Here is a 288,358-nt window from a genome sequence, read left to right on the forward strand (position 1 = left end):
AGAATTTGAGCAATTTTGCAAGGAAGAATGGGCCAATATTCCCCAATCAAGGTGTGCAAAACTAGTACAGACATATCCAAAAAGACTGATGGCTATAATTAAAGCAAAAGCTGGCTCTACGAAGTATTAAATCAAGGGACTGATGACATTTCCAACCCTGTTATTCTAGTTTTTTTTTTTTTTTTTTTTTTTTTTTTTTTTAATTAATTTGCAGAACTGTTGTGTTTTTTTTCCATTGGTTTGATGTTGCAAGACCAAAATTGTAACTAAAGCTGGAAAAGTTATTTGGAATAAGGTTTGATATCAGGCTGTATGACAAATAAAGTAACTATTTCAAAGGGGTATGATGATTTTATATAGGCACTGTGTGTGTATATATATATATATATATATATATATATTCATATATTCATTATGTGTATATATAAATACACACATGCATGTACATATTTAAGAAAACTATGTTTATACATCATACCATAATGCAAAAATATACATAATTCAAAATAATAAATCATATATATATAAAATTGCCAATTTATTATTTGCATATTGATCCCCCTCCCCCATAAAATGTAACATTTCTTACTATGTCCAATAAATGAACATTTATTAATAAGTTGAATAAATGTTAATGAAATAATAATCATTTTTTAAATAGTTTATTAATAAATGTTCACCTTTTGATTATTGTTGATGTCTCTAGTAATTATGTGTCTCATTTTTAATTCACAACCTATTTTGGATTCATTTTAAGCCAGCCATATAGACATTTTTAAACAATGGCTGGTGACCATCTTCGGTCAGAAGAACTGAATTTGGTCTATTCTTGTCTAAATATGTTGAAATAGCACCACCTACCTGATGTCTGTTATAGTTCACTTCACTGAAATATCATTCAGGAGGTTTTAACCAATACACAAACAACACCTAAACAATATATAAATAATGATGTTGTCTGTGGTTGTTAACATATTGTAGTATTAATATATGTTAATGGACTTCTACCATCTTCTGCTTTCATATTTAATTATCAATCTGTAAGATTCATTCATGCTGGTAACAGATGGTGTGGAAACTGGTATTAAATTCAGCAGACATCAGATACAACTTGATTAATATGCCAAATTCACAAATAGGAGACTGTTATGATGAAACATGGAGACTATAACATGCATTTCCAATTTCTGGTCGCTGGGTGGCAGCACGGCATCACCTTTGTCGCTTCTTTTCCCCTCAATGTTTTATAAAAGCACATCTGTAGATGGCGCTCTATATCTCTGGATTACTTTTATGCCAAAATCGTGTTCCAAAGACAAAAGGAAAACAACTACATGAAAACACAAGCCTGTAAAACAGACTCTGGTTTTATGTGAAACATACAGTCTTTACAAAAACAAGTATGCTGGATATTGTCTAGTAAGCTGTATTTTGTTAGAATCACTACTAGTTTTTGACTTAGTGTAACAACAAACATACAATAACAATTCAGTTAAGGGTGGGTAAGAGTTCTGCTGCTGCTAATACTTAAGCACAAAGTCACCACTAACCACCGTGAATCAACATACCCAGTCAAAAACATCATAAACTCCAGTAAGCTTTCAGGCTCTCCCAAAGCTTTCTCTCTTTCAAGCTCCTTTGTTCTAAACTATGAACACAGCGAGACATCCTCAGCAGAAATATTACAGTAATAAAACATTTGACTGATTCATTCCCATTTATACTAATATGAATGCAAATGGCAGAAAAGCGTGGGTAGCTCACAGATATGTGATCATATATTCTAAAGATTAATGATCTTATCGATCGTTATTATTCAGCTGAGAGTGCTGTTAGAATTAATGAGGTGTGAGGCATTCAATGTGGAACGCTAAAATGAAAACAGAAGAAAGGAACATTTAACACCATAATGTGCCACATTCGAAGACCTAAATTTATCTCTTTAGTGCTATAATGCACAGTATTTTTGTGGCTGCCACTTCTTGTTCTCAATATCGCATTGTCTTTTTACCCACAACCAAATTTCCATGTGACACACGTGTCGTGACCTTTGACAGATTTCCTCACAGAAAGCTCAAGAGAATCATGAAAGAAAAAAATAATTGCGTCTTTTCCAAATGTTTCAAGCTCAAACCCCTCTGATGCTTGACACTCGTGTTCATTGCAATCAACTGTCCTAAACACGTCTCCCTCACCATCAAAGCCCTGGATAAATGATGTGTTTATAGAGGAGAACTCAAATGCAGCTCCAGCTGAACAAAAGTCTGGGAGCCACTTTGAAATATTTTAGCTTCATTTCATCAGAGTACAATCTTTTGAAAGAGGAAAGAGAAAGAAAGCAGCAGACGGAGAGACGGGGAAATCATCTCCGCGCTCTCGCGCTGACTGCAATGACCCTCGGGCCATTTTTTCTGTCCTCCGTTTTGAGACAAGTGATTTAATTGAAAAAAAGAGGAAAGAAATGATACTTGTGGAAGATTGTGGTTCCGAGTCGTTAGCTGCGGGGAGGTGCGCTGGTTAAGGGGACTAATTGAATGTCAGCATGAGCCATTGAGAAAGAGCTCAGGTGCAGTGTCAGCAAAACCAGGTGGGCGGGTGAGGGCGAAAAAGTTACGAAAATAAAGGATTTAATCTTATTAAAGAAATAGTTCGCCCAAAAAATCATTTACTCACCCTCGTGGCATTCCAAACCTGTATGACTTTATTTCATCACAACTCTCTGAAGATTTTAGCATGGTAATGAATATGACAATGTTAATGTATTTGGTCTTGGCGGAATAGATCTGCTATGCTGCAGAATAGCTGCTGCTGTTGTTGTAGAAAATAGATTATTTTTGCTTCTGCAAAAATGGCATATATAATGACCTCTAACAGATCTATACAGGTGGAGCTGGGGAGGTGGAAGGTTTCGGAGGAACTAAAGTGCCCCTATTATGCCATTTTTAAGGTTTTTAAGGAGTCTCCTACAATAGGTTTACATGCATGCAAGTTTTAAAACACTTTTGTTTTCTCAAAGTAGGGCTGTCAGTAACGATTATTTTGGTAATCGAATAATCTATTGATTATTCTGATGATTAATCGAGTAATCGGATAATTATTATATATATATATTTTGTAGTAATAAAAATAGACCTAAGTGAATAATAGCCTTTAAAATGACTTAAAATGTATATATAATAGCAATGAGGCAATAATAATTAAAGTTTCAAAAGCAAGTAATCATGGTTTTATTGAACAAAACTGTTAAAATACATAATTTATTATAAATAATAGAGCTAATGTACATTACACATTATAACAAATGCCTGCAGAGGGCACCAATGGCCTGATGATTGTTTTTACACTTTACTGTGTGATCTAATCCATGTTTAACACTGACTCAACAACATTTAATTCAAATGTCCACTTAATCTTTAATATTGGGCCATTTCTTTATGATAGAAATGCTACAGCCACTGTCATTTTTTAAATATGTGGACATCAAAACATGTAATGCTCAGAGTGAGGGTTTGAACTTTTATTTTGAAATCGTAATGAACAGTTAGCATATTGAAAAAGATAATGATGTATTCTCCTGTGTTTGCTTAGGTTTCTAATTGATTTACCTTACAAATCTGATGAAATAGCAGACGTACGTTCCCAGATGAACGTTATAATAAACCCTACCTCACAACAACATGCAGAGATGGAGTTTGAGATGCTCCACACATGTAAATGATAACAGTTTGTGTAGCTGCATTTACTGTGAAAGGAGCTGCACTGAGATGCATCTATGTAACCTATGTAAATATTTAAAGCACATATTTATGTATTTAATTCAATCGTAACATTTGTGAATTCTTTTGATTTTTAAATGGGTTTAATATGTGGAATGCACCACTTTCTGTATTTTGCTGATTACTCGACAGAGGCATAATGCAATTTATAATCAAGGAATCATTGCAGCCCTATCTCAAAATGGTAAATTTAATATCACCTCACTTTCCAGTGATTCTCAAACATTAGTTTGAAGCAGTTTAAAGATTAAGTCTCTCTAAACCCCTCCTTTCCGTAAGCCTGTTCTGCTCTGATTGGTCAGATGGCCCAGTCTGTTGTGGTTGGTCTACCACATACAGCACTATCCATTTGCCATTGTTCCGTATTTTGAATGCTCGATAGAAAATATAAACATCTATTCTTTATCATACTTATAGGTTCTGATTCAGTGGAGCCAGTTGGTCCAAATAAACTGAGTACTGAGCCATCTTTTAAGAGCAAGCGTTTTGTGAATCCAACGTTGAACTCCCCGAGTTTAGAGAAGCAGTCATCAGTAAAATTATGTGTTTGAGGGTGGGTCAAGTTGTTTGCGGCCGGGCAATGTAGAGCATAGACAGGAATTATGCAAATGTAAAACCCCTTGACGCGTAGCCATCATGAAATGGGATTCGAATTACTAACAGGTGTAGGTTACGTATGTGCGTCTCAGAGCGGCTCCGTTCACAGTAAATGCTTCTAAATAAATTGTCATCATTTACACGTGTGGAGCATCTCAAACTTCATCTCTGCATGTTGTTGTGAGTTTGGGTTTATTATATCGTTCATCTGGGAACGCAACATGCGCCATTTTATCAGATTTGTAAGGTAAACCATTTATAAATCTACGCAAACTCTTTCTCAACATGCTAACTGTTCAAAATAAAAATTTAAACCCTCGTTTTGATGTCCACATATTCAAGAAATTACAGTGGCTGTAGCTTTTCTATCATAAAAAATAGAAAACTGTAAAGATCAAGTGGACATTTGAATTAAATGTTGTTGAGTCAATATTAAACATGGATTAGATTACGTAGTAAAGTGTAAAAACAATTGTCAGGCTGTTGGCGCCCTCTGCAGGCAATTGTTATAATACATAATGTACATTAGCTTTGTTGTTTATAACGCATTATGTATTTGAACAGTTTTGTTCAATGAAATCATGATTTCTTGTTTGCTAATTATTATTGCCTCATTGCTATTATGTATTTTAAGTCATTTTAATGACTATTGTTCACTTGGGTTTATTTTTATTACTACAAAAAATCATTATAATTATCCGATTTCTCGATTAATCGCCAGAATAATCGTTAGTGACAGCCCTGGAAGGCAATACTGGAAATTACATAATAGGGGCACTTTAAATGTAAAGCAGCAAGCAGATGCAACATGAACCAATCAGCTTGTGTCAAGTGGTTAACACTGTGAATGTCATTTGCGTTAAGGATCATCAGCTTGCGCCATAAAGAGTTTCATAACAGAACTTGGTATTTATTCTTTGTAACACAAGAATATGCTTTGAAGAATGAACTGTTTTTATGAATAAACTGAAAGTCAAATACAAAAAAAAGAAGTAGGCCTAAATGATGACAGAATGCTCACTTTATGGCTTAACTGTGTATCAGTTCTTCTACATTTGTGTATTTATGTGGTTGTGAGTTCACAGAACTCTCTTTATGTTGGACCAAGTGCAGCTTCAAATACAAGAACAATGTTTACAAGAGGAGGTGTGAACTATTGCTCCCTCACAAACCACATTATCTCATTCTGTCTGGACCTTCTTCCTCATTCACTGGAAATCCAGCCTGCTTTGTCCACAGATACGGAAAGGAAGTCTCAGAGCAGTATCTTCTCTGTTTTATGTCTTCCCTGCGTTATGTTTTTTGGCACTCTTCCACCATTACACACGCACAGCAGGAAGAAAACTCTCCTCCAGATGCTCCCCATCTTTCACTGATAGTCGCAATTCATATTCAAGAATACGCAACCAGATTGTTCCATTTTTAGCCCGTTAGAATTTCAAGCTAATTGGGCGCAAAAGCGAAAGAACCCTAGAAAGTCTCATGCTGCTTATGGATTACCTCAGTGTGTGGAGTCCAGGCACCTGGTTGTTTTTCGAAACCTCCTCAGCAGGGCCCTCCTCAGCAGGGCCCGCCTCAGGGACCACCGCACTGCAGACCGCCTCTAAAAGCCTGTGATAGGAACATTCAATCTGTCTGCTCTCGTTTCATCAGATCACTCTTTTATTTCCATCCCCCTCCTCCAGGCCAAGCTGTAATAGGAACGAGGAGAGAGGCAAACAGTGATTACAGGTATCAGGAGTTAACGCCGGATCTGGGGTATGAGATAGGACCCTGCAAGAACCAACAACAACTTGGCACAGAGGCCATTACTCACTGCTTGTTTGGACTCTGAACTGATACGGTTCTTTTTTTTCCAATTCAATTTGTCTTTCTAAGCACTTATTAAATAAATCTCACCACCGATCAATATAGTTGGGGAGAATGGGGTAAAGATGCGACAGTGGGTAGGTTGTGATAATGCTTTAATTATGACTTCTTCAAATGGCGTGAGATAGTCGGTGGGTAAGTAAATGATGTATTTTAAGTAAAGGCTGTTATTAGCTTAGGTATATTTTTGTTACCTCAAAAAGTTTTGTTATAATTATCCGATTACTCGATTACTCGACAGAATAATCGACTGATTACTCAATTGCCAAACTAATTGTTAGTGACAGCCCTACTTTCTAGTTTCAGGTGATAAACATTCTGAAAGATTATTCAGAATATTAGTGATGCAATTTACCCAAACTCTCCCAAATAACCAAGACTCTATATTGCTTAAATCTAAAAAAATCACTGGCATCAGGTGACAGAACAGATGTCCTGTGACAGCTGCTAATGTACGTGAGTCCTGCAGTTGTTTAGATTGTCTGGTGCTGTGACGGATGCCAGTCTGCGGCAAGCTGTGAGTGTGTGTGTTGGTTGGGATGGGGGTCATGCTTTGTAGGTTAATTAGGAAGTGGGTAGAGAGATGAAGAATGTGTATATATGTGTGTGTGGGCTGAATTTATGTGGCTAATTAGGCTGGGAATCATTCAAGCTTCTGGGGGACAGATGCAGGGTGTACATGGTGAGCAGGTTGGGGCAAGCAGGCAGGGAAAGCTGCCAATTTAGTGTGAGATGGTCAGCGAGAGTATATATGTGTGTGTGAGAGAGTGTGACAGACGGAGGCAGGTGTGTTACGGTGTCTCTGTGTGAAAGTGCTGAGTAAAGGCATCAGGGCACCAGAGAAAACTGGATGAAACCAGTCCTGACTGTAATGGGGGGTGTGCCATGGCTGTCTGGCATACTGGACATGCAAGGCATAGCACATAATTCTCCACTGACCTAACAGTTACTGTACTACTGCCCGGGACTTCCCCCACACAACATACAAACATGCTGGCTTCACTACCTCTGTAAGGACATCTCAAAGACATGATGGTTTATACAGAGGTCATGGTATTTGCCGAACCCTAAACCTAACCTTGACTTGGCAAGTTTCTAAGACTTCAAACAGGGATGTACTGACATTAAAGGAGAAGTCCACTTCCAAAACAAAGATTCACATATAATATACTCACCCCATTGTTATCCAAGATATTCATGTCTTTCTTCAGTCGTAAAGAAATTATGTTTTTTGAGGAAAACATTTCTGCATTTTTCTCCATATAATGGACTGCTATGGTGCCCATTTTTTCCAAAATGCAGTTTAAATTCGGCTTCAAACGATCCCAAATGCAGTTGTAAACTATCCCAGCCGAGGAAGAAGGGTCTTATCTAGCGAAATGATCAGTTATTTTCATAAAAAAAAAATACAATTTAAATACTTGCCTTGCTCTCATTGAACTCTGTGTATTCTAACTCAAGACAGGGTATGTCGAAAAACTCCAATCGTATTTTCTCCCTGAACTTCAAAAATCATTTAAAAATCAACCTACATCGCTGCAGAAGTATCGACCCAGTCTTTGCAAAGTGAACATGCAAAGAAGATCAAACACTCTTAACAAAAAAGGTAAAAGAGCGATATAGGATGATTTTGAAGTTGAGGGAGAACATGAGATGAGAGTTTTTTTCAACATACCCTAACTGTCATGACCTGGAACAAAAACAGTTTAGGCAGAGTTTGACATTAAAAAGTATATAAATTGTATGATTTTTATGAAAATAACCGATCGTTATACTAGATAAGACCCTTCTTTCTCGGTTGGGATCGTTTGCAACCGCATTTGGGATTGTTTGAACCCCCAATTAAACTGCATTTTGAAAGTTCAAAATCGGGGCATCATATCAATCCATTATATGAAGAAAAATGCTGAAATATTTTCCTCAAAAAACAATTTCTTTACGACTGAAGAAAGAAAGACATGAACATCTTGGATGACAAGGGGGTGAGTACATTATATGTGAATCTTTGTTTTGGAAGTGGACTGATAATTTATGTTCACAACTAATAAATTATTTATATTAAAATTGTCTACCTGATGTCATGACGAAAACGTACCAGTGGGAACTTCTTCGCAAAATACGAAATATGTACAAATAAGTACATATCACTGCAGTTTCCAACAGAAATGAACACTAGAGGTGGTAAAACAGCAAGCAATCGTTTGTAATTGTTTTCGTACACAGTTATGATTACAGATTATTACCCCCCTGATATTGGTAGGTTTAGGGTTAGGTGTGGTGGAGGGGTTAGGATTAGAGAATTCTGTAGCGATTTCAATGAGAGGGCAGAGGGGTGAAAATGGGCACAATACCAGGCGTAACAAGCTTGCTCGCAAGCTTAGCCGGAACGGAATTGGACTTAGCATGCAGAATACTTGGGTACGAATCCCATGAAATACTTGACTTATGATGCAAGAGCTGAAAGATGAGAGATCGAAAAACAAGCTAGAATGGCATGCTTCCGATTGAGTTTTTACGCCACATTCGCTTTTGGTCATACTATCCGGTAGGTTTAGGTTTAGTGCAGATGGTATGTTATTTTAAAACATCATGGAGCATTAGAGTGTTAGCACCACTCAATGGACATTTAAAATCAGAACAATGGTGACACGTACAAATTGCCCCACCTGACATCAATAGTAGTGGTGCTGATTACTTCAAAATAAAACGAGCGTTTCTTGAAGATTCCACTGTTAGTAGTGCATAGTACGGCAAAGAATTCACCATGGTCAGGAAAGTGCTTTCAAAAGACCTCTGGGATAACGTTGTAGAAAGACACAAGTTAGGAGAAGGCTACAAAAACATTTCAAAGGCTTTAGCTATCCCTCTGAGTACTATTCAGAGCATCATTAAGCATACGGCACCGCTAGCACATTGCCTAGATCAGGCCGTCCGTCTAAAGTGGATGACAGAGGCAGGAGGACATTGATAAGAGAAGCTACCAGTAGGGCCAAAGGCAACTTTGAAGGACTTACAAGGCTTTATGGCTGGGTCTGGTCAGTCTGTTCATGTGACAATTATCTCCCAAGATGGGAGATCTACAAAGCTGGCCTGTATGGCAGGGTGGCATGAAAAAAGCCTTTCCTAAAAAAGTGTCACACTCAGACATCTAAAAGAATCTGATAGCTTCTGGCTAAAGGTGCTATGGTCTGATGAGACCAAAATTGATCTTTTCAGACAGAACTCCAAGCACTATGTTTGGCAAACAGCAAACACAGCACACCACCCCAAACACACCATACCTACTGAGAAGCATGGTGGTGGCAGCATTATGTTGTGGGGGTGTTTCTCTTCAGCTGGGACTGGGTGATTGTTCAGGATTAAGGGGAAAAGGATGCTGCCAAGTACATCCAAATTCTAGAGGAAAACTTGTATCCCTCTGCTATACAGCTAAAGATGGGCAGGTCATTCACCTTCCAACACAACAATGACCCTAAACATACTGCCAAAACAACTAAATGGCTTAAGGATTAGAAGGTGAATGTTCTTGAGTGGCCAAGTCAGAGCCCTGACTTAAATTCAATTAAAAATCAGTGGATGGATTTGAAGAGAGCAGTCTATTGCCGCTCACCACAGAATTTGACTGAACTTGAGCAATTCTGCAAGAAAAAATGGGCACATATTCTCCAATCTAGGTATGCAAAGCTAGTACAGACATATCCAAAAAGACTGATGGCTATAATTAAAGCAAAAGTTGGATCTAAGAAGTATTAAATCAAGGGTATGATGACATTTCCAACCCTGTTATTCTTTTTTTTTTTTTTTTTTTTTTATTTAATTAATTTGCAGAACTGTTGTGATTTTTCTTCCATTGGTTTGCTATTGTAAGACCAAAATTATAAATAAAGCTGGAAAAGTTATTTGGAATGGGGATTAATTTTAGGCTGTATGACAAATAAAGTAACTATTTCAAAGGAGTATGATGATTTTCTATAGGCACTGTATGTTCATCTGTTCCGGGGACAAAACAAACAAACATTCTTTTACCACCACTCAGTGGACATTTCTGTTGGAAATTGCAGTGATATGTACTTATTGGAATGTATTTCATATTTCACAAAAAATGTCCCACAGGTACGTTTTCATCATGAGATCAGGTTAAAAAAAATTTACATTACACTGAAAACACTGAAAAGTAAATATGACAAGTTGAAGAGTTTGCATCACTGGATATAGCTGTCGATCATTTAAGATTTCTATCATAAAGCAGTTGTAAAAACAGTACTAATATTAAATGATTTGCAATTTTCATCTTACCTCAGCCTCTTTCAACGTTAAACTGTTGCTTCACGCTGGAATTCGTGCACCGCTTCTGTGAACGGTAAACCCCACCTATTTATTTGATTGGCCATTGACGAGCGCTGTAAGACATTCTAACAACATTCTAACAATTTTTTCATTCTAACAACAAGTGCGCTGCATAATGGAGTGCAGCAAATCAGTATAAAAATGTCAAATACTGCCCTCTGCTTTTAGTGGCAGGTTATGGCTAAGGCTTAGCATAAGACTTATGGTTTAATGCTGTTGAAGGACAAGAAAAGAATGTTGATTCAGGAACATGTTCTACTTCTAACTCTTCTAGTCATTCAGTCCTGGAATCCCTTAGTTCTGGTTGATATCCATCTGGCTTTCAAAGAGAAACTGAGAATCCCTGAGCATCACTGCTAAGACGCCAGAGGTGTGTTATAGAGGGCAAAGAAAAGCATTTGTTGATTTTAAGAAGGCTTTCCTCAGCCATGTTTGTCCATATGTCTATGGACAGAGGACATAGTGAGACAAGGTTACCATGACAACAGGAAGAGAATACGCTGTGGTGCTCTATCTTTGGGGACATCCACTCATGAGGTTATTTACTCTGTCACACGCATATGTAATTTATCTTCATTCAGAATGAACCAGAAGCAGCGATGACTCTTTTGACTCGAACTATTAAAATATAAATGAGGCAAACAGCCAGCAGTGAGCATGAAGTCTTAGAACACCATATTGTGCAAATCTGAGGAGCCATTTAAACAGCAAGGACACAGTCCACTGGTTGTCTGTCTCCTAGCACACTTATGGAGCCATGTGGTTCTCTTTAGTTTATGGTTCTTATAAATGTATCCAAATGCTGTTTGGTTTGCGGTGCTGTAGCATGTAAAAAGTCTCTGTGAGAGGAAAGCCAGACAGAGAATCTGCTGAAACATTCAGGAATGATACAGATGCTTACACCGTTACATTAAAGATAAGTTCGAACACAGGCCAGTGCTGTGCATTTTACACTTCTGGAGCAGTGCATTTCAACTGCCAGTGCACTTCAACAAACCATAAGTGTCCATGTAGGACAGCAAACTAAATAGGCTAATCAGCTTTGACTTAGAACAGCAGCACAAACATTAGTGTGGAAATGGTTTTATACAGTTATATCATGACAACTCTTGGAAGATTTTAGCATGGTAATGGGTATGGCAATAAAATAACAGGCAGCAGATCTATACAGGTGGAGCTGAGGAAGGTGGAGGGTTTCAGAGGAACTTTTCAACGTGCTGCAAAATGCATTTAAATGAGTAACCTTATCGGCTGCATATGCAACATGAACCAATCAGCTTGTGCCAAGTCGTTTACCACTGCGAATTTTACATTTTACATTAATGCACCATCTAGAGTTTCATGACAGAACTTGGCATTGGTTAGCAACACATCATTGTCATTACTGAATAAATTGGTTGAGTAAATGACTCAGTGACTCATTCATAAAGTTATTTCCTGCCAGAATGAATCAACCTGTGTTCAAAATGGGATAAATCGGCCACCGAAGGGCACTTCGGAGTGAGAACAATCATGGCTGCCATATTGGAAGGTTCATTTCAAACTGATGTGCTAAAAACTGGCAATTTCAGAATAAAGGATTTTGTATGCAGGTTTATGGGTGCTGTATATAATTTCTTGATTGTACTAAAGTATAAACATACCATTATATGTTTGCAAATTTGTTTCCCTGGAAAACAATAGCCGCTTTTCCACTATCAGGCCGGACCGTTCTCTTTGCCTAACCGTTCCGTGCCGATCCGGGCCAGTCAGCACGGATACGGTTTCATACGGTTAAGCACGGTTGTCTAACCATGCAGAGAATTCCGGGCCGAGAACGGTTTGTAATCATGCCGTGCCGTACCAGGCTCAGGTGGAAACACAACTGGAACTGTACCTGACCATTCGGCCCGACAGTGGAAAAGCGGCTATTGTTACAGCCAGTTACTCTACTTTGAAATGTGAGTTCTGTGTCAGAATTTACCCAATAGTATTTTGAAAGCCTGGGTTGCCAGGTGGCAGAAAACACAGTGTATTGCAGCCATGGAAGCCACCAAATGAACTGGGTCAGAGATTGCAGATTCTACCCAAACTAAAATACCCCGGCGTTCACCTAAAAATCTCTATGAACAGAAAAATTACTTAATCAACTAGGCTTCTATTGTCAATTGCGTTGACTTCTGTTTCTTGTCCTCAATCTGGCAACCCGTGTGAGTGTCACATTTGAGGAGGAGGGGTGCTAGAAATAACTTCTGAATTTTGAATTTGGACTGCAGTACCCATTTTAACCCCCTAGCTGTCAATGTTACGTACTGAACCTTTAAAGGGTTAGTTCACCCAAAAATTTTAATTCTGTCATTAATTACTCACCCTCATGTTGTTCCAAACCCGTAAGACCTTTGTTTGTCTTTGGAACACAACTTAAGATATTCTTGATGAAATCAAAGAGCTGTCTGAGCCTCCACAGACAGGAAGGGTACTACCACATTCAAGGCCCCGAAAGGTACCAAGAACATCGACAAAATAGTCCATATGACATCAATGGTTCAATCAAAATTTTATAAGGCTACAAGAATACTTTTTGTGCACAAAGAAAAAAAAACAACAACTTTATTCAACAGCTGTTCACTAGGCTGACGCAAAGGAGACGAATTGTTGAATAAAGTTGTTTTTGTTTTCTCTGCGTACAAAAAGTACTGGGCCTTGAACGTGGTAGCACCCTTGCTGTCTGTGGAGGGTTAGAGAGCTCTTGGATTTCATTGAAAATATCTTAATTTGTGTTCTGAAGATGAACGAAGGTCTTACAGCTTTGGAACAACATGGAGGTGAGTAATTAATGACAGAATTTTCATTTTCGGGTGAACTAACCCTTTAATTGTGTGACGATGTCACCTTCCTTATTAGCTCAGCAAGATGACACAGTTTTAACATACATCTTCTGATGCAGCTTAGACACACCTTAGGTTCTGTTCCAAGGAACAGTTTTTTTGATACCCTTCACCTTTCATTCCTTTGAAACCCTCGCTCTGGATGTTAAACCCTTCAAAGGGAGTAGGGAATTCGCTCCTGATCTGAATCAGTGTTGTTAAATGAATCAGTTGAATAAACGATTCAGTGACCAATTCATACAGACTGTTACTTGCATTACTTACGTTTCTGAACAAGTTTTGAATGACTCGGTTGAGTGATTTAGTCCTGTAAATTCAAGTTTTTGGATGAAACGGTTCAGTGAGTCAGAACTGTATATTCAATGTTGTACACTGTTGTGGCTAATGTATAAATTTGTAACCACTTATAACTGAAGGCATTATGGTTTCAAATACAGCTCAGTCTGGGGAAACACAAATATCTGACATCAGTCCATGTGGAAGATCTCAGCAATAATATATTGCCTGACTAAAATAGTTCAGTTTCATAAAGCACATGGAGTATTTTTAACATTCTTCGTTTACAGTAAACACCATGTATCAACATGAATGATACAACCCACATTCTCAGTGGAAAACAATAATAACAAACAATAAATGGGAGGCATTTTTAATATCAGAAGCATCCATCTCGTTGTAATAAAAATAATGCAAATGAAGGAGTGCAGTGTCGTATATTATGCCAAACATGGCAGCAATATCATAACCGTGACTATCAGCTAAATCCTTCAAGATGATCTCACAGATACAAGAAAAACACACAACAGCAAATGAGTGCACAGCATGCAGAGAAAGAAACGAGAAAAGAAAACCTCTTCACATAAGAGACATGAAAGCAAAGGAGAATGATCCTGAGCATAGGATTTATTGGTGATGCCTTAAATTAGGATACCAAGGTTAAAAATGAAACAATAATGCCAGAGAAAGGTAACCAAAAAAGCAATGTTTAAAAAGTGTAATGAATTCCAGATTTAATTTTTTATTTAATATTAGTTTTATTATATTCAAGGTCTGTTCTGCACTAGCAATATCACATAAAATATCTGTTGATGTTGAGTTAATTTTATGGGTAAAATGTAATAAATTCTCAATCCTATTATTCAGATTGAGAAATAATGTTAAAGGGATAGTTCACGCAAAAATGAAAATTACCCCATAATTTACTCACCCTCAAGGCATCCTAGGTGTATGACTTTATTCTTTCAGATGAATATAATCAGAGTTATATTAAAAACTGTCCTGGCTCTTCCAGGCATTTTAATGGCAGTGAATGGGGTTTAAGCCCAAAAAACTCTGTCTACACATCATAAAAAAGCAAGAAATTATGGTTTATACATTTTAAAAATGGATGTTTTTCCTACAAAAACACAAAAACACATCGATTTGCTTCAGAAGGCCTTTATTTACCCTCTGGAGCAGTGTGGAGTACTTTTTTATAATGTATGGACAAAGCTTCAAAGCCCATTCACTGCCATTCGAAAACTTGAAAGAGCCAAGACATTTTTTAATATATAACTCTGATTGTATCTGTCTAAAAAAAGAAAGTCATATACACCTTGGATGGCTCGAGGGAGAGTAAATCATGAGGTAATTTTCATTTTTTGGTGAACTATTCCTTTAATTAATTTTACCTGTATTTGACACAAAGCCACAAATAAACAATACATTTGGCACATATTGAAAATTAAAAAAAATAAATAAAAAATTCTGATACTAACATTGATCAAAATAAGAAAAGCCTCAGCACTCCATAAAGGAGCAAAATAATGTTATCCATCAATAGCTAAATAGAGCTCCAAATCATACAATGAGTCTGTGAGCACACACATGCAGACACACACAAACATATGTAGTCAGCAGAGCTGCATGTTGCAATGTCAGCAGTGTCTATTGTGATGCACTGTTCTGTATACATCCTTTTGGTAAAAGAAAAAAAATAACAGACTATACGCTGACAAACAAACTCAAGCAGCCAAATATATCACTACAAACCACCACAGCATTTTCACAAAACCTTTGTGGGTTGAGCGAACAGCAGATGTTGAGCAAGTTCAGGGTCATTGGCTAAAAGCTGACATTTTTGTGCACCCCTTCTTCCTTAGGATCCAATGAGCAGACTATCCCACAGCGGTTCTCCACCAGAGATGATGAAATTTTATATATCGAACAACAAAACGCATGCAGTTTTATCTACAGAAAGGTTGAGCTGCTCCTGACAGTTCTAAGATGAAAAGTGTTCATTCCATCTCCCAGAATACATCTCTCTAATGCCCTCTCGCTCTCAGAGCGCTGACAACCAGCCAGAGAAACACATCCAACTAGTGAAAGCAACAGCGGGCTAAAGAAAATGACGGAGGGAGAACCACATGGAGACGTGAAGGTGTATTCTGGTGTGAATGTGATGATTCTCATGGGGGTGATATCAGGTAGTAGCTCTCTTGATGACACCTGATGAGTACTGAACTAAGATCTCCGGGTAATAACTGAGACTGTTCGCCTCCACCTGTCAGACAACCTGCAGTTAGTGTGTCCGCTGAATCCAGAGCCACTTATCTGCACCAGAGTCTTTATGGGTAGAAAGAGGGAAAGTGAGCACCACATAGAGCAGTAGGATAGAAAATCATAACTTGTTTCAAAATTACCTAATACGAGACAAATCTGTGGATAAATAAAGTCTGGTGTGAGATGTTGAGTGCCCATAAGGGCTGTTTTCCTGGGAAGCTCAATTCTCAAGTAACTGTGGGAAATTGAACAGGTTCCGCTTTGCTTACGTTGGCTGGATGGGTATTAGCAGTTGCTTTTGGACCTAAAGAAGCTCAGTGAAAACAAAGATTCTGGTGAGCTTTCATTAATCTTTTACAGAGTCAGAAATGATTTAAAGCAAAGATAAGCAGTAATGTTACCAGTATGTGGCACTGTGGAGCTGAATCGATGAGAAGACAAAGAAGCCACAACAACAGAGCAAATAGCAACAGAATTACAGTGAAAGCGAGTAAGTTCTGTGCTGTTTATCTTCAGAACGGCCTCAGATCTGCAGCCAGCAAAACCTTTGAAAAGGGAGGGCAGCAGAATGAAATCTTTTGAACAAGAACTGAAAACCATCAGGCACTATTTAAAGGTGAACCATCTCATGGATCAAGATCATGGCTCTTTTTCTTTTTCTCTGTTTCTCTGAGTGGAGCTTGCATGTATTTATGGAAGACAGTACTGAGATAGCAGTAACGAAATGGGGGAAAAAAAAAAACTTGAATTTGAAAGTGAAACACAAGGTGCGTTTACATGGAACATTGTAATCGGTTTAAAAGTCCAGTCCGAATGAAAATGCCCCACATAAACACCTCATACGGTGGGATAAACCTTTCTTTAAACGGAACAAAATTAAAATTCTGCCATGTAAATGAGTTAAACTGCTTACTTTGCGTCTAGGTCAAACAGGACCCGTGTCATGCCAAGGTTTAATTTTGTGTCTGTCCTCTCCTTTCCTTGCTAAATGTGATAGATTTAGAAAGCGAAAGTGAAACCGGTAAAACAGCGCACATATTAAAAAGCGACTGCACGCCTTTCTGATCGTCAACAACTGCAGGCGTACACATACTTAAGTACAGTTAAACTTTTTGTATCACAATGCAATTCATTTCAGAGCTGCGTTACAGAGGTCGTATTGTTATTTTATCCCTTACTGCTTTAACATTAGGAAATGATGATATGTGTTGATCAGCTGGCTGAGATCAAACTATATTGTGTTTACCATTTTATCTGGTATATATATCTGTGCAACTTAGATATTAGAAACTGCACAGGAGAAATCAGTTTGGTTCTGTGTGTGGTAAGATAGAAGACACAACGATTTGTTTAGTATGATGAGTGAGTATCTGTCCTGTTCTGGCCACATGACTGAGAGCTCAAATGAAGGAAAAGGACTCAAATATTAGTCCGTTGGCAAGCGCAAGCAGCTATTAAACAATATTAACGCAGATACTGGCATTTTTTCCTCTTGGTGATTTGTATTTGTTGTCAGAGTACGCTATTAGCGTGTCCCAAAATTGAATGCGCCGGCACATATAAACACCATACTGGATTGTAAACAGTAAACAGTCCACCGAACCTTTCAGTCGGAATGACAAAAAGTGTACATGTAAAGGTGGCTACAGACTAGTGTTTGACAATATGTTTCATATCGCCCTAATTATTTACTCACCTCATAGCCAGATAATGCAATCTGTTAACTAAATATAGAAAATATCTTTAATATGACTGCATTTGTATTTAACATGTTAACAATTTAACAAACATTGTAAGTTACTAATTATAATGCTTATGTTTCCAAGTTACTTAAACAGCGGCTACAGAACATTTACATGATCAAAACAACATCATTACTGCCTTTAGTCTATGCACTTTAAAAAACGGTAAAACTATATACTCTGTAAGATGAATAAATTGCTTGTGCTTACATTGCACGTACATCTGAACTTTGTTGTTTATGATGAGAGAATTCACCAGAGAGCTGAATTCAGTCAGCGTGCTCGCAATGAACAATGAAACTCCGCTGTTTCAGTGATGACTCAGCTGAACGCCTCTGATTGGCCATTGCATTTATAAAGTCTACGGCATCGTGTGTGATTGGTTATAACGCGCAACACTTAAAAATATAATGGAACAAATGCAGTTTAAGTCACTTGAACTTGATTCTTAATACTGTGTTGTTACCTGAATGATCCACAGCTGTTTTTTTCTTTTTGTTTAGTGATAGTTGTTCATGAGTCCCTTGTTTGTCTTGAGCAGTTAAACTGCCCGCTGTTCTTCAGAAAAATCCGCCAGGTCCCACAACCCTGGTGGAAAAAACAGCATATGCTGGTAGGTATGTTTTGATGCTGGGATGCTGGTCCTTTGCTGGTTTATGCTGGTCCTTGACCAGCAACATGACCAGCAAAGGACCAGCATAAACCAGCAAAGGACCAGCTTAAACCAGCTTTAAAACATACCTAACCAGCATCCCAACATTAAAACATACCTACCAGCATATGCTGTTTTTTTCACCAGGGAAATTCTTTTTTTTTTTCCAGCATTTTGTGTATTTGAACTCTTTCCAACATTGACTGTATGATTTTGAGATCCATTTTTTCACACTAAGGACAACTATTACAAAACCATTACAAAAGGTTCAAACACTCACTGAAGCTCCAGAAGGAAAAACAATGCATTAAGAGCCAGGGGTGTAAACTTTTGAACAGAATGAAGATGTGTACATTTTTCTTATTTTGCCTAAATATTATATATTTTTTCATTTAGTACTGCCCTTCAGAAGCTACAGAAGATACTTACATGTTTCCCAGAAGACAAGATAAGTTAAATTTACCCTGATCTTCAAATTCAAAAAGTTTTCACCCCCACCTCGGCTCTCAATGCATTGTGTTTCCTTCTGAAGCATCAGTGAACGTTTGAATGTTCGGTAATAGTTGCATATGAGTCCCTCAGTTGTCCTCAGTGTGAAAAGATGGATCTCAAAAAATCATACAGTCATTATTGGAAAGGGTTCAAATACACAAAAATGCTGAAAAACCAAAGAACAGTTTGTCCTGAACAGTTAAACTGCCTGCTGTTCTTCAGAAAAATCCTTTAGGGCCCACAAATTCTTTGGTTTTTTAGCAATTTTGTGTATTTGAACCCTTTCCAACAGTGACTGTATGATTTTGAGATCCATCTTTTCACACTGAGAACAACTGAGAGAGTCAGTGCAAGTATTACAAAAATGCTAAAAAAACAAAACAAAACAAAGAATCTGTGGGACTGAAGGACTTTTCTGAAAAACAGCGGGCAGTTTTACTGTTCAGGACAAACAAGGAACTCATGAACAATTAACATGAACAAAAAAACAGCTGTGGATAATTCAGGTATTAATTCACAATATTAAAAATTAAGCATATGTAAACTTGAACAGGGTCATTTTTATAAATTCAACTCATTTTCTCTTGTGGACTATATGCAAATCTTTTATGTGAAATATCTTATTCAGGTCAGTACTAAATAAAAAAAAAAAAAACATGCATTTTGTATGAGCCCTCTTATTTTGGTAAAATAATTAACATTTTGCAGATTCTGCAAGGTGTATGTAAACTTTTGACTTCAGCTGTATACCCTTATATTAATTAGATAGCATTACTAGCCTGATCATAATAATAATAATAATAATAATAATAATCATCTTGCTATTGTCAAACAGCATCAGCCACAGGCGACATCTCTGACTGTCATTGATATATGATACTATCGTCTATCAGCAAAACCTTAACAGACTTGAACATACAGTGAAATGTAAAGTTAATCTTGTTTACCATTGTAAGATTTTCATGTGTGAAACATAGGTTTACAAAACCGTACCCTATATTCATGTGGAGAAGAACCACCTGCATCTTTAACTTTTACCACTAATTGTATTATAGATCTATGCTGTAAACTTGTGACCATAGTAAAAGCATAAATTCCACGCACTCCTGATTTGGCTAGAGAGCCATAGACGTCACTTTTAATATATATTCACCTTTAATTCAAGAGCCCAGAGGAACTAATTGGCTATTAAGTCATTTTTGGCCCTTGAGTGGTATGGTAAACATCATCCATTGCATCCTTGTAGTGCAGCTGCGGTTGGCCTGCGACACCAGAATCAGCTGTATTTTTTCATTGTGAGAGCCGGGGGACCTTGACTACAACCAAATGCGTTCTTTTTTTCTTCCTGCAAAACATGCATAACAAACCATGTGAAAACTGTCGGATAAAGATTTGCGAAATGATCAATCTGTAAAACAATATGCATGTTATGATCTCTCATTTATTTCTGTTATAAGGAAAATACAACAGTATTCCATAAAAGCAGAGGTGGAGAATCCATGGGGCTTTGCCCAATAGTAATCATAACAGAGCACTGAATCCTGGGAAACTCCAGGACTGTATTTACACTGTGCAATAACAGAAACCTCAATGGTTAAAGCAGATAAAACAGACACACACAGTTCCCTTTCCATCGTAATATCTATAGAAATTCAAAGAAACTACACCAGTCTCTTGCCACTCAGTCTACTCGCTCCGGATGTCCGTTGAGTTACGGTGCAGGGATTCGACCCTCAGTCCAATTTCCACCTGGGATGCATATGATATGGTAGCCAGCTGTCTATTTAAATGTGACATTGCATTTGGTTTTGTGAGGGGCAACAGAGCACACAGTTACAGGCAGCCAATTTAAAAGGTTCATTCAAGTGTACATGATAAAAACTGTATCTCAGACCAGCACCAAAAATTTATGCAAAAGCCGACACATCATAGAGTCTTAAGACAGACTGAAGAAGAAGATGAAGATGACTTTGAGCAGAGGAACTGTTCTGAGTTACTCTGCCAGACTGAAGTACTGGGAAAAAGCAAAGGGAGGTACGTGTTTGAACTACAGCCAACTGATATGGTCTCCTCGTGAAGCGCACACACACACACACACACACACACACACACACACACACACACAGAAGTCTCTCCTCCAAACAGAGTGCAAAGCCTAAGAAGTCTTGCTCTCGCCATTAAACATAAGATCTGAAGATACGCTGCAGTTTAGAAGTTCACGTATCTTACATCTTACTTCATACATCTCAGAACAAACCTGTCAGTGAAGACACGAGTTTCTTAAACTAATGCTGAGTTCAACGTGAAAGCAAGAAAAAAAGAGAAAGAAAACAAAAGAGAAATACACAGAACAATAGACAGAGCAATAGAAAGAATGAGAGCCAGAATGATTAATCAATCGATAGACAGAAAGAAATACATAGAACAGTAGATAGGATACACAGTGATAGATAGATAGATAGATAGACAGATCGATAGACTCTTTGGAGGGAAAACTATGTAGATGCTCTTCCAAATGCAAAAGCCTCACACAGACTGGGGATATCAAAAGTATCTAGAAATATATATCTACAACAGTTATGACATACAGACAACCAAGCTTTAAAAAAAAATTACAAATATTAAAAATAAAAAGATAAATGACGGCCTCTCTGCCCTTTTCTTATGTCCCCTCTCCCACTCTGCCGCCACCCCCACCACCCCCTTTAACACATCATATTAAATAAGGCACAAATTTACACAAACAATTAAAATTTGGCTAGTTATTGTTCATCTATTTACACAAAACAGTTTTAGTGTTAATATTGATACATTTTAACATAATATAGGAATAACTCAGGACAAAAGTACGTTTTTTTTTCTGTTCTGGGGCCGGTTGCATAAAAGGTTTAGACTAGTCTTAAAAGTTAGCCATCTAATTTTTATCTTGAAGACTGGTCAAATTTTTTAAAATTTGGTTACATAAAAGATAGTCTAAGCTGAATCTGATTACCCCTTAGTTACCTGTTGGTCAGACTAGTTCTTAAAACACTGTCTTAACATAGATGCTAAGGTTATGCAACTAGCCCGTGTCCTATCCAGGTAAGACCAGTTTCAGTGTGTCAGACTGAAACTCTAAGCCAATCAGCAGGTATTTAACGTTTGTTATAGACCAATCAGATTTCATTGTGGGCGGGGCTGTATATAATAGAACACAGATATTGGTCAGGGATGGTTTAAGACAAAAACGTAAGATTTACATAGAAGAGATTTATCGGTTTATCACGCCTAGTTAGGACACAGTGTTCGACGATTCCGCTGTAAGAGATTAAATTTGGATTCACTTTCACCGATTTTAACAGAGGAGACAGAGGGTAAATACTGGAGCACCTCACACTGATTCTGCAGCGTATAGACAAAGAATACATTCCTCTTAGGTATATACATACATCTCCTTCGTAACACTAAGACTGATTCACCTCACTTGGGCCCGAGTGTTTAGATGTAATGCTATATTTAATAATCTGAATTTGAACTTTATTGAGTTTGAGTTGTTGAAACTGCATTACACTAGAGTTGACAGGATGGAGTGGAGATTATTGCTTATGGATTTTACAGAGATCACTTCAGGTTGTGTGGGCACATCTGCTTTCAAAATAAGGCGAAGGAACTTGTTGAGGGGCCTAAACCATTTTAGTAATCTAGATACATACACTGGGTATGTATATGTACACACACATACATATATATTTTTATATATATATATATATACACACACACGCACACACGCATGCATATATACACATTTCTAATTGGGATCAGCACAGTTCATCAACTCTACATCAACAGAATAGTTAAGCCAAAGCAAGAAAGATCAGAATATCAAACAAGGTGTATACACTTGTTCGGATAAAAGTTCAGGTCCAGAGTTTTGGATCAGTGACACCTGTCTGGACAGTCCAAAGAAACACCGTAAAGCCACACACTTATCACTGTGGCAGCCTAAATCTAGGTGGACTCCTGTAACTCCTCCTTTCCTAATGGCCAATAGCTGAGCAATACCAATATGGTACAAATATATTCATGAAACAGAAAAACAAGTCATAGTTCAAATGTAAAGTCAACAACACTGGCAGCCAATCTCCAGAGGATATTTTTCTTTTCCTGTAAAGGCAAGTTTTTCGTCTTTCGTCTTTTAATTGTTCTTGACCGCACTCAGTTCTGAGAGGCTGAGTTGTGTTTTTTTTTCCGAAAAACCACAGGCTTTTCTTCTCCGTTGTTCAGTAGTTGAATTTCCCTGCTTGGTTGACAGGCGAGCTGGCGGGGATGAACAGCGGCTTGGGCGGGACGTCGGGCTTGAGCGAGGCTGTCCGACGGACAATAGCTCCACGGTGGACTTCTGGCTGCTCGCTGTAGCTATGCTGGCGAGTTAGGTATCCGTTAGGGATGAGCGGGTGCCGTACATCGCAACCCGAACTGCTGCCGTTAGAGTTCATTCGGGAAAGCAAGAGGGGCTGATGGGCGCTGCGCTGGTTGAAACTGTGCTGCCGTGGCACCACGCCTCCGCTCGGCATCTTGGGAGTAGTTATCAAAGAGTGGCGTTGAGACGGGTGACGGGACACTCTCTCCAGAGTGGATTGATGATGGGGAGGAATCTCTGGTGGGACGTCCATGCGGCGAGTGAGACTATCCCGAGGAAGTGTGGAGGAGCTGTAGTAGGGCGCAGACTCCGTTTCCGGGATGTGCGGCTGTACGCGGTTCACGAACGCCATCTGACCGGCGTTGGCTGACATGGACGAGGTGAGGACGGTGGGACTCTTGCCCGTAGCCACGTTGATTTCGTGGATGTGTTTGAGAAGCTCATCAAGCGAGGTGACGTCTACAATCTTGTGCGGGTAGCAGTGATACGGCTGGCTTGCCACACGCTCCGCATTGTGGACTTTGCGTTCCTCCATGTGTGCCGAGCTACCGAGGACTTGTCCGTTGGTCAGTCCTTGGGAGAAGGGGAAAATCTGGTGTTGCATCCCAGTGGTTGGCCGAGACGCTCCCATGTTGTGGGACTTGGGTTCTTTAGCGTTATTGCAGTTTTGATTCTTCTCCCATTGGTTCTTGAAGGCTTTCATACTCTTGATCGGTAGCTCTGGAGTCGAATCAGGTGTGGGAAGGCCGGAGAGCTCTGCAGAGTGGTGATGGTGTGGGTGAATGAGTTCTGTCATGGCAGCATGGTGGGCATTCCTGCGATGCGCCTGCTCTTTTCCGTTTGCGAAGAAAGAGTTATAAAGTTTGGGTGAGGATACCTCCAGCTTCTCATCCTTGTTTTGGCTCTCTAGCAAGCCGTTTAGCTTGGCCAGGCTGCGCAGGGATAGAGCATGCGGGATTGGTGCTTCTGGGTCTTTCGACAGCCTTTTGGTCTTGTTCACATTGTGGTTGCAGTAACAGGAAACGAGGAATCCGGAGAGGAAAGCTCCCAGGACAAACGCCACCAGGACACACGCAATGAGCAGAGTGTAGTGAACACTGTGGTTGGACTTATCTACCTCAGGGGGTCGGCGAACTCCTGCGGAGAGGGGAAGAGAGTGAGATGAGTGCACTGTAAAGACACAGCAAGGTGCCAGTTAGGTTAGCTTTTAACAGTGTGAGAGTCTATAGAGTTCTTAGCAGACTTGTATTCACGTTAGAAAGTGCTGACAAACAAAGCAGAGCGCTGGCTGAGCAGGCCGTTCGGAATCAATCTGCAAACACTCATTGGTTCAACATCAAATAATGCTGGAGCCTCAAGAACAATTGCTAATGGTCTTGTAGGGAGCTAAGTGGTTCTCTCATTAGCCACAGTCTCAAGAGCAGCAGTGCTATGTGCTTGACTCACAGCTGATCGTGCTGTTCTACACTGAGCTGCATATGGCGTTAAGGTGGTGCGAAAATGATATGGAGATGTTTTCAGTGACTGCAAATTAAAACGAATGCACAGACCACCTTACGGTCTTAATGAGCTGAGGCTAGAGGTGATTTCGCTAACATGTGCATGCTCAGATAATTAGTAACTCCCACTGCCATCTGCGCAGTCAGCCTTTCCTTGTTTTTCTCATTTTTCTGTTTCTTCTTTATTTATAAGAGAGCCAGTAAATGGAAAATCTGCTGTTAGAGGTATTTTGCACTGAGCTGTAAGTTGCTTTTGTAAAAAAGTATCAGCACAGAACCTAAAATGTTATGTCTTGATTCATTTTAGTACAATATAAAAAAAGCACTTAACGAGCACAGATTCGTTTACAGTGTTAATGTACTGGAACTGGAAATTTGGGCGGGACATTTAAAATGGCTTGTCCTACTTTTGTAAAAGCAGCCAATGTTTTATTCATACACGTCACAGCCATTAAAATGAAGAGAGGTGAAAGAAAGCAAGATAGACAGATGGATACAAAAATGAAAATAATAAATACAAAATAATAAAAGCCAAATAACTAAGAAAGCTAAATACAGTTGAGGTCGAAATTTTACACACACCTTGCAGAATCTGCAAAATGTTACCTATTTTACCAAAATAAGAGAGATCATACAAAATGCATGTTATTTTTTATTTAGTACTGACCTGAGTAAGATATTTCACATAAAATATGTTTACATATAGTCCACAAGAGAAAATAATAGTTACATTTATAAAAATGACCCTGTTCAAAAGTTTACATACACTTGATTCTTAATAGTGTGTTGTTACCTGAATGATCCACAGCTGTTTTTGTTTGTTTGTTTGTTTGTTTAGTGATAGTTCTGAGTCCCTTGTTTGTCCTGAACAGTTAAACTGCCTGCTTTTCTTCAGAAAAATCCTTCAGCTCCCACAAATTCTTTGCTTTTTCAGCATTTTTCTGTAGTTGAATCCTTTCCAACAATGACTGTATGATTTTGAGATCCATCTTTTCACACTGAGGACAACTGAGGGACTCTTATGCAACTTTTACAGAAGGTTCAAACACATACTGATGCTTCAGAAGGAAACACAATGTATTAAGAGTGAGGGTGAAAACTTTTGAACAGAATAAAGACGTGTACATTTTTCTTATTTTGCCTAAATATCACATTTTTTTCATTTAGTACTGCCCTTCAGAGGCTACAGAAGATACTTACATGTTTCCCAGAAGACAAAATAAGTTAAATTTACCCTGATCATCAAATTCCAAAAGTTTTCACACCCTGGCTCTTAATGCATTGTTTTTTCTTCTGGAGCATCAGTGAGCATTTGAACTGTAATAGTTGCATATGAGTCCCTCAGTTGTCCTCAGTGTGAAAAGATAAATCACATCGTCGTCACTTTTGGAAAAGGTTCGAATACACAAAAATGCTGGGAAAAAAACAAAGAATTTGTGGAACCTAAGGGATTTTTCTGAAGAACAGCAGGCAGTTTAACTGTTCAGGACAAACAAGGGACTCATGAACAACCATCACTAAACAAAAAAACACAGCTGTGAATTGTTCAGGTAACAACAAATTATTAAGAATCAAGCGTATGTAAGAATCAAACTTTTTCATAAATTCAACTATTATTTTCTCTTGTGGACTATATGTAAATATATTTTATCTTATCTTATTCAGGTTAGTACTAAACAACATGCATTTTGTATGATCCCTTTTATTTGTAAAAAATAATAAACATTTTGCAGATTCTGCAAGGTGTATGTAAACTTTTGACCTCAACTGTAGCTAAAAGAATAGCTAAATAAATGCTGCTTGCTAAATCAAATAAATTTTGAGTCGTTTGCAACATGTCAAACTAATTTATTACACCTTTATCTTATCAAATGAAAATGTTTTAAAGGGCAACATTTATTGTAGACTGCAGAACGCCAAAAGTAAAGATAGCTTGAAAGATGTTATTAGCTGCTTAAGACATTTGGCAAGGCCAACAAAGTCTCACTGATGCTCACGTCAGCGAACAGCAATGGCAAACACAAGACGGTGTAAAACTGTGGGTGGACCACCGTTAGCGAGTTATCGAGAGAGACGCTATTGTGCTTTTTCTAGCTGCTGCAAGCAAAAATACAACTATGAATGCATAATAACTCTATGTGAGAAAAACAAGGATAATCTTCCTTCAGGCATCAATACAAACACATTAGCAGAGCAGCAACTGTGCTTTGCTAGCTATAGCTTCCCGCCAACTCAATTCTGTCCTGTAAAAATGTTTCTGTCTAAATGTTTATAGATGCAAACCAGTATGAGTTATAGCTAAGTAGACTTCTAAAAGAGTAGCCTAGCGCACGTACATCTCCACATCTCACAGAATAGTTATTGGAAGCACGTAATGCTTTTGCTGTTGTTGTTTTATTAAAATGGAGTTTCTGAGGCATCATAACTGACGCGTTTAATGTTTACATACAGCAGAATAAAACTACTAATAGACCTGCCAGAGTTTGCCTCATTTTCTTGTAAGCTATAACAGACTTACGTGCAAATATACTGAAAGATGTTATGAATAATAGAAGAGACCTTTATCTTGCTCTGACTCATTCGTCTGCTTTCCGCTGGTCTATAAACTGAGCTCTTTGGCCCCTGGGAAGCACTGAGGGCCGGCATATGCTACGTGATGGGTGACTCACAAGCACACACTTTTGGTGTCACAACAGGTTTGGAGGCCTCTTTCATGACTCAATGGCTTTTTGTACAGTACATTAGTACAAACACAATGACAAATTCTTCCAAAGGTAATTTTTTAAAGCACAAATTATATATCAAATCTTAATTTATCAGTATCAAAATAAATTACCAGGCTGAATGCATGCTAGCACTTTAGGGCACTACAGTTTATTCAAGCTAGCAATGGAATAGTAGAGTTTTCACTGACACAAAAACTAAAAAATAAGTTATGAATAGATAGATAAAGTTCTACTTTAAATATACATCAAGTTGACATTGTAATTGGGTCAGTTATTTTCAGGGCCATGCAAACAAGATGATCATCAGTTTTAAAAAAAAAAAAAAAAAAAAAAAAGAGAATTTTTGGCTGCCGGCTTATCTCGCTTTAAAGAAAGTTGGCAGAACAGAGGCTAAATATAGCATAAATATGTGAAAAACAGGGACAGGCATTATGCAGACTTCACTTTGCCAAAAGAAAATCATACAGATATTAAAAAAAAAAGAGAGAGAGAAAGTAGAAGGATAGAGGACATTATTGAGAAAAGTAAAATATACAGTGCCCTCCATTAATATTGGCACACCTATGAAAATAAATGTGCATAGTTTATCTTTTTGATCTTTCATTCAAAAACAAAAATCACTGAATTCTACACTTTCATTGAAGTAAAACAACTGAAAGTGGGGGGGGAAACTCACATTATGAAATGAATGTTTTTCTCAAATGCATGTTGACCACAATTATTGGCACCCCTAGAAATTCTTACGAGTATCCAATATCTCTAAAGTATATTCCCATTCATAATTACATTTTTTAGCTCACCAGAGTGACTAGGAGCATGAAACTATTCATCCATGACTTCCTGTTCCACAGGATTATAAATATGATGAACAAAAAGGCCAACTTCCCTTAATCATCCATCACAAGAAGTAAAGTGAAAAGGTGTCAAACATATTTGACATATTTGAAAAGGTGCCCACATTTCTGGGCAATAATTAAGAAGTTCCAATCAACTAAAGATGTTACAAATCTGCCTGAAAGAGGACATTTGTCTATATCATCCTAATGCACAGTGACGAGGAGAGTTTGAGTGGTCAAAGACTCTCCAGGGATCTCAGCTGGAGAATGGCAAAGATTAGTTGAATCTTGGGGTCAGAAAGCCTAAAAAAAAAAAAAAAAAAAAAAAAAAAATATCAAACAGCCCCTACATCACCAAAAGTTGGTCAGGAGGGTTTCAAGAAAAATCCTCCTTGTTCAACCAAAAACAAACTCCAGCATATTCAGTTGTCAGATACAACTGGAACATCAAACGGGACTGGCTTCTATGGTCAGATGAAACCAAAAGAAGAGCTTTTTGACAGCAAACCCACCAGAGGGGTTTGGTGCAAAGTTAACTATATTGCTGGATCTTTAAACGTTGTGGGCCTATTTTTCTACTGGAGGTCCTGGATATCTTGCTCAGATAAATGCCATCATGGATTCTATCAAATACTAACAGATAAAAAATCGTAGCAATCTTATAATGGGCTGTGGTTGGATCTTTCATCAGGACAATGATCCAAAACAAACATCAAAATCAACACAAAAATGTGTCACTGAGCACAAAATGAAGCTTTTGCCATGGCCGTCCCAATTCCCTGACCTGGTCCCTATAAAAAATGAGTGGGGCGAACACATGAAGCTGGGAATCTGGAGAGATTCTGTATGAAGGAAAAGTCTTTGATCTCTTGTCAGGTTTTCTCTAAACTCATCAGGCATTATGGGAGAAAACTCAGAGCTGTTATCTTGGGAAAAGGACGTTGCAATAATGAGTCACAATAAATGTGCCCAATGTGAACTAGAGAAAAGAACATTTATTTCATAATGAGATTTTCCACCCACGTTCCATTGTTTTCATTTCAATGATAGGCTAGAATTTTGTGAATTTTTTGAATGAAAGATCAGAAGGATAAATGATACAGATTTATTTTCACAGCCATCTTTTTCAGCTCATATTTACCAAGAGTGCCAACATTAGTGGAGGGTACTGCATCTGAAAACAAACAAACAAAACAAAAACAAAACAAAACAAAACAAAACAAAAACTAAAAATTTAAATATAATTGAAAATACTTAATAATATAAATAAATGAATGGGTGAGGAAAAAAAACAACAACTAGGAACAAATAAAAGAAATGTAAAAAATAAATAGACAAAGTACATAATAATACTAATAACAACAACAACAAAGAAAGAATGAAAATGAACATGGTAGTACTGAAACTAATATGAGAGCGGATGAGAGTGAAAGAGGAAGATGGAGGTACGGAGAAGAGAGGAGAGGGAGGTGCTTTCACTTTTCCTGGCTGTGATTGTTTAGGCCTCTGTCAAAAATCCAATAACTCCTCATTGACTCAAAGAAACAGAGAACAAGCATGAAGAGGCGAGAAAAGGGATAGAGAACTGAGGAAGATGACTACTTTAAAAAAAAAAAAAAAAAGGGAATGACAGATTTATTGAGAAAGGAGAGGAAAGAAAAAAAATGAATGGTACTGAGAGTAAGAGTGGGTGAGAAGAAAAGAGGTTGATAGAGTGAAGTGGTGGGGAGAAATGAGTGACAGATTTTCAGTGGTGAAAACTTTAAGTCTTTCAATCTTCCTTTCGGCTGTGTGAGGGATTGTGTAGGCCTCTGTCAAAACCCTAGTAACTCCTTCTCAAAGAACTGGAGAGTGGGAGAAAGAAGAGCTGGAGACGTTCATAAAAAGCTGGAGGGCAAAAAAAGTGTGTTTAATTGAAAGCAGACTAGTGAGCAATCTCTCAAAGCTCAGCTAAAATATAAGCGTGTATATACTATACGGCTGCCAAAGTTAACGTTCATTTAAGATGAAAGAAATAGTGTAAAATTCGGTTATCACCATTTATATAATAATGACATTAAAACTGCTTCTGTGTTGAACCCTTGCAAGAGCAGCAGCTATAGTAAGTCTCCATTCAGAACACACGGCTTGTTTATCATTAAAATATGGAGAGGATTTCTGGACAAAGGCCTTTTTAATGCCAAATTTATATATAAATTACTTTTAGATGGGACTTTTATCAAAAGTCATTAGGAAGGCAGAATTTTATTATTAGTGAAGCTCAACAAGTATGAAATTTCACCTAGGAGTACAACATCATTAAATGAACTGCTGTGGGCTAGTGGTAAAAACATTATTTGAACATTATAGAAATATTATTTCATTTCCTATTCCATAAAGGGATACTTCGCACAAATATGAGAATTCTGTCAGCATTTACTCACCCTTAAGTTGTTCCAAACCTGTATGACTTGCATTTTTCTGTGGAACATAAAAGATGTTTTTGTCCATACAAATTTATAGAGGTTTGGGGTAAACAATGACAGAAATTTCATTTTTGGTGAACTATCCCTTTAAAGGGGCCTATAATTCTTTTACACACAAACTCTTGTTTCTTTAAACGCTTGTGTCTGTTCGTTTCTCTCGCTCTCTGTGTGTGGCTGATTGCCTATGAAAGGCTCGGGAATGGAACCTTTTATGCACCATAAATTTGATATCACTGAATAGATCAAGCCCATTTGCTGATAGTGGGATGCTAGGAGTCATAGAGCTTCAAGGGCTATTGTTGTTCAGTTTATGCTCTTTATCTCAGAACAAAGGTGAGAAGAAAACAGCCTTTTCCTGGGAGACTATATCTATGTAGGTCTTAAGGTTCTCGGTTTCCTGTTTTGTTTTGGAGGAAGAGGTACGATCTTATCTGTAAGGAGACTATACTGTTAAAACAGTGGTTACTTGAAGAACCTTTAACATCCATAGAACCATCACACATTTAATATGAAAATGGATATTAAACATGAAGAAAAAATGGTTCTTTAAAGAACTTTGGGGAACCCAGAGTGGCATTGCAACCTTTTTGTAGTCTACATATTAAGTATATTGGCCATCACTCACTTGGTGTTTTTTGGTAGACGTTAATAATTAGTTGTGTTAGGCTCATGGTTTTCCAGGGCATTCAGTAGTCTCGCTTCTTGATTACCCAATTACCTCTAGTGTTTTTGCGCTGATGTGAAAGCAGCAGTGCTGTCATAAATAATCTTGTGGAATAAGCAGGACATACTGAGATCCTGAAGCTGGGAAGAGTGCAGTTGTTGTAATCAATGCAGATGGGTTTTCTGCTTTTGCTCAAGCAACTAGATCTTTAGTAGTAGTACTAGTTGTGTAGCTCAGGGGATTAAACGCTTAAAAAGCTTCAAATTGAATTTGTGTACCATCAAGTAGATGGGAAATGATCAGCCTTCAGAACTAGAAATGAATGTCTGTGGGGTCTCAGCTGAGAGGCTTTTACAAAATTACTGCTAAACACTGTTGCATTGTCTTTAGAACTTTCCAGACGGCTTCATAGAGGGCCAAGGGAAGTTGAAATCAAGCCTTTTGTATGTAGTTCAACCCAAGTAAATGGCAAAAATAGGAGCAAATTAATTCAGTCAAAAGGTGACTGACATCATCTGATCTCCACACAGAAGTGCAAAAATCTGCTGGAAAATTAAACATGGATGAGTATTACTTTACCTCATGATGGAATATAATTGACAATACGAGCAGGTACACAGAGAATAGCAAACAAAAGTAAATAATTGAGCGCGTCTGAATCCGTGAGCGCAGGAAATGAGAAAATATTCTATCTGAATGGATTTGCATTTTCAGCTCAGCGCTCTTGTCCCTTAAATGCTTTATTTGATAGATTCTGCAGTAGCTTTTATGAAGTCATTTTTCTGGCAGGTAAATTATTTGACAGGAATTGACATGGAAATAGTATTATTATCACCTTTAGACATTAGCGTTCTTCTTAAAGTATATGAATCATATATATATCAATACAATTGAAAATCAATTAAGGTCTTTACACATAATTCGCATCAAGGTTTGAGCTCAACAGAAGCATATGCGCCAGTTTTTTTAAATCTTCACGTAAAAACGATGTGGATACAGTCATTAAAGACAGACTTTAAGCAGTTGCTAGGTAGCAAGAAAGACATTATTTGGTTATTAAATATGGTATTATGTAAGGTTTATTAAAAAAAGAATATATATATATATATATATATATATATATATACACACACACACACACACACACACACACACACACACTGCCGCTCAAAAGTTTGGGATCAGTAAGACTTGTAATGTTTTTTAAAGAAGTCATCAAGGCTGCATTTAAGGCTGCAATACAGAAAAAACCCAGTAATACTGCAAAATGTTATTACAATATAAAATAATGGTTTTGCAATGCAAAGGTGAATTTTCATAAGCTGTTACTCTAGTCTTAGGTGTCACACGATCCTTCAGAAATCATGTGCTGCTTAAGATTGTTTTTGAAACCTGTGATACTTTTTCAGGATTCTTTGATCAATAAAATGTTAAAAAGAACAGCATTTATTTTAAATAGAAAGGTTTTCTAACAATATACAATACTGTTCAAAAGTTTGGGGTCAGTAAATTTGTATTCTTTCTTTTTTTGAAGGAAATTAATACTTTTCACCAAGGATGTGTTAAATCAATAAAAAAATGATGGCATGGATTTACATGGTTAGAAAAGATTTATATTTTAAATAAATGCTGTTCTTTTTAACTTGTTATTCATCAAATAATCCTGAAAAAAATGAATCACAGGTTCCAAAAAATATTTGGCAGCACAACTGTTTCCAACATAATAAATCAGCATATTAGAATGATTTCTAAAGGATCACATGACACTTAAGACTGGAGTAACAGCTGATAAAAATATAGCTTTGCATCACAGGAAAAAGTTATAATTTAAAGTATATCAAAATAAATAATATATAGTAATTAACAGGTAAAAATGCATTTGCGCTTAGAAAAAAAGTCTGAGCAATTGTTGATTTGCTATTATTATTATTTATACCATTTAAAAAAACAAAAAATTTAAAGGCATTTTATATCATATAAATTTTATATATTTTAACTAAATAAATATATATACACTACCTTTTAAAAGTTATTTAATTAAAAAAACAACAAACAAACAAAAAAGCAAAAACAAAACAAAAACAAAACAAAACAAAAAAACCTCAGTAATACTATGAAATATTATTGCAAAGTTTTCTATTTTAATATACTTTAAAATGTAATTTATTCCTGTGATGCAAAGCTGAATTTTCAGCATCATTACGCCAGTCTTCTGTGTCAAATGAATTCTAATAGGCTGAGTATTATCAATGTTGAAAACAGTTGTGCTGTATTTAATTAAAATTATTATTATTTTCTGGAACCTGTGATACTTTTTTCAGGATTCTTTGATGAATAAAATGTTAAAAAGAAAGTATTTGTTTAAAATAAAATGCAATAATGCAATAATATTTCATAATATTACCTTTCTGTCTGTATTTAAGATCAAATAAATGGAACTTTAATGGGCATAAGAGAATTCTTTAAGAAACATTAAAAATCTTTTAAATAGCTATATATAATTTTAAATAACATAACAAAAATAAATTAAAAATCCCCCCTCCAAATGCCACGTTCTTGACAATTCCATCCATGTAATAACTCATGCAAACTGTCCAGTAATCATTGGCTGTGCTTCGAAAGGTCAGCAGTGAACAAGTTTGAGCAATGCACTGCGAGACAGTATCAAGGCTAACGCTGTAGATTTCAATCCACTGGATAAGGTTGATGCGAACCATGTGAAAGGACCTTTAGAATCCACAAAAGTCAACACATTTTTCAGGATATAACATTTCAAAACACCATGCATAATATGAAGCATCATGCATTCAAAGCCGAATAAAGCAGGTATCTGATAAGAGAGCGACTCTCCTCTTCAGCAAACTGAAGATGCGCTTTCAATCGAAAGATGACGTTAGATTCATGCATACTTTTTGACACACCACACACAAGCAGATAGGGAAACAGATGCGAAAACTCAACGGAAGCCAGCGGCCGGGTCAAGCTGGAGATCTTACGACCCTAGAGAAGCAAACAAGCATGCGGGAAACAATCAAACTCGCTACAGCCTCACTCTGAAGCCTGAGTTGCTCAAGCATCTCTAATCCTTAGAAGAAAATTATAAACTATTTGAGACTAAAAAAAGAGGTGGGAGACAGTTCTAGAAGAACTAAAAAAAACAAAAAAAAACTGAAGGCCGTAATCCTAAAGTCGGACTACAGAGCTCAGGCTTTACGAGACTCTAAACTAAACCCAGAGGGGAAAATAAGAGAGGCTTTAGAACTTAAGAAGGTGAAGCATTAGTCTGAAAAAACAGGCAGGTTAACAGAACACTACATCTCTCCAGTCAGAAGGACTGGAGGAAGAGAGGGAAGGGGCAAGGAAAAGGAGAGGGGGGGCAGAGGGTTTTAGGAAGCGCATTATATGGATCCGAGCACCGTATGAGCCCACAGTTTTTTTTTTTTTTAAGAAAGAACTTGTGTGTGTGCACTATTTAATAGCCTGTGTGTCGAGTCTGCATGTGTCAGGGCATGATATAAAAAGAATTTTTCGGAGGAAAACGGGATCTATTTTTTGTGACCTTTGGTGATGGACATTATTACCTGGCTCTGGCTACACGGGCGGCAGGCTGACTGTGACATTTACAAGTGAAACACTTTAATGAGAAGGACGTCACTTTGCTCTTTTCGGGAGCAGAGCTCCTATAAAGTCGATTAAAGCAGTTACCACACCTGCCTTTGCCGAGTGGATTTCGTTTTTCCTTTTTTCGCTGGAGACTTATTTGGGTGTGTGATTGGAATCAAAATCAGCAGATTTCTCATGTCCTTTTCCATTATCTTTCCACTTCCTCTATGTCTTCCACCCAATTTCAACATGTTTCCATCTCTCGCTGACTCCTTAAACCTCAGGCTCTCTCTTTTGTTTCTCCCCCTGCCGTGGTATTAATAGCCTCTCCGCAGGACCGAATGCATCTTCAGCCCGGAGTTCAGCCGGAGTTCATTGTCAGTTCATCTTCGACTGTGTTTTAATGAGTTTCAGAATCCGCCCACCCCCTCATGGCAGTCCGTCCTCCAACACTCACGCAAATTATCGGGGGGCCAGAGTTCCTGCCATCATAGCACTTATTCGAGTGTGTGAATGACCTGTGAGAAGGTGTGTTTAAAATAACATTAACGAGCCGCATGGACTCAGCAGCCGCCGTCTCAGAACAAATAGAGGTTTAGTTTTGGCAGACATCATTATCGCTTTCCTTTTATATATATATATATATATATATAGAGGGAGAAAGATTCAACCACGCATGCTTAAGTCAACATCACCTAAAGCCATAGGAACGGAAAGGAGCGCTTGACTCTGACCCTGTGTGCTAAAATAAACTGTGATGACGCAGGCTGTGAATAAAGGTAAAGACTGAATCATTAGCAACTGACATTTTAACTAACAGCTCATATAATTGACTTCTAGCTATGAGTTCTAATTTGGACAACAAAATTACTGACAAAAAAAGTGCTAATGAAGGTTTTTTTATTAAGTTTAATTAAGTTAATTAAGACAACATGGAAATATCACAAAGATTATTAATATATAAAGATACGGTTTGTAAAAATGCAATTTGAAGAGGAAAAATCTACATAACTGCTTCGATGCTGAATGAACCGCTTGAGCTGAATGTGAACGATGAATGAACATCGGTAAACTGAAGTGCTCTTCTAACAGGATTAATTAACTCACCCTAACGCATCCTATTAATGAGATTAATCAACACTGATGTAATATTACAGCTTGCATTTGCACAAAATGACAAAAGAGCATGTGACAAATTTGTACTGTAAGTCACACTGTGAATATGCTCTTTGTTACAGCATGCGTGAAAGACAATGAATAAAGCATAAAGCATAAACACTTTACTTGAAAAATACGTTCACTTCCAAAACAAAAATTTACAGATAATTTACTCACCATCTTGTTTTCCATATAGTGGACTTCAACGGCGCCCCCAAGTTTGAACTGTCAAAATGCCGTTTAAACGCAGCTTCAAATGGCTCTAAATGATCCCAGCCAAGGAAGAAGGGTCTTATAGCGAAACGATCGGTCTTTTTAAAAACAAATTGGCAATTTATATACTTTTTAACCTCAAATGCGTAGTCTGTGTAATCCGGGTCAATTCAGTTATGTCGAAGTTATATTCCCGTCTCGTTTTCTTTAGTGTCAAAATCATACTACATCAGTTTTACCTTTTTTTTGTAAAGGGCGTCTGATCTTCTTTGTATGTTCACTTTGTAAACACTTGGTTGGTACTTCTGCAGCAATGCAGGATGTTTTTGAAGTTGGGAAAGAAAACGAGATGGACGTTTTTCAACATACCCTAACTGTATTGACCGTACTGAACCGGAAAAAAAGATTTCACACAGACTTAGACAAGACGAGCGTTTGAGGTTAAGAAATATGTAAATTGTCAATTTGTTTCAAAAATGACTGATCATTTTGTTAGATAAGACCCTTCTTCCTAGGCTGGGATCATTTAGAGCCATTTGAAGCTGCATTTAAACTACATTTTGGAAGTTCAAACTTGGGGGCACCAGTGAAGTCCATTATATGAACTATATCAAGAAACAATTTCTTATCGACTGAAGCAAGAAAGACATGAACATCTTGGATGACAAGGGGTTGAGCAAATTTTCTGTAAATTTATGTTCTGGAAGTGAACTTCTCCTTTAAAGCCTTTACGTATAATGCATTAAGTAGTTTTAATGCATTAATTATGCTTTGTAATGCATCTTATAATGTACTGTATCTTCGTAGCCACACTTAATACATTATAACATCAATTCATTGTTAAACTAGGCATTTTAAATTTGGTTTTAATTATTTAAGATAAGATATAATGTATTCCAATGCACATTATGAATAATTATAATGCATTATACCCTTTATAATGCATACGTCGTGGTACGTTGTGAACGTGCATCGGCTGACACGAAAAGAAGAAATTGTTAAATAAAGTTGTTTGTTTTCTTTGTGCACAAAAAGTATTCTCATAGCTTTAGAAAATTACAGTTGAACCATTGATGTCACACAGATTATTTTAACGATATCCTTTCTACCTTTCTGAACCTTGTCAGTTGTGTTGCTGTTTATGCAGGGTCAGAAAGCTCTCGGATTTCATCAAAAATATCCTAATTTGTGTTTTGAAGATGAACAAAGGTCTTATGGGTTTGTGACGACATGAGGGTGAGTAATTAATGACAGAATTTTCATTTTTGAATGAACTATCGCTTTAATGACTATAACATGACAAAATATTGACTAAATTTAAAGCATATTTTGAAAGGCTTTGAAAGACTGCAATCACCACTTACATACTCTGGTCTGAAATGTCAAAAACAGATAAAATTGCTTTAAACGGAACTGTTGCTTTAAACTGGAAGCAGCTGTTGTACAATTTTAATTAAATCAGCTACACTAAATAATGCTGCATAAAGGCAGGGTGTGAAAAACCATCAGCCCGCTGAAGTTCACAATACTCTGTGTGTATTAACATATTACCGCTCAACAACAGGGATATTGAAATCGAGGGATGAGTTGAGAGGTGAAGAGAGGGAGATATAAGGTACGTTGCGACTAAACCGCTGAAGCTCTCCTGTCTGCGGGTCGTTTGATTGCACGAGCTTGCGACTGCTCTTGACCGAGCGGCTGAATAGATTGCACGCTGGAAATTTCTATCAGGCGTTGTCTGCCCGCGGGCCTGTAGTCGCTGCTTATTTATCGACTGCTGGTGCTTCTCATTATAGGCTGAGTGGATGATCATAGCGGCAGGCACAGGATTTATGATCATTTTTCTGGATTCTAGCGAACTTCAGCCGGGGACACATGAGTGGAAACTAGACAAAGTACCTTTGGAGATGTATGGCATAGTTAAACGTATTAAAACCACAAAGACGGCTGCAGATGATTCGTTCTGTTTGTTTGTGTAGCAAGAACAACAGGGAAGGTCGAATGCGACGAACACAGAACGCAGATTGCCTGACTCAAAGGGGTTTTTTAGGAAAGAGAATTTGTTTGCATCTCCGAGTCAGTGTGTATGAGTGTGCACTTTACTTTGATTCTTTGGGATTCTTTTGTTTCTTTGTGAGTGTATTCTGTGTTGTGTGCAGCTGTGGGGTCATGCAGCGGAATCCAATACAGCGCTGGAAAAGTTTAAACTTGGGAAAAAAGGGAAGCTAGAAGACAGACAATGGGCCAAGGGCCTCTCCCCACCCCCTTACCCTCCATCTCCACACTGCCTGGCTTCAAGTCAGGAGAACCCTGCCCTCCCCGCCTCCCCTCCTCGGGGCGGGTACCTGTCTCAGGGACACCCTTGACTTTAGGCAGAGCTGGCCCCTGATTGGTTGTGCTGGCGCTTGTGGGTGAGGTCTTTCCTGTGGTTATATTGGAAGGGGGCAACAAAGTTACTTTGTTGAGAAATATCCATCAAATGCATTTGAAATCAGTTCAACATATTGCCATTTTATACAATTTTCAGTAAAGGGGTAGTTCACCTAAAAAGGCAAATTCAGTCTTCAATCTAATATCATTAACAACCTTTATGATTTTCTTTCTTCTGTTAAACACAAAATAAGATCTGTGCGGTCTAATTTGGTTGTTTTGGACCTTACTGACTTCCAAAACATTTTTTATTCTTTTATATTCCACAGAAGAAAGAAAGACATACAGGGTTGGAGAAACATGTGAGTAATAACAGAATGAGGACAATTTTCAGTTTAAAGAAGAGATTTTCAAGAGCTGTTGTCCATATAATGACAGTCGATGGGGACCAAAGAAAATGTGGTTATTGTTAAACTGATAGTTCACCCAAAAATAAAAAGTGAAAACCCTAATGTTGTTCCAAACCTGTTGGAGTTTCTTTCTTTTTACCTTGAACACAGAAGATATTTTGAAGAAAGCTAGTAATCAGACAGTTGATGGTAACCACTGACTTCCATAGTATTTCTTAACCTACTACACTGTAAAAAAAAAACAAAACAATTTGTTGAGTCAACTTAAAATAATTTTCTACCCGGCTGTTCAGTCAACTCAAAAAAAGTTTAGTCAACTTGAAATATTAGGTTGTACTAAGTGACAACTTAGATATTTGAGTTGATTCAACTTAAAATGTTAAGGCAGCTGGGTAAAAAGCCCAGCTTTCAAGTTTAACAAACCAAATTTTTTTTAGTTGTCACTTAGTACAACTAACTTATTTGAGTTGAGTGAACTTAATTTTAAAGCAGCAGGGTAACAAATTATTTTATGTTGACCCAACAAATTGTGTTTGTCTGTTTATGAAAGCCAATGGGGACCAACAACTGTTTGGTTCTTCAAAATATCTTCTGTGTTCAACATAAGAAAGAAACCTATACAGGTTTGGAACAATGTGAAGGTGAGTAAATGATGACAAAAAATATATATATATATTTTTGGGTAAACTATTCCTTTAATTCAATTTGTTAATTGTAATTTTATTTTTTGATATTTAATTTTATTTTATAAACTTCAATTTATTCCACTGAAATGATATATAAATATTAGATGAAAAACATAAATGCTAAAAGAACTGAATTAATGCAAGTTTAAATGTACTTTTTAAATGAAAAAAAAATATATATATTACATAAAATTTAATACAAATTACAAAAGCACATGAAATTACTAAAAAAAACTTAAACGAAAATGAAAACTGAAAATGTAAAAGGTAATTCAAAATGTTAATAAATAACAAATTATTAATACAACTTTATAAACACTAAAAACAACATTGGACCCCACTGAATTTCATTGAGTGGATGATGAAAAAAAAAAAAAAACCCTTTTGCATTCCTCTGAAGAAAGAATGTTATACTGCTTTGTAACAACATGATGATTAGTAAATTACTGAATTTAGATTTTTGTGTGAACTATCCCTTTAAAAAGCTTAGTAAAAGACTTCAGAAGTTGTAAAGTTTATGTGAAGGGTGCTATAGAAATCACAGTACAAATCACGTAACATAAAAAAAAAAATCTTGCAGCAAAATCAATAGAACATTTTCTTTGTTTTTGTTGTGCCACCGCATGAATTTCTAGCCCCAGAGTATTGCAGAATCGAAACTTGGTGGCATTTGATCTGAACTGAGCTAATCTCACAGAAGCTTCTTTTTGAACCGTTTCCCCTCCCTTTCTTCTTTTCCATCCATTCCACCACAAAGTGCTGATCCTAAACATACTTGCCGACCACATCCTTTGAGGATATCCTCACAAGTCTGATTCGGAGATTTAGCTCTCCTCATTCCCCGGGCGACTTTAAGTACAAATGACCTTGCGGAGTTGTCTTTCTGAAAGACTCTGTGTCCTCTGGCTCAGGCTGCTGTGAGGAGCTCCATTGCTGGAGTAATGCTTAATGTAGCGGCACACAGCACTCATCAGCAGCAGCCGGTTGTCCGGGGCCAAACGCGGAGCCCATCCTCCGCCTGCCCACCTCTAAATAAAGCCTGTCATCTTGCCATCTGTGCCACACGGTGCCCGATCAACAGGGGAGCTCGGGACTGGCACACGGGACACTTTTATTATCGTTCCGTTTCCATTCTATTTAAAGGGTGCCGGAAGAAAAGAGCTGTCGGAAAACAGTGGTGCATTGTGGGATTTTTCGTCCACCTTTCACAATGGGATGGCTTTATCACGCAGTGGGAAGACGCTGAGAGTTCTGAGGATGTAATAACTTCTCTTGAATGCAGGTAGAGCTCTAATTACCGTGCCAAGGTGCCGTGGGAGGCTTTGTCTCAGCGTGAGGTGAGAAGCTGCACTGCCGTGTCATTTCCAGTGGCTGGAAGAGGAGCTGTGGTGGCTGAATGAAGCGGTGGGGAAGCTCATTGAATGTGCGCACCCACTGTGTGCTCTTTCACAGAGAGGAGCACTGGGACACGCCGTCCAGCATCCCACACATCCATGACACTACAGCCTGATACCATGATCAGGTCTCACATACTCCCGGCCTCTCTCTGCTTCCTGTCTGCCTTCATTCCTCCCTTCTTTAGTCTCCGTCCGTTCTTCTTTCATTTAATCTCTTCTTCATTTCTTAAATATTTCTTTCCATTCTTTTTCTTAGTCTTTAATACTTTCCTTGGGGTTAGGGTTTTTCATTCCTTCCTTAATCTATTCTTTCTTCCTTCATCAATCTATTCTTCTTTATTCTCCCCTCTCTCGTTCTTGAATCTAGTCTTCCTTACTTCCTTTCTACCCTCACCTGTTCTTCCTTCCTTCCTTAATCTACTTTCTACCTCATGAATCTATTCTTTCTTTGTGAATCACTTCTTTCTTCATGAATCTATTCTCTCTTCATGAATCTATTTGTTCTTCGTGAATCTATTCTTCCTTTAAAAATCTGTTCTTCGCGAATCTATTCGTTCTTCATGAATCTATTCTTCCTTCAAAAATCTATTTGTTCTTCATGAATCTATTCTTTCTTCGTGAATTTATTCTTGGTTTGTAAATCCATTCTTTCTTTGTGAATGTATTCTTTATGAATCTATTCGTTCTTTGTGAATCTATTCGTTCTTTGTGAATCTATTCGTTCTTAGTGAATCTGTTCTTTGTGAATCTATTTACTCTTTGTGAATCTATTCTTTCTTCGTGAATGTGTTCTTTCTCTATGAATCTATTCATTCTTTGTGAATCTATTCGTTCTTCTTGAATCTATTCATTCTTTGTGAATCTATTTACTCTTTGTGAATCTATTCTTTCTTCGTGAATGTGTTCTTTCTCTATGAATCTATTCATTCTTTGTGAATCTGTTCTTTGTGAATCTATTCCCTCCTCGTAAATCTATTCTTCCTTTGTGAATCTATTCATTGTTTGTGAATCTATTCTTTCTTCATGAATCTGTTCTTTCTTTGTGAATCCTTTCTTTCTTTGTGAATCCATTCTTTGCAAATCTATTCTTCGTGAATCTACTCTTTCTTTGTGAATCTACTCTTTTTTGTTAATCTATTTTTCTTCATTAATCCATTTTTACTTCATTATTCTTTCTTCCTTCATGAATCTACTCTTTCTTCATAAATCTGTTCTTTCTTTGTGAATCTATTCTCTCTTCATGAATCTATTTCTTCATTATTCTTTCTTCCTTCATGAATCTATTCTTTCTTTGTGAATCTTTTTTTCTTTCTATTCTTTCTTCCATCATGAATCTATTCTTACTGTATCAGTTTGTTCTTTCTTTTTTCTTTCCTCTATTTCTTCCATCATGAATCTAGTATTTCTTAGTCAGTCCTCACTTTCTTTCTCACTTCATCTATTCTTCCTTCCTTCTTACATCCTTCCTCCCATTCTTCCTTACTATATCCTTCTATCCTTCCTTCCATCTATCATCTATCTGTCGTTTCCTTCCCTCTAATATTCTGATAACAAACAGAAGGAAAATGTATTGGGTCACCAGGGAGTTCTTCACTTCCTCTAACTGGCTGATGGACAGATTGGAAGCCGTCTTAGAAATATTTTCGTACTATAATCAGCTCAAAAAACAGTGGCACTGATTCATTAGCTGAAGATTAGAACAGAACAAAGCAGGTGACTGGGAAATTATTATTTACTAAAACTCATCTGTGCTAATACCCTCATGTGACTAATCCAGATGGCAATACAAGGATGTTGTGAAATATAGTGGATATTTCATATCATACACAGAGGATGGGGATCACTGATTTCTCTGTGTGTGTGTGAGAGAAAGAGAGAGAGTCAGAGAGCACTGTGTGTGGTACAATAGCTGTACACTCTGACCCGGATCACACTGCATCCACTGGCACGCTTTAGAAGCAAAACCAGACAACACCACCCAGGGATGTTAACACACACTTTCACACACACAGGCCAGCTGTCAGCCAGTATTAGCTCATGACTGTCTGAAATATAATACAGTTTGCAAAAAAAGAAAAACAGACCCTGCACATTTCTGTTTCTCTCTTCAACGCACACACACTTTCCCTCCCTCTTTCACACGCTTCCTCTCTCCTTCCAAAACACACACATATGTTCTTTCATGCACACGCATCGTCTATCACAACATACACACCCTCTGTTTCTCTCTCTCACACGCGCACACACACACACACATACCGTCACACATCCACTCAGTGAGAAAATTAATTTGTCAGATTGTGATTTTCAGTTGTTCCTCCAAAGCTCTTGCTCAGAGCTCTGTGATACGGCCCACAGCCCTGCAGGACATTTCTGTCTGCCGTCCAGATCTGCAGCCTGCAGACTCACTGCGGGTCATTTGTATAACGGACTCTATTGATCTGGGAAACTATCGCCTCTCTGTGAGCTGTTGTAAGAGCTGCTCAGAGGTCAGAACGGGACAGACTGAAGATTTATGCATGTGTGCGTGAAAGGCAAACTGTCGGACATAAAAGAGAGACATGATGTAATATTCACACCATGAGATCAGTGACACAATGTGAAAAAAGTAATAGCAATCTGGGCCTATTGTTGAATACAAGACCCAACTTTACGGAATATAATGGCTGGTCATAAAATTTCTGCTTTAAAATGGTCAATGGACATGAACATGACTGTGATTATGGCTGGACAAAATGTAACCATTTACTAAAGCAATCTGAATGACTGAATTTAAAGCTTATGAGATTGAATTAGTGCACTGACCGTACGCAGAGTCCACCGCAGGGTTCTGCTTGCGAGTTGTGGCCAAGACATCTACAGAAACAATGAGAAGAATAATGAACTTATAAGAAGGCTAATGAACTTTATTAGTTGGTGGAAGAAGTTTTTTTTACTATAATTAAATCAAATTATTTATTTAACATTGTTTTATAGAAACATACTGCATCTGCCTTGATGCATAAAAGCAGTAAGCCATTCAAGGTCATGCATTAAGGCAATTTTACTATGGTTAAGCAATTTTATACCATGATGATCACTGTAATTTCTTCCCTTTTTGCAATTACAGTGCAAGAATATACACAACACATGAATTGATTATATACAGGACTGCAAAGAGGCTTGTTCAAAGAAATTTAATTTTTTTTGTGTCTGTTTCCTTGTTTGAGAGAAACATGACCCGGACATGTTCTTGACATGTTCCATGAGATTCCCTCGGAAAGCTTCTAGAGTTCTGGAAGTCTTCAGAACAGAAGTGGAGCTGTAGCAGCAATGTGTAGGGATGTAATAATGGTGTGAATGAGTTATGATCTCTGGGAGCAGGTCTGCTCGGACTGTCTGGAACTCACCATGACAGCTGTCTGGGTACTGAGGATATCCACTCTCCACATACTGCTCAAATCCAGACCTGTGACAGAGACAGAGAGGGAGAATGACACAACAGAGAGAAGAAGAAGAAGAAGAAGAGTGTGAGCAGGAGAAGGAGTGAGAAAGAGGACAAGGGAGTGACAATCATTCTTTTGTAAGCCTCTCCCTGAATGATCCCTCTAATTAGTTGTGCTGTCAGCAGGCTGTTGTTGCCTCTCCAAGCAACTGTAAAGGGAAATAACACGTTACAATTTGATTGAGGCTTGAGTGTCTGACATACAAGGACACTTCCTCTATACTGTGACTGACAGCCGTGATTTAGCAGCCATAAGATACAAATTACAGAAACAAATACAAATGTTTTGGTACATTATATATACATATGCACGCATTCAAAATTAATTAGGTGCCAAATGAGAGTAAATTTGGCAACATATTACAGTTTACGGATAGTCTGAAACTATGCAACTACTTGTAACAACTTTTTTCCCCTCAGTGGAAGATTTATCATCATTAGTTGCTTTTACCCCACAGTTTATCTATGTTTTGTTTTTTTTTACCCTATCAGAACTGCATTTGGTGAGTCATGAGGAACATTTTTCACATAAGCCATAAAAATGAAAATAGTCACTCTGTGTCTATGTTTTTGTGACAAACTCAGTTTCATGGAGAGATGGAGACTGACTCATCCTGTACATGACGCTGTGGGTGTTACAATGACGTGGGCTGTTTGCCTCAAATATGTATTGGAAAATAGTGCAATAATAAATATAATAAATATATATTGTAATATAAAATAAGGTTATATATGTACATAAAATATACACGTAATATAATATAATATAATATATTAAATATTAATAAATAGATTTATATTTATACAGAATTTAATAAAAATTATTACTTTTTATAATAAAGATATATATATATACACATTTATATAAAGATATATATTTATTAACAAATGTACTAACAAATATAAAAAATACTAAATACATTCATATTCAAAATCTTTCCCTCTTTTTAAGGTTAGATATATATATATATATATATATATATATATATATAGATATATATAGATATAGATATAATTGAAAAATATTAAATACATTGTAAACACTATTTATATATATATATATATATATATATATATAAAAATAATAGATTCATATTTCTAATCTCTCTCTTTGACAGATTTTAAATCTAAATCTATTTTTATTATTTATTTTTTTTAAATGCTGTGTGTGTAATATATATATATATATATATATATATATATATATATCACACACACACACATATACATACATACATACACACACACACACACACACACAATGGAATACATTAAAATACATTTCAGAATAGATTTCTATTTAAAATCTTTCATAGAGAGAGATTGTAAATTATGAAAAAAATATTTATTATTTATTAAATACATTAAAGAAAAAAAAACAGCCATTAAACATGATGCCATTTCACACATCATTTAAAATCATCACACAAATGTCAAGCACCAAATGTTAAACGCTGAATGAATTTAACGTGCACGTATGTAATTAATGCATTCACATGTCAAATTAGCAGAACTAGCTACAGGGTTTTTGTAATTCATTCAAGCGCACAAGTGTCAATAAATAGAAGCGCCTTCAGTTTTGACTATTTCAGATGTAAGAACCTTTGTGTGAAGAAAATGAGTGTTTGGGTAAAACAGCATATTAAGTCCAATTTTAAGAGAATATGTTTACTGAGACGGATGTTGCTGACTCATGCAGCCTCACAGCGTAACCAGGGTGACACGTTGCTCAGAGCGACTGCAATGTTCCGCCGCTCCTGGCATCAGAGGAGCGAGCGTGTCATTGCCGCTCATTGCCGAGCACCTGAGTGACATCTCGCACATAGACGCATAACGCGTTCTGGCGGCTTTTCCTTCCTCTCTGTGTTACCATGGAGACGTGATTAGATCAGAGGGCTGTGGTCTAATAGAGCACACTATTCTGCGCCCGAGTCCAAAATCAGGATCCGCAAAAATCACTACATGTCACTTTCTTGCAAATACACTTTGTGTGTGGTATTTCAGCGCAAAAACATACATCTTATCCATGTCACATCTTGCAATTCAGTTCAGGTTCTAAGTGCGCTGACCTAATTAGCAGTGCATAATTATGGTTAATAATTGCAGGGCAAAGGCACCTTAGTTTACTATGAACTGCACCTTATTCACAAAATTGGTTCACAAAAAGAGCTATTTTCCTGGTGCAGTTCATTTGGTGAAACTAGATGAGCCCACAAGAGCAACAAAAAAAAAAAAAAAAAACACAAAACATAATTTTGGCCTATGTTTTAAAGAAAAATACTATTTAAGTCATGCCATTTAATTCAATGTGTCACTTGCTGTTTATTTATAATTGTTGTGTTATTTACTAGTAATTTCTGAATAAAAATGGTTTCTACACTTTTTGTTTCAGCAGGGCTTGGCAGAAAAATTCTGAAGAAAAAGCTGCTTTCAGATACTTAATGCAAAAAAATTAAATACATTTGAATTATTAATAATTATTTAATATTTAATTATTATTTAATTATTTAAAGTTGTTCAAAAGTTTGGGATCAGTATGATTTTTTAATAAATTTCTTATGCTCAAAGTTCCATTTATTTGATCAAAACAGTAATATGAAATATTATTGCAATTTAAAATAATGGTTTTCCGTTTTAACATACTATAAAATATAATTTATTTCTGATGCAAAGCTAAATTTTCAGCAGTCATTACTCCAGTCTTCAGTGTCAAACCATCCTTCAGAAATTCATTTTAACATGCTAATTTATTATCAATGATTAATATATATTTTTTTGGAACCTGTTACTTTTTTCAGGATTCTTTGATGAATAAAACGTTGTTCTTTAACATTTTTTATTAAGCAGCACAAATGTTTCCAATGTTGCTAATAAATCAGCATATTAGAATGATTTCTGAAGGATCATTTGACACTGAATACTGGAGTAATGGTGTTAAAATTCAGCTTTGCATCTCAGGAATAAATTCTGTTTTAAAAGTGTATTAAAATAGAAAACCACTATTTTAAATTGCAATTATATTCCACAATATTACTGTTTTTTTCTGTATTTTTATTCAAATAAACACAGCCTTGATGAGCAGAAAAGACTTCTTTAAAAAACATTTTAAAAAAATCATTAAAAAGTATTTTCTAACTTTAATTTGAGTATATTTGATCTGAGTAGAAACAATATTTTTTGAGAAGCACAACATACAATGACTTCTAAAAAAAGATTCAGAGAAAAAACAAGCTTGCTTACAAACTCATAACTTATCATCTGACGCTGGCACCCCATTTCAGCCCTGTCGAGGCACCTGCCGTTCTCCTGCCTCACCCTGCCCTGCATATTCAATCTATCTGAGAATCAGCCCTCTCTACCTGACATGATTTAAAGTCCTTATTTCCATTAACCTGAGAGGGGAGAGAGTGACAGAACGAGAGGGAAAGAGAGAGCGGGGATGACTTCATCTCATATTGAAGGATAAATGGAAGGACAAGATAAAAAAAAAAATCTCCAGCATAAAGTGGTAAATTGGGATCTTGCAGGTGCATAATATCCGAACATCAATATGCCTCAGAGATGCATGCTTTTCATTATACCTGAATTGGCCGACACACTCGCGCACACACACACACACACACACACACACATTAGCACAAACACTCTCTCTCATCATATGGAGATTAAATTGCCCCTGGGAGAGAGCGAATAGGGAAAAGGAGAACACAAAGAGAAAATATCCCACAAGATAATAAAGTCATATTTTTCTTCATATTCTCCCATCCGCAGTAATGCTGCAAAAAAACAAGCCGCAGAGCTGTTCTAAAAATGAGAAAGTCAAAGTATTACCATCGTACATCTATTGCCCTCTTTTCTTACATTTCACCCTCTCAGTCTTGCAGAATTTCATTAGACGCTGATTAGCATTTAAACACACAGTTCGCTCTGGAACTAAAGTTTCTCTTGTCTTATTTCTTGCTCTGCCTCTATCCACTTTCACACTGCCAGACTTTGTGTCAGCATAAAGTTTTTGCAGCTTATTCAGGCCAAAAGTCTGCCAGAAGGGTAAACTAACATGCAAAGTGACCAATCACAGTTAGTTTTAATGTGACTCCTGAAAATGACCCCAACCAATTAGTCTGGACAATGTTTTCAGCCACATATGTGACCCTGGACCACAAAACCAGTCTCAAGTCGCTGGGGTATATTTGTAGCAATAGCCAAAAATACATTGTATGGGTCAAAATTTTTCTTTTATGGCAAAAATCATTAGGAAATTAAGTAAAGATCATGTTCCATGAAGATATTTTGTAAAATTCCTACTGTAAATATATGAAAACTTAATTTTTGATTGGTAATATACATTGTTAAGTTATTTGGACAACTTTAAAGGTAATTTTCTCAATATTTTTTTTTTTTTTTTTTTTTTTTTTGAATCCAGGTTTTCAAATAGTTGTATCTCTACCAAATATTGTCCTATCCTAACAAACCATACATCAGTGGAAAGCTTATTTATTCAGCCAGATGATGTATAAATCTCTTTGACCCTTGAAAAATTGACCCTTATGACTGGTTTTGTGATCCAGGGTCACATATATTGTATTTTTGGTCTGCAATAAGCATCTGATGGTCTAACTGACAAAAGTGTAGAATTTATGGAATTTAAAGGGATAGTTCACCCTAAAATGAAAATTACTCACCCTCCAGCCATCATAAATGTATATGACTTTCTTCTATCAGGCGAGTTATTTTAAAAAATATCCTGGCTCTTCTAAGCTTTATAATGGCAGTGAATGGGTGTTGATTTTTTGAAGTCCAATAAAGTTCATCCATCCATCATAAAAAGTACCCCACACGGCTCTGAGGGTTTAACAAAGGCCTTATGAAGTGAATCGATGCGTTTGTGTAAGAAAAATATTCATATTTAAAACTATAAATCATAATCTCTAGCTTCCGTTAACTGTTGTACATACATTGATGAGAGAGTGGCGTTCCAGCAGATGACGTAGGACGTAAGGCGTAGTGTACGCTCCGGTGAGCATATGCTAGTCTCGCGAGAATCAAGTTTTATTTAAAGCAAAGGAAAACCAGTCTCCTTATAGCTTATACTGAAATTGGTGGTCAACCGATATATTGCCAAGGCAGATTTTTCAAATATCGGCATTGGCCGATCAGTTTTTAGGGGGTGATGTTTTCAAGGTGACTTTTATTTTAACAGCGCTGAGAAAGTCAGCGCCTGAGCACACAGTGCTCAAATTCTCTCTCTTGTACGCTGACGTCATTTAACAATTTTGTCTAATACGGATGGAAGTCTGTCTAATAATCAGATAGAACTGTTAAACAAAAAAATTAAAATGTATAGAAAAACATTTGCTTTTATATTATTGGTAATAGAAAGGCAAAATTTATAACACTTTCTCATTTGCTTGTCATCTAAAGTGTAAGTATGTTTATTTTACACATTTATTGTTTTAATCCATTTTCGAATTATTTCAAAGTTTTAAAATATTAATTCAAATAAATAAAATTATATCAGCTTTATATCAGTCATTGACCACCCTGCTTTCCGAGATATCGGCATCGGCTGTCAAAAAAAAACAAAAACAATATTGGTCGACCACTAATCGAAATCCTTCAACATTTTTCTTTGCAAATCCTTATTTTGTACTTCAAATTCATGACCGGTGTTTTGTTTTGCTCTCTTCTCTGCGCGTCCACATTAGTCACCATGTTCCCCTACGTCCTATGTCGTTCGCTGGAACGGCACTCTCTTGTGAATGCGTGTATGACAGTTAGCGAAAGCTAGAGATGACTGTTTATAAAGATTTAAATATGGATATTTTTCTTACACAATTGCACCAATTCACTTTAGAAGGCCTTTATTAAACCCCCTGAGCTGTGTGGAGTAAATTTTATGATGGATGGATGCACTTTATTGGACTTAAAAATCTCAAAACCCATTCACTGCCATTATAAAGCTTGGAAGAGCCAGGACATTATTAAATATAACTCTGATTGTATTCATCTGCAAAAAGAAAGTCATATACACCTGAACAACAGCCTATTTACACTACTGTGGGTCAGTAAGTGATATATATGTAAATATAATAACCATTATGCTGATTTGGCGTTCAAGAAACATTTTTATATGTTAAAAATGGTTATTTTTGTTGAAACAGTAATATTTTTTTCCAGTTCAAAAGAAAATCCTTTTATTTAGAAATCTTTTGTACTTGTTGTTTTCACTGTAACATCTGATCAATTTAATGTATTGATGCTGAAAAGCACTCATTTCTTTAAAACAAATAAAATAAACACAATGACAAACTAACATCTGAATACAATTTAAATCTGCTAATCATCTTCGGTTTGTAAATGATGTTTTATTCTATTTTTAAGGTATTACTGACAAACTTCAAAACACTCTATCATTCTCTCTATATCAGTTTTACTTTTTCAGTGCTGTTGCATCTGGTTTCTATGACAGAAACCAGAATTCTAGATTTTTGCCAAGATTCTAGACCTCTTTATAATTCTAATGCGCTGTATGATTACAGAAGACTTTATGGCATCTGACAGCACAAGATGTATGTCTCTGACATAAGTTTGGCTATGGAAGCATATAATTGAATGCTGGAGTAAACCAAAACTCTTCTGGGACATTGATAAGTACTCTCCACAAGTTCCGTCCATTTTGCTGGCAGCGGTCTGGAAATCTGCTGTGTACGTAATAATTTTCATGAGTTCAAGATGAAATGATTCCCCATGTCTGTTTATAGAGATCAATACTCACATTAGGACACATTAAGGCACATTAAGAGCCAATAATCAAGTTTATGGCCAGAAAACATCATTAAAGACTGTGACCAGGTTAGTGAGAAAGTGTATAAAAAAACGTTTTTAAATGAAACGCATTCAGCTGAATAAAATAACTCGATTCCGACATCTGTCGCAGGATTTGTTTGGTGTGCACAATGATCAGCAATAGCATGTTAGGAAGAAGTTACTGATCTCGCAGTAAAATTTTCACGTTGAGTACAAGGGGTTTATGGTTTTAACTTTTTTAATAAACCAAAATTGCAGCTGTACGTCAGCGAATGAGTCTCATGAGCGGGGAAACATCAGAGCGTGCTGGGGAGAATATTGCCGCTGTTGCTTTCCACAACTGATGACAACCACAGCGACCACTCAGCAAAACATTAATAACAACAAATTCAAGCACTGGATCTGCACTCATCATAACACACACAAATGAAATGCACTTCTTCCTGACAAATCGCAGAGGCAGTATTCGATACATCCCTGATACAAGCTGATACTGTATAAAATTGTGGGGCTGTCAATATGCCCTTTCAGCCAGAGATCTATATGCAGCTGTTAAGTAAAATACTTAAATAAGTATTTCTGTAGCTCAAATGGTAGAGCATGGCGCTAGCAACGTTGATTCTTCTAAAAAATTATACCTTGAATGCAATGCAAGCCACTTTTGATAAAAGCATCTGCCTAATGCATAAACATGTAAAACGTTAACACACACTGTGATATATTCATAGAGTCGTCAGAGATGAATTCGTCAGAGCACAGTAGTAAGTAAAAATGCTCATGACATTAAAGAGCAGTAAAATCAAGGTAAAAAAAAAAACTGTCCTACACTATGAAAAGCAAAATGCTCATCAATAAAACAGCACAAGTTGCTTGTCAGATATCATACAAAGCAATGATACCACACTTCTTTTACAAATATTTGTAAATGTTAATGTGCCATTATAACCGTTTTTAAGTCTTGTAAACAATTGAATTTGTCTCTTACATAAAGTTTACCAGAGACAAATATATCTGGTTTGAAGCATCCGATTAAATTAACAACAGACCGGGTGAACGAGTGTAACAGTGATGTCATCGCAAACAAAGATAATGCACTTTTTACAAGCATTTACTCTAAATGCTTTTTTTAAGATTTATTTTTCGCTTTTTTGTCTCTTATGGGACAGGAGACTATAAAGTATTGACTCAAAGCAAAGTGGGAGAGAAAGCATAAAAGAATCGCAAGGACGCAAACTCAGGTCACCCGAAGTGTAACTGTGCTACATCAAGCGCTGCCCACAAGGCTATTGGCTCCAACTTAAACTACCAATTTACTATAATTTTAACCAGGCGGTAAAATTAATTCACTCAAGAAACACCTCTATAGTAATGGAGTAATACACTACAATAAGGTTCATTTAGTAAACAGCAGTTAAATGCATTAGGAATCATAATAACACTCTCACAAACTGGATAAATTACAAATTTGAGTTAAATTACACAAAACTTTGAGGTCAATTGAAATTTTTTAAAAATAAATTAATGCTTTAAATCAGCAAGGATGCATTAAAGTGACAATAAAGACATGTACACTACCAGTCAAAAGTTTTTGAACAGGAAGATTTAATGTTTTTAAGTCACCAAGCCTGCATTTATTTGATCTAAAGTACAGCACAAACAGTTACATTTTAAAATATTTTTAATTTTTATATTAAACAATTCTATTTGAATATATTTTAAAATGTAATTCATTCCTGTGATTTCAAAGCTGAATTTTTAGGATCATTACTATGATTATGATCCTTCAAAAATCTAATATTCTGATTTTCTGCAAAAATAAAAAATAAAAATAAATAAATAGAAATCTGAAATAAAAATCTTTTGTTACATTACAAATGCCAATTTAAAGCATTCTTGCTAAATAAATGTATTAATTTCTATAATTTCCATTCTATTCTTTTTATTCATCAAAGAATCCTGAAAAAACTTTAAATATTTATACACATCAGCAAATCAGCATATCAGAATGATTTCTGAAGGATCATGTGACACTGAAGACTGGAGTAGTGATGCTGAAAATGTAGCTTTGATCACAGGAATAAATTACATTTTAAAACATATTCAAATAGAAAACAGTTATTTTAAATAGCAAAAATATTTCAAAATTTTGTACTTCATGAGCAGAACAGACCTCTTAAAAAACATCCAAAAACTTTTGATTGGTAGTGTAAAATGTTACAAAATAATTATATTTCAAATAAATGCAGTGATTTGCTATTCATTAAAGAATCCTAAAATAGTATCACTGTTTCCACAAAAATGTAAGCAGCACAACTATTCTGAAAATTGATAAATGTTACTTGAGCACCAAATCAGCATGTTAGAATGATTTCTGAAAGATCATGTGACAGAAAACAGTCATTTTAAATAACAATAATAATATTTCACAATATTACTAGTCTTAATGTTTTTTTTTTCTTAAATTTTCTTTTTTTCTTAAATTACATTTTTTTTAGAATTGTACTGTTTACTGACAGATGGTAATTTATAGAGCCTGAAATGTTTAAAAGGGTATCAACTTACTCAAATTAACAATTGCTGTAAAAGCATTGTTTACTGTCAGTGTTTATGGTACATAATGCATTACTGTAAAGTGTTATTCAGGATGCTATATTAAATTTACTGCACATTTATATCCATGAAGTCATGCTGGTCATTGTATAGACTGGTAAAGTTTTGTAAGTGCACTTGGTTATAAATTTTGAAGACATTTTACAACCATCTGATTTTTACCAGATGTTTTAAGGATGTTTATGGTAACATAACCTCTAAGAGATCTTTAACAATAAAACATGCTATAGGAACACACAGTACAGAAAACTTGCGTACAGAATTCAGTAGCTGTGTAGGCTCTTTTATTCTAACGAAGCGTAGAAGCGTTTACTGTGGGAGGACTAATAGAAGGGTCGTGTGATGTAGATTTAACTCACTTGAATCCCGGCGCCACTGTGGCACAGTTCCCCGCACTCAGCCAGATGCAGTAAGGGTCTCGCGAGGACAGACAGCTCCTAAAACGCACACACACACATACACAGAGTTAACTCATACCACATGTGCTGGAAAGGTTGTGTGTGTTTTCCTCTCTCACTGTCTCCATACTCCCCCCACCACCAATTTCCCTTTCCCCTCTCTCTCTTTCTCTCCAAGTGTATGTGACAAGCTTGAAGGGACAGCCAGACACAGCATCTCCATAACAAAGCATTAATGCCTCTCGCTGGTCAGACACTCAGTCAGACTGAGAGGGGGAAAAAAAAATAGAGAAAGAGTGTGACTGACTGCTGTAGAGTCAGGTGTGTGTGTTTGTGTGTGTATTTGTGTTGCATGATTGACAGGTGTGTTGTGTTCGCCAGAGGCCAACTGAGATTTAGATACATGGTAGAGCTGGCGAGTCGCTTCGAGAAACAGAGGGAGAGAGAGACAGATGGAAAGAGAGACAGAAAGAGAGCGAAAGACAGAAAAGAAAGGACAAAAAAACATGACTAGATGCGAGTCAGAGTGAAAGAGAGGTCACTTCTATTTTTCTGCTATTTTTTCCTCTTCACAGGTTGTTAATTTCCCCATGCTATGCCTGTTGGTCACCATGCTTTAGCACTTTATCTATTGTTAAAGGTTAGATGTGTTAAAATGATGAAATACTCTCTCTTATCCCAGTTTAAATGAAAAAATGAAAGCAAAAATATAGTTGGGTGGCTTTTAGTCTGTCTAGTAGGTTTAAAGTCATCTATATGCCAATAACCCACAAAAAAAAAAAAAACTGGACAAAATTACTACTTGAACTATAATTTTACCACACTATCCACCTTATTTTTTAAAGCAACAGTGGATGCAGCCAATCTGTAACAATTTTTCAATGTCAGCTGATGGCAGTTATTTTAGTTTACAGTCTGTTATGCTGTTTGATGTTGCAAACACCCATTTTTCATAATATTTTACTTATTAGCTTAATCATTGACACACTGCTTTGTGGCGCAAATAGTTTTATCGTTCACTGTACTTTGTTATTCTACAAATGATTTATCTGAACTATAGTGACTAATAAAGTCTCGCACATTCACAAAAAAAGGTGTAAAATAAACAATTTATCAGATAAACATGTTTAAAATTCAATCTTTCTTCTCCGGGAGATGCGAGAAAGAAATGCATTGTGAGTTTTTTGTCCAATCAAATGTTCTTTAGAATGAGAATGTCCCACCCACTAATATCACCTGCAGCCAATTAGCGAGAAGCATTAGTTAGCCAACAACTGGGTTTAAAATAAACTCACAAACTCTTTGATATTTCCCACACAAACAGGAAAAACGTAAATATAGGGATACATAAACAACTCTAAGTATCTTGTTTGTAGCTTGATTTCCTTGAAAAAGTGTACATGTATCAGTGTCGCACTGCGACAGTGGCTCAACCAGTAGTGTGAGTTAGGGGCGGGGCTATCTGTCTAACCGACCAATTGCAGATAGTTTGAGGAAACCGGTTTCAAAACCATTCTTTTTTGCAAATAATGTTTGATGATGCACAGAAATTACACAAAACTTTGAATACAGGACGGCTCAAAGAACTAAGCTCTTTGACCACAACAAACTTCTTTTGTTCTTTTAGATTAAAAAAAACTCTCTTAATTTAAACAAACACAGCTGTTTTTGCATCCAGCTCTCAGGGTGCGTGAAAACAATTTAGTGAGAGAAAAAACACAGAGGGGAAAAAAAAAAGATGTTTTTCACAAGTCCACAGAGAATCCCGTGTGAGTGTTTCCCTTGAGGCTGAGCAGGCATGAGCTAACAGATTGGTAAAAAGTTAAGACACGGCTGGATCAGACATCAGGATTGTTTTTGGAAAGAAACTGGGACTGAAATTCCCTGACAGGATTTGGAGATCTTTTATAAGGAAACACAGTCTATCAGTTTGCTCAAACTACAGCTGTGTGGAAAAAAAAAGGAATTGTTTGCTGTATCTTGGCCTGTGGCCAATCAGATGGCTCTAATTTGCGTGCGAGTAGTTGAAGCATGTGGTGATGCTGGCTGGAGGACTGCAGCATGTGATGGAGGAAACACGTCTACATCAATGACGACCTGTTTCTGTGGCTACAAGCTAAAACCTTTTGCCCTCTAAAATCCATCTGTGTTTAAATTTGAATGCATTTAAGAATGCATGTCTTTGGGAAACACACACCGCTTTCAGCGCACTTATGGAGAACGTTATCCATAATAGATCAAAAGCGAACCAGCGCATAGTACTTTTTAGAAGATTCTTGCACGACTGTCATAAATTTTTCTCTGAGGACTGAGCTGCTGCACTGCATCGTCAATAGAGTTTGCAATGCTGGTTCCATCTTCCATAAATGTTTTAAACTACTTTACAAAAGTAAAACTTATACGTTTCTTTGATTAAAACAATACAAGATACTTAGAGGTGTAGTACAGCATTGTATATATTAAGTGCTCTCACATGTAATACATATTTAATAGGAATGATAGTAGGTCTGGGTTTCATGTCACTCACTTTTTGCAGGCGCCATAGTCAGAACAGCGACTGAGCGGAACACGGATCACGCAACTTGAGAACGCCACAAACAGGGCATGATGGTCCTTGTCCAACTCCAATCCCAGAATCCTTCGGTCCTCACCACGCACATTACACCTGAGGAGAAAAAAAAGTGGCTTGTGTTAGAATGCCATTTTAGTTATTAAAAAGGGTCCAAAAGGAAAATATAAAAGGAAGAGAAGAAATTGTCGGTATTTTTGTTTTCACTGTGCATAAGAAGTATTCTCGTAGCTTCGTAAAATTACAGTCGAACCACTGATGTCACGGCCTTGAATGTGGTAGTTGCGTTACTGTCTACGAAGGGTCAAAAAGCTCTCAGATTTCATCAAAAATATCTTAATTTGCGCTCTGAAGATGAATGAAGGTCTTACAGGTTTGGAACGACATGAGGGTGAGTAATTAATAACATAATTTTCTTTTTGTGGGCGATCTATCCCTTTAAACTAATAAAGACTATGTTATGAATTGCACGCTATCATTTTCTGAATGCATGGAATAAGTGGAAAATCTAGTATATTTCACAAAATACTGGACATAAAAGCTATATTATGGAAGCCCGTTTCCGCCACTGAATAAAAAATTTAAAAAAGGTTATTGCGACTTATCTCACAATTCTGACTTTTTTAGAATTGCGTGACACAAACTCACAATTATGAGAAATAAAGGCGTAATTTCATGATATAAACTCGCAATTCTGAGAAATAAAGTCTCAATTGCATGACACAAACTCGCAATTGCGAGTTAGAAAGTCAGAATTATGAGATATAAACTCGCAATTCTGTGAACATATCAGTCTTTTTTCTTTTCTCCTCAGAACTGGACTTTATAACTCGCAACTGTGAGAGAAAAAGTCAGAATTGCAAGTTTATATCTCGCAATTCTGACTTTATTTCCCGCAATTCAGCGCTTATATGACACAATTCTGAGAAACAACATGCGAGATGTAAACTCGAAATTGCTAGAAAAAAAGTCAGAATTGTGAGATAAAATTTTGCAATTACTTTTTTTATATTTTATTTAGTGGTGAAAACAGACTTCCATACTATATAAACATGAAAGAATAAAAATAAAAATGACAAAACAACAAAATTACTAAAACTAAAAAATATTTAGTAGTCATTTTATGAAAAAGAGCAGCTCTGGATTCTTCTCTTATTTTGTGTTCAAAAGAATATTGAAAGTGGTTTTAAAGGAGGTCGGGGTAAACCTTTCTCTCTAATGGAAGGAGAAAGCAATCCCCAATAAAAGAAAGGAAACGAACAACCCAATACAGAAAGAAATCCAATATATTTGTCACACAGATGAGTCACCCCCATTGAGTTGATTGAAGAAGGTCATGCTGTAAAGGTTGACTGTAATTCATCTTCCTCAATATCTGTAATAATCAAAAAAAGCCTTTGCATCATGTAAAGTGTTGTTTCCCAAAGGCTTATTTTTTACGTGAGGTGGGGTTTTCAGGGGAAAAACTGAGCAACGCTGCCTGAAGATGTGGTCACATTTTGTTGTGGAACTTGTGAGTCTCAGCTGGAGTTGAGGCTGGTTGTCAGATACACAAGAGGAGCACAAACATGGGCGAGATCCCAAGAGTACAATTACAGCTCCACACGTTGCATCCGTCCCATTTACTGCAGGAGAGATTCTGTCTTAATCAAACGCCTCGGTTGACATTGAGTTTGGGGTTATGTGTGTGCATGTTTATATTTGCCTGAGACTTGTCAATGAGTGTGAAGTGCTTGAAAAAGAGCTGCACAGTGAAGACGTGTTTGCTCAGACAAGTGACATTTTATCTGTTGCTTGGTTTCCTGCTCTGAGTAGACCTAAAGTCCCTTTACGGCAAGTCAGTCCACTCAGCGGCCATCTTAGTACAGCTCTTATCTACTTGGATAAAAACCAAAATATCTGAAACGGTTTCAATAACATATTTCAATAAAAACTGACAAGAGCATCAACAATTTTGTTTTTTTCAGCTCAACTCATGCTAAAAACTCTTACTCAGTAAACTCAAACTATTTCTCAGGCTTGTCCGGTTCATGTGTATTCTAGAATAAACAATCAAAATGCAGATCAGCATCAGAGCCTCATGGGCAGTGCTCTGACATATGGTTTAGAAGTGCCTCGGGCAACTCGAGTTTGAATCCTCGAGATTTTTTCCCAGTCCTGTTCCCCTCTCTCCTCTCCCTTTGTTTCCTATTTGTCTCATACCATCCCATCATACTACCTCACTCTTTCAGCATTTTGGAAGTATTTCTCCCATAGCGATTAAAAAAAGTATCCGTTAAAGAGTTATGAACTAAACTGGCCAGCTACGAGGTGACTACATTACAAACTTTTATTTGAAGCAAAAAGGTATTGGAGAATCCGGCAAAAAGTCACAACAAAAGGTACAACACTGTGTACTACAGTCTCAAGAAGCATTGTGAATTAAAAAACAACAAGAAACAAACTTAAAAGGGGCCATCGGATGCAAAATTGACTTTTACGTGTTACAAATCCACCCAGAGGTTTTTATTTAATTTCCCCTTTCTCAGATTAGGCCATTCTCAGCTTTTTGGCTGTGTGACCAGACCAAGGCTGCTCCCATGATAGTTGATTGACATGGACATTTTACCTTAGACCTGCCCTGAGGAGCTGTAAACGACTCCAGTGAAGGGAAAGACAAGAATGTCTCCTAAGCGATTGTGGTGTTGTATTGTTGGATGCAATAATGAACATAGCAGTTGTCATTTACTCCCGACATCTGAGGCACTGAAGATGCAGAGGATTACTTTTGTTATTTTTGCACTCCTGATCTACCTAAATGTGTCTATGAATTTTTGCAAATCACCTTTGCTAAGAATGTGCTAGTTAGCAAGTTCCACAGTTAATTTCGGCTAAAGTAAACAGTACTGCTGTAAACAGTACTACCTCACAGAAGCGAGGGGCGGGGTGAGCAGAGCTCACTAGCATTTAAAGAGACATGCAACAAAACGGGTTGCTGTGAACAGAGCTAATTTTGACAAGGTAAAAGGGCATTTTTACACTACCTGTGAAATTTTAACCAAAGTATGTTTCTTTTCATTAAGACCCTAAAGAATCATCAACCTGTGAAAAATGGGCATACAATGATCCCTTTAATTAAAAAATAACAGAAATATTTATATAGATTTTATATTTATTTAAAAATATGCATTTATATGAGTGGGCACTAAAGAATTCTGATTTTCCTGTCATTATTCTCTGATTGGTGGAGATTTATTTGCAAATCATGGGTAATATAGATTTTTACCAGGAATTCCATTGTTGAGCATAATTACTTAAAAATAAGTATAAATTAAAATGACAATATTATAAATTAAAATAATGCAATTTAGTAATAATGTCTTTAATGGTTGGTAAATTATCACAAAAAAAAAAAATCTATTTCTCTAGGGGTGGGCGACATAATCAAAATCTTCACGATATTAGAAATTTTATTTTACAGTAACAGTATATATATCATGATATAGTTATTTTTGCTTTATATACAACTTCATGATATAAAAAATTTTGATACCATAGAAATAATTCATCACCGCTGTCAATATCACAAAAACTAATTAGCCTAAATAAAAAATAAATAAAATTCAAGCAAACAGTCAGCAATTAAAAAAAATAAGAAACTAATTACAAGCAATAAGACAAAAAAACTAAATTAGAACAAATAAATAAAAAAATGCTACATACACTGTATAATGTATACAAACACTGCACATTCTCCACCATGTAAATTAAATACATATTTCTTAAATACATAGCGGTGAGAGATTTTCTCTTTTTTTGTTGTTTGATTACCATGAATGACAGACAGCTGGAATATTAGACTGCTGTCACTTTAAGAGCTGCCCAGATCCAATTTACTGTTACACATGTGTTTTCTTTCTCAGCTGTTTGCTTTCTTTTAAGATCTAAATTACTGTGTTTACGAGAATACTTGCAAAGACAGGCTTTTTGACACATACAAATGAGTGTATTTAACCATTCAAGGCCTATAAAGCCAACTCAGTTCAATACACAAGTGCCCTACGAGCAATGTTTTGTTTTTAAAAATGCATGCAAACGATAAGTTTTTGTGACCACGTAGCACAGCAACATCACTTGAGCCTGTAATTGTGATAGAGACGTTAGTCCAAAATCTCTACCAGTTAATTGTGTCTACTGGTATATTGCACACCCTTAAATTTTTTTATGGAGATTTTGCATTCTGTTGTAGCCCCTGCCACAGTGAAAACTGACTGGTCCAAAATGCTACATAGATGCATGTTAAAAAACTAAAAATTGCGGGCAGACAAAATAACACATCACATCGCAACAAAGGAGTGTGTTTGTGTGCAATATAACTCACTTGTTGGGGTTGTAAACATCGATGTCCTCCAAAACCTGCGTACTATAAGTGGAGTTTGGGTGCATGCTGGCGAGAATCTTCAGGACTCGTCCATTTTCTGAACCCAGAAACAGAACCGTGTAGTTCTTATATGGGCCAGCTGCTGTGTCCACAGCAATCTGGGTCAGCTTGAACCTACATCAGGAACATAAGCTGATTAGTCAACAAAACAAATCACAAACATGTCTTTCCATCACAACACTAAATGCTTATTTATTCTCCAGCACTAACAACAGTTGCCTTCTCTCTGAAGAAAGACATGCAGATGTTAAGAAAACAACTGGGGAAATAAAGGGAAAAGCAGAGTACTGAGTGGTCGAGTGTATATTTGTGTTTGTGTGTGTACCTGCTGGTGGTTCGTGTGAAGCAGGGTCGGTTGTTGACAGACGGTACGGCCTCATCCATTAGTGGATAAGACTTAATGAAGGTAAGAGTTTCATCAGGGAAATCCGTGGAGGACTTATAACCAGCAGCAGGGCCGTCACCAGCACAGGACCCCGGCCTAGAGAGAGAGAGAGAGAGAGAGAGAGAGAGAGAGCGACAGAGAGAGACAGAGAGACAGAGAGAGGGAGAGAGAGAGAGAGAGAGAGAGAGAGAGAGAGAGAAAACGATGGTCTTTTACCTGGACAGAGTTTTCCCATGATGGCTCATAGAAATGTTCTACAAAAACAGCTCACACACAATTAACAAGAACCATTTCGACCATCTGCCACTGTTAAATAAAAGCTGTTTTAGGAGTCCATCGGGTTGAACAAGCTGCTGTCACAGCTTCAGAGAATAGGTCCAGGCATATCATGCAGAGCAAGATGACGAGGAAGTCTATTTTTTGTCACTTGTGTGAATGTGGTGTGTTATATTTAATTTGTAAATTAATACACGCTTGTGTAATGTTTTCCATGTTAAAACCAAAATAGCATGGGTATATTTGTAGCAATAGCCAACAATACATTGTATGGGTCAAAATGATCAATTTTTCTTTTTTTGCCAAAAATTATTAGGATATTAAGTAAAGATCATGTCCCATGAATACATTTTGTGAATTTCTTACCGTAAATATATCAAAACTTAATTTTTGATTACTTGTATGCATGGCTAAGAACTTCATTTGGACAACTTTCTCAATATTATGATGTTTTTGAACCCTCAGATTCCAGATTTTTAAATAGTTGTATCTTGGCCAAATATTGTTCTATCCTAACAAACCATACATAAATGGGAAGCTTATTTATTCATGATGTATAAATCTCAATTTCAAAAAAATGGACCCTTATGACTGGTTTTGTGGTCCAAGGTCACATATTAGTATCAACTGGACTGTTCGTATTGCGATAACCTTTCAAAACTCACCGTGGTTTGGGCACCATTTCATCAGGAACTGGTGTCCAGGCCGACTCGCTGTTTCGCTGCTCCTTAAACTTCCCGTTGAACACTTTCTCTATGTCATCCATGTAGAATGCACATACGGCAGAACCAGTGATGCTGAGGAGATAAAAGCTCTGTTGGATGCCTTTTTTTCCTAAACAAACTCTTATTCAATCAAACAAACACTTGATAAACAAACCAAATAGACTGGATTTCAATAAACTAAGGTTGTCACTGAAGTGTGTATGGAAATACAAATTGTATTATGCTGGGACTCGACACCTGTTGGCTTGAGTGGTAAAGACGCCTAACACCGCAGGCCGGTGGTTGATCTGCATGACATTGGTTAGTGACTGAAGAACATCAAAGTAGAAAAATGAATCGCCCGGAACCGAACAGTTCAACCGGGCTTTCAGGAAAGATGTCCAATAGCGCTCTAGAACCCTCGGAGAGCCTCCGTTATCATTCTTACACACGCGAGCGACCCGAGAGAACACCACCTGGTGTAAATAAATGAGACATAAGAAAAGTAAGGAAGTGTGAGACATTTTTTACACCTACATTGGCAACTAGTTTGTTCTTGTTTTAAGCATAAGCAAAGTTAAATTGTGTTAGGCTTTTGCTTTTCAACAAACTTAAAGGGGTCATGAACTGTGAAACCAAAATCAACGCCGCCTTCTACATCACTGCCTGTTTAGCCCGCACCCATCTATTTTACATCGCTGTCTGTTTAGCCCCGCCCACAGATTATACATCACTGCCTGTTCAGCTCCGCTCTCAGACTCAACATAACTGCCTGTTTAGCCCTGTCCACCAATTTGTGCATGTAGGGTAAATAATGACAGGCAAACACAGATCTATGCAAAAACCAAATGATAAAAATGTCTCTGAAGACAACAAGACGGTGTGCACTGCCAAGTTGCATTGCCTTCCTTCTGATCCCAACATTAGGAAAGAGTGGATAAACAATATTTTCAATGAAGATCCAGACTGCGTCAGTAAAGAACTTGGTGCTTCATTCACTTCATACTGTGGATTCGTTTACAAAGCACAATTCGACAAGATTTTCAGAAAGATTGAAACTGAAAGACGATGCCGTGCTGTCTATATTGGATCTGACAAGTTGCATCACACAAGTGTGAGTAACTGTTTTATAATGTGGTCACAGCAGCTTCCATCTATGAAGAATGTAGGCTGTCAAACATACACCACTGTTAGCCAATCATAGCAGTGGGAGCTTACTTCCGACTCTACAATCCACCACGCCTATTCAAACAGAGCGTTTTGATGAGGGGGGGTCAAAACAGGACAGAAAATAGCCTATTACTTTTGAATTATGATGTGTTTTGATGTAAAAATCTTGATAACATTATAAATGGACCTCAGAGAACAGTACAAAATAATAAAAAAGTCAATTCATGACCCCTTTAATAATGACATGTACTCTGAAAACAAAACTTAATAGTTGATGCAATTTTGCCTCAGATAAATTTATCTTGTTTTAAGGATGTTTACAATTTTTTTTTCTGGAAAACAAGACAAATATAATAATTAGGAAAAAGTGTTTTTTTGCAGTACACTGAAGAAATTAACTTAAGTGTCTGACCTTGCCAAGGGTGGTGTACTCTACTGCAATCTCGCTGAGAAAGAAGTAGATGTAGTTCCCGTACTCAATGGCATGAAGAAAATGAGGCTCTGAATAAACAAAGACATGATTAAAAACTTAAAAACTTAACTTGTACAGAAAGGTTTAGGCATTGGACAGATGACCCACCTCGCAGCCATTTTGAGTCGTATTTTACGGTACGCAGGACAGGACTGCTTTCTCCTAAACTTCGGTAAATCACTGCATCACTTGCTAGAAAATCTGTCATTGTGGCTGAATAAAAGTCACCGCCTGGGAAGTGAGGTGAGAAATAAGTATTGATAAATCAAAACAACACAAACTCCGTGAAGCGGAGCTCAGCTCAGTTCAGTTCAGTGTGTATATGGTACAAAAAGAAAAAAAGAGAGACACGTCTCATCTCCCTCATGTCCCTTTTGAATCTCTGTGCTTCTGTGATCACTGCTGTCTCACTGCGACTTCCTGCGCTTTGTAAAATGTCAGTGGAACGCTAGCGAGATTATAGGAGATTTCGTGTCTTCCTCCCCAGACGGCTGGTGCTCTGCCAACTCACCGGCAAACAGGCCAACGTTGGACTGGCGGGATTCGAAAGGGCAACGGGCTTGACCGACCACCTCCTCTCCGTCCTGCTCCAGAGAAGACATCTGACCAGATAGAGGAAAAAAAGAAGCTTTACACACACACACTGAGCCAAGTTTAAAAAAACCCCTAGAAATACAACACGAAGACATTTTGAAAAATGTCTATTTAAATTCCTTGTTGATTTGGACCCCACTGACGTTAATTCCAATAATCTTTATATACAACCCTTTCTTTACAGTGCTGTGATAAATACAATTTAGAGCATGTTTTAAATACTGGTTGGTTGGTGGTTTTTGCACAGACGTTTGGGAGCATGAAATCCAGTGTTGTATAAATGTTTGTGGACCGGTGGGTGGTGTGTGTTGCATGGTTGTTTTGTTTTGTTCCTCTTTGGGAACTGTAGGTGTGAACAGTGTGCCAGTTTCTCTTGTTAGTCAGAGGCAGAGCAGAAGCTCCCGACCTGTGGTGTTCACAGAAAAAAATCAGTGTGCTAACTGCCTGTGCTGGGTGACGCACACATACATATATGTGTACAAATCCACACAGATATTCACCCTGCAGGGCTAGAGACGTCCTCACAAAGATGGCTGGATTACACACACACGCACAAACACATTTAGCAGTGCGGCTGAGAGGGTCCTATGGGCATTCTGGCATTCAGGGTCACATTGTGTGTCATCCCTACCGGATTAACACCTACTGAAGCTCACTGGCTCTTACACTGCCCTGTAACTCACAGGGATAGAGAAGAATGGAAAGGAATTAAAGCAGGAACAGCACTGGATTGGCTCTATGTCAAAGAGTGACCACACATACCGCTTATTGAGGAAAGTGTGCCTGTTTGTTTTGTGTCTGTATATCAATTTAACAGAAATGTGAATAATCTAAACCTTAATCATCCAGGAGAGAATGGTAAAACCCATCAAAAACAGTGCTAGGGATACACAAATTCTGACAGAAATTGATACACTGATAATTAAAATGATATAATATTCTCAGCAAATAAATTAAAAATGAAAAACTAAAAACTAGATATTTACTAGAAAAATCAGAAAATGTTACTAGTGAATTTACGTTATCTAAACTTAAAAATATGGGAAATTAGTTTGTGCAAAACAAACAAACACACAAACAAACAAAAATTAAGAAATATCTCAGAAATCTAAAATATCGATATACAAAACATTGAATACCGATATGTTGTGCCTCTCAAAAGAAAACCAACATTATGAATACTTTTGATGCAAGAATCCGGGACTAACATAAACAGACATTGGGAAATAAGAATGTACAAGTAAATATCCAATACTGACAGATACGGATAAATTCCAAATGATCTCAGCTGATAACCGATATTGCACCGATATATTGTATTATATTTGCTTCTCAAAAGAAAACCTACATTATGGATACTTTTGTTGCAAGAATCCTTGACTAATATAAAGAGATAATGGGAAAAAACACATACAAATAAATATTGAATAATGACTGATACCCATAAATTCTAAAATATCTCTGCCGATAACCAATATGGCACCGATATATTGTGCCTCTCAAAAGAAAAAATACATTATAGATACTTCTGTTGCAAGAATTCTTGACTAACAAACATATTGGAAAAGAAAACCAAACAAATAAAAATCCAATATTGACCGATACCAATAAATTCTAAAATATTTCCGCTGACAACCGATATGGCACCGACATATTGTGCCTCTCAAAAGAAAACCAACATTATGGATACTTTTGTTGCAAGAATCCTTGACTAATATAAAGAGATAATGGGAAAAAACACATACAAATAAATACTGAATAATGACTGATACCGATAAATTCTAAAATATCTCTGCCGATAACCAATATGGCACTGATATATTGTGCCTCTCAAAAGAAAAAAATACATTATGGAAACTTCTGTTGCAAGAATTCTTGACTAACAAACATATTGGGAAAAAAAAGCATATACAAATAAATATCCAATATTGACCGATACCAATAAATTCTAAAATATTTCTGCTGATAACCGTTATGGCACCGACATATTGTGCCTCTCAAAAGAAAACCTACATTATAGATACTTTTGTTGCAAGAATCCTTGACTAACATAAACAGACAATGGAGAAAATGCATGTATAAATAAATATCCAATATAGACTGATACTGATAAATTCTAAAATATCTCAGCTAATAACCAATATGGCAATGATATATTATGCCCCTAAAAAAAACCTACATTATGGATACTTTTGTTACAAGAATCCCTGTCTAACATAAACAGATATTGAGAAAATATACATTACATTAGGATACACTAATGTAAAAATTCTGACAGATACTAATAAACTCACAATTAAAATTACATAATATTCTCAGCAAATAAATAAAAAATGAAACGCTAAAAACTAGAAATTCACTGGAAAATCAGAATGTTACTAGTGAATTTGGGTTATCTAAACTAGGTTATCTAGTTTATACAAAACAAACAAAAACAAAGAAATATTTTAGAAATCTAAAATATCTCAGCTATAACCGATATGGCACCGATATATTGTGCCTCTCAAAAGAAAACCAACATTATGGATACTTTTGTTGCAAGAATTCTTGACTAACATAAACACACATTAGGGTAAACATGTTATAATAGTCTAAAATAGCAAATTTAACTTTCCAGAAGTCTCAAAACTATAATCTCTACTCAACCTCTCCTTGCACAGTTTTCCAGGAAAGATCTCCACAGATAATGTGTAACCTCTCGAGCTGAGAGTTGAGAGTGAAGGAATGCGTGAGGAGACGAGGCAGAGGAACTGAACGACATGATTTGCACGACGTGACATATCGTCCCTCTCCAGGGCTCTAACAAACCGGCCTTCTCCTCTGAGAGATGCAGAAAAACGAGACGGTGAGCGAGGGAAATGGAGACAGACAGAGAGAGAAGCAGAGAGGAGGAGGAAAGAGAGGGATATGGAGGGAAGATGCCTTCAGGGTAAGGTGCATAAATCAGGATCTCCAAAGAGCCTCAAACGGAAAAGTTGAGAGCAGAGCCTCATCCGTGAGTTTAGCTGACTCCCTGCTGGCCTCCTCCGGAGTTTAGTCAGATTTACATGCTCTCTGGCAAACAAACACAAGGGCACACACACACACCGCTCAGGAACTGTTCTGCTAATGCTGATGGAAAACCATCAATCATAGGACAGTCCTGATTCCACATCAAACTAGTGATATGTTGCGCATTTGTGCAGGCACTAAATAAAATCATTTTAAGGAGTAAAAAAATTCTTTAAGATTTCTAAAAATAATACAAAACAAAATATTTTATTTCACATTTTTTTTGAGTGAAACAGAACATTTAGTGGGAGAATATTCACTTCCGTCAAGTGGGATTGACTGGATTGGTTAAAATCTATGAAAACCTGTGATATTATTGGTTAATTTTAATAAAAAAATTCATATCATGGACATTTTTAAAAGAAACTAAAAGGGTAATTTTAATACCTTTTAAGCAGGATCATCATGGAAAAATTAGCGTATTATAATTAATTTAAAAACTATTAGCAAATAAGTAACAATTGATCACTGGCTACTATATAAACCAGAAATTTTATAAATTACTCATGTTCTCACATCAGACAGTTCTGATGGTAGTAGCAGCCAATTATAAAGTCACATAACATTTTTTCCTATGAATCTAAGAATTTATTCAGTAAATGCATCTCTTTCATAGTTAATGCATTCTGAATAAATAGTAGTCAATCAAGTGAAAAAAACAGCCAATCATATGAGCGATTTATTCAGTCACATGACATTTTGGACATGCATCTAGGAATTTATTCAATAAATGCATTTCTATTCTGGTTTATATGCATGTCTTTTCACTGAATAAAACTTTTATCCACCTTAATTTTTAATGTGCATTTTAATAATTGTATTTGCCTCTTGGTGCTTCTATCCAGCATTTTTTAAGCATTATCCCCAAATACACACAAACCCGATTAATGCCTGACTAACATGCGTTAACACTGCTCATTGCTATTACAGAAAAATGCTTAGTTTAGGTGGGAGAACACATAACTCCCTTGCAGCAAATTCAGGTTGTAAACAGGTATGACAGGATATGAATTCATTTTTGAGAAGGAGCAGGGTATATACATTTTTGAACAGGCCTAATATCCAAATTAATTTCGATGCTGACAAATTTAGGTAAACGTGTGCATGTAGACTGTCAGTTTTGATTCTTTAAAGGGAAGCTTCAGAAACCTGCGCATCTGTAGGAGGTATTAACTGTGTGTAAGGGGTGTGTGTGTAAGCGTGTGACAGAAATAGACTCGTCATACCTTGTAGTTGCGACATGTGGGGTTGAACGCATTGGTTCCACACGCAAAAAGAGTTTCATCGTTTCGTGGCACCAGCACTTTGATGTAGTTGTAACACTCATCCTGTGAAAGACAAGACACTGGCTTTTACTCACACTATATATAACTCCTGAATGACACACACACACACACACACACACACACACTGACTCATCTTGAAGCTTACAGCGAGCATCATTACTGACTCCCTTTTTCCTTCACTTCCACACACACAAATTACCATAATCCCTATGCTGAGCTCCAGGATCTGACTCGCTCCCTGCAACTCAGTATTCAACCAACAATGATATTATAAAGCCAGTTTGCATTCTGAAATCTACACGTATATGCAGACACCTGTGGCGAAACAGTCTCAGCCTAGATGTTTACTGACCATCTAATGCATACTGACCACAATACAGGAAAGCGTATTTTTGATCTGGCAAGTTCTAATCTGATTGGCTGCCTTGACACAAGAAATCAGACTGACTAATTATTATTATATAATTATTTTCTTCACATAAACTTGCTTTGAATCTGTACAGAACAACAAAACAAAGGCCGGTCACTTTAAATGTCAGTCATGTGGTCTCCCTCTGTCTACATTGGCTGGCCTTTCCCAGAATAAGCTGCAAACTTGACCAGACGCGCCATTTAGATGAAGGCCTGGCAATGCGAGACTAATAACCACTAAACGCAACAGTTGCTGACTTCTATCAACACAATTACAGGGAGAAAGTGAAATAAAAGGGCTGTGTACTCACGCTGTTTTTCCCCCTGACTGTGCATTTCTCCACATCCTTTGTCTTCCATGTCAGTTTCTGCCACACAAACAAACACACAATCATGGGCGTATCGCTATTCACAACAGCTGCAAAGGGAAAATCTCATTTACTTCAATAAGCATCACACATAATAAACATGAAAAGGAGGAAAGAGGGTTAGACAAGGAGGACTGAGCAACAAGAAGGAAGAGAGAGGTCCCTCAGGTTGTTAACAAGCTGTGTTCATGAGTGTGTGTGTGTGTATCTGGGTGCTTGCTGGTGTCATTAGGTCAGGCTGTATTGCAGAGATTTACTGGGCTGCCCCATGTCAGCCCACCCAACAGGAACAGCAGGCAATCAACACCCACACACACATACCATGACAAGCTAAAAACAACACTCTCACTAGCACAACTATTTGCTGCAGTGACATCTTACTCGCTACAGTTAAGATATTAATGTCAGAGAGACCCAAAAGACGAACAGCAGCAAGACTGAGTGATCTCTCCATAACCAGACTACAATTACATTTGACAAGACTGCTGTCATTAACAACACTGAGGTAGAACATTTCCTTTACAATTTAAAACAAACAAGTATATATACTTCAACAGATCTCAAGTTAACAGCAAAAATTGGTCTCTATATATTTATATATTTAGAATTTTCAGATTTTTGAACACATGTACCTCAAAATGATGAGAGCTATGATGTAGCTATGAGAGAGGGGGACACAGGAATATTCCCTGATCATAAATTTATGGGTTTAGTTAAAATCAGTCTCAGCCAATGGACTAAAACATTGTTTCGGGAGTTACATGAAAACCTTTTTTTAAACATAGTTTTAATATATATATCTATATATCTATATCTATATCTATATCTATATATATCTATATCTATATCTATATCTATCTATCTATCTATCTATGTATCTATATATATATATATATATATATATATATTTTTTTTTAATAATTTACAAAGAAAACATAAAATCACTTTTTAAAAACTTTTTAAAAGAATCAAATAGATACTTTAAAAAACAAAAATGAAAAAAAAACAAACAAACAAACAAACAAATTCTTTATCATATTCATAAGTTAAAATTTAGGGGTTAGGGTTCAGGACAGCCACCTCCCAATTGAAAATAACCAATAAATGATGATTTTATATATTTTTTTTATATATTAAGCTTGCTAATATTATTGTGGGTTTCAATAGATAATAGAAAAATCTTAATAAACCTCTAAGAATTGAACACTTAAATGCTTTTTTGGTTGTAAAACAGTAGTTTGCACCAGTAGTGTAGAATTGCCCATATTCAGCCATATGGCATGGCTACTGTGTGATATTGGTCATATTTTATATACATATATATATATATATATATATATATATGCACATACATACTTCATTTTTATTGTTTTTATTTATAATAATCAGTTTTGCTGTATAACTGTTTTATACAGAAGGTCAAGAGCTCTGAGGCCAAAATATACAAATATTTTACCATATTTTAATGGGATGATAAAGACATTTCATTACATTTCAATCTTGTTAGTTTAAATACCAACTTACATTATGTTAAAACTATATTAATCATTGTTATAATCATTGTATTTAATTTGTTATATGAACTTGCACTGAAAAAATAACAGCACAGCACAGGTTTTTTTTATGAATCACTCATAACTTAGGCTCACATGCATTGAGCTAAGCACAATCAGCCATTAACTTACTGAAATCTTAGTGAATGTACAATAGATAAGCCTATTTCATTCCAAGTGTCAAACTGAGTGGAAAATGATTCTTTAAAACTAAATTATGGCTGTTTTTTTTTTAGAGACCTTGACTAACATTTCAAGTGGACCTCAGGGAAAAATAGACAGTGCTATAAAAGAGTGGAATATGTGTCCTTTAAAGCCACCATAAAGAGAATTGCTCATTTAAAAAATGGGATTTCTGAATGGCCCTTCCCCAAAGACGAATAAAAGTGAATATTCCAGCATCACGCACTCGCGGCACTGATCTGAGAGAAAGAAAAATATTAGAGATGAAGGAAACAGGAAGTTGAGAAAAAGGTGAGCTTACCTGTTGGGGGACGATCCGCTCTGCTGAAGCGCTGAGGTTAATGGCAAAAACGTGATCTCTACAGAGACAAAAAGAGAGAGAGAGAGAGAGAGACAGGAATGCCAATATTCTCATCAAGTATTTGAGCAAGTGAGATTCTTTTTGCCAGTTCTTTCAATAAATAACAATACAGTGCCAATAACACCTTGAGCTGAAATGAAAGGGGCAGAGGACAGCTACAACGAGAGCGAGAGAGCATGAGTGCTCCACAGACAGACAGAAAGGAAATAGAAGGGGTGAGAGAGGTGTCAGAGAGCGAGCCAACATCCATCTGTCTGCAATCCAGCTCTGAATGAGACTGATTGGCCCAATCACACGACCCTTATCATTAGTGTGTGGGTCTTATCGCTGCGGGCGTCTGGAGAAACAGCACTAGCGTGTACCGATCGGGAGGTCTGGAATTCCCAGTCGATGTCGCATCTTGAATCCTTTGAAATGTGTGTGGCTGTGGTGTTGTGTGCAGTGTGAGCGTGAGCGAGTGATTGAACTGACATGACATACCTCGCAGCAATGTAGACCATGTGGTTAATCCGCAGCATCCTCTGAAAATCCAGCCCCAGTCTGGCGGTGTCGTTATCTGACATGTTCCCCTGGAAACTGGGGTACAGGTAGGTGCCTTCATGAAGGAAGAGAGAAAAGACTGGGTTAAAAACAGCTAGAAAATTCTCAGTGGTGTCAGTGATGCACCTGAAGGATTATTCTTATTTTAATATAAACTTTACATATACATATACATATATTTTTTTTCAAATTAATTGTAATTTGTTAACAATATTTGAAATGTCTTATGGAAATTCAGAAGAAACAATTTGTACATAACCTTTCTATATTTTTAATTTTTTGAGAAACAATGAGTGGTCAAAACACAAAAAAAAACCAAAATAATATTTATATATATATATACATAGTAGCACTGGGCAATGATTAACCGCGATTAATCACATCCAAAATAAAAGTTTTTGGTTATATAATATATATATGTGTGTACTGTGTATATTTATTATGTATAAAGACACACACATACAGTATCTATTTCAAAAATGTTTAAATGGATATATTTATATTCATATTATTTATATTATATATAAATATATTTAATATATAAACCTTTTTTTTTTAAATATACACATGCATGTATTTGTGTGTTTGTGTTGTGTGTGTGTGTGTGTATATATATATATATATATATATATATATATATATATATATATATACACACACACACACACACACACACACATATACATATATTTTGTACAAAAAAAAACAACATCTTATTTTTGGATGTGATTAAGCTTGATTAATGATTGCCCAGCACAAAAAAATAAAAATAAAAAATAAAATAAAATGAAATGAAATAAATAAATAAATAAATAAATAAATATACAAATAGTAAAGTTGAATTTTCATCAGCCATCACAAGTGTTGATTTGGTACTCAAGAAACCGCTATATTATTAAAAATATCTGCTGCTTAATTTTTTTTGAAATTTGAAATTTTGAAAATGAAAACTTTTAGATATGCATTTCATTACATAATGTTGTAAGACATTTTCCTTTAAATAATAGTAATATACAAATATACTTTCACTAAAAATTAAGACTAATAATTGAAAAAAAACTTTTTCTATTTTTACATCTTACTCCAAATAGTATCTTAGTAATAGTATCAAAATATTGATTTGAATTGTAAGACATTTTCCTTTAAATCATCACATCTTGTGTGATGATTTTGCTTATTTTAAGTAAATTTAAATATTTTTATTAAAAAACAGAGCAGAAATTCTGATTAACAATATGCAGCGGGGAGGTTTCATCCAATTCCCGTCTCCTGTCTGGGGATCTTGATCAATTAAAAAATGAATAAATAAATAAATAAAAATAAAATCCAGCTTTCACACACCAAAAAACCGTTTCATGTTTATAATGATTCATATTACAGATCTCATTTCGCTGCAAGCAATGTTGATGTTTAAGTGTTTACACTCCCAAACATCATCTGCTAATTAATCTCATTTACACTTTAAAAGATTAATTTCTAGCACAATGTCAAAGATGAGTCACGAGTCACTTTGGTGTGCTCTTCTTTCAGAGGCCGAGTGGGTCACACAACATTTTCAGACCCACAGAGACGTCTACAATGACCTGTGGGGACCTTTAATTTGCAGGTCTGTTTAGAAACTGTGCACTGCTCAAAAGTAGCAGCCACAGGGTGACAAACATGACCTTGGGGTGAGAAGAAAATCTGGATGTTTTAATGATTCCTGTTACTGCAGTTATGCAGCGATTATGAAGCCGTGTATTGTTAGAGTTTTGGGCAGACCACAGGTGGCCGCAGTAGGAGCCGGCGCTTGCTCTGATGTTCAGGAACTACAGTAAACAAACATGTAAGGGTTAAATTGGAGCTGAAACTTCACTCCCTTCTCAAAGACACTGACTGGGTAAACACCATCATCTGATCTCGGCAGGATCATCACTCAATACAGATCACCCAGAGTGTCTGCATCTCAACACAGAGCCAGAGCCAATGAACCAATGATATGAGAAAGAAAATTCAATCCACACGACTCTCACAAGTCTGAAAATCACTGCATGAACTCACTGCATGAGAATGAATATTCTAGAATTCTCAGCTTCTTCAAAATAATTCAAGATTATTCTACCAAACAGCAGTTATACATTTTCAAGGCAGGAATATGCTTTTTAAAATATGTGCTTAGATTTTTAAAACACTAAGAATCATACTCTCGCCGTCTTTTGGTTATAAAAAAAAAAACCCTGAGGATCACACACTACCAAAATTTCAAGTTGTTCTAAACTCATGCACAAACATGCACCTAAGAGAAGCTTGACAAATAAAAATGTGTTCTAAAATCACCTCAAAATATCACATTTGATATATCTTACACAACGTGATTTTCTGTGAAATCTGCCAGTTCCAACTGCCCCAAATCTGCTGACTGGCAACTAGCATCAACTCTGCCAGACTGCAAACTGGGGCAAACATCTGGAAACTGTAGTGTATTCCAGCATTAGTTCTAACTCATATTTTCATTCTGTAAAGTCTCAAATAGTGAACAAATGAATGAACCAAAGTTTCTACTCTTATGACACTAGAAATGCACCTAAAAATTAATAAATTTTTTTTTTTTTCCGTGACATGGCTGAAAACAAATGTATATAAATTATTTTTATTAAGATTCATTTACAATAAATTGTAATATTAAAATGCATATTATACTAATTTTTCCAAATTAATATAAATTAGGGATGCACAATATTGGATATTTTTCAACAGCCGTTGCAGATTCCTTTTGTTTGGAAACAACACCAAGTCTCTCCTATGCAGAAATTACAAGCAAATAATTTTTTAATTTTGGTTAGTTTTTAACAAGAACTTGTATGTTAAAATTAAATAAACAATAATGAAGTGTTTTTATAATGACAGTACATTGAAGCTTTGAAAATAACTATTAATAAAGTATATATCAATTACTGCATTGTTTTTCTCAGAAAAATGCAGTGGTAACACTAACATTTATAACATTTGTAGACGGTCTAAAGCAAAAGGGTTGTAAAAATACTGAAAATCTTTTAGAGCTCATAATTTGTTAAAACAAAATTAAACATTACACATTAATAAAGTGTCATGTTTGAGATTTTTTTTATTCATGAAAGCTATAGCTTCTGACTTTCAAAACATACTCATTATTTTATGATAAATGTTATTTGTTTATTTTACTTTCATTGTATTAGAAGTAGGCCAACAGAACTCCCTACGGAATTAAAACACCGCTAATCGCTAGCAAACCCTAAGCACATGTAAGCTATTCCTATTATCGGCAAGACCTATCGGCATAATTTTTCATATCGGCTAATGCAATAATTACATTTAAAGCCATTATCATCTGATTCCATTATCGGTCTGATAATATTGTGCATCCCTAATTTAATACTGAATACATGAATTTATGTTATTTAAAAAAAAATCCACATTATTTTATATAATAATCTGGACATTTGGGGGGGGGGGGGGGCATTATTTCAGTTATGCACTTGTTGAGCTAATGGCACTACTGTTGCTATTTTACCGCAACACAACAACTTTCAGTCGAAGGGTAACAAGAGAATAGAAGTATTTACTTAGACTCTTTGTAGGGAAAATCAATGGTATGGCATTTGGTTTAAAGGGGTCATCGGATGCCCATTTTCCACAAGTTGATATGATTCTTTAGGGTCTATAATATACATATATCTCAATGGTAGCGTAAAACAACACCCTTTTTACCTTGTCAAACTGAGCTCTGCAAAAATCATCCTATTCTGAGGGATTGTTATTTTAATGCAAATGAGCTCTGCTCGCCCCGTCCCTCTCTACTCTCTGTGGAGTGACGAGCCTGTTTACTTTAGTCGCATTTAGCCGCGTTTAGCAACTAAACTTGCTAACTAGCACGTTATTAGGAAAGGCGATCGCAAAGATTCATAAAAAAACCCTTATACTCACTTCTGCTGTAAGTGAAGCTGGATCACGAATGACTTGCGTGAACATAGATGGATATATGTAGATCGGGAGGCGCATTCCCTTCACAAACAAACGTAATCCACTGCATCTTCAGTGGCTCAGATGGCGGGAGTAAATGACGACCACTATGTTCATTATTACATCCAGCAACACAACACCTTAATCACTCAATCGGAGATAGCTCCGGCATTGAAACAATGGAGGTCGGACTATGACAGCTGATCTGAGGTAAGACGCTCATGTTAATCAACTAAAAGGGGATATTATTTTTACAGATTAATTAAAAACCACTGCATGGATTTTTATCATTATAGGGTCGATTTGTACATACACTGCCAACACACATTAATGTTCAAACATGAAAAAGTGAACTTTGCATCTGATGACCCCTTTAAGGCTACGCTTATATCCATGGCGACTTGTAAGCTCTTTCAGCAGCTGTGGTCATTGTATCACATAGTCAAAAATATGTATAAAAGGATGTGTGTGTTTTTTTTTTAAATAACGTAAATCTTTCATGGATTTTCTACTATATATTTTGTAAAAAAAAATTTGTGTGGTTGCATTCACAGGTTTAACAAACTCAACTAAAGAACATGGAAACTGACAGTGTAAACAACGAAGACACTATGTTAAAGCTTATTAAGATGCTGCTTTTTTTCCCCCGTTTGTAATGTGTGGGCTGCACCAAGACCGCAGGGCTGATGGGACCGTCTCTGGTTGAGAAAGACAACACTTATACCAAAATATGCAAATACTATACACCAACTGCATTAACAACTAGTTTTTCAGCCCACTTCTGTACTTTCAAAATCACATTAAACAATTAAAGGAACTTCTTAAAATTAAAAAAATTGACAGTCATGATCAAATAATACATCAAATGTGTCTCATGTGTACAGAAGCAAACTGAACAACTAGTTGTTAATGCAGTGACGCCACTTGCTGACAGCTCCTCTGGGCTGCTGGGTTAGAAAAATCACTAAAATTGAGGTACCTGTCTTGAGTCATTTGCATATTTTGATATGGTCTCTGTGCACTGTAGCTGCTCCCACCATCCCTGTGCAGCGGAACAAACCCATATATTACAGTCCAGACCGAACAAAGCATAACTTTAACAAGCATAAACAAATCACTGCTTGTTACAGTTAGTTGCAAGTTGCAGTTGTCACTCCCCTAAAAGTATTTTGTGACCAGAACAGGAGTTTTCACTCAGAAGAGGAGTGACAACCGTATTTAGCTACAGTGTGAACGTGTCCAAGGCCATCTAATGGGTTTTAAAGGTTACAGTGTGTAAAAGTTGTAGAACAGAGCAAAGTCTCAGGATGTAAAACCACACATACACATAAAGCAAGCACATAAACACACACACACCGGTGGAAATGGTTGATAAATGGGTCTCATTACTCGTGTGATGTTCTTTTTGGAGAGCTCTATTAGCCCAGCTATCTGTACACCAGTGGCTCTGAGGCTCAGTATCTGTTTTTGAGTCCGGCTCTCTCAAATGCGGTCCACTCGTTTTAGCAGAACAAAGGACGCTGCAGAGCTCTCGTCTCTCCTCAGACATGACCCCCCGAACCACCCCTGTCCATCATGATACATCCATTCTGAATTTTGCTTTTGAAAGTTAAAATGATAGGAAATTAAAGTGAAAATGGGACCACAAGCTAGATTCCAACTTAAAAGAATAGTTCATCCAAAAATGAAAATTCTGTCTCCCTCATATCATTCCAAAGCTGTAAGACCTTCGTTCATCTTCAGAACACAAATTAAGATAATTTTGAGGAAATCCGAGAGCTCTCTGACCCTGCATAGACAGCAATGCCACTGACATGTTCAAGGCACAGAAAAGTAGTAAGGACATCAATAAAATAGTCCATGTGACATCAGCATGTCAACTTTAAAATTATGAAGCTATGAGAATACTTTTTGTTCACAGCAAAAACAAACATAATGACTTTATTCAACTATTTATTCTCTTCCGTGTCAGTCTTCGACATGTTCGCCACGACACGTGTGTGGTGCTGCTTGCACAGCACCACATCTTGTTGCACAAAAAGTATTCTCGTAGCTTCATAACATTACAGTTGAACCACTGATGTCACATGGACCATTTTAACGATGTCCTTACTACCTTTCTCTGTCTTGAATGTGTCAGTTGCACTGCTGTCTATGCAGGGTCAGAAAGCTCCTGGATTCCCTCAAAAATATCTTAATTTACGTTCTGAAGATGAATGAAGGTCTTACAGCTTTGGAACGACATGAGGGTGAGTAATCATTGACAATTTTTTTTTTTTTTTTTTTTTTTTTTTTTTTGAGTAAACTATTCCTTTAAAGCACCCACATGACATAGTTAATTCAATACTGAAACTTGTCATTTCTGGGTGCTGAACGTGTCAGTTGCGTTGCTGTCTATGCAGGGTCAGAAAGATCTCAGATTGCATCAAAAATATCTTAATTTGTGTTCTGAAGATGAACGAAGGTCTTACAGGTTTGGAACGACATGAGGGTGAGTAATTAATGACAGAATTTTCATTTTTGAGTGAACTATACCTTCAAAAGCATAGTTTATCCAAAACTGAAACTTATCAATATTTACTCACTCATGTTCTCCCAAACCTGTACGACTTTCTGTGGAACACAAAAGAAGATATTTTGAAGAATGCTGGTAACCAAACAGTTTCAGCTTCCATTGGTTTCCACTGGATGGTTAAAAACATAAAAAGGGTAGCCGAAATTATTTGGTTACCAAAATTTCTACAAAATATCTTCTTTGTGTTCCACAAAAGAAAACAAAGTCATGCAGGTCTTTATATCCATCTATCTTTCTATCCATCTGTCCATCCATCCATTTTCAAAACTTTCAATCAAGGTTTTTTCAATCCAGCATTCAAAGTTTGTATTGACATTGGTTTTCTAACTAATTTGGTCACACTTTATTTTTGCTATTAATAAACCATTAACTATGACTTAATGAACTCCTAATTAGCTGCTTATGAATAGTTAGTAAGGTAGTTGTTAAGTTTAGGTATTTGGTAGAATTGTAGTGGTGATGCAGAATGTGTGCTTTATAAGTACTAATAACCAGTGAATATGTTAATAGAGGGTATGCATTGATGTCACTTTCCCACTGGAACGCACACCCTCAGCCGGACTGAGTGGCAAAAGAGTCTGCTGGGTGAATGGATTTAATAGGGAAGCTGCAAAAATGCGAGTAGAACAAACGATAATCAGTTTAAACTAAAGGTTGCTGGACTCAATATAATGTTCCTAACAACCTGCCAAATATTCAGTGGTCCATGGATATTGATATGCAGCCAGCAATCGTGTTTTCTAACATTTATGTGTGTCTGATTTTGACGCTGGGGAAATACAAAATAGGCTGGTCTAAATCTGCATGATCACTCATATCAATGTTATTTATATAGTCTATCATTCAGCCCAAACACTTTGTCAGTGTTTATTTAAAACACAAATTTGCCCATTGGCCTCTGAACATCAGTGCCTCCTAAATCATCCCCATATTCTGATTCTGATTGGCTTCATCATCGGTTTTCTCTCCACCAATAAGCTGGTGTGTGGTGGGCGTTCTGGCAATATGGCTGCCTTCGCATCAGCCAAGTGGATGCTGCGCACTGGTGGTGGTTGAGGAGATTCCCCCTTCTATGTAAAGCGCTTTGAGCGCCCAGAAAAGCGCTATATAAATGTAAGGAATTATTATTGTTATTTAAAAACATCCAGTTATGCGGAATTAAAGATGGTAAATATTTAATTTATGAGTTCTTGTTAAATCTCTTTGTACAGTCAAACAAAAAGCTATTTCTCATTTTAGATGTGCATTCTGTCGCAGCATTTACATTAATAAGCAATGCTGCCATTCAGTCTTTCTGCCACTCAGTGGGCGGAGCCGCAGCCACTCCAGCTGACGGTGACATCACGTGCATACCCCCTATAATAGGCATAATAATAAGCAACTAGTTAATAGTGAGAATTGGTCCCTATACTAAAGTGTTACCACTAATTCAATGTGAAATAATGATTTTTGGCTTTTCTAAAAGATTCTGAACAACATAGTGCTGGGTTGTATGGATTGTATAAAAACGAGCTGTCCACAAAATATCAGCATAAAACAGTAAACACTTCCATCACACTTCATTTGTAATTGAGTCGGCCTCTCTACACCATGCTGTTTTCTACACAGCCAAGACTGAGGAGTTTTTATTTGCCAATTAGTAACAACTTCACAGCAGCTCTGAGTGAAGCTGCTCTATCAGACCCTGTGGGTTTGGAAGCTGGGGAGTAGCGTGGGGTGGAAAACTGGGATGGGGTAGATTAGGACTGGGAATGGGAAGGTGGAGTGAGGATGGACTTGGCAGCCATGGCTGCTGATATACGTATTTGGCGTGTGAACCGCTTTACGCCTGCCAAGACCTGATTGCTTGGCAGGCGGTTTACTTTTAAACTCTGGGTACGGTTTAATGCGCCTATTGCAATATATCTTGTGAGATAAAGCATTCATAATTTCAACTGCCATGATTGAATTATAAAGATGTGAAAACAAACTGAGGTTTCCACACTCTTTGTATGCTTGAAGTTAAAAAGAAATTGGTGAAATAGGGTCACTTTCATCCCAGGAGCTGGTGGTGTTTTGTAGTTTTACACTTACGTTCACTACCGACGGTGCTGATAGGTTCCAGGTCCTGAGGAAAGGGCGCCGCACCATGGCACAGGTGTTTTAGGCAGGTGAGGGTGAGCGCGAGGGTCAAGGCCAAGAGGGGCCGCGACCCCAAAATCACCAACCTCATTTCAGCTAGAGCATAGAAGTCAGCCACACAGCATGACCCAGAGTAGACTGAACACCACCTGAAAAGACAAAAGAAAGAGAGATGATGACAATGGGTGTTTTAGAAATGGTCACTGTGAACCTCACCAAAAAGATTTTTGTGCTTCTGCCTGACTCAACAACTTTTACGTGTGACTGAATGATTGTTAAATTCACTGCCATGTTGTTCCAAATCTGTATGACTGTGAAAGGCAAAAGGAGAAATTTTAGAAATTGCGCTAGCCGCTCTTTTACATCCAATTACAGTGACTGGAGCCAAGGCTTTTAAGCTTAAAATGGTTTATAAAACCTCAGAAGACTTGTAATTGCAGCACAAGAGTCATATACTGTACCACTTTTTGGATACTGTTATGGTTATTTTGTGTCATTTTTAAAGCTTGAAAGCAATGTGGACTAACTGCACTGGAAAACAGAAAATAGTGCAATTGTTCTTTCTGGAAGAAAATACATCATATGGGTTGTCAACAAAGTGACCAAATAATAAAAGAATTTTCACTTTTAACTATCCCTTTAATGCAATTTAAAGGGATAGTTCATCCAAAAATGAAAATTCTGTCAGTAATTACTGACAGGCCCCAGTCTGTCAGTAATTACTTATCGTCACATCCTTTCAAACCTGTAAGACATTCGTTCATCCTCGGAACACAAATTAAGATATTTTTGATGAAATCTGATGAGCCTTTTGACCCTGCATAGACAGCAATGGTTGAACCACTGATGTCACACGGAATATTTCATCGACTATTTTACTACCTTTCTAGGCCCTGAATGTGTCAGCTCTCGGATTTCATCAAAAATATCTTAATTTAAGTTCTGAAGATAAGCAAAGGTCTTACGGGTTTGGAACGACATGTGGGTGAGTAACTAATGACAAAATTTTTATTTTTGGATGAACTATCCCTTTATTTTTCAAGCATGTCAGACAGTCAGACAGTGGCGGCGTTGCTCTTATTAACACGCTTAACATAATAATGAAGAAACCAAGATCTGGAAAGAAAAAAAGATGGACTGAGTGAGCGAGAACACAATAGGTTATATTATAAGGGCCCCAGCCTGGGGGACACCTGGCTCATTGACTCAAACTGTACAGTCTTTCACAGGTGACTTAACTCAATTAACCGCAAAGGCTGCTGGGATGCCGTCTCAGTCTGTCAGCTTTTACACGAGGCCAATAGGGATAGATCAAAAACTTATTTTCAGGGCAATGGAAAAAATGAAAGTCTCCTGCCAAAGAGTCCTACTGAAATAGGCTGAATTATTAATGACCGCTTTGAGTGTTTGTATTAGACTCATAATGGACTGAGATACTGATGTTAATGAGTTTGGCATCAGGTTATTCTAGATGACACAATGGCCAAAAAAAGAATGGACTGTCCTCTAGTACAGTGATTCTCAACTAGCTTTGCTTTAGGATGCAGATCTTACATCAGAAATCAAGTGGCGACTCATCAACAATGTAAACAAAAATGTACTTAAAGAGATAGTTCACCCAAAAATGGAATTTCTGTCAATAATTACTCACCCTAATGTCGTTCCAAACCCATAAAATCTTTCTTCATCTTTGGATCACAATTTAAGATATTTTTAGGATATTTTTCTATTTTTCTCTCTATAATCTGAGAGCTTTCTGACCCTGCATAGACAAAAATGAAAATTCTGTCATACTTACCCTCATATTATTCCAAATCCATTTTACATGGACTATTTTAAAGATGTCCTTACTACCTTTCTAGGTCTTGAATGTGTCAGTTACATTGCTGTCAATGGAGTGTCAAAAGGCTCTCAGATTCCATCAAAAATCTTAATTTGTGTTCCAAAGATGAACGAAGGTCTTACAGGTTTGGAAGGACGTGACAGTAAGTAATTACTGACAGAATTTTCATTATAATATAAACTATATTATAATGACCCTGCATAGACAGCAACGCAACTACCATGTTCAAACCTCGGAAAGATAGTTAATGACATTGTTAAAATAGTCCATGTGACATCATTGGTTCAACCTTAATTTCATGAAGATACAAGAATACTTCTTGCGCACAAAGAAAACATAAATAAAAACTTTGTTCAACAATTTCATTTCTTCTGTGTCAGTCTTCGGCATTAGTGTCAGTCTTCTGTGTATTATTTCTGTTTTCTTTGCCCACAAAAAATTATTCTTGTAGCTTCATAAAATTAAGATTGAACCACCAATGTCACATGGACTATTTTAACATGTCCTTACTACTTTTCTGGGTTTTGAATGTGGTAGTTGTGTTGTCGTCTATGCAGGGTCAGAAAGCTCTTGGAATGACATGAGGGTGAGTAATTAATAACAGAACTATCCCTTAAAAAACGAATAACGAAATGCATTATTATAACCACAAACCCCATTTAGTCTAAAAACATGCAAAACTATTAACATCACTGTCTAAAAAAGTAAAATTCACAATATGGATTTCTTTTTTTCCCCCAAAACAGCACAAAAACACATTTATCTTTGCCAAATCAATATTTACATAATCATATTATAACAGTCATAATACATAGTCATAGGTCGTATTTCAGGTTGTGACCCATCAGTTTAAAAACGCTGCTTTAGCAAATATATGAGTTTGTGTATTGCAGTTGACATTGTGTCCTTTAAATTTTAATTTCCAGCCTATATTTTGGATCAGCAACTCAAAAAACAGTGCTTTAGCACTTGAAGCCCGATTAGTATTAATCACCCCAAGTGCCCTCACAAAGATACCTGTGTCAGGGCTATATAATGGGACATTATGTCTGATGGATTAGCTATACTTAGAGAACTGAGTACAGGGACAGGGAGGTGCTCTTCTAATGGAGCATATACACACACACTTAGCAAAACACACGCTCTTCTAGAACTAATACAGCACAAAATGTGCGACATCATCTTCCCAGACTGAAGCTGAAAGGCTCATGAGGTCATTTTTATATGGACACAAACAAACAAGGATCACGACAGATAAGCACAAATTAGACCATCCGGATGTCTTATGACTGCAGAACCAGAACCAAAGCCGTGTGGCTTTTCAAGGAATTGACGGTCATGTGAAAACTGATGAATACAGCGCAGAAAAACAGCCAAGAATAACATTTTCACAATAATTGATTGTAAGAAAAGAGTAGGGTTTAAGAAGACAAATAGATTGGCATACGTCAAGGACTTGACATTTTGATGAAAAAAAAGAAAAAGAAAGAAAAGACGCAATGGATGAATAGTTAATAAGATCAATAACGTGAATTAAGAAAATGGATTTTCATTTCATGCCGACTTTAAGGTTAGAGTTGAGAACAAATGCGAAAAAGAAGAACTTCAAAGATATTTAAAAGCCTCAAAGGAATTAGGTCAAATTAATCCTTAACAAACTCCTGTCCTAATAATTTTCAATATAAAGATGTCCCTTTCGCTCAAGGCGAAGCACTCTTTAGAGACCCAAAAGTTTGAGACCTCAGCGACGTCGCGCAGATAAGACCAGACAGCCCATTCCTCCAAGCTGCTCTCTCTGCTGCCATTAATACATGCTCCAAATGGCATCTCAATCAGCTCTCAAGGCTGATGTGAACAGTGATAGGACTGGGAAACCAGTGAACGTGTCCCTCAATTAATTAAATGACCTAAATGGATTTGGACTTAATTACTTCCCCTCAGCTCACTCTCTCTGTCTCTGTAAAGCTCTGCAAATCACAGCCGGCCTAAAACAAATCCAGGTTCCAACAACGCTTTACAAGACTTGGCACAATGATTCGCAAAGTCGGTTCCGATGTTTTCATCCAAGTTTTAAGGCAGCCTAGCATTTATCGTTCAAAAAGAAAACAATCACCCCCATTATGTAAAACTGCTATTTTGGTTGACCGTATACCAGATGCTAATCAATAACATTGACAAGACATTTACGGCACGCCAATCTGACATTAGCTCAAGAATGAACTTCAACCACAAAAAAGTGGTTGTTGGGTAGATAATCTTTCAAAGCCCTATTGAATGTCTTTGCAAACACATAATGCACAAACAACTGAAGAAACTGCTTTGTAGATTAGTTCAAATCAGAAATGAGTTTGAAGTTTGGAACCAAAAGAAAGGTCAATAATTCAATACCAGAGATTTAATAATAGAACAGATGTCAGCTAGCCAATAATTGTTTCGTTTGCAACACAAAGTAGTCTTCCTCAATGGGGTGCTTGACCACTCACAGAGTTCCTCTTCGAGCTTAATTTAGATCTCAGGATGTTTTAGTACAGTATAATTGCAGAAGTCTATTAATTCCAAGGATTGCCATGTAGCACACCGCTGGGCATGAAGCCAATTCTGTCTAAATCAGACCACATCCATTTATATTAAATAGATTCAACAAAAAAATGAAAATTCACCAACATCAGCGACTCTTGTCCATACAATAAAAATGGATAGGGATCATCTACAAAAGAGGAAAAATAAACAGCAACATCAACTTAGTAAATAGTCATATGATACATTTGCATAAGAAAAAGGCTGAAATAATTCTTCAACTAATTTTACAATGTGATCACCATTCAGTTTTATAGTATAGAAAAGAACAGCTTGGACATTCTGCAGCAGTGCACTACCAGTGAGGTCATTAAGGTTTTTCTTTTTTCTTTTTGAAAACAATTTATAATGTTACAAAAGATTTCTTTTTGAAATCTGTTCTTTTGAACTGTCTAATCAAAGAATCCTGAAAAAAAAAATCCAGTGTTCCAAAATTCAGTCTTACCACCACAGGAATCATTTACATTCTAATATATATATATATATATATATATATATATATATATATATATATATATATATATATATATATATATATATATATATAAAAAACAGTTATTTTAAGATGCAATAATATTCTTCCAATATATACACAACATATAGTTTTGAAGTTTTTGAAATACAGCATATATATTTACTATTTAAAATAATGACTTTCTATTTGAATATATTTTCAAATGTAATTTATTTCTGTGATCAAAGCTAAATTTTCAGCATCATTACTCCAGTCTTCAGTGTCACATGATCCTTCAGAAATCATTCTAATATGCCGATTTGCTGTTCAAGAAACATTTGTATTATTATTATCAATATTTAAAACAGCTGAGTACATTTTTTCAGGATTCTTTAATGAACAGAAAGATCCAAAGAGAGATTTGAAATAAAAAGCTATTTTAACATTATACGCTATACAATTTAAAAGCTTGGAGTGAGTATAATTTTTAAAAATGTATTTTTGTAGAAAAAAAAATTAAATACTTTTATTTAGCAAGGATGCTTTAAATAAAGACATTTATAATGTTACAAAAGATTCCTATTTCAGATAAATACTGTTCTTCTGAACTTTCTATTCATCAAAGAAACCTGTAAAAAATCTGCTCAGCTGTTTTCAACATAATAATAATAACAATAGTAATAATAATAATGATTTCTGAAGGATCATGTGAGTGGAGTAACCATGTTAAAAAAAATCAGCTTTTAAAATATTTTTTTAAAATATATTCAAATAGAAAACAGTTATTTAAAATTGTTAAAATATGTTAGAAATTTACTGTTTTTGCTGTACTTAATAATTTTGATAAAATAATGCAGTCTTGGTGAGCAAAGCAGACTCCTTAAAAAAAAAAAAAAACATGAAAAATCTTACTGTTCAAAAACTTTTGACTGGTAGTGTATTTTTTTATTTTTAAATCCTGCCCTGCCAATAAGACCCTATGAACAAAAGTCAAACAATTGTCAAAAGACAAGAGGGTTCATACATTATGACAGAATTTTCATTTTTTTGGTGAACCATCCTTAAAAAAAAAAAAAAAAAAAAATAAATAAATAAAAAAAAAAATCACAGCTCTCCAAAACAAACCACCCACCAAAAAATAAAAAAATAAAAATTATATATATATATACCCTTACAGAGTATACCAAGTAGTTTACCTCCCTTTTTCGAGGCAGGTGGCCACACACAAAATGTGTGTGTGTGTTTGCAAACTGTTCGCGTCTCTCTCGCTCTTCTAATCAGTGCGCATTCATGTGGCGTTTAAAGAAACGCAAAGCACTGATGAGCAGACAGCTGTCGATATGTGACTAAACCCCTGCTTATCCCTCGCTTCCTCCACGGGGTCAGCGCTGGCTCTCAGTCGGCTCAATGTAGGCAGGGAGCCGGGCCCCTTTGTGGGTCTTCGGAAAATGAGGCAGAGTTGAGGAAAGAGGCCGCGCTGAAGTTTGAGGAGGAGAAATCTCTTGAGCTTGGGATTGATTATCCGACATTCATTTGGATTTACCAACAGCAGCTCCTTGGCTCGCTGTGGGCTCCGCACATCCCTCTCTCTCTTGCAGCACTTAAAAAACACTTGCAGGGGCCAACACAGCAAACCTGATGGGAAGAGAACGGCGGCTTTTTATGGCGCGCGACCTACGCGGTCATATTACTTTTAAAGGATCTATATTCATTTACGGGTTGACTCTGTTTAACAAGCCCAGCTTTTATCACTGCTGGCTCACGATAAAAATTACGATTAAAATCTCACGCGGATGAATTTAAATTCCATCAGCGGTTTAATACCTGCTTAAGGAAACATCACGTCAGCCAAGAAGGGAGCGAGAAACACGATTTTTAATTCAAATACGAGTTAGGTGTTCTTTAATGCGATTCACCCCCTTTTGTCCCAAGCGTCACATGAAAAGGACACACTTCGCTCACTCCCTCTCTCTCTCTTCCACTCTGGGACCCTTTCACACCCTCAGAAGCAGAAATTGAATGAGTCTCCTCTCTGTATACATGGTCCAACATAATAAAGTCTGGTGTCCCTGGGCTCCTCTGTCATTTCAAACACGATTAAGCACATTAGTGCTCTGGCTCTCCACGGCCCATTACCCAGCAACCCCGCTGTCAGGGACCCACAAGTAGCTGTGAACAGGGGCAGAGGCCAGACTCTCCCTCACAATACTTAGAGAGATCCTAGAATCCAACTGAGTTGCAGATTCTACAACTTCATTCTGAGTTGATAAGATTCAAAAACCCTGCGTGAGTTCAATGAGGTGTCTGGAACCCCTCGGAAACCTTTTCTAGCGATAGGCGTCCGATGATGAACCCGTTTAGAACATTTCCCCCCCCCAAAAAAAACATGGACTGGAAAACTGAATTTGAGATTAATTTGGTAAGGATGTATATCCTTAATAGGAATCGTGATATTGCGATAGCAAAACAGTCTCGATATTATCGTGGTCACATGACGATATGAAACGATAGGTCTTTCGGGCAATACATTTAAACTTCTTATTCTAACATAAAATGTCTTTAAACTTGTTTTTTGGGGCATCATGCTTTGACAGCGCAGAGTCAAACTAAAACCAAAAGCGCAATGTGACTTATTCCCTTCATCAAGTCTGTTTTCACTGCGCGTTTCAAAGTGAAGCTCACACTTCGTTCAGGCAATCAGCTCTTGATCCAGTGTTTTTAAGTGCCTCAAAACATCTCAGTTCACAGTGAATGAATGCAGTGAACTCGTTTATTGCATGTGCTGTGAGTTTAGTGCGTTTGGGAACGCAGCAGTAAGTTATGCTCTATTTTCTGGGCAGATGATTACAGCATTTCACTAGATTTGTGAGATGTGTTTTTGTAAGCCTGTTTTCACTGAAGCTGGAGTTTATCATCAAAATAAAAGCTCTACTGCCGTTACCGTCAAAAAAAAAAAAAAAAAGCTTAAAAGTGCAGTATGAATTGCTGACAGCTAGCGGTTTAAATGGGTAACGTTACTGCAGTCCAAAAAAAAAAAAAAAATCTATTTTAAGTGTAGGAATTAGGAAAGTGGTATTGTAATTTCCCTTCTGTAGTCTAAAGCAAAAATGATATACTTATGAAATATTCATTTTTATTTATATATTTATTTATTTTGCATTGTTTTACAATTGTTTTAAAGTTTACGGCTATTACTGTTATTGTTATTATTATTATGTTCTAATTTGCTTGGCTTCCTAAAACACCAGTGTGAATGTAATTTAGACTGAGACATCACAAATAAAAAGAGGGTTGAGTCCCTTTTAAAGTTCAGGTACAAGTCAATTCACTGATGTTTTTTCTGACTTAAGTTTTCTTAGTTAAGAACAAGGGTTGGAGCTCTTATTTTGAACTCTCAAAGTGCATTAGATAGAATAATTTAACTTTAAAATATATATTTTTTTCCCAATTCTTAATTTGTCTTTTTAAAATATCGCAATAAATGTTGTATCGTGGACTTCGTATCGCAATATTATCGTATCGTGAGAGTTTGATATCGGTACATCCCTAATCCTTACTCTATATATGTATCATATTTGTAAATGTCCAATTGTGACTTTTTAAGTTATCGATATTTGCAAAAATTGGATGTTTATTCATACAATTCCTTATTTTTACATTTAGCATAGCTTTACTGTCATGTAACGCTCACTTAAAGGTTATCTTTAAAAACACTATGATATAATAACAGTTAAATATGAAAGCTTTTTTCTGCTACGAAATAAAAAATAAAAAGGTAACTGTGACACTTTATCGTGCATTTCTTGCAATTGTATGACAAACTTGCAATTGCTAGCTTTTTCACATAATTGTGTGATACAATTCTGACTTTTTTTCCTCAGAATTTCGAGCTAAGTCAGAATTGTTAGATATAAATTCACTATTTTTTTATTGGCTTTTTTCCTCTCAGAATTGGACTTCTCCTCGCAATTCTGAGAAAAAAGTCAGAACTGCAAGATACAAAGTTTTTCTCTCACAATTCTGACTTTATAATTCACAATTGCAAGTTTATATCCCGCTATTCTGACTTCATAACTCATAACTGTAAGTTTATATCATGCAATTCTGAGAAAAAAGTCAGAACTACGAGTTTATATCTCACAGTTCTGACTTTATCATGAAATTCTGAGAAAAAAAGTCAAGATTGCGAGATGTAAACTCTCAATTTAAAAAAAAAAAAGGTTAAAAATTAGGTCAAAATTGTGAGATAAAAAGTCACAAACAGTGGAAATGGGCTTCTATAGTTAAATGCAACAGCTTGCAAATCTTAAAATATTTTTTGCATACAGTACATTTTTCTGTTACATTATATCAATTTATGTTGTGCTTCTTAAATTCAGTTTGGCATTTAATTTGATTTATTTTACATTTTAGCATTTTATTTTTTAGACAAAACAGTATAGAATTTTAATATCTGCTACTAATTCCGTATTAACCATTTATTTAATAATGAATATTTACTCTTTACTGTATTTATTTATATTAAATAATATCTATTTTTAACAATTAACAAATATTTAACAAATACTTAAATGCTTAAATGCTAAATTACTTTGCATGTTATAACAGTCTTAAAATAGTCTCAAAATAATGAAAAATAGTACGATAGGCTGTGTTACGTAGTAACAGTCTGTTCTGTCGTTCTTTGGCTCTCAAGTCAACGAAAATGTGGCATTCAGGCACCTGTTACCAGCCCTATTTCAATAGAAAAGGGGTGTGGATTTGCTCTTGAAGGTCCTGCCGGCAGATAAACACAGCTGATTAGTCTACATTATTGCACTAGCACTTTAAATTATACGCTTCAACCCCGCAATGATGAGAAACCTTCAGCGAATGCCTGTTTGTCACACATAGATTGAGGCTAATTGCTGCTGAATCACACATAGAGCATCCAGGCCTCTGGGCCGGAGAACAGGAGCTGACTTTACGGCTGATTGAAATCTGCAAGTCCATCCTAATGTTCCCCACACGAACTAGAACAAAAATACTGGCATTTACATTTAGCTGACACATTTATCCAACTTGCGTAGTACTCTAGGTGTAATCGTCTCACATATTCCTTGAGAAACACACCAGTGACCTTGGCCCTGCGCTACTATCTGAGTTACAAGAATAAAAAGCATTTTTTATGAGCTGGTGAGCTAAAAAAAGGCTGAATCGCATATAAAAAGACAAACCTGTACTCTGGCTCATCTTTAGACTGACAAATAAGCGTGTCAGGAACTGATCAACAGCTCTCGAGAAAAACAAAAACAAATAAATTAACAAAATGGCTTATGGGCTCTCCGAGCAGGGAAAAACAAGCAGAAAACCGTATCACGGCGTGTGTGTGCGTGACTCTCGACCACAAAGACGACATTGTTGGTTTGAGACCGCAGCCGTTGGCCTGTTTATGCCAAAACAACCAATCATTATCACAGACCTGTCCCATGATATCGTCACATGATCCAGGGGTCACCTAGCAGGCAGACGTGCGCATAAACAGATTACAAAGCCCTACCCAGTTTTGTTTTTGAATCGAAATCAATTAGGTCAGTATTCAGGTAGGAATAGCTCAAGCAGGCTTTAAAAAGCCAGATATTCCTGGCACACATTCTGCCTGTGTTTTAAACACTGATCCAAATGGCTTCCTCTGCGCTATCAGTCATTTCACTCACCATCTCACAGGAGACGCACACACATATGCAGACGCACACACAGGAGCCCCTAATTAGATTTCCAGTGAGTGACCACCCTGCTGTTGCTGGGCTAAATTAGAATTGGACTTAAGGAGTGTCGGGCAATTATTGAGGGTCTGCCCCTGCAGAACAGATGACGGAGAGAGAAGGAGAGAAAAAAAGAGAGAGAGGAAAAGCCACATCTGACAGCACAGAGTTAAGGGGTTATTATCACGCCTCATAAAATAGACACACTCGCCCTCATCCCAAGCCACATATTTAAGTTTTAATCTACTCGGAACAATATCAGTGTATGATGGGATAAGAGCGGGAACTTTGGTAACCGCACTAACCCAGAAAGATATTAATATGCAGACAATACCAGCGTGGCAGCCGGCAAAGTCTTCTCAAGAGCACTGAGAGATAGAGAGAATGACAAACAGCTGACAGACAGGAAACACTTTGACCCTCAATTGGGATTAGATGAAAAATGGAATGGAAGTATCCTCAATGGTCGTTTCTCTCTCTCGCTGTGCCTGCCAAGGTTACTGTAGTCAAGTGAAACTACTACAGAGACAAAAGATAAAAAAAAAAAAAAATCAGTTTAAAAAGTTAATAAAAATAATAAAAAAAAGTCTTTGAACGAGAACGCTAATCTGAAAGTTATTTTTGAGATTTTACATTTTGCAACAAAATATAAACATCAAAAATTAATACTTTTGAACATATTTTTTGATCTAATTAATATCCTAAGATTGACGTCTGGCTATCTGCATGTAAAAATAATCAAATCAAATCAAATCAAATCAAATCAAATAAAATCAAATAAAAAGGTGATCAAAATAGTCAATAAAAAAAAAAAAAACAAAAAAACAAAACCTAATACTTTTAAACATATTTTGGATGTCTTTTGCTATGAACTTTAACCTAGTTGTTCTCTGGTTCGGGCCATCTGACAAAGAGAGAAAATTTATTTTGATCTAATTAATATCCTAAGACTGACGTCTGACTATTTGTGTGTAAAAAAAAAAAAAAAAAAAATAAATAAATAAAATTGTCTAGTTACATTTTTTTGAATGTCGTTTGCTATGAAGTCAGTTAAAAAAATTAAAAATGTAAAAATATTTTGCAAACAAGAACGCTAATCTGAAATTGATTTCAGATGTATTCTTTTTTTCCAGATTTTATTACTAAATTTGCAACAAAATATAAACTGAACAAAAATCTGAACAACAATTAAAAAAGGAAGAAAATGAAGACTGATATTTAAATATGTTAAAATGTAAAAATACAAAATAATAATAAAACAAAACTGTGTAGCTCAACAAAATAGAGATCCAAAAAAGAAAAAAGTCTTACTTTTTGAACATATTTTGAAAGTCTTTTGCTATTAAATCAGTTAAAAAAAATGAAATAATTAAAAGAGTTTGCAAACAAGAATGCTAATCTGAAATTTATTTCAGATTTATTATTTATTTACTAAATCTGCAACACAATCAAAACAAAAACTGAACAGCAATAAAAAGAAAGAAAATGACTGTTTTTAAATAAAAAAACAATACAAATAAAAAAAGTTTGCAAACAAGAATGCTAATCTGAAATTCATTGCAGATTTATTTAAAATTTTATTACTAAATCAACAAAATATAAACAAAAACTGAACAGCAATAAAAAATAGAGAAAATGACTGATTTATTTTGACTTTTAAGATTGAGTATTTGCATGTAAAATAAATAAATAAATAAATAAAATAAAATAAAATAAAATAAAATAAAATAAAATAAAATAAAATAAAATAAAAATAATTGATCAAAACGGTGATCAAAAAAAAAAAAAAAAAAAAAAAAAAAAAAAAAAAAACACCAACAACAACAACTAATACTTTTTAACATATTTCGGATGTATTTTGCTATGAAATTTGTACTAGTTGTTCTGTGATTCGGGCCATCTGACACAAGATCTGAGTGAATCTAGTACATACTGCTGATTCATAAATGTCCTAGAGATGCCAGATGCTAGAAGTGGCAGTAATAGCACACTTTATAGCTCATTTCATTGACTGCAAGTACTGCAATATGCTGTGTTGTTGAGAACTTGATATATAATAAAATTTAAATATCAGTTTTATTAAAGTATTTGTGATATGCATATGAGTAAAGTAAAACTATACTAAATAAATAAATAAATAAATAAATAAATAAATAAATAAATAAATAAATGTCTGTATGTTGTATATCTGGGAAAAAAAATGGATGGATAAATAAAGTATAAAAGTCCAAAGAATTTGTATATTAATAATTTCGTGTTAACATACAAAGCCAAAAATCAAAACTAACTAAAACTACACTGAAATGGAACACTAAAAAATAAAACCGTCATCTATTGACCACTGGAACGGTGGCGTAAATAACTGTTAAAAGAATCAGAGGCATCTAGTGTCACGTGGGCGTCTGGTCTGTCAGCAAGAGATCATGACCTTCTCACTATCAACGCCAGTCAGCCAATCCCCAAGGAAGAAAGGAATCCGCTCCGGCCACAAGGGCTCTGCCTTCCTGACAAGGTCAGTTCATGGGAGAAACAACGCTGGCGGGCCGCGGCAGGCTCTGCTGCTGCCTCTGCTGGGAATGGTGAAGAAAAGGAGCACCATCAGTCTTCATTCACGCACCGATGACAATTCCTGCTCATCCCATTCCCCGCTGAAATTCCAAGAGGACTGGCTGTCAGTGAATGTCAATGTGTATCCCGATTAGCATGAAAGTTGGCACGTGACGTGTCACATCTTGCCATGTACCGCTCAGCGATGCATATGACACTCATCGCGCCGATTACTCTCCAACGTACGTGTTGTGGCTACATCCTGATAAGCATCAAACAAACTTGCAGGCGAACTGACGTTTCTCTCGAAAAGATATCCCATGCCAGAAGTCGACCAGACATCAGAGAGGGATCCGTGCCAGCCGGCAGACAGCGGCCAGGCGGATCGATACGAGAACTGCCGAGACTCTCCTTCGCTGTCGCCGAGCCAGGCAGACGGCAGCGGCATCAGCGGAGCGGCACCGATCCGTCCCCCGCTTTCATCAGCCTTTGGACTCGCTGCGGCACACGTTAATTTTGCAAATCAGTCATTTAGACAGAGGAAAATCAATTCGGTGTTTCTTTCCCGAGGATGACCTGACGGCAACCTCTTCAAACAAAAAGCCCGAAATTATGCAGTCGTACCTTCAAATTGTCTCACTTTCTTCTTTGACTTTTAAAGTTATGAATGTAAAATACGCTCTTTTCTTGATCCCTCTCCTCTCCACCCTCTCTCATTAATATTTAAGCTTGTTATTTAGAGGCATTACCTGTCTGTATTGACAGAAATTGGAGCCGCCGTCCCCCGGCGGGTATTATAATTGGAGGGTGAAGTGTATGTGCTGGTGGAGGAGGAGGAGAGAGCAAAACATGTTTTTCCCTCAAACTTTTCTTATGTGCAGGTCTATTTTTATGATCAATTCTGCTTCTTCACCAAAAAAAAAAAAAAAAAAAAAACCCACAGCCCAGGGACCGACTGCTAAAGTCATCACGCACGCACACGCACACTCCCAGGAGCTCTCCCAGAGGAGTGTATGGAGTGGGTGGTAGTGTGCAGGGGTAAGTGAAGATTTTGGGAGGAGGAACTGGAAGAGTCTTTATCAAAGAAATGCAGCGTAGGCTGTCGAAAGCCGCCCGACACTCAGTCTCTTTCTCTCTTTAACCAAGCGCAGCATGAAACCATTCCAATTAGAGCGAGATCCAGAGAGAGAGAACGAGAGATCAGCTCTGATCTCATAAGGAGACATCAGGACACCAACAAGGCTTACATGACAGTTAGGCAACACTCGATTCCAATAAACACAGTAGGATTTGTGATGTTGAACACTTTGCTTTGTTATAATCTTTTAAGTTTAGTATTAAAGGGGTCATCGGAGGCCTATTTTCCACAAGTTGATATGATTCTTTAGGGTCTTAATGAAAAGTCTATAATATACTTTGGTTAAAAATTCTCAATGGTAGTGTCAAACAACACCCTTTTTACCTTGTCAAAATGAGCTCTGCAAAAATTAACCCATTCTGAGGGATTGTTCCTTTAAATGCAAATGAGCTCTGCTTGCCCCGCCCCTTTCTTCTCTCTGTAGAGTGACGAGCCTGTTTACTTTAGCCGCATTTAGCGCATTTAGCCGCGATACTTGCTAACTAGAACGTTATTAGGAAAGGTGATTGCAGAGATACCATAAAAAAAACCCTTATACTCACTTCTGCTGTAGGTAAAGCTATGCTGCGTGAACATAGATGCATTTATGTAGATTGGGAGGTGCATTCCCTTCATAAACAAACGTAATCCACTGCATCTTCAGTGGCTCAGATGTCGGGAGTAAATGACCACCACTATGTTCATTATTACATCCAGCAACACAACACCTTAATCACTCAATTAGAGATATTCTTGTCTAACTTACATCCCTGCTCCAGCATCGAAACAATGGAGGTCTGTTACAGCTGATCTGAGGTAAGACGCTCATGTCAATCAACTATTGTGGGAGCGGCCTCTGTGGGTGTGATTCCACACTGACAGGCATCCGGGAATGGCTTGATTTGAAAAAGGGGATATTATTTTTTCAGATTAATTAAAAACCACTGCATGGATTTTCATCATTATAGAGTAGATCTGTACATACACTGTCAACACACAATGTTCAAACGACATGTAAAAGTGAACTTTGCATCTGATGAATGTAATGATGTAATGAACAGAATGAGATGCATTGATAGACAGTGAGCTCACTCTGTCATTAGTGGTGTCTGGTAAGCGTTTGTGCGACAGACATAATCTATAACTCATGCATCTTGTTGAGGAAAGGTGTGATATTACTTTTCAAAGCAATCTGGAATTAGATTTCTGTAAGGCAAACAATAAAACAGACCAAAAAAATCCCATAGACTATCATTTAAAAAGGCACTTATGTTGTATTTAAAGCCATAGTTCACCTAAAACTGAAAATTACCCCATGATTTACCCTTAAGCAATCCTAGGTGTATATGACTTTCTGCTTTCAGATGAATACATTCGGAGTTATATTAAAAAATGTCCTGGCTCTTCCAAGATTTATAATGGTAGTGAATGGGTGTTGAGATTTTAAAGTCTAATAAAGTGCGATGCGTTTTTGTAAGAAAAGTTTTGCTTACAGCAAAAGGTAAACCAGTCCCCTCTTGTCTTATACTGAAATCCTCCATCATTTTCCTTTACAATTCTCGTTTTGTACTTCTAATCAATGACAAGTGTTTTGTTTTGCTCTCTCCTGTGTGTTTCCGTCACTTCATCACTTCTCATTGGAGCTTACACTTCGCCTACGTCAATCGGTGGAATGCCACTCATGAATGTGCGTATGACACTTAGCAGAAGCTAGAAATTATGTCATATAACATTTTAAATAAGCAAATCAAGGCATTTGTGTACAAAAAAATATTCATAAGGAGGCCTTTATTAAAGAAGCTGTTCACTTCCAGAACAAAAATTTACAGATAATTTACTCACCCTTCTGTCATCTAAAATGTTCATGTCTTTCTTTTTTCAGTCATAAAGAAATAGTTTTTTGAGAAAAACATTTCAGGAATTATCTCTATATAGTGGACTTCTATTGTGCCCGTGAGTTTGAACTTTCAAAATGCAGTTTTAAGTTTTTTTTTTTTTTTTTTTTTTTTATTACAATTTATATATTTTTAAACCTCAAATGCTCGTCTTGTCTAGCTGTGTGTGTGCTCTGTGCATTCCGGTTCAAGACAGTTAGGGTAGGTCGAAAAAGTCCCATCTCATTTTTTTTTTGCCTCCAACTTTAAAATCGTCCTACATCGCTGTTTTACCCTTTTTTTTGTAAAGGCCAACTAATCTTCTTTGCACTTTGACTTTGTAAACACTGGGTCGGTACTTCTACAGTGATGTAGGACGATTTTAAAGACCTATCCCTGGTCCAATGCCTACGGCACACAAAATTGGAAACACTTCAGGAGTTATGTTGTGATGCCAAACTGCTCATGGAAGAAGAAAGCCGTTGTGTTTACAACTGTGATGATGAGTGCTTATAAGGATCAACTAAACTAGATTTTTAAAAGTATGAGAAATATGTAAAGTGTAAAGTGTATAGCATAGCATAGAAAATTAAACACCCATCTGTTATTGTGTGGACATTTCCATGCCCCTAAACATGATGTGGCACAAAATGAAATGTGATTGGTTACTTCACCTGCCAGTCAAATGGTCTCTTGGGTGGTCCTTGGACATTCAAAGCTGCCAAGGTTCCCAGACCTTCTGCTGTCAGCCTGAACGTCTGGCTATGTGAGACTAAAGAGCATAGGAAGTAACGATAAAAGTGTGCAAAAAAAAAAAAAAAAGAACATTCAACGATTGAAAAGTGCATGAAATAAAAAAAAGAGCACTAATGAAATATATTACTATATTTGAAAATACTTTTTTGGCAGAGAAAGAAAAATCAGAAACTTAACTGGCTAATTTTTATATTGTAGTGCTGTATAAAACCAATATTGCACTTGCAATCTTGCTAGTGACCTACGGCTGAATCACAGCCCCATTTTTTCACATTCAGTACAACTGCACTCTTGCTCGTGTGATATTACTTAAGTATATAATATTCCCATGTGTCTCTATATGGATCACAGTCTGCACAAGCAGGATGCACAAAAAGTGTGTGTGTGATACAGAAAAGACCCCCCGGGTGCTCAGCTAAGACATGCCGAGCTCAGCGCCTCTGTGCCTGGTGAAGAGGATTTGGGAGGTTGAGTTTCTTTACAGGGCACTGATGCTCATCCCCCCCCCCCCCACACACACACACACTCATGCAGCTGTGATCAAACACCATGCTGTGCTGGACTGACGTGACACACACACACACACACACACACACACTGCAGAAGACTCGTGTCATTTCAGGATGGTTAGTTTCCTGTGACAGGTCTGTACCCAGTTGCTATGTTTCAGTGCTCAGCAATTCAGCTCACCTGGGCTCCCACACAAATAGCTCTGGGTGTTAGCATCATATTTATTTCATGATTCCATTACGTTATTTACGCATTTCTACAAAAGACATCTTGCCATTTCAGTAAAAGTTAGGGGAATGGAAAAGAGAAGGAGAGAGAGAAACAAAATCAGTGTTCCAGTCTCTTCTTTAGAAGATTAAACTCTTCATCAAACTGTCCTCTGCTCAAGAAACAGACACAACACACACAAAGCCCTTAATTTACGGTCTCTCAGAGAGAGCTGAGTTAAGGATGTTGTGGTTCACTCAGACACTGACACTCTGACACAAAGCGACAGGCGATAAATCACATCTCTTTCAAGTTAATCTGAGATTTATACTAACCAGCCATGACCAGCAAAGTCTGAGAACAGTATGTGTATTTGCTTTAATAAAAACAATCACCCACAGGTTCAAAACCCCCAAATAGAGACATATGTTATTATTTGATCGATCTGTTTATCTATCTACCTACCCATCCATCTTCACATTAAGTAAGTTTAATAACAAATATGTTGAAATGCATAGTCATACATTGAAACATTATTACAATTTAAAATAACTTCAAAAAGAATCTGCAAAATGTTAATTATTTTACCAAAATAAGATGGGTCATACAAAATGCATGTTATTTTTTATTTAGTACTGACCTGAATAAGATATTTCACAAAAAAGACCTTTACATATAGTCTACAAGAGTAAATAATAGCTGAATTTGTAAAAATTACCTCAATCAAAAGTTTACATACGCTTGATTCTTAATACTGTGTTGTTACCTGAATGATCCACAGCTGTGTTTATGTGTTTAGTGATAGTTGTTCATGAGACACTGAACAGTTAAACTGCCTGCTGTTCTTCAGAAAAATCCTTCAGGTCTCACAAATTCTTTGGTTTTCAGCATTTTTTGTATTTGAACCCTTTCCAACAATGACTGTATGATTTTGTGGTCCATCTTTTCACACTGAGGACAACTGAGGGACTCGTATGCAACTATTACAGAAGGTTCAAACACTCACTGATGCTCCAAGAGGAAAAACGATGCACTAAGAGTCAAGGGTGTAAACTTTTGAAAAGAATGGAGATGTGTACATTTTTTCTTATTTTGCCAAAATATTTTTTTTTTTTCATTTAGTACTGCTCTTCAGAAGCTACAGCAGACACTTGCATGTTTCCCAGAAGACAAAATAAGTTAACTTTACCCTGTTGTTCAAATTCAAAAAGTTTTTACCTTGACCCTGACTCTTAATGCATTGCGTTTCCTTCTGGTGCATCAATGAGCATTTGTGTAAATTCAAACTAGTGTAAATGCATCTAATCAAAACCAATATTCCTTGCAAAGCAGCAAAGGTCTCAAACAAATATATATAGAACGAGGAGAAGCTCTGCCTTCGTGTTGATGAGCACTAAGATGCGTTTTAAATGTTTCTAGAGGTATTTTTATAAATAAAACACTGCATTTTAAAATCTACTGTGAACATAAGTAGTATTTGATGCCTGGTTTGGATGCTGTGTTACAAATGTACTGTCGAGAATGGTGCAGTTCATGCTCAAACATGAACTGTTGTGTACGTGTGTGTAGGCGAGTACATCTTCCCTTTGAAGCCACTACCTCATGCTGCGTGCACCAATCCAAGCCTGTGCACTCTGAACTGAGACCAATCTGCCATTTTCCCATCTAGTTCTAGCCCAAAGAGTATATTACCAGTGCAGTATTTACAGAGACCTCTCAAAGGCTCAGACCACACAGCTGTGTAAGGGACCCCTGCAGAATGGGTCATCAGGCCATATGGTCACGAGTTTTTCATGACCTTATAGTTGTTTGTGATTACTGATTTTTATAGAAACCACAAGAGGTTGAACAGTTTATTTTTATTTGAAAGTCAGAAATATTTGATTGAATCTATTAAGTCTACGAAGTAAATTAATAGATTATTCCGATGGATATAAGCATTTGTTTATAATTATATATATAATTGATTTCATAAAAGAGGTCAGTCATTACCATGAATTTTATATATTTATTTTTTTTATACCTAATTTCAACTCAAATCTTAATGGCTTCAGATTGTTTCTGTCTGATCTCTCTCATGACAAGATGCCAGCTGGTGTCCCTTCCTTTAATCTGATTAATTGGAAACTATATGAGCTGGCACCTGGTCAAGAGTGTGTGTGTGTGTGTGTGTGTGTGTGTGCGCGTGCGTGCGTGCGTGGACTATTGATGCGCTAACATGGCATTCCAATCACATGCTGAATGATGACACAGATTCCTCTGGTTTTCCAATGGGATAATCCCACATGTAATCCTAATTTCAATCTCCAACCCTTAATCTCAATCCCAGACCTGATTAAAAGATCAAACATGGCTCAGAAAGCACTCTAATTAAGGCTCCCATCAATTTAATATATATATTAATATTAGGCATCTCTTCTACGATCAGTTAATTATTTAGACTCGTAATATGTTTTAGTACTACTACACTAGCTACAGAGAGAACCTTCAACCATTCATCTTTAGTTCCAAAAAAAAAAATCAAAATCAAAATCAATTAAAATCCATAATTTACGCACCCCCACCATGTTGAAAATGCAAATGAAATTCTACAATCAAGATTTACTGAAAACCAATTTTGGTTTGTTCCTCACCCAAAGCTATTGTAAGGCTTAAAATATGAAGTATGAGTCATATTCACTAGTTTATGGTGCTCTTTTTTCCCTTTTGACAGCTTGACAGGTAAATAAATGATGACAGAATTTTCATTTTTTAGGTGAACTGTCCCTTTAAGCGCTAAGGTTTGATGTTCCACTAAAGTTCCTGAGCTACAAACAGAGGAACAGTGTATGTTAATGTGTTTGTGTGTGTCTGCATAGAATAGACAGAGTGTGTGTGTTTAACACCCTTGCTTTGGTGTCATTAAGCATGTGTGTGTACGTGTGTGATAAATGCACTCCGCTTGTCAGATTTGAGATTCTCATTAGTCTGAGCAAGAGGCAGTGAGAGGCCATTACTCTTCTGCCTCACTGACGCGTGTGTGCGTTTGTTTTCAGCAGCGTATGGTGGTCTTCTTAAACGAGAAGGGGGAAATCTGCTCTGTGCTTTTGTTTTTTAGTCAAACAAATTCATCTGGTAAAACATTAGTTGTCAAGAAGCAACCAATAGCATAATTAGGTTATTTTCATATTTACTTACTGTTTATTAGAACCTAGTCACATAGAAATGTATGCATTTAAATTAAGATAATGCATAATGTATGCATTACAAATTAAGATATTTTTGATGAAATCCGAGAGCTTCGTTCATCTTCGGAAGACAAATTAAAATATTTTTGATGAAATCCAAGAGTTTTCTGACACTGCATAGACAAAACTACAGCCCAGAAAGGTAGTAAAGACATTGTTAAAATCATCTATGTGACATCAGTGGTTAAACTGTACAGAAAACAGAAAATAATGACTTACTCAACCATTTCTCCTGTTCCTTGTCAGTCTTCAACACGCTTTTACTAGAGTAATGTCTTTACTACCTTTCTGGGCCTTGAATCAGTTACACTGCTGTCTATGCAGGGTCAGAAAGTTTTCAGAATTCATCATAAATATCTTAATTTGTGTCCTGAAGATGAACAAAGGTCTTACAGGTCTGGAATGACATGACGGTGAGTAATTAATATTCATTTTTGGGTGACTTATCCCTTTAACCCAATACCTAAACATAACTATTACAACAAATGCCTTACTTACTATCACTAAGCAATACATTATTAAAAATATTACTTAATAAAATAAATTATTTGAGGTAGTATGAGATTTATATATTTATTTGAATAGATGAATTGAGAAGGTTTTTGCAAGTAGAATTAAATTATAGAATTATAGAATTAATAGACAGAATGATTATGTTTGACAACAACAGATAGATGGATAGACAGACAGACAGACAGACAGACAGACAGATAGACAGATAGATAGATAGAGATAGATAGATAGATAGATAGATAGATAAACAGAATGATGGAATGGTAGAACGACAGACAGAATGACAGACAGATAGAATGACAGAATGATACAATGATAGAACGATAGATGATAGATAGCTAGATAAAAAAAAAGAACAATAGAAAAACAGAACAATAGGTAGATAGAACAATAAACAATGACACACAGATAGAATGATACAATGATAGACTGATGCATAGAAAAACAGCAACAGAATGGTAGATAGAGCGATAGATAGAATGACAGACAGACAGACAAACAGAACGATAGAACAATAGATAGACAGACAGAACGATACAATGATAGAATGATAGATAGATAGATATAACAATACAATTATAGAACGACAGAATGATAGAACGATAGATAGATAGATAGATACAACGATAGATGACAGAATGATAGACAAATAGGCATTTAACTTCCTGTAGGGTGTGGGCAATTAAATTCAAATGAACACTAATGCCCAGAAATGGAGCCAATTCTGCAAAACACTGTTGTGTTACACAGGGAAAGAGAGAGAGAGAAAGAGACAGAGTGACAAAGAGAAAAAAAGAAAGAGAAAGCCACAATCTACTAGAGTGCAGAATCTCTCTGAATAGAGTCATCCAAACTGAATCAATACATAAAGGCAGCGAGGCAGCGTCTGGTCACGACTGGGGTTTTAGTAGTGGCACCAGAAGTCATATACACACACACGCACATACAACACACGCTAGCCGTCTAAACACCCACATCTCGATTTATAATGGCTTAGACTGCCACCGTATCACTGTAACACGAAACTTACCGCAGACACACAGAAACTCAGCACGTACATTAGTCTGACACAGATACAAGCCAGTATCCCACAACCACCAACATCATTTACGGCCCTCAGATACGGCTCTCCCCAGAGGGAGCTCGGATCCATCGGCTCTCACGCTACATGCAACAAAGAGCTTATTTCCAATGAGAACAGAGGCCGGAGTATGCTTTGAAATCGCGACGAGTGGCGACACAAGCCTGGAATTGGAATATTATGAAACATGAAGACGAAGAAGGGGGGGCACGGGGATACCGAACAATATGAGCAACGAATCGATGAGAAGGAATAAATAGACAGAATAAGAAACAGAGAATGGTCTAGTGTGCTGCTGTGGTTAGAAATAGAGGCTATTTAAGGACCGGCTGATATTTCTCAATCCTCCGTTGTTGAGTCGAGAGCAGACTGCTATGAGACACCAAGACGTTTCTCCCAGACTCTCAGGTGTGATGGATGGATATTTCAACCAGTAAATATTGTACAGGCTGGAGGTTATATATTTTTCAGTGAGGACAAATCAAGCAGTTCAGATGGGCTCTGCGAGTCCCACGGATGTAGTCCTCGGTGTCCAGAGCTAATTATATAGCAAGGAGGAGGGGATCGGAGCACATTTAGACCTTGAGAAACACTCAGATCTCCAGAGTGCCCATCCTATCAACAGATCAAAGACTCGAGTCTTCCACAACACACCCTTGGGTGACGAGGGACCAGTGGGTGAAGCGAAACGGGCCAGTTGAGAGTGCTATGAGGGCAGTTTATGCTATGTATTCTTCTATGGCACACTGTAAAGCCAATTATATTTTCTCATTAAAATGTCAGATGTGCAACAGTGTTACTTCGGGGTTTTCTCGACACTACTGAGTGAAGTGCAGGGACCGCAAAGTAGTAATATAAAATTCAGGACTTTCAAACTTTCTTTGTTATTGTTCCTTGCGGTTCTCAGTGTTAATTAAGGCCGAAACAAGTAACCGTGATTATCGGCAATGAAAAATAGTTGGCAAATATTTTAACCTTTAAACAGTTGATCTCATCTGACCTAACATTAGATGATTTTAAACCCAAACAATGCATTTTAACAAGAGCCTGATGCAGCCGGATACAGGCCAGACATGCTCCAAAAAAAAACATTACAGCCAAAATGATTTAAATAAAGCAAAGTGTGGGAAAAAAAAATAAAAAATACAGGCTAAAAGTGTTGTCATATGCACTACATGTAATACAGAGCACAAATTGCATGTTAGATTATCTAAAAAGGAAACACCACAAGTGTTTACCCCTTTTATCTATAATGCAGCTGGGTAAATATTTATATTTAGATATTTAATATTTAGTAGATATTTTATATTTTATAAGGAAAGGAAAAATGTCTACATTTTAGACTTTTTTTGGTGAAGTAAATAAGTTATCAAAAATGCAGAATATTTTTATTTTGATATTTTTTATTGACACTGATATATTCATTTTTTAAATGATCCAATTGTGTAAAAAATTCTAATATTTTTACTTGTAACTCTATAACGCAATTGTAGTCACATAAAAACAGATTTGGAAATTACAGTGTTTTGAGAAGAATTTCAGTTCTTTATGAGAATAAAGTCACAACATTATGAGATTACAGTTTGTAAACAGGGTTGCCAGGTCTGTGTAATAAAACAAGCCCAGAGAGTAGATTAACTTTGGTGGACTTAAACTTGAAATATTGTGTGCTGATGTCTTTCCATGGTTGAAATGAAATACGTTCTGATGTTCATTCATGTTTATTTCATGCTTTAAGTAAATAAGAAAAAAACGACCGGTTCATGTGTCGATTGATCTAAGGCAATTCAGTGACACACTGAAGAGCCACAAAACAGTATCTATTGTTTGAATTTCTTAAAAAAAACAAAAAAACAAAACAAAACAACAACAACATTTTAAAGCTGAGACCTTGTTTCATACCAGAAGTAACCTGCCCTGTCTTGTCTGTCAGCGGGTTGTCAGTTTCCTTTTTTTCCCTGCAATGTATTTAATACTATGTGAGAACATGATGTGTAGTGTAAGAGTGGCATTGTTTGTCGGACATAGCAACACTAACTACGGAGGGGAGGTTTTGCAAAGGGTCAACTGGTACTCAAAATTACAGCCAAAACTAGCCCAATTGCGTTCTAGAGAAGAAAATCGGGTTTCGCATCAACACACGGACTGAAAGACCAACCCGTGGCAACAGTATAAAGGTAGCTCAGTTTTGCAGGAAAATTGCAGATTTGGCAACATTGTTACATTGCACAATACATAAACATTCCAACTTTATTTTTGCAATAAATAAATATAAAACATCTAGTGCTGGGCAGCGATTAATCACGATTAATCACATCCAAAATAAAGTTTATATATAGTGTATATATAAATACAAACACATCCATGTATTTATTTAAGAAAAATATAAAATATGCTATGTTTATATATTAAATATCTCTCTCACTCTCTCTCTCTCTATATATATATACAAATAAAAATATTTTGTACATTACATATCTTAAATATATACTATTTATATATACATAATAATTACACACAGTACACACACATATATATAAGGCAAACTTTTATTTTTTAATGCGATTAATCACAATTCATTGTTTGACAGCCCTAATAAATAAATATAAATGTATGTTAATAATGTTAATATTTTCAAAATCTATACTGTGTGTGTGTCTTTATCTATACATAATAAATATACACAGTACACATACATATTTTATAAACAAAAACTTTTATTTTGGATGCGATTAATCGCGATTAATCACTGCCCAGCATTAAAAACAACACAGAATTCAGCTAAATGTTATTTTCAGAAAATGTTTTTTCTTGAGAAGCCTAATAAAACCTCTCCTCTCAAGTCTAAAAACATAAGGCTAAATCTGAAAAGTCAATTATGAAATCAAAATAATCATTAGTCTTATCCCTATGTTGATCAGTATAATCATAGAAGCTTATCTGTATCTCTTCATAGTACACCACCTTCCAAAGTTCAATATGAGGTTGTGCACGAAGCATCCAGAGGTCTAGTTACGCCCTAAATAGAATTAATTCATCTCCTGCCAATTATTTTGGACCCAGGGCCAAGTCTAAAAGTAGAGCGCTATGTTTTATTCTGCTTATCTGTGGAAACAGTTCAGGTCAATCAGATATCCAGCCCACAACAGAGTCCTGATTGACATTCTATAAGAAAAAACTCTTCTTTTTGTGTGAAATGTGAATAATGCAAATGGCCCGGGCCACATTTATCTATGGTCCAGGTCGAGGGAGTCGAACGTTATTAAAGCAGTACTGTGACTGAAGTAGAATGTCAATGGACGCGTCGCACGTTACCTGCTGCAAGATTTAACATCACATTAAACAGTGTGTGTCCACGCTTTGACTCACTCTCACACACGCACACTGGCTCCATGAATATTATAATTTGACCCACGGGGCATAAACGCAGAGTGTCTCAGTGAAGGGCCTGGCTGCCAGCTCGAGACAGCCGCAGAGACACCGTTCGATAGAAGCTTTCATTTGGAGTTCTGAATCGCCCTGACAGGGAAACCACTGGCTAAAGAATGCCAGCGAGGGCCAGATGCCGACAGCGAATGCGCGTCGATGTGTGCGGATGAATGCGATTGCGATTGCTCTCACGTGTTGTGCGATTGAAAAAAGACCGACGGAGAAGAGATAAGGAGGGGGCAAGAGGTAAGAGCGATTCACTGCGTCTCTATCGTACAATTATCAGATGAGAGGGTGTGAATGTCTCACACTCAGGCCAGAACCCTTTGTGAATAAAAAGCACTTCTCCATGTCTAATACGCACATTAATCACAAGCTTCTGTTGCTCTTCTGAGCCTCTTTGTTAACACTTTACACGGTGTTAACAAAGGCCCTGTTTTCGGTGGACATGAAAAACACTATAAAACGATAAATGATTGATTACTTACATGACGGTAAATGAATAATGGATCACTCTGTGGTGGTTCATACACCTTATGTAATATATCTTACTAGCTGAAGCATTCTGGCTTTCTTTTGTGTACTCGCACCCCTCTCGCCACAGCTCAATTTGCAGTATCACGGCTGCCATCTAACCCTCTGCAGGCATCTGAAATGGCATCTCGCTCCGCTTCCACAGCATTCGTTAGAGATCGGGAGGAGTTGAGAATCATCGCATCCATGGGAGGAGAGGAGGAGGGGAGGGACATCCAGCTAAACGCATTTATCTGCCGTTGGCAGCTTTTCAAGCCCACAGCTGAGGCGAGATCAGACAAGAGCGAGTGTTAGCGATCCCTTTGCGGGCCGATACACAGGTCATTCCTGTTACGCAGTACACTGTCATGTTCCCATCAGATACGCCACCATTTAAAAGTTTAAGACGGTAACACTTTCGTATCTTTATTCAAAAATACAGCAAACTAAAATAGTTATCTTAAAATGTATTTAATTCCTGTGATGGCAAATCTACAATTTTAGTCCCTTGTTTGTCCTGAACAGTTAAACTACCCGTTTTTCTTCAGAAAAATTCTTCAGTTCCCACAAATTCTTTGGTTTTTTAGCACTTTTGTGTATTTGAACCCATTCCAACAATGACTGTATGATTTTGAGATCCATCTTTTCACACTGAGGACAAAGTTCAATACACAAAAATCCTGAAAAACCAAAGAACAACAAGACAAACAAGGGACTCATGAACAACTATCATCAAAAAACAAACAAACAACAACAACAAAACAGCTGTGGATCATTCAGGTAACAACATTATTAAGAATCAAGCGTATGTAAAATTTTAAACCGGGTCATTTTTATAAATTCAACTATTATTTTCTCTTGTGAACTATATGTGAACATCTTTTATGTGAAATATCTTATTCTGGTCAGTACTAAATAATAAATAACATGCATTTTGTATGATCCCTCTTATTGTGGTAAAATAATTTACATTTTGCAGATTCTGCAAGATGTATGTAAACTTTTGACCTCAACCTCAACTACCCAAACCCATTTTCTCAATAATTACTCACTCTCATATCATTCCAAACCCATAACATATTTGTTCATCTTTGGAACACAAATTAAGATATTTTTGATGAAATTCGAGAGCTTTCTGACCCTTGCATAGACAGCAACACAACTGACATGTTCAAGGTCCAGAAAGGTAGTAAGGACATTGTTAAAATGGTTCAAGCGTAATTTTATGAATGTACAGGAACAAAGTGTGACACTGAGGACAACTGAGGGACTCATATGCAACTATTATCAGAATGCTCACTGAAGCTCCAGAAGAAGCACCCCTTAAGGGCCAGGGGTGTAAACTTTTGAATAGAATCAAGATGTGTACATTTTTCTTATTTTACATAAATACCATATTTTTTTAGTACTGCCCTTCAGAAGCTGCAGAAGATACTAACATGTTTCCCAGCAGACAAAATAAGTCTGATCTTCAAATTCAAAAAGTATTCACCCCCTGGCTCTTAATGCATTGTGTTTCCTTCCGAGGCATCAGTGAGTGTTTGAACCTTGTCCTCAGTGTGAAAAGATGGATCTCAAAATCATACAGTGTGCAAAGAACACAAAAACAACAACTTCAATATTCAATAATTTCTTTTCTTCCGTGTCAGTCTCTGCCGCGAGTTCATGAGAGTATCCCGAAGCATACCGACTCCAAACTTTTGAACTGTAGTGTGTATGTGAAAACAGAATGTGTGTTAGATAAGCTTTTTTGCCATGGAGGCAAAGCAGAGAAGGAAGCCAGACACAAATCAAGTAGAGAAGCATTCAAAAATAAGAGGGAACTTGACAGATCAAAGAAGAGAGATCAGCCAATCAGAGGAGTTCTCCAGGTCTTCAGACATTCTTCCACCTGAAGAGAGTGAGACGGGTTTTGTCTGTGTTTGAAGAGTGAGACGTCCCATCGGAAGAAGTATAATTCTGAGCGATAGGATGCAGTGCTCTTTTCTCACAGAGAGGAAATTCTGTGTCCTTCATGGTGAGATTTGAAACTAGAGGAGACACTAATGTTTCATTGAGGTTTGTGGACATTTAAAGCAGAAGAGTTAGTGACAGAACCCTGCATTCGGCATCTCTTGGCAAACATCCAAGCAGATTTACCACACATACACGTATATCCAGGCAAGTCTGAAGTTGAAAACTGGTTCAGCGTTTGTTTTTCTGCTGGATTCATGTTGATTTACAGATCGACGCACCACGTGGCTTGTTTCTGTCTCTACGGTGGTTGCGAATGCCCCAAAGGAGAAGTGTGAGAGACATCCAGGACTGACAGACCTGATCCTAGATCAGCAGTGGGTGAATCCCGACGGATGCGTCGCATCAGAAGATCAATACACCACTTAATGCTGTACTGTTGCTGAATAACAATAGGCCGTGAGAAAGCTTTTCACTCACCACCTCCCAGCTGATATCAGCCACAGCCCATAATTACTTTAGCAGGTGGTTATGGGTGCTACATGTCTGGAATGATGTTGCGGAGTGCTTTCGATGATATCTCAGTCTTCGGAAGGTTTTTGCAAGCATGCTGCAAAGTCTGCTGGAAAATAAATTAATCTTATTAAACTGAAACACGCTCAATATTATTTAGCCGGAGAACTACCAAGCTTCTCGCAGGAATGTCTACATTCATCAACAGGAGTCAGGTGGCTGCTCTAGGGGGCATTTAATTGATCCAAAGAAACAGTAAAGACTTTTACACTGTACTTCACATAAATGCTGTTCTATTTCCTCAAAGAAACCTGAAACAAATGTAGTTACACAAAAATATGAAGTAGCACATCTGCTTTTTACATTGATGATAATAAATGTTTCTTCCATAGACAGCAAATGTCACATGGACTGTTTTACAGATGTACTTACTATATTTCTGGGCCTGGGAACATTTCAGTTACATAGCTTTCTGACCATCCATAGACAGCAGTCGGATTTCATCAAAAAAAAAAAAAGAAAAAAAAAAAGAAAAAAATGTGTTTCAAAGATAAACAAAGGTCTTACGGGTTTAAAATGACATGAGGGTGAGTAATTGATGACAGAATTGTTATTTTTGGGTGAACTATCCCTTAAAGTCCTGGAAATACAGTTCTAAAATGTGACCCTGGACCACAAAACCAGTCATAAGGGTCATTTTTATGTTTTATCATCTGAATAAGCTTTCCACTGAGCTATGGTTTGTTAGGATAGGACAATATTTGGCTGGGATACAACTATTTAAAAATCTGGAAACTGAGGGTGCAAAAAAAAAAAAAATCTAAATACTGAGAAAATCACATTTAAAGTTGTCCAAATAAAGTTCTTAGCAATGCATATTACTAATCAGTAATTAAGTTATGATAAATTTACGGTAGGAAATTTACAAAATATCTTCATGGAACATGATCTTTACTTAATATCCTAATGATTTTTAGCATAAAAGAAAAATCTATAATTTTGACCCATACAATGGCTATTGCTACAAATATACCTGTGCTACTTATGACTGCTTTTTGGGCTCCAGGGTCACAAATTTCTTGACATTTCTAGGTTTTACGTCACTTTAGGAACCCTAAATTCTAATTAAACACCTACAAAGCATCTACTAAAGAAAAAAAAAAAGTCACAATACATCAGCTTTAACCAGGAAAATACAGTTTATCTTATACTTCTATACGTTACTAAAACTCCATATGTCAACACATATGTAGATCATTCTTCACTAATCCACCAAAGTGCAAATTAAGAAGATAACTGAATATTCATATGTGATTTATCTAAATGTAACCAATTTGTTAACCTGATATACACTGCAGAATAGATGTCAAATTTCATTTGACGAATGAAAATCAGGTTCTGTTGGGATGCAAGTACACCACGTTCAATACCGTTGTCCTGCTGTGTAATGGATGTTGATCGTTCATCCAATGAGACATCGAAAACACTTCTTGTTCATTCAGCCGAACGATCTACAATACAGCATACTGGACATACTGTACTTCAGTCCCTAGCAGCCTCCGTTTCAATGGCATCATATTAAATATGGCATTTACTTTGACTAAAGTCTATAGTTGGACCAAATCCAATGTCTCTTAAAATCTTTTATAAGCTCAGTTGCTTCATTCTCAGCCAGTGAGGATTTGCACAATACAGTCTATATTATTATATTTTAAGTCTATATTATAAATGCACTGTGTCAGAGTGACTGAGTATAATCCAGTGGTTGCCCATCACTAGCTGTTGTGACAAGACAGGAGGAGGAGCAGCAATGTGGATTACAAAAGTACGGCAAATACGAGTGCGAGCATGCGAGTGTGTGCGTGAGTTGTTTGTGTATCTATTAGGATTACAGAAGCAAGACGTGTGCGACTCTGGAGGATATAATTCTGTCAGAGTCATAGTTTCTGCTACGGGGTCACCCCTCCTTGGAGCCATCTGCTTCCTCCTGCCTGTTAGTCTCAGGGCACTGAAGCTCAGAACTCAAACAGGCCCCAGGGGACCATCGCACATGCATAAATACAGCGAAAATAACTAGACGCTGGTGGTTAGGAACCAGGAAGTGATTCCTGAGTGCCAATCTGCTGGTGAAAATGGGAATTTAACCCCAAGCTTTTCCTGGGCAGCCAAGTGCTTCGCTGTCGGAGTGTACACTCTAAAAAATGCTAGGTTAACTTTTTTTTTTTACCCAAATGCTGGGTTCAGACCGTTGGGTCATTTTATTGGGTTATTTTTAATATTTTTACCCAGGCGCTGGGTTATTTTTTAAACAACTTTGGGTTATTCAGGTGCTGGGTAGTTTTTATGTAACTCAGCTGCTGGGTCATTTAACACTGGGCTATTTTTTTCTACCCAAACATTGGGTTGAGCCTGTCTTTGACGAAAAAACCCAGCTGCTGAGTTACAGTCAGAGCGCGGCTTTTTGAGTCCTCTACAGGAGAGACCGGTTCTCAGTGCTGCCGATTTGGTGCACTTCTTCAGCAAAATAAAGGTTTGAATACATTTTATTTCATTTATAAACTTTTTACTGTGTTGTAAATTCTATTATTTTACGCAACGCAACATAAGGACGACATGTCAGTGGTTGTTTCGCAGGATGGAAACACCTTTTGCCTTGAGTAAAATAAATGGATTTCATTCGTTATTGTACTGAGTTTACTTAGTTTGATATTAAAATATTCTCCAATCTCAGTACTGTTTGTTTACGGGTAGGTTTTGGAGTCAGTCATGGCATTTTTCAGCCAATGTTACGAGTGAAATGCGAGGCAGCGGTCTGAAGTTCACAGTTAACGTTAGCCCTTAACAGTAGCCCTTCACCAGCTCAGATTTCGGCAACGCGACGGCACAAGAATTAGTGCCGTTTCTGTAAAAAGCAATAACAGAGAACGGATGAATACATTAAAATAAAAATGTTACTTTTGAATGTGACATTTTTATGTCTTAAATGCTTGTTAAACGAGTTTAAATGTATGGAATATTGTAAACTATGCTGTATTCACCAAATAAATTCAGTTCCAGTCCATTTTAAGCCACCAATATAATAATTTTTAAACAATAGTTGATTAAATACAATAACCCAGCATATTTGGTAAAAACATTTAACCTAACCAGCTGGGTCAAAATAACCCAGCATGTGTTCTGTCCAATATTTTCCCAGCGCTGGGTTGCCAAATAACCCAAGTTGGGTTGTTTTTAACCCAGCATTTTTTAGAGTGTAGAGGAACCAATCAGACATTTAGGTTTGTGTAGCTAACATTGAGTTTGCTTGAATCCCACTGTACTGTATGTAGGGCATAATATGTAGTGATGGTTTACAAAAAAAAATATTCCTTTTTGGGTGAACTATTCCTAAAAGTACTCAAATCATTATAACAGTGTTTTTCAGTCACAGAAAACAAGAGAGAATGTGGAATATGCTATTGTAGACTTTAAACGCCATACAGACAGTCCAATCATTGTATTCAAGCCTAAAGTGCCGTTCCGGATGACTGCTCTGAAATTTCCTATTCGCTGGGTGAGATTTTGCTATTCATCGTAGCCTCGCTATGGTAGGCAACAATGAGACAGAATGAGTGAGAGTATTAGACGCTCATAGAGTCATGAAGTCAGAAGGCCAAAGAGTTAGAGAATCGGCTCTCTTCTCCTCGCAGCAAAAAAAGACTGAAAAGGCACACTTCTCACATTGCAGAAAGTCACACTTTCTGTATGTTTGAATGTGTGGTGCCAGATATGAAGAGGAGTGAAAGAAAGACATTCATTCATATCTTAGACCCCGCTCACACCTGATTTTAACATCAATCTCTAGAGGAGCCAATGCATCTTGCGCAATCGGTTCACTGGACGCATTTGGAGGAGGTCGCCGACACACGTGGTCAAGTATATATAGTGTAAACGCTAATGCATCCTGTCAGCGAAAGACCGCCTACTCATGTAATCATTGCAAGACATGTTGGAGGCTTTTACATTCTCTGCCAACAAGTTACATAGCTTTAAAGTCAACATGAAAGAAAAAAATTCAACAAATTCACAAACCTATTTGACAGTACTGTAACATATTTACAGGACATTCAAATGTGAAGCATAAGGTAGCATCTGATTTTGCCTATCTGTAATTGACTAGTCATGAAAAGGGGGTTTTCTATACTGGAAATGGAGACAGAGAGCAATTGTGGATGACCACTTTCCTCCTAAAACACTGGTTAGTGGTCTTGATGATGTCAGCAGAAAAGCAAAGTTATTTTAGAGGCAGAGAAAGTCATTATATTTTGATAAAGGACTAAAGTAACAAAGATTTTGGTTTTGAATAACATGCCCAATGAATTATATACAAAATGACTAGGAATTTAAAGTAAACAGGGTTTTGATTTCACGATGACTTCAAAAAACAAAACAAGAAAACAAAAAAGCCATACATTTACATGCACAAGAATTTGCTTCAACGAAACTACGTAAAAAACCTTTTTCGTTCTCATTTCACCATTGGTATTCACCCCATCAGAGGACAAAAAATGTCTACATTTGTAAGCTTTTTTTACCTGACCTTTCACAAAGTTGGTAACGGGTCTTTCCATTGGCACGCTTCCAGACCCGCAGGGCTCAGCTCTATACCAGATCATCCACAACACTCTAAGAAACCTTCGGGATAAACAGTGTGATGCAATTTGACTGAATACCGCTCCGAGCGCTTCTCTGTGGCCATCAATGACCTTTGGATGAAAATGTGGATTCCAGGACAAAAGGGAAGGATAGAGAGAAATCTAGAATGATAGTGCTTACACTGTTGTTTCTGCTCAGAGGTCAGCAGCAGGGAGGTGAAAGAGAGAAAGAGTGAATGAACAATGGTGTGGCTCAAACGATGTGAGAGCATGTCAGTTTTAGTCACAGCCAAAAGTTTGACCAGAAAAACTAAGGTCAATTCAGTGCACGTCAAACACCTAATACACGTTTCTTTAGGAGTAGATGGTATGACCATAATCTAATCTTAATTGAATCAATTTTGAAATAAAGTTTAAAATAAATTAAAGTCAAACTATGAGATATACATTCAAAATTATGTGAAATAAAATCACACTGTCAATTTAAGAGAAATAAAGTCAATATTGCACTACAAAAAGACACATTGAGATATACAGGCACAATTATGAAAGGAACGTTAAATGCATATTGTAAAATAAAAGTTACCACTACAAGAGATAATAAAGTTGCAATTACAAGACATTATTTGCAAGTGACATATTTGTCTGATTATTGTTGGAAATAAGTAAAAGTAAAATAAAAGCAAAAAGTAAAACTAAGATATAAAGTCAAATTTTAAGGTATAGTTGCACTGAAAAATAAAGTAAATTGATAAAAAATTAAGCCAAATTGTGAGATATAAATTCGCAAATATAAGAAATAAGCCATAATTGTAATAACTAAAATCATATTATAGCCAGATACAGTAATAAATGTAGGATTGTGAAGGTCATATTGTGAGATATAGTCAGAATTCTGAGAAATAGTTGAAATTATGATAAATAAAAAGTCAAATTGTGAGACATATAGTCAGAATTCTGAGAAATAAAGTAGAAAATATGATAAATAAAATGTCAACTTCTGAGATATAGTCATATTGTGAGATATACAGTCAGAATTGTGAGAAATAAAGTACAAAATATGAGAAATAAAAAGTCAAATTGTGAGATATAGTCATATTGTGAGATATACAGTCAGAATTCTGAGAAATGAAGTTGCAATTACAAAAATATTTTCCCATTTTTAGATATACAGTATAGTTACAGTAAAGACTTATTTACTCCGAGGTGGAAACAGGCTTCCACATTATACTCTAATGACTATTTGATAATCTGGTGAAAGGGACTTCATTTGCTAATTTTGCAATCCTCACTTTTTTTTTTTTTTTTTTTTTTAAAACAGTATAAGGTGTAAACGGCACAGCAGAATCTCTACCACTGACCTAAGATATACTGACATGCTGTCCAACCTTAATTCCTCTAAAACAATGGGCTAACGTAATAAATCAGAAGAGCTCAGATCTCCATCTCAAGCGCTCTTCAGTCAAGTTTCCTTAACGACGCAATCCGTGAACGCAAACCAGCTATAGTGGGTTGCATCAGATCTGACAGCTCGATCGGCGTTTGTTAGTTCTGCTGATCTCGAACTGATGCTGCGTCTCTGTAAACTGCTGCGTCTACAATTGATTTTGTCTGCCATGACGAAGAGAGGAAATACGAACTGGCGTGTCCATGATGACAGGCAGGAAACCTGAATCACTGTAAATAGAGAGAGACTAATTCAAAACTCACTGTTATGCTTTCAGAAGACGAGCAGCGGTGGACAGGCTTTGGCTCTCACTGGGTGGATGGCAACACGGTGGCAAGACGAAAGAGATTGTCACTCTAGATCCTAGAAAAAAAAAGAAACAGACATAAATATATTTGGATCTGGCTGTGTTGGAGATTTGTAGACTAATAACCGCTGGTTTGTAGGTGACTCATGTTGGCAGAAAATGTGAACCGGCCGGTGACCCGTGACAGAGCAAGATTCAGAACTCACCACCGCTTAGGAAAAAAAAAAAAAAAGAAAAAATTCCCTCTTACGCTCGTGCTTTAAAAACACTCTCTCATAAACACACACGGCATAACTCTAAACAGGACCAGATGTTTCTGCTAGGGAGCTGAACTCCCATCTGTGTGTGGAAAAATGAAAGCAACAGCAACTTTCCATTCATTAACCCGCTTCTGTCAAAAAATGGCAGGAAAATCATACCGGCAATTTGTGTTTAATACACAAGACATACTGCAACTCTATGCATTTCTATATGCATCTATCTATTTATCCATTAACCTCATGCGGTTCCTTCGATAGGGGAACATTAAACTTTAATAGAGGGGTCTTATACACTCGCGCAGCTCTAAAACCGTAAGATTCGTGAGACTGTGAATCACAGATTCAATTAACCGACTGTGGAATTCCATACTCCTGCATCTTTTAAAACCCCTGGTGAGGTTGGGGGGCGACTGGCTGGATTTCCCGGAATACGTTCGTGCAAGGCTATCACATTCTGACCGCAGTTAGCCCCGCGAACCGCTAGTGAGTTATCGCATGTGGCTCAGGCATTTAGCCCTCTCACCCTCCTCTTTCCATCACTCACACCCCCCACATCCTAGCCAGGGGGCTGACGGGTGAGGGAGGGCGAACAGTCATTGCTCACAAGCCTGAAACTGGTGTCTGAACTCAACCATTTATATTACGCTACAGAAGACAGGAGAAACAAAACAAACCATAGTGAAAGACACAGATCTCTTTTACAGAAAATGTCAGCGTCGTCTGTCTAGACGTCTAGCAGTGTTGCCGAGCAGACAACTAGAATTAGTGACGTTGCTAATAATTTCGGTTTTACACATTCGGCAGGATAATTTCATAGCTCGATTTTTCTCATCATAGGCAATTAATATTTCTCTCTTATATTATATATCTTATATTATTTCTCTGTAGCTTATTGGACACACTAATAAACACAAGATAATGTAACAATTTAGGATAAACAAAGTCAGTGTAATCATAAGTCGTAATGTGAAATAAGGTTTTACATAGTCGCAATTATGTGAAATAATAGTCAATAAATTAAAAATAAACTTAATTCAGAGATTACAAGAAATAATTCAAAATTGAGATATAAAGTTGAAATGATCAGATTTAAATTCATAATTATGATAAACAGTCACTACATAACTCACATAGCTAGTGACTCCCATCCTAAATATGAAAGCAATGTCAATAAACCTGTAACGATAATGCACATTTGTGTCAAATCAAGCACTCTGACAATGATTCAATTCAAAATATAGCACCACTTTAAGCACCTTATTGCTTTTATAAGACTTACATACGGCTTTAATGATTATTCGGCTAATCGAGTAATCTGTCGATTATCCTGATGATTAATCGAGTAATCGGATAATTATAATAAATTTTTTTGTAGTAATAAAAATAGACCTAAGAGAACAATAAGTGAAAAATGTACTTAAAATACTTATACTATTATAGCAATGAGGCAATAATAATTAGTTCAAATAAAGTATTAAAAGCAATCATATGGTTTTATTAAACAAAACTTAAAATACATAATGTATTATAAACAATAGTGCTAATGTATATTACGCATTATAACAAATGCCTGCAGGGGGTGCCAACGGCCTGACAATTGTTTTTACACTTTACTAATCATTGTTTAACATTGACTCAACATTTAACTCAGATTAAGATAGTCCACTTAGTCTTTAATATATGTCCATTTCTTTATGATAGAAAAGCTACAGCCACTATAATTTCTTGAATATGTGGACATCAAAACATGTAAACTCAAGAGTGAGGGTTTAAACTTTTATTTTAAAATTGCGATGAACAGTTAGCATATTGATAAAGATAATAATGTATTCTCCTGTGTTTGCGTAAGTTTATAAATGATTTCCCTAACAGCTGAACATTATAATAAAACCAAACTCACAGCAATACGCAGAGAGTTTGAGATGCTCCACACATGTAAATGATAACAGTTTGTGTAGCAGCATTTACTGTGAATGGAGCCGCTCTGAGATTCATGTATGTAACCTACACGTATGTAAATAATTAGAGTGCATATATTAAACCTACACTGCATATATCTATTTAACTGAATCGTAGCATTTGTGAATTCTTAATAGCATTATGCTGTACTATGTTTTTTAAAACGGGCTCAATATGTGAGCTCCCGGTATTTTGTTGATTACTCAACATAGACAAAATGCAATTGAGGATTTTTTTTTTTTTTTTTTTTTTTTTTTTTTTTTAAATCGAGTACTCGAATAGAGTCAAAGAATCATTGCAGCCCTAGAGTTATATAATAAAAACATTTTTTCATTCATAAAATATTTTAAAAGTTAGAACAAATACCCCTGACAAGTAAAAACACTCTGTGCTAAGGTTAAAAGTTAACACCTACACTGTAAAAACTGATTTTTGAAGTTGTAAGTACAACAAAGATTGTTGAAGCAAGTTTCAGAAGAAATTTCATACTTCAAAATTACGTTTAATTGTTACTTGTCATTTCTTATTTAAGGTTAGTAGTAATTTCTGAGTGAAAACTGTTTCTACACCAATATTTGAGTGTATGAGTTCAGTGAACAGGCATTTTGCATATTTTAGCATGGCCGGAATAATATATTGACCGATTTGTGATGTAATTTACCTTTAGTAATTATGAATGACTTGTAACTTCCCCAACACTGATATTTTTCAGCTTCTGTGAAAGCTGAACTGGATTTATACACAACACACACACACACAGTCAATGTATTCTGTGTTTACGCCTCACACTGTGGAGGGTGAAACCGTAGTTCATTCTTGTTTGGCCCGGTGGATGTCATTGGCTCTGTGAATGAGAAAATCCATCAAACACAGTTCATTTGAAATGAAGCTAATGTAACTATCCAAGCATGAAGTTACACTGCAATAAAATCAATATGGACTATGGTTGGAGTGCGTTTCGGTTTGGAAATATGAACTGAAGGATAAAAAAGACAACAATGTAGAAACTCTATGAAGTCGGTACATCCCCGTTTGGCTATATTACACATTTAATCACAGTATCTGTGTGCGCGCTGAGATTTACTGGCAGTCTTTCTGTGGTTCCAGCATTCCCTCTCGCTGACTAACTCGGGGTCAGTGATCTAATGGTCGTGACACTATCTGAGCTGTACTGCATCTTGAAAGAATCCAATTCTAACAGCACCATCCAAATTCTATTATGCATTTCTCAAGTGCTCCCTCTCATTATTGTGACATAGTTGCACCTGTTACACCTGTTACACTGTATCTTACGCAAAGGGTGGTCTTAAAGGGACAGTTCGCTCAAAAATTAAAATTCTCAGCCTTGTTACAAACCTGTATGATTTTTATTCTCTGAAACTCAAACTGAGTAAACCGTCCCTTTAAATCATCTTTGGATCTATACTAACCCAGCTAATTGTTTATTTGCGTGTTTGCAAAAAATAAATCTCAGCTGAGTGTCAGCTGTTTATGTACTACAATGTGATTAGTGTCCAGAAAGTGGGCTGGTCTACACACAAACAGAGCTGCTGTTGTTGTAAATGCACTCAGAAATGCTGCTGACCAGAATTAGGCTTAGAATCAAGATTAACGTAGATTTGTGATCATATTCCATTTAGGAAACATGAGATTTAGAAGCACAGCATTAGGTTGAGATTAGGTTTACGATTATTGCTAGAGATCTGTATAGGTTTATGATTATTGGCTAGATTTAGGGTTGAGGACATTGAGGATTATGGTTTTGTTTGGAGTGAGTCATCTGCTGGCATTACTCAATTCCCACAGAGACATTTAAAAAAAAAAAAAAACAATAAAATAAATAATCTAACTCACTGTGTCGTCACTATAAACTCATTCCTATTTTAGAACATACTGAACATCTGAGATTTGAGATGCGAGTCAAAAGACATGGATTTTAATATTTTAAAGCTGACTAAACAAGGTTATGCAGCCTCTAAATTGTATGACGTTTAGAAATGCTTTATTAATTTATTTATTTTGAAGGAATAGTTTACTCAAAAATTCTACAGTAGTCTAAAAAATGTGGACTACAAAACGCCTTTTGTAAAGGGCGTTCGACCTTTGCATGTACACTTAGTAAACACTGGGTCGGTACTTTTTTAGCGATGTAGGACGATTTTAAAGTTAGAGGAGAAAATGAGATGGGAATTTTTTGACATACCCTAACTGTATTGACCCGGATTACACAGAGTACACATGCACACGGCACAGCTAGACAAGATGAGCATTTGAGGTTAAAAAGTATATACATTTTTATTTTTATTTTTTTAGAATATGACCAATCGTTTCGGTAAATAAGACCCTTATTCCTTGGCTGGGATTGTTTAGAGTCCTTTGAAGCTGCATTTAAACTGCATTTTGGACGTTCAAACTCACAGGCACCATTGAAGTCCACTATATGGAGAGAATTCCTAAAATGTTTTCCTCAAAAAAACAAAAAACAAAAAACAAAAAAAACAATTTCTTTACAACTGAACAAAGAAAGACATGAACATTTTGGATGACAACGGGGTGAGTACATTATTTGTAAATTTTTGTTCTGGAAGTGATTAAATCATGTCAGAATTTTCATCTTTGGGTGAACTATTCCTTAAAATCTAATACACACACATATTCTACTGTACCTGCCTTTTTCTTTACCGCTACACGAAAACCAGTTTTAAGTGTCCTACTTACATCTGTTTTTTTTTTTTTTTTTTTTTTTTTCCCACTAAGTCTTCACTTAGCCCACCCCATCTCTCTCTTTCATTTCGCCTCTCTGTTTGGTGATGAATTGTCCCTGGTCTCCAGGAATGGATCTGTTAATAATTCAGACCAGGCCCTGGCATTGACCATTAGAGCCGGGAGGCAGAACTTTCAGCTGATAGATCACTAATCAGATTAATCGCTGTCTTTCAGTGGGAAATGAAACAGAGTGAGGGACCACGCGGCGCATGGTAATATACTGGACTTTCTAGAACACTTCACCAACAGACGCTTTCAATTACGGCAAAGCAACCACCTACAGCTTGAGAGAACATTGCCCATGATTGAGTATTCAAGCAGCAATCCTAACATTAGCCGAACACAGTGAAAATATTATCCCGATAGATGCGTGTCGCACAAGATGCGCTTGAGTTATTTGTGTACCGGCGGATGAGACTAATGCCTGCTCCAGACAAAAACATATATGTCACTGTAACTCAGCTATACTAGTCTGAACTCTACAACCAGAACAACTTGATCATCAGAACATTCAAATCAAGTTCCCTAGCTGTAATTTGACTCTTATTGAGGCTCAAGTATTTATTTTTTCCATCTGAGCTCAGGAACGCAGGTTGTTTATATTAAGGCCATATATGTAATATCACCGGAACTTAACATTGATTTGCATGAAAAAATGATTTGATGAGTTCCCAAACAGATGTTGCAGTGGTAATGGCTAATGACAAAGTCACGAGTTTGGTGGGGTGCTTAGTTTGTGTCCGACTGAGCTGATGCCAGCTAAATTGCACAAATTAGAGTTCACTATGGTGTGGAAATATTGATTAGCCACAGTCTGCTGTGAGTCCCGTATATACACACACACACACTGATAATAATTAACACAAACATCCAGCATGACTTAGTTCACCCAAGAAGTGCAAATTCTGTCATTATTTACTCATGTCATATATCAAAACCTGACATAGTGCTACAGGGTAATTCAAAAGGTTCAAACGGTAAACTGGTTTGAATTAGAATTTTTAAAAAACGGTATACAAGTGTCTAAACAACATAGACAGCATTGTTAATTGAGAAAGCATCCCTGTTAACTGCATACAATTCTTACTAATCGTTAAAGAACTTTTAGAACTTATAATAACACAACTAATTCTTTAACAGAGCAAATAAACCAACCGTAAACGGCTGTTAACAGAAACCAAAAGATGCTGAAGATGAACGCAAAGTGGAAAAAATACTGTAGCAGGCAGATCTGTTCAGAATGCGCAAAATATAGAGGGTTTGCACTTCCGTCGCGATTTGGTCCGTTACCTGGATGCACGGCCATATCGGTGATACTCAGATGTAAACAACAGCATGGATTGCATGGTAAATGTACTACAGAATACATTGTTCTGCTAATTTATGCTGTCTAAACCACAGAAAAAAATGTGTGGAAGCTGCTAAAACATATAAAAAAGGACTTAGTAAGCAGGAAAGGACGCAATGGTTACACAAACTAAAGTTAATAGGTGGTAAAGATACATATGAGAAGTAATAATTAAGATATCAGCCTAAAATTTCACCTACCAGACCAGAACTGATAAGAACACATGACAACATAAAAAATTGCAACTGTTCCATAAGCGCCACCTGCTGTCTGAGAGTGAATTTGTGTCTCATTCAGTCCTTTTGTTGATTTTGTTTCATGCAGTTGTTTTATGTATTATAATTTCACAAGGCTAAGGTCAGACCATTGTGTTTTGCTTTACATTTTGAAATTATACAATCCAATTTACATCAAAAACTGCTCCAAACCATCAAAAACCAACACTAACCTGACAGACATAAACAACATAAATTGTAGTTTTGTAGGCATAAGAATAGTCTATATTCAGTAATATTTTTATCCATCACATATTTTATTAATGCAAACGCAAAGATTTGATAAAAAAAAAAAAAAAAAACTATTATTATAAAACAAGTATCATATTTTATTAGAACTTTTGTGGTGTTTTTGGTGCTGCATAATGGGGGAAAACAGTAAGGTTTGGAACAATATGACAGTGACTAAATAATGACAAATTTATTTTAAGGAGGTAAACTGCTGCTTTAACAGTTCAAGAGCAAAAAAGTTCATCCAACTCCATAACTCTGCTCCAATTGTGTCCTCTCTTTCTTTTTCTCTCTCTCTCTCGCCTCTTTGTCTATTTCTCTCTCAGAGCATCGTGTTCTCTCTCTCTTGACTTACTGTGATGTGTTTGTTCTTTTTTTTCTACAATGAAAAGTCTGATCTGGTCTGGCTGACGGCAACATTCACTGACAATTCATATATAATTTATCACAGAGAAACAAAAAGAGGGTGAGAGAGTGAGAGTTTGTCCCTACCTCTGAGAGTTTTAAACGCTGTATTCACACACACACACACACACACATACACATACACACGAAAATAAGCTGCATCAGGCCACCGATCCTAAAAGACACTGAACTCAACACCACAAGATTGTGCAAGAACAAAAACAAAATGTACAACACAAATATATCCAGGACCCAATCCAAATATCACAGCAGGGGTAAAAACCTTGTAGTCTCAGCTTAAAAACATATAAACTGTCACAAATCACACAGGACGTCACTTCAGATTGTTTGTTCAGCTAATAAAACCCAACATTTGGAGTTCCGACATCGGCCACATTAGCCCCACTGTACCTGTTGTTTTGTTAACCAAGCGTTAACTGTTACCCCATGCTCTGTCAACCTCAGCGTTATTAAACATGAACTCTTCCCCCAGTCTCATTCAGAGGATTTCTGTCTCTCATTATCCATTCAGTTCTTATCAGAATATAAATAAAGAAACTGAGCAGAGTTTTACAGATACTGAGAAGCCTCTGTTCTTCAAATCAAAGGATAGCTTTCTAACAATTCGTGACTAGAAAACAAATGAAAGCTAAAACAAAGAAAGATCAGAGATGATGGAATGACAGTATCTGACTACCTGTTAGATATCAAATACATTCAAGCAACTAATCAAACACATGATGCTCATTAAGTTTGCATTCATTTAATCAAAATACAGTATAAACAGCAATACTGTGAAATATTATTAAGTTATATTTTATTTAAAAAAAAGGTGAATTTTCAGCAGCCTTTACTCTAGTCTTCAGTGTCACATGATTCATCAGAAATCATTTTAATATGCAGTTCTCATATTCAAGAAACATTTCTTATTACTATCAATGTTGGAAATAGGCATGCTGCTTCATATGTTTGTGGAAACCATGATATTTTTCATACGATAAACAATTTTGGTTCATAGTTCGGTTTTCCACTCGAAGAGTTCAGATGCAAAAGCTAAATCCATCTGACGCATTTCTTTAAAATTCACATTTCTTTCTGGCTACTCTGTATAGGTTTCTATGTAAGTACTGGTACTTCTGATTGGGCTGAGGATGGAATTTTGCGAGTTTGAAGTAAAATGATTTGATGGACGTATACTATGTGTCAGGAGCATTCACTCAGTATCATCATCTAATTTTTGACCGAGATGGCTTTTAGCTGGTTTTGCATCTGAACTCTTCACTTATTGGCTAACATTTGCATCCAGAAGCAAAACCAGTTGAGAACTGCTGATCTAAACAATACAAAGTCAAATAACTGATGTTGTTGATGTGAACAGATCCTTTGTGTATGTGCATGTGTGTGCGAAAGAGAGAGAGAGAGAGGGATGAAGGGGTATAAAGCTCATACAGGATCAGTTCTTCCTCCTCCCGATACCGTGGGAACGGATAGACGGGTCAAAGACACAAACGGACCACTGTATCTCTCTCTTCTCCCATTGCTCTGTTCCAAAACCTGGCTGCCTGAAGAGGGAGCGTTATAAGGCATCATAGACGTGCTCCCGATGCGGCTCCAAAAGCTAGGAATCTTAACTATGCCACCTCAGAGCCTTAAATGAGCTAAATTTTAAGACAGCATCTTCTGTATCAGAGCATGCAATGCACTGACAAGCTCAATATATATATAAAAAAAGATTTTAAAACAGCAATTGAGGTGAGAAAAAGCCTTTAGACAGATAGTTCACCCAAAACTGAAAATTACCCCATTTTTCACTCACCCTCAAGCCATTCTGAGTGTATATGACTTTCTTTTTTCAGACAAATTGGAGTTATATTAAAAAATATCCTGGCTCTTCCAAGCTTTATAATGGCAGTGAATGGCTGTTGAGATTCAACAGTTTAATAAAGTGCATCCATCCATCATAAAACGTACCCCACACATCCACAAATCCTTGTACAAAACGAAGATTTGTAAAGAACAAAGGATTTGTAAAGAACAAAGTCAGAGGATTTCGATGTAAGCCAATAGGAGACTGGTTTTACTTTGTTGTAAACAACCTTGGTTCTCAAGAGACTAGAATATTCTCACCAATGCTTACTCTACGCCTACATCCCATGTCATCCGCTGAAACACCACTGTGTTGGGATTGTGAACATGACACTTAGCAGAAGCGAAGCGATTACGGTTGATTAAATTTTAAATATGGATATTTTTCTTATACAAATAAATTGATTTGCGTCAGAAGGCCTTTATTAACCCCCTACAGCCATGTAGAGTACTTTTTTATGATGGATGGATGCACTTTATTGGACTTTAAAATCTCAACAGCCATTCACTGCCATTATAAGGCTTGGAAGAGCCAGGACATTTTTTAGTATAACTCTAATTGCATTCATCTGAAAGAAGAAAGTCATATGTACTTAGGATGGCTTGAGGGTGCGTATATCATTTGGTAATTTTCATTTTTGGGTGAACCATCACTTTAAAACCTTTAAATTAATGCAAAATTTAAGACATATGAAATTAAGTGTGATTAAAAAAAAAAGGATACATTTACCTAGTATGTGTGTGTGGTGTGTGTGTTTAGGTTTACTAGCATTAGATTTTCAAGATGCTTACTCCACTGGAATAAACTAAGGAAGTATTTCCTTGTTTTTGATATATTTCTCAAGTAAAATTTGTTTAAAGCAACCATCTGTTCGAACTGTAACCTACTCAATTCACTGCAACATGAAAACATCAAATCACTGCCACAAACACAGCTTTGACTTCCAGTATACAACAGAAAACTTCCTTTCACCATTAGAGTCAAGGCTGTCTCAGTTTCCTTTCCTGCTGCACCTGCTGCCCTCTCGCTCTCTCTCCCTCGCCACCTTTCACTTCTTTCTTCTCATCTTTCCATCTTTGTCTTGCCACTCTTGCTCACAGTGACCCTGACATGTCCTTTTCCCAGTGTCCACAGGAGTCCTGCTGTTTCACTCCTGTCAGGTGACAAGTGGCCTTTTAGCTTCGTCTCGGACCACCTATCTCACCCTCTCTCTTGGTTTCCACAGCTGCGGGATGCCTAATAGTGTATATTTACTTCAAAGGGAAAAGCAGCTCTTTTGAAACACAATACAGACATACAACATTCACAACACAACTCAAAACCATAATCCAGATGTCAAAACCATGGGAACATTTACATATGACCACCCATATTGAACTACTAATGATGGCTCAGTATTCAGCAATGTTGATAATTTCTAGGAATGCAAATGAATGCAAATAAAACACTAAAGAAACTATAACAACGTATTTTAAGAAATGCATTTTGAGACTGGCTAAAGATTACAATTAACAGTGCTATTAAATTATTCATATTTTTAAAGATTAATTTTAAGTGAATTTTTAAGTGATTAATTTTAGATGATGGTAATTACAATTAACAGTGCTATTAAATTATTCTTTTTTTTTTTGCATTTATAATCTCATCCAATAACTGCTATGGTAAAGATATTCGCTAAAAAGCCAATCAAAGATAGGGTGAAAAATTATCATCTAAAACTAAATTACGACCTGTTTTGGTGCAAGAAATCTTGAGATATGAATCTGGTGAGTGTTTAAACCTTTTGGAATAGTTGCATATGAGTCCCTCAGTTGTCCTTAGTGTAAAAAGATGGATCTCAAAATCATACAGTCATTGTTGGAAAGGGTTCAAATACGCAAAAATGATGAAACCAAAGAATTTGTGGTACCTAAAGGACTTTTCTGAAAAACAGCTGGTCAGTTTAACTGTTCAGGACAAACAAGGGACTCATGAACAACTATCATTAAACAAAAAACAAAAAGACACAGCTGTGGATCATTCAGGTAACAACACAGTATTAAGAATCAAGTGTATGTAAACATTTGAAAAGGGTAATTTCTATAAATTCAACAATTTTTTTCTCTTGCGGACTATATGTAAACAGTGTTTATGTGAAATATCTTATTCAGATATGTACTAAATAAAATAACATGCATTTTGTACGATCCCTCTAATTTTGCTAAAATAATTAACATTTTCCAGATTCTGCAAGGTGTAGATAAACTTTTGACTTCAACTGTACATCTAAAATTATAATTAGACATCAGGGAACGTAAATAAGTGCCACTATAGTGTTATAGTATAATATACTATAGTTTAAACTCTCATTTCATGTTTTCAAGAAAAAGCAATGAACATTACCATTGACCCAACAAAATCATTGTTCCGTAAGTCCCCCACATTTTTTTTTTTACTAGAAGCTGAGACTGCACTATGTTCAATAAAGCACCAACAAGCATTATAGAGCATTAAGCTAAGAAAAGTAGTTGGTAGTTCAAAGGCAGTGGCCACAAAATGTAACAATTTCAGTCTAATATAAAAGGCACCGTCCGAGCACCCCTGGGCCAGTGGCCAGCGCTACAGCCAGGCTTGAGAGCAATATAATAGCATCTCTGGACATTAATCACCCTGAAAGCCACAAGAGGCATAAAAATTGACAATCTGGCAACCCACTTCATGTCTTTATTAAATAGCACATCACTCAGGGCCAACAAACACCCCTGTCCTGGCATTGAGGGCTGAGGTGAACAGAAGCTGGGAGAAACAGAATAAGAACCAAACAGGAAAAAGACTGAGTGAAAAGGGTGAATGATGGAATAAGAGATGGGGAGATGATGAATGTTTTAACTAGACTATATTTTATGGACAGAGCTGGGGGGGGGGTATGGGGGGTGATTTATGCGTCTGTCAGTGTGACAACTAAATCGAACTATGACATGTCATCATCACTATTCAAGACAGGCTGGGAAAAATGTGCCTATTTAAAGTTTCCCTGACATTTAAAGTAAAAAAAGTGAAAAAAAGTGACGTCAAACAGTCTCTAATGGAAATTCTAGTGATGTCACACACGGTCAGTAAGGAAGCAAATGTTTCTACTGCAAAAAGCAGCAGGGAATGAAAAACAACGACACGCCACAGAGGAAACAGAGGCAGAAGGCTTTTGCTCATTCAGGTGAAGCTTTTCTGTCAGCAAGAAAAACTGCCTCCCCAAGTCATTAATTCAAGCAACCGGTAATTTCCTTCTGGACAACAACACTTCCTCTGCAGGAAAGTACAAAAAGGGGGAAAAACACTTTCATGTAGTTGGATACGACAATGTAAATCTATTACTCAAAACTCTGGAGTGTCCGCATGACCCCAAAATGGTTTGGTGCAGGTTTGAAAGGGGATAAATTACGGAAAACAGTACAGTAGGCATACTCTAATGCTCTTCAATCCACACAGAGCACTTATGGAAACCAGAGCTCTACACTGTGAATAAAATCACAAAAAGTATTCTCGTAGCTTCAAAAAATTACAGTTGAACCACTTCACTATGTCCTTACTACCTTTCTGGGCCTTGAATGTGTCAGTTGCGCTGCTGTCTATGCAGGGTCAGAAAGCTGTTGAATTTCATCCAAAATGTCTTAATTTGTGTTCCAAAGATGAACAAAGGTCTTACAGATGTGACACACACAATTGAAAGAAACACTAACCTCGAACCCTAGCCTTCACCTTAGTTTAGCATTGATAGCATATCCTAATAGACAGCATTACTATTTTTCACAGCTGGATCCATCCATGATATTTGTGAAGTCTGAACGGTATCCATGAAGTGGAAACTTTTTTTGACTGCTGACTAAATGAAATCGCCTGCTGGCCAGGGGTGTGCTTAACTGGTTTGGGGAGATGAAAAAAATAAAATAAAATAAAATAAATCACGCACACAGAACAGCCTGTGAGTTAGCGGTTTGAACCAGATTTACTCTGTCAGTTAATCGTTCAGAGCCGATACGGAGTTCACAATTGACTCCCTCACTGAAATGAGAGCCATTTTTCAGGTGTTCAATCTGAAATGAATCAGGAAACAATATTGTTTCTTTACTTTAGGTTTGTGCGACTTACATCAGATTATTTACTGACTGTTGTTATATGACAATGTGATAAAGACGCATATTAACAAAAAAAAATTTTGTATAAATTAATAAGAGTTTTTTAAAAAAAATTTTTTTTTTTAAATTATTGATTAGGGTTAAAAACATGAGACGAACCAGACTGTAAAACTAAATAATGGCACTTTTAATGCAATTTATATTAATTTATATACGTGACCCTGGACCACAAAACCAGTCATTAAGGGTCAATTTTGTTTAAATTGAGATTTGTACATAACCTGAAATCTGAAGTTGTATCTTGGCAGAGATACAACTATTTGAAAATCTGGAATCTGAGGGTGAACAAAAAAAAAAAAAAATTAAATATTAAGAAAAGTGGTCAAAATTAATTCTTAGCAATGCACATTACTAATCACAAATTAAGTTTTGATATATTTACAGTAGGAAACTTACAAAATATCTTCATGGAACATGAACTTTACTTCATATTCTAATGATTTTTGGCATAAAAAAAAAAAAAAAGGATAATATTGACCCAGGGTCACATATAATTGACTTCAGAGAAATGTATAAAAAGTATATAGTATACTGTGCAGCCTGACTGACAAAAGATAACTAGACAGTACACATCTGGCTTTGATCAGCAAGGAGATGAAATCTAAAAACACACAGCAGTGGCACTCACAGAGGGACGAATGGAGAAACAGTGATATTTAAATTTCGACTCATCTTCAAAATGATGAATTCAATTGTTGTGCTTTGCAGAACAGAAAAGTCCCCAAGCTAAAGCCCAGTGGCAACAAAGAGAAGTGAGATGATGTGAACTGGGATTTGTTGCGAAATCAGACGAATTTCTATGTTTTTGCACGTACTAGCCTCTGAGGAAAAAAAACTGAGGAGTGTTTCTTCTGAGAGAGAATCTAAAATCTTAGACTCTTATCCTGGTGTGCAAGAGAAACATGTTTAAGCCATTACACACAAAGAGCAATGGCTTCTTTCCCATCTTATTTGTGCAGTCTACAACAGCAACACAGGTAATGAGGAACCCATCGTGGGAACCCACAAAGACAGACATGTCAGCATTTCCCGTTCTGCCTCTAGTTTCCATGTCTGTGAATATGGACAAAGACAATGAATTCTGAAACACATCTTTTGAACATCAAGACCTCAGACCATTACATACTGTTGGACAGAGTCTTGCAACATGACATGAAAATGTCTAGTGGTAATATTCTGCGATTTAGCCAACATATGAAAAAAAAGCAGTGGGAGCCCTCTTTATAAGACTGCAGGATGCAGCAGAACACTGCGTGCGACTTGGTTGCAAAATATGAATGATCTGACTGCAGACTTTCCCACTTTAGTGGGAAATCAGGTTAATCTTCAACGGATTTGCAAGAATACAAAAGAACAACCTGCACCACTCTCTTTCACTCTCTAAACAGTTGAACTAAAGGCTTTAGATTCAGAAGCCTCTCCTTTTCTATGCTCAGGGTCTGGAGGCTTTTATACCTTTCTGCTATATACAGTGGCACCAAAACACTTATATCACACCTACAAATGTAGGAATTTCTTTACATTAGATACTGTATGAACTGATCAAATCAAGTTTTTTTGACACTAACGCTGTTTCAGAACAAACTTGTCTTTTCTAACTCATTACTTTCAAACAACTGGCCACAGTGAGTATGCATTTATCAGGGGCGTTTTCTCCGAGGAGGCAAGGGAGGCAGCGTCTCCACAAACTTGATGAGGAAAAAGTCATAGTACAAAAATAAAACAACGCAAATATTACAAAATATGACAAAGCGTATAAATCACTAGTTTTTCCAAGTAAAAATATCCAACAGCGATAGGTAAAGGTAAAGTTACAGCGGGAATCCGTGTCTCTCTCGCCTCCCCCGAGCCCAATGAGATTTAACAGACCCCCTAAAGCATGTGGTTAGTTTGGTGGGGGGTAACTGAGAATGAATGGGGGAAAGTCATGTGAGAGGAGATGATATAATTAGATCTGACTGGTTATGTTTGGTTCATGTGATATATCCCGCCTCTTGAGTTTGTGCGCGTTCCGCGCTCGCAAATCAGTCTGAATGAACAATATAATGCTGTTAATGGGAAAACTAATAAAAAAGTAAGTAAACGACTCACACACTTATATATCACCAATCTGTCAAGTCAAAATCAAACTTCAAATGGCCTGAAAGCATGTTTTGTGGGAGTTTTTGGTGAGCAATCAGCTTGGTAAAAATTATAGGTACATCATGAGACATGAATTTACATTTAATTAAAAAAAAAAAAAAAATGAGAACACCACCACACACCACTGGTATTAATGTTTAATAATTTCATGACTCATTAATTTTATGTATAGGAATTTCATGGCAAAAAAAAATAAAATAAAATAAAAATTATGCTCATTTTGAAAAATATAAAAAGCTAAAAACAATTTTAATTATTTAATAGATATTTACTTTGAGATTAGAACTGTATTACAGTTGGGGCTGAGTCTTACAGATGGGGCTGTGAGGATAAATTAGCCCACAAAAGTTTTGAAAATGCTGAACTAAATACAACGCTGCTCATATTGTACATTAAATGCGATAAAAAGTGTCAATTTTTTGGGGCACTGTTCTAGGACAAAAAGATCCTGCTGTACTGGGTCTATAATAGACGTGGGTTAAATTAGCTGCTTTGCTCTGCAGAATGTGGTGCTTATTGACCAGAGAGCTCTGAGGGATTTCACCGTCCTGCTGCTGGATTTTAGATTAGCTCAGGTATTTTTCACCCTCTTTGACGACAGCTGAGTAGATTTACAACGAAAATCTTTCACTGGAAACAGCTGCTTAAAGAAAAAAAAAATGGTTGTGGTTCATAAAGGATATTCCAGGATTAGCTATCTCTCCATCCGCACACAGACTTCAGCAAAATGACCTTTCACCCAGAAAACAAATAATTCGCACACAAGGAACCAACCGCTTCTCAAATTCTTTTTCTAAATCGAATCAACTTTAAATTGAGCACTTGGCAGCAAAGGAACATTGTTGAAATATGGGTCAGAGAGCTTTAGGAACGTGGATCGTTGAATAGAAAAGCACAGCACGGTCAGCTTCTCACGGCTTTGCTGTTTTCTTCGATTGCAAAACATGCGTGATGGTAGTCATCCAATAAACTCCAAAATGAGAAAGCTATGAGCAAATGCCACCAAAAATCCACTAAAACAGATCAATACAGACAGAACGAGAGAGAGGGAGAGGGAGCGATTCAGCTCTTTTCGTGTAACACTAATGCATTTCAATTTTCCCTCAAAAGAAAAGACCATTTCTGACCGTCTTCTGGGTCTTTACCGGCCGTAATCTCTTCATTAGGTCAGTTATGATTGGCCTCTTCAAACAAACAACTGCTATTCAGAGAAGTAGGAATCTTAAAGAGTCCGATTACATCCAAAGCGTCGCAGCAGGGCTTGTGAGGGGCTCTTTTATGAGGTGGGCTGTGTAAACATGAACTGAATGAATGGAAGCACTCACTGGCTGCTAGGTGTGAGTGAGTGATGCCTGAGATGAGAAGTTTTGCTTCTCTCCATCTGTAGAATTTGAAGAAAAACACATTTTTCATGCCAACAGATTTGTACACACATTGACACGCTTATGAAAGCAGCACGATGGAGCTAAATTAGTTAAGATGTGCTATGCGTACACACAAGACGCCGACAACCTTGCTTAATCTTTTAAATCCAGTCCTGGAACAGAACGTCCTGAAAATTCAGTAAATGGAGAGATTTGATCACATTTGTGAGAAGATTATGTTTTGAGATATATTTCTTTTTAATTATATATAGGAAACATTGGCTGTTTTTAAAACTTTTAAGTTAGCTGGGCTTGATATGGCAGTAGAGCAATGGTGACAGGGCAGGTTGATAATCAGTGACACTTCAAACAACACTTAAACACGCTCCAAACACGCCTCAACTTCCCTTTCGGTTTATATGATAAAATGGTTAGTCTCAAACTAACAAGAACTTTTTCAACCTAAGATGCTCTAACCGGTTTCTTTGCAGTTTGCCAAATGCTTAACTAATTAAAAAATAAACTAAACTGTCGATTAATTAAAATTCAAGTCAAACAATCCAGTCCAGTTTAGCATCCTCAGAACAACTGCATATATTGGCAATATTTATTTTTACACTGCATATGTCCTATATGTCCTAATAGCCTGAAGCTAGAAAAATAAAGATTTAAATTTTGTAAATTTAAATCATTAAATCGTTTTGTTGCATATGTATACATATTATTTATGAACAGCAGATTATTTTCTAAGGTAAAATTAACTGAAATATTCAAATAAAACAATTCCACTTTCAATCTGACAATTAATCTGAAGACTAATTAAAAACAAATTCAGAACTCCAAAATGTACAAAATCTAAAAAAATAGTTTTAAATAATAAATAATAAATAAAAAATAAAAAAAGGTAATTGCGACTTTTCCATCTAACAATTCTGACTTTTGTTCTCAGAATTGTGAACTATAAACTTGTGAACTTAAACTTTGCCTTATTTTTAAATTCAGTGGTGGAAACAGGCTTCCATTCATTTTTAATTTTTTGTTTATCTAGCTGTAGTTATTTTAGTACTTTTTAAACTAAACAAAAATGAGCAACATTGCCTTGTCAACTAGCTGAAATATTTTTTTCAGTTAATGTATATTTTATTTCAGATAATAAACAATTTTTTACAGTTTTAGTTTTAGTTTACAATATTAACCCTGGTTAGCAGAACAATCAAATTATGACTATTCAACCCTTTGAAGTGCTAAACAGTTTAATAGTGAAAATATAATCAAAGTTTGAATTGAAAGCACTTAACAAATGGAATAATGTTTGTTAATGACTCGTTAATAAAAGTGATTATAAAGTGTCATCAAATAGCTCCTCTATTATTAAGCAATCACGCAAACATCTGAATCACCAAGTCTGACAAACAACCGTCTATCCAATTTTCAAATCACCACCATCAACAAGCGAACTTGTTTAGTGACCCACCCACCAACATCTACCTCGCTTTCACCTTCACCAACATCATTTCAACTGCTCAGACGGGTGACCATTTCTTACCATTTCCAAATTTTTCCATCTGCACTCCGAGCATCGATTTAACGGCATCTGCAAGCTGTTTTAAGGGCGCATCGAAAGTGTAATTCACTGGGTCTGAAGGTTTCATAAGCTGGAAGAAGACCAGCCCTGTCCCATCCTCCAGTTCTTCAGTGGACACGCTTGAGCAGCTCTTTTTACCCGAGTTGACAGCGATGCTTGGTCAGTGTTATCTGACAGAAACATTCTCAGCTGATTCAGGCAGTGATTACTGAGTTAAAGGCTGACAGTTGTGGAACGCCCTGACGGACGGACAGGTTGGGAGAGATTTTCACCGTTTGCTAAACATGGCAGTCTGAGTCATCAGACACTGCATCAGGTAGGAAAACAACAGAGAGCGGGAACGCCGGGCTTCATTAATGCAATTATCGTCAAGGCCGCAGGGATATTTGTGTATGTATCATTATTGTTGCAGGATTGCATGTGTGCGTTTCATTACTGTCGAAAAGCTGTAAGCGAGCCTCCGCTGAGCAGTTGTTTACGTTCCGTACAGGCCGGTGTGTCGGGACTGAGAGGTAATTAGGTAACCATGGTAACCGGGGTGTGTGGGGTCGAATCGTGCACGATGTGCTGTGTGGACAGTTTTAGAGCAGGTGGACGGTCTGTCGTGATAGTGTGCGACGGCTCTCTGGAAGTGTGTGTGCGGTGACAGTAGTTGCTCTGTTCCGCTGATGCACGGTGGGAAGCCAGGAGCTCGTCGACAACAGCTTATCTGCCAAAACAGCTGGAGCCTTCGGCACCTCCCACAGAGAGGACACACGCAAATGTACGTGAGCATCGCCCACCTGAAGGACGACAGTCAGTCACTTAAGCTACAGACGGAGAAATAGAAAGACGAACTTGCACGCAAGTAAACACACACACCCATGTCACAAAATCTACCCAAACCAGCTTTTGAAACTATAGTTTGTCCAACCTCACCACACCTACTCTGACACCCATAACGCACTGCAGAATAACAGGACTGTGAGGGTTGGTTTATGTTATTAATGGTTCTTGTAAAAACAGGCTTCTGCATGACTCCTCAAAGTGAAGTGGTTTGTTTGAGGCAAGCTACGCTATCACGTTAAAAGTTTGGATTTAAGATTTTTGCCTGGTAGAAATTTGAAAAATCTGAATAAAGCAGTGTTTACATTCCATCTGTATTCTAGCAATACACATATGATGACAACTATTTTCATGTTACAAAAAAAACCTGACAAATGGGCAATATCAAAATACTATACTATCTAGGGCCCTATGATTTCTACAATGCGGAAAGCACAGACAGAATCCAGTCATAAAATTGGAATTTACGGTATAACAAAACTTCAAAAATTTTGGATGAGTAAGTCAAAAGTAGGTCAGTACACTTAAAACAATACATGATATGGACTAGTGTCTGTGAATATTAAGCTGCAAAAATACTATTTAAATATGAATCCTGCATGTTCTGCGTGTCTCTGAGTGAATAAATTAATGAATGTTTGTTTACTACACATATACTGAAGCGTGTTTTCATCCTCTGCCGCTTCAATATATGAGCACACAAATACATAATCTTCAGAACTGCTCTGAGAGTCATTTCATGAGCATTTTACCATTTCTTTTGAGAAAGAATTATTGTCTTGTATACAAACAGATACTTAAGGGTCTTAACAGCAACTATAAGTTTGGTTCAGCTTGAAGAAACTGTGACAGAAATATATTACTTAATATAATGACAGAACTACTACTACTAATAACAAAAACATTGTTATTAAAACATTATTTTCAAGGAATATTTACCAGAAAAATGTATCAAAATTTATTATTAAAAAAAAGTAAATATACATTAATACAAAAATTAATAATAAATAAATAAATAAAACAATATTTTGTTTAAAAAAAAACAAAAAAAAAAACAAGTAGAGATGTTTTTCATTATAAAACTTTACAATTAACTTGTAACTTAATTACAATTAAGACAATTAGTGTAAAACACAATATGATAAAACTGAATCGGGGGGGGGGCACTTTCATTGGGCCTTAAAATGTAATTTTTGTTTTAATAAATTGCTATTAAATTGTGTACACTTAAAAATAAAGGTGCTTTAAAAGGTTCTTCACAGTGATGCCATAGAAGAACCATTTTTGGTTCTTTAAAGAATAATCTTTTTCTTACCTTTTTATAATCTGAAGAACCTTCTTTTGCCACAAAGAACCTTTTGTGAAACAGAAAGTTCTTCAGATGTTAAAGGTTCTTTATACAACCATATAGACAAAAAGGTTCTTCTATGGCATCGTGAAGCACCATTATTTTTAAGAGTGTAAGTTTCATTATTTCACTTAATTAGACATCATTTTTCATTTAGTATTTAATAGTATTTATTTAATAGTATTTATATCCTTTGCGTCTTCAGCAGCTCAGATACCGGGTCTAAGGTAAGACGGTCATGTCAGTTAACAATCATGGGAGGGGCCTGTGCAGAACTACGCAATTCTGCCAGGAATCTGAGAACAGCCTGATCTGAGTGAGTGATTATTATTATTGGGGATTTAAAAAAAAGCACTGGGTGGATTTTTATCATTATAGGGTGGTTTGCATCCGATGACCCTTTAAAAAAAAGGTGGCAAAGGTCATCTAAAAAAACATCCACCCAGACCACTGTAGTATTGTGGTGGCATGTTTTGTTTGATCAAGCACCTTATATTTTCTTCAAAAGGCTAGCAAAATCTGGTTAAAATTACTGCTTTGCAATCCAAATGACAGAGTTGTACTATGTTTTGCACTTCACACACTCCAGGTGGAAAAGAAGTGTGACAGATGAAGTGCCGCTGTTAAAAGAATATGAAAGAGATAAACAAACCCATCAGGTGAATATTACCGAACCCCCTGTGGCCAAAACACAGACCCCCAGACAGCTTAACCCATATTGAGTGTTAGAGAAAGCGTGTGTTTGTGCGCTTCTCTGTCTGCCATTGTAATGAAATTAGAGAGAGGAGTCCATGTCTGATTTATGGCTGTGTCAGGTCTGAAAGCACCTCTTTTACATAAAGGAGAGGCACTTCCAAAGCACACGATTTATCATTCCCATCTCTCATCTCACCATCCATCCTTATTCACGCCAAGGCTCATCTCCAGCCTTCTTCAGAAAACTACCTCTCTCTCTCTTCGCCCCTCGCAGCATAGAGTTGAGCAAGAAGTGTTTAACCTTGCTGTTATTTACTGGCCCGCATAGACTGGTTTTGGAGGCGGGGAGGGACAGATTGTATCCAGAGGGGCTTAACTGTGGATGCACATCGCGCTGGGGTACACGCATTGTATTATGCAGCTGCAACAAAACAGAGGATTATGGGTTGCATATAAGGTTATAATGAACAGGCTCTGCCCTGGGCGGGCTAGCCTTTGTCGTGTGGATGGAAAGGATCTGTGTGTGCGTCTAACAGCAGGAAGTTGTATAAAAGATGTGTAAAGACTGAAGCTGGGACATTGTGTACAGCTGTGAGGCATCTTTTGTTGCTGAAGAGCTGTGGGGATGTGGGACAGAGAACAGGCTAAAGACGTCAAACACAGACACATCAGATGTGATTTTTGTGCCACAAAGCACTTTGAAACGCTTTCCGAACAGCACGCTTGTAAAACTTTCATTCCCACCCAAACAATGGGTCAATCCAACTGGTCAAAAACGTATGGCACAAGCAATGTAGTCCGATTCCTTGAACGAGTCTTATGAGCAATTCTGTGAATTAAAACATTCAGTGCAACCAGAGTACTCTGATTATTGAAAGACTGATTTATGAGTGGGTTCTTTTTAGTAAATCAAAAGCATAAAGTGCAACCAGCACATCTTTATTTCCCAAAAATGACTCTTATAAAGTGGTTCTTGTTAGCCAATCAACAACAAAGCACAACCAGTGCAGTCCGATTCACAAACAGAAGAATCTTATGAACTAGTTCTTTTTAGTTAGGCAGAATCATTTAGTACGAAAGGTATAGTTTGATTATAAAACAAATGACTCTTATGACTCTTATGTCTTTTTAGTGAATCAAACAGGTACAGTGCAACCAGTGCAGTTAAATTTACTAAGAAATGACTGTTATTAAGTGGTACTTTTTAGTGAATCAAAAAAAAAAAATCAGTATAATTTATGTAGTTTGATTAATGAATGAATGAATCATATGAACCGGTTCTTTTCAGTGAATCAAACTCATACAGCTCAACCTGTGCAGTATGATTCCCTAACAAATGACTCTTATGAAGTGGCTCTTTAGTTTAGCGGGTAAATAAATAAATATATAAATCAGTACAAATCAGGCTTGTTGATAAATAGCATGTCTGTAAAATAAAATTAAAAAAAATAATAAAATAAAATAAAAAATTCAAATATAACATATACAGGCCTCAATTAAACAAGCTCAACAACAGGCCGCAAATTAACACACCCTCAGAATGTACGCAAACACATTTTATGCTGATCTGTGCCATTAACCTTGATGAGTGATTGAATGTGCATCATAAGGCAAGCTAACGTATACAATACCAGATCTGAATATCTCACAAAAGCTTATTATTTTAGACAGTCACATTCTAGAAAACAAACACATACACACACACACTAGCGCCTCAGTGTTAGCATGTGTTATGAGCTTTCTCAAGAAAAACAACAAGCGCATGCAACATGTCAAAGCGTGTTTCTATGGCAGCTTGGAGAAAGTCTCGCAGGGTTCTCAGACAAAACAGCTCACAGGGAGCTTGTTTTACCAGTTATCTTTATTTAAATCACAGTAAACAAATAGCTGCACATGGTCAGGCATGCTAATGGCTTGATGCTTGACTAAATAGCAGCTGCAGGGTTCTTTTCTAGAAGAAGCTCTGCCTTGGATGCCGTCGACCTTATTCAAGGCTCTGTGTAGCGCCATGAGGTTTGGTTTAAGCTATAACTCAGAGATTACCAATGAACCCTTGCCCACCATTTATCAAGAAACATAACTAGTAATGGTCAGGCACTTGTCCTAAACGAAATTAGGACAAGTCCAGGTTTAGGAAACTGGTCCATGCAGCAGGTTTCAAGAGTGTCGGTAGAGGTGAAAGAGTTTAGAGGAGAGAGTGAAGGAGGGAGATGGAAAACGAGGGAAAATGGTGGAGGCGTCTATCTAATCGAATGTGCTAATTAACCTTAGCGCTTCCCAGGGAGAACAGGTGGAGGAAGAGAGGAATGGATGGATGGATGCATCTAATGAATACTTCTACCCGCCCCGTGTTGCTTCCTGTGAGCACCCCCCCCCTGAGGAGATATGTTGGGCTGGGCTGATGAGGACAATCGGTGGGAACACGTCCACGGAGACTGACGTGGAATCGGGACAATCAATGAGTCCGTTCTGAAAGCAGACACTAAGAAAAGCAACTGGTGCAAACGCGCTTGTCTGAGAAGAAGAAGACTTTGTGGCACGGAGAATGAAATTACCGTCTTTTATCTTAGGAACACTGAATACAAGACAGAGGAAAAAAGAAAAGAGAGTGTCTTTGTTCCACCGCCAAACAGGTCACCGTGTAACAGCACCCGCTCAAAGTGAAGGACACTTCAAGGAACGGAGGTCTATTAGTGTGTGTGGGGCTCAAATCAAACTCTGAGGTGAGGGGTCCTCATCATGAGTCCCTGTCCCCGCTGTCATGTCCCCTACTGTCCCTCTGAGAACTGTCCTAGTTTCTGATAGTTATCTGTCACGGTGTCAGAGCTCCACTTTTTCTGGCAGCGAAATTTTCCCCGGCTATTGTTCAGCTGAATTAAAAAACATTCTATACCCACCTGTTTGTAAAGGGGTAGTTCATAAAGAAATGATAATCAAAAACATTACTGTCCCCTCATACGCAAGTGTGGGACAATATTCCCTCCCGTCCAGCAACTAGCCAATGACGTCGATCCAATCTAAAATGATCGCAATTTCCGTTTCATGCTGACTTTAAATAATGAAGCCACTAATGATTCTACTCATTAGTGTCTCGATTAGCATCAGTTGATCATTTTCCTCCATGTCTAGGTCACACAAAGGTCCATTAACCCTGAGCATCTCACAGCACAGAATAGACACCTGCAGATGGAACAACACAGCTGTTCAATGTCCCTGAGTAAATAGCATCGAAAAAGAGAAATACTGCACGCAAAGCTATTTCACACAATCTGGTCTTTTAAATGCTAAATACTCAGCATGACACTAGCAATGGCAAGGTCATGGGCTTGATTCCCAGGGAACACAATGATAAGATGTATACCTTGAAAGCACTTTGAGGCACTTTGGATAAAAGCATCTGGCAATGCATAAATGTAAATGGAATACTGCATTAACTGTATAACTAAAGTGAAATTAAATTCTACTGGCCAACAGTCCAAGCCTGCTTTAGTTTGATCTTAACAAAGCTGCTTGTGTAAACCACAAATAATGCTTAACAGATCAGACCAAGAATATCTAGAATATATTTTTTCCAATTATCTACAGCTTAACTACAAGCAAATAAATACAGTATATGAAGACACATAAAAACACTTTACTGTAACCTTAACTAATATAAACCACTTATTATATGCCCTTATTATATTTTATGTCCATTCTAATTTAACTTTAAGCATTTGGCAGAAGCTTTTAGCGACCAATGGATTTGAGGTATATTGATTTGCCCGACCACTGGCAGACAATAAAGGTGTTGAGGAAACCTGTTAGAAAACAGTAATTAGGGGCCTATTGTATCGGTTTGTTTTCTTATTATTATTCTTTCCGCTCCGGCAGTCAACGGCAGCCCATACAACCATTTGCAGTAAAGTTAAATTTGACACACAGATAGAGGACAGTCTCAATATTAACCATAGCAAATTTGGAGTCTCTCAAACTCTCTAGCGCCACCAATAAGCCACATTTGCACTCACGTTTCTGTTAATAACTTTTGAACCGTAATGTCTACAAGAGAAATGCAAAAATTTAAATTTGTACGGGTCAACATTTTTCGCAATTCTTAATTTTCTTAGGTTTGTCTGATTTTCACCAAAATTTTCTTAGATCATCTTTAGACAATGCTGGCAAAAAGTAATCAAAAACTTTATGATATATCAAACCGTTTTTGTAAAGTGCATTAATGAATTTGATGAAACTTGTACTTGGACCATTTCGAATTTTGTAGTACAATGCTGTATTTTTTAGTAGTGTATTACAAAATCAGAACCACTTGTGGGAAAGTTATGAAATTTGGCACACATATAGAGGACAGTCTCATCATTAACCACAGCGAATTTGGAGTCTCCAATTCAAACTCTCTAGCGCCACCAACAGGCCAGATTTTTAACTTTCTGAAAAATCAACTTTCTTAAACTCGTCCTAGATGGTTTATCAATTTTCACCAAATTTGGCTCAGATCATCTTCAGAGCATTCTTGCAAAAAGTTATCAAACACTTTTTGATACACCAAACAGTTTTCTTAAAGCGTGTTAATGAATTTGATGAAAAAATGGACATGAAGCTGTATCTTAGCAATGCTTTAGCAGATTCGCACCAAACTTGGTACGTGTTATACCAAGCATGACCTGAGGGCACATGAGCAGCTTTGGCGCAGTGCCACCTACTGGTCAAAAGATTTGACGTTTTTGCTTATCATTTCTGAACAGTTTGACCAAAAATCTTAAGAGTGATCTCGTTCAATTCGCAGCGGCATATCAAATCAAACTATACCAAATTATCCTATGTCAGCCACACAAATAGAGGACAGTCTCATCATTAACCACAGCAAATTTGGAGTCTCTAACTCAAACTGTAACTTGTAATTCTGTTAATAACTTTTGAACCGTAAGGTCTAGAAGCAAAATTTCTTGGCTCATGCCAAGTCGAACGCATACCATTTTAAATTTCTATTCGATTTTTCGCAATTTGTAATTTTCTGAAAAATCTACTTTTTTGAACTTGTCCTAGATGGTTTGTCCAATTTCCACCAAATTTCAGATCATCTTCAGAGCATTCTGGCCAAAAGTTATCAAACACTTTTTGATATGCCAAACCGTTTTCGCAAAGTGTGTTAACAAAATTGACAAGGTCTGTGCAATAATGAAAACGAGGCTATACATCCACAACATTTTAGCGGATTCACTCCAAACTTGACCTGAGGGCACATGAGTAGTTTTGGCAAAAGCCAGCTACTGGCCAAAGGATATAAAAACTTGACATTTCTTATGACTTCTGATTAGTTTGGTCAAAAATCATAAATCATCATTCTCGGAACAGCATACTGAATCGACAGATACCTAATTTTTCTATGTTGGCCTTTTTGGGCGTCTACATGCACATGATATAAATGGCTTTACACAAAAGCCATTACACAAGCGTTAACCAAGTTGTTGTTAATGCTTTAGTTTCCTTAAATGGAATAATGCATGCATTTCACAGTAAAATGCAATACTGCTGCAGTACTATTTCCTTCAAAACATTCTTTGTGACGTCATCAACTTGTCTACAGACTGAAAGAAGCTGCTAAGTTCTGCTCTCGTCGCCTCTTTTCCAAACCGGTCGTTCTCAAAGTAGACTGTTACCTCCAGTGAGACCCCCCGCTCTGTCTCTCCTTCTGTTTCTCTCTCGTTTACCTGCAGCCTCTCTCTTGGCCCATCACCACCAGTCTCCATGGCAACGGCTGCCAGGGCTGAACGGGCAGTTTTATGCGAGTCCAAACACAAGCGGGTACATGTGAGGGTATGGCCGGACACATGCAGAGCACAAAGACACTAAAGAGCTCTCCATAACAGAGATAGCCCCGTCTCCTCGCTCCCTTTTTCTCTCAGCTTCCTCTCTGAACACTGCCAAAAGCACAGAGATGGAGAGAGAACGAGAGAGAATGAAAGAGAGAGGGAGTCAAAGACAGAGCTGTCTCTGTGAGACTGAATGGGGTTGTAGGAGAGACTTCGTGCTGCATGTACCGCAGAATCAGAATGTTAATGCGGGCAGACGGTGAGGAGAGAACATCCTCTCTGTCTAAATGTCATCTCCTGTAACAAGGTAACACGGGTAAGCGCTATAGATTCGGCCAGGTGATGGATACAGGCTTTTATTTATTTCCTTCTTCCTCCCTGCTCGCTTTCACGCAATTATTCCTTCTTGCCCTCTTCAATCTCTACATCCACCTTTCCATCTCTGCCAGCTCCTTCCCTCTCTTTCTCTCTCTCACTCGCTCTCTTCCTCTACAAGTCCGCTCCCCTCCGTGTGATCTATGGCTTCATTTTCAGCAGGTCTTTCTGCCAGAATAAGATTACAATCTGTGCAATTGAGCAGAAACTCGATGGATTTGGTCCAAAAAAAAGGGACTAAAAAAAGGAGCGAGAAAATGTCTCTGAGTTGATGTTCAAAATCCGAAATCAACACAAACCGAGAAAATAAAGAGGTTAACGTATATAAGCCCAATTTCACTATGCAAAATGACCTGTATTTTAAAATGTAATTTATTGCTGTGATTGCAAATTTTCAGGTTTGCCACATGATCCTTCAGAAATCATTCTAATATGCAGATTTGCGGAAACATTTCTTATTATTATCAATGTTGAAAACACTTGTCCTTCATGGTATTTTTATTGAAACCATGATGCTCATTTTCTGCAGGATTCAAGTCCAAAAGCATCTTATTTAAGAGTTCAGCAGCATTTATTTGAAATAAAAATCATCTGAAACAATGTAAAAGTCTTTACTGTCACCTTTGATCAATTTATAAATCCTGACCGGATAAAAGTTTTTTTTTTTTTTCAAAAAATAAAGTAAAATAACTTTTGAATAGTGTATATATTTGAACAGAAATTCAAATAAAACTCTTTTACATGCATATGCATATATATTTATAAATATAAAATCTAGAAATTAATAAAGGGTTAATAAATAACAATGTTGCTAAATAACAATGTTGTAATGACTATATATGGGTGATTTTCATCATTTTGACTTGTTTGAGAAACCTGCTCTGTATTTTCACATTACTCCAGGTTTGTAAAATAAAAAATTAAATAAAATAAAATAAATCAAAACTTTTGAACAGTGTACATATTTGAACAGTGTATAATTATCCAAAAATGTATATTATCCATAAATAGGCATTTCCACATTGTTTTTTAATAAATGAACTCTTTTACATGCATATGCATATATATTTATAAATATAAAACACAGAAATTAATAAAGGGTTAATATATTAAATAACAATGTTGTAATGACTATTTATGGGTAATTTTCATCATTTTGACTTGTTTGAGAAACCTGCTCTGTTCACATTCACATTAGTCTAGATTTATAAAATAAAATAAAAAATATATATTTTATATTATATTATATATATATATATGAAGTGTATAATTATCCAGAAATATATAAATCACCCATAAATACACATTTACACCTATTTAATAAATTAACTCTTCCATATGCTTTTACTTTCATATGCATATATATTAATAAATATAAATGTATAGAAATTAATAAAGGGTTAATACATTAAACTACAATATTGTAATGACTATTTATAGGTGATTTTCATCATCTTGACTTTGAGTAACCCGTTCTATTCACATTACTCTGCAAAATAAATAAATAAATAAATAAAATAAAATACCTTTTGAACAGTGTACATATTTGAACCATGTATAATTATCCAGAAAAATAAAAATCACCCATAAATAGGCATTTCCACATTGTTATTTAATAAATTATTTTACTTGCATATACATATATATTATAAATATAAATACACACAAATGAATAAAGGGATAATATATTAAATAATGTTGTAATGACTATTTATGGGTGCTCTGTATTATTATTATTATTCTAGATTTGTACTATGAACAACAGAGCTATCCTGACTTGTTTAGCCATACAAACACATCTAATTATAAAAGTGTCTGCTAAATGTCTAAATGTAAATACAGAAGTTCTGAGGTATAAACCATATAGCAAAATCTTACATATTTCTACCACATTGCATAACGTCACATACCGGCCAGCCCTAGAGACATTCAGACGAGACAGGATGATAACACCGTAACAGAGACAGGTATGCAGACATAAAATGAGCTTTAAAAAAAAGCAACGAATATGCAGACATACAGGCGGAGATATGGAAAGAGGGGACATTGGTATACGGAGCAGGCATACGAGTGGGGGAGTGAGGGGCGTACGAGCACTCTGGCCTTTCAAATGGCTCGTTATCGTTCTTTGCAAAAGGGCAGAGACACAGATAAATGCAATATCATTAACGCAGAACACACACATAACACGCGCTACCTTTAGCAGTTACCACGGATACAGCTGTTCCGTCGGCATCTTGGCCCGATTACAAAAGCTCAAATTCTCACAAACTATTGGATATTTTCTAATCATTCGAAAACAGGCTGTGCTTAAAAGGTTTTAAATTAAAAGGAGACCATGTCAATATGTTCGATTTCGACCGCAAAGCCTTTAAACTACTTAAAGCCCATGAAATTTGCATTCCGTCTGTGTTAAGTCACCCGTCTAAACCGCCACACAGGAGAGAAACAGGTAAAGAGGTCTGCTTGTCCTCTCAGATGTGCCAGGTTACGGCGAGAACCGCAGGGCCTTTAATGTAAGCTAACAGCCAGCGGATAGGTGGAAGTACAGAATGACTGCAGGCCCCTGTCACACCAATTACATCCAGGCAGACATTTCTCACCTCCCTCAAGCAAAGGCCTGCAGCTGTGCACAACACAGCCCTGAGAAAAGACATTCACAGTCCACACAAAAAGCCATAGAGAAGTTCAGAGAAAGAGAAACTTAGAACCAAGTGTGCTGAGAAAGTTACTTTTGAAACTCTGGCTTACCAAACTATGCGACTGTAAAATATTTAAACAATGTTTAAGCTATTAGTAGGCAGGTATGTAAAACAAAAGGTGATATCTTTCAGATTAGAGGAAATCAGATATCTTTCAGTCTTAACTGCGGAAACATGTCAATATCACAGCTTGTAAATGATGTCACGTAACATGACATAACTTGTTAGCTAGAAAAAAAAAAAATAACTCTAGAGAGGAGCATTTTGCTAAATATATCCATCATGTAGGCTAACATATTGATTATAAGTTCAATGTTCAATTTATGTTTGAATAAACTCATCAAGTTTTTACAATAGCCATAATTTAAATATTGGGTGTTATTGGGTGTAATTTAAGCGTTTGTATGCAAATCAGTTAATTTTAACCTTCAATATTACAGTAATGTAGCAGCAACTGACTCAAGTATATTTTACAACATTAGTTGAGAGATTTATTTTTTGTTCTTGATAAATTTGGCATGTACTGTACCTGATATATAAAAAAAAATATTCAATACTGAATTCAATCAAATTGGAAATCTAATAGAATCACAAGCTAGTGAATCAGAATCAGATTGAATCATGATATTTGTGTCAAAACCCAGCCCTCCTTTTTTTCTTTTTAATTAGATTTTAAAATGTAATTTATTCCTGCGATGACAAAGCTGAATTTTCAGCAGCCATTTTCCAGACTTTAGAATCCTTCAAAAATCTTTATAAAATGCTACATTTTCAGGATTCTCTGATAAGTAGGGATCAACTCTGATACTGTTATTCTTTTTGGATCAGGTATAAATAGAGTCATAGAGGGTCGATCCAAATTCTTTGTTACCGTTAAGCCATATAAAAGCATTATAAAAGCACAATAACATTTTTGTGCGCTATATTTCAAGTCTTCTGAAGCCATACGATAGCTTATTGTGAGCTACATATGAATATTTAAGCCCTTATTTTAAAGTTCACACAAACTCTTCTCTCCGCTGTGGCAGTCAGTCATTTATTCAGCCTTCAAACCCTGGTCACGTTCAGTTCCGACAGTCAGCTCGGTAAAGACCATTCTGTGTTCCTATTATTATGCTTGATTTGTGGATAAATGTCTGTGATTTCACATAAAAGGACTTTATCATGCCAGAGTTTAATGATTTTTCTAAATCATGTTACTTGCTACCAGGTGTCTGTGAGAACAAAACACGAGAGTAGAAAAGAATATAGATAGTTTTTAATGCACACAGTAACAGAAATTTAACATTGTTAAAAGAAAGGCTCAATAAACCTTTCAACGAACCTTTTAATGCAAAGCGTTACGTGCTGTGACTCCATGTTGCTTTAAGCGCATCATTCGTCACACCGGATGTGCATATTGTAAGTATGTGTGAATGTTGTTTTATACAAACACTTGATCGTTCATGTTTGTTCATTGTGCGTGAAATAATGTCAACAGATATAACTTTTAATTTAAAATAAATTATTAATACATTTTGAAATTAAAAAGTATAATTGCTATGTAACACTTGTTTATTAAGTCATGTTAAATGGAATCTTTTTGTAAAGTGTTTTTAATACTACAGTTTCCGTCTGTGTAACATTGATATCTTACACTCAATATAAGTAATCTTATCTAACTTTGTTATAAAAAGCTGAGGTTTGTTATTTACTGAAAAGTTATATATAAAGTTCTGTTTAGCTGGTGTCAATCTAATATTGCATTTAGTCAGACTCAGCCCATTGTTTTACTGAAGTATATTATATTTTCCTTTTACAGCTGCAGGCTGAAGAAGACCACGAACCACCAAATCAAACTCCTAAGCAGACAACGGTTCCAGATGCTTTTCAGCAGCAGAAGTACGACAAAAACTCACCTGAGGCAAGAAAACTGGACCGAGCTGTTGCTGAATTCACATGTATGGATTAAGTGCCAGTTTATACAGTGAAAAATGGGGATTCCAGCAAATGCTTCATCACCTCAGCTCAAAATAACAGCTTCCAAGTCAAAACTTTGTTTTATTTTTGTTTGTTATAAATAAAAATAGTGTGTTGTTCAATTCATGTTTTTGTGTTTTGATTTGGTACCGAAACTGGTACCGAGAACCGTGGATTTTCACTGGTATTGGTACTGAATACTGAAATTTTGGTACCGTGACAACACTACTTTTGAAAATCCAAAATATTTTTAAAACAGGCGCTTTTGTATTTCGTATTTCGAAACTAAATCTTTCACCAACGTCTTGCCTTTCTCACCTTACTCAACTCAGTCCCCTCAGCTGATAAATGAAATCGGACTCCTGCCGCGGATCTGTGATGCGACTGTTGTTCGGCACATTGCACTGAGCAGCCGTGTTTAGTTTTTAATTGTACTCTAACTAAACTAATTGGTTTTTATTATTATTATTATTATTATTATTATTATTTAAAAAAAAAAAAAAAAATCTAAAATGACGGTGGGGCCAGTGCCGTGGTGGGCAAGTGACGAAACCGGTGTAGAAAACAGTAAATAAAAATGCGGTCACTGCTTTCAAAGGCCAATGCCTGCTGTTTGGGAACGCAGTTGTGTAAGACAATTATACAGAAATACTTTGATGACAGACTTTGCATTTCAGAATGACCAAAACAACATTTCTGATGCTGTGCAACGAGATGGGTCCACTGGTTAGTCAAGTTATGCCATTCCATCATGCAAAGTCACCATCGTAGTTTATGCACATTTTTTCTTATCGGATAAAAAGTTTATCCTAGTCATGCGCATTTTTAGAATTTATTTCCATTCAGAGTTTTTTTTTGTATGCGATATTCCAAAATGCACATAAAAATAGGTGGATGGAAACACAGCTAATGTAACAGTCTTCCTTGCTGAATAAAATTATTAACTATTTACTTTTTAATGAGAGTGCATATTAAAAACCATCTTATTTTTTTTGTAGATTAATAAGATATTTTCACTTGAAAAAAAGTGCAGTGCTGAAATGCTGACATGACTCATTGAAATAGACTGATTTGCTAAAATGAATCATACTTGGGTGTTTCTTGAGAGACAGGGAACATTGAACAGTGTGTTTACCTCAATGTCTCGAATTCAGTTACACTAAATCGCCACTTGTTAAGGAAAAAATAGCTTGTTTGCGGAACAGCTACACCATTTCGAAATGCCTGACTACTCACGAATGTAGTTAAGTAGTGTCGCTACTTCCAGTTAACCCAGCACTAGTCTCGAGTAGTCCGACTTTTCACCACTGCATAAAATTTGCCCACTTCGCTGCTTATTCTGGACAGAAATCGGCCATTTAGCCAGAAAGAGACTGCCTGAATGACATGTAAAGAGACCATTCACAGTTCATTATGGTTGTGTATGTTGTTAAGGGGCAGGTAAATCTGAAATTCATGACACTAGTGAAATAGACCAGGAAACATACAATGTCAGTCTGTAAACACCAATGCAGTAAACACAGCAAAAAATACGAGATTTTCAGCCCATCCAAAGTAATAAACAAAAATATTTCACAACCACAACAGCAGAATATCCAGTTCTTGCTAGTGGATATCTACTTTACTTTGCAACATGATTTTTAGTTTGCACAATATGCATCAGACAGTCAGTTCTGCATGCATGTTACACTCCAGGGTGCTTGACACCGCAAGCTAATGATCATCTCTAGACATCTCAAAGACACATAGGTATGCACAACAAACAACAATCCGAGGACCCACTGAGATTAAACTTCATCCAAGATCACTGCTACACAGCAACAATTCTCACAATCTATGATCCAGAACTCTGATCATCTGAGATTATGTGGTGAGGAATGAGAACACTAATCTTCAGAGATCAGAGGCTTCTGCCAGCATCTGGGAATGTTTGCTATTTGTTACTGCTTTTGTAAGGAGAAAAATAAAGATTTTCCTCTCTACGATGATGAATTAATGAATTGTCTGATTCACTTGAATCACAAACGACTTTTATCATTCAAAGAAGACAGCAAACCAGCATTGCTGTGCTTACACACTACCAAAAAGTGATTGTTGATCCTGTTTAGGCTGATACATATTTGCAATCACACACAGTTCTGATAAAAAACAAAGCGAAGTGACTCCCTAAGTGAAAGTGCATGAAATAAAATAAAATATATTTTTTGCAAATATTTATGTATTTTATATTTTTGCTAGAAATATTTATTTTACCAAAAATATGCACCACGCTGAAATTTATACAGCAATTATCATTTAAATTCATGTATAGTTTTACTGGAGCATGATAGTATAATTATAAGTAACATTACTCATCCATTTCCATAAGTTGTTTTACAAACAGGACAATTCCAGTCTTACACCTGTTAGTAGATATGGTTGTCGACCTCAAACACTGACTGTGCGAACGAGCCAACGAAATGACAAATTATGATTTCACATCTGCATCTTCTCTGGAGAGCGTACAGATGACTACTTATTCCAAACGGGGCCCAAAAATCTCATTACAGGAGGAGCTACGGTGTACTTCGGAAATCCTTCAGACATCTGTTGAAACATCCAGCAGACCTTTGCGTGTGTGCTTCAGCACATCTTCATCTCATCGGCCTTCTTCAGAGTAAAAGCGCAGTGATGAAAAGGACAAAAATGAAACACCTCCACAAAACATCTTCACAGCTGTTTGAGCGATTCGGTGAAGTGTGCAGTTGATGGGAGATAATTAGTATTTACTGTGAATAAGTGAGGATGCCATTAGCAGGTCTTTGTCTATGAGACCTTGTCAGTGAATGCCGCGAGCTCTGGCGTGTGTGACTCAACTTTGAGCCGTGTGCAAGGGGCTAATCTGCGCTACGGCACACAGACAACACGATGGCGGAGAGAACGGAGAGTGACTTGCTTTTCTCTCAGATGACAAGACTGATTTAAATATCAAAACAGAATGTAAAATGGTAATTAAAACCCAATTACTCTGTACGCGGTTGAAAAGTCAATTAGAGACTTCAGAGGCTTGGAGAAGACAGATGCCAAGGTGAGGAACGAGGGGAGGATGGTGCCCGGGCCCTCCGGCAAACCTGACAAGTAAGAACACACCTGGGAAAGCTACAGAACGACCTAAACATCAGCCGGCAAGAAAAGACTTTGTGCGCCGTCCCGACACTTTCTCTTGCGGCCCGGATCTGGGATGGGAAGAAAAAGAGCCTGTCAACTCCATCATGACCTATCTATAAATGATGAGCAATTTGCATTAAGAGACTTTCAATTAAGACCAAAGAGAGGGAAAAGGAGGTGCGGAGAGACAGAGGGAGTCTGTAACGGAGTGAGAGAGAGAATTACAAAGCTCGGAATTTAAGTGGGCTCCATCCAGCATTCCAGTGATGCCCCTTCTCATTGATCCTTCATTAGTTATTTATGTGGTGGTAATGAGGGCTGAATATGAGGGAAGAGCGTGTGGGTGGTGGTGCCAGACCAGGTTTTTGATCACTTGTATTTAGTTCCACAAGAGACGGCTGGTGTTAAAACAGAGTTAGAACAGCTCTGACAGCCCCTCGCTCGGGTTTGGATTAGTTTAACTAACATAAAGCAAAAATAGGTTTTGCAACACATGCGGGAAAAACCCAGCCTGTTAAACGCACAGGGAGATGTGAGAAAGTTCAAACTTGCTTCCCACTGGACTACCCGAGTGCTCTAAGAGTACTTAACCTTGCATGTTAAATATTCAGCGGCTCATATGAATATTCATCATTTTCAAAAGTGATTTGTGATTCATATTCATCTTAAACATTGTTTATTCTCAACTTTAATCTTATTGTGAGTATGAAGAACAAAAAAAATGCCAATTAACCTTAGGTGTCGACACGTTAGAGAAAATGTTGGCAAAATTTGACAGGTCAAAAAGGTCGATTGGCAAGAGTATAAAGCACAGACTGTGTATTGGTCATGGAAGCGAATTTAAAAGACCAGCTGAACCCCGTTCTGGAATGTGAAAGCATCTTCCACAAAAATTCAACACAAACAGAAAATTTGAGTGATGCGTGTCACTGACAAATCATTTTTTTCACAGACCAAAATGAGATGATAACGAAACAAAAACTCATTTTGAATGACAAAAACTATGACTAAAATCTACTGACATTTTCATCAACAAATAAAAACGAGACGAAAATGTTAGAGAGGGACGATTGTGAAGAGATTCATTCAGAACGAACCTGCTGTGTGATTAGGAGGTTAGATGCGTACACTTGAACTGTATCATAGCCTATTGATCTATCCAGCAGGACATAAGCTGGCATACATTTGTTGCACGTCTCATAAAATGTTCAAAAATGTCAATATTTCGGAGTAAGAGAAGAACAGACATATGGATAAATTTGACGACGCAAAAGAAAACTCAATTTAGTCTGGTTTTCTGAGCAAACACACCAAAGCAGCACCTCTGGCACGAGTACTCTTTCACATCTCATTAACAGCGAAATATAAACAAAATGATGTCGAAATTGTCTGTTTTGACAAGTATTCACGTAAACACACTCGGTTACGTCTTAGGTGAACGTAAACAGTTGAGAGAATATCGGACATGTATCAGTACATTGCGTCCATGCAGTTGATTTTAAAGGGATTGCAGCCTTGTTCTTGTTTCTTTATGAGAAGTGGTTTCACTTAATTTTAATATAAAGGCATGATGCGTGTCACAGCAGTTAAATCTGTGTTATTGACACGTCTGGTTTGACACATCTGGCTTGACACGTCTGGCTGTATCAGAAAATGGTGGCATGTGCGATGTTTTTATTTGCATGAATGACGCAAAAAGCATTTTCCAAGTAATGGTGTGTGCACACCAAAAGCGAATTTAATTATTTGCACAAGTAGATTACATAAAAAAAGTCAATGCAAATGCACGAATAGACGTGAATTTGCACCAGACGGGAAATTCGCACAAGTTATTGTGCAAGCCAATCAGGGAAGAGCAGGGAAGTAAATGGTTTTTATTGTTTTTATGTTTTTATTGGCACAAGTGATGCGGAAAACAACCTCCGAGTAATCTAGAGCTAGTAACATGATGTGAAATTTCGCTTTACTTTTGGTGTGCACACACCATAACCTAGAAGAAGTAACGTGATGCGAATATTCACTTCACTTTTGGTGTGCACACACCATAACCTAGAAGAAGTAACGTGATGCGAATATTCACTTCACTTTTGGTGTGCACACACCATTAGACTTACTTTGCAGGTGACAATGCCAAGTTGAAGTGTCATATTCACGCTAGGCCTTGGTAATATCATTTCCATGTCAGGCCCTGGCCAATAAACATTAATGCCATAAATAGCCCTACTAAGAATATCCCGTCATCACTGTGATTTTTCAGAAAACTCCAGGGACAAAAAGAAAACACAAATCACACGCAAGCTTTTGTTTACCCTCTGCATTTTTCCCAAGATCTAAGGCGCTCTAGGGTTGTGGGAACACAAGCGCTGCTATCTTTAAGTAGCCCAAACAGCTGACAGTTTACTGACGCCTGAAGCACAATGACATTAGCAGCCATTTACACAGCAAGGCGATGAAAGCTGTGAAAGACAGAATCGCAGATTTAGATGTTTACACCTTAATATATCCCTCACCCCTCTGTGAAGGAGCTTCTGATGCTGAAGTTTGGTCCAAACAACCTAACAAGTTCTGACTGTCATATTGCTGAGGGATTTTTTTTAAAAACATCTGGCATTGATCATTGGCTCAAAGTAAGATTGATCCCTATGAATCACTAAAACCACATTCGGAGTTAGTCACAGACAGATTCTGGCCAGAGTCAACAAATACGTAAATGCTAATGTGTTTTTGCTAAGTAGTCAACATGAGTTGACTGCCACTTAGACTGAACAGGTTGTAAGTTTTCAGTTATAGTATATTTTTAACTGTCGTCAGCACGTCGTTTGTGAGTTTTTAGCTTTTTTCCTTTTATTCTGTTCTCGTAATGTGAAAAACAACCACTTGAAATTGGTCATCTGATTTATTGAACAATATCTTATGAATTATTCCACTGGATCACACCAGGAATATTTTTCTCTTTCAAATCCTCAGTCACGTCTGTCTTCTGGTCTATTTTGTACAGAGGCGCTTTAAAACTTTTTTTTTTCCTTCTTTGCTTTACTTCTGATTCCTATTAGCATCCTTTACTGCGGCAATGTTTCTAAAGTAGGAGAACAACAGAAAGACACAAAGCTTTTTGAATTATCTGTCAGTATTTTAAAAATGTTGCTTTCCATTTTCCTCGGGTAAGACTAATTGTATCTTCATCTGAGCACACTGGAGACTCATCGGAATGCAAGCTAAAGAATATTTAGATACCATCCGATACGAAACGCATATCAATGCCAGGTAGAGTGAGGAGTGAGAGCGACGCCGACTTATCGAACCTGCTGATTGGCTTCAATGTCAACAGAAGACACACTTGCACTCTCTTTCTCTGTACACACAGAACAAACGCAACACAACCATGACCTCTTCTGGCATTTCCAGCTCCTCTGAGAGTTTGTGTGTGTGTTTGAGGAGAATAAAAGCCTACAGGTCAAACTGCTGTCTGACAAAATCATAAACTCAGCAGCCAAGCTCCCCTAAAGCACTGCCTTTAAAACACCATAAACTCTGTCATTAAACCGCCATCGAAATAGTGCCAAGCTAAGTTCACTGTATAAAGTCCGGTTTCGTGTAACCAACAAAAACAGTGCTTATTTTGACGCCAATTATTATAGATACAGATATTCCAATTTTGGCCGATAAAGATAAGATACTAATAACTGATAAATGGTTGATTCGAATTCTATACCATTTTTGTTTAAATAAACTAAAAATAAATGATTTTATTACAAATAAAATAATATAAAATAAAATAAACTGTTGACTTATATGGGACCATGACAGTGTGCATCACCACATGGCTGTTATTAAAGGAGAACTCCACTATAATGGACTTCATTGGTGCCCGTATTTTGAACTTCCAAAATCCAGTTTAAATGCAGCTTCAAAGGGCTCTAAACCATCCCAGACAAGGAAGAAGGGTCTTATTTAGCGAAACAATTACTTTTCAGAAAATAAAAATGTGTATACTTTTTTACACACAAAAGCTTGTGTAGCACAGGCTCTGGGAAGCGCGTTCACAACGCTACGTACTATTGAATCATGTCGAAAGGTCACACGGAACATAGGCGGAACTACAGACCCAGTGTTTACAAAACGAACACGCAAAGACTAAGGAAGTGCAAGTAAGTCAAACGCTGTTTACAAGCAAAAAGATACAACAATGTCGGATGATTCTGAAGTTGTAGGAGAAAATAAAATGGAGTTTTTTGCCATACTTTACCTTTTTGAGCCGAAGTACACAGACGATGAACTTAGACGTGATTTGTAGCATCGTGGACGCGCATCCCAGAGCCTGTGCTATGTGAGCTTTTGTGCTTAGAAAGTATACTATTTTTTTTTTTTTCAGAAAAAAATGACAGATCGTTTCGCTAGATAAGACCCTTCTTCCTCGGCTGGGATCATTTAGAGTTCTTTGAAGCTGCATTTAAACTACATTTTGGAAGTTTTAAATCAGGGCACCAATGAAGTCCATTATATGGAGAAAAATCCTGAAATGCTTTCCTCAAAAATCATCATTTCTTCACGACTGAAGACAGAAAGACATGAACATCTTGGATGACAAGGAGGTGAGTAAATTATTTGTAAATTGTTGTTCTGGAAGTGGAGTTCTCCTTTAAAGTAAACAGTCAATGCAGTATACCAGAAATGTGTAGCGTTTTATTTTCGGTAAAACACTGCATATCAACTTGTTTGCCTAAAAGCACAATGTGAGCCTGACGCTGCAGTTATGCGAAACAGTTCTAATGCTATGCTGTCAATCTGTGATGGTGAGTCAGTCTCACCCCAGTTTTATTTCTCTCTGATGGACGTGTGAACGTCGCTTGCTCACCGCTAAATGGATGTAATTGATTGCCGTGTTCTGTCTGTCCGCCAGAGTCAAGGGCAGATGAACAGTATAGACATAGGGCTGTGGGAAGAAGAGAGGAGAGGGGCGCATGCCTGCACACGTGGCCCTGCAGGAAACACAATGTGCTCAATGCCCAGAGCAGGAGCCTCAGGGCAGGTGAGATCACCACTGCTCTTTCACACAGACTCCAGTATTGTGCAATCGCCGCCGCAGGCAATTTTTTCCCCATTACCGTACAGCAAAAATGCTTTACATCAACAACTCTGCAGCGTCTCAGGTCCGCACTGTACATCTACGCAAACGGATCTGAGGCCAACAACAGCAGACTACTTAGTGGCTATGAAACGCTGACTGAAACCTTTTGCTAAGGCTTTTGAATTTTTCAGAAGTTTGTGGTACTCAAATACCGAGGTTATTTCTGCCGCCTGCACGTTTTTTAAACTCTTTCAAGAACGACCAAGCAACATATGCTGAAAAATATTGACAAGATCATGTTCATCACTAAAATATGAATTATAATATTGCTGCTGCTGCAATGCAAGTACAGGAGCTTGCTACTGCCCATACAATACTAAAGCATATATGATAACCCGTAGTAGATCTATACAGGTGGAGCTAGGGAGGTGGAGGGTTTTAGAGGAATTTAAACATAAAGCAGCAAGTTCACTGGCTGCTTATGCAGCATAAACCAGCTTGTGACAAGTAGTTTAACGCTGTGAATATCATCATTTTACATTAACGACCTATCAGCCTTGCCAATGTCATAAATACATATCTCATATAATTAATGAGCATGTTTTAAAAAAATTCTTTGAAGACAAATTCAAAAATGTCAGGATGAACTTCCATAATGGACTTAAAGTGCTCTATTTTCATGCACTAATTTTTCAAAAAATATACTAAAAATTATTCTTTAGTACTTCTTAAGATAATCTCAATGTACACAAAATGTACACTTGAACTCAATCTTTCACACACTAGTGGGTTCAAGTGTACTACAAGTGGTAACTAAATACATTTTTCTTAATAAAGTCACCTTAAGAAGTACTAAAGAATAATTTTTAGGACCCTACCAGTCAAAAGTTTTTGAACAGTAAGATTTTAATGTTTTTAAAAGAAGTCACTTCTGCTCAACGAGCCTGTATTTATTTGATCCAAAGCAAAAACAGTACAATTTTAAAATATTTTTACTATATAAAATAACTGATTTCTACCTGAATATCTTGCCAAGTGAAAAGCTAATTTAGACTTAGTGTATGAGGCTTCAAGCGCTGTCAAACAGCAGAACTACACCCAAGTCAGATTGACTTTTAACAAATTAAACTTTCTTTACTGAGAGCTTACAGAGGAACGTTCAGGGTTATTAGCCTTACTAAATATCATTCTAATATGCTGATTTGTTACTCAAGAAACATTATTATTATCATCACTGTTAAAAACAGTTACCTTCATAATTTTTAACCTAGTGCACCTAATGAGTTTGTGAAAACACTGACACTTTTTTTCAGGATTGTTTGATGAATAAAAGTTCAAAGTAGCCACATTTGTATGAACACAGAAATCTTTTTTTTTTTTTTTTTAATCAGAAGTTTTATGTAACTTTTTATTTACCTTGTTGAATAAAAGTATTAATTTTAAAAGGTTAATTATTAAAAGGTAGTGGTATTTTGTAATGGAGTGTATATTTCTAAGACCTCTTTTTTTTTTTTTACATGAAAAAAACCTTCATTTTCAAATTTGTGCACACTCTTCTATTTCACTGACCAAAAAAAAAAAATGTCTTGCCAAGTGAAAATCCAATTTAGACCTACTGTATGAGGCTTCAAGTGCTGTCAAACAGCAGAAGTCTTAACTACGCCCAAGAAGTTAGATTGACTTTTAAAGAGACTTTCACAAACAAAACTTTCTTTACTGAGAGCTTACAGAGGAACGTTCAGGTTTCTCAGCCTTACTAAATATTTCCCTCTATCCAAACTCTAAATAGACTTACAAAGGAGGTGATGTTCTCTACTCCCAGCATTGAGTGCCAAACTCCACATTAAAACCTCCCGCACCACTGTCTGACAGGGCAATTAGAGTGCCATGGAACCGGTGCTCTCCACTCCAGAAGAAAAAAAATAAAAATACAGTCTCCATGGTAACACAGATGGTGGTCCACAGTTTTGAGCTTTTCAATTTGAGACACTTTTGTCAAAAGCATCAAGCTTCAGAAGGCACCTCTGGACTTAAAAGAGACAGAAATATCTCTCGAGCCTCGAACGGCTGTCCTAAGGCCATCATTACAACGGCCGTGAGCTGGTGTAGCTCTAAACAGGTAATAAATGATCTAGGATTGTGGGTAACAGAGGCTGCAGGCTTCACTTACTCTAAACGCAGGTTTCGGAAATAATTGCGAAGAGATCACTGTATATTTGTGGGTGGAAACAGCTTGAGAAGCAACTGTGCCATGGACGAATCAGATTTGAATCAAACAGGAGGTAAATCATGAATGAAACAATGAAGTATCCCGTCGACATCTGACCTTAGCGACGAAGGATCTTAACGAGCGTACAACTTTAGATGTTGCCCAAAAGGCACACTTCGGCGTTCCGAAAGGAACGAACCCTTCAGCAAAATGTTAAACCCTCCAGATAAAGAGATTTCTTCCAGTTCATCTATTAAGCCTATTATTCCTCCATTCTTCCGTTCATCTCGATCTGTATCAGTCCGGCCACTCCGCCTTGGATCGGCCATCAAAGTCATCTATATCCAACAACAGAAACACAAAGATAAACATATCTCATAACACCAAGATGAAAGCAAAGATATCCTACAACATCCCAAACGGAAGATGAGCTCACATACACGCACGCACAGTCGATATTATCGAACATGCTGCGGTCTTTGTGGTGGGAGATTTAGTGACATTACCTACCAGTGACAGGCCTCATCGTGAGGTCATTCATCACCGTCGCGTGTGCGGGTCGACTGGCACACGACCCGTGATTGCAAAAAGACGCTCAATCACACTTTGGTGTAGCGATCACACGAAAAATCAATTCACCTGTGTACATTTGTGTACGTGTGTCGAATATCGACGCTGTCATATCGCTTCTCGGTGTCCTTGAGGTACCAGATTCACAGATGATTACAAATGGACATGGATATGAGCTCTCGCACACAAGCTGCAATTTCCGAAATACATTTCAGTCAAGGTCTTGGTCCCAAGTGGCTAATTTCCTGCGAACTTCTTAGCATTAGTCGCTTGGAATATGAGGAAGAGGAAGAGAAAGGCTGCTTTGTTCTCAATCATACCGAAAAGCAATTAATACAGTAATCCTGTCCCAGCAGGCCTTGGAGGGGAGGGCTGTATGTAAATGACCTGAAACAGGAAAGTGAGTGAGATGAAGTAAATTAGCTTCAGGCTGAGGGTAATAAATAAATATCCATGCTGATTAAAAACTCACTAATATGTCTCTCCAATGCAGGTCAGCTACATTCACTGGGCAGAGGGGGGGGAAAAAAATGAAAGTCTAATTTCCTTTTCTCAAGGTGACCTTTCATGTCCAATAAAAAAATATATAACAATTTCTTCAGGCTTCAGACACCACACATACGCATTCATTAAGCCTTTAAATGTGCTGACAATGAAGAACGCAGCTTGAAATAAAGACTCATAACTAATGTTCTTCTTATTAAAAAAAAATCTCTTCTGCAATGACTTGCTGGATTAAACCATTTATCTCCCGAATGTGTCCTTCTACCCTAGCAGTGCTGCGGAGCATACTTTAAAGTGTAGTTTGTTTCTTACAAATAAGAATTAAAATTTCCTGATAATTTACTCACGTCATCCAAGACGGTCATGTCTTTCTTTCTTTAGTTAAAAAGAAATTAGGGTTTTTGAGGAAATCACTGCAGAATTTTTCTCCATATAGTGGACTTCAGCGGGGACCAATGGGTTGAAGGTCCGAATTGCAGCTTTAAAAGGCTCTACACGATCCCAGACGAGTAATAAGGGTCTTGTCTAATAATTGGTCATTTTCTAAACAAACAAACAAACAAAAAAAAAAATTAACATACTTTTTAACCACAAATGCTGATCTTGCATTAGCTCTTCGATGCATGTCCATGACTTCATGCATTGCGTAGTCGCACTGAAAAGGTCACACATGACGTAGGCGGAAATACCGACACAGAGAAAAACTCCATCTCATTTTCTCCTCCAACTTCAAAATCATCCGACATTGTTGTTTTATGCATTTCCGCCTATATCACACATAACCTGATGTGATTACATAATGTGTGAAGTCATGGATGCAGAGCTAGTACAAGATGGGCATTTGTGGATAAAAAGCATACACTGCAAAAAAACTATTTGTTGAGTCAACTTAAAATAATTTGTTACCACTCCCTTAAAATTTAAAGTTCAGTCAACTCAAAGAAGTTTGGTCAACTTGAAATGTTAAGTTGTACTAAGTGACAACAATTTGAGTTCATTAAACAAAACCAGCTTTTAAGTTTTTAGTTTAGTCAACTCAAATATCTAAGCTGTCACTTAGTACAACTTAACATTTCAACCCCCAGTTTCACAGACAAGGCTTAACACTGTTTCTGCGGGTTGTTTTTGATGTCCGTGGGTTGAAGCGACCCCAATGTCATATTTAGCCCCTGAAATATTAATTTACCAGGTGAACCCCAACAAAAAAATCATGCATTTTATCCCCCAGAACGTGACTTTTAACGGGGGAACCCCCTCGAAATGTGATTGGGGTAGTTTTGGGCTAGTTTTGAGCAGCAATTGGGTGGGTTTTGTTGTGCAAACCTGGCAACCCTGGTCTGAGCCGTTTATCTTAATATATATCAGTGCCTTTGTTTTGCATCAAGATGCACACCAGTAATGTTTATAAAAAAATGTCCTTATTGAACTATGGCCTAATCCTGGCTTAGTCTATGCCCTGTCTGTGAAACCAGACCCAAATTTACTATTTACTAAACGTATTTGAGTTGACTGAACAAAAATTAAGGCAGCAGGGTAACAAAATATTTTAAGTTGACTTTTTACAGTGTTTTTTTTTTTTTTTTTTTTTTTTTTTTTTTTTTTACAAATGTATAGGGCCACAAATTGTATTTATTTATTTATTTTTTTTTAGAAAATGACCGATCATTTTGCTAGGTATGATCCGTTTTCCTCGGGCTGGGATTGTGTAGAGCTATTTGAAGCTGTATTGAAACTGCAATTTGGACCTTCAATCCGCCGATCCCACCACAAAAAAAATCTGTAATGTTTTCCTCAAAAAGCTTAGTTTGTCTTTAATTAAAGAAAAAACGAAATTAACATCTTGGATGACATGGAGGTGAGTAAATTATCTGAACATTTTAATTCTGGAGTGAACTAATCTTTTAATAAATGAAAACAGTCAAGCTACTAGATGTACAGTACACACTACTGAAACACTGCCATTAAACAACATTTGATCAGCTTTATTTACACTATTTTAACAATATAATTGAGTAAAACAAAGTGGCCAAGCAGCAGTATTGCTCAAACATTATTACTTTGTAAGATTATTTACCAAAAATTAGCATATTAAATTGTATCACTACAAAAAGAACACAAAAACGTAATGAAGAAACTAATGTATTTAAATCATTTGAGTGAACTGATTCACAAGTTTGATTACTACCGCAACTTTAGTTGACATTTGTTTCTTTATGCAAACTGGAGCGGTATTTATTTTTTTTTTTTTTTTTTGCAGGAAAATTAACAATTAACCTCATCAACAAACACATTTAATATCATCAATAAAACTAGAATACAATTTACATACCAGAAAAAGGTAGTATGTTTAATTAAATATAATTTTTAAGAATGTTATAAATATTATAATATTATTTTGTACACAGCAACAAAATGTACACTGCAAAAGGGCCAAAATGAATAAATCAGGTTAATGAATCAGCAAAATTATTAACTGTATTATTTTTAATTATTAATTATAATCTAAATGACAAATCAGACATTTTTTTTAATGACTAGACATGAATCATAAATCATGTTTGAGCACATTTGTACAGTCAGATGTGCATGCACAATACTTTCATAATCACACATCACACACACACACACACATACATACAAAACAGTTTTAAAACACTATAAATTCTGTAGCATTATATCAGGTCACACTGCTACTTGTTAAAAAAAAAAAAAAAACTTTTCCATGCTACTCAAAAATGTAAAAGTTTGTTACTCTCCTAACACAGGCAACAAAATTTTGTTGGAGGAAGAATTCAGAGGAACTAGAACGAGCTTGTGAAACGCACTTCACTCACTTAATCAGCGGCCTTGCCCCGCGCTGTCAATATGGCTGATCACACCGGTTTTTCCACATTACGTTAACAACTTCATGAGCTCTGCTGAGCACAGTATTAATCTCCGGCGAAACCCCGCTTTACACCCTGATCGATACACGCTGTCTGTCCTGCCTGCGGCACGCAGACTGTGGGAACCACTTTTTTGGAATCCGGTCAAAACTTTCACCACGCATTTCACACACACAGGATCGAAACAAACACTCGCTATTTTTAAGATGTAGCACCCTTAAAGAGAAACAATGTGGCCAAAGTGAGAATAAATGGAAGTGAACAAAAGTGAAGAAAACTTATCAGAGGCAGCCAGCTTGGCAGAACAAAAGTACATTGCAACACAACAGGTAGAAATAACAGAAAAACAGCAGTCGTGTTGCACAGCTTAAACAAGGAGTCATTTCACCTCAACATAAAACACGTCTGCATGTGGGCGTCTGTAACGTAACATGCTATTTTGCAACCAGACCTGCAATTAGAGCACGGAAGCTTAACCAAGTTTGCCACTTTTTTTTTTTTTTTTTTTTTTGTAAGAAAGTGCTTTTCCTCACTCTCTCGGAAAAGGTACGGGACTAATTCAGCTCGCTGGGAGGCCACTTAAGCTAATTGGCAGTTTTTGTGGGCATGGGTTGGTACTCAAAATAGCCAAGACCACCTTTCTTCTCATCTTGTATAAATGGCTCCTTCACCACCATCATCTCCTTATTCCAATCAGGCCTTTAAATAAGCCAGGCCTCCCCCACAAAGACGGCGAAGTGCTCTGTTAAATTAGAGTAATGAGACAAATGACTTGAGAGCAAATGAAGGAGAAAGCAAGTGAGAAAGGAATTAGAAGAGAAGGAAAGGATCCGAATACGTCACGTTCACTGTCACGCACACATCGTGTCTCAATCCGCTCCCTAGTTCAGTAGCGTGCCGCTCAGGGAGTCCCTTTGTCCCATTGTCAAAAATCACACCAATGCAGAGAAATGCTCACGCCCCAGAAATTCCCAGAATGCTCCCACAGTGAAACTAACAAAAATATTTACTTACTAGAAATGTCACCATTTCTGCTTAAGTATTTAAAGTTGTTTATTTTTTGTGATCTATCTTCCCTGTTCCTTAAATTGCATGACAGGCAGTAGTAGTAGTATATTTTTATTTAATGCCATGTCAGCATACAAGGCTATATTCATGGCAAAAACAATACAAAAGTACAAGTGTTGCAAATACAATAAAAACCAGCGAACACAATTTATATTACATAAGATTTTTTACATTAACATATGATAAAAATTTCTGGCAAAATTACACTAAACTCTTTAAGTGAGTTCTGCATGACAGGTAAACTACTTAGGAATCTTTTAAATATTATAAAGGAATTTGTGTTTTAGTTGAAGATAAAAGACCAGGGATGGAATAATATTAAAATTCTAGTCGATACAGATAATGCAACATTATTTTCATTTCATGACAAATGCTAAAAGGCTCATATTAAAATTACATTTACACCATTATACATAAACAAAATAAATTATTTTAAAAAGTAAAATTCATGTTTACAATGTTAAGCTGCTAATAATTTCCATAAGCTGATAACCGATAAATGTCTGATATTAAGAATGAATGAATGAATAAATAAATAAACAAATAAATAAACAAACATCAATCATTTTAAATTCATGTTATTTTATGTTACATAAATTATATGTTATTTTAAGTTAATGCTGGCACCACAACATTATTTTGTCTACTGAAGAACTTATATTTTTAGATTTGCAAAGTTTTATGTTTTTTAAGTTTTAAAAAGTTTTAAATTATTATTAATATTAAAAGTTTTCTAATAATGTATAACCAATTGGATAAGCAATATTAGCACCAATATACTGTGCATCCTCCAAGAACGCCCAAATCTTTATTTATGTTCTGCAATTTTTGCATTTTTTAATTTATACAGTAATAATTTTGTGCTTTGCTGTGTGATATGTTTAATGTCTAAATTGTCATTAATAAAAATTCAAGAGAAGCTCATTTTTCATAATGGCATTGGCTTGTCTACAATGAAGGTGCACAAAAATGTTAATAAGTACCAGCTACATTTAAGAGAGAATGAAAATTAAGCCATTATTTACTGTCGTTCCAAACCCGTAAGACCTTCCTTCAGCTTCGAAACATAAATTAAGATATTTTTCATGAAATCTGAGAGCTTTTATTTTTTCTGTGCAAAGGAAACAGAAATAATTACTTAATTTTTTGTCTCAGCAAGGTCAAAAAGTTCTCAGATTTCATCAAAATATCTTAATTTGTGTTCCGAAGATGAACAAAGGTCCTACGGGTTTGGAACGGTGAATAATTAATAACAGAATTTTCATTTTTGGATGAACTGCTCCTTTAAAGTGGTCCTATTATGCTTTTTCACTTTTTGAATTTTAGCCAGTGGGTGGTGTGTATGTTTCGGCATAAAAAAGATCTACAACGTTACAAATCTCAAATTCCACTCCAAAGGGAGATATTTAAAAAAAAAAAAAAAAATCCCTTTCCAAGAACTACAACGAACGGCTCCTTTGGACTACAGCATTTGTTTTCCGTATATGTCATGTCAATAAAGGCCTCTTGTTGAATCAATGCGTTTTTGTAAGAAAAAATATCCATATTTAAAACGTAAAAATCACTTAAATCTAGCTTGTGCTAACTGCTTTGACAAGGGGCTTGTCAGAACTGAAACACCGTCTAAGCTGAGAGCTAACCAATCACAACACTTTTTTTTTTTTTTTTTTTTTTTTCCTCCTCGAAAGACAGGCCTTCATTAAACCTGTAACTAATTGAGCCATTTGTGCTAGACTGGGGAGAAAGTTATTGTAATAATGTAAATTATGTGAAAAACAATGCGTTTTTCAAACCATCAAGCATGAGAGCATGTTCTAGTACCCCCCAAAACAAAATCAAGACTTTGTAAAATAGCATAGTAGGACCCCTTTAATACACACATCTTGTACAGTAAGAAATCAAGTCATCAGTGTCTCAAACTTTAGTGCATCAAGGGTCCTGCCAGTACTTAAATTTGTTCACAATGTCCTGAATCACGTCATAGGGAATTGGGGAGCAGAATGAAACAAGCAGTCTTTAGTTAGACTTCTTCTCAGCTAGAGTCCATTGCGTAACTGAGGGCAAGAGTAAAGTTAATGAGCAAGAGTTGTTTACTTCAAACTTTTTTAAAAGTATGCCAACTTAAATTCCCAAGGTGCCCTCTCTGTCTGAGGTAAATCACAGAAGGGTGGTTCACATCTCCTAAGCGAGCCAACGCTTTGTCACCACAGTCGCCGTTAAGCTAATTGCTTTTATAGAACGATGAGATGTCTTCTCTTTCTGTCTTTGTTTAGACAGACAGATCTGGCATCTAAAGGGCTGAGGCTCAATTCTTCAATGCTTTCAGCCAGGGTCACATGTCATTGGCACATCTGAGTCTGTAAAACAGAATACAGCAAGTCCATGAGCTCAGACACTCAAACTACACCAACAACAGGGAAAATAGAAACGGTAAGAGGGAGAGAATTTGATATTGTGCCGTATATTTAATGAAGTTTCTAACAATATGAAACATTATACGAGAGATATTTCTAGATCTGTTTTGCTTTGTAGTCTATTCTGTCTGTGATTAGGGAAGACAAGGTGGAATCTGATCCCAGACCTGCTGTATTTTCTATGAACACAGTGCCTGCATTCCACAGAGACGTCTTGAAGCAAGGCTTTCCTCTTCATTTACATTTTCGTGCAAGACAACAAATGTCATCCTCAAGGATCTCTGCATAAAACAGGCTGTATTAACCTCATTCGTTTCATTTTCATGAATGTGCCACTCCTTTGTGTTTGTGAATCCTCACAGCAGCAGTTGTGGAGTCCCTGCCTCCCTGAGCACAACACGAGTTCAAACATCGGCATCACAGTGCATCCTCGGGTCCAAAACGAACTTTCTTTTTGGCCAGGTATTAAAGGTGAACAAGTTTGTGGTTACACAAGAGTTACAGTTTGATAAAATGAGTTATTTTATCATATATATTACCTCGGAACAAGAAGGTTAGTCTAAAAATAAACAAACCTAGGGGTTTTCACAAATGATCCGGGTACTCTAAACTGTGGCAGTCATGTGGGATACACAGATTTAAATCTGTGTCAGTGTAATAACAAACACAGTGTTGTGCGATAATTACAAAAAATGTTAACTCTATGCTTTCTGGATTTTTTTCAATAAGGATAATTAGACAATATTTTGCTAAATGTACTATTGTACTGGTACTTTGGCAGGTTTAGGACTGCCGTGGACAGCTCACTCTACAGGCTTTTGACATTCTTCATATTTTATGCAGTGGTTAGTTTGCTGGAGTAACATAAATGTACTTTTTTTTAAATAAGTTTAAATGTATTTTTACCTTTTATGGGCATTTTTTCCATTAAGGCCCATTTTAAGCTAATTAAACGTATGCATCTTCTTTTGTGTCAAATTCTAAAATTTAATCAGTAAATTCAAATAGTAAGACACTACAGGTCTGTTACCAATCAAATGAAATCAGCATCAACATAATTTGTGTTTGCAATGCAAAGGTGGCACAGAATCTGCATCTAACATGGCATTTAGATGCATTTACACGTACTTACACAGACTGTTTAATGCAGGACATGAATGCAGTTAACCTGCAGTTAAAAATGCATAATGTTTTGATGTTTTCCACAAAATGATTTGTGGAAAAAAGGGAAAATAGACTTTAAGCATAAAGCTAAAATCGCAAGTAGGTGGCAGCAAATCACAAATCATGAGTGAGTCATTGAGCCATTCAACCAAAACGATTCGTTCAAACAGCTGATTGATTCAGTAACGAAACACCGTGTGTGTTCCTTAGAGATGCAAAACAGTTTTGCTGTGGCTTTGTTTTTGAACTATTTTCAGTGTTGAAATACAGCACAAACAAGAACTGTCCTGTCTAAAATGTAAGTCACTTAATATTAATTTCTTGTATAACTGTTTATCAAATCATTATGTGACCCTAGACCAGAAAACCAGTCATAAGTAGCACAGGTATATTTGTAGCAGTAGCCAACAATACATTTTATAGGTCAAAATTATAGATTTTTCTTTTATGCCAAGAATCATTAGGATATTAAGTAAAGATCATGTTCCATGAAGATATTTTGTAAATTTCCCACCGTAAATATATCAACTTTTAATTTTTAATTAGTAATATGCATGGCTAAGAGCTTAATCTGGACAACTCTAAAGGTGATTTTCTCAATATTTTGATTGTTTTGCATCCTCAGATTCCAAATTCTCAGCCAAATATTGTCCTAACAAACCATACATCAATGGAAAGCTTATTTCGTTTTCAGATTATGTATAAATCTCAGTTTCAAAAAATTGACCTTTATGAATGGTTTTGTGGTCCAGGGTCACATGTCGTATTTGCAATTGTGCTGATATTTGGAGAAAAACATCATTCTTTGTGTGATATTAACTATATCATGATATTAACTATATCATATATATATATAAAAAAAGACATATAAAAGTCATACGGGGACATTTTTGCCTTTTGGGCAGAATTCTAATTGTATTTTAATAGACTAAATCGTACAGTAGTCTAACCTACATCTCTCTGGGTGTGTTTTTGTTTGGTTTATGCAATATACTCAATAATGTCAAATTAGATATCATTTATACAACAATTACCCTAGTAAAACATAAAACACTTTCTAATCTCAATGCTTTTAACATTGATACTAACAATAATGTTTTTCGAGCACCAAATCAGAATATTAGAATGATTTCTGAAGGACCATGTGACATGGATGAATGGAGTAAAGGCTGCTGAAAACTCAGCTTAGCTATCACGAGAAAAAAATATATTTTAAAAATACATATTAAAATAGAATTATGTTGTTACATTTTCAGTTTATATTTCAAACATGAAAAAATTATTTGCTCGAGTGATACAAAGTGATACAAAGTGATACAAAAAATACACTCAATTCACACCTAATCTAGTAAAAACTATCACCCACACCTTCATAGCTACAGCCTACCGTTGGTTCACCCTCCGCCTATGATAGAAAGTATACGAGAAAGAAATGACTTCTACTCTTACAGAAACAGTAAAATGTCTTTTATGACACATAACTGCATAGAGAGGCACAAGAGGGTTGTGTTCAAAGTCCTGCCTTGTGCTGACAGACATAAAAAGAGAGGCGACATTCATAATTCAAAAAAGGGTGGTGGTGGAGGGGGTTAATCCCTCTCCATCTGCCTAACAGCACCTCTCCCTCCCTCAGCACAGGCCTCAGATCCACCTGCACTGAACCAGGGGCTCTCAGCTAAAGATTTGGGCTGACCTGAACGAAGGCTCCCTACAGACTTCGCCTCCCTGTCTTCCAAATCGCCAGTGCCTGACTTTGAAGTTTCCAGAAGGAGAGACTCCGAGGGGCCTGCAATCTCACCAGCATGGCTGTTGTCAGGATTAAGGGACACAGATGAGCCAGGAGGTGCTTCCTGGCTCCAAACGTGCAAGCTTTTTCCCCCAACGCCAGCGCTGATGGATTAACAGACAAACTAAAGGCAGCAGAAAAAACACACACAATGCAAAAAACAAAGTGTAATGTGGCACCAGGTCCAAAGAAACCAATTTGTGAATAAGAACAGAAGGAGGGGGGATAGAAGGACATTGCTTTGGTCCATGACTCCCCTTTTCTCTTCCTCCTCCTGCTGCTGCTACTCTGCGTGTTCTTTTAACACCATTTTCAGTTCTGCACACTAAAAAAAGGAAAATGTGTCAAGAAACCCAATGAGCTCCTTATGAAGCTTATAAAGGAATATTCTGTTTGTGGAATTTGCACATTTCTGTTGTATTATTGTCATACAGAGCAGTGGAAAAAAATATTTTCCCCCTTAGCAATTGCCTATTCGGAGAACAAAACGGTTGCAACATTTCAAACGAAATGTCATATTGCCCAACAGGAACCCAAATGAAAATTTCATTGAGTGAAATTGGCTAACACAGACTCTCATCCCCCCTGAGGGGAAAAAAGTAAATGCCCCCTTAAATCTAATATCTGGCTAGACAACATTAAACAAATATAACGGCAATCAAACACCACCTGTAATTTGATATGAACCATTTTTTTCAGTCCTTCAGATGTCTACTTGACTGTTTTGGATTATTGCCCTGCTGTATCACACAATTATCCTTAAACTTCAACTCATGGTCAGATGCTCTGACAATCTCTTAAAAGAATTCCCTAGTATACGGGTGAATATGTGCTACTTTCGACGATAAAAAGTCACAGAGGCAACAACAGACAAAACATACCAACTACAATGCCATTGTAGGCATCACATTCTTACAGTACAATGCTGTATTTGTCATTTACATTTTTTTACTCATCTGACCATATAATAAACCAAGGTCTTAGGATCATCACATGCTTTTTTTAAAAAACATGATGGAAGCTTTGACATTCTTCTTGGCCAGCAGAAGTTTTCACCTTGATACCTTGCTTAAATTCCATTTTTCACAGTCCACTTCCTATTGCGAAGTCATGAACCGTGACCTTTACTGATGCAAGAGAAGTCTGTAGTTCTTTAAAAGTTTTTCTTTGATAATTTGAAGCTTTCCGGATGAGGTGCCACTGTGCCCTTTGAGAAATTCCGACTACTTTTGGGAATATTCACCACTGAGTCTCTGACTCAAATTTAATTTTTGTTGATTTTTAAAGACTAAGGGGGCAATTACTTTTGCACCAAGACAACATGGGTAATTTATTACTTTAACATTATTAACAAAACGAAAATTCTGCCATTTACACACCCTTGTGTAATTCTGACTGACTTCTGTGGAATACAAAAGGTATTTTGAAAAATGTTAGTAACTAAACATTTCCCATTGACTTTCACTGTAAGGACAGAAAGTACAACAAAAGTCAATGGGATCCAAAACTTTGCGTTCCAGAAGTCAGCCTGCTATACAGGTTTCAAACATCATGAGGGTGAGAAAATGAAAGAATTTTCTTTTTTGTGTGGGCTATCCCTTTAAATAAACCACGTAATGGCAAAATTAGCCTTTGTTTTTTTTTAATGTTTCATTAGCATACATTTTATTGTGATTACATGATTAAATTCAGGTGGAAAATATGTGAAAATCGGGCTAATACTTTTCATGCCAATGTACCTGGAACGAGCGTACTCATGCTAAACACACATTTACAATCAACAGAGCAAGTGCACCGGATTCTAGCAAGGTTTTTACAACTATCCCAGCCAAGCGCTTATTGGTGGAGTGGAAGGGTGGAGGGGGGCAGGACTGATGGGCAGTTTGCCTGAGCTCAGTGCACAGCTGCAGGGCCTGCGGGCAGACAGATAGAGCCCCGCTACAGCAGGTGCTGACATTAATGAGAGTGATAAACCATGAGAGAGAATTTATAAATCAGTAAAAAGCTATGGTGGACCAAACCCTCTGTTGGCATCTACCCTTTTAGCTGACCTGTGGTTAAATAAACCTCTTATGAGTGGAAGAGTATTTGTTGGAAAAATAACGTGGAGCTATAATTGACGATTATTTCGATTGTCAGGTAGGCATGAGGTTTCACTGAATTCTTGTTTTCGAGGCTGCTGGAAAGCCATCAAGTGTTTTTGATTTAAAACTCAGCTCACTTCTGTCTTTTGCATCAGCTAGTGTTTGATCAGTTATCTTCTGAGACGGGAGAGTATATTGTACTTTGATGAACGTGAACGAAGATTCAAAAGCTGAAGAATGCAACATGGCCTCTGTAATGAACCATCTATCAGCGTCTCTTAAGGTGTCAACGTCACTCCCTATTGTCAGAACTAAAGGTGAAAATCTGAATGAATGGTGCTATGAATTATTAAAGAAAATAGAAGCAGAGAAACTGGGTGCTAGGAACTATTAGCAGGGTACATATCTGTGACCACAAGTGTTTACATAAAAAAAAAAAACTTAATAAATAAATAAATCGGCAGACATTGCACTTGGTAACAGTGTGCTAAAAGCCATCAAGCCATTAGGAAACAGACGATCCCCTGAAGGAAACACAATGACCTTAGTGAGAGAATAAAGAGATGTAACTTAAAGAATCAGATGGTATGATGGCTGTTGATTATTTCTCTTGACATTGTAATAGTGATTATTAATGTGGATTAGTAGTTAAATAATTATTTTGTGCAGCCTTGCAATAATTTACCAGGGAAACCATAGTTTTTGCTAAAATATAGTGATTAGAGTGAATAGTAAACTCCAAAATATGCTGGGTTGAAAACATGAAATATGGACAAACTCAGTGATTGGGTTGTTATGACCCACGGTTTGGCTAAACGTTTAATTTAATTTTATTTAACACAAAAATTACTATATATCTTTACTTTATCCATTAATATGTTTTTAAGATACTGAAAAAAGCACAAATGTCAAACCCCCTCAGAGCCCAGAGGGTTAAAAGGAACCCAAAATAGTTGGAAATTAACATTTATTAATAAGTTGAATAAATAATAAACATTTTAATTTTGCTTATTAAATGTGCCTCTGATGTCTTATGTGCTTTATTTTTTAATATACAACCTAATTTGGGTTCAGTTTAAGCCAGCCATATAGTACATTTTTAAACAACAGTTGAGTTTAACATTTAATGCAAACCCAGATTTTCACACTATTTTAAATCAAGAGAGGAAAAACAATCCCCATTCCCCTGCATCCTTCTAAATTCACATGGTATGCAGCAGAATTCTGGGTAAACTACTGCACGGCTGTTGAAGCTGGCATACGTGCTTATAAATCTTAGCATTGCCGACTTGCTAAAGATCCCTTTCCATCGAGTCTGCATCAGCTGACCCCAATTATAATTCTCCCACCCCTTTCTGTCCGAGCACAAAGCTGAATGTGATTAGTCATATCTCATGGCGTATCTCCATTGTCATGGACAGTCTGGGGGACTTGAACCCGTCTTTGTTCGAATACACATTGGGTGATAAACTACACTGGGAGTAGCTATAGCAGCTAAACGATGGAGCACATAATGGCTCCATATGGCTCATCTAAATAAAACAACCATAAGCTGTCAGAGCAGAGCAGAGCAGCGGCTCCATAGAGCGGCAGAAAGGTGGAAGCGCCGGAGGATGCCTGTGATGTTTAGCTTTCCACAGGGCCCAAGGTCAAACGCAACCCTGCATCTGGCCAGCCATCTGCTCCCCGCAGCCGGCCGACAGAGCCTGTCACCACCAAGCCCTGTGTCCAGCGTTGCGGGATGCGTCTTGATCTCTAAGGGATATCTGGGTAGACAGGGGGCATGAGTAAAAGAGCCTTGCACAGGTGCGCTATGATGCATGCGTGTTTCCAACAGATTTTTCCCCACTCTTCATGTCAAGTCTCCTGTCTCATCTGTTTTGTCTTCTCTTAAGTGATCTCTCTCCGTTTCAGTCGTCTGCTTGTTTGTCTTTTCCGACGCGTTTGAAAATCTGCCCACCTCCCTGTTACCCTCTCCAACTGTGATACTTTTCTATCGTTTGTCGCCTGCTCACCGTGAGACTTGGTTTAAACAGATTGTCTGACAGATTGTCAGATGTTTCTTTTAAATTATATTTGTATTCTTCCAAAAATTGACAGACGTTGTCCCCCACGCGACGGCCACGGGTGAATAGTCCAGCCAAAATAATGAAGTTGGATGATGTTTCAATTTTCTGTCAAATCAAGTCATTGTCCTTCAGAAAGGCTCAACTCTACTTCACCACGCAAATTTTAACAAAAGAGCAGGACGTGTGGAAGAAAACTGAATAAATCGTTCAGTTTCAACAAACTTCATCCCATAGGTTCTTACCTCAGAAGATGATCCAATCAAACAGCCGGACAGCAGTCAGGTGATTAAGCTGAGGGTAAAGTGCAGGGTTGCTTAAGGATGTTGTGACATTCCACAACAGACCTAAGAACAAAGACAAGAATGGATATTAAAACTTTTGAGTTGACCATAATAATAATAAAACCAAAATTCACTAGTTTTTAAGTTTGTGGTCAGCAGAAGTTGCACTAACAAAAAATTGTCCGTCATTGACAGAATTTTTTTATTAGTGACGGAAAAATCTGAAGGCCGTCCATCACTTTGACAGATTACACTGAGGGTGATCTATTGTAATTTGTAACTGTAATTGCACCCAACTCGCCAGTTGGTGGTGAGTGTGCTCCAGTGCAGCAGTAGATCATGGGATCCAAAACAAAAATGAAACCGTCACAAATGTTTTGCTATCGGTTTTATTACGCACAGGTGAGTACCCAGAAGCTACAACGATCTATCACGCCACATTAAAGAGCATGAAAAGTTATGCAGCCTTATCTGTTATCTAAAATAAATGCATAAGCCTATATCATCGTGTAGATTCATAATTAAACAAGAAAAAAAGATTATGACAGAATTTTTACAGCCCGGCCTGTCAAAATGATGGACAATGTTAAAGTCTAAAGCAACCTCTGGTGGTCAGTAAGATTTTTAAAATGTTTTTTTGAAAAAAAAAGTAATATTATGAAATATTATTTAAATATTTAAACTGGAATCTGTTTAGATCTGTTTGATTAATAATAATTTAATAATTTATTTTAAACATATTTTCAATTGAAATGTATTGCTCAAATTGCAAAATTAAATGTTAAATAGATATTAATCCAGTCTTAAGAGTCAAATGATCCTTCAGAAATCATTCTAATATGCTAATTTGGTCTGCTTAAGAAACATGTCTTGTTATGATCAATGCCTAAAAAGGTTGTGCTACATAATATTTTTGTTGAAACCATAAAATTTTTTTCCAGGATTTTTTGATGAATAAAATATTCAAAAGAACAGCATATTGGAAAAAGATATCTTTCGTAACACTATAAATGTTACTTACTGTACTTAAATTATCATTTTTGATGCATCCTTGCTGCATAAAAATTATTAAATTGATTTATTTAAAACGTAAAATAAAAAAATATATAATTATAGAGAGAAAGGGGGGTTACTATAGCATCACCTTATTTTAAAATACTAATAATAATAATAATAATAATAATAATAATATCACTGCTGGTACTACTACTACCACTATTACTAATAATAATTATAATAATAATAATAATAATAATAATAATAATAATAATAATAGTGAAATTACAATGGATTTTAATATTTTAAGATTGAAAGTTAGGTCTGGGAAAAGTGTAAAGAATAAAACTTAAATTATCTGGAATTAGCAATGTTCTAATGTGATCATTTATGAACAAACAAACAAACAAATAAAAACGCCACTACCTTGTGGTGGCTGAAATGTTACAAAAACAAGACAGCCACAGAAAACATCAAAAACTCCCAGCAAAGTTTCTGTTACATCTAAAGAACACATTCTCATCTATTGTCTCCACAGACAAACAAAAGAAGCTTTTTCCATTCATAAAACGTCTGTTTGTGTGATCAGCACATACCAGTTAATGAAGCTATAGACTGTCATCTCAGGACTGTGACACTTAGACACCGAGCCAAAACTAACAGAACAAGCGCTCAGAGAAAACAATGTCTTTGCTGAGAAGATGATGAAGGCGCTTTTCACTTAACATTCATTATGGGCAGATTTCGAACCAAATCTCTACAAATCCCCCATCGGAAGCTGCCCAAATCTCAGGGCATCTCAGAGCGCAATCTGCTCTTCCAATCTGCTGTGTGAGAATGAGACACTAGCTCAAGCCAGCTCCTTACTGACAGCACCCGAGTTTCCACAAATCTCCCGACTCACTGCCCGTCTCCGCTGCATTTCCTTATTCTCTCGGTCAGTCCGTCTGTCTCTCTTTATCTCCCTCCATGTCACTCTCTCGCCCCATGCACCTTATTCTGTCTCTCACCCTATTTTGCTTTGCTTAAAGACGGGCTGCAGACACAGAGGAAATGCAGGACTCCAACCGCCTGTATCACCAGAGAGTAATGTGAATTACAAAAAAGAAAAATTGATCTAATAACAGCCATGTTTAATATTGCAAAATGATCTTCAACTTGCAAATCCCCTCCAGGGCAATGTGAATTAGTTATGCTCATGTAGAGCGGCCTCTTAATTTGCCAAATTCTGCAGCACTACCTGCGTTTGTTAAATGGCTTTCATATAGCTCAAGTAATAATGAACAGCCTGAATGTGTGTAAGTGGCAATTATACAAACATTAAATATTTAGAAGGTATTTTATCACTTGTTGTTCGATTTAATGCAACAGTCAGAAGACCAAAATCACCTGGTCAGTGCTGGACTGAAATCTTCTCAGCATGTACTCCCAAAGCTTCTCAAAGCGAAAGACTAAACTTGGGTGAAATCCAAAGCTCAGTGTGGAAAATCCAAGATAGAATCTGGCATTTAAATTAATAGTTCACTCAAAAAAAAAAAAAAAAAAATCCGAAAATTCTGCCATTATTTACTCACTCTCGTGTTGTTCCAAACCCATATGTTCTTCTGTGGAACATAAAAAGTAGAAATATTTTTGAAGAATCTTCACACAGGTTTTTATAGTGACCAGTCTGTTAAGCTTTAAAAAAAATAAAATAAATAAAAGGAATGAAAAGTCTGAAAAGTAGTCATTCAACTTGTGTACTAAAATTTCAAGTCTTTAAGTCATTTTGTGAGGAACAGACTGACATTCAGAACATTATTCACTGGAACTGAATCACTGAGTTGGATTCAAAAACTCAATCAATCTAATTAGCTCATAAAAAAATTCTTTTGAGCCCGCACTTTCCACTGAACCAGTTCGGTAGGGCTGGGTTTTGACACAAATTTCTCTATTTGATTCGATTTGGATTCACAAGCTTGATTTGATTCAATTCGATATTAATTGTTTTCTATATCAGGTACATAAAACATTTGTATAAAACATAAAACATAAATGAATCATTGAAGAAAAGTAAACATTATAATGAAAATGTTTATATATTTAGCAAAATGCTACTCTCTAAAGATAATTTTTTTACCAGACTAATTTGTTTACGGTTACCAAATATGTTTTTTCTGAGGTAGCTTAAATGTGACGTTACATATTGTTTACAAGCTGTTATATTGCTGTTTTTCGTCAATATAACAAATTAATTGATGAAGAAAAGTACAAATTACAATAATTATGTTATATGATTCATATATTTAGCAAAATACTTCTCTCTAAGTTAATTTTTCTAACTTACTAATAAGTTTATGCTCACCGAATGTTTACAAGCTGACGTCTTTCCGCGGTTGAAACACTGATTGAGTGATTTCATGAGACAGGATATGGATTTCGGTACGTTGTACTCTTTCTTTTAACATACCTTTGGATGTTTATGAAAGTTTATTCTGTGCTGAAACTGGTTAAAGCGGACGAGACGATGAGCTCACGCGCGCTTCGCATTGCAGCTTCTCCAGAACTGAGGCGCCAAAGCGAACTGTCACTCCGCATTAAACAGCGCCAAAACGCCAAGTCCCAGAATTTTAAATCTGAGACTTTGTTTCATATCAAAAGTAACAAAGAACATAATTTATTGTGATTTATTATATGTGAGGTGGACTACAACATTAATTTCATTAACTGAAAACAGGCTAGACTAATCGTTTCTTGGGATTTAAGAATCAATATCATTTCATAAAATTAAGAATTGAGAACAATGTAAAGTTTCACACAAATTTTTATAACTTGAAAAGACCTGGAACATAATTCACATGTTGTATGGTCTTTCATGGTCTTTTTTTTTACTCCATTTTTGGAGGAGGAGGTCACTATGAACTGTTATTGTATGGAAATGGCCTTCATAAATTTTCCTCAGCATATGGTTTTGGACCCACATGAGGGTGATTAAAAATTATAGAGGCTTCATTTTTGAGTGAAGTCTTTCTTTAACATCCTGTTTACATTTAGTCATCATTAGCCATTTTTAAAGCATCATAAATTCATGCGCAACGGACTTTGCACCTTCAGAGCCAGCACTACAAAGTACACCATGTCTGGATCAATGCAAAAAAACAAAACAAAACAAAAAAAAAATCAGTAAAGTCCAACTAGTGCTGAGGACCTGGAAACCTGATCTTAGATCAGCATTTCAACACAAGAATGTTTCTCCAAGCGCAGTCCTTGTAAACCCACGGTCTGCAGCTAGCGGAATACGGGTGGCGTTCTGCCAACATTCCTCAAAGGCTTTTAAAGCGCAAACCCTGATAAGAACTGTGGCCAGCTGGTCACCCTTCGCTCCTCAGAGTTCATGCCGAGGCTGTCGGGGAGGAAAGGGCTAACAGCTTAACCATCCATCCTGTATTTTTTTCACCTTCATCTAAAAAAAAAAAAAAAAACTAGTGTTTAAAAGTCAAAGTGTCCATGATGTTGATACGTTTTACATTACTTCAGCCAGGAGCGCAGTGAAAAGAAGTAGAGAAAAACAACTTAAGTGCATCAATAACAGTATATTTAGAGGTTACGTGATGTGTTTTAGGAGTTCAGCCAGAGCCTTACTGCCAGTTAGTCCATTCTGAGTCAGATCCAAAGAATTTTTTTCCATGGTACAATGCCTTACAAACAAACAGAGTCTTGTACCACTGTGAACTTCTGGTCACGGCATGCGGCATGGTCCAGAATTATAGAATTACCAAATATCACTAGTATAGGAATATCATAAACATTCTTGGACTCTCATAATGGCGTCACTAATAGCATTATTTTGTTCTCAAATCAGCCAGTTTTCAAAACTGCTTTGAAACTTATATCTATCAGCTTATGAGCATAAGCATGAAATGAGCGTGTGGTCATTCAGAGGGACTCTCACCCAAGTCTAAATTTATATCTGAAAGAAAGTAGGAAAAAAAGAACATGCTGGAAACATTTATGACAAAACAAATCTGAGTGAGCTATATTCGTTCCAGCATCTATGTGCTTAGATTAACTGTAAGAGAGAGATTTTATTACTCTTGGTCTTACTTCAAAACTTTTACTGCTTCAAACTCAAGTATTGCTGCTCATTTAAATTACCCTTGAATAATACAGCATATAGCTTTAGCTTTTGCTGCAAATGCTTATTTTTGGCTTCTCCTTCGCATCTATTTTAAGACACAAACCAAATCCGTCCAAACCGCGAGGAAATGTGCACAAGCTGAGTTTCGCCAAAGCTGAGAAAAGTTCCTGAAAGGAACGTCTGATTCGCTGAGCCGCTGAAGTTTGATTAAGTCAGAGCGCCTGAGGCGGGAGGTCTCATCATCCCAGATAAATCTCTGGAGAGAGGAGATCGCCGGGGAGTATTACTAAAGATAAATAACGCATGGACATCATCTCACCAAAACACATCGGGAAAAACAAAAAAAACAAAAAAAAAAAAACACACACACTACTAGAATGCAGAGCCTGAAGGGTTGTGTGCCTAAGGCTGAGAATAACGTTTTTTGTCAAATTTGTTGAAATAATTAAAAAGTAATAGATTAAAGATGAAAAAAGAAACAATTATTTTAAATGCTACAAGTGAATTTAGATTTCAATTCATTTTGAGATTTGTTAAAAATTACATTTGTTACTAAATAATTGGTGTTTTTAAAGATTAAAGGGATCGTTGGCCCAAAAATGAAAATTCTGTCATTAATTACTCACCCTTATGTCGTTCCAAACCCGTAAAACCCTTGTTCATCTTCAGAACACAAATTAAGATTTATTTTTTTTTTTATTAAATCCGAGAACTTGCTGACCCTGCATAGACAGCAATGCAACTGACACGTTCAAGGCCCAGAAAGGTATTTCTGGTACTCTCATGAAAGAGCCTCAAAGACTGACACTAAAGAGAACAAATTGTTGGATAAAGTTGTTATTTTTGTTTTATTTGCGCAGAAAAAAAGTAAACATTGTGAACATTGTGAAACATCAGAACATTGTGACTGTTTTAACAATGTCCTCACTACCTTTTTGGGCCTTGAATGTGTCAGTTGCGTTGCCATCTATGCAGGGTCAGAAAACTATCTTAAAAAAATATCTTAAATTGTGTTCTGAAGATGAACGAAGGTCTGGTGGTGGTGCTATGACTATAACTGGATATTGGCATATAGATGTCCTCAGGCCAGCACTTTTTTTATTAAACATATGAAGGTTGTTGCAGATTGAACATGGCATGTTTGAGTTTGTGCAAAGCATGACATATCCGGTTGCCAACAGGTGGTGATCATAACTATGATTATAACTGAATATTGGCCTTTACATGTCTTCAGGCCAGGATTCTTACCAAACGTGAAGTCTGGTGCAGATTGGACACTGCATGATTAATTTAGTGTAAAAAAGTAATTTCCTGTTGACAGCAGGTGTCGCTATGATAATAACAGAATATTGGCTTTTAGATGTGTTCAGGCCAGGACGTGTGAAGTTTGGCGCAGATCGGACATTGTAACACCTTCTATTCCCATGGCGAAAAATCTAACTTTAAAGGGCGTTTTAATGGCGACCTGACAATGAAAACCCAAGATCTTCGCAATTTAACATTGCAAAGGCCTTTAGAGTAGACTGACCAAATATAATGCTGATGTGATTAAACCTCTATGAGGATTTCGTTATAGCTCAAAACATGCCACTTCCTGTTGCCAGCAGGTGGCCCTATGGCTATAACTGAATATGTTCATGACAGGACACTTATTAAACATGTGAAGTTTGGGGCAGATCGGATGTATGCTTGAATTATAATAACTTCCTGTTTCATGGCTAAACATCGAAGTTTGTCAGGCCGCCACGGACACACACTTCATCAAAAACTCAAGATCTTTGCAATTTAATGTCACAAAGGGCTTTAGATTAGACTGACCAAATTTGGTGTTGATCAGCTTAAATCTCTGAGGAGTTAGTTTAAATACAACGGTGCCAAATGCCTAGAAAATTTAAAATAACAGACTTCCTGTTGTGTTACTGACTTCATACCGGACTTTTTTTGTAGGTATTGGTGTGTCACGTGTATACCGAATTTCGTACATGTATGTGAAGCATAGCTCGAGGGGCACATCGTTGAAATTTTGCTACTGAGCCATTTTGCTACACCACTTCTGAAACCCATTTGAGATGTACATTTTCACCACTTTTGACGTGTGTGCAAAGTTTTAGCATGTTTAGGCCCTCAAAAATGTGATTTGCACAACCTGTGCTCGGGCCCTAAAAAGGGGAAAATAAGCATAAACAGCTGAATATCCATTATCAACCAATAAATTAAAAAGATAACTGACATTGTACCATTACATCATGCATCCCTACTTGTCTTCTGAAACTTTAGTGAGATGATCTCCAAAAAAAAAAAAAAAAGCCAAAAAACCATCAAAAACACCAAACTACACCAACAAATATCTTTGACTTGCAAATGATTGAAACCTCAAAACAGTCATATACATCCCATCCACTGATAATTCAGACCACTTTTTAAGACCTTTACTACCTTTTGCCAGGAATAACTTGGCAGTAATAGTTTCCGTTCCCTAAAAAAGCAGAGATGTAGGTCAGGATTCGGTTTCAGCCCAGTTGAGGACGTCAGACCATCATTCCCCTCCTCTCGTTCCCTCCAAGAGCGCAAATGGTTTGACCCTGGGCATCTTCCTCCTTCAACTTCCGTCTGGAGAAAAAAAAATCAATGGCTTTGGTATTCAGGACACACTGCGCCTGCTTAACCTTTGACCTTTCACCCCAGCCAGACTGCGTCAGGAGGAATATGTAGACTTTGTCCAGAAGAGGTCAAATGTTTTTAAAAGCATTTTCACTTAAAACACTACAGGGTGGTCCGATGCACTCTGGGTGAAAAGTATGCCACCTTCATTTTCAACTGGGAGAAAAGAAACTCTTCAACTCAAATTAGTGTCATTCCACGAGATCGAACTCTTAGATGAACATATTCTTTCAGCTGCTAACCTGAAATCGTTATACACGCACTGTTTCTATCTTTCTCTTGCTCTTCTTATTTTATACGAGACCCACCAGGAGACTATTACGAAGAATAATAGCTGTAGAAACGATTCGGCTAAAGAAACATAATATTATTAAAGTGAAGTACAATCTGCCATTGTCCCTTTTCCCATCTGCTGGTGATATGAGAGATTTATAGAGCAGTTCAGCATGTTAGTTTAACTGATGGCGCATTCTGTGTGATAATAAGCTGCCGATCGTCACAGAGGAATGAGATTAGCTCTTCCCGTCTATCTACACACTATTATCATGCTAATTGAGAAAGAACCAAAAAAAAAAAATAAATCATCTAAATCTGAACTGAAAGCAGCATTGCTGTATCGCTAAGCGCTGGTTAACTGTAGCTGAATGGTTTGCTCGATGAGCTTTGAGGGACACACTGAATGGTCACGTACTGTACGCTTCAGCCAGCAGTTAATTAACAGGCCACAAAAGGTAAAGTATCTGTTTAAAAAGGTCTTGACCATGTTGTGACCTCAAAAGCAGGGATATAACCATTCAAACTACATTTTTCAGATTCTTATAAATAAATTATGCTACCCATTTAAGGCTGCAAAAATAAATTAGAATAAAATCACATAAAGGATCTCCTGATACAGCGGTTTCAGAGCTGAATGCTCCACACAAACTCCAATTTGCTTATGATGCGCCTTATAATGTGACTTAATGTGCATTAATGCGCTTGTAATGTGTATTTTGACATTTACAAATTTTCCTTACTTGAGTCATTACTCATATAAAAAAACAACAACACTGGGTCACAGAAAAGGAAGAAATAACAGCAATATATCAGAAGAAGTGATATGCAAGTGAAGAAATTACAAATACATTATCATTAAAATACCTATATTCAATGTATTATTATTATTATTCATAATAATTATAATTACCATAATTAATTATTATTACATTAATAAATAATAATGAACAATAATTAAACATACATTATTATTATTAGTATAATTAGTATTATAATTATTATTATCATCATTATATTAAATATAGACATTACAAATTATTATAAAATATAGACATTACACAATAGCATTATTATTAGTATTATTAGTACTATTATCATCAACAAAATAAATCCCTTAATTAATTACATTAATTAATAAATAATTAATAATAAATTAAATAAATACATTATCTATAATAATACTAACAATAATAATAACAAAGTATTATTATTATCATTATTACTGCCATTACTACAACTACTACATATAGACATTACACATTATTATTGTTATTTATTAAATATATACATTACACAATATTATTTTATTTTAGATTATTTATATTATTATTATTAAAATAAATACCTTAATTAAGTAGTATTACATTAATAATTAATAATAATAATAATAAATTAAATATATATTATATGCAATAATAATAATAATAATAATAATAATAATAATGTTTTTATTATTACTACATATAAACATTACACATTATTACTATTAAATATATACATTACACAGTATTATTACTACTACTACTACTACTATTATTATTATTATTGTTATTATACAGATATGCAGGTACAGGTGTGTGTGTGTGTGTGTGTGTGTGTGTGTGTGTTTATTGGCTAGTGTACAAAAACTTCAAATGGCTCATCCAATCAGATTTTAGAATCTGAAAAAAAAAACAAAAAACTTTTTTTAAATAACAGACTTACTGTTCAAGTGTTACACAACATAAAGCCATTTTTGCATGAATGCCAGACTTGATTTCTTAGGAATAATCTTATCTTTTGGTTCGCATCCATTAAGTTTCAAATAAATCAAATAAAATGATAAGACTTTCCTTAGTAACGTATATCACTGGATTATCCAAAACCAGACAGACATCACAGTGTATTTATTACATAAACCTTCTTTTTCCTTCTTCATTCAATTTCCAGCAAAAAACTATATCAGAGTCACACCTAAACTAAAAAATATTATTATTATTATTATTATTAAATAGACATTGTACATCAATAATAATAATAACAGTAATGTCTAAATGTCTAAAATAAATTAATAATTTTGTTGACCAAATCATGCAGCCATATACAGTATCCATTAAGTGAACAATATGCGGGAAAAAGACTGTGAAGAAGGGATTCACGGAGCAAAAAAAAAAAGACCTCAAAAGCCAACTAATACATTTGTAAGCCTATTTTCACCCTATATTCAAGCTCATATATTCCGTGTGACACACCCTGGGGAGGAAGTCCAGTTACTGTTAGTATATGATGATGAGATACACTAGAGATATTTTTAGGGGGCCGGTCTGGAGGGAGGTATGAGTGGGATGGGGGGCAGACTTGATTATTTCATGGAGTCTTGAACGCCCCCTAGTAATACCCACTGTGATCACTATATGATGACACAAGGGACTAGAGAGAGAAAAAGAGAGAGAGAGACAGAGGAGAAGCAGAGGAGAGACAATCTAGGTATATGACTGTAGTGAGAGATGCATTAGGGGTAATATCAGTCTCTGTGGTTGAAATGTGTTTATGGCGAGTTGTTTTTCATACATCAGAGATTGCTCCGCAGGGATGAGCTGCAGGCCAACACGCAGATAATGTGAGAAAGCAATAAAGCGAGATCAAATGAAGCAGCCTGGAAGCACTACACCAGAAATGTGTGTGTGCGCGTGTCTGTGGGAGAGAGATATTTGCTGCTACCTGTTATATCACAAATAGCTTGAAAGGATAAAAGACCAAAAAAGACTGTGATGTACATGCACACATGCATTTCCCTTCCCACATGCACAGTTGAGTCATCATACGGTTAACGGTGGGACATACTTGAGGAATGCGAGGCGGTGGTGAAGGGGGGGGGGGGGGTTAGTGAGCGCTCTGGACGAGTGCCAGGGGGGGTTATTTTATACCCCTTCCTCAAGTCTCAATTCTGGCCCCCACGTCCACAGCCAGGCCTAAAAATAACCCTTGTCTCTAAAAAAAAAAAAGCTTGCAGAAACATAGTGCGAGAGGGACGTCTGTTTCTAATCTGAAACTCGACAGGGTCCAAACCAAACCCAGGTTATCTGCACACGCTCACAGAAATTGGCTTCGACGTACAAAGCAGATACTGAGCTTTAAACCTTCAGATCGGCCTCTTTCTCGGAACCGCACGAGAATGCCTTCGCAGTATCTACAAAGGTCATACTAGACTTTCTATTTATAGGGGCCTTGGAAATCGGAGGGATTCGAAAACGGCACTATTGGTCACGCTAAACGCACACGCTACACAAAGTTCACACTAAAACACTCCTGAGGATGAATCACAAACACAAACCGGATGGCATGATGGTGTACGAGAGTTAACATACTCGCAGGGCTATCAGCAGGTACGACTGGTTTACATTACTAGTCTACATGTGTCAAGACATGGAGTTTTCTTAAAGAGACAAATCACCCAAACATTCTGTTATTATTTATTCACCCTCATGTCATTCCAAACCTGTATGACTTTGTTTCTTCTCCAGAACACAAAAGATTCATTTTCAACAATGATTCATACATGGGGTCCAAATAACTACACTGGACTCCATTAACTTTCATTGCATACTAAAAGACGTTTCTCCACAAATACCTTCTTCTGTGTTCTACAAAACAGTACATTTAGGTTTGGAACAACATGAGGGGAAGTAAATGATGGATTTTGATGACAAGGCATATTAATATACAACTTAACGGAAATGCAGGTTCAGGTGTGTGTATTGGCTAGTGTACAAAGACCTCAGTTGGCTTATCCAATCAGACTTTAGAATAAAAAAAATAATAATAGATTTACTGTTTAAGTGTTACATAATATGAGGCCATTTTTGCATGAATGCCAGACTTGATTTCTTAAGAATAATCTTATCTTTTGGTTCACATCCATCAAGTTCCAAATAAATCAAATGATGATAAAGCTTTCATTAGTAACGTATTTCGCTGGATTATCCAAAACTAGACGTTAGGGCGTGTTTGTTTAGTATATAAACCAATTTTTTTGTTCATAGAATTCCCAGCAAAACTATACTCAGAGTCTAAAATTTCAATGTATCAGATCTAAAATATCAACCAAGTGACATCATGCTTTTCTCAGAATTAATTTTCATCATGCTTTTCTCAGAACTATTTTTCTTAAAATTGCTTTAAATCCATTGGTCCCAAGGTGACTTTCTTTAACAATTAATCAGCCGTTTTATAATTCCCAGCCAAATCTATGGGAACACAGTTTTAAAGTTGTTTTTGTGCTATATTTCTTACAAATATAGTATGTATTGTTTCATAATTCAAAGACATTCATGCATTTTCCATGCATATTTTCAGGGCCACTGTATATGCATTAATATATTACAAAAAAATCTTTTTAAAAATGAATATACAACTACTTATACTTAGGATTTAGTCATACCACCCACTCTAATACACACACACAATAAACGGCAACTTCTGCTGTGTTTTGCGGTTGATGAATGCTGCTAGTCGTGGTTGAGTGACAGGTGGTGTTGCGGTACCTTGGGATTCCACGGCCTCTGTGAGAGGAAGAATCTCCTTATCTTCAGGCTGTAATTTCCTGCTCCGTTTCACTCTTTAGAGCCATAAAAATTTTCATTTTAAAAACATGCAGTGAGGCAGTCAAGTCATTTATCCAGCACTAACTCTGATGAGCGCATTTCAGATGCTCTTTATAGTCGCCTATAAAAGTTACAGCAAAACAAAACACAAACAAACCTGAAACACTCAGACAGACTCTTAAAGGTCACGTCATGCCAGTAATATAAAACACATATATAAAAGGTCTTTTTTTCCTTGCTTAGAGGCTGTCAATAATGCCAAACGATTTAGTTCTGCTTTTGTTCGCCTGCTGTCTTGCTTCATGTTTGTTTCTCTTCATTTGTGAGTTTACTTGCTCCCATTTTGGGAGTTTGAGAGCTCTGTGAACTTTTCAGAAACAATCAGCAGTTTTATCTTAGGAATATACCAATATAACAATTCTGAATAAACGAATATACTAAATGTACCAAAACTACTGAAGGGATAGTTCACCCAAAAATGAAAGTTACTGCATGAGTTACTCACCCTAAAGCAATCTTAGGTGTATATTACTTTCTTCTTTCAGTCAAATGTAATCAGAGTTATACTGAAAAATGTCCTGGCTCTTCCAAGTTTTATAATGGAAGTGAATGGCTGTTGAGATTTTGAAGTCCGATAAAGTGCATCCATCCATCATAAAAAGCCCTCCGCATGGCTTCAGGGGGTTAATAAAGGCCTTCTGAAGCAAATCGATGTGTTTGTGACTGGTGTTTTGTTTTACTCTCTCCACTGCGCTTCCATGTTCGTCACCATGCTCACCCACATCATCCGCTGGAATGCCACTCGTGTGAATGCGCGTACGACAGTGCAACCATTTCAGTCGCATTTGCGACTAACAATTACTGCATGCGTCTATTAAAAAATATTTAGGAGCACCAATGCGAATGACCCGATCAGCATTTTTGTGTTTGCTTCAATGGTTTCTCCATGTTTTTGCAGTAATGTATCACAGACATATCTCACGAACCCTGTCATAAACGAAGTGTAGACAGGGCATAAATAAGAGATTCATTGTGCAGTGCAGGGAGTTTCTAATGGAACTTTGTGAGATTGCGATGAACTAATATGACTAACAGCTTTTAATGATTATTGAGGGAGTTTTGCTGCATTTCTTCGACAAAAATAGTTTGAAACAAAGTCACAACTGAGCTGCTGCACATCTCCATTCAAACATAGCATTGTTTCATTTATAAATGAACGTGCATTTTTAAACGAATCTAGTGAGTCAATGAATCAATTACCCATTCATAAAGACAGTCACTTGATTTTTCCTGAGCCGTTCAAACGAATCAAATGAATGAATGATTCAGTAATAACATCAGTGACTTTTGAGTTCTTCTGTGCCACCTCTGTAGTACAAATTAATTTCAACAATATTGATTTCATTTGACTGGTAACTTATTCTTCTTATTCTACTTGTTCTTATTCTATTGCTTTAATTAAACATTTTAAAAAGCTCATAAACATTTTCTTTATTTGACATAAAAGATGACATACTTTTAATAAAGTTAGAAAAATGCCATTACAAAGGCAAAAACTAATTTCCCCTGTAAATCTCTTTAAGTCAAATATCACCTTGTAATGGGAAGGCTAATTTTTGATCAGATGTTTTGATTATTGATTTGAATGTGCTCCTAAATTTTTAAAGCTGGGAGTACAAGTGCTCCTAAAAATAAAAGTAAGCATAGAGCCCTGTAGTGGAAGCTAGAGATTGCCATTTATAAAGTGGATTAAATACGGATATTTTTCTTACACAAATGCTTTTTATGATGGAGGATGCACTTTATTGGACTTCAAAATCTCAACAGCCATTCACTGCCATTATAAAGCTTGGAAGAGCCAGGACATTTTTAATATAATTCCAGTTGTATTCACTTGAAAGAAGATATTCATATACACCTAGGATGGCTTGAAGGTGCGTAAATCATGGGATATTTTTTATTTTTGGGTGAACCATCCCTTTAAGTTTCTACACTAAAATTATCAAGCACAAAAATATATTACCCCAAAGCATCACAATAGTGGTTACATTTTATTTGATCACAAATAAATAAACAAATTCCTCTTTTAAAAAAAAAAGCATATTTAAATTAATCCCACCACATCCACAGAGAAAAATCTGCTCCCCTTCTACTGTGCTCCATCTAGCCATTTTTGGACATAATAACCAGTCTTATGTAAACACCCCCAAAGAAACCCATCCAATAATCCATCAGGTGAACCTGAAAGCAGTCTAATTACCCAGGGTTTCCAGTTCAGACAACCCACCGACTAGCTGATTTCAAAAATGTGTAGTTTTGCACATCCCCAGGAGGAAGCCACTCACTCTTCAAATCAGATTCCATCCGCTAAATTCATTACAGGGTGATGAAAGCAACATAAATGGCTTCATAATATCCTATATCAGATTATCCATGTATGAACAATACTTTATCTTCCACCACAAGTGAGGAGAATGGTTAACATTATGTCCTTCCCGAAGCATTCTGGGAAATAAACATGTTATAAAGGAGCCCTGAGAGTTTAAAAGCAGATTAGAAAGTTGAAGGCTCACAACAATTCCAACACAAGCAGCTAATCAATGCAGCAGGAAGAGTTGTTCCATTATAAAGTGATTAAGAGATCATTTAAAGCACAATCTGGAGCAACCCCAAGCCCACCACCCTAGAGTGAGACGATCAATAACCTGTATGTATGGAGAACAGTAATTAAAACAGAGAGCTGCAGTTCGCATTGCAGGTTGGGGTGGGAGAACGAGACGGGGGTGGTGGCGGTTTGGGGAGGAAAGCCGATGTGGACACACTTGCCCGTGGATGCGAGCTCAGCTTTGAATTCTAGCATACCAATGTGACGAGTACAAAAAGGCGTCTGTGTGGAGTCTGGAGGCTGAGGATATGGTTGAATATTCAAATGAGGCAAACGGGGTAATCAAGACTCCATAATCAGGTAGAAAGAAGAGTCGCTAGAAAAAAGAAATAATAAAAACAATGACACACTTCAGCGATTTCACACGGTTATCACTCAGTCTCCATTTAGCTCTCATTACTCAGCTAGCCTTACATTCTTAAAGATGACAGTTTGTGTAGGCAGCGACTTCTTTCCTCATGAATCACAATGTGCACGCGAGTACGTGATCCACATGGTGTATTTGTTTTCATAGAACTGACAAAAAAAATGTAATGATATTCATTACATTTACAAGGTCAAATTCTGTCACCTAATAAAAGGCAATATGGGTTTATAACTTCTTTTAAATTACGGAGGCACGATATATTGGTCATCATAATTTAAATTATTTGTATTGGCTGTATTGGCAATATTTATTTGTGCATACTCGCTTCCACAAATTTGATTTTTAAAATAGCTTTGTTGTCCTCCAATGCTTGCTTGAAGACACTAATAATTTAGTAACACTTATCTGATGTGATATTGAGCAAATCTTAATATATATATATATATATACTCTGACACCCAAATTCACTTATAGCATTTAAAATGATTGATTTTAGTTTTTAGCACTTTAATTTTAAATTACATACCGTAGAAAAAAATTACAATAAAATAAAATAATATATGTCTTATGTAAACACATTTTTACAGGATTCAGTACTTACTCAACCAAGCTTTACAGCCCTCTTCTAGAAGTGACAGTAAGTGTCTTTTAATAAAATAAAATAAAATAAAATAAAATAAAATAAAATAAAATAAAATAGTAATTTTTTGGTTAGAAGCCACTTTTTATTAGTGCATTCATATTATTAATAAATGATTAAATAAAAATTTTAAACTAATATTATACTAATATTAAAAAAAAAAAAAAAAAATTCCAAAGTGACGTCCAACACACGCTCATCCTCTCTCAGCTAGCATCACTCAATCATTTATTTTATTTATTTATTTTTTTTACTGGGTTCAGTGCTTACTCACCCAAGCTTTACAGCCCTCTTCTAGTAGTGACAGTACGTGCCTTTTAATAAAAATAAAATAAATAAAATAAAATAAACAATAAAAAGTGCACTCAGCCTTTTTTCGGTTAGCAGCCATTGTATTATTAGTGCATTCGTATTATTAATAAATGATTAAACACAATAAAGGTTAAATAAAAATTTTATTCCTGTAACTCCAATAATCTTCATCTAAGTGTCAACAGCTTTGACAGGAAAAACACAGTTGCTGTCATATCTATTTTGTCACAATAGCAAAAAACGTTGCTTTGGACCTCATCAGACATCTGTTAGTGATGAGGGTTTTCAAATCCATTTTGTCTTCACTACATCACCTACATGCAACTCATTACACACATGGAAATGAATGAAACATCATCTGTAGTGAACAAAGCTGTTGTACTCAGCAAGTGATCTGCCTTTCTTTTTTCTGTGTTTAATCTCTCTTAATTTGCAAACATATCTCTGTCTTTGTGTAGTGTCTGGACCCACTCCATCTCAGTGTGCTTTGCAGGAGTGGCCAGTTCTCTGTCTCTCTCCATCTGTGGCTGCTGTGGTTCTGCGCGTGATGTTTGACAAGAGGTTAAAGTTTCAGAAAAATGGCTTACAAAGCTGCTGGAAGCCAGGCAGGCTGTCCAAGGGCAGAAGGGAGCTGAGGGCTGAGGCCTGTAACTCGTCCAAAGCGACGTCCAACACACACTCGTCCTCTCTCTCAGCTTGCATCACTCTTCATTTTTTATTTTTTCACTGGGTTCAGTGCTTACTCACCCAAGCTTTACAGCCTAGTGCTAGCTCTTTTAGTAGTGACAGTACGTGCCTCAACTGACATTTTCAAAGATTGGCCATTTTCCACAGCTACACCACCATCAAAACTATTTAAAATTAAATAAACATCTACACATATATCTACGTTAACTTTCAGACAAGGACAAACTAATTTATGCCACAATCCAAACTGAATTTCCTCTCAAATCAAACTAACCACATTATCTGCCGGACTCTACAATGGAAAAAACAGGGTCCTCATTAGGGCCCTATGATTTCTGCGATACAGAAAACGTGGTCGGAAACGCAGAATCCAGTCATAAAAACAGAATTTACTTAAACGTGGAATGTCACAGAATTTGCCAAATTTTGGATTGATAAATCAAAAGTAGGATAATACACTTGACCTGGACTTGTGTCTGTAAATACTTAAATGCAAAAATACCATTTAAATATGAATCCTGCATGTTCTGCGAGTCTCTGTGTGAATGAACCATGCGCAGTTTCATGTACTACATACTACTGAAGCAGGCATATATTTACCAAAAATATTGTTTACAATAATTCATTTAGCATAAATATGTAAATACACAACACAGTATTTCTGGGGGAAATAAAGAAATTATAAATAAATACGATATTTTTGATAAAATTGATTAATTAGAGATGCTTTTGATTATTGCAATTTAATGAAACCATTAAATCCAGAAAATTAATAGAAAATACAAAACTGAATTTGAGAAAAAAAAAAAAAAAAAAAATTTAAAAACAGAATTTGTCAATTTAAATAAACTCCTGTTAAACTGTGTAAGTTTCATTATTTTAATTAATCAGACAATTAATTATTTTTTTAAAATTAAAATGGACAAAAAAAAAAAATGGAATACAGAAAAATTTAAATGGAAAAAAAAAATTGGGGAGAAAAAAATAAAATGGATTTCATAAGGCCCTACCTCATATATAAAAAAAAAGTTTCAGATTTGTAAAGCCATACACCAGAACCTGAACAAAATATCCACTTAGAAATCCCAGTAAACAAGATTTTGCATACATACGTCCCCACCCTGACTTTAGGCCAAAACAACTATATATGGAGCGTAACACCTAGTGTTATTATGCATAACCAAATTTGCATAGAACTTCCATATGCAAATTCCCATCCATGTAATACTACAGTGTTTAACAGTACAAAACACAGACGATTAATGCTGTGCCCATATTGCACATAATAATGCCAAGTTTTTTATATATTTATATATAAATTCTAACACGTACACACATTTCTATGTCTATTTTGTGCATACGCAACGTTTATACATCAGACCCCTAGTCTGTTAGGCTTTATTATGGCTCCTCATTTGAACATTTACAATAAATCTCCTAAAACGAACACTGTCCATTTAATTTATATCAATACAACATTTTGACTCCTTTAACAGGTTACTTAATGTTTGGACCTGTAAATCTAAAGTTAGTTACAAAATACATGCAATAATTTTACTAAGCACTACATAGGCAATGAATCATTAACAGAAACTCCCTGCATATCCTGACATTCAGCCATGCTACAGCCTTTTTTGTGCCGCTCTAAGATTTTTACTGTCCCAAACTGGCCACCCCATTAAAAATATCCCGGAGGCATCGCAGGCTGCCTCAGACTAGAGTAAGAATAGGACTGGTACTTGGACTCAGCTGAAGATTTCAACAGAATTACCTTAAGTGTGAATGTGTGACAAATTAGAATCATCGACCACCAACAACTTGATAACAGAGTTTAGCACAACGATGCCATTCATTACGGCAGATTACGGAGGCCTGGCAGAGATGCCACAACCTCCCAGATGGAATCTTAAACCCGCAGGGCTTCTCGCATTTGTATATAACGCAGGGACTCGCAGCTTCTGGAGATGCTCACGCCACAAGTTGTACCCACCCAGAGAGAGGAGACCAGGTTTGAAGGCCAAGGCCCACTGATCGCACTGCCACGCTGGGGCTGGCCGCCCCCGCAAGAGGGCTGGTAATGGATGATGCCGAGGCCCTAGGTCTGACAGGTAATAATTCACTCCCCAGGGGTACGAGACCCCTCACTGGACTTAGGCAGCCAGGCAGGAACAACAGCTCTCATTCCACTGCACCCCAACAGCCTCGCAATCCTCCTCTCCAGGTGCATCTTCCAGCTATTGGCTACCCTGTTGCTACGGGTTACAACAATCAACATGAAATATGAGGGGCCATTATAGTGCGGAGTGAACTCCCCAGAGTAACTAATTGAAAGTGATCCATTGTGTCTCACAGCCGGTCCAGAACAGGTACACGCTGGTTGTTTAGTCCGCATTCAAATGTAGAGAATGAATTGACTTGCATTTGTTCCATTCTAGAGTCTCAATCCATCATAAAAATAGCTATGAATAACTAAAGCAGGGTAACAAGTCTCCAAAGTAAATTGTCCTCGTCTGATGAAATGGGGGGTTGGGGGGTGGACAACAACCATAGATGATGGCTTTGATCCAAACGTAGCACCAAGGCTATTTTAGCTCTCATTACCCTAAGAGCCATTAGGAGCGCACAGCCATCCACTGCGCACGGCTAGCGTAACATCATTTGGGGCAAAACTACAGCAATGGAAATTGGAAATAAAATTACACCCAGGCTATATGCATCATTACCCTACGCTAGAGTCAGCCACAATGGGCTAAGAGAAAAACAGAGGTAAATTTAAAAGGAAAATGCCTCCTGTGTCTTGTATATGTCTGACTATCAAAGATCTCCTTTTAGATGAGCAGGTTAATGATTATAGAGGATCATTAGGGTTTAAACCAGGCTTTTGAACAAAACAAGGATGAGAGATGTCTGTACCTGTGCTCATTCCAAATGGATCTGCCTGCCAGATTGTTTTGCTTTAAAATGACAGTTAAATGATTGAGAACTATTCTCGGTAAAATAGCCAAAGCAATCTGCGTGCAAAATGCAGCTTCCGGCAATTTCACGTTTCATGTACTCTTTCCTTAGTCACAGCTTGTTCAAAAATGGTGGGGCTTTTCTATACAGTTTGTGACTTAAAGGTACAGTTCACCCCAAAAAGAAAATTCGGTCATCATTTACTGGTATGACTTTCCGTCTTTTGTAGAACACAAAAGCAAAAACTGACACCAACATCATAGTGTGATGTAGGAATGAAACAAGGGTGAGTAAATGATGACAGAATGTTCATTTTTGAGTGAGCTATCCCTGTAAATGCATGGAAGAACAACATAGACACATTTTCCGCAGAACAACAAGTGAGCGTTGACCTCCAGCAATAGTCAGCACGGTATATTCAAGGGTACTTGTAACACACAAACAATATCTAATAGTCTTAAAATCAGCGAAGTAAGGCAGACATTTAAGTGGAAAACATCATACTCTCTGACTGTATTCATAATACTGGAACCCATTAAAATTCTACTTGGGTCACTTTATTACTGGTTGAATATTTTAAGTGCACTTATAGTGCAATTATGGACCAAACCTACTTATTAAATTACAGTTATCAAACGTTTTAAAAACGAAAGAAAGAAACACCACAGGAAAATGTCTAATGATAGCTCAGTGAGCTATTCATTATTCAATAACACTTAGATGATTCAAGGCAACCTCAGGGTAGATGCCAGAAATATACCTCCTGCACCCGGAGGGATGAACCCTCCAAGCTACTCTTAGTCTTGCTTACGGTTGAATTTTATCAGGGACAAAAGCGTTTTAAGAAATCTAAAGCAGGGTCAAACAGTTACCGGCCCAGATAATCATAAAGTGGGGGCAAAAATGACTGATCCACAGTATAACAAAGGGATCAGCAATGTGCTCTAGCGAAGCTTCTGTGCTATGATATGCACAGACATTAAAGATGGTTTTGTATTTGATACTAATTTGATAGCTGACAACCATAATTGTTCAGAATGAGAATTTATTTCTATTGATTGATCCAGTTAATGGATTAAACGGATGGCATATTGTCCGTTTTATATAGTTACAAAACAATAATAGATGACGATAACCCTGAAAATCAGATCCTGCTGTCAGAATAATTGCCCTTTGGTGGAGAAAAAAAAAAAAAAAAAAACATTTCTCACAGTGCTATGAAAAGCATAATGGTTCTATCAGGGTAATTATGATTAGGTTTTTGTTGTTATTTTAACCAAAGCCAACCTATAAGCTAACAGCACTAATTACTGCTCGGTCTAAAAACCATAACTATTAGCAATGTCAGAAAGATCACAGAAACGTCTGCTTTTGAAACGCCATCTGAAGAGATCTTGCTCGCGTACTCGACTGCACGGGTCAAATGCACTTCTCCGTTAAAATGCAGGTCTTGTCAAGATATTAGACACAGTCAGCTTTGTCCTAATTGAATATACACACAGATCAGATGAAAAATACAACAGATCTGTGCATTGGGTCCTGCAGTGTAAATGCAGCCTAAACCTCCCGCAGTCCATTATGTCATTAATAATACTCAAACAATATTGGCAGGAAAAATAGAAAATCACTCCCTCACTGCTCTCATCTGGATAACTTTAGAGCTATAGCTTTAATAAGCCCTCTAGAGTTAGATACTGGAAAACGTCAAGCACTCTTTGTTCCTAATGCGTTTCTTTGTTCTCTTCATTTTATTATCATTTACTCATCCTACCGAAGCAGTGTTTATTAAACTGAAAAATCGAAGGTTATATGCCACTATGTTATTTAAGTATTCATTTGCACTTTTAAATTAGTTGAATAGTTATGAGTGTGCTGACTAGCAAAGCAGCTCTGCTGCAATAACGAGAATAGTGACATTTAACTAATTGTATTGTGACAGTAACAGTTGTAAAACTGATGTTTCGGTTTATCCACAGCTGTCATGAGAAAAAACGACATTGAATATCCCATATTTATTTTCGTGTTATATTTGTTCAGCTGAAACTGATTTTATAATTTAATTTCTCCATTATCACCACGGTCAATTCGTAAGCGTGATTATTTCGCCGCCACACAGCTGGTAAAGGTGCGCAACACGCTGACTGAATACTGCACTCTCAGCTCTGTGCCCAAGGCCAAACTCCTCCAAAACCACCGATTAACAGTCCAAAACCAGCATGCCCATCTTCTTGGAGCACGACACGGCTTCTTCTTTATATTCTACTGTCCAGCTGACTGAGTGCTGCGCTTGTTATCTAAACAACTGAACGCTTTCGTGCAGAGCTTGTAACCGCAGACGCGGTAAGTGTTTGGCGTGCAAACACGAGTCTAACCAGTACAGGTTAAACTGGAAAACGGAAATACTTCACATGTCATCATGTGTTTCTAATCAACGTGAACAACGTGTGTTCGATATTGTCAACAACTGTGTCACGGCATTAGACATACTATAGGTGGACAACCCAGTAGTTCTGATTTCCATGTGCAAGACCAATGCCTTGAGTGCATACCTAAAATGAGGAAAACAAAAAATATGAGGAGTAAATCAGATCAGAACCGCATTGTCTGTAGCAATAAAGGCTGCCTTCATGTCGCCACTGACTGCAATATTTACCGACCTGAAAGGATACCTGCTTATTTTCCCCAAACTGTGCAAAATATCGCAGTGTGTTTGCCATCCTATACAAACTTCGCTGACTGTCACGGCCAGAGTTCAAATCATATAAACAGACACGAAGAAAAAACTTCTTACGAAGGAGAAAACCAGCTCATTTACCTTTGCTTCCTTTTTTAATTTTCCTTTGTGCTCTTGCAGAGGGTTGATTCCTTGCAGACGCGAAGCTCGCCCGTATTAAAACAGACGAAACGGAAAAGCGGGTTGTTTGTTTAGTGTCCCTTCAATTGGTTCGTTGTGTTCATTAATCGCATTGGTAAGAGCGGAGCACCCCTTGGCACACACACAGTTGACACACGCCTATGAAAAAGCAAGACTGCGCTAAAACTCTATTACATTGTGAACGAGCGCTCCCAAACCACGCCCCTGGTTTTCGAGTGACAGGTCGCTCGGCCAATCCGAACCCGCTGAAGTGTTTTGGATGGTTCTCTTTAAAAGTTTCTCATAATCCCCGCCCAAAACGTGAACTGTTTGAACTGTAGATCCTTTTACATGACTTAATAGTCCATTACATGTCCAAAACAGCTGGCCAGAAAAGAATCTGATGGCCAAAAGTGTATGAGGTAACTGCATTTAGAATTACCTCATAAAATGAAGGCGTTTGTTCCAATATGGTGATTTGTAACGTTTAACAAAACAACATTTTAGTAAGAGATAATCGTTTCCCCAAGCATTGATTTTCTAAATAATTGATTGAAATAAATTCTTAGTATAGAAGGAACGATTTCCGACTGTTACCCATTAAAAGATTAGCTCACTTCCAGAATAAAACTTTACTGATAATTTACTCACTCCTATGTCATCCAAGATGTTCATGTCTGTCTTTCTTCAGGCGAAAAGAAACGAAGGTTTTTGAGGAAAATATTTCAGGATTTTTCTCCATATAGTGGACTTCAAAGGTGCCCAACATGTTGAAGGTCCAGACTGCAGTTTCAATGCAGCTTCAAAGGGCTCTACATGATCCCAGCTGAGGAATAAGGGTCTTATTTAGCAAAATATATTTATTTTTAACCACAAATGCTCATCTTGCACTAGCTGGACTTCACGCATTATGCACGTGACTTTTCCAACGTGACTGCGCAAAAGACATTTGTAGTTAAAAAGTATATACTTTTCTTTTAGAAAAGACATGTATTAAATCTAAAGGAGTAATGGAATATAATTACAGTATTTTGTGATTAATAGCGTTTGTGCATTTATACTAAGACCACTGTTCTTTATACAAATACCTAGAAGCCATGTAGTTCATTTTTATACCATTGAGGTGAATAATTATTATTAATAATTTTATCATATAACAATAACATATAACCATTTTTTTACAAATGTTACTGTTTTTGATAATGAACATTATCTGAGCTGTAAATCAGGATATCAGTTTAATATATTACTAGACATCTTGCTTATTCCATATTAATTCTATTTCTGCAAGTCTTTAAAAAAGTAGCAAACAGCCTTATATTTGATTTAAAAAAAAAAAAAAAACCCTGCATAAAATTTCTTCCTTGATATTTGTAGTTTGAAAAGGAGGAAAGACTGCATAGAGCTCAGAGGTTGAAAGGGGCCCAGAATGGGGGCTCAGAAAACTCAGTGGAAGGGTGTAGCATGGGTCAAGGAAGAGCACAGTACATTCTGACCAGGGGCGGTTCTAAAACTTTTTTTTCAGACTGTCATCAGCTTTTTTGTTTGTTCAGTTCGCACAATGAACATGGGTTGGATTTCTTACTTTTGAGTTTTTACACCAAATTAATGAATTTCACTTTAAAATGTATAAAATTTTCTCCTGGGGGGGGCATGCCCCCAGACCCCCCCCTACACGAACACACGTCCACCCACCATTTGTATATGTGACAGTATAAAGAATCTGTGAATTTATTGCATTTAGAATGTCATTCATTTAGTTAACTAACTTATTGCTCTAGGTATTTGTGTATATTTACTGAACAAGGCGATATTTTGGTAAGCAGTTTGACAACATTGTAGTAAATATTTTTGATGAATCAAAAAATCATGCTTATTAAGATACCAGCAGACGTGATAATACAGCACAAACTGGTGCATGACTAGTCACCAAAATTAAGTATTTGAACCGCATAGTTAAATACAAAATGGGTGGGGATTGAAAAAGGTCCACTTTTTGGAAAAAAAAGAACCCTCCCTTCCGCTAGGCTGGCTACGGGCCTGCGAATGGGTTGAAAGTCCAAACAGCAGTTTCAGTGTAGGTTCAAAAGGCTTATGATCCTAGCTGAGGAATAAGGGTCTTATCAAGCGAAGTGATTGGTCATTTTCTAAAAGAAAAAAATTATATACTTTTTAACTACAAATGTCTTTTGCGCAGTCACGTTGGAAAAGTCATGCACATTCAGTTAAAAAATCTCATTTTCTCCTCCAACCTAAAAATTGTCTGACATCATTGTTTTACCTTTTTTTTTGTAAAGGGCGTTTGACTTTTTTTGCATGTTCGCTTTGTTAACACTGGGTCGGTACTTTCAACTATGTCACACGTGTGTAATTACATAATGCGTGAGGTCCAGCTAGTGCAAGATGAGCATTTGTGGTTAAAAATAAATATGTTTTTTGAAGAAATGACAGATTGTTTTGCTAAATAAGACCCTTATTCCTCAGCTGGGATCATGTGGTGCCCTTTGAAGCTGCATTGAAACTGCGATCTAGACCTTCAACATGTTGGGCACCTTTGAAGTCCACTATATGGAAAAAAATCCTAGAATATTTTCCTCAAAAACCTTCATTTATTTTCGCCTGAAGAAAGAAAGACATGAACATCTTGGATGACATAGGGGTGAGTAAATTATCAGGAAATTTTTATTCTGAAAGTGAACTAATCCTTTATTTCAGATCAATGTCACATGCAAAGTTTATTAAGAATAATTCTTAAAATCTCGTAACTTAATAAACGCTCTGCTAGAAAACATTTTACAGATCTGGCTTAGAATACAATTTTATGAATTGATTTGTACGAATATATCACGTTTTAAATATTTAGGCCGTATTTGACCTGTGCCCTGTTAAGTTTCTGACCCTCATGCTTTAGAGTGCAAACATTTAACAGTGTGGTTATGGTCACAGAGGTTCTCCGGACTAAAGCAGAGAGGAGATCAACTTGGTTCAGTGGGCACTTTTAGAGAGCTCAGCTCTCCCTTGACGGGAGATTTCCAACAGAGCTTAGCCATGGACCATAAAACCTGGGCGTTCTGCAGTGGTCAGACACTGAAGTCCATAGCCATGTGATGTTGTTGAATACATCTTTCCATTTACATGTTATTGCAACATATAAGAGGGGAAACTAACATAAGCAAGTGTTATATAGCTCTAGAATCCATTCGTGTTTCATTTTTGAATTTCTAAAGAACCATGCATATAGAAGCATATAGAAGGCAGAAGAAATGAACAGGAAAATATGGTGAAGAGTTATACTATGAACGTTAATGATTCCCAGCGTGGCAAAGTGTTTAAAATGTTTAAGTGCAAATGGTGAAATTATCATTGTGTTTTGCTTTGTCATGCTTTTCATGGACTCTGTGGGTTTTTGGTTGGTTTGGCATATTTACAGACAGATTTATCTGTAATTTCCTTTGGCAGCTGGATGTTTGCAAAAAGCCCAGTAACTGTGGTGAGCTCTCTGGAAAAGAAAGAAATCCAAATTCACTGTGGATAAAGCTCTACTATATCCTCTGACTGCTCACTCTTCTGTAATGGATGTTGACAAAATCTTTAACATGTTTTCCGTTTCTCTTCCTCTCAACCAGCTCTCGTGGTCAGAGAGCTGTCAATGCAGGACAGTTTTTTTTTTTTAATCTTTTTTAAAGATTCTCTTTTAATTGCTTCTGCTTCTTTTGATCCTTATGTCTCGACTTTATCTGATTCAGAGTGTGTCATGGATCATCAAAACAAAAGCTCCTGAATACCAATTTGGGGTAGAATCTGATTTGAATTTAGATTTGTACTGTCTGGCTGAAAGACATTTTTCATACTGTAATATTTCACGCTAAAAAATGTATTGAGAATATTTGAAAGAAATGCCATGAGCCTACATAATTTAGATCTTCTAAGCTAATCAATTCCAATACAAACAAACTGAATTTGTATCAGTATGAAAATCAGCCTGATTTACTTCTCTCAGTGTAAACATACTATAGCATCTGAGGCGTTAAATGTCACTGAACCTTTAACGTGTTAACATTCCTTCGAACATTCACTCTTCACTATCATTAACAACATGGACACAAACCTCAAAGTGCTATGTGGTCTGTCACATGACTTAGCCACACTGTGTTTATACTCAAGCACACAAACATACACAGACATGCTGGCTACACATCCTGTTGCTGTCATCATCTCTGTAGCAAATCATGTGGTTTGTGATCCAGAAGACTGTGTTCCTGGAAACACACACGGCAACTGTTGAGAATATGAACATTGTCCCTTGATCAGAACATTAAAGGTGGCTTTGAAGCATCTACACACTCTAAACTGCACAGTTATCTCCAGTGCCACTGCAGCAGTGCATTTTCACATTAATCTCATAAAAACTTTAACAGAGTTAGGATTTAAAAGGGCCATATCATACATTTTTCACTATTTATTTTTCCCCCAAGGTCCACTTATGATGTTAGTAAAGTCTTTTGGTGCCAAAAAGAGCCTTAATGTACTTTTATGACCATTTTTTTTTTTACCTCCCTCTGACTTTTAGAATTCATCAGGCCACATTATTGTTGCTGTTCTAAAGGCATTAGCGTTGATTTAGTAGTATATACTATTATAGTATTTACAGTTAGCTTTTATGTTTATATTGTTTGGTTTTTAATTCATTTTAGTTTGTTTTAGTACATTTTGTGGTCTAATAGTGTTAGTAAGTTTGTAGTTTTAGTAAGTTTTATTTTAGCTTTTGTTATTTTTATTAGTTTTTTTAAATAATAATAATAACACTAAAAATATGTAGTTCATCCAAACCTTTTGTCAATGTTTATTCACCCTCATGTTGTTCCAAACCTGAAATGAACCAAAGAAGATATTTTGAAGAAATTAATAACTAGTTTCACACAATGCAAGGCAATGGGGTCCAAACCAACAGATTAAAATCACATGAGAAGCAGTGCACTATAGCTGTATATCAGGACGGTGACAGTGGCAAATTCCAAATTCTGTGTGAGTCAGAGCCAGAGGAAATTCTAGAAGATTTGGTCGAGGTAAGGCTGCTCTTGGCGGGTTCATGAGTGCTGAACGTCCACTGACACCCTGGAGCTCACATCTCCGAAAACAATGAAGCAAATTTTCAAATAGACATTATCTTTATTAACAAACTGCAAATTTTGGGCCACTTTTACTAACAGCTTGCACCAACGCAAACCGTCTTTTGGCATTAAAATTAGTCAGGTTTTACTAAAGACACGCAGTGAAGAATTAACGCTGAAAAGGCATGGACACAGGTATTTTTGCGCCTGACCTTATTGGATATGCATTTGTAGGAGTTTTGCTTTCAGACGCAACATTTTTGGCAGGAGAGTATTCAAATGAATCACGCAATGCATTTTACTAACGTTTGCGCTCGTCAAATTACTGGCATTTGCACCACGATTTAACACCCAAAATTATTATTGCTGATAAGAGGAGGCACCGCAGAGTTCAGAGAGCATGTGGTAGAAGTGAGAGGATTTTTCACCATATATTAATTTATTTGGAATGATAGAAGAACACATTATTCAAACATATTGTTTGCCAAGCCATGTTATTTTGAATTTTTAAAACACGAATTGGAACCCTCAATAGTCATGCAAAACCAGGTCTATCAAAACTTCTAGCAAACCTTCATTTTTTGGCCGTTTCTTTTCAGTGTGCTGTGGCTACTTTATTTCATTATTTGTGACTATGCAAATTGGACTGTGCTTGGTATATTGTATACAGCTGTTATGTGCTTGTAGCACGCACACTTCAGTTGCACGCACAAATGCGGTGGCGTGCACTGTATAGCCTGCGTGTATTATTTCATATTAAAGCGCTGATTAAACTACGAGCGTGCATGCCAGATCTGTGTCATGTTCAGCAGTGGCAGCTCTTAAAGTAACAGCACCCAAATAACCTAATAACCCAGCTGCTGTGATTTCTATTAATCAAAGAACTTTAGAAATCAATAACTTTTAAAGCTTTAAGGATTATATTTAATTTATTATTTAATTAGAAGTTATTTTTAAAGTCTAATAAATGTTAATTGATAGCTCTCAGTTATACTGTAATGTTGAATGGCTATAGTCAATGGTTAAATATTAGGGAAAAAATAACAATTTCCCTAGAGATATAAGTAATACATTAGTGATATCGGTGATACTCACCTGCAGTCATAAAAAAATATTTAACAAATTTTAAAAATATACTGTTTTTATGTTGTTTCTACATTATCATGAAGATTGAATGTGAAATTACTGCAATATAAAAGTACATTTAAAAAGTGTAATGTTTGTTGGGATTACTCACGATTAATTGGGATTCATTTCAGATAAAAAAAGTGCAAATAATCAGTTACTATTTTTTTAATCGACAGCACTAAAATAAATAAATAAACATATATATATATATATATATATATATATATATACACACATACACACATATATACGTATATTTTTTTCTCAAACTGTTAATATCAGACTGAAATGATCAGGGACATTTTTAAAAATAAACTAAGCTGCTCTTTCATAAAACTGGTATTCCTTAGAAGGATATGCAGAGAGGCAGGTGTCACAGTCAGAAGCACAAGGTTTGACAGACTTTCCCTCATTAAACTCTTATCAGATTGTCTGGTATTTGGAATAACAGTCTCTATCTTACTTCCTCCTGTTACCTCACCATGGCTGGACAGACATTTGTGATAACTGCGGCATTGGCACATGGGTGGCCATGTGTTCCACTGGATTTGCATGTGTTCAAATCTATCTGTCTGACATCAAAAAGTTGTGAAAATACAGAGCCATTTTCTCAGTTTTTAATAAACTCATTTTCACTGACAAGGAAGTTCTGTGTTCTGAAAGTTGCGGTGTGTTTTCATGGTAAACTCTTTCATCTCACAAGATCAAGAAAAATGTGATTCCTCATGATAGGAGCATTTTAAATGACAAGGCACCTAAAGTGCATCTCAACATATCGAAGAAATCCACAAATGACATTAGCACACAGCTCACCTTAATCTCCATCGACTAGACAAAACATCTTACTAACTATCATGTCAACTTCAACGCATTCGTCTCAGTGCAGTGCAACTTACTCTCTGAATTCTAATCCCTATTCAATCCCACTTAATTCCTTGTTCTATTTAGCAGACGAGGACATTAAAAACTGCTTTACTGAAATACATTTGGTCATAATCAGTTAATGCAGTACAACAGTTGCATTCTTACATTGGTGTCAGCACTTTCGACTTCATTTTACTTTTGAATTGGAATTTAATGAGCATGCTTTACTAAGAAAGCATCTGCTAGAAAGAAATAAACTTAATTCCTGACAAAATCCATGATTAAGCCAGTCAGACCAAGCTTATATACTAACAGTCAAATAAAACCACACAAGGAGCAGTCTAAAAATACATGTGCAATGAACAAAGTAGCTACAATATGAAACATTCAGCAGTCGGTGATCTCTTGTGCAACTCTTGAGTCCTCGGGGGAGCAAAGACACTCAAGGGCAGCTGAGACAAGAGGATTTCACGCAATGAGTTGGAAATATTAGCACCCTTATTTTTCCTTCAGGAAACTTTTTCGTAATGTAGGTCCTGGGTCTTTCTATCTGGTTTTATTTCTTTGACATTCAGACTGAACTTTCAGATGGTTCATCAGAGCAACTGCTCAGTTTTGCTGTATGTGTCTCAATAATTATAGTTCTTTCATTTTCGCCTAATAAAAATGTGAGTACAATGAAATTGCAGTGTGTGAGACCTTGACAGTCCTTATCATGCTAGAATTTCTATTAACAAGAATATCCTAGATTCTTTAAGGTCAAAAATGAGACATTACCTGTGGTTCTGTTCAGCTCGAATCAAATCAAATCAAAAAGAGCTCAGATGAGGGTTCATCCCTGCTGGAATATTTATAGAATTTTTTAGACAAATAAGTCCTTGATTTGTACTTTGTACTTAAACATATAAAAATCATAAAATTGTTAATTTGTTCAGTGCATACCAAATGAAAAACAAAGCCATAAAAAAGGTGTATAAACAACATTCGCTCAAAAATGACTAAATTTCCCAAGAAACGGAAGAGTCTAAAATACAATTTTCTTGTAAAACATATTCCAATAATGTTTTTTTTTTTTTTTTTTTTTATGTATTTACAACTTCGAAAACAACATTTTTACAGTTCAGTACAAGCTGGCAACAAAAGTTTATATTATACTTTAAAAATGTAATCAGATCTGTAAATTTAAAAAAAAGAATTTGAATTAACTACTTTCTACTTATTTGAGGACTCACAGTAAATATAACAAACAATCGTATACATTTATGTTAATGTACTATGTTTAAAGACAAACATACAAACATTGAAGTACTGTATATTTTCGGCTGCATTTACTTTATTCTGTGTTTTTTCCACTGACTAAATGTACAACAATTGATAGGTTTGAGATATAATATTTGTTCAGCTCGAATCAATTTAAAAAGAGCTGAGGTGAGGGTATATTTATAGAATTTTTAGAAAAATATGTCCTTAATTGGTTCTACAATTTGTACATAATAAAATGTATAAAATTGTTCATTTATTTACTGTATATAAAAAAGCCACAGAAATTTTTGGTCAGAAATGACAAAATTTCCCAAATAATTGCAAAGAAATGGAAGAGAAAGACTAAAATCGTATTTACTTATAAAACATATTCCAGTGTTATAAAATGTACAACTTTGAAAAATCAGTTATTATTATTAAATATTATTATTTTTACAGGGCAGTACAAGCTGGTAACCCGTGGTAATTTTGACAGCAAATTTTGATTAAGTCTTAGTCATAGCCTTTTGACTAAAATGCCATTTAGTTTTAGTCATATTTTAGTCATCTGAATTGTTTTTAGTTTTATTCTAGTTTTCTAGAATAAAAAACTTTTTTTTAGTCGGCGAAAATCTAATGGGTTTAGTTACAGTGTAATGCATTATTAAGCATTTCTCTAAAATTACCAAACTCATTGTATAGGTTTGTAAGATGGTGTAGGTATTGTACTGATATGAAGGTTTTATAATGATAGACAGATTTAACTGCTGTAACATGCCTTTATATTAAAATTAAATGAAACTACTTCTCATAAAGAAACAAGAACATGGTCTTCTTTTTAATGAATACCAGTGGTTACTTAGGCTAATTATGCGGTCTTTATAACAACTTGTTTACCACATTCTTCATTCTTGCAAGCAGACATATTTATAATAATAATACATTTAGATTTATATTTATTAGGGCTACTTCAGTGATTCAGTCAAGAGCAGTGACTGATTTTCTGTCTTTCTTTTGTTGCTTGATTAACATCAGTGCCACAGACAATAGCAACTAAATTAGGCTGCGGTCCCTTTAAAACCAAATGCACGGATTCAATGTTTTGATACACGTCCGATATTCTCCCAACTGTTACAGACATAACCGAGTGTGTTTAAGTGAATTCTCGTCAAAACGTACAATTCGACATAATTTGTCAGACGCCAAAGTGTACTTGTGCGCTATGTGAGGGGACCGAATTGAGTTTTGCGTCGTCAAAGATATCCGTATGTCTGCTCATCTCTTACTCCCAGATATTTATATTTTTGAACGCTTTATGAGACGTGCAGCAAATGTATGCCAGCTTATGTCCCGCCGGATAGATCAATAGGCTATGATACAGTTCATGTGTACGGCTCTAATTCCACATTAATCTCATCACACATCTTTCCTCCCTAAGACTTTCTTCTCGTTTTTATTCGCTGACGAAAACATCAATAGATTTTCGTCATTCAAAATGTCAGTGAAAAAATGTTGCCGAAAATTATTCCTCATCTAAATAAACACTACTCGTAACAATTACTTTCATTTTGAATAATGAATCATTTTCATTTCAGCTTATATTATACCTAAAAAATGCATTCAGATCTGAGGATTCATAGTAAATATAACAAACAGCCCCTTACTTTTATGTTAAAGGTTTAATTTCTACACACTTGTGTTTATATTTTTTTAGGTTTATGCTAAGTATTTGAATGTACTATGTTTAAAGACAAATATTGTTTTACAAGTATTACATATTTTTGGCTGCATTTATTCTTTCCCTGTTGTTCACCTGACCACAATTATTGATAGATTTGAGATATAAATTTGTTGTAGTTTTTTTCTAGGGTAACAGTTGTATACAGTATGTCTTTGATTGGTTCCAAAAGCTCTGAGAGCTTCAGAGAGGAGCAACGTCCTAGTATGAAGTTGTCAATCATCCAATGGGGTGCAACTGGCTCGGTGCCATCTGCAAGTCAAATCTGCTCCCATACTGTTACTTCCAACCCCTCCACAATTCATAAAACATCAATTCTGCAGCCAGCTCCACATGGAAAATCACTCTCCTAGTAGGATCTAAAAACTTGTGAAGATGTGTCTCCTTTAACTTAGCTGAACCAATTATTCTGTCAAGTACCGCAATTGTTTGACAAATAGCTAGCATGTTTTAAACTATTTAGCCATCATAAACATCTTAATCTTAATTCAAATTCTGCCTGTTATCTCTTTGTTTATGATGTTAGAGCGCAGGAAGTCTGTCAGTAAAGACGCCTGAGCCTAAAACAGATGTGTGCGTTATTGTGCTAAGTTAAAACTGATTGTAAACAACAAAACGTATCAACAAGTGTGTTTTGTCACCTTCAACTCTCTGTTAAGATGTATGGAATTAAATTACGTGCTCTGCACATGTATTGCGTTCACATCCTGCTCGGCCTATAGCTGAAGAAAATGAGTTGACCCTGGAGAGCAGTTTGGTGGACCAAATCTAAATTCCCCTCATCTCTCAATGTCAAAATTAAATTTCATCCTCTATGAGCTCCTCAAAGAGGATCTTCTTCATTTGACTAAACAGCACTGGCATTTTTCAGCATCTGCAATGATTTGTTATCCGAATGCAGTTTTCGGTAACATCGTTGTTCAGTTCTAGGAAGAACCACACATTATTGTCTAGTTTAAGTGAGTTAAAACAATTATGGTATTTTGAATCTACGCGTCTCCAGCTCCCACTCTGTCTCTGACAAGGCTGCAGAATCCTGGGGCACATAAATGATAATAAAGAATCATTTTTGGAAGACATGAGGGCAGAAAGGGTCACTGCTATTCTGCCACTGGGTCTCTGAAACGTCTGCGGTCTGGCTCCCACTGACATCAGCTATTCCTGAGCTGATATGGGCAGAGTGGTCTTTCCTGCCAATTTAAGGACTGGGAAATAACACTCATTCTCCAAAAGAATCAACAAAGATACAGTAATGGTGTTTTTAGACAAGACAGTCCTGCCCCAAATTGAATGGGAATCATACAGAATATAACAATTCTGAATCCTTTACAGATCCAATAATGACTCTTAAATTTGAAAAACACATAAACTAGATACTTGGAAAACAAATGTATTTCTTTTGGCAAATACTGTGATCATTTCAATAAGTGCAAAACAACAACAACAAAAACAAATTGGACATTTTTCATCAATGCATTTATTTTTGTAAAATACCACTGACAAAACTCAACACATTATCATATGAACAACCAGTAGGCTTATTTGAGTCGTTCTTTTAGGAATCAGACTTCACTAGTCAAGATGTATGCTTTCAAATCACAAAAAAGAATAATCTCACAAGTGTTTGCTCGAGAATCAGATCTCACTGGCCATGCTGAATGTTTCACAAAAAAGAACCGACTCATAAGAGTCATTCACTCAAGCATCAACTTCACTTGCGCTGTATCGGCTGTTATTGATTGATTCACAGAAAGGAATCGACTCATAAGAGCCGTTCATTTGAGAATTGGACTTCACTGGCCATGTTTTGCAGTTTTGTTTGATAAAAAAAGCCGATCTCACAAGAGTCATTCACTCAACAATCAGAGTTCACTGGCTCCGCTGTATGCTTCACAAAAAAAAACAGCCGACTCATTAGAGTTTCCATGAGAATCAGAATTGACTAGTCATGCTGAATGTTTCACAAAAAAGAACCGACTCATAAGAGTCATTCATTCAAGCATCAACTTCACTTGCGCTGTATCGGCTGTTTTTAATTCACTGAAAGGAATCGACTCATAAGAGCCACTCATTTGAGAACTGGACTTCACTAGCCATGTTGTGCAGTTTTGTTTCATAAAAAAGAACCATCTCACAATATTCATTCACTCAGTTATCAGAGTTCACTGGCTACGCTGTATGCTTCACAAAAAAACAGCCGACTCATTAGAGTTTGCATGAGAATCAGACTTGACTAGTCATGCTTCACATAAAAGAACCGACTCATAAGAGTCATTCACTCAAACATCGACCTCACTTGCGCTGTATAGGCTGTTTTTGATTCACAGAAAGAAACCGACTCATAAGAGTCATTCACTGGAGAATCGGACTTTAGTGGCCATGCTATACAGTTTCGATTGATAAAAAATTGCCATCACACAAAAGTCATTCACTCGACAATCAGAGTTCGCTGCTACGCTGTATGCTTCACGAAAAATAACCAACTCATAAGAGTCGTTCCCTCGAGCACCGACTTCACTTGCGCTGTATAGGCTATCGCAAAAAAAGAGTCATTCACTCAAGAATCAGACTTTACTGGCCATGCTATACAGTTTTGATTCATAACAAAAAATCATCTCACAAGAATCATTCACTCAACAATCAAGCTACACTGGCTAGGTTGTATGCTTCACGAAAAAGAACCAGCTCACAAGAGTTTTTTGAGAAATGGATCTCACTGGCCATGCTGTATGCTTCACAAAAAAGAGCCGTCTCACAAGACTCACTCACTCGACAATCGAACTTCACTGGCTACTCTTTATGCTTTACTAGAATGAACAAGCTAATAAGTGTTCGAGAATCAGACTTCATTAGTCATGCTGTATGCTTCAAAAAAAAGAACTGACTCATAAGAGTCATTCACTCGAGCATCGACTACACTTGCAATGTATAGGCTGTTTTTGATTACCAGAAAGGAACCAACTCATAAGAGTCATTCACTGGAGAATCAGACTTCATTAGCCATGCTGTATGCTTCACGAAAAAGAACCAGCTCATAAGTGTTTACTCAAGAATCTGACTTCACTGGCCATGCTGTACAGGTTTGATTAAAAAAAATAACAACCATCTCACAAGAGTCATTCACTCAACAATCAGAGTTCACTGGCTATGCTTCACAAAAAACAGCCAGCTCACAAGAGTTTGCACGAGAATCGAACTTCAGTCACGCTGTATGCTTCACAAAAAGAAGCCATCTCACAAGTGTTTGTTTGATTCACAAAAAGGAACTGACTCATTCAGGTCATTCACTCAAGAATCAGACTTCACTGTATGGTTTTGATTCATAATAAGGAACCAGCTCAAAAGTCTCATTTAGAATCTGAAACCACTGGTCATGCTTTCCCTTTTGGGAAAACACTGCCTTATCAGGCAATGACTTTGCAGGCAGTGTTTGCGCATGAAGGCACCTCGTGAAACTGATTTCAAACTATTCCGAGGCAGTTTAATGGTTTAAGGATCTACAACAAAATAGATTGTTGATAACTTTGATGATAACTAAGCAAATTTTTAATTACTACAATAATGATTTCTTGTTAGAAGTGCAGAAATTTGGTCAGAAACACATTTACACACAAACTGACCATCAAACAACTATCAGAAACCTTTTTTCTTTTTTTTAGATCAGTCATGGAATGGAACGCACAGGATTGTGGGATATCAAAGGCAGCAAAGGATACATCTATGCTGCCTTCAAAAATCAACCTGATGAAGGTATCTTCCCTGTTGAAAAAAACAGCAAATGCTGGTTAGGTATGTTTTGAAGCATGGTAGCTGGTTTGGTCCAGATAACACACATACATCTGAAAGATGTCTGTTAAAGATTGTTTGATCTGGAAAGCATCTGCTGTGTACAAATATCTGACTGATGTCTGTAAGATGTCAGTCTTACATTCTAAATCACAAACATCTTAAAGACATCTAATAGATGTCTATTTGACATCTGATAGGAAACATCCTAAAGACTTATTGCAGATGTGTGTGTGCTATTAGGGTGCTTGGTCATGAGCTGTTTTAAGCTGCCCTGATAGCACACATATATCACAGAGACGTCTATTTGAGGTCTGCATCTGGAAGATGTACTTTTATGAGTTTATGAATGTAAAACTGACATCTTATAGATGTCTGTCAGATATTTGTACACAGCAGATGCTTTCCAGATCAAGCAATCTTTAACAGACATCTTCTAGATGTATGTGTGTTATCTGGGTGGTCCTTTTGAGCTGGTCATAAGATGGTCCTAAGCTTAGAACCAGCTTAGAACCAGCTTAAACCAGTTCAAACCAGCTACGATATTTCAAAACATACCTAACCAGCATATGCTGTTTTTTTCAACAGGGTTAGGAGACAGGAAGTGAAGCTAACTTAGGATTCGAATGTGCCTTGATGCCTTCCTACCTTGAAACGTGTTTTCCGAAGGCAGCATTTTCTAGTTTTCAGACGTAGCCGATAAATGACACGTGTGAAAATCCGCATAAAAAAACAAAAATGATTCAGTTCTGTGCAAATAAATACAGTTTCATATCATCACACAGCCACAGTGTTTACACTTGTCAAAGAAATGGCTTACTCCATTGCTTCTGATTAAACTAGGATAGAAAGTATTTTACCATCCAAATAATTACTCGCTTCACCTTTAATCATACACACAACATAAATTTGCAAATTTAACTGAATTCTCATCAAAGCCTTCTGGACATGCTGCCAAGTCAAGTAATGCAATTCAAGAGGATGTCTGAAGTTATTTCAGTGATTAATCAAACAATCCTCCATATGCTACCTCCCGCGCATGGCGAGTGCCTATAAAAAACAGCAGCCTTCTGTTTTCCTCTCCAACTAAAACCCCATCACACGATTTACCTACAAATGATACAAAAATCGTACTTGAATCTAATCAATATTCAGCTGCATTCGCATATGCGAGACCGTGTATTTAATAATCGCGTAATGAGTCCTTTGCATAATGAGCGTTTGTACAGCAGGGGGAGGTCAGCGGATGGAGACGGCAGGCAAGAGTGCGTGTGAGGATAGCGAGCGCCCGTGGGTCCGGCTGGGGCCTTGAGGTGACATAGTGTTAATGAAATCAAAGCAGTAGGATGGATAGAGCTATTAATAAGGGTGTTAGAGGTCTGATGATCCGTAACACGCCAGGAGCCTCTCCCACTCCTCCACCACCGCCGAACCGGTGCGCCTACGGGCCTGCGCATCAGAGGCTGTCTCTGTTTACTGCCCAGAGCCGCACTACAGAAGACTAATTAGGCTGTCAGGGGACGCCAGCCCTCCCTTCCTCACTCTTGTGACAGCAATTAAAGGCAGAACAGGACGGCGGGGATAGCTTCCCTGCTCCCACAGGTGACAGCTACGATGACACTTCACTGTTCCTCAGGTGCGTGCTGCCGCTGACAGATAAACCAGACGCAGCAGGACGGAAGGGTGCAAACGCAGAGTGACATCTGTGAGGCTTTTTGTAGAGGCGGCTATTTGTAGAAACAGCCTCGCAATATGGCTCCCAGCTCGCCGTAATAACTGACACGCTCAACCTTACGTGAACGCCGAGCGGAAAACAGAGGTGCAATCTGACGAGACAATCTGGACAATCTCTTTCAATCTGCCCGAACTGCTCAACCTAATCACATTCAGATATGCCAAACATTCCCGGCTTGTTTTCAGTGGTCCCGGTTGGCAGGCACTTCATGTACGCTTCTATCTAACTATACTTATCTTGTAGCGATACTTCAGCAGAGTCTTATTCCGCACAACGTACATCTGCATGACAATGGGGCTCTGTCTGATTGATGCAGTTTACATGGGATCCCTGACCTGAAGCGGCACGCGTATTCGTATTCTCTTTCGTCCTTGACAAAATGCTGGGGAGAGAAGGAGCGGGAACATTTGAAGATAGTGAGGTAGACGTGTTCCCTTCAACCCTGCGTATTCAGCGACAAAGTAATCCTATCAGCCACCGGTTGCTATATACACAGCTACACCCTGATAAGAGCCGCAACGACCCGCCGTTTCTTTGTTCTTCTCTGCCATCGTCCACTTTGCGGTGTTCGAAAGGAAATTGCTTCACAGAACACACTTTTCTGAATAAAATACAGTGTGGGTAGCCTGAACCAATAGCGTAATGCTGTCGATGTGGCTATCACAAAAATCCATATATTTTATGAGAACCCATGCTGGCTTTAATGTCTCCATACCGGCACTGCCATCCCACGTCCCGCTGTGGGCAGCAAGAGGCAGGTCATTTAATAGCCCAGAGAGGGTGTGGGAAAGAATGGACCCGCAGAGAACCTCAAACTGTGCTAAAAAACTGATCTATACTACCCGTGAAGAAATAAGTAATGGCATCTATTCGGTAACTCACGCTCTTGCTCTCCCTCCTTCTTGCTCATGCAGTTTTCATTTTCAGTGTACTCTTTTGGCTTTATTATTCTCCGTACAATAGCATTAATACACATAAAAAACTAAAATGAATAAAATATAAAATAAAAAACAAATAAATAAATAAAAAATAGAATAAAACTTTAATAAATTAAAAATAAATACAAATAAAATGCAAAATTAGTGTATTACAATAAAATAATATTTAACTGTGACTTAAGTGTTTAAATGTTTTTTTTTTTTTTTTTTAAATTGATGAACTAGGTGTTATGGTAATTCTGCTATTTTCCTGTTTATCAAAGGAAAGCTGTTTTAAAAGTTCACATTGTGTAAACACTACAGAAATAAAGGTGACTTTCAGTGATTCATTTCTTGGGTTAGTTCATACAAGTGTTCCTCTCTCACAAAGAACAGTAATATCCACTCGGTGTGTGTGTTTGTGTGTGTGTGTACTGGTATTTACTACATTATGAGGACCAAATGTCCCCTCAAGTATAGTTATACCATAATTTCGATCTTGTGGGGACGTTTTTAGGTTCTAATAAGGAAACAAGCTTATAAATCATATAGAATGAAGGGTTTTGAAAATCTAAAAATGCAGAAAGTTTCCTGTGAGGTGTAGGTTTAGGGTAAGGGGATAGAAAATATTTGACCCTGGAGAACAAAATCAGTCATAAGGGTCGATTTTTTAAAATTGAGATTTATACATTATCCGAAAGCTGAATAAGCAAGCTTTACATTTATGTGTGGGACAGGACAATATTTGGCCAAGATACAACTATTTGAAAATCTGGAATCTGAGGGTGCAAAAAAAAACCCCAAACAAACAAACAAAAAAAAAAAAAACGCCTTTAAAGTGATTCTTAGCAATGGAACATGAAGCCTTAATATGCTAATGATTTTTCGCCTACAAGAAAAATCGTGTTGGCTATTGGGTCCCACTTTATATTAGGTGGCCTTAACTAATATGTACTTACAGCTAAATATAAGTACAATGTACTTATTGTGTTCATATTGTATTGCAAAACACTTTTGCTGCTATTGAAGTGGGATAGGGACAGGTTTGGTGGTATGGGTAGGTTTAAAGATGGGTTAAGGTGTAAGGGATGAGTCAACAATGTAATTATAAATGTAATTTCAGAAATTAATTACAGATGTAATTACATTCAGGTATTTTTAAAAATAGAAATACAATGTAAAAACATGTATGTACATAATAAGTGCATTGTTCCAAATTTTTAATTTAAATTTAAGTACATAGTAGCTAAGGCCATCTAATATAAAGTAGGACTGGCTGGTTTTGTAGTCCAGGGTCACATATAGTTTGTACAGTGCAAAAAGCATTAATGTTCCCATAATTATAGGAATACCAGTGTGTGTGTTAAGGAACATATGATTCAGCATGGATGACTCATATAAGTGGACAGAGGAGAAAAAAGTTTGTGGAGATTTCACTTTCTGACCTCATTTATAGTTGTCCTGCATCGTAAACCGAAAAACAAATGAATAAATGTCCCTCTGCATCCCTGCCACAATGGTGAGGCTGTAACTGGTGGAAATGTGTTTCCTATGAGAGGATTACAGGCTTCTGGTTGACCTTTACAGTTTGCATGGATCAGGATTAAAAGAAATGATTAAAAGACACTGTAACTGCACAGTAAACAATCTGAAAGACTGGGTTTATTTATGTGCCATCAGTAGTTTATTAATATGTTTTTATATTTGCAGGAATCTTACAGATATGGAGATGGATGCAGCGTTTGGGCCTCAAACACAGGAAATGCTCTGGAAAGGTTCAGAATGTTCCAGACCACAAGTTTTTGTGCCAACAACAACCTAGATCAGAAGAAAATATTGGTCAGTTTTTATATGTGGGTGAGTAATAACTGTAATCAGCAGACTTCAATGACATTTGCAGACTTCAAAGTTATGACCGCATAGGACAGAACTAATGGTGGTCACTAAGATCAGTCTGAAGTGGCCATATCCATTGGCATAAAGTTATTAGGGCAATAAATCACAATGCAATGATGATGCAATAATTTTACTACGGTAAAGGGGGTGTTGTCATTTAGCCTCCTAGATAAGTGGTTTTACAAACTGGCAATATAAAAACAGGCAACAATGTTCAATCTAGTGCTTCCCACCTATAGTCGACTAATTGTTAGTCGACGAAAAGAGACTTTGTCGACTAAAATTTTATTAGTTGCTTAGTCGCAGAAAAAAAAAATTCCACAGTAAGTGGCAGTTTGAAGTCATGCAGTCTGTGATGGTCAGATCGTTAACGCCTGGTCTATGTGGTAATACAGTACACTGGGCAGGACATCCAAACACTTACCTATCATTCATAGACCTCAAATATGACTTTTCATGTAGTAACAACTTTACATGGCCACTCAATCTAATGTTAACCTAGAAAAATGTGCACTATTCAGGTACCTGTGTGGAGTGTGGAAGATGAATAGTGAATAGCCGGTGCGGTCACTTGCTCTTAAAATACTCTGTCATTTTTAGTCATACAGATAAAAGTAATACATTGTGTGCACTCACAATAACAACTAAACGTTGTGCTTTTGTAAAATAATTGAAGCAGAATTGCGCTTTCTGCTGTCTCAGTCTCTGTGAATTTGAGCTCAAAACTCAGAAACTTGGTTGATATGTGCCTTACAGACATGCATCCCTACTGCGGAGATGACGAGTCAGTGTCGTTGACTTCATCTCTTAAGCCGAAAACAAAGAAAATGTAAGTTTATCTATAATTCATTCAAACATTAATTCAGTCATGTTACTGTTCTTCCCAGGCACATTCATGATTATTTTATCTGCCGGGGCACTATGGCAAGATTTTTTTTTTGTGTGCGCTTGCACGCTTATTAGGCTATGCAGACAATTAAAGGATCATTGTAATGATTTATAGGGTTTGGCTAGGTTTATTAATAAACTTATGACTATTAGTCGACTAATGCTTAAAATTAATGACTACTAGTCAACCATAAAAGGAATTTAAATATAAAAAATATTTAAAAAGTAAAATAAATATAAAAAAAATAGATAAATATTATGTTTAACAAAAATATACTACTGTATAAAAGTTTGTGGAATAAGATTTTTTTTTAAATAAATAATATTTTAATTCAGATAGTATGCATTAAATTGGTCAGAAGTGACAGGAAAGACTTTGTTACAAAAAAAAAAAAAATATATATATATATATATATATATATATATATATATATATGTATACATATGTATGTATATTTTGTCTAATGTCTATGTTTAAATTCTAGGAAGCCTGTTTCTACCACTGAATAAAAAATGTAAAAAATTAATTTTTGTAACTGCGACTTTTTATCTCACAATTCACACTTTTTTGTCAGAACTGTAAGATTTAAACTTGGAATTGCGAGTTCTGTAGTCAGAATTGTGAGACATAAACTACAATTCTGAGAAATAAAGTCAGAATATTGAGATATAAACTCACAATTCAGACTTTTTTCTTAGAACTGCAGGTTTATATCTTACAGTGTAAGATATAAAGACTTTATAACACACAATTTATTACCACACAAGTTATTAAGTCAGAATTGTGAGATTCTAAGAACATATCAGTAATTGTTTTCCCTTAAAACTGGACTTTATAACTCGCAATCACATTTTTATTCACAATTCTTAGAAAAAAGTCAGAACTGCAAATTTGTATCACACAATTGTGAGAAAAAATTTGGCAATGTGAGATAAAAAGTCACAATAACCTTTATTTTATTTATTTTTTTATTCAGTGGCAGAAATAGACTTCCATAAAATTCAGTTCTTTTGAAGAACTATTATCACAGTTTTCATAAAAATATTAAGCAGCACAACATTGATAAAAATAAGAGATGTTTTTGAGCACAGAATCAGCCTATTAGAATGATTACTGAAGGATCATGTGACACTGAAGACTGGAGTAATTCAGGTTTGCCATCACAGAAATAAATGACATTTTAAAATATATTAAAATAATCAAATAAATGCTGCCTAGGTAATCATAAGATTTTACTTATACAAATATTAAAACATCTGATCGAGTCAATTTATAAAAATTAGGCATCAAAAAGTTAATTGGCCAAATTAAAAGTTGCTTGTGGTTGAAAAGCAAATACATTTTCAGATTAATCTAGAATTTTATGCATATTAAGCATTTTACAACATGCAACTCCTCCAATCACGTTGTTGAGCTAAAACTATTCCTTTAATGAGTCACATTATATATTCCAACTGACTTTGTCCAAATCAATTTATTTAGTACATTCATTAACACAAGGTTTGAAGCTTCCTCTTAGAATTGTACCATCTCAGTCATCTCCTTTTGCCATTAAAGTCAAGTGTTTCAATAAAACAGCACATCTTGTGAGTATGGCAGTCACTGGATCAGCCAGAATCTTCAAAAGCAAAATGTCAGCGTCCTCATTCTCTTTGCTCTCTGTTGGTGTTCTGATTAGTCCTCCATTAGTTTATGGGTCAAAACACTAGTGATAGCCACGATCAATCTCGCTTCTCTCAAAATCTTTTAATGCTTGGTGTGTGGTTGATTAGCAATTAGGTGATTAGACTTTAGGGGTGCGGTAATAAGGACTTTGACTTTACTGCTCTATATCATTGTCGATGGCATTGAACTTACATTACAGGGACATCTCTGGGGCTACATAAAACACTCCTTCATCACACTCCTACATCACGGCATGGCTACAAAGCACAAATAGCATTTCTGCACAATGTAACAGAAGATAGGCTTAAATTGCAAGTAAAATATGGCATAAAATTGTAAATGTGGTTGAAATACACACTTGTAGAGCAACAGATTGCTTTCTCAGACATATCAACAAGAATTTGTATTACTACATATGGGTAATTTATTAGTCATTTTTACATTTTTAACTTATTCAAATGAACTTTTGCAGTATAAAAATATATTGGTAGAAGCTATGGAAAATAATGGAAAAATATCTAAATAAATAAAATAAAACACATCAAAACAATTATACACTTTGAGCATCAAATGCACATGACAGAAAGATTTTTGAATGTTTATACCATTGATGCTGCTTTCTGTGAACCTATTTATGTGTGAAAGACAATTTGAATGTTTAATGGTAATATTTTAACCTAATAAAAGCTTTGAACTTTTAATGGGCCTTTACTCGGAGCTGTATTTCACAAAGAAGAGAGCTAATGCATTGGGGGTGGAGAAATAAAATGTACATACAATGGCCTCTGCTGGATCCATTTAAGGAATCCTCAGTGTTGCCAGATAAAAAATATGTGCTGTTGTTCTGTCATTAACTTGTCCATCCCTCTCTTTAGCTGTTCTCATTCTGCTAATGCTTTCAGCAGACCGTGACCCATCCAACCCTGCTATCCGAGCAAAAACAGTACCGCGCACAAACTAAGCGCAACTCTTTATATCGGCACCATAGTGGGCGAGAGTTTATGATATTATCACCTTTTTAATATTCTGACAGAATAATCAAGTATAAACCTACAACACAACTCCTGATGAGTGTGAGTTTAATGCACTAGCACTTGTTCCAGAATCAAACTGCAAACTCATCAGCTCCTGCCTAGCCAATAAAAAGTTAATATGGCAGATAATGTTGCCAAGCTCTCATTATCAAAGCCGTTTAAAGCACATCCATGTTTAATGAAAATTTCATTGCTCAGATGATGCTTTTTTTTCATAGCGGAAGGCTCTTTTAATCAGTGTATCAACCTTGCCTCTGATTTTTCTCATTTAGTAGGAACAATGAGACATTAAATTGATCTAATTTGTGATTTTTCTTACATACAGTTTTGATCAAAATTGTAACTTGATAAATAGACTTCGCAGTGATGAAATGCTCAGGATGAGCTGGACTCTATTTATAAACCTCAAGCTTTAGATGGAGTTTCTTTCAGGTGCATTGAGGTTGGAGAGAGCCTGTGCAGACAGGCAGGGTGCCAGGTTCACCTGCTCCCTGTGCCTCTGTAGCAGCTGCCAGATGGGCTGTTGGTAGGATGTGGTTCTACAAGCAGGAGATCTGTAATCCGTGGAGACTGACAGTGGTTGATTGTGAATGACTAGAAGCATGACAGAAGAGAAATGCACGAGATATTCATTCAAGCGGAAGCTAAGAAAAACATTATGCTATACCAGGACATCTCGAGAGACTTTTGGCATTTGACTAGCCAAAAAGAGTACTGAGGCAGCATAGCATGACACTAAACAGCCAGGATATGTAATGTTGGTGGTAACAACAGTTGCACTTTATGCTGATTAGATACCACTGTTTCAAAATGAAACCCATGGTGCTTCAGCCTGTTACTCACCATGATACTAATTAACTAATTCTTTTTGTTGTCTATTCGTTTTTCATTTGGCAGACAGACAGTCTACGGTCAACCAAGTCACGTTAAAGTTGAAGTCCACTTCCACAACAAAAATGTACAGATAATGTCCTCACCCCCTTAATACAAGATGTTCATGTCTTTCTTTCTTCAGTCGTAAAGAAATTATGTTTTTTGAGGAAAACATTTCAGGAATTTTCTCCTTATAGTGGACTTCAATGGTGCCCCGAGTTTGAACTTCCAAAATGTAGTTTAAATGCGGCTTCAAATGATCCCAAATGTGGTTGTAAACGAACCCAGCCAAAAAAGAAGGGTGTAATCTAGCAAATCTGTTATATAATAATAATAATCAAAATTATATATATATATATATATATATATATATATATACATACTTTTTAATGTCAAACGCTCGTCTTGTCGTGCTCAGCCTGAACTCTTTCCAGTTCATGACAGTTAGGGTGTGTTGAAAAACTCCCATCTCATGTTCTCCCTCAACTTCAAAATCATCCTATATCACTGTTTTACCTTTTTTTGTTAAGGCTGTTTGATCTTCTTTGCATGTTCATTTTGCAAAGACTGGGTCGGTACTTCTGCAGCGACGTAAGGTGATTTTGAAATGATTTTTGAAGTTTAGGGAGAAAAAACATTTGGAGTTTTTCGATATACCCTAACTGTCTTGAGCCAGAATACACAGAGTTCAGGGAAAGAAAGACAAGATGAGCGTTTGAGATTAAAAAGTATTTAAATTGTATTATTTTAACGAAAATAACAGATCGTTTCGCTAGATAAGACCCTTCTTTCTCGGCTGGGGTCTACAACCGCATTTGGGATTGTTTGAAGCCTCATTTAAACTGCATTTTGGAAGTTCAAACTCAGGGCACCATAGCAGTCCATTATATGGAGAAAACTGCTGAAATATTTTCCTCATAATTTCTTTACGACTGAAGAAAGAAAGACATGAACATCTTGGTTGACAAGGGGGTGAGTACATCATCTGTAAGTTTTTGTTCTGGAAGTGAAGTTCTCCTTTAACTGAAAATTGTCTGTCATTGACAGAATTTTTTATCAGTGATGGACAAATCTGAAGGCCATCCGTCACTTTGACAGATTGCACTGAGGGTGATCTATTGTAAATTGTAGCTGTAATTCCCACCCCTGTCCAGTTGGTGGCGAGTGCGCTCCAGTCTGGCAGCAGAGCAGGGGATCCAGAACAAAAACAAAACTGTCACAAATGTTTTTCTATGACTTTGATTATGCACAGGCGAGTACACAGAAGCTACAACGATCTATCACGCCACATTAAAGAGCATCAAAACGGTATTTATTGCTTGAATTTCCTAATGAAATGTACAGAATTTGAAATCTGAGACTCTGTTTCATATCAAAAGTAACACAAAGCCTTGCCTATTGCTATTTATTGGAAAGAAGGTGCACTCTGTACTGTTCATTCATCAGCTGAAAACAGCATAGACCAAAAGATTGATTGGGAATTAAAGTGCTCCTATTATGCCATTTTAAAGGTTGCTAATATTGTTTTAATAGACTCCCAAAACAGGTATACATGTGTGCAAGGTCAAAAAACACTTTAGTTTTCTCCAAAAATAGATTTAATTTCACCCCATTTCTAAGTGATTTGTAAACGACTCGTACAAAGCAGTTCGAAGAATCAGTCTCTCTAAACCCCTCCTTTCCGGGGCAAGCAGAGCTCATTTGCATTTAAAGGAACAATCCATCAGAATAGGTTGATTTTCGCAGAGCTCATTTTGGCAAGGTAAAAAGGCTGTTGTTTTACACAACCATTGAGAATTTTTTAACCAAAGTATATTACAGACTTCATTAAGACCCTAAAGAATCATATCAACTTGTGGAAAATGGGCATCCGATGACCCCTTTAATAAAAAAGAAAAAATGACAGACAATGTTAAAGTCTAGAGCAACCTCTGATATATACTGTAAAATCTAATTAGTTGGGCTTACTTAAAAAAAGCATGCAAACCGATTGCCTTAAAAAAACTAAGTAAAGTGAAATAAGAATAGTATGCTGTAGTGACAAATGCTTAGTTAGTATAGTTTACTTACACGGGAGCTCTAGTAACTAAAAAAGAACTGTAGGGGGTACTTGATCATTTACTTTAGGCTTACACTTGACTTAGTATAGCTACTCACTGACTCCCAGAGTGCATTGCGGCATGAATAAATTATGCAATTGGTTTGTTTTACTGTTGTTGTCTTTATTTGCTAATTTTATTTACTGACTTGTGTCAGCAGTAACACAACAAAAAGAGAAAATAAAATAATATAATGGTTATTGTCACAATTAATAAATATAAATAAAATTGAATTGTTACCATCGTTGTGATTCACATGCTGAATGTTGAAGTTTGTGACTTGAGCACATTATCACAAATATTAAAGTACTGTCTCAACCCAATAAAGTTTCTCAAGGTGTTTATGAAGAACAATAAAATTGTAAAAGATCATTAATAAATATAAAAAATACATTAGCTAAAGAATTGGAAAAATTTAGCTAATTGAAATAACAGAACGTGAAGGTTAACCTTCTAAAAGCAACCTCCTTATTACTTTTCTTCCCTTGAAATCAAAAATTATGACTTCATGTTGCATTGCTGCATCAATAGGAAGAAAATTATAATAAGAAAAGCAAAGTTCCAAGTGCCCAACCAAACAGAACATTAATCACTATAATGGTAAGTTAAAAAAAAAAAATAAAAAATAATAATAATAATAAAAAAAATAAAAATAAATAAAATAAGACACACCAACAACATTTTACGAAAATCAACATCAATTTATGAAGTCAGTTTATGTGATGTTCTCTCAAATATATAGTTGTACTGAAACAACATTCAAGATGACTTTGGGAAATGAGTGAATGTAACTAGTGAAAAATAGCTGCAGATTAACAATTGCCACCTCAAAAAAAAATTGCTTTTCTTCTTCTTCTGTTGTTATTTTGCAAATTAGCAACATATTAGTGCACTGCTGCCTCTCACTGGTTTATTAATGTCATTGGTTTCTTTGTGGCTACTTGAATATTTTAAGTAAGCGTCACTCAAAGTAGTAAGTAAACTGTTTTACTCGCTTGAAAGTAGCTGTAACTTAATAAAACCTAGTAAGTATAGCAACTAAGTAAAGATAACTAATTATATATAAGTAAGGTAAACTATTGGATTTTACTGTGTAGGGGCAGTGTCTCCTCAAAATATTAGAAGAAAACAATTGTAGTACAAAAATAAAACAATGCCAATATTATATTAATATAACATTAAATAGTGCATAAATCACTTGTTTTTCTAAAGAAACATTGTCCAACAGCGACACAAGCAGGTAAAGTTACAGCGGGAGTCCACGTCTCTCTCGCCTCCCGTGAGCCCATTGAATTTTAACAGACTCCCTAAAGAGTTTGGTGGGGGTAATTGAAAATGAATGGGATCTCGCCTCTTGTGCTTGAGCACGTTCTGTGTTCACGAGTCTGAATGAACAATGTAATGGCGTTAATGGGAAAATTAATAAAAAAAAGTAAGCAAACAGCTCACACACTTAGATATAACCATTTTGTTACGTCAAAATAAGACTTAAAATGGCATGAAAACATGATCTGTGGGAGTTTTTAGTGAGTAATCATCTTGGTGAAATTTAAAGTGAATCTCTGTGTTTGTGAACAATATTTACCGAGCTTTAATGACTGATGATCCGAAAAAAAAAAAAAATAGTTGAAAGTTAATTATTAAAAAGAATAGCTGAACATAAGTACACAAATAAAATATATTGTTATATACTGTTATATATATAAGGACTTATTAAAAACAAGGCCTCCTCATATCAGAAATAATATATATATGGGCCAATTTCTGGGATTTGGTAATATTTCAGGTGGTTTACCAAAAGTTATAGTTTGAAGCTTTTCACAATACTTTGGTATGCCCATTACAATGAAAAAAATAATAATATTGCATTAACATTTTTTAGCATAAATAATGTCTTATATCTGTCTTAAGCCAAGCATTTTGTCATGTCCCTGAGGTGCTTCACTGAGTTTGTACTTAGAAAATTAAGAAAATGTGCATAGTGTCTCTGACTTACACTGAATTGAAAATAATGTAAGCATTTATTTGTGTTCCTTTCTTGTGAAGAATATTTTTCTAAAAAACTGCAAGATATTTTATGAAAAAACAGACTTTAAAGTTATGTCCCTCAGTCTGAATTTAACCCTGTCAAACTAACCATGTGACATTATTTACCACAAATGACATTATTCAGGCCTTTTTAATAGTGGTGCAGAAAATGGTTAGTAGTATCATACTTTTTATTCATATTTTTAAGGCCTATTATAATCAGGGAGGGTATTGTCAATCTTAACTACTCAACTCTGTCACATAAAATTAAGACGGAAAATTATTATTTTTTTTTAACATCTTATTTTAATCCATAATGTACTTGTTTTATTACTGCCATATAAGGTCTACTCTCCTACACTACATGAGGAGCAGTGACCATTTTGATTAAAAAAACCTCAACCCCGTCACAAATATATGTATTTGGTTGTAAACTTGTGATGAGGTTATTTACTTCATTTATTAATAATTTTAAAGAAAGAATATAAAATAGTCATGATTTCAGCAAACATATACTTACCAAAATCATGGCAACTCATATTTTTGTTATAAATAGATTGTCCACTTTAACTTCGACAAGCATCCTAAATCAGAAATTGCACCCACATTTACAGCAGAAAGACAGTGTTGGGCATGCAGATATGTTGACCCAGAAATAAGAGGACAATATGAGAGAGAAACAAAACCCAAAGTTTAAGTTAAAGACAATCTATCCCTATCAATATGTTACAGACTTCAACCCCGTCACACCTTGTCACATTAAAATTTTAGGAAAAATATAGGGAAGACAATTAAGAATGAAAGCATTTCCTGCAGATTGCTATCTGACATATTAAGGACTAAAACAATAAAACAATAAAATTGTCATTTTAGTTAAATTTCTAAATTATTATTATTTTTTTTTTTACAAAAACAAAGAGACCATAGACACACAGTTTGTGTATCCTGTTATAGTCCTGTAAAAATGTGAAAAAATATGATAAATGTTACATTTGTTATCATTAAATTGTTATCAGGGACACATGAGTAGGAGCAGATGTTTGTTTTATAACAAGTTCTGTGTAAAATCCTTTTTAAACCAATCTCATTTTGTCCGTTACGGGGTTGAGAAAAAAAGGTGTCTATATCTGGAAAAAACAAAACAAAACTGAAATTAAAAAAAATATTAATGCCTGAGGCAGGAAAATATGAATTTTTAGAGGTTTGACATGTGCATATGTATGTGGGGTATATAGAAAATGAATGAAAAAAAGTATATAATAAAAATACATGTCTGTAACATTATTTAATGGACATCAGCTTATACAAACTAGCAATGAAGTATTTTTATTATTATTTATTTATTTTTTATTTTTTTTTGGGAAACGCTGCATGACCACATTTTAGATCCCTTAATTCTACCACATACCTAAACTTAACAACCATCTTACTAATTATTAATAAGCAGCAAATGAGATTTTTGAGGGAAAAGTCACAGTAAATAGTTAGTTAATAGAGAGAACTGGACATTAAAATAAAGTGTGACTATGTTGGTCAGCTCATTTTAATTAAGATGAATGACTACAAATAAATAGAAATGTATCGCTCATTGTTAGTTAATGCATTACTAATGAAACCTGGGATTTTGTTTGTCATTGTCTTTTCAAGCAGTCTCACGCAGCTCTTAGAATCCTATCTGTTCTGTGTCTTTACTTTTGTTGATCACCGAAGCTCCATACTAATGAGAACACTCTATACAAATAACAAGAATATAGCAGACTCCATCTGGCTCATGAGAAATCAGTTGTATTTATGAGAGCAGCGCTCCTATCCTGACTGCATAGTCATTATGCGCACAAAAAATAAAAATTCTGTAGCCAAGCTCTTGTTGTTCACTGTTAGCTTCTGTTTATAGTCACACTGCAGATGGGGAACTGCCAAACCTGCACTAATTCTACCAGTGTAATTCGGAGTGGAAAGTAGAACCACAAATCAGAGTGACAGCAACATTCAGCAGCAGCTCTGTAAAAGGCCCTCGCTGCCTCGCTAAGGACAATCGGCTGAGATGTGGTAAATTGCGTCTCTTGAAACAGCCTGAATTAAAGGAAGTTGGCAGTGCTTTAGGCCTCAAATTACTTCATTACTCACTATAGATATCGGACGAAGACTTTGCTAGAGGAGGGAAAGAGGGAGTCCAAGATTAAGGAGCTCAGTTGAGAGTTAGACAGGCTGAAGAAAAGCATACACTCTCTCTGTGTGTTAAGAAAGTGGCTTGGATGCAGATTAGGCCTATTTCGGGACTAAAAGGATTCTCAGAGCGAAATTATACTTGACTGTGTCATTTAGAAGAAGGAGAGAATTAATATGTAACTAGAAAACCAGCCTTCGTTTTATACTCTTGCTGGTAATTTGGCTTTCATCTCAAGCTGTGTGTTCATGACATTCTGCAGTTCTGTAAATTAGTCATTTTACAAACTACATTCTGCTAATATATTTATATAGCCCTTGTATTGATATTCATTGATGTTAATATGCAACTTTGCCTTTGGAGTGAAGGTCACTGATTTTCAAGGAGGCAACACTATGGAATTAGATTTGTGCCAATAAAAATGAACACATTTTTTTTCCACAACTAAATGAATAAAAAATACACATTGAGTAAGAAGAAAACACTCTAAATATGAAAACAAGTAACAAAAATTGGTCCCACTTTCTATTAGGTGGCCTTAACTACTATGTAGTTCATCATTTGATACAGTGCACTTATTGTGTACATACATGTTTTACATGTAGTTCTTACATGTAATTACATCTGTAATTACTTTCTGTAATTACATTTATAGCTACACTGTTGTCCCGTTTCTTACACCTTAACCCACCCTTATACCTACCCATACCACCAAACCTGCCCTAACCTTACCCGTATACCACCTCAATAGTAGCAAAAGTGTTTTGCAATACAATATAAATATAATGAATAAATTGTAGGGTACAACAGGGCTAAAGACGCCCTGGGGTAAAAGGTGCCTTTGATATTATTTTCCTCTGAACCACTAGATGGCACAAAATGTGGCATAGCACTTTCCAAAACACTCACTTTTCAAGATACACGTGCAAATTTGGCTGTCGATTCTGTGCTTACTTAGTCTAATATTTTATAATTTTATGTTTTTAAAAATGTTGTAGATTTAAGTAGCAAATGAGAATTTTTTAATATATCTTGACACAAAGATCTTAAAGATTTCAGTTTTTTGTTTAAGATAATTAAAACAGCAGTTTTTAAATAACAAAGGAATATGTAAAATTATGGTATTTGGGGTAAAAAGTGCCCCTGCTGTTAAAGGCTAAAAGGCACAACAATTAACATGATAATTAATAGAAGGCTGACTTTTTCATTTGTTGACATGACATTGTTAGATTCAGATGGTAAATATCATATATTATGTTGGGTGTCCATCTTAGAGATAATCACCATGTTTAGAATGAAACCATCATATTTAAAAACATGATGCTAATCATATCAGATAATAAAATATCATTTGTTGTTACTACTGTAAATCTATATTAAATTACTATGGGATCTCTTTCAATGAATTCAGAATACTTAAATGTAAAAATGATTTTGTTTCTGTATTTTAAAATATGTTTTATATTAACACATTTTAATGATAGTATATTTATTGAACAAAAAATAATTATTTTATTTATCTATCTTTTTATTATTATATATATATATATATATATATAAAACATTATTTTAGCTAAAGTATTTGTATCAATACTGTGTGCCTTTTACCCCATGCTGGTGAGCCTTTTACTCTATGTGTGGGGTAAAAGGCCCCCCTTGCCACCTCATACATGTCACACTCACGCACACACAAGGGGATGGAAGAGACGAGAGATGAGTAGCAATACTATTCAACCATTTATTTAACAACGTCTTTAAAAAAAGACAACAGCATCGAACAAGTAATGAGGCTCTTAACTGAGTGGTTTTGGCAGATGTAGTAGTCCCAAAGTCCAGTAGTTGAGCCAGCCACAGCATCGACGGAGAGAGCAACAAGGCTTGTGAACGGTAGACCAGACAATGTGACAATGGCAGAGAGTCCTGTTTTATAGGGCGTGGCTCAACGAGCAACAGGTGATAAGGATTAGAATTCGGGTGATTGTGAACGCGTGGGTGGAGCTACCGGGTGTGTGTCAGATGAGGGTGGCTGTGGTGAATGCCTGACACTCCAGGGGCGACCTCGACCGCGAGGGGCAGGCTGATCCGGATGGTCGCGATGGAAGTCAGTGAGCAAGGTAGGGTCTAGGATGTCGTCCCGTGCGACCCAGGATCGTTCCTCAGGGCCATACCCCTCCCAGTCGACGAGATATTCCAGCCGGCCCCCCCGACGCCGTGAGCCCAGGATCTCGTGGACGGTGTATACGGAAGGTGGTTCCAAGATCTCCGGAGGAGGGGGCTCCACTTCAGCTCCCGGTGGTTCTGTGACAGAGGGATGATAAGGTTTTAGAAGGGAGACGTGAAAAGTAGGATGAATGCGATACCTGGGAGGGAGCTGAAGTTGGAACGTGACTTCGTTGATGCGTCTCAGAATCTGGAACGGACCAATGTAGCGGGGACTCAGCTTACGACAGGGTTGACGGAGGCGGAGATCCCGTGTGGACAGCCACACCATGTCCCCTGGGTGGAATTCGGGGGCAGGTCTCCGTCGGACGTCCGCAAAGCGTTTATGTTGTTGTACCGCCCGCTGCAGATGGATATGAGCTGAGTCCCACACTCTCTCGCTCTCTCGAAACCAGTGGTCTACCGCTGGAACATTAGAGGGTTCCTCCGTCCAGGGAAACAGGGGTGGCTGGTACCCGAGTACGCACTGAAATGGTGTTAAGCCGGTGGTATCTTGGCGCAAGGAGTTCTGTGCGTACTCGGCCCACGGGAGGAACCGGTTCCAGCAGTGTTTGTCCTTGTGACAGTATGCCCGGAGGTAACGTCCGAGTTCCTGGATCTTTCTCTCTGTCTGGCCGTTGGTCTGTGGGTGATATCCAGAAGACAGGTTAACTGAGACACCAAGTAATTTGAAAAAGGCTTTCCATACGTGCGAGATGAATTGAGGTCCCCGGTCCGACACGATCTCCTCGGGCAAGCCGAAGTGGCGGAAGAGCTGTTGGAATAGGGTCTCGGCAGTCTCCATCGCCGTAGGTAAACCCTTCAGGGGGAAAAACTTGCACATTTTAGAGAACCTATCCACCATGACCAGAATGCAAGTGTTACCTTCGGCTGCCGGGAGATCGGTCACGAAGTCCACTCCTATGTGGGACCAGGGCCTCTGTGGTATGGGTAGTGGAACCAGTTTGCCTGTAGGAAGTTGGCGGGGTGAAGTAGACATGGCACAGACAGAGCAACTCTGGACGTACCTGATGGTATCCCGGCGCATACTGGGCCACCAGTAACGAGACTGGACGAGCGAGAGGGTCCGTTGGCTGCCAGGGTGTCCAGAGCCCGGAGACCGATGAGCTGTGTCCAGAAGGGTTTGACGTAGGGCGAGAGGAACGTAGATCTTGCCTTCTGGACATTCCGGCGGAGCAGCTTCCTGGAGAGTGGCGTTACGGATGTCCTCGTCTATCTCCCAGACAATGGGACTGATGATGAGGTTGGAGGGCACTATGGACTCTGGTTCAACGGATTGTTCGGGGGAATGGAGTCGGGATAGAGCGTCCGCCGAGATGTTCTTGGAACCAGGTCTATAGGTGATCTTATAGTTGAACCGTGTGAAAAACAGAGCCCATCTGGCTTGACGAGGATTGAGTCTTTTGGCCTCACGGATGTATTGGAGATTTTTATGGTCAGTGATGATGGTGAAAGGATGGTTTGAGCCCTCCAACCAGTGACGCCACTCCTCCAGGGCAAGCTTGATGGCAAGGAGCTCTCTATTTCCCACGTCGTAATTCTGCTCCGCCGGAGACAGCTTTCGGGAATAGAAGGCACAGGGATGGAGGAGTGGAGGCTCACCAACCGCTTGGGAAAGTACCGCACCGACTCCGGTGGTGGACGCGTCGACCTCGACCGTGAAGGGAAGTTCCGGATCTGGATGGTGTAGAAGGGGTGCGGTACTGAAAATCTTCTTTAGATGGAGAAAGGCTTCGTGGGCAGAGGGGTTCCAGCTGATGGATCTTGGTTTACCCCTCAGGAGGGAGGTTAACGGCGCCGTGATGGTACTGTAATCCTTTATAAATCTTCTGTAGAAGTTAGCAAATCCTAGGAAGCGCTGGAGTTCTTTGACGGTGAGGGGTTGAGGCCAGTCCTGGATGGCGGATACTTTCCCCTGGTCCATTTGCACGCCCTCGGCCGATATGATGTAACCCAGGAAGTGTACTGATGGACGGTGGAACTCACATTTCTCCAGTTTGAGGTACAGACGGAACTCTCTGAGCTTGTGGAGGACCTGCTGGACGTGGTGGCGATGTTCGGCCATGTTCCGGGAGTAAATCAGGATGTCGTCGATGTAGACAATAACGAACCGGTGAAGGAACTCCTGGAACACCTCGTTCATAAACGTTTGGAAGACGGACGGGCTGATGGAGAGGCCGTACGGCATGACCCTATATTCATAGTGGCCGGTAGGTGTTACAAATGCTGTCTTCCATTCGTCTCCCGCAGGTCCAGCTTCGTGAAGACTTGGGCTCCACGAAGCTCTTCGAGGGCGGCTGGGACCAGAGGGAGCGGATAGGGTTGCTGGATGACTTGGGAGTTGAGCTGACGGTAATCGATGCAAGGCCGTAACCCCCCATCCTTCTTGCCCACGAAGAAGAAGCTGGAAGCGGCTGGTGAGGTTGAGGGTTGGATGAATCCCTGAGCGAGGGCCTCCGAGATGTATTCCTCCATCGCCTGGCGCTCCGGGATGGACAGAGGATAAACTCGCCCCTTGGGGAGCTGGGCCCCTGGCAGCAAATCGATGGCACAATCCCATGGCCGATGTGGTGGTAACTGGGTGGCTGCTTGTTTGCTGAACACATCCTGGAATGCCATGTACTCAGCTGGGACCTCCGGAGCAGAGTCCTGATCCGGACTCTCAATCCGAGTCGAAGAGAGGAAGAGGTGATCGGCAGAAGGTCGGGGTATCTTGACCAAGCAGTGTTGATTACAGTAGTCACTCCAGTGCAGGATGTCACATGGGTCCCAGCTGAGTTCTGGATGGTGTTGCTGCAGCCATGGACGTCCCAGGATGATGCTGGCGGTGGAATCCTCCAGTACCAGAAATCTGATGTCCTCCGAATGAAACAGACCAATTTGCAGAGTGATGATGGGTGATGAATGTCGTATTTTCCCACGCCCCAGTGGTTTTCCTTGGATGGTTTTTACAGTTAGCACGTGACGATGGGGTAGAGGAGTCAGTTGTAGTTGCTACAGACATTCCTGAGAGATGAAGTTGCCTGAGGAGCCGGAGTCAACCAGCGCAGAAACAGATAGCGAAACATTAGAAGTATGCAACGTCACGGGTAGTAATGTGAGAGAAGATATTTCCACCTCTGTAAAGAGGGTACTCACCACGGGGCGTGGGGGTCTGATGGGGCATTGACGGAGGAGATGACCAGGTTGTCCACAGTATAAGCATAATCCATTTGCGATCCTGCGGTTCCGTTCGGTGCATGATAGACGAGTGGAGTCGATTTGCATGGGTTCTGGTACTGGATGACAAGCAGCCACCGAGGCAGGCTGAGGAGCGGTAATGGGTGGCTGGCAGGCGGCTAGGTTCTGGGCAACCTTGGTGGTTTGTTGTAGAAAGGCCTCTAATCCAATGCTATCGTCATATAGCGCCATAGCCGCTCGAAGATCGGGATTGAGGCCTTGTCTATAGGCTCCAAGCAGCGCTTTCTCATTCCATCCACTAGCCGCCGCCAGCGTACAGAAGTGCAGAGTGTAGTGGTTCACCGAGGAAGTGCCCTGCTGTAGCCGGAAGAGTTGATCCGATGTAGCGAGTTCTCCTGTTGTAGTACTAAAAACTTCGGCGAAATGATTTGTAAACTGTTCGTATGAATGGATGATAGGATTGTCAGCATTCCAGATAGCTTTAGCCCACTGCAGGGCCTTACCGGTCAGGAGGGAGATGAGAAACGCCACCTTTGTGTCCTCGGATGTAAACTGTAGTGGTTGCATTTTGATGAAGAGATCCACTTGAAGCAGAAACCCGCTACACTCAGCCGCCTCTCCCGCAAAGGTTGTGGGCATGGCCATGGGAGATCCTGAGACGGAAGGCGGCGTTGATGGATGTTGAAATGCCGCCTTCAAGGCATTCACCAACTCGGAGAACGGGTTAGTAATGGCGGGTGTTTCGGTGCTCATGCTGTGTATTTCTTGTTGTCGGTCTGGTCTTCTGTCACACTCACGCACACACAAGGGGATGGAAGAGACGAGAGATGAGTAGCAATACTATTCAACCATTTATTTAACAACGTCTTTAAAAAAGACAACAGCATCGAACAAGTAATGAGGCTCTTAACTGAGTGGTTTTGGCAGATGTAGTAGTCCCAAAGTCCAGTAGTTGAGCCACGCCACAGCATCGACGGAGAGAGCAACAAGGCTTGTGAACGGTAGACCAGACAATGTGACAATGGCAGAGAGTCCTGTTTTATAGGGCGTGGCTCAACGAGCAACAGGTGATAAGGATTAGAATTCGGGTGATTGTGAACGCGTGGGTGGAGCTACCGGGTGTGTGTCAGATGAGGGTGGCTGTGGTGAATGCCTGACAATACATTTATAAGATTTTTAGATAAAATAAATTACTTTTATAATTTATTTTCACACAAAATCTGTTGGATGAAGTGAAAATCACATTTTTTTTTCTTAGGGTGTGCCTTTAGCCCTGTCGTACCCTACTTATTTTTTTTATATAAATAAATAGTAGTACTAGCCACCTAATATAAAGTGGGACCCAAAAAATTTTATATTTTGGTTCATTTCTCAAAGTATTTCATTCATTTCCATTGGCACAAATCTAGCTCCATACAACACAAGATGTTAAGAACCAAGAATATGCAATCTTTTTAACAAGATAAATTGTGTAAATAAAAAAAAAAAACTGCCTGAAATCTATGCAAACATATGCTTTGGAGCTCTTTCAGGGTAGAATTCAATTGTTTAATCTTTTTTTTTTAAATGCTAAACATCTGGGAGATTATGCAAGGGGTATGTAAACTTATGGTAAAAAAGAGTATGTAAACTTATTCAGACTCTAAACAAACACAGCATAAACATGCACAAATATGAGTCACTGTTCGCCCCACAACATGATGAGGCAGTAATTAACATTTTTAGGACCTCTCAAGCTGTGCTGCAGTGGCCATAACTTTTCCCACATTAAAACACACGACAAACAGTATGAATGTGAATGTCTCGGCTCTGTTCGGAAAGAAATCTACACTTTATATAGAGCTGTAAATGTGGAAGCACATAAACACAAACTTGCTAAGCCTGGAGCAATCGATGTTAATAAAAAAACAGAGAACTCTCTTCTAGAGTCGGCCTCAGATTTATATAGCCCATTCGTCCACCCCCCTCTCTTCTCTCTGGTCTCTCTCTGTGTCTGTCTTGCCCTCTCTTTCTCAGTCTCGTTGTTTTTTTCACAGTCGGGTCCCATTAGAGAGCTTGTTCGTGCATTGGTGTAGCCTCAGGCCAGCCAATAAATGACTTAAAATAATAAGGAACAAATGTTCTTGCGCCAAGGTTTTGTTAGATGGCTTGAGGAAGAGGTAAAGGTGCAGACACAAAGTCCCTGAATAAGCTTTGAACTCAGTGATTTTTATGCACATTCATTTATATTGTCTATGCCTTATGCAATAAATGCACAAAAGAGTCACATATTAATATGCTTAGTTATATAATAGTTTTTTTCCCTCTCTTGTAAAGCAGAAAATATGTACTAACCAGATTCTGAATCTGTCAACAAAGCCAGTGGTTGCTGTCAAGCCACTGCGGTGATGCACATGTCCAAATCTTCCCACATTGTAAAGATTTGTTTTCACTACCAGAACATGAATTTCCAGCAGTAGAAGCGCTTGTGCATCTAAAGTCTGTCAGAATGATAGAAATGTTTCTTTAAATTTATATTCAAGAGCAAAAAAGTCTCCAGCGAAAGACGTTGGAGAGACATTTGCTATGCTGAAGACTTCACATACCCTAAAGTTGGAAATTTAGAAAACTAAGAAATGGAGTAGTCGTTTATCAGAAAGTTTTCCTGGTGAAAGCTGGTCCCCATAGTGTGCTGAACAGATTTGACTTGTTTGACTCGAGGAAAGTCATTGGAAAGGATTGTCATAGGTTGGTCATTTCATTAGCAGGATCATCTGGAAATAAACAGCCTGAAATTCCAGCTAGCTGTGGAATGTAAATGGAAACGAAAGGAATCACTTGTCTCGCAGATAATGAGTCAAACAAGACCTAAATCTGAAACTAAACATCACCTATTCTATGTTTCACACATTTCTGAGAAATCTGACAGGAAACAATGGTAAGTGTTAGAAAGTACTTTATTGATTCTCCATCAAGCTTGCGAATGAGCACTAATCTGTACCATAAAACAAAATGTACTCTTTGCAAGCCATTAATAAACACTAGTGCAAAACACACACATACACACACACATTATAATGTTAGAACTGAGTTAATTAAGAGATTCCTCCACTCACCTCAGAACAGATGTGTGGCTCCAGTTCCTCATAGTTCTCTATTTTTCCCTCTTCTATAACAAATTTCTAACAAATTGCCTTTTACATAACTTGCTTGTATTTATTGTTTACTAATGCCATTGCCCAAATGAGGTGCTCTCTGTTAAAGGGTTAGTTTACCCAAAAAAGATAATTCTGTCATTAATTACTCACCCTCATGTCGTTACAAACCCGTAAGACCTTAGTTCATCTTTGGAACACAAATTAAGATATTTTTGATGAAATCCAAGAGCTTTTTGATCCTGCATAGACAGCAACGCAACTACCACGTTCATGGCCCAGAAAGGTAGTAAAGGCATTGTTTGTTAAAATAGTTAATGTGACATCAGTGTTTTAACCATTACGTGAATACTTTCTGTGCACAAAGAAAACAAAAATAACAACTTTATTTAACAATTTCTTCTCTTTTGTGTCAGTCTTTGTCACGTCAGAACGCTGGCTCCTGTGTCAGCAGCACCACACACATACGTTGTGATAGGGGTGCGCTGGGCACAAACTAATGCAGGGTTAATTGTAATACACGTTTAAATATTTCCACACACTAGTTGCCATAACAACACTATACAGAAAAAAAGCCAAAATTCAAAAGCCTTTTGAAGATATCGCTGAATATTTATTTTATTTTTTTAGTATTCATTTAAAATTAGACAAATCTGCTATTATTTTAATCGCCATTCCGTTATTTATCAGTTTAGATAGTGTATTAATGCTTGGCAAGTCAGCAGAAGACACTAACCAGTTTTAAATTCCAGCCGCGCTGATGGGGAAAGTTGTAACACTGCGTTACAATATGCCCCGCTATTATTAAACTATGCTATTCTATGACATATGCAATGTAATTTTCACTATTTACTTTTATGGATTTTAAAAAGAAACCCAAGAAACAGGTGAATAAAGACTGACAATCGATGTTTAATGTAAAGCATTTTGGACCGTTTATGTGTCTTGTGTTCTATGAGAGCTGTGTTTGGAGGGAGGGGAGTGTTTTTCTGAATGTCTAAATGTGTTTCATCTGTTTGTGCACATTGTTTGAACTATATTGTATAGCTGTGTTTTGCGATCAGGGCCGTCCCACGCAGGGTTGCAATGTGTTCATTGTGAACCTCAAAAATTAGATTGTTTTTTAATTCTTAAAAAACGCCTTTATTTTATTTGATAAAGTTAATCATTTTATTTTATTGACAAAATATTTTAGTTTGTCGTTTTAAGCTGTCATATGGTCATGTTACAACATGCCCCTCACATGTTACAATGTACCCCACATACGGGGCATGTTGTTACTTTTCACTTCCTTTCTTTTGAGGTAAATAACAAAAAATGTATACACTGTAATTATGAAACAAAGTGACATATTTGTACTAGACAAGTGTGAAATTAACGTGGATAAAAAAATATACTCTGAACCCCACGTGGATTTACACAAACTGAGAAATTCAAAAAGTGTTAGGTTGTGCCCTGCGCTCCCGTACTCTCATGAACGCACTGCAGGGACTGACATGGAAGAGAAGAAACTTGAATAATGTCATTATTTTTGTTTTCTTTGCACACAAAAAGTATTCTTTTAGCTTCATAAAATTATAAAAGTTTGAACCACTGATGTCACAAGGATTATTTTAACAATATCCTTACTACCTTTCTGGATCAGAAAGTTCTCAGATTTTATTATAAATATCTTCATTTGTGTTCTGGAGATGAACGAAGGTCTTACGGGTTTGGAACGACATGAGGGTGAGTAATTAACAAAAAATTCAGTATAAATTCCTAATCATACATTCAGAGTCCAGGGTAAACACTCATTCTGGTCCCTGTCAAGTAAGTAAAATGGAAAGTTGGCTGAAAACATTTTTTTTTTTAAATACTCCAGGCCTCTAGGTGGTGACACATTCTTTTCATTAAATCACAAACATGAACATATATTTCTTCATGAAACAATACAAATGCCTATTTCTTGTCAGGTAAGAAATATTTATGGATAGCAGATTTTCTCTTTCTCACCAATTGTTCAAAAAAGTACTTTTGGACCATGCTTATATATCTGTATGTGTGAATAGTTGCAGAGGGTCTTTCTTTTTACCCCCCACTTTCTTACCACAGCATATTCGGCTTATTTATTACTTGAATTATTATTTACTTTGTAGGAGCGCCAATCATGTGTAGCGAATTCTCCACTTCACTTCACCTTATCTGTATCTCTATCTGCCATTCTGTTTATTGCTTGCAACCTTCATAAAAATAAATAAATATCAAATTTAATAAGAAAAAATAAGATGCGTGAAACTCATCAGCAAGATCCGAAATCATTTTTGCAGTAGTGTGTAGTCAGCATGTATGCTACATGCTCAGTTGAGTTCATCTCATATTTTCTCATTCAGCAAATCCCATCGCTGCATAATGAAAACACGCACATTTATTAGTTTGATTCAGGGCAAGCAAAGCGGTTGGTATCACAAAAACAATAGAAAAAAATAAATGAAGTTGAGTTGTACTCATGTCATGCAGCATGCTAACACAAGAAAGAGACTGTGTGGTTTCAACCCAGAGAACAGAAGACGCCAGAGAACCGCCATCTGGGCCCAACAAAGAACTGTCATAAACGGCCCGGGAGATCCATGAGAATGAACAACCCAGCCATCTTCTACTAACACAGCCTGTTTTCAGCTTTTTTACTCTTTGAACAAGGGAATGCGGGAAGGAGGATGTCAGTGGCAGACTGTGGGATTTTTTTTTCCCTTTTTTGCATCCACAGCATTGCACAGCCCTTCATCTTTTGATGCTTGTTTTTTATGGACTGTGTCATACTGTGTCAGTAATGAATGAATATTTAACTGCCAGTTCAGATTCGAGTTCAGTCATACTCATCCTGAATGTTGCCTAGGAGATCCTGATCAAAAAACATAGCAGAATAATACTGCAGAATTGTAATTTATCAGTAGGAGATTGATCGGTAGGAGTGGTTGTAACACCTTTTGCTTTAACATCTGTAACACGCTTAACAAACTTTGATAGAATTTCCCCACATTTGTCTGGCATACATTTTTTTCCATTGATTTGGAAAGTACAACTCACACATAAACCGTATAAATTCATGTCAAGTACAAAAAGTGCTGCTTTTACATCCAACCCCTCTAACAGAGAGAATTGTAACTGTACGTGGGTTGTGGGTTGTAACAATATTAGAAAACATGCACATCATGTTAAATTTTGAACATTTATTTTGTTAAACAAATTACCATTTTCAAAATAATTTTTTAATATCAGCCGACATCAACGCCCACCTTGAACTCCACCAATTTAATTGTAAAAATCTTTTTTGCAAATAGCCCATCTTGTTGGCAGAAACTATTTGACTGTTGTCAAAACTTAACTTCAGTGGCGTAGAAGGTAAAGTTCGTAATGTAGTCTTTTTGCCGCGTAATCGACCTGGGTTTGAACCCACCTTTTGTCAAACTTATTTTTCTTACTTTTCAAATGTCATATCTGTCAGGGTTATGGACTCCATGTTTTACTTTCTGTCTTGGTTCCTGTTTCCTTTTTGGTCCTTTGTCTGGTTATTTTATGTTGTATACACCTCCTTCCTGTTTTGCTGCCTTTATTAAACAGAAGAGGTTTGGATTATACCCACCTTCTCCTTTGTCTATCTCCTCTCTACAATAACATATTGGAAAGGCATTTTAATTTGAGCAAATAATCAAAACGTTGAGAATAAAGTATCAGGTAGGGTTGGGGTAGGTGTAGGAAGGGCTTTATTGTCCCAGTAAGGTGGCATCCATTTAATAATTAGGGGTTTAAGTGCGTAGCGCCGAAACCCTATTGTAATTGATAGAATGATCACGAATCAGTCACCTCCACATATAACTGATCGTGCACACCAAACCGTAAGTTGTACAGACTTGAAAGTTGGAGGGATGGTAGTACTCACACCGCCTACAACGTGACCAAGGCACGCCCCAATGGGTCTGACACGGGCACCACAGCGAACAAAAGTACAAAATCGCTCACAACTCTTAAACCGTCAGGTGCAGGCTCATATGTCTTATGTCGTTGGAATCTTTGGCTCACGCTGGACAAAACACACAGATTTTGGGTATTTAGCATTTTTTTTACTGTGCTAACTTCTAGGTTTTTCACCTGATTGGAACCAAACCAGTGCAGAAAGATTCTCTGGGGAGTGAATATCAATAATTATCAAAAAAAAGTTGAACTTTCGACTTACCTTCGGAAAGGGGCACCATAACATGCGAAAGGGCCAGGGCCATTTTTAGTAAAATGCCTATAACTCCTAAACAGAATGAGATATCTTCACCAAACTCAGAACACTTATGGAATCTGAGGTCACAGAAAAGAAATCGTAGAGTTTGGCCACTTGGTGGTGCTACAAAAGCAAGCAGCAAAGACATTTGTGTATCTCAAAAAACATGACCGCCATTGGCAGACGAATTTGAGCCCCTGTTAGATGAGGTTAATGATGGCCGATCGGTACAAAACTCTGTGAGCCTGTTTGACTCATGGCCTCCAAGGTCTGACAGAAATTTGAAAGAAATCGGCCACTGGGGGGCGATATCACATTTTTCAAGGGCATAAACGATTGTATGTCACATGGTTTTCTGCACATACACAAGATATTTGTATCATATGATAGAACTCCTCATTCCGGACAACTTTGCCTCTAGAACTACTACTGTCAATCAAATCGTTTGTTAAATGATTGAGACGATGTAAAAAACCTACTTTTGAGAACTAGTTCTAGTTTTTTCACTCAATCTGGAAAAAAACACTGCAGTACAATTCCCTGGACTCTCTAGGCCAATCATTATCAATAAATGTTGAAATATACCCTTTGGGAAGCTATAACGGGGTTGTTTAGAAAAGGGGCAACTCAAAACTTAACAAAACCACCTGAGCACATGCAACAGGTGATTCTAAACAAGCATGCAAAGTTTTAAGGGGATCGGACCACAGCTGGCGCTATAACAGTCATAATAGTTAAGAACAAACAAACAAACAAACATAATATTTCTATGGTAAATTACTTGCATTTGCCAAAAATGCAAAAAAAAAAAAAAAAAGCCTTAAAGCGCTCGAACCCTGGTAACTGCTTGCAGCTATATTTCGAATTAAAATTATAATTTACACTCAGTATGTTATTATTGCATACTGTTTTATAACGTATTACGGTACTGAGGTGTAGATAATTGCCACTATTTGCAATAAGTAGTATAAATAGCAGAAAATCTTGCTAATTTAACATAGTGTAAATAGAATTGATAGCTTTTTGCACTTAGTGTAATAGCAAATCGCTAAAAATACTGCTATTTTCACTTAGTGTAAATAGCATGCATCGCTATTTGCGCTTAGTGTAAATTGCATCTATCGCTAAGAAAATATGCTATTTTCACTTAGTCTAAATAGCCGCTGCCAAAAACAAAAATCACAATTTTTTCTAAGTTGTAAATAAAACAAATATCATTGAAGTACGTATTACAAGAGAATACTTTCAGTCTTTCTACTTCAAAATTTAATGTTTAATTTAATGTATTATTAAAGTCCCTGTGTAACATCACATTTTATACTTTATATAAAAGTTTTGATTTTTTATTGTACACTAGAGTGTTTTGCCTTACATTTTTTTTGTTGGTTATTTAATGTTACTGCATTATTTTAGAGTCATGTGTGTTTGATCCTGTGCACATCTATGTATTAGCTTTGATACATCAAGTGTCTTTCTACTGTGCCACCTGATTTTATGGTGGTTATCAGCATGTAAACAGCAGATTATGGTTATTATGATTATTATATAACAACACACTTTGCCTATTAAAAACCATACAGCCACTAATATGCCATCCCATAACACCTGAAACATTGTCACCATATTGTTAATGTAGAATTTGTACCATAAATTGAACAGAATTGTTTTTCTTTACATATTATTTAACAAAACTACACCAGCCTAAATTCCCATTTGGATCCCATTGTCTTATTTTAAGCAAAAAACATAAAACTTTCCAGGGTGGACTTTCAAGTCAAATCTTGACATCCACAGGAATACAGGTCATGTAGCGGTCAGCGTACGCATGCAAATGTTTGTGTAGATGTGTGTGTGAGTGGTGTCTTCCGATACCCAGACAACTTAATCAGATTCTCCTGTCTGGATTTCCCATCCTGACTGTCCAGTATCTTTCAGCTGTCTGCAAGCTGTTTTAATGCATACACAATCAGACACTCTGGTGTGAGTCTTTTGGATACTAAGCCATTGGAGGCTGTGACCATGTCGAAAGCGAGACAGCCGGTAAAAGCAACGCAGCAGAGTATCCACAGGTACTGCCAGCAGTAGAAGTGCGTGAATGCTGACAGAACAATGAATCCTGGTCAATCACTACTGAAACAGCGAAACCTTTCAGAGAAGACTCACCAGCCACCTCCGCATAAACCCGTCATGTCACCAGGCAGTCTCGCTTCTATTGGACATAAACTGACACCCAGCAACAGCTCCTGAGCCGAGACGGTTCCACCTTATTGCACAGCCTGTTTGATTTATGTTCTTTCAAACACTGTTTGGGTTTGATACATTTCTTTTCTCACACCTGACAGCTGACTGAAGGAGCGTTCCTCGAGAAACGTGTGCTGGGTGGGAGGTGTTGGCTTTCCTGCACAATGATGGAATTGGATAATTAAGTTTGATTATTGAGCCCGCAGGACTTTGCGTGTTTATATTGTTATTACAAGCATTAAAATTATGACAGAGCAACTGTTTGCAAGCTGAACACCAGTGTGGCGCCCCACCGCAGGTTGTGACAGAACTGCTAATTGGGTTAATGAACATACATTTGATGTGAAGTTAACAGTTTTTATTGATTTGGAGATGTTAATATAGTGTGAATATAAATCTTAATCTGAATTGGAATTCAGGTCATGAAAGACTGTATTGATGAGTTGAACTCACATGGTGCCACCAAACAGGCATTTTTACTTTAAGCCCAGTTTCCAAGTGTGTCAGTGAGAAAAACACTGTTTTTGTGTTTGTACCTTTAAATGCAAATGAGCTTTCCAGAAGTGGGTGGAGCCTCTACAGCTCACACTTCACATAGTCCATTAGCAACAAAACTGGAGAATGCCACGCAGTCAGAATGTCAGAAATTATTTATGAAATATGCAGACAGTGATCATTTTCAGGATAAAACTAATGATACAGTTCTGCTCTCTTTGAATACAGTCAAAGGCCATGGTAACTTTAGCAACCCAGGCACATGAAAATACAGTAAATATGTACCTTACTGCACATTTCACGGGAGTTTCAAAGTGAAGCTGAAGTGGAGCTAAAACATGTTCAATACATGACCATGACACGCATTTATTATGTTAATACAGGCACCTATTGCTATTTTTTTATTACGCTGATTGAGGTACATATTGCGGCTTTTCAGATTTCACATATCCGAGGAGTGTTTCTAAAGGGTAATGCTCTATTGTGTTGGAAATATCCCCTACACCAAACCCAACCCTAAACCTACCTGATAGTATTAACAACTGCAAAAGTGATATAAAACACATTTGTTGATGCAGCCGTGCTATTTTAACTTCCTTATGCGGATTTGAACTGTTTTGTCAAACTAAAGTTTCATGGGGTTCGTACCAGAACTCTTCATCACTTAAGAGCAACGCATATTGTGTGAGCTACAGAGGAAACCTACTGAATTAGAAAACTAATTAGAAAACATACGAAGCTGTATATGTGACGACAACGTTCAAAAGTATCAGTTTTCAAATCATGCAGGATGTTAAAATCGTTTTGAAGTCATGACATAATATTCTGCAAGTAATTATGTGAAAATTAGGCTTTATTAATCAAAACTCTGTACCTGTAAATCATACTTTTTTGAAAAGGATTAAAAGTTGTTGGAGTTTTACTGTGTTGTACTGTATTTATGTTGAATATGTTGAACTTTAGCCACAGCACTGCTAACAGCACATCCGGAAACGCGATTTGGAAACATTCAGAAAATATGAGGCGATTCTTACTTGTTCTGGATATGATGTTAAAGCATCAACAGCTGGTATTGACCCATCTTTCAGAATCAGCTTCTGTCCATATTGTTGTTTACAAAGCAGTCCGGCTTAAAACTGATGTGCACAAATATAACTCTTCGACACATTTTCTTCTATAAATGAAATTCATCTATGATGTTCTCCTTGGGTCAGATGGCGAGAGTCTTTGGAGACTCTTATTTGCACATCCAAAAACAATATATGTAATATTAATGTGGCGCAGACAGTATGTAAATAGGCGCTCTATTGACAATGTTAACATGGCGGATTATGGGTGGTTCAGTCAGGACGGTGAATGTGTCAGTGAGAATAGGACAGATTGTCACTAGTAATGGGCGGAGCTTACCCCTGTTGTGATGTCACAGTAGGGGGAAATCTGAAACTGCATATTTTCAGACACCGCTTCTGATTTATGTGGACATTAAAAAAACGACTGAGTGAATTTACCATTATAGGCTAGTTGTTTACACATACTGTGGACAAAGAAGTGAATGTAGAAGTGAATTTTGCACAATAGGTCCCCTTTAATTTATAATAAATCTAGCAGTGTTGCGTGTACAGATATGAAACTATTGTACAATTACAAAAGAAAATATAGTTTACAGGACCTTCATAGATTGAATAAAAACATTTAAAAAACACACACTGACAGCGATTTGAACACAACTGACATCATATTTACAATATTTACAACTCACAATCAATTCAGGCTTCCCTTAAAATTGGTCATACTGCAATTATATGAGTTTCTTTGAAATTTGGTTCATTTTAATGCTGTTCCCTTAAATTAAAATTTAAAATTTGCAATTGTGCATCCTGCTCTCTACCTCGATTCAAATTCAGGACTTGAACTGAAATTTAAAAAGCAAAAGTCATCACTTGACTTCACAAATCTGACTCTGAGAACTTTCCTTGTTTTTAATCACCTCCAAATTGGGTTTCTGATTACAACCAGACTGACGTTTTTTTTTTTTCTTTTTACTGCAGCACCTCCTGTTGGATCATTACGTCCTGCACTTTCTCTGTACAAATATTGGCCTTAAAAGGACTGGATTTTATTCAGCTCAGTGTAAAAATAGGCATTAGTTTATTTATTTATTTATTTATTTATTAATCATTGCAATAACAATGTGAGCTGAGAAGCTTTCTAAAAGCATTTTGGTACAGATCAACTCGACAACATCACAGCAACATCCAAATGAAGTCATGATGAAAACAATAAAAAGATAAAAATAAACAGACTGCTAAAAAGAACAGTTTAAACCAATCAAAGGTGATCTGCTGATTTTAGCAGGTCTAAGCTACATATCTAGTCTCCTAGCCTGGCCAGGTTGGTGTTAAGCTGGTTTTCTTTTTGGTATCCAAATCCTTCTTCTTAACCTTGTTATGCTGGTTTAAACTTTTTTTTCCCCCCATATGGGGAATTATCATTTCATGAGTGTCATGCAAAAAAGGTTTGTCTAGAGTTTCAGAAAAGTCAGGGGAAAGTCAAAAGGATTTGTAGAAAAAACTTCTCAATCATAAAAGCCTTAATAAAATGGTTCAAATGGCAAGCTATACAAATATAATTACAAACCTGGTTTAGCAGAACACTAATGAACCAGCTTTTTTGGATCAGTGACAAGTCAAATTAGAAGCAGTTTTATTAAAAATTGAATTTTCCTGGGTTTCACTGATTCAGAAAGGATGACACTCACAAAACATCTCTTTTGATTACTCTCTCTGTCGGCCATGCATTATATTCATTAACAAAAATGTCCAGCCCTGTCTGTAACCTAGCAGCTGATTGGTTTTCCTATCGATTCGTTGTTTCTCATCTGGGAACAAGGTGAGCTGCGAGGTACGAACTGATGTTCAGAAATGTGTCAGGGTGAGAGTGAATGTGCCGTGCGTCTTCATCTTTAAACGCAGCACACGCTGACTGCCTCTGTAACAGAGCACTGCCAGGAGTAAAAAAAAAAATGACGGGGTGAGGGAAGAGTGGAATGTTAAATCTGAATAAGCGGGAAAAATACATCAGCGAGTCACAAAAAGATTGTGAAAGGGAGCAGTGAAGGTGACGGAGGAGAAAAAAAGAGGACAAAAAGAGAGACAGAGATGGAGGGGATGTGCGCGCCAGGGAGACGAGAAAATAAAGAGGGAACCTGAGAATGGAACAAATGTGACAGGATGAGAAAGGGAAGAGTGACAAAGAGAGTGATGGAGCAACAGAAAACGAGGCGAAATTAAAGCAGGTCTGTAGAGAGATGAAGATGGAGTGAGGAGAGAAAAAAAGGCTTTGAGGAGACAGACCTATCCGCATGAAAATGTGACACATTAAAGGGAAAGTTCACGTAAAATGAAAATTCTGAAATGATTTATTCATGTTGTTGCAAATTTTTATGCTGATTAGCAGGGAAAAAAAACACTTTTTAAAAACCTTCACATCATTTTTTTCATACAATGACAGTTCATAGTGACCACAGGCTGGCAAAGTCTAAAAAACTATTAAAAGAAAAGAATACAAAAGCATTTATACTACTCGTGAAGTATATTCCAAGTCTTCCAGTTGAAACTGAAGAAACAGTATTGAATGTATTTCCATCATTGAATGTCTAATCAGTAATCAATGATACAACCAGTTGTTACTGAGAATGCTGATATGCAGGCGTTTCAATGACCGTTTGGAATAATAGTATAATTCACTCAATCAATTCGTTCAAAACACAGATTCATTCAGGAATGAAACAAGTGAGTGTATACATAATGAGTCACTGAATCATTCACACTGAAGATTTTTTCCAAAAAAAATATTAATTCAGGAACAAAAATCATTGTGAGTGAGTCATGAAATTACTCTGTCAACTGATACATTCAAACCACATAAAATAATTCACTTGAAAAGCAGTGTTCAGAACAATGATTCATTCAGGAATTAAACAAGTGATTGTTTATATGTAAATCAAACATCACTCAACATTTAGGAACAAAACTGTCTTTATGAGTGAGTTATGGAATCATTCATTCAACCAATTCATTCAAAACACAGATTCATTTAGGAATGAAACAAGTGACTGTCTATGTGTGAATCACTGAATCATTCACACAATTGATGTTTTCAAAGAAAATATTCATTCAGGAACAAAAGTTATTATGAGTGAGTCATAGAATTATTCAACCGACCGATACATTCAAACCACATACAGTAGAATTATTCACTCGCAATGATTCATTAAGGAATGAAACAAGTGATTGTCTATATTATATGTGAATCGTGAATTATTCACTCGCAATGATTCATTAAGGAATGAAACAAGTGATTGTCTATATTATATGTGAATCGTGAATTATTCACTTAACAGATTTGCTGAAAAACTTTTCATTTAGGAATGAGTTTTATGAGTGAGTTATGGAATCATTCACTCAACCAATTCGTTCAAAACAGATTCATTCAGGACTGAAACAAGGGACTGTCTATGTGTGAATCACTAAAAGTTTTTTTTTTTTTTTTTAAATTAATTCAGGAACGAATGTCGTTATGAGTAAGTCGTGGAATTATTCAATCAACCAATACATTAAAAATGCATAGAATTATTCACTCGCAATAATTCATTCAGGAACAAAACAAGTGAGTGTCTATATTATATGTTAATTTGTGAATCATTCACTCAACAGATTTGTTCAAAACACAGATTCATTCAGGAACGAAACAACTGACTATCTATGTGTGAATCACTGAATCATTCACACAATAGATTTGTTTAAAAAAATAATAATTCAGGAACCAAAGTCGATATGAGTGAGTCACGGAATTACTCAATCAACAGATACATTCAAAACACATAGAATTATTCACTTGCAATGATTCATCCAGGAACGAAACAAGTGAGTGTCTATATCATATGTTCATTTGTGAATAATTAACTCAACAGATTTGTTGAAAAACTTTTGGCATTGTCGGCAGGATGGAATAACACGGTGCTGTTCCTCCAGGAACAAAACAAGTGAGTGTCTATATCATATGTTAATTTGTGAATGATTAACTCAACATTGACAAATTAACATATGATATGATTACTCATTTAGGAATGAGTTATGGAATCATTCACTCAACCGATTCGTTCAAAATACAGATTCATTCAGGAATGAAACTAGTGGCTGTCTAAATGTGTATCACTGAATCATTCACGCAATAGATTTTTTCAAAAATATATTAATCGAGGAACGAAAGTCATTATGAGTGAGTTTTGAAATCGTTCACTCAACCAATTTGTTCAAAACACAGATTCATTCAGGAATGAACCAAATGACTGTCTATATGTGAATCACTGAAACATTCACACAATAGATTGTTTAAAAAAAAATAATAATAATAAAAAAAATTGTCGTTAGGAGTGAGTCATGGAATTATTCAAACAATACATTGAAAACACTGAATTATTCACTCAAACAGATACATTTCAAAATATAGCTGCAAGCAGCAATTGCGGGGCCAAGCACAACAGAGGCAGAATGAGGAGCTAAGCATGGCAAGGAGCAACAGACCGACTGTAACAATGAGTAACCAAAGTCATTTTAGGATGATATCAGTTGAAATGGCTGAAAAACCATAATTACAACCAATAATATAATTTAATGGCTTATCACTTTTGACCAACAGGTGGTGCTGTTTTCAAATTGATGTGACGTGTTCTGTGTGAAATGACAATGACACACACAAAGTTTGCCGTCATTATGTCAAAGCTTTGCAGAGATACAGCCTCAGATGTACTTTGGCATCTTTCCAGCAAATTTGTTGATGCGCTAAATGAAAACGGTTTCGTATATCGACACGAAATTCATAACTTTTTGCCAGCATAGTCTGAAGATGATCTGAGTCAAATTTGGTGAAGATCGGACTAACAGTCTGGGAGGAGTTCGAAAAAGTAGGTTTTGTACATTAATCAAAATGGCGGACAGGAAGTTTGGCCAATTTCGGCATAATGGGTATCAATGTTCTCGACTTGACCCAAGGAATCTATTGGCATCAGTTTCATTCCAATAGGCTAATGTAAACAGAAGTTATTAGCATTTTTGTAAATTTCATTATTAATGTTTAGTGAATGGCGTATTACTTCTGACCCATAGGTGGCACTGTTACCAAATTGATGTGGCTTGGTCAGAGTGTGGTGACAATAGCACATATAAAATTTGGTGTCAATATGTCAAAGCTTTGCCGAGATACAGACTCGGATGCAATTTGGCATCTTTCCAGTAAATTCGTTGATGCGCTAAACGAAAACGGTTTCGTGTATTGACACAAAATCCATAACTCTTTGTCAGCATGGTCTGAAGATGATCGGAGTCAAATTTGGTGAAAATTGGACTAACGGTCTAGGAGGAGTTCGAAAAAGTAGGTTTTCAACATGAATCAAAATGGCGGACAGGAAGTTCAGCCAAAATTGGCAAAAATGGTATCGATGTTCTCAGCATGACCGAAGGAATCTATCAAAATCAGTTTCATTTCAATAGGCTAATGTACGCAAAAGTTATTAGCATATTTTTAAATTTCGTTATAACTTTTGACCACAAGGTGGCGCTGGCCCCAAAATTTTTATGTACATTCAGGGCATGGTGCCGAACATTTTTGTAATTAATGTCGAAACGATACTCCAATCCGTTCTCAAGATACAGCATTTTAAAGCTAAATTCAAAATGGCCGACACCCAAATTGGCTGACATGGGAAAATTGGATATGGTTCGACTCGGTATGACGCACCGAATCTAAAGAGACCAATTTTGTGATTTTTGGACAAATCATTCAGACGTTATAAAGAAAAATAGCCATTTTTCGTATCTCCTGACCACTAGGGGGGCACTGCACCGAAACACTGCAGTTAGCCTCAGGTCATGGTTGTTATAACACACACCAAGTTTGGTGTCAATATGCCAAACTGTTACGGAGATATAGCCTCACATTGATTTTTGCTAGCTTTTCGTAGAATTCTTTCGTGTGTTATTCATGAACGGCTGGACGAATCGACTTGAATTCCATAACTTTTTGCCAGCGTGGTCTGAAGATGATCTGGATCAATTTTTGTGACAATCGGTGCAACGGCCTAGGACGAGTTCGAAAAAGTAGGTTTTACGAACAATTGAGAATAGCGAAAAAACTAAACCTTACGATTTTTGAATTTTGGTGTCCATTCAACTCGGCATAAGCCAAGGAATCAGAGGAAAAAAGAATTTTTGTTGTGTGACTTACGGATCAAACGTTATTAGCATAAATCTTTTGAAAGTTTGGACAAGTGGTGGCGCTAGAGAGTTTGAGTTAGAGACTCCAAACTTGCTATGGTTAATTTTGGGACTGTCCTCTATCAGTGTGCAAAATTATACAACTTTCCCGCAAGCGGTTCTATGGGCTGCCATAGACTTGCGGCGGAAGAGGAAGAAGAAGGAGAATAATAATAACGCCAACGGATACAATAGGTGCCATCGCACCTTCGGTGCTTGGCCCCTAATTATTCATTTAGTAACGCCATTCTTTTAGGAACCACTACGCTGTGTTTTACTCACAAATTAGTTGATTCTGCATTGACTTTGTTCTCAGAACATATTGTGTATAAAATATAACTTACTAATTAAACTGCATGTTGAACAGTTGTTAAAGGAATATCCCTGCATATTTAATAGATGCAATATCATAAAATCTGCTTGATAAATTCATCCTGGTGTTGGTATACCACTCAAACCTTGTCCTATTAGGAAATCAAATGTAAGGAAAAGAAATTGCAGTAGCACTGAAATGGTTCTGCCATGTGTAAATGAGGGACATAAGCTTCTTTTTTTTTTCTCTGTGTAACCCTCTAATTAACACATCCTTTTTTTTAAAACCCCTCAAACCCGAACACTGCCCTTGGAGGAGCATCCACTCTAATAGCTTATTAGTTGGGTTCCTGGTCTGTTTCCTTGTTATCGGCGAAAATGTATGAGCAAAATCAATTCTCTTACAAACATCCCGCAACCCTCTCTGCGCCTTTCTCTCGCTCTCCTTTTCTCATTTCCTTTCTCCCTCACCTTCATTCGCTCGCTCTCGGTTTGCCAAACACGCCCGCCAACAACGGCCACCGTCAATAAAACATAATGCTTCTGTATTCTTCGCTGATGGCCTGATCTTTGCTTTAAAAATGGATCCATTAAGAGAGAATGCTATCTCTCTTGTCCTTTCAAGTGATTCTGCATATTCATTATGGAAACGCCACGAGCACTAACAGTGCCAAGTTAAACGTGACCCTGGGCCAATTACGCCTGTCCCACAAATACAATTACAGATACTGTCATTCAGGCCGAATCCCTATTATTACCGGGCCAAGCGCTAACAGCACGTGCAGTCGCGGGGACCGGCGGAGGCTATACTACCGCAATATTAAGCGCTGTGATACAGTAAGTTGTTATCCGGGCTGAGCTCGCTGAGAATATCTGAGCTTTCTGAGAGATCTCTGACAGAGACAACAGAGCGAAGCAGCATCCTAATTTAGCATCATTTCTCTGCGGTGGCTTTGCGGCAGCAGGGGAGCCTGTCATAGGCAGCCCGGTGTGACAGGTGAATATTGGGCTGAGCTTCCAGCTGTCTGCCTTTATTCTGTTACCTTGGGAGACAAAAGCCATCACAACACGTGTGCGGCAAAGCGCCTGCCCAATCAGAGCCACGCGGAGAGGGAAGAGGAGGGAGGAGGAGAGGAGAGGCGAGTGATGGCTACACTCAGCCTGCAGTCTGAGAGAAGGCTTTTTTCTCTTTGCCTGTTTCCCTGCTGGTCAAACTTCTTTTTCAAATGCGTGCTTGCCTGCGATCAGTTAACTATGCATGAGCAGAGCAGAGGACAGACGGGTTACCGCAGACACAACCAGAGGGGGTTTGTTAGGGGGCTGTGATGAGGGAGAGACAGAATAAATCAGACCTTAGTGGGCGAATACACAGTCGAATGCAGTCACCTCACTGAAAAGAGGCTGTTTAATGGGTGTGCGCCTAGTCGGCTGTACTGTACAGTGCTTTTACCAATACATATGATTTCAGAAACAGAAAATGGTGCTTTAGCACCCTATGTGAGCGTTCCAAAGCCAGCTGTGGCAAAGAAAAACTAAGGTAGGAGAAGAAATGGTAAGATTTAGAAAAATTAAAAACTATATATAAAAAGAAATTCATGCTTACATAATTAATTATTTAATTAATTGAATTAATTAATTCATACATTAACATTGATCAAAAATGACAGTAAAACCAGGCAAGATGTTATTCTTTTTGCCCAGCAAGTAGCTAGATGCTTGACACCATGAATGCTTTCTTTTGACTGACTCAGCTTTGAGCATGGTATCAATATTTAAACCAAACTAAAGAGTTTCAAGCACTTTCAAAGAAAAAAAGCTTGAAAGAGACATTGATTTTCTCAATTCAGATAAAACAGAGAACATTATTTTGGTAACTGGATGTTTTGATTACATCACAGGTGGTACATGGGCTAAAAAGTTTAAGAACCACTACTTTAAAATTCAGTTTTATGTTGAAGGTCATGGTCAGTGAAGGTTGCTGTCTGACAAATACAGACTGTAGTTGGCAGCACACAGATGACGTGTAAGTGTGAAATATGGAGCTGGACTAGCTGAAACCTAGCTGATTTAGTCTTAGTTGAGTTACAGTACATGTAAACACAATGTGCAATATTAAACAGCAAGTACAGTGATGGATTATATCTATTTAAATGAACCTAAAGTACATATTTAATCATTTATTCCATATTTACTGTGATCAGGAGAGTAAAAATTGAATGGCCCCAATAGGCTATATATCACTAAACAAAATGAGTGTGCTACAGAATACAGCTGGCAGTTTCTCAGAGACCCGTTGGAGTGTCAGTGTCATGTTATGTTCAGGCCTGTTCTTACGGCTATGTGTGTGTATGTGTATGTATAAAGCGCTTGCAGACAACAAATGACATAAATCAGTTTAGGAGGAAATGTCATTCAGCATCACTAATCCGATTGTTTGTCCTGGTAATGCGATTGTTCTGCCGTTTCATTTGATCAGCTGCAACAGATTTAAAATCCCTCGCTCATCCTCAACCAGTATGTTTTATCATTTGTCTCTTCCATTTATTTGTACAGTACGGCGGACAGGCATATTGACTGCATGACAGATATATCGTCCAGGTTAAATGGTTTACGTTTGTGCATTTTGTGTTACTTATTGTAATCACAGCGGGATTATGAGGACAGTGTGATCTGGCTGCGCCTTCACAATTACTGAATGCGAGAAGCACTAAATATATTTTGGGATAAAAATGTCAATGCCCATCGTGCTGGAATGACATTATCATCAGTCGTGCAACAGTGCGATTGCATTGACAGCTTTCATCTAAAAAATAAAACATCTTTATAAACGTAATATTGACATGGCTTCACAAGGTGCTGAGCAGATTTACCCTATAGCCTGAACTCATTAGTATTTATAGGTATTCATACTTATCGACAGAAGTATCCACAGGTTTGTTTGCACAGCTTGCCAGTGCTGGCAATACCAAGCTCTGATGTGATTCCCCAAAAATGCAAGTGTATATATTTATTGTATATAGTGCATATATTTATTAAAAGTGTTTTCTTTAGAAGTCTTTTTTTATAGTTGACTATCAAGACACATTTGGTCATTCAGTGGCTTTTCTGAGGTAAATATAGGTAAAGTTCCATGATAAAAGCCTATTGTTTACAACTATTTTATTGACGTCTTTCTGTGGTTTCCACTTGAATTGAAGTGAATCTGTCACGGCACATGAAAAAGTGTCAAAACTGTATTCACTGTTTGAGTTTTTAAATACAACAGAAAGGATTTGAAAGCCGACACTTTGTTTTGTATCAGAAGTAACAGAGCACAAAGCTTTACTGTGATTATTTGATGGAAGGTGTGCTACAAATAACATTCGTTCATGCATCAACTGAAAACAACATGGACTAAAAGATCAATTCTTGGGATTTACAGTTCACTTCCAGAATAAAAATTTCCTGATAATTTACTTATCTCCATGTCATCGAAGATGTTCTTTCTTTTTTCATTCGAAAAGAAATTAAGGTTTTTGGAGAAAACATTTCAGGATTTTTCTCAATAGTGGACTTCAAAGTGCTCCACACTATCTTTTCTAGTGAAGCAATCTGTCATTTAAAAAAAAAAAAAAAAAAAGTATATACTTTTTAACCATCTTGCACTAGCTTGACTTAGTCATTTGAAGCATTACGTAGTCGCACTGAGAAGGTCATGTGTGACGTAGGCGGAAGTCCCGACCCAGTGTTTACAAAGTGAACATGCAAAGGAAGTCAAACAAACTTTACAAAAAAAGGTAAAACAACAAGGTCGGATGATTTTGAAATTGGAGGAGAAAATGAGATTGGGTTTGTCTACCTTACCCTACCTTTTTAAACCGAAGTACACAGATGAAGAACTAACCACACATGACCTTTCCAGCATAAGCGTAATGCGCAAAGTCGTAGACGCACATTGCACACTGTAAAAAAAATCCATAAAATTTTCGGTAAAAAAACGGCAGCTGCGGTTGCCATAATTTTATGTTTACATAATGTTTTGCCATTTTAAATAACATTTACATTTAGATACCATAATTTTATTAACTGATATAATGTTAATGTACCAACCTGTTAAATACAATGATAACCAACAAAAGCAAGTGGTGATGAGAAGGTCACATGATGAATCAAAGCCCATCACAAGCTGTTTTTAAAGACTAACATATATAGAAGGTGCTCAGTGTCACCTTCACACAGTTCACACAAACACTAAACACCACCATGGTAACATACATTAACCTGACAAAATGCAATAAACATTAATTTAACAACATTAGATGTAACATATAACCCTAAAGTACAAAACTGATAAGAAAGAAGAAGAAACAATTATTGTATCAAAAAAACATTACATTTAAAAAAATGTAACATAGGGAATTATGGGAATGTCAATTTACGGTTATTCTTTTCCCACTTCTGAAAACGGTATACTACCGTAAAACTACATGCAATGTCTAATACAGTTTTTCACCGTATATAGTAGGGGAACTTACCGTTAACCATTTAACAGGTTTTTACTGTAGTATTTTTACAGTACAGAGCTAGTGCAAGACAAGCATTTGTGGTTAAAAAGTATATAAATTTTGCTAGATAAGGCCCACGTTCCTTGGTTAGGATCGTGTAGAGCCCTTCGACGCTACATTGAAACTGCAATTTGGACCTTCAGCCTGCTGATCCCCATTAAAGTCCACTATATGAAGAAAAATCCTGGAATGTTTTCCTCAAAAACCTTTTTTTTTTTCGACTGAAGAAAGAAAGGCACGAACATCTTGGATGACATGGGGGTGAGTAAATTATCAGGAAATTTTTATTCTGGAAATGACTACCTGGTCTCATGACAAAAACGTACCTGGAGGCACTTCACGAGACACGAAATACGTACCAGTAAGTACATATCTCTGCAGTTTCCAAAAGAAATGAACACTAGAGGCAGTGAAACTCAGACACCTTTTATTTCTTTTCACACAAAGCATGATTTACAGAGTTTCATTAAGCGTCATTTTTGAACAATTACTTAAAGAATATTGTATTATGACTTAAAAACAATTTTAATATGCTGGAAGATTTTAAAACAGATGCTTTTAAATGTTAGCATGACATATCCAGCTTCATATTTCTGGGTTTTCATAATCGGTAGGTTTGTTCGGTAGCTTATGCAGTACGGAGATGAACTTGAGAGGTGAAGAGCTCCGGTTTGAATCCCATGTAACTACGGTTCAACAAAACAGTTCAAATCTGCACCAAAGGAAGATTCAAATGGCACGCTTGTATCAACAAATTATATCATTATATATATCGTATATCATCGTTTTTATATCATTTGTTAACACTGTTGGGTAGGTTTAGGGTTGGGTTTGGTGTAGGGCATATTTTCAACACGATAGAGCATTAACTTTTAGCGACAGTCCCCGGGTATTTGAACTCTGAACCGCCGCAATAGGTATCTGAAGCAACGTCATAAAAACACAGCAATACGTACCTATATCAATGTAATAAAAACGTGGCAAAGTTCACGCACTGAACCAGTGTGTTAACGCCACTCAGTGGACATTTCTTTTTGAAACTGCCGCGAAACGCGCAGCAAGGTTGTAACACGCAGAGTCAGGGTTAGTTATAATAGCTCGTCTAACTCAAGTTGCAGCAGAAATCAGCCAAACCGCACACAGGTCGCATTCCACATCTCAAGCTTTATTCTCCCGGCAACAGCGTTACTTATTAAAAGAAGACAAGCTAAATGAGCAACAGAAATTAAAATTAAAACCATCGAACCCGCACACGGTACTCGTGTGATATGCGGCTGCAAACTGTTCACAGAATGGCGCTCTGCTCTTAAAGGAGCCACAACATTTTCACTAGTTACAAGGTACGTAAAAACGGTGCTGCAAAAAAGTACCCAAAGGTACATATTTTTATGAGACTGGGTTGGGAAATGACTAATTCTATAAGAAACGGTTAATCAAAATTAGAAGTGAATTTGAAAAAATGAGAAATCTATATTTTTAACCCTAAAAAAATCCTGAATATATATATTTGTATGCTTACATTTTACAATCAAGTTGCTGTATCATAAGCAGTGTTGGGGGTAACGCATTACAAGTAACGCGAGTTACGTAATATTATTACTTTTTCAAGTAACTAGTAAAGTAATGCATTACTTTTTAATTGACAAGAAAATATCTGTTACTTTTTTTTAAATAAGTAACACCAGTTACTTTCCTCCCCATTAATTGATTAAAAGCTCTCCTTTCCCCATGTTGAGAGAAATCGGGAGTAAGATGTTAGTTCTAGAATAAATGTGAACATGTATTAATTCATCTCACAAAAACAGATTCAGTATTCCTCAAAATAAATAAAAACAGTGAAATTCAACTCAGAATATGATGCAAACCTGCAATCATTAAATATGTTCAATAATGCAAATATCCTTTATGCATTTAATCCCATTTTATTATCCGATGTCTTAGCTGCCGACCTCAGATGATCCAATTCATCCGCACTAATAAGCAAAAAATACTCAAGATAATCTAACTTTTGTTTTCCTTTTATTTATTGCTGAAGAGACATAGATGTGAATTTACTTTTCTCAAAGCCTGAGGCTTTTGGTGTGAAAAGGCCTTTGCATTTGCCAAAAATAGAACTTTTTATATTAAAAACAAACAAGCTAGCCCTGCCCAGATTTAAAAAGTAACGCAATACTTTACATAAAAAGTAACTAACGTAATTAGTCACTTTTTTAGGGAGTAACTCAATATTGTAATGCATTACTTTTAAAAGTAACTTTTCCCAACACTGATCATAAGGCTTCTGAAGAACTGAAATATGTGACCCTGGACCACAAAACCAGTCATAAAGGTCCATTTTGAATAAACTGAACAAATAAGCTTTCCACTGATGTATGGTTTGTTAGGATAGGATAATATTTGGCTGAGATGCAACTATTTGAAAATCTGGAATCTGGGGTAGAAAAAAATCAAAATATAGAGAAAATCACCATTAAAGTTGTCCAAATGAAGTTCTTAGCAATGCATATTACCAATCCAAAAAATTAAGTTTTAATATATTAACGGTAGGAAATTTACAAAATATATATTTTTTGACCCATACAATGCTTTTCGGCTACTGCTACAAATATACCCGTGCTACTTATGACTGATTTTGTAGTCCAGGGTCACATATAACGGTTATGAATGCTTGATGGTGCATTTTACCCACAGCTGTCCCACAGCAAACAAAATAAAACTTACATGATTAAATGAATTTTCATTCATTTTAAAGTTAGGCTTGTGTAAGGCATCAGAAGTCAAACTGAACAGAATGAAATTCATGCAGTAGTTAATAAATGCAATAGCACTGAACATATTTACTCTCATTGATTAAATGCAATAAAATCTAACTATTAATATTAGTGAATTCAATAATACATGAACCTAAAAGGATTCAGAAACATATGAATATGTCTCAAAAATTCTTCATACATAATACACATGCATTTTAGACACTGTCAATAAAATAATAATGCAGAAACACAGTTTCTGGAAAACTGTAGGTGTCGGTGCAAATTACTGCTGGAGAGGCATGAGCTGGTCTTGGGGGGTATATTGCCCCTGGTTCTCATTGATTTGACCATGCTGATAAGCTTGACTAATTGCCTCTCATTTTTATAACTGAAGTTCACCCGAGTTCAGTCCTGCAGTGGTGATTACCAGGTACAGAAGTCATAACTGTGTTGAATATGATTATTGATTTACAGCAGTTTGTTTGGAAATAAAGGGATTTAATAGGGCCTTTATGAAAGAGGTTAATGCAGAACTTCACTGAGCACATACAATCAACCCTCTAAAGACAATTCATGCCACAATGAAGCTAAATGGATTCAGTATGTTTACCTATACTAGGCGCTCATTAGCATTTACTCAATTCGCTCATTCTGTTTCATCTGATACAATAAAGTGTTAAAAAAAAGCTAATTTCACAACAAGGGTCCCACGAGTGCGCCTCTACCACAGCCCGTAAAGGGAACTGTTGTGGAGAAAGGAAACAACAACACAAAATTGATTATGGCTAATTACAGCAAAAACCCTCATATTGTCTCTACGCAAATGTTGGCTCTAAAGAGGCCCCCATACAACATCATGACAATATGCTTCAGATTATTCAGTAATTATGGTACATTTCGTCATTATTTCTCAATTCGGAGAAGACAAGGGAGGCCAAGCGTTCTTGATGAAGTCTAATAGAGAGCTCTGGGGCAGAGTGACTGTTAAACTACATTATGAAAGGTGATTTGAACTGAAATGATTTGCGCTAGTTAATGGTAAAAATGCTAAATATGGGTCATGTATTTTACTCATGCTTTTTGTTCTATTATTTCATTCAAAAACACATAAAAATGCAAGTAACAGCATACACTTCTTCCATGCAGGATTATTATAGTGAACTATACTTAAAACTAAAACCAAAAAGATCATTTTTTATAAATATATATTAGCTCACGCATACATTGTGTGGCAAAGACGGACACGGAAGATAAGAAATTGGTGAATGAACTCGTTCTTTTTGTTTTCTTTGCACACAAAAAGTATTCTCGTAGCTTCATAAAATTACTGATGTTACATGGACTATTTAAGTGATGTCCTTACTACCTTCTGGTCCTTGAATGTGGTAATTACTGTATAGGAAAGGTCAGAAAGCTGTCGGATTTCATCAAAAATATCTCAATTTGTGTTCTGAAGATGAGCTAAGGTCTCATGGGTTTGGAACGACATGAGGGTGAGTAATTAATGACAGAATTTTCATTTTGGGGTGAACTATCACTTTGTAACTGACCCTTATAACAGATGTACTGTACAGTAAAAGCATAGTTAACTAGGATCATTCCTCATTCCAGACTGTTCTATAACCAAAATTCAAATGTTCTTCATTTTCACTTTTCATTCTCAGAATAAAACAACCCTATGCACTTCAAAAGAAACATTTCTGCTGGTCTGGGAGGTAAACAAGAGGTCATGATGTAGCTGCAGGTGCACTGATCCCTGAACTAGCAGAAATGAAAAAGAAAACTCTTGTAAGGTGCATCGTTCTTCTATTTTTACTTAGCCGGGCAAATTGCATTTAGGACGTGATCACTCCAGTGGCGACTGAATGGCTTCAACTGAACATTCATTCACTGATGGGATTTATCAAAAGAAATCTGTTGAACTGTGAAGACACATAAGAGATGGAGAGCGCTGAATAGAGTGACTGGAATAAACATACGTTAGAAATCTCCACTCAGCAGAAGGACAATACTGGCTGATTTGGATTTTGACTGGGGGAAAATGATGGAAGAATAAGTGAAAATGAGGGACGGAGGAGGGGGAAAATCTTTATGCTCATCTCTCTCACTCTCTCTCCATCTGCAAAAAAGACTGACTGGTCTGAGCTTTGAACTTTTCATCCTTAAAACTCTGTCAGTCCTGCAATTTTGAGGCTTGGCAGAGCTATACACATCATTAACTGAACTGCAAATTTTGCCTGATTGCCTCATTATAAAATATGCAATTAGCCCCATGCATTTAACATCAGACACCCAGGCACCAGGAACAGATCATTCACTCAAAAGCTTCATAAATATAACATATTTCGATATCTACAGCAGAATCAGAATATTGCCATTTTTATTCCAGACAGAAATGCTCTTGCATGTCAGTGAATGATTGTATTTGATTAGATAAGGCATTACAGGTCAAATCCTGTGAAAAAGAGCAAAATACTTTGGGGTAAAAGTCTTTATAATGACTGCAGCCTAAATATACAGTATTGCATCTATTCATAGTTATACAGTTAAATGGCATGATGTATTGTAACATGATAAAATATCGTGGATGATATTTGGAGTGAATTATCTGTAGTGACCAACTGACTGTACAAAACAGACCAATAAAAAATAATGTTGAGTAACTTACATTTTAGACACGAAATTGTCAGTAAGTTTGTCTATTTTTGCTGTGCCAAAGGAAATTGTTTAAATATTAAGTAACGCCACATCTTATTCTTCCTTAGTGTTTGCAGTGGCATTTCATTTCTGAATGGATCAATGTTTTTTAACGAATTGGTTTAGTAAATGACTCAGTGAACCACTCATTAAGTCACTTATTTGTTTCGTTCCTGAATGAATTATTGTTTCGAAAGAATTAGTTGAGTAAATAACAGTTACTTGTTTCTCTCCAGAATGAATCAATGTTTTTTGAGAAATGATTCAGTGACTCACACATAAAGACAGGCGTTTAATTAGTTCCTGAATGAATCTGTAACCAATGAATCACTTAGGAAAATGAATCAATAGCTGGGTTTACATTCAAAGTTTTGAATTTAAATTATGTGCAAAATTGGAATATCGCATAAAACATTTATGAATAAGTACCATTTCCATCCAACGAGTCAAAGTGAACAAAATAGTCCCTTCCTGATAAACTGGCACAAAATATTACTAAGAAACATAGGAGAAGCCACTGAATCTCGTAACTTCCATATATAATAAATTACATGTGCCTCAGAGCGAGCAGGCGAAACACAATAAATGTGGTCATTGCTTTCAGAGGTGGATGCCTGCTGTTTTGGGAATGCTGTCGTGTACGACAGTTCTGGGAGGCAATTATACAGAAATACTTTGATGACAGACTTTGCTTTGGCAATTAAGAATGACTATAACAACACTTCAGATGCTGTGCAACAAGATCGGTCCGGTGGTTAGTCAGGCTATGCCATCCCATAGCACAAAATCACATGACTTTGTTTGATGCTCATGAAGGAATTTATCAGGCAAATGCGTTTCCATCTCCCATTATTTGCATTAACCCTTTTTTGCAAAATTGAAAAACCACCTCAGATAAGCGTAAAAACTATTTGCCGAATTAAGACATTTTTTTTCCTGAGAATTGGCATTTCCGTCTCTCATTTCTAATGCAATACTTCAAAATGCACATAAAACAAAGTCACATTTTTTTTTGATGTACATGGAGAAATTTATCATTCCAACTCCCGTTATTTGCATCAACCCTTTTTCGCAAAATTGAAAAACCACCTCAAGGGAGCAGAATTTTTTTTTTTTTTGGCGAATTAAGGGATTTTCTTTCTAAAATTTGGCATTTATGTATCTCATTTCAGATGCAATACTTCAAAATGCACGTACACAGAGTTCAGGGAGAGCAAGACAAGACAAGCGTTTAAGATTAAAAAGTATTTAAATTGTATTTTTTAAATAAAAATAACGGATCATTTTGCTAGATAAGACCCTTTTTCCTCGGCTGGGATCATTTACAACTGCATTTGGGATTGTTTGAAGCCACATTTAAACTGCATTTTGGAAGTTCAAACTCGGGGTACCATATCAGTCCATTATATGAAGAAAAATGCTGAAATGTTTTCCTCAAAAAACAATTTCTTTATGACTGAAGAAAGAAAGACATGAACATCTTGGATGACAAGGGGGCGAGTACATTATCTGTAAATTGTTGTTTTGGAAGTGGACTTCTCAAATAAGTTTAGTCAACTTGAAATGTTAAGTTGTACTAAGTGAAAATTTAGATAACCTGGGCTTGTTACTCAGCTGCCTTAAAATTTTAAGTTGAATGAACTCAATTATCTAAGTTGTCACTAACATTTCATGTTAACTAAACTTTTTGAGTTGACTGAACTTAAAATTTTAAGGCAGTCTGGTAACAAATTATTTTGAATTAAGTTGAATCAACAAATAGTTTTTTTTTTACAGTGTACTGATGTAGCGATGTAACCTGTAACAAAAAGATTCACTATTGACTGGCTGTCTAGAATGCAAACACGACATTGAAACAAATAGTGTAGGCCTACTCCTGCATAACTGCATGATTGACCAGTAAAACCAGTTGTGGGGTGGTATTTTCGTAAAGGTGAAAAGGCTTGAAGGGTTGAAGCTGGACCCATTTACCAACACTAACAATACATTTTGGTTGTGAAGTTTCATTAATGTGACTGCACCTTAAGAAAAGATGAAATGGCTGAGAGCTTGTCACAGGAAGCCCTGATGATGTTCCAGTGATATATAAGAGTTGACCATCTGGCTGACGCAGGAAAGCTTATAAAGGAACAGCGTTGCGTTAATTGATTACAGAGCTCTTTGCCTGTACATCTGTGGAGGTGTGTGTTCGCTTGAGCCTTACCTAATTTAATTTCCCCACTGCACAGTAAATACATCCTTTTCTTGTCTTGCGGTGTGTAATGCATTCGACTGTTTCGTATGTTGTCACCATGGCAGAGTTTCTCTGTTCCCATACAACAAGCTTTGAGGGTGCATTGTGGGTATTTTGAGAGGAGGGAAGCATTACCACAGAGTTTAGTAGCATTTTTATCACATGCAGAACTGCCGGGGCACAGAAATTCAATATTTCACACTGAGCTAAAGCCGCCTTCCTGAATACTAACCAGGGGATTTAAAGCATAGAGACAATAATCGATCTTTACATGTTTAACAGATGCCACAGAAAGAGAAAAAATCAGAAAAAATCAGAGAGCTCAATCTCATGTCTAGCAATCATCTTTGCTCTAAGGAGATTATGGCAAAGATTAAAGATATCCTCCCTTATTTATGACGCTCTCTAAGCTATAAGACTGTTCATGCAGCTGTTGTATTCAGGAAACAATATTTCTGTGCATTGCAAACTGTACTGTTCTGCCTATCAAAGCAGATCTGGGGAAAAACATGAACAAAAACCTGAACAAAGTTAGATGTTTTGATTTTTTTTTTTTTAAATCATCATGTCTGCTAAAGCCTTATTAATTCAGAACTGTTCAGAAGCCCTGCGTTCATCTAACTAGCATCTATTTCAGACACTCCAATTTACTTTGACACCAGTATTTGTCAGAGACTGAAGCTCTGACACTGAAGACGCTAGCATGCCGAGCCGTAAATAGTAGTTTCTGGTAAATAGTAAGTTTGGGAGTCGACTCCCAGAAACCAACTAATTGGTCAGTAATTGAGCGTGTCAATAGCGAGGGAAGAAAATAGCAGCAGCAATTGTCCATGAATGGTGTGCTTGAAAAGAGAGGGAGAGTCCGTACCATCTGCGGGAGCTTCAGCTGGTGGCTCTCATAGAAACGAAGAGGCCGGATCGCCCTGCCAAACGCACTTAAGCATTCAGTCAGAGGGAGATGTGGGCACAGATGACTGCCTTACACTTCAATTAGCTCAACTCGGCGGTGTCTGTGATACACATTGTCACTATCAAAGCTAAGCAAATAATAATGAACCCATCAGAAGTCCGCCGAAATGTATGTTGTTGTGACGTGCAAAGGCCCGGCACGATGAGACAGAACCTGCGGAGGGCTGCAGAAACACATGGTGCCATTTTGCGCTCTGGTCGTGGGTGACTGAGCAGGCAAAGCAAATTTCCTCGAATCAATCAACGTTAGCACTGATGGCCTATACTGATGGAGTGACTTCCCTCTCATTCAGAGAAGACATTTAGGCCCATAACAGAGAGCAATGGCACTATAAATTTAACATGAGGCCCCTTAGCCTCACTGAATAGAAGGAGAAAGACCGCTGTTCTGATAAACACACTATTCTAACGAGGTGACAGCGGCACCGTGGGCCATTTCAAACACACACCACTGCTTTTAGAGATGTAGGGATTGTGTAGGGGACCTTTCAGTGTTCTGATTTACACACCCTTTTCTTTTCTGTCACATACATTGTTGATTATATCATGCAATATTACACACAAATGCAGGTTTTTGAGAAAAACATTCCAGGATTTTTCTCCATATAGTGAACTTCAATGTGGATCAGGTCCTATGTCCAAACTGCAGTTTCAGTGCAGCTTCAAAGAGCTCTACATGCTCCCAGCCGAGGAAAAAGGGTCTTGTCTAGCAAAACAATTGGTCATTTCCTAAAAAATATACAAATTTACATACTTTTTAACCACAAATGCTCTTTTGCACTAGCTCGACTTCACACATTGCGTAGTCACGTTGAAAAGGTCATGTGTGATGTAGGTAGAAGTACCGACCCAGTGTTTACAAAGCGAACATGCAAAGAAAGTCAAACGCCCTTTACATAAAAACATAAAACAACGAGTTTTTCACCCTACCCTGCCTTTTTAAGTCGAAGTACACATATGAAGAACTAACCCTGTGTGACCTTTCCAATGTGATTACGTAATGCGTAATATCGCAGAGCTAGTGCAAGATTTGTGTTTGTTTTTTTGTTTTTTTTAGAAAACAACATCATTTTAGTAGATAAGACCCTTATTCGTCAGTTGGGATTGTGTAGAGCCCTTTTAAGTTGCATTAAAACTGCAATTTGGACCTTTAACCTGACGGCCCCCACTGAAGTCCACAATACAGAGAAAAATTCAATAAAACACTTTTGTTGAGTCTAAGGTGTCATCAGATGCCCATTTTCCACAAGTTGATATAATTCTTTAGGTTGTTAATAAAATATAACATACTTTGGTTACAATTTCTCAAAGGTAGTGTAAAGCAACCTTTTTACCTTGTCAAAAACACCTCTGTTAACAGCAAACCATTTCTGTGTATGTTCCTTTAAATGCTAATGAGCTCTGCTCACCCCGCCCCTCTCTTCCATGGGATGACAAGGGATGTTCTCTCTGACACTGTAAACTTTAGCCGCATTTAGCTGCGGAACTTGCTAACTAGCACATTATTAGGAAAGGTGATTTGCAAAGATTCATTTAAAAAAAAAAAAAACTTATATTCACTTTATCTGTAGGTGAAGCTGGATCACAAATGATTCAGGTAAACATAGACGCATTTAGGCAGATCATGGGGTGCATTCCCTTCAAAAACAAAAGTAATCCTTTGCGTCTTCAGTGGCTCAGATGTCGGGAGTAAATGACGACTGCTACGGTCATTATTACATCCAACAACAAAACGCTTCAATCGCTTAGGAGACATTCTTGTCTACCCCTGCTCCTCCTTCGAAACAATGATGGACAGTTTACAGCTCACTCAGGGTGGGTCTAAGATAAGACGACCATGTCAATCAACAATCGTGTGAGCGCCCTTGGTCTGTGTGACGTCACACAGCCATGAATGAAAGCTCAGAATGGCTTGATTTGAGAAAGGGGTTATAACACTGGTGGATTTTTATCATTATAGGGTGGTTGTGTACACACTGCCAACACACATTTATGTTCAAACAACATGTAAAAGTGAGATTTGCATCCGATGACCCCTTTAAATATATTTCTGACTTTTTTTTTTTAATCTGAGTGAGCTAACAGTAAACAGTTTTTAAAGTGCAGTTAAAAATGCCTAAAACGGCAGAATTATCCATTCATGCGGCTTGCCAGCTTATCAAACTGAAGTTACACATTTAGATGTTAAAGAGCAAAAAACGCACAAGTGGGGGAAGGCTGGTGCCATCCAAGCCGTCACAAATTTCACGGCAGTAATTACGACCTTCAGCTTCTTAATATTGACAGCGTGGCTCTAATTGCTCTCTCTGTAATTGTGTTATGGCTTTTTTAAGGGTAGGAGAGATAATGAAAGAGAAGTGATCAGCCATCTGTGCAGCAGGTAGCAAGGCCCATTCTCCTCAGGAAAGAGCAATATTACTACACCAAATTATAGGTACAAATAAGTCTCTTTAACAATGCCAAGCTGGTGAAGAATTACCGCTTCATTAAAATGACACATACGGATGAATTATGAGAGTCTAGTGAAGTCAGCCATCGGTTTCCAACATTATGCATCATATTTTACAGCCACAATTAAATCGCACGACAGTAATCAATATGAGACCTTTGAAAAATGATGTCTTTAATAATGAGATACAAGCATGCTCATTTACTCTCATGCATGTGTGCACACACAATTAAAATCTCATCAATCATTTTCTCTTAAACACCATGAGTCCTGACTGCTCCAGACTATATCACTTGCTGATGTTTATTGGTTTGTGGTTCGCAACTTTTAAGGGTAGTGAAAACAGATAGAGAACAGGAAATCATGAGAATGAACTGGAATGGTATCGGCAAATGATGCAAGCCAGACTTGAACTCACATCTTCAGCCAAAGCACCACAGAACATCCATGAAACCTTTCCGTTGCACAATCTTCCATTTCCTTATTCATTTTTCTTTCTCTTCCTGTTTTTGCTCTTCGGTTTTCTTCAAATAATCCACACCTCCCTTTCTTTTCGTTCTTTTGACACCTGAAGAGTCTGGGGTGAACCATATTGCTTCATATGTATGAGTTTAATTCCAAGAGGAGGAGAAGATACGATAATAATTGCTAAATCTGTCAGAAATGACCTTGGATGCAGCATGTTTTGAGCATCGGTTTGAGTCCACGTGGATTAACCGCAAGGAGCGGCGGATCTGAGGGACGACCTTCTCCTCCTCTTTGGTTTCGGCTTTTCTCACCAATAAAGTCCAGCACTTACCCATGGCTTATCTCTCCGTGCTCTAATTTCTCTCTGTCTCTATCTCTCGGGACTCTCCTCTCTCATCTTAACACACTTTTATGGTTTTAGGGAAGCGTGCATATCCAACATCAAAGATATTTTACTGTCTGTTCACAAATTTCTTCACGATAAGTCTTCCGTGAAGCCAACACACGGCTCTCGTATAAAGAAGCCGCTGACGGAGCACAAAAGGAGAGTCGGAGGGTTTTAAAGCTCAAGCGCAGGGCTGAGGAGCAGTAACTGAAGTTATAATGAGCTCTTTCAGTTCCCAACACCCAACCTTTTCTTCCCTCTCTCTTTTACTTATAATTTCTCATTTGGAATTAACACTGAACTTATCTGACATGCAGCTCTGAACATAGCAGTGGAGCTTTTCCATCTCAACAAAAACGGGTGAACGACCCAATGCCTTCATGGGTTATAATGAAACTGAGCTTCTGTAGAGCAGAACTAACCTTGCACAGGAAGGTTTTTATTTATTTTTGTAGTTTGCAGAGCTAGATAGCCTTGGGCATGATAATCTACTGGCTTGTGATTTTTTTCTAGTGATACAAAACATAATCTTCGAATGTGCAAATGTCAAAATAAAGAACTGTTTCATGGAGGTCATTGACTGGAGGATGATACGATGAGATGCAGAATCATGAGTCTTTTGATGCCAGCCGTCTCAAGAGCCACAGATGTGAATAAAACAGAGAAAAGATTCAGCCTTCACCTGTCTGTTTTCATTAAAAGTAAACAGAAAATCTCAATGCTAAAGAACTGTTACGACAGCGAACAAAACATACAGTAGCTTGAAATATTAAAAGATATAAAAATAAAAGATAAAAATATATTATTTTTCTCAGATACTTGGATACAAAAATGAGGTCAGACTTCAATGTCATAGTCTGAAAATACAGCACTCATAGCATGAATAGTCTACAGTCATCATCTGAAGAGCAAACACCACTAAAAAAAATCAAAAGAAGATATAACAAAAGAAGATATTTTGAAAAAGATCCGTAATTATTTTGTCCTTATAATTAAAAATCAATGGGCTGTCAATCAATGTTGTTTTGGACCCCACTTACTTTCATTATATAAATGAAAATCTTCATTTCTGTTCCAGAGAAGAAAATGTCATAAAGATTTTACATGAGGGTAAGTGATGATGAGTTTTCACTTTTGGGTGAACTATCACTTTAAAGGTTTCCAGAATAAAAATGTCCTGATAATTTACTCACCCCTGTCATCCAAGATCCAAGAAATCCAAGAAATTAAGGTTTTTGAGGAAAACATTCCAGGATTTTTCTCTATATAATGGACCTCTCTGGTGGCCAATGGGTTGAAGGTCCAAACTGCAGTTTCAATCCAGCTTCAAAGGGCTCTACACTATCCCAGCCGAGGAATAAGGGTCTTATCTAGTGAAACAATTTGCCATTTTCTAAAATAAATAAATAAATAAATAAAATGTATATACATTCTAACCACTAATGCTTGTGCTGACTTCGGGCGTTACATAATCACATTGGAAAGATCACGTGTAACGTAGGCAGAAGTACCAACCCAGTGTTTACAAAGGCGAACATGCGAAGAAAGTCAAACACCATTTACAAAAAGGTAAAACAATGATGTTGGGTGATTTTGAAGCTGAAGTATATGTGCATTGCAGAGCTAGTGCGAGATGAGCATTTGTAATTAAAAAAGTGTCTACATTTTTATTGTTTTTAGAAAATGACCAATTGTTTCACTTTATAAGACCCTTGTTTCTCGACTGGGATCATGTAGAGCCCTTTGAAACTGCAGTTTGACCTTCAACCTGTTGGCTCTCATTTAAATCCCTTATATGGAGAAAAATTCTGGAATGTTTTCCTCAAACTTCCCTTTGACGGAAGAAAGAAAGATATGAAAATCTTGGATGACATGGGGGTGAGTAAATTATCAGGAAGTTATTATTCTGGAAGTGAACTAATTCTTTAAGATACACTGTCGTAAGATCAGCATAAAATGCGACTTTCGCATTGTATGTGCAGATGCCAGAGAATGAGTTTCCGCATATGCCAGAAGAGGTCACAGATGATTTAGACACAGTGTTATGGTGAATTTCATTTGCAAAGCTCACAAATTAATAAATACCTTCAGTCTGTCTCTGTAGGCCAAAGCATAAATTAGAAATGTAATGTCCGGGCAAAGACAGATACAACGGATGCCAGCAGTGTCCCAGAGCCTCAAAAACAATCAGACGATGCTAAATATAGCTAAGTGAAAACCGCAGATTCATGCACAAGCAAGAATCAACACCTCGTGCCATCAGGGATTACCTGTTTTAATTACTTCCTCCTGCTCGTATCGACGTCTTCTGCTCTCCAGTTCCGCCTCTCCAAGTGTCTTTCCATTAGAATCGATGGCGGTGATCTGTACAATGTTTCGTGATAAGCTGTGATGAAGCATTTACAGGCTTTTGTAATCTGTTTTTTGGTGAACAGATAAAGCTTATTGCTTTGGGAATAATCTTTGATGGCTCACTGGCTGTTTGCCGGGTTATCTGAGTAAAATTGCAACAGAAAAAAAATGTAAGCAAGGACGAACACAGAAAAAATGCATAAGCAGCTTTGGAGGCCTCTTTTGGGTTTGTGGATGGAAATGTAATAAAATGATTTTAAACCACATTTCACACAAAATATAAATAATGGGCAAGAAAATATTGGCAGCACTGAAAAAGCAGCTGCTGCTGAGATTAAAATCCTCACATATAATGAAATATTTAACATTTCTTGATTAATTAAAAATTAAGTTTTTATCTACACTAGATACTTGCACTAATAAACCGGACATGCAAAGCTACAATATAACATGGCAGTGACATTCAGAGACAAAAAGTATCTTGCTGATTAACTTTCATGTTCTGTTTTGAATCTCAGAGATCTCAAGAAATTTTAAGAGCTTATGACTTTTCCGCTTGTAGAAGACAGAACGGTTCGTAAACAAAATATCAACCTGATAACACACATCAACTGAACTCCATGAAATATGTTACATCACTTATGTTTGGAGACTCAGAGAGCCCAGATATTAATAAATCCAGTGAATTTTCACAGGCTTAGAATTTAGTAGACATACATTCCTGCCATAATTTATTTAGATTTTTTTTTAACTGAATTTTTTAACAGTGTGTGTATCAGGGTTGGAAATCAGCAAGGGCCACCAAAGTTGGCCAAATCACCATTTGGCCACCAGTTCTACTCGCCCCGCCCCTCTTTTCTGTGGGGTGATGAGCCGTAATCTTTACTTTAGCCGCGCTTAGCCACAAAACTTGCTAACTATCACATTATTAAAGGAAAAGTCCACTTCCAGAACAAAGATTTACATATTATGTACTCACCCGCTTGTCATCCAAGATCTTCATGTCTTTCTTTCTTCAGTCGTGAAGACATTATGTTTTTTGAGAAAAACATTTCAGGATTTTTCTCCATATAATGGACTGATATGGTGCCCCGATTTTGAACTTCCAAAATGCAGTTTAAATGCGGCTTCAAATGTTCCCAAATGAGGCTGTAAATGATCCCAGCCGAGGAAGAAGGCTCTTATCTAGCGAAACGATCTGTAATTTTTATTAAAAATACAATTTAAATACTTAAATACTTAAATACTTAATCTTAAACGCTTGTCTTGCCTTTCTCTCCCTAAACTCTGTATATTCTGGCTCAAGACAGTTAGGGTATGTCAAAAAACTCCATTCATATTTTCTCCCTCAACTTCAAAAATCATTTCAAAATCATCCTACATCCATGCAGAAGTACCGACCTAGTCTTTGCAAAGTGAACATGCAAAGAAGATCAAACACCCTTAACAAAAATGGTAAAACAGCGATATAGGACGATTTCGAAGTTGAGGGAGAACATGAGATGGGAGTTTTTCAACATAGCCTAACTGTCACGAACCGGAACAAAAACAGTCCAAGCAGAGTAAGACAAGACGAGCGTTTGGCATTAAAAAGTATATAAATTGTATTTTTTTAAATGAAAATAACTGATCATTGTACTAGATAAGACCCTTCTTCCTCGGCTGGGATAGTTTACAACCACATTTGGGATCGTTTGAAGCCGCATTTAAACTGCATTTTGGAAGTTCAAAATCAGAGCACCATAGCAGTCCATTATATGGAGAAAAATGCTGAAATGTTTTCCTCAAAAAACATAATTTCTTTACGACTGAAGAAAGAAAGACATGAACATTTTGGATGACAAGGGGGTGAGTAAATTACTTGTAAATTGTTCTGGAAGTGGAGTTCTCCTTTAAGAAAGGCAATTTGCAAAGATGCATAAAAAACTCTTATACTCACTTCTGCTGTAGGTGAAGCTGGATCACGAATGATTTGTGCAAACATAGATGCATTTACATAGATTGACGGGCACATTTTCTTCTAAAACGAAAGTATCGTTAATCCTCTACGTCTTCAGCGGCTCAGATGTTGGGAGTAAATGATGACTGCTATGTTCATGTTTACATCCAACAACAAAACATCTCAATTGTTCAGTCAGCTGTTCACAATGGCTGTTGAACTGTTACAGCACATTAGGGCAGGTCTAAGGTAAGACGGCAGTGTCAATCAATTATTGTGGGAGCAGCCTTGGTCTGTGTGTCGTCACACCAACAAAAAGGCTGAGAAATGCCTGGTTTGAAAAAAGGGATATTATTATTCCAATGACCCCTTTAAAATATAGATTAAAGTAATTGGGTAAATGTAAGTATTTGACATCAAAGACAACACATGTTTTTTTTTTAGTAAAAAGGTGATAATATATATATATATATATATATATATATACACACACACAATGCACAATAATGGTGGGTTTGATGATTGGAATCAACCTACTGGAAACAATCAGTGTTTTTGTGATTTATCATCAAGACACTCAATAAAAGACTACCTTGATTCTGTGCTTTCCCCAAAATACAAAAAATAAATAAATAAAATAAAATCTTTGATTAGTACCCAGCCTGAATCATTTGATATTGTGTGTATGATGTTTACGCAGTAGTCTGTATGATTCATGACAGCGTTATTTTTAAACGCATCCTGTCTGGCATATGGTCTTTCAGCAGTCAAAAGAAATATCATCAAAGATTTCAAGATTAAAAGACAACATCCAACTCAGTTCTCACAGTGTATATAATATTAAAGCTGCTGATCATTTTCACCACCTCAAAATAAATATTGATCAGATAAATGCAGTGAATATCCTGTGAGCTGTCATGTGATATAAACTATGAATGTGTCATTCAAGTTTTCACCCTCATCTTCTGTTGAAACTGACTTTAGTCCTTTTATGCTTGCACGCGTGTAAAATGAAAATAATAATTATTTAATTACAGATTAAAGGGATAGTTTACACAAAAATGAAAATTCTGTAATCATTTACTCATTTCAAACCTGTATGACTGATATTTTGAGAAATGCCTCAGTGTATTTTTTTTTTTAATCCATACAATAGAAGTCAATGGTCACCAAATCTGTTTGTTTACCAACATTCAACAATATATCTCTTTTGCGTTCTGCAGAAGAAAACAGTTTTTGACTGAACTGTCCTTTTAACATTTTATTTTCCCCTTTAGATGATTTTAATATTCTCCTCTGACCTAATCAAAACTCAGCAGGCAGATATTACTGAAGCTTTATCTCTCTGTTTTATATCTGTTTAAGTACTGTTGTGTCTGTCTGAGGTCAGTTTGACCCCAGCAAAAACACACTGGAGAGAAAAGAAAACACCAACTTGCAGAAGTACACAGTACCAGTCTTATCATATGAAAACTCATTGCATTTATTCATACTTTATATATCTGGGCTGTCTATGTTAAGTTATTTTTCATAAAGGGTGATGTAAGCCTGTTATCAAGTCAACATTTTGTTTATAATCATATCTTATGAGATTATGTAAAAGTCATGAAGTCAAGAGAAGGTGAGAGTTAAAGCAAAGAAAACATAAGCTGTTCATAGCAGATAATGAATTGTACACAAACGGTCCAGGAATGATCCGCCGACTTTTTATAGCACATGAAGCAGTTCATCCCTCAATCAACACTCTCCATTAGTCCACCATATAGTGGCTGCCTGGCAACAACCAACTTTAGATGGAGAAGAGCTCCCAAAGGCCTGCACAAACATCTCAGTATGCAAATCCAGCTTGTGTTATGTCTCTTTACTCTGCCTAATGCTGCGCTATCACTCACTCTTGTGTTTCTGCATGTGTGTGTGTGTGCGTGTGTGTGTGTAAGCGTACATCTGTTATACCCTCCGATAGGCCGCCTCCAGCTCCCAGGAGAGAATGATTCAGGTGCAGGAGTTTTAAAGTCTGTCTGAAGCTGTCTGACATCACACACGCTGCAGGTCTGAATGACATCAAACTTCCATGAAAATCGAGTCTAAATCGGCACCAATGTGGGTTTAAAGCTGTAATCCTTTCTGCTAAAAATGAAGAAAATAATAATAACCTGACACTAGGGCAACTTCCACCTGAAGAGTTCTCATTTTTTCCCTTGCCAGATCTTTCAGATTCTTCTTTCTCGATTAATATGCATTCACTGGCTGCAGACAATGAGAACAAAGCTGCTGTATGATAGGTTCCCTTCTATTGTTATCATCAACTTCTACTGTCATCATTTACTAAGCTTTTCATTGCAAATCTACATAGTTAATATATTCAAATATTTCAAATAAGCTTCTTACACATGAGTTATTCTGGTAAAACTTAAGTCAACAATTCTCACTATTAACTAGTTGCTTATTTGCATGCATTACTAGCATATTGGTGGTTTATTCATACTTCTAACACACATTTTAATGTCATATTCTGTATGAACGTATTTTAAATCCTTTATTCTACACCATACCTAAACTTATTTAGCAAACTAACTTACTAACTATTAATAAGGAGCAAATTAGGGAAAATTTTATAGTTAAAAGATTAGTTCACTCTAGAATGAAAATTTCCTGATAATTTACTCAACCCCATCATTCAAGATGTTCATGTCCTTCTTTATTCAGTTGAAAAGAAATTAATGTTTCTGAGGACAACATTCCAGAATTTTTCTTTATATAGTGGACTTCAATTGGGATCAACGTGTTGAAGGTCCAAATTGCAGTTTCAGTGCAGATTCAAAGGGCTCTACACGATACCAGGCGAGAAACGATCAGTCATTTAAAAAAAAAAAAAAAACTAAAAAAAATGAAAAAATGTATATACTTTTTAACCACAAATGCTCATCTTGCACTAGCTTGACTTCACGCATTACATGGTCATGTTGAAAAGGTCACGCATTACGTAGGCGGAAGTACCGACCCAGTGTTTACAAAAGGAACATGCAAAGAAAGTGTTGGTAAAACAACAATTTCTGACTGTTTTGAAGTTGGAGAAGCAAATGAGACTTTGATGATGATTTGTCATTAAAATAAAGTCATAGAAACCACTTTAAACAAACTTGAAATAAGAAGAAAGTCGCGTCTGAAAGCTGCTTCGATTTTTTTAAAAAGGTAAAAATGAATAGACAATATTGTGTTTTTCCGTGTGTGCTTAACCATTTCCGCTGATGGTGTTAGATAACTTGAAGAAGTCCGCAAAATCCTTTGCACAGAAACTATGCCGCAAAAAGAATAAATAAAAAGTTTTCTTAAAATAGCAAAAGAACGCATGCACATTTTCTTAATGTTATAATTAAAAACCAACAGACTGATGAAAATGTGGGACATTTTCTCATTATGCGACGTGCGGGAGAAGGGGTGAAAATGCTGTGCAGTACAACGCAAAGCGGGATGGGTGGTCACCCTATCAGTGGATCAGGAGACTCTGGCCAAGGTTGCCACGTTTTCACAACAAAACCCACGCAATTGCTACTTAAAACTAGCCCAAAAGTAGCCCAAACATGTTTCGAGGGGGGTCTCTCGGTAAAAGCGCGTTCCGGGGGGTAAAATACATGTTTTTTGGTTAAATTAACATTTCAGGGGCTAAATATTATGTTATTGGGGTCGCTCCAACCTGTGGACATAAAAAAAGCCTGTGGCAACAGTGTTACAGTAGCCCAGTTCCGCGGAAAAGGCACAGACTTGGCAACACTGGCTCTGGCATATTCATAGATCAACATATAGTAAATGAGGCAATGGGGGTAAAGTTACATTCAAGCTGTTTTAAGGCATGAGAAAATTATTTTCAAAAAGAAAAAAAAAACATTTAAATATGTCATTTTGATGATCAAAGATTAGATTTAAGGGATACAATTTTGTGGGACTTTAATAGCTTGGGCATAGTTTGGGCTTGTGATAATGATGGCCATTACCATTCATAATATTTCATCTGGGACACCATATGTAAAACTTTGTAAAAGCTGTATATAAAAGTTTTTTTTTTTAATACCAAGAAAGAGATTTCTGCAATTTATGGTCTTCAGGAATCAAAACCGCTATGAGTTTTTAATGGCTTATGGTCATTAAACCACGCCGTAGAAGGCCATAGAAACAATCTTATATACAATGTCAAGCTTTAAATTTAACGCCGTTTCAATTTGTTACATTAAATTAATTTTATGTCACATCACCTGGATGATGATTACTTCTGATTTAAGTGGTTTAACTTTTATTCTAGATGCATAAAATGTGTGTGGGAAAAATCCACTAACCCATTGATTACAGCCTGTGTGTGCTAAAATTATAATCAATTACAGACTTGCTGTAATGCTAACATTACAGACCACACAGTTAATTCCAGCCCATTAGTGATTCATGTTTTGACTGGTTTGGTTAAAGTTATCCAAAGGTCAGAGGCCTTTTGCGATGCTCATTTTGTGCATACAGTACATGAGGCCTCTGACCTTTAGATAACTTCAACAAAAGCAGTAAAATATTTGCTAATGAGTTGCCATTAACTGTATTGTCTGGACCGTTAGCGTTATGGCTAGCCTGCAGTAGAATTTAATGCTAGCACAGACAGCATGTAATCAATGTGTAACAGGCTTTTTTTCTCAATACAGTGTAATGCTAAATATACAAGCTCACATGAATAGCTTGCAAACAAGCTAAGCGATATAAACCAAAATGGCTGAATGAGTCACAAGGCAGCAACACTAAGGATGACAAGAAATGTACCAGGCAAGATTTATTGTTTGTTTGTAAGCTTAAGACAGCCAGGATACAGTCATTCATATTCCTGCATGGTTCATTTAAATGATCTTTGACCCTCACAAATATAACCCATAAATTAAATATGGCTTATTATAGAGCCTTAGGAATTTTTCTTTTGCTTCTGCCCTTTACATTTTATTTAAAAATACATCAAATGTCTACTCTTGGTATTCAGTCAACATTTTATTGATATAACACTAGCTTTTTTTGTGTAGCATTTATTCTACATAGCTGCAATTCTGTGATCTGACATCCATCTATTTTCTTTACTTTAAAAGCTTTAGCCATTATTGTAAAAAAACAAAAAACAAAAACAGGCTTATATTTATCCATGTCAAGCTAAAGTTGAGGCAGTGACTAGGCCATTAGACACAAGCTAAGAATAAACATTTAAAGCTACATGCACACATGCAAAAAGCAAAGCATTTCCTTCACGGAAACAACACTAACATTCACAGTTTTGATTATATGTTTGTTACTGGCACAAAAAATATTCAACAGATTTCTGTTAAAACTGGGTCGCTTTAATCTAAAACGGTGACTTGAGTATATTATTTCTTCTCTATAACACTAATATGCAGATTAATCAAATGTTTCAGACACCACTGGGGGAATCTCATAATGTTCTGTTTTTGGCATACAGATTTTGCATTTCCAACAGGTTGTTGGGGAAAGCTGTAATTGCAGGTGTATTCTCTCTGGATCATAAAATCCCAGCCATCGCCACAACTCTAAGAACACCACGTTCATCGCACACGTACATGAACACACACAAGGACAAACCTACTAGCAAATCTACCGGTAAAAAGTTCTGGCGTCTCAAGAGAGTGAAAAGCAGCTCGTGAGATTTTCAGCAAATGTGGAATTCCATCTTGCTTGAGTAAATATAGCACAAATCTGGGCCATGTTTCGAGGAAGTTTCTGCTCTCTCTCAATAAAAAAAGCTTCGAGTGATTGGCATCTATAGATTGTGGTACGGTTCTCATGGGAAGCACTGAGGTGTAGAGATGCACAGTGCATTTCCAGCTATTTAAAATTAATTGCTAAAAAAAGAAAAGAAACATAAACTACCATTCAAAAAGTCAGTATATTTTTTCTTTTATTAAGCAAAAACACATTAAATTGAGAATAAGCATTTATTGTGTTCAAAAGATTTATATTTAAAATAAATGTTGTTCGTTTTAACTTTATATTCATCAAATAATCCTAAAATTGCAACATGATTTTAATACAATTATTATGCAGCACAACTGTTTTCAACAAGAAAATATTTCTTGAGCAGCAAATCAGCACATTAGATTGATTTCTCAAGGATCATGTGAAACTAAAGACTGAAAATTCATATTTGTCACCATAGGAATAAATTACATAAAATATATTAAAATAGAAAGCAGTTACTTTAAATAGTGATAATATTTCACAATATTACTGTTTTACTGTAATTATCAAATAAATGCTACCTTTAATGAGCATTTAAGACTTCTTTCAAATACATTTTAAAAATCTCACTGACCCAAACTTTTATTTTCCTTGAATAATAAAAAAAAGTTATTACGCAGCACAACTGTTTTCAACAAGAAAATGTTTCTTGAGGAGTAAATCAGCACATTAGAATGATTTTTCAAGGATCAAAGGAAATACTTCTTGGTCAACACAGGAATAAATTACATTTTAGAATATATTAAAATAGAAAACAGTTATATTAAATTGTGATAATATTTCACAATATTACTGTTTTACTGTTTTTTATAAAATAAATTAAGCCTTTAATGAGCATTAAAAACTTCTTTGAAAATATTTATTTCAAAAGTCAGTACATTTTTCTTTTATTAAGCAAAAACATATTAAATTGACAGCAAAGACATTGATAATGTCAAAAAGATTAAAATTTTACATAAATGCTGGTCTTTTTAATTTTCTCTTCATCAAAGACTCCTAAAAAATGCAAACTTATTAAGCAGCTTAACTGTTTGCAACAAGAAAATGTTTCTTGAACAGCAAATCGGCATTTTAGATTGATTTCTCAAGGATCATGTGACACTGAAGACTGAAAATTCATATTTGTCACCACAGGAATAAACTATATTTTAAAATATATTAAAATAGAAAGCAGTTATTTTAAATAGTGATAACATTTCACAATATTACTGTTTTACTGTATTTATCAAATAAATGCTGCCTTTAACGAGCATTTAAGACTTCTTTCAAACCGTTTTTAAAATCTTACCGACCCAAACTTTTATTTTCCTTGAATAACAAGCTACACTAAAAGAAAATAATAAAAACCAAAGAAGTTCTCAAATATCCAGACATTGTGGAAACTGTGTTGTGGTATGTTAAATTGCATAGCTTTTTGTAGCCAAAAATCATCTTTCTCCACTGACAGCTGTCCAAAATTACCACACTGTAAAAAAACAATTTGTTGAGTCAACTTAAAATAATGTTACACGGCTGCCTTAAAATTTTAAGTTCACTCAACTCAAAAAAGTTTAGTCAACTTAAAATGTTAAGTTGTACTAAGTGACAACTTAGATATTTGAGTTCATTCAACTTAAAATTTGAAGGCAGCTGGGTAACAAGCAGCTTTTAAGTCTAACAAACCAAATTGTTTGTTTAGTCAACTCAAATATCTAGTTTTTAACTTAGCACAACTTCGACTGAACTTAAAACTTTAAGGCTGCAGCGTAAGAAATTATTTTAAGTTGACTCAACAAATTGTTTTTGTTTTTTTGTTTTTTTACAGTGCCATGGTTTCTGATCTAATTGTCTTCATAGCAACTATAAATAGGTAATAAAATCAAATAATTCACAATACAATGTTTAAAAGACAAATTGTATAATAATTATTTTGGAATAATATTTTCAAGATAATATTTAAAAAATGAAAATGGCAACCAAATTAGACTCATTGCCTCTTAAAATATATAGCTGCCTTCATATGACTGATTTAATTAAATGCTGAAGTCTTCATCTGTTACTCTTTAAGTGTCAATAAATTAATTTTTAACAATACCAAAAGCTGCTTTTTCAAGATGTAAAACTTGGAAGCAACAAGTGCCTCGTTCCATCATATAAAGTGCTTAAAGAAAAAGAACTGAATTCATCAAATATATTCAAACAGGCCACTTTAATACATAATCTCCATTTCTCTATAGCACATTTGTGCTAAGAGCTCTTGTAATTTCCAAAAATAACAAAGTAAAGCATTAAGTGTAATTGTATGTGATTTTTTTCATGCTGGGAACATTTTCTCAGTCTATGTCATTACCTCAATGACCCCCTCATTGATACATGGCAGCTTGCTGGTCGGCATGTGATTTATGAGCCCGTTTTGTCTGATTGCCTCATAAAGGAGTCTTTTTCCCTCTGCCCATCTCAGCAGTGACCGACAATAAAAGAGAGCCTTTGGCAGCTATTAAATAAATATTTATCCACAGGCTCCTCTGTGGCTGTTCTCCCTCCAGCCGTACGTCTCGGGTCTGGGATGGAAAGGACCAAGGAAAGTGAAGTAGGTACTTTTTAATCAAGAGAGAAAGCAATGAGTGCAGCAGGATGTAACAAATACCCCCGTGCTGTGCTGAGGAGAGGAGGAGGCAAGAGCCATACGGTAATGAAGTGAGACAGAGACATGTATGGACAGGACAAATCACTCGGCTGCTCAGCCACGGTTCCCCTCTCGCTTTATCAAGGGCCAAGCTTTCCACGTAATCCCCGCCAATCAATTACCCTTCACAGAGAAAGTCAATCAACCAACCCCTGTCGGCTATTCTTAGCCAGACCTATGCTGAAGGTGAAAGCAGCTCCATTTAAGTTCAATGCCATGTGTGACTAGAGTCAACTGGGATCCACAATTGGGTTAAATCACAATATTTGATATATTAACACAATATAATATAGGTTAATGTTTAGGATACTGATATCACTTTACATGATATTACTTTAGTTGATGTCAACTAAAGCTCTTAACTGATGGAACTGTAAATTGTTACCTATATTTTAATAAAAAAAAACGATTAGGATATTACTTATGTATGTCCTTTCAAAAACAAAAACAACAACAACAATAATAATAGAAAAAATAATTAATAAATAGAAAAAATAAAATGAATAACCTTTCAAGTTTTGACTTGAGGCCACACTGAATTCTCAAAAGCTTTGCTGAAGGCAAAACACTCATCGAGTTGCTAATGATGATCACATTTCTGCGGAGTATGTTGCACCTCTGGCTCTTTTGGCTTTTCCATCTGCTGTGCACCAGAAAACAAACACTGGAGATGCACATTAGACCCCTACAGCTAGCGTTCATTGGGAGATGCTCCAATTTATTCTTCCGATGTTACAAGTGCTAATCTAATAATGACAGGGAGGAAAATTACGCCGCACTGGTTGTCACAGTGCCTTGAACCCGGAGGATTTCAGCTTTTGTGAATGAAGTGTGAAAGCCTGAAACAAATCCCTATTACATGTCATTAAGCGAATGAAAATGAGAAGCGTGTGGGGGCAGAAAGAGATGGAGGGATGAACGGAGGCGGGTGGGGACACATTAAGTGGAGTTTAAAATGAAAGTTCCTTCAGAGTGTTTTCAGATAATCCTTCAACTCTCCCGCTAATCGGTCCGCACGGCTAAATATCTCAAAACCCCTTTTTTCCATTCAAAGCTTCTTACAGAGTCCACAAGTCTCAAGTTTACTAGTTCTACCTCAACTGATGGGTCACAACCCCCCCAAAAATGTGTCACAAGTCTGTTCTGAGGGGGGTGGGGACAGTGCTAACAGTGTGAATTATTGAATGCAACTAGCCATAAAATTAGGCATAATTAGGATAGCAAAATAAAAGAAATTAAAAGACTGTGTCCAATTAAATATTGAATTTACAGTATCTTGGCACAAATTCAACTATCAAATGGTGGAACCCAGTTACATTAACCACATGCAAAGACAGGCAGGTTGTGTGACGTGCATTCATTGTCAAAAACCATGAACAACCTACTATTGAAGTCAAAAGTTTACATACACCTTGCAGAATCTGCTAAATTTAGTTTCCACAAATTCTTTGGTTTTTCAGCATTTTTGTGTATTTGAACCCTTTCCAACAATTACTGTATGGTTTTGAGATCCATCTTTTCACACTGAGGACAACTGAGGGACTCATATGCAACTATTACAGAAGGTTCAAACGCTCACTGATGCTTCAGAATAAAACACGATGCATTAGGAGCCAGGGGGTGAAAACTTTTGAAAGAATGAAACATTTTCGGCTCTTAATGCATCGTGTTTCCTTTTGAAACATCTGTGAACATTTGAACCTTCTGTAATACCAAATAATTTGTGGGAACTGAAAGATTTTTCTGAAGAACAGTGGGCAGTTTAACTGTTCAGGACAAACAAGGGACTCATGAATAACTATCACTAAACACACACACACACACAAAACACACAGTGGTGGAACATTCAGGTAAGAACACCGTATTAAGAATCAAGTGTGTGCAAACTTTTCAATGTGGTAATTTTTATAAATTCAACTATTATTTAATCTTGTGGACTACATGTAAACATATTTTATTAGAATTACACTTATTCAGGTCAGTACTAAATAAAAATAACATTCATTTTGTATGATCCCTCTTATTTTAGTAAAATAAAATTTAGCAGATTCTGCAAGGTGTATGTAAACTTTTGACTTGAACTGTATATAAAAATGACCAAGACTACATTAAATACAAGTTTGTGAGTAGATATTTCTACAGTTGTTGATTTGTTATTGTGTTACAAAGGATTTCTATTAATGCAGTTCTTTTAAACTTCTTCTGCATCAAAGAATCATGAAAAAGTTTCCAAAAAATTATTAATCAACACTGAGAATTATAAAAAAGATTTCTTGTTTTCTCATTCAGCATATTAGAATGATTTCTGAATAATAATTATGAATAGTTTATATTAATGTATATATTCTGAATAGTACATAATCATATTTCACAAGTCTTTGTGAAACTTTTTTTTTTTTTGTAAACATTAAAAACAGTTAAATGGTTCTGTGCAGTATATAAATAATACTTAAACAATAAAATACAATAAATAGCAACATTTCGGAAATGTGTTAACCATACAAACACTATGAAACCCAAGCAAATCATGCGCCTTTGTTCTCAAGGCTTTCAGAAGATTTTTGCACAGAACGTTTCACACATGTCTCCGGTGCATTTCCTCACAACGTGTCTCTAAAGACTCATTTCCCTTCTCTGCTATTCCCTCCTTCCCAGAGCTCACAGGCTCCCCCTGGAGCAGCACAATCACTCTGATACCAACATCAGGCTGGAGCTGCAGACAGCCATTGTGTGCTGCAGACACATGTCTGCTGATGACACGTCCTTCTCACCGCAACACACACAGCTGTCCCTGTTCTCTCCCCTTCCCTCAGCCTGTTTCTTTCCATACGCATCTATTTCCTTTGTCTCTCCGCGTGGGTGTGTGTGAGTCTCTCTCTCTCCTTCTGTTATCTTCCTCTCTCTCACTCATTCCATCAATTGGTGAAGTCTTTAGTCATGTGCTGTCTATCATGTGTCCGGGCCCCATTGAGAGAAATCGCATCCCAGCCATCTCTGTCAGCTAGACAACCTTATGACCCCCAGGGAGGGTGGGAGAAAGCGAGAAATGTGTTTTTCGGTAAAGGTGGGAGGTGGGGGGGTGGGTGGCAGTTTTCGTGAGCTAGTGATTTGTCAATGAAGAGGAGAGGAACTCCTGGAAGTGCTGCTGTTGTTTTACAATTGGTGAAGGGTTTTCTTCATGTCTGCCAAGATGGCCAAACTGAAAGACAAACAAGTGTGATGGATGTCGCCTCTTTAGGTGAGGACTTTTTGCCAATGTTTCCTCTTCCACCGCAGCTGGCGAGAGCCCGTAGGGACGGGTGGAAAACTTGTGTTATACATTTTCTCAAGTATCCATTTAAAAGGTTAGTTCACCCCAAATATGAAAATTCTGTCATTATTGCTCTTTGCTCCAAACCCATAAGACCTTTGTTCATCTTGAGAACAGAAATTAAGATATTTTTGATGAAATCCGACACCTTTCTGACCCTGCATAGACAGCAGCGCAACTGACACATTTAAGGTTCAGAAAGGTACAGTAGTAAGGACTGCATTAAAATAGTCCATGTGACATCAGTGGTTCAACCGTAATGTTATGAAGCTGCAAAAATACTTTTTGTGCACAAAGAAAACAAAAATAACTTTATTGAACAATTTTTTCTCTTCTGTCAGTCTTCGAGCCGCGTTCACGCATTCATACCAACACGTTCTCACTCCCAACTTGTCACATATTGACGCTTGGTCAGGACCCTTTGGCGTCACTTCTTGACGCTCAGGGTACCCCTTTTCTTCAGTTTTCGACGTTCAGGGTCCTCCAGTGCTTTAAATAAGAAACCCCTGGCGTCAATGTGCTGACACAAAAGGAACTGGGAATTATTATTTATTAATATTAATGGGTAATAATATTGCTATTATTGCATATATGTTGGGGTGTGATTTTTTCAATGCAAATAGTCACAACAGTTTTATTTATATTACACTATTTACACATTTAACCCAACCCCTGCGCCTAAACCTAACCATTTGTCAACAAAACACAAGATATAACAGGAAGATACAACTGATCCGCCATGGCTCCCTGAGCTCCCTGACCCACCATGGATTCCTGAGCTCCCTGATCTGCCCTGGAGGCCTTCCTCCTCTCCGTCCTGTGTCTGCCCTGACTGTTTTGTTGGTTTCGCCCTTCTGTGCCCTTATTTGGTCTTTCCTGTGTCGTTTCTTGTTTAGTCGTAATTGGTTAATTATCTTCACCTGTCTTTGTCTTGTTGGCAACCCTTTATAAGGTTGATTCAGTTTCTTTGTCCCTGTCCGATCTTAACGTTATGTTACTGTGTGTTCCCCTGCTGTTCCTGTCCTGTACCCTTGTTTGGATTATACCATTAAAGCCCGTTTGTTATATTTCCACGTCCTTGGCTCCTTCCTACACACGAGCGTGACACCTGTGTGTTGCTGCAGTCGGTCTGTGCGCAAATTAAAAAAATGCCACCAGCCTTTCGACAGCCTTGTTGTGAAATGCTATTGGCTCTCGGGTGTCTCGTGACCAATTGCGTCATGCTGTTGTGAAATGCTATTGGCTTTTGTGTGTCTCGTGTCCGAATGCATCACACTAATGTTCGGGAGTATCTTTTTGAATGAGATGTGGCACGTTAACGGAGTGGGATCATTTCAGCGATTAAAACCTTCAATCTTTGCATTAGAAGAGCGTATGGATTCAGAAGACTTGGAATGCAATAGGACTTGTTTGTAATGCTTTTATACTGCTTGTTTATGGTCAGTTTTGCAATAAATACCTGTGACTGTACTTATATTTGTCTATATTTGCTCCAATTAAAGTATACATTTATATAAAAGTATTTCTATTTTTCACAAATGCATGCAAACCATTAAATTGACAACAAACAACTGAAAACAATGAAGAACACTGCCCGTTGAAAAATGACGCAAAAGGGGTACTCTGGGCATCAAAAAGTTATGCTAAAGGGGTCCTGATCAAGCGTCAATATGTGACGAGTTGGGAGTAAGAACTTGTTGTTCATACAAGTCCAATGATCTGGCAACCATTTTAGATTGACTAATTCCATTAGCCGACCACACTGATCTAACGGCCGCTTCTTAATTTGCAGGAATCTAAGAAGTCTAATTTGAGGCTCAAATGACCTGAGACAAAGTCAAGAGGTTTTGGTTATGATTTGTACAATGGCTCTTGGTGAATGTTGAATTTGATTAGGCTTGTGATTTCTTTTGGGATTCAGATTAACATTAATCAAGACCTGTTGGTAAAATCAGAGGCGGTTGGTCTGGACTGATTGGACAGTCTTAAAATTATGAAGGGATTTGATTAACTTCCCCCTCCTTGGACGTCTACTAACAGGTTTCAGTCAAACTGAATAGTACAAAAACCCACTGTAGCTCTGATAACGTGTTCATTCTTTACTCTAGTTTTTTGGGTTAACCGAGGGTGATTATAATGATCACTTTTCATCATCATTAGTCTTTTTCTTTTCACTCATGTGAAAGGATTCATCACCACTTGACATTCTCATTTGCATCAATATGTGCATCTGGCCGACAATGTGACATATTATCAGCTTCGAAGTGGCAAAGAGCTGCGTAACATAAAGAGCATAAAATGTCAGTCACTAAATCGATAAACCAACTTGTTTATTTGCGAATTGTTTCTGAATCGGATGACCGCTTTAATACCAGCGATAGTGAGTGAAATCCCACACAGAAGTTTTATGCAATCTCCTCACATCTCTGCGAAGAAACCAAATGAGGAAAAGGCGTCAGAAAGCCATCAGCGCGTGTTTTTATGCAAGTGCGTTCTGTCTCCTCTGCATTATGGGTAATGGTGAAAGGAGAAAAGCTTCAGATTAGCTTCATGCTCCACTAGAAACATACTCTGTCTTATCGAGGACCGGCCATTTTTCATCTGCGCTTTCAATTTATTTATCATTTCAAACAATAACAACTCATGCAAATGAGAGACCGAAAGCTCTGTTCAGCACATTTCATAAATTGTGCCCTCAGCAGCAAAGGCGCTTGTCCCGCGATGAGAGCAGCTTTGGGCTAGATTACTCATACAGGCTGTTATATTGTGTCACTGACAGCAGAATATTAGCGTTTCAAACGAGTCCCACGCAAGTTTTTAGTGCTTTTACTCTTAGCAGACAATGGAAATGGTCTGTTTACTCATGACTCCATTATTTTATAATGTCATTGTTTATTTTACAACATGATTACATGGTACATTTTAACTGCAAGACGTGTACTGCATTTAAAAAAAAAATAAAGTGTAAGTTTCTCTCTTAGCACCTCAATGCCTTTTAGATTCTAAAATTTTACGGTTTCAGTCTTAAAATAATGCATCATAAATATATTTGGTAACACTTTAGTTAAGGTAACAATTCTAACAATTAACTAATTGCTTATTAGCATGCATATTATTATCATATTGGCTAGGTAGTACTTGTAAAGCACATTATAATGCTTTATTTATAACTACTTTACTAACTATTAATAAGCAGTGAATTAGGAGTTTACTGGGGCAAATGTCATAGTTAATAGATAGTTGATAGTGAGAACCGGTCCCCAAACTAAAGTGTGACCATATATTTTTACACTGATATAAAAATAAGTACTAACTGATGAGAGCAGCACATGCATATCTTTAATATAAAAATAGATATATGCATTTGCTAAATATAACTTTAAAATGAAATCTAATGATAATCTCGGCAAATAGTGAGTCATATTCACTGTATTTATTGTGAAAATGTAAATATAATTAATCTCAGTATTTGCATGAATTAGACCTTTTAATTAAATGTCACTTTCACTACAAACAACAATTTTGTTGTTAATAAAGGTTTTTACAAAAGTTAATGAACTCAGTTACCAAGGAAACAAAAGTGTCAGCTTGAGATGTGAGATGTGAAATGTTAAGAAAATCGAGTCAAATATCATTGTGTAAATATCACTTGCAAGCAGTTATTTCCCATCAAACTGTAAGTCTGTTAAACCTGTGTGGGAAAAAAAGTGCAAAAATATAATATAACTGATGCACAGTTAAGATACACAAAATACCGGCAATATGATGTTCCACATCAAGATAAAATTGTTTGATAAAAAAAGAAATTAAGAAATTGTTAATGACATTGCAGAAAAACATATATATTTGTCAGTCTTACGAACTAACTGTAAGTACAGTATCATTGTCCCTTTTACTGCTTAGAGGTCAAACCTTATTAAGTTAGGCCTACAGTTTTTTTTTTTTTTTTTTCCAGTAAGTTCATCCTGAGTCAGCAACTGATTCACAGCTTTACAAATCATGTAACATGCGCATCACTGTCAGCACTGCCAACTTTGAGCATTTCTACTAAAAGTGTCAACGCTGCAAACACACTGACTAAAATAACAAGTTTGCTGCCCATGACTGTGAATATACATTGGTTATTAGATGCTGAGATAGAAAAGATTGACTGAAATTCGTGACCCAAGTCAAATCCCACTGTTGGTATATATAGCCTGAACTAATCCCTCCCACTATCTCTGAAATGATTGGTTGGGTCATAGGTCTGCACATAATGATTGGTCACATGCTGTTGTTTATCTAAAAGGATCAGAGCAGATCTAAACACAAGTCCAAGTAATAGATGGAAGTCAAATAGGAAAGAATATTCTAGATGGACACCATGTACGCATGACATATGAAGATTTGTGTTTTTGTTATAATGAACTGATGTGTAGATGTGGTTTGTCAAACAAAAATAACCATAATGATCCTATAACTATAACTCACTATGACAGAGGATGTTTTAAAAAAAAGACTGCTGAATCATTAAATATGTGCTCAACATTGGTTGCAGTGCATTATGGGATTGAATGAGTACACTCGATAATGCCCACTATGGTTTCAGACACCACTACAAATTATGGAAGCCCATTTCCACCACAGGATAAAAATATAAAAAGGTAATTGTGACTTTTCATCTCACAATTCTGACTTTTTTCTTGCAATTTCGATATTACATCTCACAATTCTTTTTTTCTCAGAATTGTGAGATATAAACTCGCAATTGCAAATTATAAAATCAGAATTGCAATACCTAAACTTGCAATTCTGAGAAATAAAGTCAGTTCTGAGAAATAAAGTCAGAATTGTAAGATATATACATAGAAAAATACTCACAATTCTGACTTTTTCCTTAGAACTGCGATTTCATATCTCGCAATTGTTACTTTTTGTCTCAGAATTGCAACTTCATTTTCTAGAATTGTGATTTTTCTATCTTACAGTCCCGACTTTATAACATAGTTATTAATTCAGAATTGTGAGATATAAACTCTCTGAGAACATATCAGTCTTTTTCTCTCCTCAAAATTGGACTTTAAAGCTCACAGTTGTGAGTTTATATCATGCAATTCTGAGAAAAAAAGTCAGAATTGTGAGTTTATGTCTCACAATTCTGAATTTATAACTTTATATCTTACAATTCTGAGAGAAAGGTCACAATACTGAGAATTTTTTTTTCTTTTTTGACTTTTTTCTCAGAATTGCAATTTTTAAATCTTGCAGTTCTGACTTTTTGTCTCAGAATTGTGACAGTTCAGTTCTGACTTTATAACATGCAATTAGGAGTTATTAAGTCAGAATTGTGAGATAGAGACTTGAATTCTGAGAACATATAAGTCTTTTTTCTCCCCTCAAAATTAGACTTTAAAACTCGCAATTGTAAGTTTATATTTTGCAGTTGTTTCGCAATAGTTTATATCATGAAATCCTGAAAAAAATGTCAGAATTCTGAGTTTATATCTCAATTCTGAGACAAAAAGGCATATTGCAAAAACCTGTTTTTATTTTTTATTCAGTAGCCGAAACAGCTTCAATAACAAAGAGCTGTCTAGTCAAATAGTGCACTGTATAGGTTTTGTTAAATCTTATTCGTCCCAGTAGTATCAAGGGTTTGAGACTTATACTGACACCTAGTGGCCTGGATGTATGACATTTGTTTACTAACTACTATTTTGTGTTTTTTGTGTTCTTAATATCATAGTACACAAATTTAATGGAGATTCTTGGATTCAATCCCAACCCATCTCAGCTATTCCCATATTCCCTATCCCATAATTTTAATGATATATCCCAAAGCGCTTTTTTTTTTTTTTTATGTGTACAACTTTTAAACAAGCAAAAAATGTGCTTTTAATACATCAAAACAGACAAGCACATCAACGGCCAAAGCTAAATTCCACGCTAAAGAGCACAAAGACTCTCAATGTCTAAAAACCTTTTATAGTTAAGCATATTATTTTCAACACACTGTACAGATGCCCACAATCTGCATTAACTAATAAGAACTAAAACATCGGACATTATGCATTGAACAACACTACTTAATGCAATCTCACCCTCTGCTCTTCCTTTCTCAAGTAGCTTTTCAATCCTTAATTTAATATGAGTTCTAATAAGCCCCTTAATAGTGAATATAAAATTAGCACTAGCAAAGATTTGC

At 36.7% G+C, this 288,358-nt stretch overlaps 1 protein-coding gene across 4 annotated transcripts; it reads right to left on the minus strand.

Moving 5' to 3' along the window:
- Positions 1-20,684: 20,684 nt before the first annotated feature.
- On the minus strand, positions 20,685-197,525 carry sema6e (sema domain, transmembrane domain (TM), and cytoplasmic domain, (semaphorin) 6E). 4 transcript variants are annotated; one of them, XM_051131415.1, is made up of 21 exons: positions 197,284-197,525; positions 174,171-174,272; positions 116,828-116,927; positions 81,578-81,774; positions 72,892-73,006; positions 72,352-72,409; positions 70,258-70,314; positions 69,476-69,577; positions 65,116-65,206; positions 64,713-64,835; positions 64,545-64,633; positions 63,221-63,438; positions 62,924-63,055; positions 61,923-62,078; positions 61,538-61,711; positions 57,136-57,273; positions 54,570-54,647; positions 44,699-44,757; positions 44,115-44,165; positions 38,792-38,869; positions 20,685-24,419 (listed from the first exon to the last, which is right to left on the minus strand). In XM_051131415.1, exons 4-21 carry the CDS (start codon positions 81,714-81,716, stop codon positions 23,143-23,145), a joined length of 3,135 nt encoding a protein of 1,044 aa, XP_050987372.1. In that variant the 5' UTR covers positions 81,717-81,774; positions 116,828-116,927; positions 174,171-174,272; positions 197,284-197,525; the 3' UTR covers positions 20,685-23,142. The 4 variants fall into 4 exon arrangements, with proteins under 4 accessions (XP_050987372.1, XP_050987370.1, XP_050987373.1 ...); XM_051131413.1 differs by having other exon boundaries at positions 38,717-38,869; XM_051131416.1 differs by lacking the exon at positions 38,792-38,869.
- Between the last annotated feature and the right edge of the window lie 90,833 nt (positions 197,526-288,358).

The sequence above is a fragment of the Labeo rohita genome, chromosome 16, assembly GCF_022985175.1.
Source record: "Labeo rohita strain BAU-BD-2019 chromosome 16, IGBB_LRoh.1.0, whole genome shotgun sequence".
In the NCBI taxonomy this organism is placed as follows: domain Eukaryota; kingdom Metazoa; phylum Chordata; class Actinopteri; order Cypriniformes; family Cyprinidae; genus Labeo; species Labeo rohita.

What these genes read in the sequence shown, in the direction of transcription:
- sema6e (XM_051131413.1), bottom strand. Translation starts at nt 81,716, where the DNA reads ATGAGGTTGGTGATTTTGGGGTCGCGGCCCCTCTTGGCCTTGACCCTC. An exon ending in AGTACACCACCCTTGGCAAG is followed by an intron (nt 63,439 to 64,544) that starts GTCAGACACTTA and finishes TATTTACACCAG; the next exon opens with GTGGTGTTCTCTCGGGTCGC. An exon ending in GATGTTTACAACCCCAACAA is followed by an intron (nt 57,274 to 61,537) that starts GTGAGTTATATT and finishes TTTTCTCCTCAG; the next exon opens with GTGTAATGTGCGTGGTGAGG.